Raw genomic sequence first — 272,467 nt, 5'->3', positions numbered from 1 at the left:
TGCAGAACAAAAGCCTGAATTTAAAAAATACTTCTAAGTGCCAGAACCCAGCTGCAGAAAACCAGCAGACGACCGGGAAGGACACCCTGGAATCAGCTATGCCTAAGGTTTGGCTCAGCCCCACTTAAGCTCTAAGGCTGTAACAGAGCTGAAGACCTCATACTTGCAAACATTGCTTTTCCTTTTTATTTCCATGCGCAGTAAGAAACATAAGAATTAGAGTCCATAATAACACCTGTACTTTTCTCTCAAACAGCTAATAAATAAGCCCATGAACAATCTTGCATCTACTGAAAACCCTCCCAGAGCTGCAGAGTGTTTGTGGCTGCCAGAGCAGTGCTGCTGCCTGGGAAAGGGAGCCAGGAGCCCCCAGCTCAGGGCAGGAACAACCTCACCAACCAGGCACACTCCTGCACCAGGGGTAGCAGGGTGGCAATGGAAACGGGTCCTACCGATACATCAGCTCCAAAGTCAACCAAAGAAAGCCAAAAACCAGCTCAAGAACATATCTGGGGAAGACTCACCTCCAAGAGGGAGGAACCCCAGGTTAAATGAAGTGTCTGGTGGGGGTCCCAGGTAAGGCTCATCAGGGTAATTAAAGGTAAATAAGGGTAATAAGAGTAAATAAGGGTAATTAAGGCACTCCCTGGCTTTGACATCCACAGTTTTTGTTACTGGTGATCCATTCAGAATAGCGAAGGTCATTTGAGTATCAGAAGCCAAACTGAGTTTGCAAGGCTTACCGAGAGAAAATATATTTCTTAATTCAAAAACTAATCAAAGTTTGTTCTGAAATAACATTAATTCCTTCATCAAACCTTGGCTGGGCAGGCAGTAAAGCAGCAGGAACAGAATGAACTTACTGCAGACAACGATGACTCCAGGTCTGAGTTCTGAAAGGCAGAAACATCAGTGAGGAATGTATTAACATATGCTTAGGAGAGGTTTCAATAGCACCAATCAAGGCATTACCGCCACTATCGGGACAAATCCAAGTGCATTAAAGCTGTTAGACAGCTCCTGTCTACCAGTCCTGGCAGTGCATTCGATCCGAGGAGCAAGGGACATCTGTGAATCAGAACTGCTTCCAGGTTCCCAGGCACAGGAGCTACCTAGAAGTGCTGAGAGCTGCTTTCTGTTTGTTCAAAGCAAGGGAGGAAAATTTTAAAGAAGGAATAGCAATTTAGGCTTGACTTTATGCTGTGGCCACCTAAATGCCTGCAAATTCACTGCATTTTGAAAGCACAGTGATGGCAGAGGTAGCAGTGCCTAATGGAGGGAGCGTAGGCCTGTGGTTTGGATGACTGATCTCTGTACTCACCGCTGCCAAGTGATTTCCAATGCTTTTTTTCTGTCCTTTTTTTTTTTTTTTTTTAATTCAGCTGTACACTGGGACTGAAGTGCTTTGAGATCTACATATCAGGCACCGAGGAGGAACATCTCCATCATCCAGATCACAGCTGTGCACCTTTCTCCGCTCTCCATCCCTCTGCCAGCCTCGTCTCCCTCTCCAGGCACAGTCTGAGCCCCTTGTGCCTGTGCAGCTTCTCAGCACCACTTCCTCCAAAATCCCTGTGGGAGCCCTGCCCTTTATGTTAGTTATGTCTCTCAACGCTCCTTTTGTGTGCTTTTTACAGGCTCACACCCTGGTAAAAAAGAGGGGTTTCTTTTACCATACCTGTGGTACCAGCTGTGCTCCAGTCCTTTCTTGCAACCTGCCACTACAGAGGGTTTTGAGCTGCGTGCCCTCAGCATCCTCCCTTAGCTTTGGCGTCATCTACCCCACATTTGCCTCTCATAGCAGGGTCCTGCCTAATTTGTGTACCGCAAGGCTCCTTGATTTCTGGCTGGTCCAAAGCTTCCTAAACCAAAAACCTCTGCCCTAAAGTGAGATGAAATGTATTGGCAGCTGGAATTCAGATGGACAGTTAAAGCTGCAATGCCCTCCAGATGCCTGGAGGAAACAGTTTGCTTTGGTTGCTTGTTTCAGGGAAATAAGCAGTCAAACTGGAAAATGTTCGTCTGTAAGTGTTCTTCATCAGTCAGTGTGGACAGAGCGATCCTTGGGAGAAACAGAGGAGTGAGGAAAAGCAAGGAGGAAGACTTCTGCCATGCTGTAAATAAGTTGAGAGTCAACTGAGAACAAATAAACTCAAAGATTTACTACCTCCAGAGTAGCCCGTCTGTGTCTGCACTAGTGGAAGTGGTTAATTGATTGTTTTCCCAGTGGAGCAGGCTCTGACTGATTGAACCATGGAAAGCTCTGATAGATTTTTCCTGCTTTCTCTTTCTCTTCCAGCTAGTCACGTAGCTTATATTTTTGTTGTGAGTCTTAGGTGTCTGGGTCAGCCTGGGAGATTATTTTTCATGTATTGGGGTAGGAGGATATGCTGCCTTGTCCCCCTTGTACTCCTCTACTGTTCTGCATATGCCTGTTTGGAAAAAAACAAAACAAAACAAAACAAAACAAAAAAACTCCCTGCTTTCTTTATAGTGCTCTCTCTGCCCTGTCTTGTTCAAAAGGGTTCCTGTGCTGGGAGCTCACAGTGGGGAGACAAACCCTGCTAGTGAGAACACGTCACGTGCATAAATCTGCTCAGGACAAACAGCCCTAAGAGTAAGGAGGGCTGAGGAACTCCCTGCCTTGTCCTGCCCTTTCCTTTCCCAGGGCAAAGCCATTGCTGGTGCCTGGACAGTGTGTAGTTGGCGGTATGCAAAGGGCTCTGGCTCCCAAAAGCAGATGCAAAATGGATCACCCTGCTCTCCGGGGCTATGACTGCTTCCCCCACCTGATGTGAGCTCCTCCTGGTCTTCCTGAGCAGCCTGGAGGGCAGGAGAGGAGATCGTGGGGAGTATGGGGACACAGAAACGGGGACTAAACCCGGCAGAACGGCCTGGCATTGCCACCTCCTGTCTGGTGGCACTGCATCGACGTGGGATGACGCTGAGAGATACTGACTCACGGCCAATTACACCGAGTACCACAGTTAGGCTGGATTTGGTTATTGTGCGTTTGTGTAACAATTCTCATTTTAACTTATCTGTTATTCTTCATTATTTGTGCTGAGAGGATATTGAAGACTGATGCCCCGAAGAGCCAGGCACAGTATAAATACACGGTGAAAGACTTTTTCTTCCCCAGGTGCTCGCTGTCTACATAGTCTAGACAAAAACCAGAAGGCAGTATATTTTTTCTTATACGGTGCAGGGTATAAAGCATGAGAGTTTTACTTGGTTTGCCCAAGACCACAAGGAAAAGCTCTGCTGGAGCAGGGAATTGAATGCAGATTTCCTGCTTTGATCTCAAGCCTACCTTCATCTTTCCACTAATACAAACATTCTGATTTTCTGGCCTCAGCAAAATTACACTGTCCATGGGAAATTCTGCACATTGCCCAAGCAGCCAGACAGGCTTTTACAGCATCCTTTGCTGGCTGGGATCCAGGTGAGCCGAGAGTGCTCTGGTTTTGTGATAGCCCATCGACATCCCTGCCTTGCTGTGGCACAGCAAACGCTGCCGCCAGGAGCTAGCCAGCACAGCACGCTGTATGCATGGACCAGTTCACATTGCACTGCCCTTCTTTAAACCCCCAGCCCCACCTAGAAGCAGATTTGTTTACAGTCTTGCTGTTCTTCCACCCTTCTCTCCTAATATCCTGTCTTAGTCATCTCTCTCTCTTTAGCTATCAAAACCAAGCCCACAAAGGTGCTAAACCAGTGGTGAGACAGAGCTGGAAGGGTGAGTAATGCGACGCTGAGCCATCAGCCTTAGGTCCCACGTTCCCTCTCCTTGCTATCCCTGCCTCTTCTCACATTTGTCTAGCCAGCCTTCTCCCAGGGGTTAGGAAAACTCGAGGCTTCACACTGGATTCTGCACTGTTATTACTGTTGGCATCTGCTAAATCCAGACATCTTCAGGCCGTCCGGTGGCTTCCACCCCTTTGGAGCTGGAGTGTGTGAATGGGTTGGCTACTGCCGTGGGACATGATTGAGCTGACCATCTTCTGCTTCGCCGTGCCTTCCCAAATGTTATTTGCTGGGTTTGTTTGGTTGTTGTTTTGTCTGCCTGTTTGCTTTATTTTACTTTGTTTTGTTTTGTTCAGGCAGCAAGGATGGAGAACGATGTTAAATCAGGCTGTTTCTTTTCTGAACAGCTCACTGTGGGCCCAGACTGACGAAGTGCATGTAGTCCTCATTTGCAGACACGTGCTGTCTGTTGCGACACTCAGCAACAAGCAAAAGGAAAGAAGAAATATCTAGGTGGAGAAAATACTGCTAGGAGCAGGTACTTGCGTATCCACTGCCCAGATTTATCATCAGCACAAGGGGCTGTGCTATTCCCCAGCTCTCCAGGCTCAGAAATGCTAGGCACAGTGAGGAGAAGCTTGGAAGAGCTGGGAAAAAGAGAATAGGAGATCAAAAGCAAGAAGACCAAAAATGCTGAGCTGCAAGAGGCACAAAGGGAGAAGGAAAAGACTGGAGAGTTTAACTAGTCAAAAGAAGTTGTGCAGCCATGGCAAAGTTCAAGACAGATAGAAAGTAATGGATTTGCAGCACATCCTATGGCCAGGAGCAAACCTGGGACACTAAGTAGGAGCTGACATACTTGAACAGCCCATCTAGCTCCTTTCAAAAGCTTCATAAGAGGAAAACCAGCCTGGAAAACAGATCAACAATTGTTAAGTGTATTAAGGTAGCAGGTTGACTGGCCACAAATAAGAGAGCTGTGGCTCATGCAGATGTCTGTCTGTCCTCCATCTGTGTCAAAACAAAGAGGCTGCTTCTGAAAATCTGAACCACGGTGTCTGTGCTGTACAAAGCATCCTGCGGAGCAGACATTTTGTGGAAAATATCGTGAGAGTTTGGGAGAGGGGGGTTAGCAGATTGTGGCTGAATGAAAGCAAGGAATTGTGCAGACAAACTGCTTCCTTCCCTCCCCTCATTCATACCCGCTCGTGGCTTTGGCATTGTCACAAGCGGAGGCGATGCTGGGAATGACAGGTGGAATTTAGTGCATTTGAATTTTAATCAGCAATTATTGTAAAACACAATAATGCTTCAACTGGTGGGTAATTTAGCTCCAATTCCAAAAATATAGACTCATCCACTCTGGCTGTAAATTTCCAACCTCTTTCCTCCAAGCAAACTAGCATATAGAAATGTATGAGTGATAACCAAGCAAAGTAATGATGGCTGGAGAATTAAGATGGCTCAGAGCTATGAAGACAAATTACATAGCAATAGTATGGCACCCATCCCAAGTCATGCTTAGAAAGATTCAGGCTTTACTTCTCTCACCGGCTTTAAAAGGAGTGCGGTTGCCCCCCATTCCCCTGTGCACACACGTAGGCATATGTTTGTGTGTGTGAAAGGCAAATACATGTTTAAATCCAGTTGAAACATCAAAATTCAGTGCCAAGACTGCGAAGCTCTTCTACGTGTGCAACTAGCAATTTCCTGCCTGCAGGTCTGAAGGAAAACAGGAAGCTTCTCAGCTTTCCAGTATTAGCTTCTAAGTCTGAAAGTGTGAACCTGAGATTTCTGGTTAGGATGAGCCGGCCCCAGGCACTGGGGTTTGGTAGCCCTCAGCACAGGACTCCTCCAGCCATCGCAGTGGGGCCAGCCCATGCCTTGGGCACCCTGAGGCACTGGGCCAGCTTGATGTGGCTTGGCTAGCAGCAGCCCCCTGGCCAGGAGCCCAACAAACCCAGGTGATGAGGCCACAGGAGCTCTGTGCAGCAGCAAATTGAGGGCTTCTCCATGCTCCCTGGGGGCTAGCTGGGAGCTGATTTGCTTGGGCAGCTCTGCGGCATAAACACCCTCTTAAAGTAGGTACCTGTAAGGAGCTCAGCGGATGGTAATTTAATTCAGATTTAATGTTATGAGCTGGGTCCTTCGGTTGCTGGAACAAATAACCACGTGGACGAAGTGCTGCTCGCTGCAACACGCCTCACCTCGGCATTTCTGCTCCCTCCGCGGGGGCCGCACGTTGGGCATCGTGGGCATGGCTGAAGTCGTTGGCTGTGGGACTGCCACGCACCCGTTCCCAGCCTGGTTTGGGTAATACAGCTTTTAAATGAGACTGCTGAGTCTGTAATAAGAAGAGGACAGAAATAATCCCGTGTGTGACTTCCCACAGATGGGCTTTAGTACTTGTAAAAGTTGTAGCAAATGGATTTGCTCCGGGCTTTGGATAGACGGCGACAGATTTATAGAACGAGAGGTGATGCAACATAGCAGCTACTGCAAAGCTGCATTTGGAAGGCGCAGTCGCTGCAAACACTTGAGGACAGCTCACTCCAAATGTCACCATCTTGCTCCGGCACCTGTGCTGGGGCTGGACTCGGCGAGCAGCCAGGGAGGGCTCGGTGTCCTGCAGCGTGCGGCAGCTGGGCGACACCCTGGAAGCCGAGGAGGAAAGGCAAAAACGCTTTTCCTTCACCTCAAAAGCCAGCAACAGTTTGGCAAAACGGGGTTGCATTTTCATGGCTCGCTGCCTTAAAGGCTGCTTTTGCCCTTTTTCTTCTTTTGCTTTGCCTTTTCCCCTCCTCCTCCCTTCAGGCTGTGATAACTGCTCCAAAATGATGAAAAGGACTCGCTTGTCTGTAGGTACCGACAGGGCTAAATTTGTTACACATTATGCACATTTTTCACGACGCAGCATTTTTTGCTGAAGTTGATAGGAACGGTGTTACATAAGAAACCCTTAGCAGACTGTTTATAGCAGACTACACAAGACAAATAACTCGAAGCTGTGACTCAAACTATGTAACTACAACCCGAAGGTCAGCCTAACCAACTGATAGCACAAGTTTTATCGTAATGCCCTAAAACATTGCATCACCTTGAAAGTAAGCAGAGAGCTCAATAATGTGCTGGAGCCTTCACCGGCAAGCTCACATTTAGCTTCACAACTCTTTCCTCTTCTGACATAACCTGTCCTAAAACCAAAAATAATGTGCTGTACCTTTCAAAGTGCCTCGTCTCTATGTGCCATCAGCAGACTGCTTTTCCGAGTGCTCCAACTCCTTTCTTAGGTCTCCAACTATAGGGAACTACAGGAGGGGATTTGAGGGACTGGGCAGAGCATGTCTTCCAAAAGTTTAAATTTAAAGGAGCATAATCTAAAGCACACTGCAAGCATATCTTGGGAATTTATTTTTATGTTGATTGCTTTAGTGGTTTCAGAGCTATTGTATTTCTTATCATCTGTCTGTGAAGATACATTGGTTCCTGGTAGTGCCAGTAAAACCACAGATAATGTTTTCATGTTTTTACTGAGCTTATATTTTGCACGAAGTACTTGAATATATCACTCCACTTCCTATCTCGCCGATCTCATTTTTATTCCCCTCTTCACATTTAATTTCAATGTTGTTTTTTTTTACGTTTGCACGCTCATCAAATCATTCACCTTTGTCAATCTTCTTGAGTGCAGCGCTGCCAACGTTACTAATGCAATTCCTGCTGGGTTTCACACTTCTTGCTAGGCAGAAATCTTCAAGTTCATCCAAATTGCTTCCAGTCTTCAAAATATTAGCCCCACTCCTTCAAATACTCAGTGAAAGTACCATGAAAACAGTTTACCAGATTTTTTAATTTTGCTGCCAAAAGGACTCCCTCACTCCCAAGCTCAATTATTAAGGAGTTGATCGTTATTGTCTCAAAACCTGTCTCAACTGTTGTTTTTTTTCACCCTGTTGTCACAGGCCAGGACGGCAGCATGTTCAATTTCCTTGTCTCTGGTGGAAAACATCTTCAGTTTGCTTTTGACAAAATGGAGTTGCAGCAGGGATTCAGAATTGCTGAAAAACTGTTTTAATAAAATAGCACACTTGTCATATGAGAGAAAATATGGTTCTAATGTGTCTTCGAGGTCGATAAATCTGCTGCTGGCTGGCTGTGGAGATAACTACCTTGTCTTACAAGGCCCGGGAATTGCTTGCAGTTTATTTCAATAGCATTGTGGAGGATGGAGAAATATGGAAAGAAGGTAACATCACTGATTGTGTATCTGCACATAAGGGAGCAGCTCGTCTTTGGATCCGCGGGGAACTGGATGGACCATAAACACCCATTAGGGACATTCAGATTTAGGTTTTTCTTCAGTGTTACAAACGCCTCACTTGTTTCTTTCCCTCCTGCCTATCTAAAATGCACTTCAAAGGAGGCAGTAGTTTTGTTTGTCCAGCAGTGTCTGCCCAAGCCCTGCTCTGCACTGGTAACGAGCTCCTCAGCCTTTGATCCAGCTCCGTGGGAGCTCCAGTGGCTCAAGCCCACTGCCATTTCTCCCAGACAAAGCACCTGATTAAACTTGTGTGTGCCGTAAGCATAAATGTCAGCTCCCATGGTGATTGGAGCAGTTGCTTATTTTTGCTTTTCGAGGCTAAACACATTTGGTGCTGGAGCCCTGGACACTCTGGAGGAGGTGCTGCCCCACGCGCCCCTCTCTCAGACCCTGCAGGCACCTGCCCAGCTTGATCGTGCTGCTGCTGCCAGCACACATCCAGCAGTGAAGTGCTGACACTCCAAGAGATGAGATGTTCGGGTAACCGGAGGCCAGGTTTAAGCACTGATTCCCTAAAGCTCTCCTGTTGCAGCAGGACCTGCACACCCTGCATGCACAGGGAGCCAAAGGGATGCTCGGAGCAGCACTGCCAATCACAGCACAATCTGGAAACTGGACCCATCTCCAAAAGACTTTGATTCCTTAATTTGCTTTCTGCTTGATTTAGCTATTTTCTGAAACAATTTCAGCAGTGAAAAGCCTTTTCAGAATAGAACAGGAAGGTTTTCTTTCTCCTGAAAACACTGAAACAAGATGTTTCAATGCTGCCAGACCTTTTTGTTTGGTTGGTTCCTTTCAAAACAAAATTCCAGAGAAATGCAGTCAGTTTTGTGAAAGTGCTTTGATTAGGATGGCTCTGTGTGTTCTGGCTTAAATATTTTTTCTGCCTATCTCTAATTCTCAGTTCAGGAAAAGTGCGGGGAAGGCAGAGCAGATGTCACCCAGTGTGTTGGAGGACCGGAGATCTGGCACCCACCTAGCAAACAGCCTTCAGAAGGGTGGGAACACGGAGTGGGCGCATCGGCGGCTCAGGGAAGGACACGGTAATGAAGATGAAGAGCCATGGATGAGTCCTGCCAAGCTCTGGTACCATACTAGCCTCTGTTTCTGCCTCTCCCAGTGACCTCAGGCAGATGTCCGTGGCCCAGTGATGCACCCATAAGAGAGGGAACAACAGAGTGCCCCCTCCGATCGCATCTGCTCAGACTTTGGGCTTTGTCAGGCCATGGCAGCCTTATGCATTGTTATTTTGGACAGCATTTTGGCCAACGCAGCCCTCTTCCAGGCTGTGGGCTCTCTGCTGTGTGCAAAGCGAGGACAGTAACTGGACCTGTGTGTCTGTGCTAAGGCTGGTGGCAGCAGGAGAATTTCAATGCAGCTTCCAGCATCCTGCAGACACAGAAAGAAATCCAGGCTTTGCAAAGTCAAATAGAAGCAGTTTCATCCTCCTGGGAGCTGCAAAATAGGTTAGGATGCCAAAAATAACCTGCTACTAGTTATAGATGCTCCAGCTCCTTTACCGAGACACGAAAACTTCAGCAGGCTTTGCTACAAGACACTTGTTCCTTCTCCAGTGTCACCGTGACCTTCTGCAGTTTCCCCACCCCAGCTCTACCCGAATTACAGACAAACCCATCCTGGCATTCACTGCTTTATTCTGCCTCCTGTGCCATGCTGCAAAGCTTTCTCAGGGAGCCTCTCCCCGTTCTGCAAATGGCTGGGTTTCTTCGGCTGCCTGCCCATGCCTGCTCTCCCCCCCGAACGAGCAGAAGCGTTCGTCCAAGCAGTGAGTTGTGAGCAAACCGGGTGAGTGGATCCCCCCGCTCCCCCCCCAGCAAACTCATCTGCATGGAAACCTTGTTCTGTGCTCGCTCTGTCAGGAAATGGAGATGGATGCAGGCTTCCAGATTTCAGAAACGCCTCGGTGAAGGAGGAGCTTCCCACGAGGGTCTCTGTTCCTATCGATTTATACAGGCACTTGCAGCCCCAGCTGGCCTGGGGTGTTTAAGGTTTCACAGCGCACCCCCAGAGCAGCAAACCAAGCCCAGTTTGGGCTTGGCACCCCAAAGAGAGTCATGGCCCGGGGATTTTTCTGAGGGAGATCATCAAAACCACAAATAAAGCTGATAAATTCCTAGTCTAGAGACCATTCTGCCGGAGAAAGGCAAAATAGAGGGGCAATTTGAGTGGCCTCACCCTGCGGGTCATCCAAGTGCCCCCGTGTTCTGCTGCTTTGGGTGCTAGGGTGAAGCTGGGGCCACCCACGGGTGCCACTTCCAAGCCCAGCACCTCTTGCCCTGTGCCCAGCCCTGGCAGCAGCAGCCTCTTGGGCTGAAGGTGTGATTCCCAAGCCCTGACACGTGTCCCTCTGTCCCTGTCCCTGTCCCTGTCCCTGTCCCTGTCCCTGCGCAGGAGCCCCTGCCCTGTGATCCAGGGCTGGGAATAACGCCCCTGTCCTGCGCTGCTGGGCTGGGCTGGGAGGGGAGGCAGCAAAGAGGGTCACTGGAACAAAGGGAGATAAACAAAGGATAATCTGTCAGGCAACAATTCATCATTTAAAGCCAAAGCAAAGAAACAATTTCCCAGCGAGCCCAGCACTGAGCAGATGGGCTGAACCACTCCGTCAGCAAGCAGGTGTCCCGGGGCTCAGAAAACCCATCCATGCGTGGCCGCGGGGCGATTATCCTGCATGGCTCAGGTATTTCCAAGCGTGGACAGCCAAATCCCTCGCTGCCGCCGCCGCTGTTATTGATTTATTTATTTCATGTAACATTTGCAGACAGGACCAGCGACATCTCGGGAGGATGCCTGCAGTGGTACAGCCGCTGCCTGAGGAACAGATGCTTTCCTGGCAAATCATTTCCATTTGGGAGGCCTCACGTCAGAAGAGCAAACCTGGGTCATTCACGAGTTGTCTGAATGGGGAAGAAGCTAGAAAAGGGACTAGAGGGAGGTCGGGGCTGCGGGAGAAGGAGCTGGCCCCGGGCAGACGGCTCTGTGCAGGGATGTCAGAGGTGCAGCAGCTGCACGGCCCTACGGATCCAGCACGAAGGCATCTTCCCCTCCTCCACAGAGGGGTTTCAGGCAGGTCGGTGCCGGAGGGCAGCCTTTGGGGCCCAGAAACCTCGGTGAGGAGGAGAGCTCTGCCGTCACCCCAGCCCTCGCTCTGCTGTCAAAGACCTCCGACAAACCTTGCTGTCAGTCAGCACCTGTCAGCAAACAGGCGCTGACAGCTTGCAAGGCACAGAGTGCTCCTCGCCCAGCGTGCTCCTCTTCGTTCCCTTTTTAAGCACGCAGATTGAAATTTTAAATTGCTGCTCCACTAATGGCCTCTGGAGCGACCGAACCGCCCCGTGGCCTCCGACAGGCAGCAGGGAGGGCAGGGGCACAGCGCAGGCGGTGCAGCCACCGATGCCGGCTGTGAGCGGGGCTGGAGCCCTCTCCTTCTCCATGCTGAGCCGTGCTGGATCCCAGGACGTGTAATATTTGCTTGAACATGTCAGCAAATCCCCCCTGCGCTACAGGAGGTCACCTTCCCTAATCTTCGATGTCCAGTTGCATAACTGAGATAGTGAACAAATCGCTTAAATTTAATCTTTCTTCCTTTCCATCTCAAGCATGGAGAATCAATTCCTGGGCAAGCACAGCTTCAGCACGGGGCTGGGCACACATGCTGGTCACATCAACCTCCAGAGAGCCCCCAAAACCACCAAGAGAAATGAACAACAAGGGTTTTACTGCCCAGTGCTGCACCTCACCCTGTCCAACAGCCCTCTAAGCCAGGGCTTTCAATGTCTTCAGCAGAGGCCTGCCCCACAGCTTCCTGGAGCTCTGGCATCTTTCTTCAGATCAAGTAGGACAAATAACAACATCTCATCGGGGTAATTCAGCAGCCAAACACGCCAGCCGCCTCTTGTCCGAGGATGGAGTCAGCTCCTTTCTCCCTGCCACAGCTTCTCCCTGTCCCTGCAGGCCCCTTGCCTGCTGCTTAAAAACATAGCTTGTAAGGTCTGCAGAGTGCCTAGACTGCCTCAAAAAGCAGAAATGCCCCGGAAATGTTGGGTCTTGCCTCTGCCGGCCGAGGGGAGGCTCCATCAGGAGCCTGCTCCTCGTGTGGGCAGGGTGAAGAGCTGAGCTCAGCCAGAGCAAGGTCTGAGTGCAAGTGGCAGGAAAATTGCTCCATGACCTCCAAATCAGCAGTGCCCGGAGGCAAGAAGAGCAGGAGGGAAGGACAATGGCAGCTGGGTGGGCAGGAGCACATCCTGCTCCCCGCAGGGCTGTGGGGAGGCACCAACCCTCTGCCCCTGGAGGCAGCCGGGGGGCAGGGGCTGCTCCCACCCCTGGAGCATCTTCTGCAGATGAATTAAAAGCGTTAGCCTCAAATCTCCTAATTTACCCTGACTTTTTCTCTTTAAGAGTATTGATGGTGGGAGCCATCTGGACTGGAGCATTTATTAGCTTAGAATAATTCAACCGCTTTGCTAATCCCATCCCGAGCCTGCAGCCCCCCGGGGCCAGCTGGGGCTCTGCAGCAGCCCGGCTCTGCTCCCTGCACGAGGCGTGGCACAAACCTCGCATGGAGCTGTGATGTGTTTGTGAAGCCCTGCACCTTTACACACCCATACGCACACATGACGGATTAGGACCACGTTCAGATCTCTTTGGCATCCCCATCTCTCTTAGTAGGAAGCCGGAGGGTGCCAAATCCCATGGGAACCCCACTGGCAAGAGAGGATTGTGGTGGGTCACAAAGAAAGGGACACAAACCGCCCTGTGCCCTAGCAGGGGCAGAGCTTGGCAGCCCCCGATGGCCCGGCCACCCCACTTCAGGAGCCCTTCAGCCCCCCAGGAGCTGAGCAAGCAGGGCTGCCCTTCAGCTCCCGTGGCAAAGCCAAGACCGAGCCCTCATTACCTTCACTGATTAAATTGCCCTCTGTCGAGGGAAACCAACTTGCCAGCAAATTTCCTTCTGCTCAGCGAGCAGCACGGCATGCTCCACAGCCTGGTGCCTGCAGGGACAGCTGGGACAGGGCCCCCAGCCCCGGGGGGCCGCACGCTTTGCCCTGCTGCCCTGGCCCTGCTCCCAGTGCCCCGCACAGGCACGGCGAGCGCCTCGCCCCCTCCTCTCCTCCGCCAGAGAAAGAGCAGGGACCACGTGAGTGAGATCATCTGCTCCGAAATTACTCACGCCGAATTAATCACCCAGCACCGCAGCGGGAGCAAGCTGGGGTCGCTGGGGGCTGAGCAGGGAGGGGAGCCTGGCCACCAGGGAGGGCAGGGCAGGGGCTTGCTGATCCCCCTCTGCTGCGGAGCTGGTGCTCAGGGCATCTTTTCCATCCTGGGAGGGTTCGGGGAGGCGGCTCGATGCTGCGTCCCTGCAGCGTTGGTGCTGCAGTTTGGGGAAGCAGCGTGGCACCGAGCTGCTGTGCTCGGGGAGAAGCCCTGTCCAGGCTGCTCAGCCAGCTCTCCGCACAGCTGCGATTAAGTTACGGCTCATAGAGGAGCGCGGATGCCAGAAAACATCAAATTGCTTCCCCCTGTCACCATAAATTAAAGCCCTCATCCTGCTTTCTCCAGCAAGAAGCCAGCCCTGGTCTCACTGCTCTGCTGCTGGCTGTGTCTCCATGCCAGCGGGTCCTGGCGAGGCAGAAGGGCACTGTATGTGCTGGGCTGTGGGCACATCCTGCTGCACCTGGGGCACAGAGCGGGGTGGGGTGGCACCAGAGCTGCAGCTGAATGTGGGGAGAGGGGCCCCGGGGTGGCCTCCCGACCTGGAGCCTTGGGGTGCTGGAGGCAGCTGCCAACAGCGAGCGGCAGGTGAGTGAGGGAGTTCTGAAAAAGGGGTAGCTGCTGGCTAGGGCTGACCTCCCGCTATGCTTCCTCAACACATTTTCGGGGGCTTTGTGCTAGGTGCAGATCCGCGTGGTCCCAGGATGTACAGGGCTGGCTGGGCACAAGCCCACGTTAGGCACTCAGCATCACTCGAGCTTTTTGGAGCCGCATTGGGTGCCAGGATGAGCGGCTCCCACTTGGCACCTTCCCTCCTGCTGTAGGGCCGGGAGCCAACCCGGCTGCTCCCGGACACGCTCTGCTGGCCTGACAGAAACAGCCCTCAGCCCGGCTCGGTCTGCGGTGGCAGGTGACAGCCACGAGTGACAAGGGGGCAGCCGCACAGCACGATGTTACCCCACGCTGCTGCAAAGCCATCAACCACATCCCACTGCTGCTGCAGCCGTCCGGGCCCAGGCAGAACAGGAGGGGATGGGGTTGGGTCCCTTGGGGTCCACCAGAGCAGGGAGTTTGGGCCCCGGAGTGAACACGGCTGTGGTGGGGCAGTGCTGAGGTCAGCTCCAAACAGAGCTGCTGGGATGCTCGGCCCCGTGCAGCCCAGTGGGAGTGCATGCAGAAAGGGGGGTTCCCAATGAGGGGTGTAGGTACCTGCTCGGGGCTCCCTTTGGCTTCTGGGAATACCGGGGGAGTCAGATATTTGTCTCTCCTTTTGAAGCTTTTTGGAAAATTGCGTGCCTTAATGAAACATTTGTATGTGAGCTTTAAGTAGTCGGCGGCTCAGAGAGGATCCAAATCCATTTTTTTGTTCATGTTTTGCCTGTTCCAGAGAAGCTGCAACATTTTTCTGGATTTATGCCCATCGTAAAACCAAGATCCTGTCCCAAAACAGCCATAATAAGGTATGGCTGAAAATATAGAGACTTAATAAAAACTTATGCAGTAATTTGGCTCTTAATCCCAAACGCAATCTCTCCCCTCAAATAATTGCAGTCCCCGCGAGATTAAATTCTCTCTCCATATTGTTTGTAAGTCGGATACCTTCCATCAAGCTCAGAAGGGTTTTATCTTCTTAAGGCATGGCTCTGTAATTGCACATCTGATTCAGCCTGTGCTGCAAGGAGCTCCCAAGGAAGCTTTGCAAAGATTCCTCCATGTCTGAGGATGTTGCATGATGCTGGGGTGTGGTTTGAGCACCGCGCGGTGCTCGCAGTGCATGAGGCCGATGGTGTCTAAAGGCAGGAGGAGGCTGCGCTCCTGTTCTCATTTTACCACTTAGCAGTAGGTCCCAGAAAAAAAAACAGGACATCTGCAGACTGTTCCCTAAATGCCTGCTTCAGAAAAGAAGGGGGATCTGCTCCTCAGGCCTAAAAGCTTAGGATAAAGCAAAAGCAGCCGTCCTCCCCTCTGCCCCCTGTGCCCCAGGGCTTCACTTTCTTCCAGTAATTAGCAAAATCCCAATTCACGATGGAGAGCTGAATGAGAGCTGGTGCAGTGCCAGGGGACGTGCAGCAATCCCCTGCTCCCTGCATCCCCCCAGGAAGGGACGAGTCCCCTGTCCCTCTCCACCAGCCTGGACCGCAGCCCCTCGGGGCATCGTGTCCCTGCGGACCGGTGCTGTGATGCTCTGTGCCTGCAGGAGATGCCCCATGCAGCCAGCACAGCATGGAAATGGCTGTAGGAGAAGCCCTGCAGAGGAAACTCCGTCCTAATTCCTTGTCTGGAGCAGGAGATTTTGTCAGGGTCAGAAGGAGATGCTCTAACGTGGGCTCTTCTCAAAGCAGCTGCTGGAGAGCAACGGGAACTGAGAAAATAGCACAGAGGAAATGCCCCCGGCTGCACTGCACTTCGCTTGGAGAAGGAGGAGTGGTCACTGCAAAGTAGCAGTGAGGCTGTGTTTGCCCAGCCGAAGCTCTCCAAAATGCCACTGCCCCCTGGCTTGCTGGAGAAATGCCCTGAAAACTGTGCGGCCACAACAGGCAGGCTGTGCCCGCGCCCTGCTCACTCAGCAAAACGTCACAGCCGGGTTATATTTAAGTCCTCGGCTCGAATATCGTTGTCGTAGCCTCCCCTGCAATCTGCCTGGGCAGTGTCATCATTAATAGTGCCCTTGCTCGGGCTACCGGAGGAACATGTGATAGCTCAGCTAGCTATAAATCACGACAGAGTTTCCATCTGGCCCAGCGTCTATTTATACCTCGCCAGCCCCAATTAACTTTCAAAGTCGGGGCTGGTGGTTAAGTAGAAAAATGGTTCTTAGAGAGCGATGGGACGCACGGCGATAGGAGAGGGCCCAGGGGAGGCTCAGGGCTCAGAGCTGAGGTCGGTGCCTGGGTCCCAACACGTCCCCGATGCCAGCAGAGCTCCTGTGTCTCAGCCAGGGCCATCGGCTCCACTGGGACAAGAGGGTTTTCGTCAGGCTCAGGAGCACCGAGCAGAAGCAGCTCCTGGAAAAGCACCTTGGTCTCCTCCAAGAGGAAGGTCCACTGGCCCTGTATGATCAGCAAAGGCAGCCTGGCACATGCCCCAGAAGGGGCACATCCTGGGCACAGGACGGTTCCTCGGGAGGAGCACAGGTCAGGAGGGCTGGCTCAGTGTGACACAGCCCCTCAAGGACTCCAGCACCGCCTCCCTCAGGAAGGAGACTTTTTTTTGGGGTAGAGGGGAAAAGCTCCAGGCAGTGTAACTCACCCTGCATTGCAGGAGTGTCCTGTGAAGCTCACCCAGCCCTCGGGCAGGAAGGAGTCAGTTTTGTCACCGGGCTTGAGCTCACCTCCCAGCCTCTTTACGAGTCCCGGGGCTCTGTGCCTTCTGCTTGGCAGTGCTCACAAACGCAATATGGCACGAGCCTCACCAGCTGAACTTGATCCCAGTTTGCAGAAGGTCAGGCAAGGGGCAATCGTACAGCTGCCAGCTCCTCCTGTCTGGCTTCTGCCACCTGCAGCACGGCCCCAGGGGCGCTGAAATTGCCCCAGCGCTACCAGGCTGCAGCTGACTGCTGTAACACACCAGAGCACACGAGCTGCACCTTAAAGCCTCGCTTTTCTCACTGGGAAGGAGCCCACCAAGTCAGCGTTCAGTAAGAGTCATCCCTTCTTGCAGCCTCTGAATTTGAGCTGGGTGGTAGACCGGTGCCTGGTAGCTTGGGGATGGTGACCAAGGCCTGGCAGAGGCATGCAGCAGCAGCAGCCCCGTCGCAGCCTCTCTCAGCCTTCAGCCTCCCACGCGATGGCAGAATTGTGCTCCGAGAGCGAGACCCGCCTGGGGCTGCTGTTTTCTCCCCCAGGTCCCAAGGGGCTTCCTCATCCCAGTGTCTGCAGACTGTGCTGGCTGCCAGCACTGCTGCGTGGAGATGTTTGACTCCCTGGGGCTGAGCCCAGGGCACGGCCACCTCCACATTTCACATTTCACGTGCCCCTGCGGCAGGGAGGGAGCAAGGTGTGTGTAATTCTGGCCATGCTGCGAATTAAGGACAGGCTGTGTCCTGCAGGTGTTCCCCGGGGGGTATCCGGGCCTGGGAGATGCTCCGGGTGCTGTGCTCACTGCGACGCTGTGCTCAGGACCCTGTGTGGGGGGCTGTGGTCACCAACCCCCCCTCGGAGCTGACTTCCAGCCCTGCTCTGCCAAGCAGCCCCGCAGCGGGGTGGCAGATGGCGTGCGTGTGATGGCGAGGCAGCACCGCGTCACCGGCTCCCCGAGGCTCTGCCAGGCTTCCCGGCAGCAGCAGCCCACTGCTGGGAGCTCAGCCTGCTGGCAGGAGCAGCCCCCTGCCTCTGACGAGCGCTCCTCTGTCGCTGGCACCGAGCGCTGCGCCTTTGCCTCCTTGCTGTGTGGTGGGGACGAGCCACGCAGCCGAACCAGGAGCGCTGCTTGTCCCTGCCCGTCTGGGCCACCTCCATCTGCTGCATCACGCCCAGCTGGCAGCGCCTCTTCTCTGCGCCAAGGAACGTTTTATGCCCGTGGTTCTGGAAGAAAAGCGGCACAAGCGATCTGTAACCGGGGGGCAGATCTGGCCGATGGTGATGGTCATGGCGGCATCGCAGCTTCTGATTTCTCTTGTCATGTAGATACACGTGCAGAGGAGACCACAGAGGCACGGCCGTATGAAAGAGAAGTGGGCATCAATGGACCACGATACGAAGGGTGATGAGAACCGTCCTTTGAAGACCAGGGCCACCCGGCAGCCTGGGCTCTCTGAGCTCAGCTGCTCAAACAGCCCGCTCTGCCCCGTGTCCCGCTGCCATCTGCTCCCACCATCGGGGCCGCTGCAGTGAGAATTTGGCATTGCCAGGCCTTGGGGATGTGGCTGCCAACATGCTGCCCTCTCCTATCGCGGGTACTGCCCATGCCCAGGCCGTGCCACGATCTGCCGCGCTCTCCGTGCCGCGCGAGGTGCCCATCCTGCTGTGCTGGCTTGGCTGCTGCCCTGCCCGCCACGGGGCTCCCCCGGGACCGAGGTGTGACACGGCAGCTCCGTGGGGTCACTGTGCTTTGTTAGTGCTGCCAAAAGTCCTGTCCGGCAGCTCCTGCAGGAAAACTGCAGAAGAGCAGGGCCACAGCACACCCCGCTCCCCTCCCCACTGCTTGTAGATGGTACCAGGGCACCCCGCCGAGCCTGTGCCTGCCCTCCTGGGTGCTGAGGGCTCTGTCACCAGCTGGAAGGTTCCAGCGCTGCCTGGGAAAAAGGCTTTGGTCCTCCACCGGTAGCTCTGGCTGCAGAAATGAGCTCTCAGCGCTCTTTCATCAGACTAAATGAGAGCCACATTTCAGAGCGGGGCCTATTTGCAGCACAGGCTCGGAGCTGTCAGAGATGCCCATGATGGGATTTGATCGAATCCATTTCCCGGGGGGATAGGATATGGTGCCCTGACAGTGGCGTGGATTGGCTCTATTCCTACATAGAGGTCATTGCATTAAGATTTCATGAGAGCCCACACTGTTAAAAATGGTGCTGAGCTCATTTCCCTCACTGGGCAGTGATTTATCTCACGGGCTTCATGAAACGACTAAGCTAAAAATGTCACCCACTGCCACTGGGGTGTGAGGAAGGTGGAAGGGAGGGGAGAAGGATATGATGGATTTTCCTAACAAGGAAAGCATTATGAAACAGCTTCCTCCTGATGTTCTCATTAGCCCTCTCTCATTCATCCTCAGGACCTGCCACGCACAAATGACAGCACCCAGCTTGCACCAGAACCGGAGCAGATGCCCCCATGCAGCCCTTCTGCCTCCAAACCCCATTTTTACCTCACCCTGCTTAGTGCCTGACATATCCCAGAGGAGGGAGGCAAGAGATCAGAGCACTGCAAGAACCCTGTGCTACCACATCCAGCCTTATCTCCTGCAACTCTCCTTATCTTCTGGCAGGAATAGTTGGGAAGAGGCAAGTGGTGGCACGGCAGTGGCTAAGACACAAACCTTCCTCCCTCCTCACCCAGCAGTACAATGTGTGGTTTGAAAAAATAATGTCCCAGATTAATCTGCCTCCCTTTCTGTCTGTGAGGAGGTTGCAGACTCCTCTGCTTCATTCTTTCTTTGAATCTGATCAAGATCTTTTTTTTTTTTTTTTCTGGAGTCCTTACTCCCAGGAACGAATGCCAAAGATTTTGCTTTGTTGCTTAGTTGTGACTGATGGTGAATCATACGAAATTGCTCCCATTCCCTTACTGGGTACGCTGGCTGGTTCCCGGTATGTGTGACTGTGTTACGACTCTGGCAGAGAAGAAATAGCAACCGAATGGCAAGTGAGCCTGGGAGAGCGAGGACAGAGGAGGTGTCACCGGGTAAGTCACAGGACCTCGGCCTTCCAAGCGTGGGCGTTGGGATGTTGGAAGGTGCATGTCTCTAAAACCTTTGGTGGGAAGGACCTGGAAAGCTTGAACCACGTTCTGTTTCTTTCCTGTTCTTAACTTCCTTCCGTGTCACATCCACAAAACCTTCTGAACAACAAGACAGAGCAATTAAATGAAGGCAGAAGCAGCGTGCACAAAGCCGTGGATATATGGCTCCGTTTCTGAGATAGCTTCGTTCCTTGATACACTTAGGTTTGCAAAATGTTTATGAATGTATTTATGGTGGCTTTGTTATCCATTCACATCTCAGACTCACCCAGCTTGAGGAGCCACCCCCTGCTATTTTAGTTTCAGCAATTTCTTTGCCACTGTTGCTTCTTTTTTAAGGGCTTTTTTGCCTTCCAAGGCGGCTGGCATTAACACGGGTAATTAGATAATGTTCTGGCAATGCAAAGGTAAATGCATTAACACTTTCCCATATACTTTCCTGGCCTTTGGCGGATCTGTGAGTATGCAATAAATGAATCAGGTCTGAAATAAAGTTTTGCAGAGACAGGCAGATCTTTAATATGAATAGGGAAGTCTCAGCTGGGATTTTCAAGACAGCCTCAGGATGTTATGGGCCCCATGCCTTATTCCTGCAGGATTCACCTTGGACAAAAGTGTAAACGAGTCAAAACCAAATCAATGTTCCTAATGTCCTTTGCCCAGAGAGGTTGTGCAGTCTCCTTCTCTGGCAATATTCAAAACCCACTTGGATGCCATCCTGCTCAATGTGCTCCAGCTGATCCTGCTTGGCAGGGGGGTTGGACTCCATGATCTTCAGAGGTCCCTTCCAACCCTGCCCATTCTGTGATTCCGTGGTTCTCTGTTCTTCTGAACCTGGAAACTCTCAGACCCGCTGTAACACCCGGCCAGAGATCTGGTGATGGTTGGTGGCTTTCTGGGAATTTAAGCAGAAAATCAGTGATGTCTTCTCTTCAGCTGTCAATGCAACAAAAGAGTGGCTATTCCTTTCCATCCCTAAAGATGCTTTATTAGCTTTTGGAAAGAGTACATCTCAACCAAGGGGAATGCCAGGCTTCCAGGAGAAATCATACAGCTCCGAAAGGGGCAGTCTTTTCGCATTTTATGTTTGTGTTTGCATTGCTCAGAAAAGTAACCTGGGGAATAGCTGAAAGCACAGCCCGCGTCCCAGCCACCTCCACGGAGAAGCCTCTGGGCAGCCTGGTGGGTGTCTCCCACAGCACATCCAGGACCGCAGACACAGACTAACAGCACATTAAACTCCTGGCTGTCTTGTGTTGTCTCTCTCTGCTGGGTTGTAATTTTCTGTCTGTACAAACATGAGAAAGACAGTCAGTTTTCTGTGATTCTTACCTGGGAATGTGTCAGCATGATCCTGCTGAAGAAACTGTTGGAGAATCATCAGCCCTGCTCTCCTCCGGCTCATGATGTGAAGCTTCATTAGAAGATGGGTGTGAAAGATGATTTATTTGGAGAGTTTCTCATGAAGTCAAAGGGCAATTTAAGTTGTTTTTTGAAAAGCACAAGTGAATCTGCAAAAAGCTGTTCTGCACAGAAGACAAACCCCAGGCTACCTCAGTTGTCCCATGGTTCCTCTCACCAAGAGGTTGACATGAAGAAACTTCTGGTCACAGCATCCTTCCATCTGTGCCTGGGATGAAAATAGGGTCTGCGTTTGGAAAACATACCCTGGTTTCCAAATGCTTGTAACTAGATACAACTCAGTGCTAAAGTGAATCTTGGTTTTGGATTCTCTTTCTTGCTTTGCTGGATCTGACTCTTCCAGTTCAGCAGAGAGATCACATTTTGCTTTGTAAATACCCACAGACACGAGCTCAGATTTCCCTGCAAGGCTCTACCTGCTTTGTGAAGGAATAGATCAGTTCTAGGAATGTACTGAATTTGGTTCCTCAAATTTCATGCAGATCAGTGTGATGAAATGTCCTTAGCTTGCCCTTGGGAGTGATGCTACCTTCGTGATAGAACAGTTCTTTAATATGGAAATAGCAGGTGGCAGGAGGAAAAACAGACTTTAATTTTCAAAGAAACCGACGGAACAATTCCAAGAAAAGTGGAGTCGTGGAGCTTGGCTGGAGTAGTTTGCAGTTTTAATCTGCAAAAATATTCTACTTTTGCCATGATGGATGTGAGAGTGGGTGTCACCCCACGCCCTCTGCCTGTATCAGTTTAATCAGCACACCTCATATACAAGAGCTTGCTTCCTGATAGCACTGGAGTATAAACATGAATTGGAAAGAAATCTTGTCTAGGTTGTTGGGGAAAGCTCTGGAAAGCCCATCCCAAAACTTCATTCTGAACTTCTGGGATGGGAAAGCAATTATGAGCACTGAATATACGAAATAATCCTCAGTGCCAGTCTCAGAGAAACCTGCCCTTGCAGCTCTCAGTGTTGTGACTTATTAATCCTTTTATCAGCCTTGTGCCATCCTCAGAGTTATTTCCCAGCTCTGACCACTAGTAGCCATCTCCTTGGAAGCTCCTGTGGATTGTTAAACTGGTAATGGTCTAGTGGTAGGTGTTTATTAAGGAAAAGACACCTTCAACCACAAGCCAGAATAAAGATCAAAAATCCAGTTGGAGACATGCTGCTTCAGAGCTCTCACCATGAGTTCACTGAGAACAATTAAGTTTTTGAGAGTCATTTGCATGGGGAGGTGGAGGAACAGTCACCTCTTCTTCTGCAGTTGATACATCAAACAACAGAACCAAAGATCTTGGGCAGAAATGGGAGGAGGGAGATCACTGTCCTATTTAGAAGGGGATAAAGCTCCACCCTATGCTGTAAATTCTTTTTTGAAAGTCAGGGTTTGCACAGGATGAAAGCTAAACAATCCATGCACTTATTAACATTATAAAGAACCTCTCCAGTGCTCTAGGCAGCTAATGTTATTCTTTAAGCTTCAGGTTTTTAGGCCTCCAGACAGTCCTTACTTAAAAAGAGCACAACAAACATCAAAAGCCCAGGGTGAGCTTTGACGTATGGCCTGAGCCAGACACATGGAGCCACAAGAGCTGCCACCCCGCAGAGACTTGGAGCTGCCACCCTGCAGAAACGTCCAGCTCCACCAAAGGAGCTCCACTGTGCCATGAGCTAGGGGGAGGTTTCTTTGATGTGGGCCATAGGGAGCCCAGGCTTGTACAAGTTGGTCTTATCAGACCCCAAGGGTTGGTCCCATCATGCATTAAAGGTTGGTCTTATCAGACCCCAAACGTTGGTCCCATCAAGCCCCAACAGCTGAACTCATCAGGCCCCAAAAGGACCTCCTCCTGCCTAGGGGAGCTTTCTCCGTGGGGTGAAACACCATCCAAAATCAAGCAGACCTGGCCCTGACCACAACACGGAGCTATGGGCTCTCCTAGCTGCTTTTCTAACAGAACCCAAGCTTCAGAGGCAGCTGGAAGAGGGCTGCTGGTGAGCAGGCCAGAGCCATGGGCAGCCAGGCCTAGGGCCTGATGCTGGCCTGGGACACAGCACATGGGTGGAAACACTGAGAGGAAAAACACGCGAAGTCAAGAACTGGAACAGTATTTTTACTGCCTAAAGATCAGACTTACCTATCAAGTGAACACTTGCCCTTCAGTCTCAAAACATCAAGACATCTGCCTCTTTTTAGGGCTTGTCAGAAACAGCTAAAAAATACGGACCAGGGCTGGGACGTTACTTCTCCAGCCCTCTCCTACCCTGCTTGGAAGCTGGGTGTCCTTGAGCTGGCAGCTTTGAAGACTTTGCTGTTTGTTCCTTGGCTTGGTATTTTTAGCCATTACCTGGCATCAGAAGTGCACAGCAACTCTACAGGTCTCAACAGCTCCAAAATTTACAGCAATATATTCTGTTCCATTTATGTTTGTTTTCTGCACTGCCACTACTCATGAGCAGAACATAAATTACCTGAGTTTGATTCATGACCTAGAGTTCAGAGCACTTCCCCAGAAATAGCATTCTCTGTTTGGGACACTACTGCCAAGATTGCATTCCTGGAGCTGAATTCCTATCCCGTCCAAGACAGTTATTCTACCCATATTTCCCATCATTCTATTTTATACTATTTAGGTCATTTATATTTTCGTGCTCTTACAGTCGCTTGCTATATGTTGCTCTGTCTCTTTGCAGTTATGCTCTTACCTGTGTTCTGTAAAGTCACCTTCAGACCTTCAAACAACTTCAAATTCAAATGGCCATTTTGACCTCAGTCCAAATTGCATTTAATAGAAATCTGTACTAAACCACTTGCATTCCTTGGACAGAAGGAAGAACTGAAAGATGCCCAAAGAAAGTATTATTTAGTCTAGTATTTAACTAGCAGGGACCACGAGAAAAACCTTCTGCTCTTTGCTTTAAATGTCACTATAATTAAAGTTAATGACAATGCTAATATTAATTCTATCCTATGCAAGATGTTTATCCCCGATCCCAGTTTAGGTTCAGTCCATTCAGAAGTACTAGTATCTTCTGCAAATTTAATTCCAACTAATCTAATTCCAGTTTTAACTTTGTCACGGCTGTTCACAATGTCACAAGCAGTTCATGTACAGAGAGAAAACACAAGACAGACGTGAAATGTAGAAATTCTTCCCTTGGGGCTTTTTTCTTTCCTATTGCAGAAGTATCCGTCTGAAAAGACACTGATTGTCATCCCTTTCTGTCTTCAGTGTTGCTTCCTTACTAGGTTCCTTTCTTATCTCCACCATATACAACCCCAAGCATCCCCACAACCAGAGCTGACAAATGATGAAATTCTTAACGTACCACCTGGGCTCCTGCTGGCATCCTTTCACCAGCTTTAATAGGGAAGCCATGGCAGATGCCATAAACCAATATGCTGATACCACTCGGGATTCATCCCTTACCCTTAGTACATGATTTAGTGATCTATGTGATCCAGCTGTGGAACAACTGAAATGTGCAGACTGTAGATAGAGAACACAAAGAGATAGGGAAGATAGAGCAGAAGACAGAGAAAAAGGAGTAACAGAAGAATCAAGAAATAAACTATATTTAATAGATCACAATTATATTTTGAGTATTTTGAGAATTTTTTATTCCGTGACAGACTGCTGGGCAACCACGGATGCCTACACTGCAGGGACGATGATCATGCAGTGCCATCACCTGTTTGCTTCTGGTAGCTACATCAGCTGAGATCTGCTGCTTCCAAAATAAAATGACAGAAAAAATAATTACAAAAACTGAGTAATTTATCAAGATACTATTTCTGAACGAAAGCTCTCGGTCCACAGCACGACCCTGTCCTCTACCACAGTGGCTCCCCGTCGGCTGTCTCTTTTTACTATAGCAGGATCTTGGAGCACATCCACAGGATGAGCTGCCAGGGCCAGGTACAATGGTTGTGTTCCCCTGAGACATGCTTCTTTTGGGGACACATTGAGCTTGTTCATGGACCAAGCATGTCCCTGAGATAATGGCTGTCATTTCACAAAGTTTAGGAGCTCTTCTCCCAGCTCTCCCAGCACCTCCGCAGGTCAGCAAAAGCGCTGGCAGCAGCCCGGGGTGCAAACCAAGGAGATGAGGCCTGTTGAGAAGAGCAGGGGAAAAGAAAGCTTGGTCCTGGGAGGAGAAACAAGGGAAAGATGGTAAGAACTGCTCCAGCTGAATCAGTGCTCGTGGCTGGAGATAAAGCATGGGCGCCGAGTGGTTTTCCTCCTGACTTTCCAAAGTCATTGACCTTTGGACTGAGGCGAAGCAGGAAACTGCACAAGTCCTCCCACTGCCAACAAGTCTGACAGCTTTGACAGGAACGGGATTTTATCTGAGGGAGAACATTGGATGCCAGGATCCTGTAACTGAAAGGATTTTTGCTTTTCAGCCCCGGGAACAAAGCTTTGACCAGCGGCACTGCTACAAATCTGTGGCTCCGGGGGGGGGTCACGTCATTCCGTGTCCCGTGGGGTTACAGCCGTAAAAGTGAGTGATTTTCCTCAGATTCTCCATGGAGACCCAGCCGGGCTTCCCCTCAGGCCCCCCAAAACGCCCCCTCCCCACCGCCCAGCACACGGCACTCATTGCACAGAACCCCCTCATTGCACAACACCCAGCCGGCAGATGAGGCTCTTGTTTATTTTGGGGGGTTTTGGGGGGTTTTGGTTGTGTTGCTGACTGAATCCCCGCAGTTTGACCCGCGGGGAGGCCGCCCCCCGCCCGCCGCCCCCAGCGCCCGCCATTTCCCGCCCCGCTCCCTCCGCGCGGCCGCCCCGCCCCCACCCCCCCCGCGCGCCGCCGCCACCCCGCGGGCACGCGCCCGAGCACGCGCCCCCCCTCTCCCCGCGCGCGGGCGCGCGCCAACAGCCCCTCCCCTCCCCCCACCCCCCCTTGTTGCTATAGCAACCGGGAGCCGGCTGGCGCGCGGCGGCGGCTGCCCAATGGGGAGGCGGCTCCCCCCGCAACTCCCGCCCCCCGGGGCCGGAAGGGGCGTGGCCTCGGGGCCGGAAGCGGGCCCGCAGCGCCGCAGGGTGTGTGTGTCTGTGCGTGCGCTCCCGCCGCTCCGCCCGCCGGGATCCAGGCCGCGGTGCCGCCGCCCCCGCCAGGTGAGGCTCCCCGGGCGCCCCCCGCACTCCCCGCAGCCCCCCTCGGGGCGGGCAGCGCCTCCGCGGCCCCGCGGGAGGCCGGGGCCGGGCGGGGGAGGCCGCCGCAGGCCGCGGCGGGAGGGCCCCGCGGGGTGCGGGGCGGCTCCGGGCCGCTTTTTGTGCTCTGCCGTCGGGCCGTGCCCCGCAGCGCTGTGGGGGGGCGGTGTAACGGTGCGCCCCTGCCGCCCCTGCGCTGCGGGGCCCGGGCGGGGCCGCCGCCTCCTCCTCCCCTGCGGCCGGCACGGCCCGGCCCGGCCCCGCCCGCCTGAGCCGCCCGCGGGGCGAGGCCGGCCGCGCACACCTGTGCGGAGCCTCGGCCCCCGCCCGCCCTGCGCCATCTCCTGCCGGGCGTTGGAGTGCTCGGCTCGGCTCATCTGGCCTGCTGCGGGGAGGGGAGGGAGCCGGCCTCCAGCGAGGAACGATTCCGAGCCCTCCTCCTCCGCCCGACGGCTCCTGCCTTACTGCACCCTGCCCAGGCTCCGCCGCGGGGCCCTTCTCGCGGCTTTCCCCAAATCGGGAGCGACCCGCGCCCGTCAGGCCCCTTCCACCCCCTGGGGCGGTTCTGTTTCTATGGCAGTTTGTGTGAGCTCGCTCACGTAGGAACAGAGGTGATCACAGAATGCTCGCAGGAAACAAAATAATGGCGTTTTCCAATTTTAACTCATCGTGTCCATTTGGGAATAGAGGTGAGTTTAGGGAGGACTGCAAAGGGAAAGAAGGGTACATAAAGCCACTCCCAATGTATAAGAAGGCTGGGCAGTAACCCAGAGCTAACAACCCTAGGCTTTATTTAAGGTATGTGCAATTGTATATTAATTAGGGTGATCACATTTCAATGGCATACAGTCACTCTGTTAATACGTGGGAACAAAAATGTGTCTAATGCAACCAGTATAATTACTATAATTACAGTATAAATTGGTTGCTTAAATTCCTCGTTAACAGTTAAAACAACTTCTATGGTAGTAGAAAAACAAATTGCATGTTGTGCAGTACTGTAAAAAAAAAAAATTAAATTCCTACATAAAAAAGTGAATTTGAGAAACTTTGGCAGGTTTTGTAGCATCAGTGGTTGGAATGCTTGGTTTCGCACATGTGCTACCGCAGCACCTTAGTCAGAAGTTGGCTTTTGTTTTAAAGTAATACGGAAATGTAAACTGATCTAGAAGATAAAAAAGAAGCAATACCTCCTTCATTGGCTCTATCTCTGCAGTCCTTCAGTGTCAGTGTAATACTTTGTTTATCGGATCGGTACCCGTGAAGTGGTAGACTCGGTGCACAGATGGGCCTAGTGCAGTTTTCTCAACCTCATTATGTCAGTACCGCATGTTCTGATCTCTGCTATTTTGATGCTGAGTCTTTTTTTTGTAAGCAGGCCTCTGCCAGTATGCAGCTTTTTGTGCTGTATGCGAATAAACTCGGATGAGGAGGAGTTAAGAAAATAATTATTTGAATAACGAGGTAAAAAGCTAGTACTCTGATCCTCCGGGTACCCCGCTGCATCCCAGCGAGACCAGGCCTTCCAGTAGTGTGTCTCTTCTATGGCCACACGTTCTGCCCCACCCTGCAATATAAATATTCTCAGTTTATTGCTAACAAAAGTGATTTACCTGTGATACGTATGCATTAGTTTGGCATGAATTTTGTGCCCGGAGGAAGATTTTTGGGGGGTAACTCACTATTTCCACCTGGACTGTAGTCAAAAACAATTACGCTGGTTGGAACAAAAAGATGTTACCATGTGAGGATGTTGTACTTTGGAACTGTGTGCCTGTGTCCACCTGCAGCTTTCCTGCGCTAAGTTCCAGTGCAGTGCTTGTCAGCCTGAAGTTCCTCATTTAGAAGGCATTAAGAAGAGCAAGAATACTGCCATAAATTTAATTTGTCTGTACAATATCGGTGTCCCTACGTGCTCTTGTTACCTCTGATGAAAAATCTACAGTTGTCTACAGAGATTGAAAGCCTTGCGTATAATTTTTCCAAAATGGTATTGGTCAGGTTTAGGAAACAACAATTAATGATGGTAGAAGGTAAGCAGAGCAAATGGAGGCATGGCTTTACTGAATGTTAATTTTATCTTAACGTTAATCGTTAAAGACTTGCACTGAAGGCCAGGGCATGTGGTGAGTCAGTAGATGCAGAGGAGGCTGAAGTTATGTGCCACACAAGGTCAGTGAGTGTCAGAACTGGGAAGTCACTTTTTTTTTCCCCCTCACCAAGTTAGCAGTAAGTTTTACCGAACTTTTATGTATGTAAAGGGCTTCAGTGGTCAGATAGAGCAGACGTGTCCATTTTCTGATCAGTGGCTTAACAATACGTGGTTACCTTTGGAGGAGCTGGAGCAGAGAGACAAAGCTGATGAAGTGAGATGCCTGATGCTCAGCTAAAGAAAGGGAGGTTCCTTGCAGTCTGATCAGGAGCCCGTTCCTTTCCTGGAAGGAATGTTTGTTGGGGGTGGTGCCTGCTGGACAGCGAATATCAGCAATGTCATGCAGTTCTGCCAGCGTTGTAGCTCCAGCGTCAGCATGTGTGTACCTGAAGCATGGAGAAGGATCTGCCATTTGTTTCAGAAATACTGTCTCCAAACATTTAGTCTTGGTAATTATCAAACTGTACTTTGAGACACCACTTTCCTCACATGAATACTTATATTGCCCATCCAGAAATCTCTAAGGCACGTTCATGTGTTGTTAGAATTGAACTACATTTTTTTGCACCAAATTTCTACTTCTCATGGAAAAATTTGAATGGATTTACAAAGATGGTGGCTGAGAATTGATTGTGTCACACTTCACCAAACCTGGTTCTATGTCCCTTTTTGGTAGTGAAGCAGCCTGTTAACCTGCATCTCTGCTTGGCTCGTTAGCGACTGATACGTCAAGCTAGTAATTGCACTGCTTTCTCACCAGGATTTTAATGAAGTGGAAGTGTTTGTTTGACAGCTTCTAATGCTTGCTATAAAGAGAAGAACAATACGCAGAAATCAATAACTTAATTAGCATCAGAAGATCAGGTCATGGAGAGCAGCAGACTTCAGGCCACCGTAGGCTTATTAGTATTGTCCTATCAGCTCAATATGTTATATAAGCCAGGCTTTTTTTCACTGTCAGTTTGCATCTGGTTTCTACAGACTTGAAACACGGTTACTTCTCATCTGTTTTGGCTTTGGCCTAAACAGCTCATTGAGCCTGGGAACAATAAAGGCTGTGGAGCAGATGTAGTAACTGCTGGGTAGCAAGATGCAGTCCTCCACCACTCGCAGTCTCCTGAAGAACACTACCTACGTGTTCTGCTCCTCAGCTGGTGCTGAGATGTAGACCTCCAGTTCTGTGCATCCATCCGCTCTTGAGAGCTCTGGGGGCACACAGCCTCTAGGTGCCATTTCCAGGTTGGTCACACCTTCTCTTTTTTGCAGCTTCTTCTGGAATTTGCCAGCCATTCATAAACTAACGTTTGACAGGCTCTGACCTCTGGTGTTTTCTGATTGTATCAGATCTCACCTACACAGCCTTTTATTTTTGGAGGTGGGAAGTAAGCAGTTGTAATCTTTTTGTATCTGTATACATGTGATTATGCACTTGTAATAGGGGTTGGGAGACCTTAGGCTGTACTGGGGAGAGTGTTTGTTTTTTTTTTTATCTCCTATCTAGAGTGTGGGGAACTACAGTGCTCTGAATTTGTGGTTGCTGGTACTGTGGGCTGAGGGCTAGTGGTTGGCATTCCTTGTTGTAAATAGTGTCCAGCCACAGCCTTGTGGAAGGCCACTAAGCTGTGGTTTGATAGATTCTGAAGAGGGCAGCCCTATGAATTTTACGTGTGTTAACACATCTGAGAATCTTCTGCTTAGAGCGGGCAACTTCTGGGACTCCTCTGTGGCTGTGATCTGCACGTCCTCGCTCCTCCATCTCCCCTCTTCCCCCTTGCCAACACGGCATGGCTTCAGTAGTGCTAGAATAGATGGTTCCTGTCGGCCTCCTGTTTGTCACCTTTGTGTGTTCCGCTCCTAGCTGCAGGTAACCTTTGTGAGATGGCTTCTGTTTGTGGCCTTGGACTATTTTTAGCTCTAGGCTTTGCTTGTTTCAGACTGTGGCACACTGCTCCATTGTTAGAGCGTGGCTTTCATCTCCTTTATGGGAGGGACCAGTTATAACTGATAGTTGCTTCTTTGCCTTTTCAAACATCACTCCTTTCCTTGTATCTTTTTTTCCTTCTGGCAAACACTTCCCTCTTTTGGAGCTCAAGCCAGCATAGCTCTGCAAAGCTCTTCTCCAGCCTTCTAACAAGGTAAGCGATGGAGAATAAAATGAAGGTTTTAAGTGTTCCTTTATGCAGTGCTTTGTGAGTGAAATAAAGGTAGGCTTACTGGTGGGTTGCAGACGTTTTGGTGTGGGCGATGTTTTCCTTGTTGTATTTAATTTCTGTCAAATCCATTTTTTGGAATAGTACCTTCTAGTTTCATGGAAAAACTACTAACAAACGGTACAGATATTAAGATAAACAGTGCAAGCCCCTGCATAGTGAATTCTCAATTCGTCAACCAGTGAAGTTCTGAGGAGCTCCATCTTCAGTAATCAGTTTGAGTCACATTTAAGATGTGCATAAATTTATTGTTTGAGAAACAGCATTCTAATGCTTTGTGCTGGTGTTTTGGCTGTACAGCTGATGATGCGTTAAGCTGGTTTTTGGAGCTCTTTTATCCACTAGCTCTTTGTCCTTGCAGTCCTGTCTGGTTTCCTTAACATGTCCTTATACGAACCCATTGACTGCCATGAACTGACTCGCATCCATGGATGCATATGTCAGCGAGCTTGATAAAACAAACTCTACGCCATTTCAAAACTAAACTGTATGCTGTTTGTAAACAGAATTCTGCATGGATAACTTGAGTACGCATTAGAACAGTATTGGCAAAACGCAGATCAAAGACGATACTGACCTTTCCATGGCAAAATGTAAACTGTTGGAGTTTCTTGTCTCTGGGCTTCAACAAACAGGCTGCTTCTACAAAACAATTGCTTTCCCCAAGAGGGAGAGAAGAAGATTGCAGTAGAACTGCTTCTGATAAGCTGTGCAGACAGTGAGGAAATCAGAACTGCTTTGGAAGTGTTTTGTTTAGGTGATCTGTTACTTAAAGTTGGCTCTTGTGGCATGAAAAGCATTCTTCAGGTGTACTGTGTCGGGGGGTAAGTAAATGCCATTACTTCCCATGTTATGGACAATCTAAATTTAATGCTGAGTTTAGGGAGTGGTTGACTAGGTTGGATAGATGCACCAGTTACAAATGTAGTGGGTTTTCTCAATGGTAAATGGCTGCTGTTTCTTTATTTTTTTGTGTACGTATATATGCACCAGTGTACCGTTGTTTCAAATAGAGACATAGTCTCTTGCCTAATTAACAGAAGCTTGTGAAAGCTAAATGTAAACTTACCGTTCTCATTTAGCTTTTCTTGTTCTTTTAGAGTTGTTTTTAGGCTGTTCAGGTCTCAGTCTGAAAGCTTCTGATCTAGACAGTGGGAGTCCTGATTGGACTTCAGGGAGTAAGAGAGGAACGTTATTGCTCAGTACTAACAAGAACGACAGTTCTGGGTCTGTCTGAAAATGCAGATCTGCCTACCTGGATATTGATGAATCTGGGACACCTGGGAGTTTGAGGTATTGAGGTATCCACTTCTTTTTTTTTGATGAAAACAAGGAGACTTCAGTCTTCCCATGAACCCAGGCCTAGGTGATGGCCACTGAACTAACAACATTATATTCCAAGCTGATTAATGTTGGCGTCCTGTAGAAGCAAGCAACACTCAGTCTGCCTCCCAGACGCATTCTTTACCAACTTCATTTTTCATTGCTCCAGTTCCTCAGCAGCATAGTGGCCATGTGATGTGTTTTTCTTGGCTTCCTATGCTAAACTGCGTTATCAGAGACGATAAACAAGTTGTTTCCATACGAGCAATTGGTTTTGCAGTAGTGACTCTCATGTGGGCCACATCCCACTGAGTCTTTGTGAATGTCAGTGTTACTTAAAAGCTCTTGGAAACTGAAGGCTGCAGCCACTCTAGGTGTATAGAATTGTCTATTAAATATACATTGAAGCACGTATAAAAAAATATCTAGCAGGACAGTATAAATATGTCTTCCATGGCTGTCCATAGGTGCAGCTGTACTGGGTGTGGTTCACTTAACCCCACAGAAATAGCTCCTGCAGTGTGCAGACAGCTGCTGATGTGGGGAGGATCTGCCCAGTCATTTAATACTCTTAAGCAGTTGTTGTTGAAGACTAATGCAGGTAAAAAAAAAAAAAAAAAAAAAAAAAAAGCCCTGCTGGTTTCTGCATTAGGACACGAATACGTGAATTGTCTCCCTGGCTGAGCTATGGCCTGTATGGGAATAGGGAGAGATTTACACAGGGAACATATTGCTGTGCTTAAACTAATGGTGACATGCATTTTTCTGCATTATGAAGAATAATGCTTATGAGCCTTCAGGGTTATGATTATGTATAATTTCTAAATTGTGTAAGTTATTGTCAAGAGGTTTTTTTTTTTTTTTTTTTTTTTTTTTACAAAACCTTCATATTTATTCCAGTTGATAAACTGTCCACCTGTTACCACCTGTGAGTTGTGCTTCACCCCTCAACGTTAACTTCCACTGTGTAGACAATCAAATATTTTTCTGGTTTTATTCCCCACTAATTACAGGATAGTCATGGATAAAAGTGAGTTGGTACAGAAAGCCAAACTGGCCGAACAGGCCGAGCGTTACGATGACATGGCTGCTGCTATGAAGGCTGTCACCGAGCAGGGGCATGAACTGTCCAACGAAGAAAGGAATCTACTCTCAGTTGCCTACAAGAATGTGGTCGGTGCCCGTCGCTCGTCCTGGCGTGTGATTTCCAGCATTGAACAGAAAACAGAGAGGAATGAGAAGAAACAGCAGATGGGAAGAGAATATCGTGAGAAAATTGAGGCTGAATTGCAGGATATCTGCAATGATGTTCTGGTAATAATCAAACAGCAAAAATAACAGTAACTAGTACTGCAGCGTTCTTCTGAGAGGCTTAAGGAATCTTACTCAGGTTGTGGATACTGCAGCACTGTAGCAGGGGAATATTTTTGCATATCTCTCCCTTTGAGTTGAGTTCGAAGTCCTAAATTGTCTAGTTTCAGGAATTCATTAGTTTGTTGTTACAAAAGAACGTTTCTGTTAAAAAACAGAAGGATGTAGGCAAGGCAATACTGAAGACCCCTAACTGCTGGCTAGTGATTACCATGAAAACAAATTGAGGCCTGCTGGGGCACTAGCATAAGTCCTGCTAAAAAGCCGACTGTTTCTGTAAATTCTTTTGTCAGTGAATGCTGACATCGTGAAGCTCGTGTACTACCTTTTTGGTGGAAGTATAAGGTCTGTATTTTTCCTCCCAAGTCAGTTTTGCTGTTTTCCCCACTTAGATGAGAGGGATCCTATTTATTGCTGCTCATCTTGCTGAAGATCTGCCTTAGGAACAGTTGCAAAGGCTGAGAGTACTGACAGCATCTCTTCCTGAGGGTACATGTGCTGACCGTGCCACTCTTCAGCTGGAGCTGCAGATAGAATCAGTTTGTTACGAGTAGTCTCACTGCTCTGTATAGAATTCAAGTTCGTGGCAGGAAAAGTGCCTGGATTTGTGCTGATGTTGAGCTGCTGCCCTTTGTTAGCTTCTGTGAATTGTCAACAGCCTCAGTGTAGCAAGTTTGCTGCTTTCCAGGGACTAGGATACAAGTAGTTTTTTTCCTGAGTTTAGGGAACATCAATATAACTAATGCATGAGCATGCATAAGTCATTGTTAATGTTTTAACAGTTCATGTTTACCATTGTAATGAAGGCTGTTTCAGACATTATTTGTATGACTTGGGGAAAAAAAAGTGTTTCCTTTCTCAGGAACTCCTGGATAAATACCTTATTGTCAACGCCACGCAGCCCGAAAGCAAGGTCTTCTATTTGAAAATGAAGGGCGATTACTACAGATACCTCTCAGAGGTGGCGTCTGGGGACAACAAGCAAAGTAAGTGGAGGTGAAACTTCTCATTCTGTTGGGGGCTGGGCAGAATAAAGTATGGAAAATACTTGGGTCCTTTTCTCCTAATGTGAAATATTTCTTTCTTCAATAGTATTCAATAGTATTGAAGATGAGCGCAGTGCAGGTCACTTTTAGAGAAACAGACTTCACTGAAATTAATAGAATTGTTTGACAGATGTTCAAGTCAGATTCTGTTTGCAGTCGCAACATCAGTGGCAGATTTCTAAGCACATTTCACAACGTAAAATCCTTTTTCTGGAGTATGGAGGAAGAAAATGTGTTGTTTCTTGTGGAAAAAGCTTGGTTGCTATCATCTTTTGTTTAAACTATGAATTTAGCTCACAAGTCTTGGTTATTTGCAAGCTTTCTGCATTCAGATATGAGATATTGGGTTACTGAGTACTAAGCCAATTGTTAAAGCAACAGCCTGAATTCTTGGTGAGTGTCTGATCTGGTCAGTAGCTTGCAACCTTAAGCCCCGGAATGATGTCAAACTGTTACCTGTTAGCAAGGGAAGGGACAGTTGTCTTTGTTCTGAAACCTCAAACTGAAACACAGAATTTGCGGCCTACCTGCTAAAATTTCCTTCTCAAGAGTGTTTAAACTGGTAGTTTAGATGCCTCTTTTTCCCCATATGGTGGTGTCTGGATTTTTTAGAATTTAACGTCTGTAGCTCCAACCTTTAGCTGAACAAATATTTCTGCCTTAATAGTTCAGCAAGTGGTAAGCTTTTACCTCTTAATCATTGAAAGAAGCTTTCATGTTTGCAATTCTATGAATATCTAGTGGCATGATGGTCTAGACAAAGAATACAATAGCTTCCCCCATGAAATGTGGTGATGTACTGTGTGTGAATATGATTGCAATTGCTTCTTGCAGCAACAGTGGCAAACTCTCAGCAAGCTTACCAGGAGGCATTTGAAATTAGCAAGAAAGAGATGCAGCCAACGCACCCCATTCGACTTGGTCTGGCTCTCAATTTCTCTGTCTTCTATTATGAGATACTCAATTCTCCTGAAAAAGCCTGTAACCTGGCAAAGACGGTAAGCAGACTCCTCACATCACCAGTTCTTGTGGGAGCTAAGGAGATAATTACATGGTGACAGTAGTTTGCAGATAGTTACGCAGTCTCATATGAAATCCTTTACAAATGCTGTTGTCTTTAAACTATAGTCTTCTTAGTGTATTTTTGGGTAAGTTGATTAAGGCTAAGCTACTCTGGCTCAGTTAAGCAAAGGCAATTTGCGAAGGCAGCTGATCTAGTGAAAGGGGAGACTGAGTACCTCTTCCACTGTCCATGTCATCCTCTTAGAATGCTCTTAGTGAATTTTTTTTTTTTTAATTTGATCACTTTGCAAGTAAGTGTTGTCTTTTTGAGTTATGACTATAGCATAGCTGACTGTGCAACTGTGTGTGCCTCTCTAGAGACCAAATGGAACTTATATGGTGCCAGATAGGGAGAAGGCTAAAACCTGTTTAAAAAAAATAAATAAATAAAAATGTTTTGCTTCGTAAAATACTGCTGCTATTCGTGTTTTTAGTTCATATGCTTACATCTGTTTGAAACCTGAATGAGAGAGGACGCTTACCATGGCTCTGACCTGCATCATGTGCTTTCATGTGTAGCGGATGGGTCGTGTGTAACAGATGCGCAGTGTGGCATTACTAATCTCTGTTAAAATGTACCTGATTCCCTGTGCTCCTTTGAAAAGAAATACAAAACAAAACCCCCATTCTACTCCAAATTCACTCTCAAGTTCAGAAGTCACTCTCAAAACCCCCTTGTTTGCCATTTACACGTATAATGTATATCAATGTAATGGTGGTACCTTTCTCTTTCACTGGCACTTCAAACCACTCAGGCCTTCATCTTTAATGAAGGTATTGCTGTTAAGTGCTCCTCTTAGACCTGACTGTGAGCTGTGTGAATCATTCTTCAGAGTGGCAGTGTGTGTGCGCTTGCCTCTTCAGTACTTGCTATTGGCATGGCAGTAGAGTGGCCTTAATCTGGCCCCTTTTGTGAAGACTTCGGTCATCTAGTGTTCTTGTGCTCACGTTGGTTTACTTTTCTTCCCTTGGTGAAAAAGAAAAATACTGGAAGCTTTTGTCACAAAGCTTCTGTGGCAGATCTACAAGATCTGTGGAAGCAGAAATGTGTTCAGAGTGGAGTAAAAATTTCTTGCGTGTTTCTAGGCATTTGATGAGGCGATAGCAGAGCTGGACACGCTGAATGAAGAGTCTTACAAAGACAGCACTCTCATCATGCAGCTGCTTAGGGACAACCTCACTGTAAGTATTACAGGGCAAACTGCTGTGTTCTGTGCTGGTACTTCTTTAGGCTGCTGGACTCCACTAAGTAGGACTCAGCAGCTGAAGCTTTATGTAGACCTGTGCCATTAAAATTGCCTTTTCTGAAGCATTAACTGCATGTCTTAACTGTGCTGCTTTTTGTAACCAGACCAGTTAGACTTGCTGGTTTAGATCAGAGATCGCTTGTTAACCACTGTAACAAACTCAGCCTTTTTGTAACACAAAGTGCAATATGTCTGTTCTCAACAGATTGCGTTCAGCTTGCAGACCTTTGTTTGCTTTTTCCTTGTAATCCTTTACCCACTTTCTAGTTCATTATTTTTACTGTTAATGTTTCAATTATTGTTATGTTTCAATTCTGTTATTCTTAGCTGAGAAAATTGCGCAGCTACTGCTAATTGCACTGTCTTCCCTTTCCTGACAGTTGTAATTAACCGTGTGCTTTCAGCATAAACATGTTTGTATTTTCTTACAGCTATGGACGTCGGAAAACCAGGGAGATGAAGGGGATGCTGGGGAAGGAGAGAACTAATGGCTGTCACGCTTCACTATATGTTCAATGTCACCCTGTATCCTACACATATATCCCTTTGTGCGACAAGCAAAAAGAATAGTACATCGACTTTCACAACCTCAACGTAGCAAAAACTGTCTGTGGGGTAAAAACGGTTGGTTGGTGTTTTGTGTACTTAAAATGGAGGTCGGTTATTATGATGGCATTCCGAATTTTCCTATTATGAACATTTACAGTTATGATTACCGTGTTTATATTTTTAACTGAACACTGTGATTATGGGTTTTGTGATTGCAATTGACTTTACAAAACTCTTATTGGTAGAAAAGTAGACATCAATTATGTAACAATGGCAAGCATAATCTGGCACCAAAACAGTCGAAGTACAATTCTGTTGTAAAGTTGTACAGAAAGTTATAGAGATTCTATTGTGACACTGGGGCATGGAAGGAAAACAATCCAATGTATGGCATTCCAGTTAGTAACACACTGCTCTGAGTTAGTTTAACAGGCACACTTTGTAGACATTTTTAACCAAGTCTGAGGCACCGCTTTCAGTCAAAAGCTCACTTTGTCAATCCTGTCTTTCTGGGGATTGGGTTTGTTTTGGGGAGGAGGGTAATGGGGGAGTTAGCAGCTTGATTTCCAAACTCTTTACACTGGCAGATAACTGGGATTTGACTTCTAAAAGTGGTTTCATGTCCATACAACATGCATGACTAAGCCCCTTCCCACAGCAATAAAGTACCTAATTATACCTTAGATATTCTTCAGTAGTGAGAATTCTTGGTTCGCTACCATGGACTTGCAATAGGAGAAGATTCAATTTTTTGAATGGCCTTATTAGTTTGGATGATACCATGAAGCGATCTGCCACTTTAGCATTACTTTACTCGTGGGTGAATTGAAAACTCCATGGTATTCCCATTTCGATTTTACCTTGAAAGCCTTTTAAGTAGTCCACCAAGCCATCTTTAAGTTTGCTTTATAGAAATTTTCTCCCATCGGACTCTATTCATCCTCGACCCTTTCACCTGCTTAAACTCCATTAAAACAATTGGGTTCCCACATACACATCATCCTTTCGGTGTGGGTGATGTCAGGATGGTAGGCGAGACCTGAATCTGCTAGAGGACTGGTTTCTGTCTTGGATGTTTGCGAGCTGCCAGTGCTCTTGCGGTCTTCAGCTCATCTGCCGTTTTTTTGGTAATACCAAGATCTGGCTCAAATATTCAGGTTTTCCCACTTACTGTACTGGAATGCAGACCTTACACATTTGCAATGCTTGTAATATTTGAGCTCCCGATGTCCTCACCTAGTTACGTTTCAGACATGTCCCATTAAATAAAACCTAATAAGAGTTGCGTGAATAATGCAGTGGAAAAGATTAGGATTAGTCACCTATCAGTCTCGCGGTATCATCCCCCTGCCTTCACATTCCACTTAGGTATAGGATCCATCTGTTTGTCTGTCCATCCGTCTGCTGGAGAGAGAATTTCATGCACTGATTTTAAAACTCCCCTCTACTAGCTGAACAAATTGTGCAGTTAATACTTGGCGCTTGATAAATGCAGTAGTGAATGTGGAACCGAGCCTGTCTGTATATCTGGTAGCTCTTTTCGCTTTGTTTTTACTGACCAGTATTCTGCCTAAAGTTTGCTTCTGTGACGGTTATATTGCCTAGCACACACGTGGTTGTGAGAATAGTATAGCAAAAAAGAAAAACCTGGTTATTGATGTACTAGATTTGTGTATGTCTTTTAAACAGTTCTAGTTTCACCTTACACAAAATAATCAGGAAAGTGTAAAAGAATTCAAAAGTGAATAATAAAAAAAATTTTATCAGTTGTTTGTCTGTTATCTTTGCCATCCTTGTGGCAAAAACACTTGGGGGTAGTAGAATCACCACTTTGTAGAACCAATAAGGTTGGAAAAGGCCTTCCAGGTCATCTGGTCCAAACCTCCCCAAGCTACCAGTCACCCCCTAAACCATGTCCCTGAGTGCCAGGTCCAACCTTTCCTTGAACACCCCCAGGGGCGGTGATGCCACCATTTCCTTCAATTAAATGCTCAGTCTTAAATTGTGTGAGTTGATTCATGGTTTCCAAATGGTACTAATATGTAATTGCTCGTGCCTTTGCAGAGAGTTTTTCCCCTCACGTTCCCACATTTGTAGTAGAGAACGCTGCTTCTCCTCAGTTTTGTTGAGGTCACATTTGTATTGTCACTGCAGGACTTAAAAGAAATGCATCTATAAATATCTATCTAATTTGCCATGAGTCACTGCATATTGTATGGCTGAGCACACTGTACAGGAGAAGAGTCTGGTACGGCACTTGCTGCTGCAGTTGGCCAATTACGTTTAAAGCTTTTTCCCTTAGGGAAACTTTTAAATGCATACTTCTCAATGCAGGGTTAGCTTTCCAGCTGGGCCTCCAACAATCAGCTGCTTGTGGACCCGGCTGCACTGGTGAATAACCTGCACATGCTCCAGTTAACTCGCTGCTCTCAGCTGGTGCTGTACAAAAGCAGCAGTACTGCGAGTGCACATACCCGCTGGAGCTGTCTTCCTGGAAGCAGTGCTTGAAGGACTGAGGAGCAATAGTTGGGCTAGCTGACACCAGTCATCCTAAGGGTGCTGGGGAGGCTGGGTGGGACCAAGCAAATGTCCTGACAGTTTCAAAAGCCTCTTCAGCTCGAGTGTGGATATGGTACAGCAGCGTGCTCTGGATAATGCTGCTCAGACTTTTGTTTGATCACTGCAATGCATTAGGCCAAAACAAAACGAGCTGCTGATCAAGCACTAATCTGTCTACGGCCTGCTTTTAAATGATTCACCCTCTGTGTGCATCTGTACTTATTACTGCTTTGCCACTTTCTTCAGTGTTTATATTCATATCTGCTCCTACGGAATTGCATAGCGTGCTCTGACTCCCAGCCTGACTCACACCAATGCCACTGTCAGCTCCTAAAAGGAAAAATCCTGGGCCTCGCTAGCTGCTTGAAGAGCACTGGTCTTGTGCTGGTTCTTTCAGATAACATCTACTCTTACTTCTTTAGGGGTAATAATCTCAGGCAGACTGGTCTCCAGTGATGATGAGTTAGAGGGTATTTTTCAAGTAATTATATCTTTTGGGGAAGGTTGGCCCAGCCGCTAGGAGTCTGGGTGTGCTCTGCATGTTTGCACTGATCCAGTTGGTGCCGCTGCCCTCTTGTTCCTGGCACTGCTGGTCTGACCCTGGGTGAGGTGGTTCAGCGTGGGACACCACCAGAAAATATTTTAGTGCAGTTCTGCCCCGACTTGTGCTGCCGCTGCCCCTCGGGCTGGCTGGTGGGAGGTCTGCTGAGCAGTGCCGGGGCGCAGGAATCGCCTTTTGTCCTGAAACCCAGCAGGGCTGCAGCTGGAGGCAGCACGAGGTGGCAGAGGCAGCGTGGCCACGAGGCCCGAGCCTGGCAGAAGCGTGGATGGGATGGGATGGGATGGGATGGGATGGGATGGATGGGATGGGATGGGATGGGATGGATGGGATGGGGTGGGGTGGGATGGGATGGGATGGATGGGATGGGATGGGATGGGGTGGGGTGGGGTGGGGTGGATGGGATGGGATGTTGGGGTGCGTGGGGCAGGCGCTGGGCTCATCGCTTCACCCCTGCCTCCTTCCAGCTCGCGTGGTGACGGCCTTCGCCTCACGAACAGCCCCGGGCCGTGGTGCCTGGGCTTCTCCCCCTCTTCGGCTGCGGGATGAGTTTGGGGCTGCCCCTTCAGGGCCGAACCGAGCCGGGCCGGGCCGGGCGGAGCCGGCGGAGGGCGGGGAAGGCTCCGGGGAGGGCCCCGGCCCCGGCCCGCCCCCGGTGCCGCGGGGGGAAGAGGCGGGGGCCGGCGGCAGCCGCAGCGGGAGCGGCGCTGCCAGCGGAGCTGCCGGAGCTGCTCGGTGTGAGTGAGGGGACGGGGGGGGGACCCGGCCCCATGCGGCCCCGCACGGCCCCTCCGTGCCCGCGGGCATCGGGCATCGCCTCCCCGCGCCTCTCCCCGGCTCCCTTCGCGGCCCCGAGCTCCCCCCCTCAGCCCTGGGCTGCCCCCCGCTGCCTCTCCCCTCAGCGGCCGCGGGGCGTCCCGGTGCTCCCGGGGGGTTTTGGGCTCCGGAGCTGTTTCCTTTCGGACCTTCTGCTCTCTGGGGGGTCCCAGCGCTGGCTGCTGCCTCCTCACAGCTCCGCGCCCCGCCGTGTGCTGCTCCGGGGCTGCTCCCCCCAGGGAAGGGCTGCCCAGCCCCAGCCCCCCGCTGTGTGCCTCAAACCTCTCTCCCTTCGCAGCTGATCTTTGCAGTTGGACGCCATGAACGCCAGCGGCCCCGGCTACCCGTTAGCCTCTCTCTACGTGGGGGACCTGCACCCAGATGTGACCGAAGCCATGCTCTACGAGAAGTTCTCGCCCGCCGGGCCCATCATGTCCATCCGAGTCTGCCGGGACGTGGCCACGCGCCGCTCGCTGGGCTATGCCTACATAAACTTCCAGCAGCCGGCGGACGGTGAGCCCCGCGTAGGGTGGTCCCGAGGGGGGCCTTGCGCCTTTGGGGCGGTGCAGGAGGAGCAGCGGGGCCAGCAGGTGTCTGTGGGATGTGTCAGCTGTTGGGGCTGCTGGTGTCCTGCTGAGGATGGGTGCTGGTTGCTGGTAACCCCGGGCTGTGCTCTCTTCTCCTGGGGCTGGGTGATTCCTCATCTCAGGGACTGGGAGCTGATGCAGCAGCAGGGCTTTGGGTTTGTACAAGGGGAGAAGAAGGGAATTGCAAGAGTCTCTTTGCTCTGAGCTCATGGGGAAGGGCACTGTAACCCCTTCTGCCCTGCTGGCTCGTGCCAAGGAGAAGCAAGGTCCCCTTCTCAATATCCATGCTGTCAGGCAGGGCCTTTTCACCCCGCTGACCACAGCAATACAGCACTGAATGAGAGAGTTACCTGCAAGGAGACTTATTTTGGAGGGAGGCAGCAGCGATGGGGAGGTGTTGGGTTAGTTGCCCTGGAGACCAGAGTCATTACCCAGTAAATGACTTGGGCGTCTGCCAAACTCGAGCTTGCAGCGAGATTAATGCTTTGCTGCCAGGTGCTTCTGGAATGTGCTGAGGCCTCCTGCCTCGTTTGGCTTAACGAGGTGCCCAGCAGTGTCCCCGATTCCTGCGTCTGTCTCTGTCCTGTGCTGTAGGACGGGGAAGGAGGTCCATCTCTGTGATTGTTCTCTCCCTTTGTGCTCACCTCTTTGCCAGCTGAGCGAGCCCTGGACACCATGAACTTTGAGGTGATCAAAGGCCGACCCATCCGAATCATGTGGTCCCAGCGAGACCCCGGGCTCAGGAAATCAGGGGTTGGAAATGTATTTATCAAGAATCTGGATGACTCCATTGATAACAAAGCCCTGTATGACACGTTCTCGGCCTTTGGGAACATCCTGTCCTGCAAGGTATGAGTCTGCAGCTGTGCTGCGAAGGGGGCTTGCTGCAGAGCTTCCCCAGGTTCTTGGTCAGCTGAAACTCACTTCCCTGCTTTTCTTCCTAAATTTGCTTTAAATTCCCACCCTTTGCTTGGATGGAAGCCACAAGGCCCTGTGTTTCCCCTGGGGACAGGACGCCTTTCCTCCCTGCACCCACCCCTCTCTTTTCCTTGTGGTCCCTGACCTGCAACCTGAACACCGTGCTGCTGCTGCGGGAGTGGGGTGTCAGGGAGGGAGGGCAACACCCCTGGGGAATGCGGGCGGGTGAGACTTACTCGTGTGCAAGTAGGGAGCAAACTACCATCTGTGGTTCTTACTTTTTAAAATGTATTTATTTCTCCTTGCCCTGCTGTTGTAGGTGGTCTGTGATGAAAACGGATCCCGTGGTTATGGCTTCGTTCACTTTGAGACTCAGGAGGCAGCAACTCGGGCCATCAAGACCATGAACGGGATGCTGCTCAACGACCGCAAGGTGTAAGTGCAGGAGGAGGGGCGTCCCTAGGCCTGCCGTGGCACTCCTCCCTCAGCTCGATGCGTGCTTGTGAGCAAACACGTGCCCTGCTCAGGCTGCTGCCTCCTGCCCTCGGTGTCTCCTCTCTTCCCTTCCCGGCTGAGCGGCACAGCTCTGCTTTCCGGAGCTCTGAGTCGTTTGTGGTCTGCGCTGATGGAAGCATGATCGTGGTTTTGAGCCCTTCCTGGTGGTGGGGAAGGAGCCTGCCCTAGGGCTGTGTTTTACTGCTGAGGCAGTGTAATGAATGCCCACAAAGCAGGACTGGTCCTCGATCGCTGCTATCAGAGTCGGATAATCTGGGGCAGGAGGAGGTTGAGTTGTTCTCCAGCCCTCTGCTGACATTGCATCACCTCAGATCTTGTGGGCTGCTTCTGTACGTGCCTTTCTTGTGGAGGCAAGCAGCTTCCTGAAGGGCTCAGTGATAACCTCAGAAAGAGCTGAAATGTCGTGGCATCCTCTGGGATTTTTTTGGGGGTGATACCCCTGGCTGTGCCCAGGATGGGGGTGCAGCCTGTATTAGTGCTCACCCTGCTTCAGTGGGGTCTGGAGGTGCTGCTGTGAAACACTTGGTGGTTTACTGGTGACCCAGGTGGTGCCTGAAGCACAAGGGTCTCTCCTGGCCCTTACCAAGACAGATGCCTCTGTTTTCCCTCTGCAGAGGGCATGGGGAATTCATGGGCCTCTCGCAACAGGCCTCTGCTTGCTTCCTGCAGGTTTGTTGGCCACTTCAAATCCCGCAAAGAGCGCGATGCAGAGTTTGGGTCTAGGGCAACGGAGTTCACCAACGTCTACATCAAGAACTTTGGGGATGACATGGATGATGACAGGCTGCGGGAAATATTCTCCAAGTTCGGTGAGTGTGGTTGTTGAAGCCAAATATCCTGATGCCTGGTAAAGTGGAGTTGGGGCAACCCCAAAGAAGGTGGGGAGAATGCTTGGCTGGAATCCAGAGCCCTTCTCGTGGTCTGCTTTGCTTAAACACTGTGCGGCCACAGGACTGCAGTGACTTATGTTGTCAGGATGTCACGTGCACTTTCCTGTAATGACAGAGGATGCTATTAGGTGTTCTCTGTTTTTTGGAGCCACTTCCTTCCAAATAAGTTTTGTGGGTTTTCAGGTTTTGGTTTTTGTTTTTTAAACTGTCCTGAAAACAGCATACTGGTTATAGGAGCCACAAAAATAAGAGATGTTAAGGCTGAATTTAAAGCATGAATGGCTTTCCCAGGTCAGCCTGTTCCTGGAGGATGCCTCTTGCACCAGGGTTTGGTGCTGTGCTGGCTCATGGACTCCAGTGACTGTGCTCAGCTAATCTGAATGCCCTTCGTATGAACCCAATGTGTGCGTTCATATATGAAGGGAGATGAGAACTGGCTGCAGAACCCAAAAAGCCAGTGGCAATGTGAGCAGCATCCTGGTAGGAGAGGTTGTGCTGGCTGCCCTGTGTGGCAGCAGGGATCCCACAGCTCCTCCTGCCACTTGACTGGTGTCACTGTGCTGGTGTCTCCTGGTGGCTTTGCTTGCTCCTGTGCCCTGGGTGGGTGCCCTGTTTCAGCACAGTCTCTCCTTCCCTCTTGCAGGAAAGACTCTGAGCGTCAAGGTCATGATGGACAGCTCTGGCCGCTCGAAGGGCTTTGGGTTTGTGAACTTCGAGAAGCACGAAGAAGCCCAGAAGGCAAGCAACAAATCGCTGGGGCAGTGGGCAGCCTGGTCGGCTGTCCCAGCCGGTCACCTGCTGGGACCTCCCTGTCCTGGGGTGGGAACCTGCTGGCCTGGCTGCCAGCGTGGGTGCCTGGACGGGCAGCACCCGTGAGGGCCAGCCCGTGCTGGGGGCCCTGTGAGGGCAAAGCCCCTGCCCTGTGCTCACCTGGGGAGCTCTCTGCTCACGGTGGGGCTGGGGGCTGCGGTGCTCAGAGCCGTGCTCCCTGCTGGCAGGCCGTGGCCGACATGAACGGGAAGGAGATCAACGGGCGGGTGGTGTACGTGGGCCGGGCACAGAAGCGGCTGGAGCGGCAGAGCGAGCTGAAACGGAAATTTGAGCAGATCAAGCAGGAGCGAGTGAGCAGGTACCAGGTAAGGGGCAGCGGGACGCTGCGTGCTGAGGGACCCACACCGTGGATGTGCCCTTTTGGATGCAAGTACCCATATGGGGCTCCAGTCACCGTTCTTAATGTCCAGGGAAGCAGTATCAGCAAAGAGGAGAGAGCTAAACCCAGGGTAGTGTTGGCAGGTGAACAAACAGGCCTGCTTTTTTCCAGAAATAAAATATTAGTCTGGGAATTAAGAGGTTTCCTGAGCTCTTGGAGCAACTTCATAGCAGTGACCCGAGCCCTGCTTTGCTTGGGGCATCTCCCCTGTGGGCACAGCACACGCACAGCCCTGGCTCCTCTCCAAGTCACTGATCTCACCGGAGTATTTCTGGGTTGTCCCACCTCCTGGCTAAGCCACTGACAAAACGTCAGCTTTAAAAGCTGATGTAAATCTTGGGAGCCCGCTGTACCTTCTGGAGGAGACCAAGCTGCTTTTCTGCCCGTTTGCAGGGGGTCAACCTGTACGTGAAGAACCTGGATGATGGGATAGATGATGAGCGGCTGAGGAAGGAGTTCTCTCCTTACGGCACCATCACCAGTGCGAAGGTGAGGGACCAGGGCTGGGCTGGCTGACACCTTCAGCCCTTGGGAAGGGGTCAGGACAGTTGTCCTGTTGAGTTACAGCTCCCTGCTGATGGCTTGTATCTCAAGCCAAGCGTGAAGGATGTGTCACTTGTGTCCAACACTTACTGATTCAGCAAGTGCTTTGTAGCCTTGCTGAGTTCTCCCAGCCCTGCTAAGTGCAGGATGTGGCCCTTGAAAAGAGGATCCTTCTCGATACCGCACGGTTGCTCACGTGGTTCTGCACTAACGTGACAACGTGCAACCCTCACTTGCCCATGAGCAAGCAGCAGATGCCAAAGCATCTCTGGGTCCTGCAGGGCTTGGCACAGACCCCATGGAAGGTTGCAGGTCTTGGGCTGGCCCAGACTGACCTTGGCGTTTAGCAAACCTTTGGGTTTCACCCCATTGTGTCCTCCCCTCCCCTGGGGTAACCTTCCCTTGTGAGTAGCCCTGGGAGCACCCCGTGCTGACCCGTCCCACCCTGGGTGTGGGTGCTGGGGGGTCCCTGACTTTTGCTGTGCTTTGCGGGTGGCCGTGCCGATGTGTGGACTCAGCTGTGTTGTTCTAATCCACTTTTAGGTGATGACAGAGGGTGGCCACAGCAAAGGGTTTGGCTTTGTATGTTTTTCCTCCCCAGAAGAGGCTACCAAGGCCGTGACTGAAATGAACGGGCGGATCGTCAGCACTAAGCCTCTCTACGTCGCCCTCGCCCAAAGGAAAGAGGAGCGGAAAGCAATCCTCACCAACCAGTACATGCAGCGATTAGCCACCATGAGGGCCCTGCCTGGCCCTCTCCTTGGCTCCTTCCAGCCCCCTCCGGGGTACTTCCTACCCCCCATCCCTCAGGTGAGTCCCTGCTCCCCTCCTGCAGTGGCAGCCTTGCTTGGGGACCCGGATTTGCCATGTGCTGAGGGAGGTGGGTGGGCAGGTCCAGGAGCACGTCTCTGTTTTGTGCAGAGCTGCCTGTGTGCTGGCTGCTGGCAGTGCCCAGCTGCTGAGTCAGCAGCAGGGCTTGTGGAAAGGTTGGCTTGAGGTGCTCCAGCAACGGGCTGGGTATTTGGTGGATCACCAAGGAGAAGTTTGGTGTGAAGGTTCAAGTGTGGAGAAAGAGCCCAGTAATGAAATGAGGGGAGGGAGAAGGGTTAGAGGCATGCAAAAGCCTGTGGGGAGGAGATAAGTGGATGTGCTGGAGGAAATGCAGTTGTCAGGACTGGAAGCAGATCTTCAAGATCTTTAAAAATGCTTTGGCACACCACAGAGCGTGGTTTTGGCTCACCTGTATGTGGTGGCAGCTGAGATGCTGCTCTGGGCTGATCTGATGTGGCTCACCTGGATCACCTTCAATATAATGTGTTCTCCCTCCATAGCCACAAACCAGAGCTACTTTCTACAGCCCCAGCCCAGTTGTCCCCGTCCGCCCTGCCACTCGCTGGAGTGCGCAGCCCTCCCGGCCTCCCCGTGAGTGTGTCTGTCTGTCCCCACGGGTGCTTGGGGCCAGCTGGGCCACCCTGGGAACCGAGGGCTCTCTAAAAACACCACAAAATATAAAATGTGCAGCCACGGGAAGCCAGTGCTTGGGAAAGCAGGCAGTACCTTGGTGCGGGGCTCACTGGTGACAGGCACTGTGGTTCAGGTTGCCCATGGAGGCTTTTCCCAGCCACGGCCCCTTCCCAGCATCTCTTCCAAGTTTATTTCTACCCAGCACCTCGCTAACTGTGCTCCATCTCTCCTGCAGCGTATCCTTCAGCCACCCCCATCCTGAGAGCTGCCGTGCAGCCCCGGCGCCTGCTGTCCAACATCAGCACCATGAGACAGGCGTCCACCCAAGTGCCTCGCGTGTCCACCACGGCCCAGAGAGTGGGTGAGTGCAGGGGGACCTGGCTCAGGCCCCCTGTGCTGGCTGTGCAGGGGTAGCGTGGCTGCTCGTGGGGGAGTTTGGGTGGTGATGGGGCTGGAGCAGTGTCCCCAGTAAATTCTGGGGAACGTTGTGGTCTTTGGGTAAAGGGTCTGTGACACCAGACTGATCATGCTAGGTGCTGCTCCTTGCATACGTTCTTTAAAGATAATGCTACAGCCGTGGCTCAGTGCTCACAGGTTCTCACCTGCTGCTGAGGCTGACTCCAGAAAAACCCGCTCGTGTCAGGGCTGCGTGGAGCTGTGGCCTCACAAGGGGATCTCTAGGGGGATGAGCTGCAGGTGCCTCGGCCAGCTCCTGCCCTCTGCCCAGACCAGTGGGTGGGAGGGCGGCGCCCATCCTGGGGACGCTGCCTTTGTCCTGGGAGCTGTTTGAGCCCGTGGGGGGGTTTAGGTGGATTTGGGTGAGTTTTTAACCCTCTGTTCCCTCCCTCTTGCAGTCAACATAGGGACGCAGACGGTCAGTGCCCGGGTGCCCTCCTCGCCCACCCTGCCGCGGGGCGCCCCGCAGTACAAGTACTCGTCGGCCGTGAGGAACATCCAGCCGCTGGGCAGCGTGCCGCACGGCGCCCCACAGGTAGCACCTGCCTGCGCCCTGGGCGTGCTCCTTGTGGGATCCCCACGGCTTTGGTTGTAGCTGGGGCAATGGGATCCTTTCCTGGGGCTGCAGGTCTGGGTCCTGCAGCAGCGAGGAGGCGATGCCTGGCTCTGGTTTTCCTAAAAGCTGGCGTTGGGGTACAAGTAGGCAGTGCCAGAGCTTGCAGCAGCAGCTCTGAAGGGTGAAAGGCCCCGCTGCACCCAGGGATCAGCATCGTTGCTGCGCGCTGGTGAACTTGTGCGTTGCTTCCAGCCTGATTGCTGCTCTCTGTGTTGCTTTATCCAGGTGGGAGAACCTGCTGTGCATATCCAGGGGCAGGAGCCACTGACTGCATCCATGCTTGCAGCAGCCCCTCCTCAGGAGCAGAAGCAAATGATAGGTGGGTGTCCCTGCTGCTGGAGGAGGTCCCACTGCCTGACCACGGGGCTGCGTGTACAGGCAGGCAGGCTTAAATGCACCAGGGAAAACTTAGCTGCAAGGGGAGTACCCTTATTGGATTGCTCAGTTATGCTGCTTTAAAAAAACAAAAGGAAGGGTGTGGCAGAGCTCCATGGTGCCTGTGCTGCCCAGCTCCTGCAGCCGGTGCCTGCTTCACCTGGCAGCTTCCCTCTACGTGCCCAAACCCTCCCTGCTGAAGGGAGGGTTGGGAGCAGAGTAGTTTGGGTAGGGCAAAGGGGAGCACAGAGCTGGGAGGGCAGGGGGGCTTGCACGGGGTTTAAAATCACTGGAGGTCTTGCGTAGTGCTCACTGGTGTCCTCCCCGGTGCTCGGAGCAGGTGAGCGCCTCTACCCGCTGATCCATGCGATGCACGCCTCGCTGGCTGGCAAGATCACGGGGATGCTGCTGGAGATCGACAACTCGGAGCTGCTGCTCCTCCTCGAGTCCCCCGACTCCCTGCACGCCAAGGTAGGGGCACTCGGTGCCCAAACACATCGTGTCCCAAGGGCAGAGTGTGTGCTGCTGCAAGCACTAAATGAGGGGAGGTGGCTGCAGCCCAGAAGATGGGCCAAGGACTTTTAATATCTGTAGAAAGATAAAGTAGCTGCCTCTATACAGTGACAGACAGAGCCCCAGGCTGATCACATCTGCCTGCCTTCAGCAAGAAGGGCTCAGAGCAGCTCTGGAGGCATGGCCAAGCCCTAGGGGTGGTTTGGAGGTGGATAGGAAGCAAGAAGGGGAGAAGGCAGGGTGAGCATCGCTTCCCAGAATGAAATAGGGAAATGGTATTTACTTTGTTCTGTTTTTAATCCCGGTGAATTTTTTGCTTCTGGTTCCCATTAAAACAGTCACAAGGAATCAACTGCATTGCCTTGTTGCTGCTTGGAGGCAGGATTCACTTTCACTGTTCTGCTGGCACTTTTTTGGAGGAGCCTGGGCTCTGCTGGGCGCTGCTGGGCAGCCTCGCCTACGGGGAAGCTCAAGTTCACTTTGGCCTCCTGTGTCTCCAACAGAAAAGGAGAAATGCCCCAGCCCTTCCTTAGGGAGGAGGCAGCAGTGGTCTGTGGGCTGATCCACGTTCCAGCAGAAGCAGCAGACTTATATTTATTATTATTGGTTTTGTTAATCCCCTCATGCTCTAGAAGTGGGGCTTGTGTGGGGGCTGTACTGAGACCTGGAGCACTGCCGTTCCCGTGCAGTACTCTCCCATGTCAAAGCAACTCCTCTCTTCCCCAACGTGTGCTCTCTGTGCAGATCGAGGAGGCTGTGGCTGTTCTCCAGGCACACCAGGCCACCGAGACGTCGCACAAGGGTGGCGCGGCGGCGTTCCTGCAGTGAGCCCAGGTACGTGCCGGGGTGGCTGCAGGAGCTGGTGTGTGCTTGGGATCTGTGGCTTCTTGTGCAGACCAAGTGGGGCTGTATGTGCTGTAATACTCCACTTTACATCACATGGTTCATCTTCCATTTTCCAGACTTAACTGCACCACAACAACATAGTTCTGTCTGCTCCTTTCCTTGCCCCCTTCCCCTTGTGTTCATGAGGGCAACAGCTGTGCTGCCAGGAAGGAAGAGGGAAGGACCTTGCTTTTCTGCCCTCCCGGGGTGACTGGCACAACCTCTCCTAGGACTTCCTGCTGGTGCTGCAGAACCTTGTCAGCAGATACGCTTTAAAAATGTTGGTGCTACTGCATGGGATAGATCAGGAGAGCCGGGCATGCTGCTGAGTGTGGGACAGACTCATCAGCAAGCAATTCCCCCTTTGAAGATGATAATTTTTTGACTTGTGATCACAAGGAAACGCCAAGTTAATCCAAGTTCAGGGATGACCTGTGAATTCTTGTCTGGATCAAATTGTTCTTCTAGCGGCTGAAAATTGCATATGTGTGTTCTTTGTTTTATGTAACTAGGATTGGGAGTGAGTCCTGAGAAGGTTGCCGTGGCAGAACAACAGCAGCCACCTCACCGTGCTTCTGGAACTATGGCTGTGTAGTGACACTGGTCTGTCTTCAATGCACCCACCCTGTTTTCTTGTGCGTATTGTAAACCTTACTGCTTCCTCCCTGCACCTGTATAAAAATTCCAAAGTTAATTCTCTTCTCTTCTGAAAGTGTCTTGTGAAACGTAGCGTGGAACCCAGCCCGGTTCAGTTGCCCAGGAAATGGCAAGTGCAGATGAGTCATCTTTTTAGTGCATTTACTGGGTTCTGTAGTTTTACTTGTTCCTGTAGCTGACACTAATAAAGAACTGATGCTTCCACCCCCCAAAGCATGGGCTAGTTTCCTTTGCAGAAGGGCAGCAAATGCTGTGTCTGTTTCATGCAGGTGGAGGGACAGACTCAGGCCAAGCTGTTGTAATTAGTGCTTGAAGCTTGTGGTATTGGCAGGGTGGCAGTCCTCAGAGCTGGCTCAGGGACAGCAATTGCTGTGTAGGATTAAACAAACTGCTGCCCAACAGTTCTCCTGATCCTTTCACTCTCAAAGGGTGACCTTAAGCAAATTTCACAGCATCCACTTCAATTCTTATCCTTTCTAGCTAGCCCTTTTGATTTTCTTTTAAAAGGCTTCATCCTCTTGCAGTTTTCCCTTTGTAACAGAGCTTGTGTGCCTGCAGAGTACTGGGACTGAGTACCTGCTGCTGGTCACTGTGCTGCATGGCTCTGGTGCACAAGACTCAGCTTGAGGTACTGTGACCAAAATCTGGAAATCAGAAGTTGCTTCTCCCATGGGTTTTCCTGACCAATTTCAAGGAGTTGCTGATAGGCCTGAAAACACTGATAACTGCACCCTGGCCCAGTGGGATGCTCTGCTCACAGGCATCGAGGCCTGTTAGTACTGTGTTCTGCCCTCTCAGCCTCTCCTGGAGCCTGCTGCAGTTGCTCTAGTCATCCTGGCCTTAATGCTTTGCTCTTCCTATTTAGGAATGGAATTCCATTCCCTGGAGGCTCCTCCGTGCTGTCAATGTATTGACCTTATTTGACTGCTTCTCCTAGTCTATAGGAGCACACCTCCATCCGCACAAGCTACCTGCTTCCTATCCAATGTGTGTGCTGGTGCTGCTCTCCTGGGCTTGCTTCTGTGCTGTATCATACTCTGACTTCAGCTCGTTACTGATTCATCCCTCCTACCTCTTGTTTTCCTTCCAGCATTTCAATAGCACTTACGTCTTTGCTCTTCCATGGTGTATGTTCTGCTCAGCTGGGATTCTTTCCTGGGGCTTTTCTTCATTCCTGCTCTGATCTCCTTAAGTATTTCTTTTTGTTACAGAGGATGCCCTCCAGCCTGAACTGTGTACTACTACTTAAACATCTCACTGATAAGTCTACAAAGGACTAAATCTATTTGATGCACAGGAGGAAAAAAAATGTAAATAGCATATCAGTTATGCATATAAATAACTGGGACGGAATTGTACAAGTGAAATGAATTCTGTTGCTTAATTTTAGTCAGAAATGGTTGTTCAGATGCAACGGATCAGTTGAGATGTGCCTGTGCCACCACTGACAGTGCTGGATGCCTTAGCTCAGGCAGGCAGCTGTAAACCTAGAGGGAATTCAAAGTGGGGGGCGCAGGAAGAGGCAGAATATGGAACAGCCTAAGAAAGAACATGAACAAACAATGTTTTTAAAACCTTTAATTGAAAAGGTAAACTTGCCACTTGGATCCCTGAAACAGGGACAATACTGGAAGGTTTCAGAGAAGCTCTCTGAGCTCCTCAGGGGCGTCTGAGGCTTTAGCAAGCTGTGGCAGGAACAACAATGCACACATGAGTCCAGGTTGGAATAGTTGCTGCCCCTTTTGAAAAGGGCGGATGGAGGAATGCCTCTCTGACAGGCACTCTCCAGCTGCCCATGTGGATAGCAGTACCTTCGGGTGCCTGGGAGCATCGTGTGCAGATAGCAGCACCCTTCCTGGAACAGAAGGGGACACGGGCAAAAGTGCCCCTGGGCTTGAAGCACGGTGTCTTGTTGCTGTGCTTGATCTGTGTCTGTCTGGTGGCATTGCACTTCAGTGGGGAAAGCCTTAGAGATAAGGTGGGAGGGGAAAAAAGCATTCTGTGCTTAGAGAGGGAAGAGATGGTGGGTCCAAGCAGCAGCACTCACTGTAATGAACAGAGCAGGTATCTGCCGGTCCTGATAACAGCACAGCTGTTAAAAGGAGAACTCTTTAGTTCAGAGCAGATAGTTCTTCCTGTGTTCTGAGACTTTCCTCTGCCTATCTGTGCACTGCTGGCCTGTGCTGCCCCACCCCGAAATCCACTGTGCCTAGCTTGCTAATAGCTTGGGGAAATGGTGCTGGCAGGATCAACGAGCTGTGGTGTTCAGAGGAATGGAGCAAACCAAGCAACTCATGCCCCTGGGGGAGGTGGTGTTTCAAACCCTTGTGCGTTCCAGCTGATGGTGTACAGGCTGGGACCTACAAAGAGCTACTTCAAGCTAAGATAAGACTTTGTCTTACTTGAGGGTTAACAGCATAAGTGATGCCTGCCTTCTAAATTCAGGTCAATGGAACACAGCCTGGAGCACAAATGGCTGAGAGAGATAAGGTGGGGGGGGGAAAAAAAGGTACTCAAACCTGGACTTAGAGGCTAGCTTCTGTCTCTATTGTAAGCAGCTGATTCAGTTCAATTGTTCACCATCATGACTCTACTGGTAAAAGCACTACACCTGGTACAAGGGGTAAGACTGAGCAATGGCTGGAGGCTGCTGTCTGGCAGCTGGCTTCCAAAGCAAGGCAGTCAGAGGAATTCAAGCACTGCTCTAACAAGTGAGGGCAGAATGGAGTAAAGCAGTAAGAAAGTGTTCCAGTTTTTCAACACCTTCCATCCCATAAAAAACACACAGCTAGAGTGAAAATAAACAAGGCTTTAATGTGAACAGTTTTAACAGTTCATAGAATAACTCCAACCCTCTTTGTATCTACCATTTTAAGTCAGTGCCATCAATACCGTAAGAAAAAAATTATAAACATGCATTGAAATAGTAAGCCAGGCCTCAGCTCTGATACTACTGCATACCCTAGTCCCTGTAACACCCTGCAGCAACTGCTCCAGAAGGCACAGACAAGCTGAAGTTTAAAACAAACCAAATAAAAACAACAAAAAAGGCTGTAAAATGCCTGAGCACCTGTAATCTCACAGAAGTAGTGCACTGTGTAACAAGGCAGGTTTAACTTAACTGGTGGTTTTCTTATATGTGCAGAACAATTAAAAATAAAAGAAAGCTGCTGCTGTAAACACCTGCCCAGTCACACTAAGTAGCAGAAATTCAGCTGAGGGCCAGCAGGTATCAAGTAGGAGAGGGAACATGCTCAACCCTGTGCAAGTAACCGTGACTTGGGTCTAAGAGGGGTATGCAGTGCTCAGGCAGGAGTCTGTCAGCAACCCTAGTTAAGTAATAGCAGCACAAACGCAGCAAAACTGTCACCTGAATAAGGACTAACAAAAACACCTCAGTTTGTAGCTCTTCAGCAAGAACAGCCACTTCACATGCAGAATCCCTGAGGCCAGTAGTTACAGGCACCTTGACTTCAGCCAGGGAAGCTGACCTATATGCCTCTTACATAGTGGCATTAAATCTTCTAATGATCTTTGAGCCATATAATCAAGTTTGATACAGACTTTGTATCTTGACATTGATTGTGCTGGCACAGAACCTACTACATCTCAGCAGCAGTTGAAGGTAGATTTCAATACCCATCCTGCATTAAGATTGGTCCCTGCAACAACCTCAGAAGGAAAAAAGCTTCATTCTGCAGAAGAAAAAGCTTTCCTTGTTGGTTATCCTAGGCTCTCTTCAGTTCTTGCAGTAATTTCAGTGCAGCTGTGTTCTTTGGTTCAATTTTCAACAAGCTGTTGATGTCAGCAATACTTGATTTGTAATCCTAGAAAAAGAATTTTTAAGTATTAGTGCACTGAAAATACATTTTCAATGCCTAAGGCCCTGTAGCACTTGGTAGCAGAGGCGAAGACAACAGGGCTAAACCTGGGACTCCCTCTGCATAATTAATTGATTGAACACCAGCTTCAATGTAACTGTTGAAAACACGCTTGAACTAGGGCTGAGAAGACAATTTCACTGTGCACGAGTGGGTTCTGAGTGCAACACCAAGGCAGTAAGTCTGCCACTACTGCCTACAGAATCTCCCCTGGATGTGGAATGATAAAACTGCATAGTGTCTAGCTTCTTCCAGCACCTCGAGAAACAAGATCCAGTGCTGAGAAACTCACGAGATCCAAATAGTAAACACTAAGGTAAAGGACAAAAGGACAATCCCCTTCAACTCCACACAGGTCTCCACTATTTGATGGCAGGCGTCATCCAGCACCAACCAAATGCTCTGCAGGGCATTAATAGGTCCCTAATCTTAGCTTACAGCTGGTCAAAAACTCCTGACTTACCTTCAGTTCTTTAAGTGCTTGAGCACGTCTGTAGAATGCCTTGATGTTTTTAGGATCTAATCTCAGAGCTGCTGTGCAGTCCTGTACTGCTTCCTTGTGTTGCTTCAGCGTCAGGTAACAGAGAGCTCTGCAATACAAATAGCTGGTTAGAGAGCTTTGTCTAAAAGCAGTATCTGCTGCTGCAACACGCAGAGATCTTAGTTAACCCCAGCACAGCACAAAGCTGGAGTCCCCAAACAATCTCTGTCCTGACATGTTACTTTTTCAGCTCAACACTTGTTTCAGTTAGAAGGACAAAAAGTAGTTTTTCAGTCTGCAAAAAAAAGGATTTTTACAGCAATAAATAGAGCAGCCTGCACTTCAAGGGTGGAGGTTTGTAGCTGTACCAGTCTAGAACATGCCCTGCTTGTCTTGGAAGTACTCTGAGTAGAGCAGCGTGCGCTTTGTGATTCATGGGGCAGCAGACACTACTCAGAATAACGCAGTCCTGGCAGACAAGCATTAAAGGGAGAACCCCCCTAGCAGTCCCAAGCTGAGTGTCTCCGGGCCTTTTGCAGCATCTGATCAAAGAACATTATACAATCTACTTGGAAGACTGCACTAGGGGGAACGTGTGTGGGTGTTTTGTTGGTGTGTTTTTTATCCAGTTGTCTGGGAGCAAACCTCAGGCAGCTTTGTCAGATGAAGTACCATGGTGGCTTTTAAAAAGGGCCCAAAAGTACTTGGGCAAAGAGCTGAGGAGTACCTGTTGGTGTAAGCTGCACATTCCTGATTGAGCTTTAAACTCTCGGTGTACTTCTCAATTGCCTTTTTATGGTTTCCTTTCTTTACGAGTTCATTTCCTTCTTCCTTCAGAGTTCGAGCTCTCTCTACACCAGCAGCAATCTGGTCTGGAAACGGTGTGAAAGAATACAGAATGCTGTAAAACTGATAAGATCAGAGCAGCCTCTCGGAAAGCAAATAGCTCCTCTATACACAGAGGGGAGGCAGAGCGATCAAAGGATCCAGCATCAACCAAGCAGGCTGTGGCAGAACCAGCGACCAGGCCCAGGTTTCTGCAGATTTCAGGCTGCAGACACACCAAGCAGGGATGGCAGCCGCCTCACTTGCCATCACCCTGCTGAGCTGAAGGGCTGTGCGCGGCCAGGGACGTGCTCTCACCTGGGTGTCCCTGCGACGTGCTCCCAGAGGGTGCGTCTGTGGCGGGGGCTGCTGCAGAAGGAGCGTTCCATCTCTTCTGGGCAGAAATGGGAACTGTGGGAATTGGTGGGAGCTTCTTGCGCCAGTTCACACCATCCTTCTCCTGCAGGGCTTTAGTCATTCTGGAAGAGATGGCCGGCAGTCGCTCTATCTGTTGGCTGGATGGGCCCCTTGCTAGGCAGCAGGGTCACTTTATAACCTGGCTCATACCGAGGACAGCATCTCTCCACTAACCCTGTGACGTGCATCTAGACTAAACTCCTTCTACAGACAGGGCATTAATGAAAGGAACATCTTGGTAGTAGGGCCAAAAATACCATAGGATGAGGGCTGGGGCTTTCAGTGCTCAGCTGGGCAAGTGATGCATGGGTTATTCCTCAGCCTGGTAAGTAATGAAGTGAATCAGAATTTTCTCCAGGAAGAGAAAACGCCTACGACAGCCTGTAACCCCTGTCAGCATAGGGAGGCTTATAGGACAGGATGCTGGAACTTGTAAGATTATTATTCCTTTAAAACAGGGACTAGACTAAGCAGAAAATTCCAGGGAAAACATTCCCAGCCCTCAACAATGTACCGGCAGCTTGGAAAAGGAGCTAAGGGCGTTAGCACACAGGAAGCATGACCGAGCCTGCCCTTTGCACAAAGCGCCGGGGCCTCGCTCGTTCCATTAAAGCGCTCAGGACGCAGCTTGCTCCTGGCATCGCTGCAGACATGGAGCAGGGCTGCCAGCAGCCGCTGACCGAGCCGCTCTGCTCCTGAGCCTTCCCTCTGGGGCGTGTTCGGCATTACCTGTTGACACCATCGTGTGCCGCCTGTATGGAGCAGTCGATCTGCAGCACGGTCTTGTAGTCGACGTAGGCCAGCTGGTAGCTCTCCAGAGCCTCGTAGGCTGCCGCCCGCCTCAGGAGGGGTTTGATGCTGAACGGGACCAGCTTCAGCGCGCTGTGAGGGGCGAGACGGTGCCATAGCCTGTGAAACCCCGGCACAAGTCCCCGGATACCTTCCTACAAGGCATTCAATGGGCCTGGCCTGGGAAATACCGGGCAGCGGGATCAGTCTTCGTGTGCACTTCAAGCGATTCGGTGCCATGGGAAGAGATCCTGCGGCAGCGAGCTTTTTTGGGCTCATTTCCTAAATGAACGGACTGACTGGCGCAAGGCAAAAGAAGGGAATTCCCAAGAAGGCAGCTGTGGGGGCTACCCCTGAAAACTTCACCCCATCGATTAAAGGCGAGCAGTGCTTTTTCTGCCCCGGGGTGGTGCAGAAGCGGTGTAAAGCCACCAACACTGACCAGAGGGGGCTGATTCCAGCGGGCGCTGCTCCGCTGCGGCAGCACCCGGGGAGATCCAGCGCCCCGGGCAAAAACCCCTTGGGGTGAACCCCCCTGAGCGAAGCCCCCCTGGGTGAAACCCTCCTCGGGTGAAGCCCCCCGGGGTGCGGCCCCCCCGGTCCCTCGTGGCTCACCCGCAGCAGTCGGCGACGCAGAGGCGGCAGGCGCCCTCCTTCAGGTGGCAGGCGGCGCGGTTGGCGAGCAGCACGCTCCTCTCCTCGGCGGCGGCCTCCCCTGCGGGGCACAGCGGAGGGGCTCGGGCTCAGGCTCCGTCCCCGCACCCCCCTGGTCCCCTCCCGGTCCCCTCCCGGTCCCCTCCCGGTCCCCTCCCCGCTCGCCCCCGGCCCCGTCCCCTCCTCACCGGCGTCCTCCAGCAGCTCCAGCGCCCGGCCGTAGAGCTGCGCGGCCGGCCCGTACTGCCCGCGGCGGAACTCCTCGTTGCCGGCGCGGCGCAGGGCGCTGGCGCTGCCCCCCGCCGCCATCCCGGGGGCGAGACCGGGGCCGTGCAGCGGGAGCAGGGCTCGGGGAGACGGCGCCGGGGCCGGGCTCAGCCCCGGAGCCTTCCGGCGGCGGAGCGGAAGGGGCGGCGGGGCTGCCATGGAGGCGGGAGGGAGGCGGTGAGGGAGCGGCCGGCCCCGCGGCGCCATGGACGGGGTGCAGCTGCGGAACCCGCGCCGGTAAGGACCGGGGGGGGGACGGGGCTCCGGCGGGAGGCTCCTCGGCCCCGCCGGGCGCGGAGGGACGGGGGCAGCGAGGGGAGCCCCGGGGGAGCCGCGCCTCGGGTGCCCGGCGCTGCCCGGCGGGGTGGGCTCGCTGCCGGGGTCCGGCAGGAGCGGGGCGGGTCGCGGTCAGGGCGGCGATGGGGTTTGGGGTCAGGCGTCAGACCCTTTCCCTTCGCTCCCCTCGGGATGGTTTCGGCCTCGCTTTAACCCCCGCGGTGGGAACCCGGCTCTCGCCTCGCCGCTCTCCGGGCGCCCTGTGCGCGGTGCCCGGGGTGGGCGCTCGCCTCTCGCCCCTTCCCGCAGCCGGTCCCCGCCGCTCCCCGCGGGCAGTTTCCCCGCTGAGCCCTTATCGGGGCCGGGCGGCTGCTGCTGGCGGCATTTCGCCACTTCCTGACCCTGCCCCTGCCTCTGCTTCCTCCCCTCAGCAGCCATTCTCGGGGCTGCGCTCGGAAACGGAGCGAGCGGGGCCCATCGGCAGCTTTTCGCTCTGCTGGTTAAAAACTGGGGGAAAAAAACACGCGTTCAGCGTCAAAAGCCATCCGTGCCTGAAGCAGGGGTCTTTAAGAGCAGCAGTGAGAGCTTTTTTGCAGCCCCGCGTGTTTCATCTTAAGCGCTGTTTGCTGCACCCACAAGGTCCTGGGGGTCAGGGCAGGGCAGGCTCTGGGGGCTTCCCTGGGTGTCTCTGGCAGGAGTCAGTTTTTCTGGTAGTCTGTGCAAAAACCTTGCTCGTGGGCTGCTGGGTGCTGTTTGTTTGACAGTAAAAGAGTGTTTTCAGGACTTTTCGTATATTTGTAGTGTGTATGCATGTTACTTTGATAATCTTCTAGAAATACAAACGTCGTGTTTAGCTGCTTTAGGAAGTTTCTTGGCGAGCAGCTCTCCAGTGTGGTAAAGTGAGCTGGAACAGGCACGGTCGATTTTCTGGTTGCTTTCTGCAGGGAATCTCCCTGGAGGTTGTGCTGGGGTGGGGGCTGGTAGGCGAAGGATCCCAGCACCTTGCACTAAAATCACCTCGATACCTACAAGGTATCTCAGCAGACCCTCAGCAGTGCATTTGAGAGGAACAGACCGAGCAGCATTAAGATCCTCATAGTCAGATAAGTTTCCTTCCCCTCCCCAGTTTTTTTTTTTCCTTTCCCCTAATAGCATTTTCCTACTGGCACAAAGCCAGTATCTGAACTAATGTCCTTAAGAATGGACAAGTCGGATCGGTATTGCCTGCATCCTCCCAACAGATGTATTCCATACATACTATAAGACCGCAAAGAAGACGGTGTTCCCTTTTGCATAGCCTTAGTACTTACCTTCCATGCAAGATTTTGAACGTTAGCAGGTATGTTCAATAGCTACAAGAGACTGCAGTGCCAAGTTGGGATTGACCACCAGCATGTAGATCCTCAGATGCAGTCCACAAAGAGGCACTGTGGATCTGTGTGCCTGAATAACCTCTGGTCTCTGTGACTCCCAGTCCTCTTTTGCTATTAGATAACGATAATATTTGGTCTTCTGATCGCATGACATAAACTTATTTGATAATAAACTTTATGCTAGCCTTCCAGATGCTTAATTGTCATTATTTATTCTTTTGTTTCAGCAGAGCCCCTATTTGCAATAAAATTAAATGTAGTCATTTCTCTATTCTTACGTATACAGGCAGCTGAAGAAGTTAGATGAAGACAGTTTAACCAAACAACCTGAAGAAGTATTTGATGTGTTGGAGAAGCTTGGAGAAGGGTATGTGCTCTATTACAGTGGGCCCGAAGTACATTTCTCAAAGGGCAGATGTGTGTAATGGATTTGGTCTTTGATTTTTCACTTTGTCATGATCCTATTGCTGCAAAAGTATGTGTTAGTGTAACAAGTGCATTTGGTTAGTAACAGAATAAATATTTTGTTTGCCAGGAGTAAGATGTCTTAATTAAACCAAGCAGTAGCTTATGATTCACTAGAAGGCAGTCAAAATGTTGTGGAAAAATGGCAAATTGGAGTGCTTTGTGGGAACTCAGGAGGTCTTGCAGTTCATCCCTGGTACCTCTTGTGGAAGATCTGTGTGGTGGGTAGGAAATTCTGTTTCATTGTGCCAGTTGCTCAGGCAGAGCAGTTTGAGAACACTCAGTAAGTGATGTGTTTGCCACCTTAAGCGGTTCATTTGAAAAACTGAGTAGGAATTTTGCCTGGCTGCTGTAAGCAAAGAAGCTGGAAATAAGACAAATTATATCTGACAAGAGCTAGCAGAGCTCTCTGACCAGAGCTGTTGTTCTTAGTGTTGCTTAGCTGGTATCGTATGCTGGAGAAAGAGATGCTGCTTTGGCTGGATTTGTGTCAAAGGCCCTTCCAAATCTATGGGTACATAACAATGATTGTCTCCTTTCTGACCATCTCAGCACCCTGTTACATGTATAGTGTTCACAAGCTTGAGGACAGACTATTTAAGTTAATGTAAAAATATTTGTTGCAGGAGGTATTACTGTTCTTTCCCCCAAAGTACACACTTGCGAAAAGCGTAACATTTGCATTTTTAAAACAGTCTTTTATTCATTGTTTTCATTGTTTGCTATTGTGTTTCATAGTTCCTATGGCAGCGTGTTCAAAGCTATTCATAAAGAAACGGGTCAAGTTGTTGCAATTAAACAAGTTCCTGTGGAATCTGACCTGCAAGAGATTATAAAGGAAATATCCATAATGCAGCAATGTGACAGGTAAATGTATTCTGTGAAACCTATCATCAGTATGCAAAGAAAAGTATTGCCTGTGATCTGGCATTTAATCACATAAAAGCGATGATGTTGCCTTAAATGTTTTTTAAAAGGCTGGACTTGTACGGTCAAGTTACCTCGTATCAACTGAGTCATGTTAACCCACCATTTGGGTAGTGTTAATTCAAGCAAAGGTAAGACAACGAAAATTAAGCTTGCAGTGCGAGAGCCTTAAGCTAACTAAGTGAAATAACCTTGCGCTTGCTGCCAGCAACGAGCGGGGTGTGTGAGCAGTTACTGCAGCTGTCCCGACGCGCTGTAACTCGTTGAGCAGTGGTAACTTGATTGTGGGTTAGAGCAGCGGTTCCCATGTCCGAGGGGTAATGAGTTACACACAGGTTTTGGTGTGGACATAGAAATGGTTAGGAGAAGAGTTTGGTTTTGCTTTTTTTTTATGTTCTTTTTTTTTTTTTTTTTTTAAGAGGCATGTGGATGAGAGCCACTAATGCATGACTGCTCTTGCATGTGCATCATCTACATTGTCCTTCACAGGGCCACTTTCTGCCCGTGTGGGTTATAGTGCGTTACAAGCTGTCTGCTCACGTTAGCATGCTCAGAATAACTTATGGGCTGATGTTTGACTCTCTGGGTTGTTTCTGCATGTTTCTTGTGGGAAAAGATGTTTTATGAGCTTAGCCAGATAAGACCAGGAGGTGCAGAAGACCCCCTGTCAAAGTGTATCCTAGGCTGGAAGTATAAAATATACAAATTTCTTCTGATACTGCGAGTCTAGCCTTATGAAATGCTATTCTGATAGACTTCAGGCAGAGAAAACCATTTAAAATAACTCATTAGCAACATAAAGCTATGGTCCCAGTCACTCTATTGCATTTCACTCTCACTATCTTTAAACGAAGATGACTGGTGGCTGCTAACGAAATGAAACTTTTAAAGAATTTGTTCTTGAAAAGTCTTACTGTGTAACCTGGAAAGCATTAATAGCTGTCTCCTTAAAAAGAAATTAAATATTAACAGTGTAAGTCCTAAAATGAGATTTTACAGTTATGAACAGCAGAGGGAGCGAATCAAAGGAACATCAGATTTTCTGTGCAAACATTAAGGGGCACTGATTTTTTGATGTTGCTGGTGTTGCATTTCTTCAATAGGAAATATTTGGCAGGGAATAGAGTAAGTGCACTTTTATTCTTTAACTTTCATCCCCCAAAATCAGAAAGGTTCTTTCTGTTAGTTTTTAGCTTTGCATTTCCCAAAGGGCAAATGGTCATTCTAACGAAGTACACTATAGTCAGGTTGTTTGCTTTTTGGGCATTCTGACAAATGACTGTATGAGGGTGTTTAAGTTGTACAGGATTCCTACAATACATCACGTTCCTGAACTAAATTGTAGAGACAAGAAAGTGGATCTGGTAACGGGGGAATATTCCTCTTAAGAAACCCCATAGCTATTTTCTAGCAAACTTTTGACCTTATTTAATGTTTCCATTTGATTGCAAATGCTCTGCAGCAACTTTACTAGGGACTGCTGTGGTCCATTTCTCATTCCCTTGGTGCCCTGCCTTCTTGCCCACCGTGGTACTGACCTTGTATTAATCTGGTTCTGGGAGCTAAACAAGACTGAATGCTAGCCCTTCTTTATTTCTGTAGGACTCATTTTTCAGACATTTTAACTCCCTGAATCGACTTTTTGGCAGGTTGGTTGAGCACCACAGCAGTGAAGAGGCCTGGCAGGACTGCAGTAGCCCTGTGAAAGTTCAGACTGGTTTGGAACGCTTTTGGTCAGGGTTTCAGTGGCACTTTGAATTTTTAAAGCCTGCTTAGGGAGTCAGCAGCGTGTTTTGCTTTTGATTTTTCAGTTGTGCTGGTCAGTATTTGACCCTTTGGTTTCTTCTCCCTTTTTCACATTTCATAGCCCTCATGTGGTGAAGTATTACGGCAGCTACTTTAAGAACACAGACCTGTGGATAGTCATGGAATACTGCGGTGCTGGATCCGTGTCTGATATTATTCGATTACGAAATAAAACCGTACGTACTTTCTCCTTTGAATGTTACAAACAGGAAGGATGGGTGTCTGGCATCTTGAGGAGGCTAAGTAGTGTGTGCACTGCCTTCTGGGCATAACTCTCATGAGGTGTTGTTCAGTGCCTGACATAGCCAGGGGCTGCCACCTGAGATGCAGGCCCTTTGTTCCCCTGAAAATGAGGAAGCTGGTTATATTGATCAAGTTCTGGTTATTTGGATAAAGTAAACCCTTATCGGAGTTTTTGTTAAGATGTTACCTTGGCTTTCCTGAAAACCCAGACTGATTCTGAGTAGCACACTCTACTTTGCCTTACTTATGGCTATCGCAGGGTAAGAATTACAAGTTGTGAGGGGGTTGTGGTAGGTGTGTACATGTATGCTGGTTGTAAACTAACTCAACTACTTAGTGCTGAAGATTGCTAACTGAAAACACATGGACTTTTCCATTAGTCAGTATGGCAACCATTAATGAAGGCAATTAAATGCCAATTAGTAAATCTCTGGGAAATACTGACTGAAACACAATTGTGTTCTATCTCAGCAACTGATAGGCTGATAGTAACTCTTCTTTCCTTTAGCTCACAGAGGAGGAAATTGCCACAATAGTGCAGTCAACACTGAAAGGACTAGAGTACCTGCATTTTATGAGGAAAATACACCGGGACATCAAAGCTGGAAATATATTGCTAAATACAGAGGGACATGCTAAACTTGCAGATTTTGGAGTGGCAGGACAGCTTACAGTAAGTAAAACTAAGATGACTGTGTACACTTTCTCTTTTTAAACTGCATATAAGTATTATGTGCTTGTGGAGACTTTAAGGCGTTCTAAACTGCTTTCTAGAACTTTGCATCAACATAATAGGACGCTAGAACAGAAGCAGATTAGAGCAGAGGTTCCTCTGGAAGCTGCTATACCTAAGTAATGGTTTGTGATAACATTTGCTGTTTGCTTCAGTTCATGTCTAACTTCTGTAAGCATGCTTCAATTTCCCTTTGCAGTCCTCCATATCCCGGTCTTGCTTAATCTAGTAATATATGTGCGTGCAAGTGACAGATAATTAGCATGATAATTCATTAGCGAATGCTTGTGGCTGATACAATTGCCTTTGTCTGGATCTTTATCTTACTCTTCTTCTCAGGATACCATGGCAAAACGGAACACAGTTATAGGAACCCCATTTTGGATGGCTCCAGAAGTGATTCAAGAAATTGGGTATAATTGTGTTGCAGACATCTGGTCTCTGGGAATCACTGCAATAGAAATGGCTGAAGGCAAACCACCGTATGCAGACATTCATCCTATGAGGGTGAGGACCGTGGCCTTTTAATATGTGTTGCTCTGTGGAAATGATTTGCTATTATAGCTGGCTGAATAAAATGTCAACATGCCATCTTGCTTTTAATTTACAGAAAATGATTTATTTTCTGTCAGCTGTTTGTACTGTAGACTAAATGAAAAACAGTTATTTGGGAGGGAGAACCTGCATGGAAAGGAAAATCATGATCCTGTTCTGTCAAAACATAGCTGCATCTTCCTATGTTGGGTGTGAAGAAACAGATTTTCAACTATATATTCTCCAGAGTTATTTTTTTTGCATGCAAGCACAATTTTTTTGAAGACTTAAAAATGGCAGATTGATGCCTCTTGAGGCATATAATGGCTCAGACAGAAGTGTAAGCACCTAGCGAGAAAAGTTTGATTTGTTGCTCCGTGTCCCCTTTGAGCAAATGTATGTATAATATTGGTATAAACTCTGCAGAAGCAGCGAACTCGAAGTGTCAGTCATTCTTTAGCACCTGTGTATATTTGTGTGCATTTATGCTAGGAGGTTTTAAACTTTGGAATATTTGGAATATTCTTCCATTTACAGGCAATTTTCATGATTCCTACCAATCCGCCTCCAACATTCCGGAAACCAGAGATCTGGTCAGACAATTTCACGGACTTTGTGAAGCAGTGTCTTGTCAAGAGCCCCGAGCAGCGTGCCACTGCAACACAGCTTCTGCAGGTCTGTCTGCCTTTCCTTGCAAGAACATAAAGCACTAGAGAGGGCTGCTAGTGTAGGCAGTGCTGTGCCTGTTGAGATGCTGGTCTCATCCTGTGCACTACAGATTTCACTAATAGCTGATTAACTTTACAGCCAACTTCAACTTTTCAGTTCTTCCCCAAGAACTGGTCTGATTTCAGCTTACTGTCTTTCCGGAGTGTTTTTTTTTTTTTTTTTTTTCCTTCAAATTCTCATCAGCGCTGCCAAGCAACTGTATTTTAAAACACTAAAAAGGAGAGGCACAAATGAACATAATTGCTCAGAATGGTACAGGTATGGCATTCTATGAAACTGGCTGTATACAGCTAAGCTGTTAAGGAGTAAGTAGTGTTTGTGGGAGGGGAATGAGCCCAAGATTTCACAGCATTAAGTGCCTTTAGAGTGGGATCTTGTTTGGGTGGAAGGCTCCCTCTTGTGTTACAGGAATATTTGATTTTTTAATTTAATTTTAGTAAGGTATTAAGTTGAATGTTAATTTTGATTGGAAGCGGGCCGTTGTAGCAGTGTTTACTGTTGGTTCAGGTGCAGTGCTTACTAACTTTTAATGCATTTTGTAGCACCCATTTGTTAAAAGTGCCAAAGGAGTGTCAATTCTGCGAGATTTGATCAATGAAGCAATGGATATCAAGCTAAAACGTCAAGAGGCACAACAGCGTGAACTAGATCAAGAAGATGAAGAAAATTCAGTGAGTATTTAGTAGCAACAGTACATGAAGTTCAAACTTTCAGTCCTTGCACAATGCTTAGCTGCTTTTTTTTTTTTTTTTTTTAATTTTGTTCAATTGCCCATGGATTTGACTTAGTTCTTTAGTTTTCTACTTTAAAACTACTTAACCTAATGCTTGAACCCTGCTCAATCTTTGCATTCGTGTGGGACAGTCAGCATGGTCCACCTAATATTTACCTTACTTAATTAGCTCAAAGTGTAGCTGAAGACTTGCAATTGAATGCGATTACGTAGTAGCATATGCAAGGCTTTAATACAGGTTCCTAATTGGATAATGTTCTTTATGAAGTAATGAGAATTTTTCATTGTAGATTGAGGTCTTAGACTGCTCTCCTAGTATAAAATGATACCTGTGATGCACTATGCTCTGAGTACGTTATGTTCTTTTACTGTTGTTGTGCTTTAGAACCCCCCTTATAGAAACTTTCTACTACACAAGAACAACCGACAGAAATACGAGGTGAGGGCATGACAAGTGTTGAGGGAATTGCTGTGACTTTACATCCCGGGTGCTTTGTTTCAATGGTTACAGCATGTGAATATGGAAAGCATGTTGAAAGCTTTTTTCTTTCCTTGTTTTTTTTTTTTTTTTTTTTTGAGGCTCTGCTTGCTTCAATCTGGGTAAATGAAATGGGCAACAGAAGGCATTGTATACCACAGTCCATTTCAGAGGTTGGCCATGAATAGCATGTTGCACAGAAAAACACAGACCTAATACGTTGTTCATCTGGTTTTCCAGTTTAGGACTGCATATTTATTCAGTGTGGAAGTAATTTTATTGGTCACCTTGCCATGATGTTGGCTATAAGAGTGTTGTCCCGACTCTCTCCCCTTCGTTTCTGACTGGTCTGGGGTCTCGTTGCTGAGAGATGGTGTCTCTGTAGTGGAGCTGAGTGGTCTCTGTCGGGGTGTGTGTGTTTTCCTGAAGCTTCTGTATTCTGTGTCTGCTAGCAGGAGAGCGTTCTCAAGTGCTTCCCAAGTGCTATGGAAATTTCTGCTGTTGTTCTGTTAAATGATGTGTAGCAAAGGAATTTAATGCTTCCTCTCACCCACTCATCTCCACATAAAATATACTTTTCCTCCATTAAGATCTTGTGTAGTTTTTTTCCTCTTCTTGCTATTCGTTTTGAGATTGGGAAGTTAATTATATAGGCATGCTCGACAGAGCAAAGAAAAGGCGTACAACACCAGGATGTGGAAGGGTGTGCTTCTTTCTGATAATGACATTGAGATGGAATATTACGGCTTCTGGGGCTAGACCAGTGTATTTCTTCTAACACTAATTAAGACCAGTAAGGCCATGGTCACATATAAATTAAAGAACCATGTACTTTGTACCTACAACAAAATAATAATAATATATTTTTTAAAATATTTAGCTCCAAGGTGAGCCTAGAAAGATTTTATGAGATTTAATAAATAGCCCTGCTATAAACCTAGAAGGTGATTTCTATTGCTGTTGTGGGATACCAGGCGCACATTTCCAGGAAACTAAATAGATTGTAGTAAATCTGACCTCAATCTTCATGAAATTCTAGCCATAATTGATACTGAGGGACATAGCCTAGCGAAACTACTTCCTCTGGCCAATGTAGGTATCTTCCAAGAAGCTGTCCTACCACAATTTATTTCAGAAGTTTGTGTTTTCTTAAAGATTCTGCCTCCTGAGCTTTGACAGCATTAGTTCAAATTTCTGCAATATCAATTATCTGTTAACAAATAGAAGAATAAGAAAGAATTTTTATCTGAAAAAAAAAGACTGGGCTTTGATAATTTATTTAATTTAAAGATTTGCAAATTTGTTTCAGTTTTCTTCAGTGCTTCTGAATGTTATAGGAATAAAACTACCCAAATGTTGAAGACAGAGTTCTGAAGTATAGGGTAGTCACTCTCCATTGGTGAGTCATGTGCAGTACAGACACAGAACTGTTGCAGTCTAATAACTCATAATTTGGTGAACTGTATCACTTGACATGGGGGTTTTAGGTCAACCGATGCAACTGGCAGCATGAATAGAAACGTAAATGACTGAATGAGTATTGTAATTTACTTAGAGACAGGTCAGCAGGTCAGGAATGAGATACCAGTTGTATTGAGACGTTTCTGCTGATTGTTTACGTGCTCTCTTATTTATCTATGTTAATGAACCAAAATGTCACTGGTTTCCATGTATATTTGTCGAAATCTCTGAATTAGTAAGATTTGCCAGTATCTGTGAATACAGCCACTCTTCACAGGACTTGACCATCATCAATAAAAATGTATTTATGACATCTTTGTACAGGAAGAAGATGAAACTGATTCAGGTACTATGGTGAGGGCGAGTGGAGATGAAACCAATACCATAAGAGCTGTCAGCACGCTGGGTGATGGAGCCAATACGATGATAGAACATGATGGCACCTTGGAGTCCCAGCTGGGCACAATGGTCGTAAACACAGACGACGAAGAAGAGGAGGGCACCATGAAAAGTAAGAACACATCTTTAACTTCTACAGAATTACTGGGAAATCAATGCAACACATAAAGGGCTTCACTTATGAAATGACAGATACCTTACACGTTCCAAACACAGCAAGGCATGCAGTGGGAAGAGCCAGCATCTCTAGACTTCGTGCTTTTTTTAGTGTTGCCAAGGACAGGTTCAGTAAGGACAACCAAATAAACTGTGTGGCTCTTCTGAGACACTCAAGTTGAAATCCGTTCCATCCTAAAATAGAAAATCTTACTAAAACTACAAGCCCTATTGTAGAAAGTAATATTTAATGTGATGTGACTTTGATTGCTGATAGTCTGCACAAGACCTAAGAGCATGACTTGGAAAAAGGTTGAAAATCTTTCTTGGATTAATGAGATGATGATAAGAATCTCCTTGGAAAAGCATAACTAGAACAAAAAAAACCCTTGTCTTAATTATGAATTCTCATAGAAGTGTGTTCCTGCAGAATTGGTAATCTCAACAGTATCAGGGCAGAGGTAGTCATAGATGACTGAGCTGGCCAGGACGGATGTTTTTTCAAGGACTGAGGAAAGTGCTGAGTGAGGTCTTGGTAGCAGTAAAATATGATTGCAAATAGGCAAGGCTTGTTCTTTTGGCTCTTGTGCTATTTCCAAAGGCTTCTTTGGCTATCTGATGTTTAAGCTTTAGCTACTGTGGAAGAGGAAAAAATTCTCAGCAAGAGTGTGGGAAAAATCCTTTTATCAGGAAATCTTGTATTGAAACCTTCTTCCATGTGGGGGCCCTCTAGAGCTTGTGGAAGGATCCTGCTTCCCACTAGCAGACAGAAATTTCAGTGGAACCTGTTTAAAGAATTTTGCAAACCTTGGCAAACACCGGTTCAGCCCTGTAGAAATGTCTTAGAAATGGAGGTGTCAGCCCATGTAGCAGCTTGTGGCAACAGAGACCATGGAGTAATGTCATCAGGTTTTGTGGAATATCTCTATCAGAAAGCAGGTAGATACTTAAAATAACTGTATGGGTCACCCGAAGAGAGTGGGGTGTGTTACCAGCCTTCAATCAAATGAAATTGCTGTTTCTTTACACATAGAAACAGTTTGTGCTGTTCCACGTCATGATTCATAACGACAGAGGTATTCTCGTCAGTGGTGCCCCTGTACGGGCTGTCAAAGCTGTGTAAGTGAAGCACCTCTTGGATTTATCTCCCTCTGTTTAATGGGTGTTTGTCTTCTTCCTGTCTTTGTGAGATTGCAGTGCTTGTAGCTCAAAAGCTCTGCTTCTCTCTTCAAACTAGGGTACAGCGTTTTGAGGAGACACCTCTGATAATCTCTTTTACAAGGACATGCTCTCATTTTGAGCAGAATCAGTTACGAAGACATTGCAGTTATGTAGTGTAGCAATGATGACGCTTACGTAGCGTAGCATCTAGCCTCAGGAGGGAGCTCCAGAACAAGCTCTAAGAAATACAGAGCTGTGACTAGAAAGTTGAGTTTTTCTTTTAACCCCCTTAGACTTCAGCCTTCTTTAAAACACTGTAATTCAACAACTCCTGCGTGCCAGTGTTCAAAGCCAGGCATGCAGTGGTGGTGCTTGAGCAGCTCTGCCTTCTGGAGGAGGCTTTTTGGGATCCCAGGAGCAAGTGATGCCCGACACTGGTACCACGTCCCTGGTGAGAGGATCTGCACAGCAGTGTCTAAGGAAACCCAGCTGCGCTCAGATGTGCTTTTATAACTTGTAACTCGATTACAAAAAATCAGGCGTTGATGAAGGTGATTGTACCAAATTAAAATGTAACTTTTTCGTAACACCTTCTCCTTCTTCCGCAGCAGCATAATGCTAAAATTATTGTTTCCACACAGAGAAGTTCTGTGATTGTTTCTTGAACAGTGTCTTTTAGCAGCTTGCAAATGCCCTTCGTGTGAATTGCCTTTAGCTCCATCTGTCAGACATTCCCATGTTCATACTTGCTTAACAAGCAGTTAAATTGATTTAACTGCAAAGCTCATCTGCCTGCTGCAGAGCTCTCTGGAGCAAGTTTTTGTAATCCTCAACATAAAAGTTATGGTGGTGTTTGGAAGCCGCTGAGTTTGAAGAAGCTTCATTGTTTCATATTTTTAAAGAAGTCTGTGTTTCACTTGGCAGCTTGTGTTATGACTCACAGTAAAACCTGTTTTAAGTCAATAAAGAAGTACAGATTTGTCTTGCGTGGTATTAGTAGGAGAACTTAGCTTTCCGAGGTGGCTAGGGCCGTTTAATGGCAAGCTTCTGAGCTGGTGATCTAGCTCTTCCACCTAATTTAAGTAAACAAATAAATCCATGTGTTCAACAGTTTGCTTTCACATTATTTTTGTAACGTAAAAAGTATTTATGAGGCATTGAAATGTGTTGCTTTAGATAGGCTTGTGTTAGAAATCTCAAACAAACAAGTTTTCATAGCCCTGAAAGTGATTCTTGCTTAAATCAGCTCATGACTTTTCAGGCCCAGAGGAAACCCTAGTATTTTACATTGTAGGGGAAAGTTTTGTTAGTTTTGTAGTCAGAGCTGTAATTCTGTTTGCTTAAATTCTTCCATTTGCTTGGCTTTTCTCTGGACACTCAATATAAATATTCAGGCAGCATTAAAAATGTCACTATGACACTGTGCTATGCATTTTGAAAGCACTCCGGTGATTGCATGAAACTGCAGATAGTAAATTGTGCTGTGACACGTTTTACTTGCAGATTGATAGCTAGCAGATCACTTACAGATTGCAGTTCAGCTCTTCCATGAAAACTTTGGAAGTAGCTGAAGGACTGTAGATGAACAAACACTTGTGGTAACAGACATTTCCATTGCGGTCGGGAGCAGGAGTGACTTTTGAGCTGTGAATATGTCTGCAATCATATCTTTTAATTATTCTATGTGAGAATATATAGTGTTTATAGTGCTAGAAAATACTGCTGCATATATATATGTATTTTATTCTTCCTTGCTCTTTCTGCTTTATTTGCTGTAGGTCTTTAGACAGTGGAAACTTGGCCTGAGTTTGTCTTTTCAATTTAAAGAATGGAACATAATTTTATAATAAAGCAGATAAACACATTGCCTTCCTTGGACTGTAATGTGATCAGATCCAAGTGAAATAGGATCTAGTTTGTCTAGTACTTGAATCTGCCCTATTTTCTATGTTAAAGTTTCTCTTCCTTTTCAAAGCCTGAAATAACACTGGAGAATGTAGAACTGTCAGCAGTGATGGGAGCTGGGCTGTCTGTTTTCTGGGTTGAGATGAATGAGGGATTAGGAGAGGGTGGAGGTATTGTGGGTGTGGGGTTTTTATTAATGTGGCACATGTTCTGTCGAGCATCTGGTGCAGAGAGAGACCAGAAGCTCTGGTGGCACTGTCGCCTTGATAATGCAGTGTGCAGGTGAAAATTCTTAATTGACTTTTCTATTTTGAACATTCACAAACTAAGTTCAATTCTTAGAATAAGGTTACAGGTTGTCTCGGTTTTGTTACGCTTTTACCATCTTCACGCTGGTAAGCTTGGTTGTTGGGTCTTTTTTTAAAGATATTTTTCTTTTCAAGAGGAGATTAGATTTCAATGAAGGTCAAATGAGCTGAGATGCAGACTTGGCCATTTCCTATTAGAAGAAGAGATTCAGAGTAAGCTTGTTAGTCCTGGAGTGTTTGTGAGGCACACAGCGGATGATAATTGAACTTAAACCAGAGAAGTGCCACTGACAAGATTCTGGAAACTTTTTTCCCCCCTAGTAATTAAGCTGTAATTCTTCAAATAAAACAGTAACTTGAAATGAACAGGAGAGCGAATATGGATGGCAGAAAGTTTGTGTGATTGCTTTAATATTATAATTGAATAAAATATGGCTGGTATGTAGCTGAGATAGCTATAGGTGGTCTAATGTCAGTGGTTGCCTGAGATTGTGTAGATGTGTGTTACCCAAACTGATAACGCAGGTATTGGAGAGAACAGCTCCATGTTTTATCAAAGGCATCGGATGTGTTTGGCCTCCGTTTTTCCCTGTAGAAATAGCAGCTTCTTACTCCTTAGCATTATTAATGTCCAGTTTTGTATTTAAAATAAATGGGTCCATTTAGGCGTAATTGAACCATAAAACATTCTTTGTGTTATGCATTTAAATAACGCACTGTTTATAGAAACACCTACATTGATTGAATTCTCCTCTGACTGTAAGAAACATTATACTGCCACTCTTCAATTGTGGAGAATATGACTCTCACAGATAAGTCTTCCATCTGTGCTATTCTTTTTTTTTTTTTTTTTTACTTTTATCTTAATAGCAGGCTTGCTGGCAAACTTTACATAAACAGCAGCTACCCTGGTTTGTTCAGGAATATTGAGTTGTGTGGACATAAGGACAGTGTTTTTGATCAATGGGAGGAATTGTATGTACTGTCATTTTTTTTTTTGTGTTGCTTTTTTCCCCTTCACTTGAGTAGTGGTAGACTGCTGGACTTCTGTGTGGTGTCTTAGCATTTAGAACAGTGGTTATGTGCAAACCAAAGGAGCACGAAGGAGAGTTAACTCTGGGATCTAAGCTGGATGCTTGTCCATCTTCAATTGCCGTGAGTATTTGCCAGAGCTCTAAGGTGAAGCTAATGGTCTGTTAATATTTGTATTTTCAGAGATGCTGAAATTGGAGAAAGAGATGTATGTGTTTAACAGCTATTTTTGCTGTTCCTTACAGCTTATTATAAGGCACCCCTGTGTTGTGTTTGCGGGGGGATAGGAAGCAGAGAGGATTTTTTCTTGAGCAAGATGAGAAGTATGACTAACGGAGTGCTGAATAGCATCCAGGAGGCAATATGTTTCAGGAGACTCAGCCAGGAGATTGGGTAGCAGTGTGGCTGTCCCATGTGCATAGATATTTGCACATATGGGCAGACTGTGGCCTACCTGTCTTTTCTGAGAATAAACTCGCTTCCTACTGGATCAAAATAAAGCACAGAGAATCCTGATCCTGAAATAATTCCTGATCAGGAAACAATCCCTCTATAAATTGTTAAATTTCTTAATCACAGAAGTTTAAAACCAAATTCATTTCACCAGCAGTCCTTCGAGCTTCAGGGGAAAAAAATACTCATTGCCATGTTGTTTTCTGTTATCTCTAGACAGGCAAATGAGTTTGCAGGTCATGAATAGAGAGGGTGTTAGCAAACGCTTACTTGGTTATATGCCATTCGGGGAGCCTGAGCTGGTGCCCACGGCATGCAGGACCCGACGAGTGCAGCCCCATCACTGAGGTTGTTTCTCATTCCAGTTCACCAGAACCTGAGCCAGATGATGCAGGATATGAAACGTTCACTTCTTGCTTCATGCACCTTCACATCTCACAGCCCGTGTCACGTAATGTAGTTCGCTGCTGGACTAAATTAGCAGCTCAAGCAAATGAGGTGAAAGACAGGTGTCCTGAAAATCTGTGATGGAGGAAGAAAGCTGCTATAAATTCATAATCTCCTCAGCATTTTTATGGAGAAGAAACATTAGATCTCCAAAATGAGGCAATCTGGTCTTTAATGGCTTTCGTTACTGTGAGGATTTCCTCCCCTTTCAGAACGAGTCCTCAATTACATAGACCACAGCTTCGGATGAGTGCTGGTGCTCTTCCTGCAATGTCTCTGATGCCTTGTGTTCATTAAAAGAGGATCAGTTATGATACCCAGCATTGATTTTGGTGGTCATTTAGGAGCTCCCTCTTAATAGAAGGACCTGTCAGGCATGTTCTGCTTTGATTTAATTTGAGATAGGCTGTAATTAAGGGAAGGCTTGTCCTCATAATCTTCAATATGTATCAAGTGTTATGTGGTCTGCTTTTAATGTGAGGAAATCTCAGCTTCTGTTGCCATGAGTTGAATTCATTAATGATGGAGCACTTTTTGCTCTGGTTGAATAAATTGGCATCTCTCTGCTCTGCTGTATAAAATGACTCAGTCCTGTTCGTACTGTACAAATTATGCTGTCCAGCTGTTAAAGTTCATCTGTGATCTCAGAGAAATAGCCTGAAGCAAATAAAACTACGGTTCCATTTGAAAGTTTAATATTAATGAAGTGTTGCTTGCACATAATAATTGGGCACTGTTTTGTGCATCCTAAAAATGTGAGCAGTGTGAGTCTTAAAGTTACATAATTCAAACTAAAGCAGGCAGAGGGGAACTTAACGAAGATTATGGGGGACTAAGCCTGTTAAATGAATCAGTGGAAGGTCTCTGCTTATTTAAACCACCAAAATGGAGGATGAAAATAGATACAAGAACTATTAAAAAAAAAAAAAAAAAGACAAGGAAGGGTGAGTAAGTAGTGTAGAGACTAACGTTTTGAATGCCTGAGAGCTGAGGCTCTCTTAAGAACAAGTGCATGTACACAAGCTAGCAATAAACTTGAGACCGAAGGTGAGAGGGTTTATGGCTCTAGCGGAACAGCAAGCCTGTCGACAGCAAGGACAAAACAAAACAGTTGCTTTACAATAGCTCTTGATCCCTCAGTGAAAGGACTCTATAATTCTGTATATGACAGCAGAAACTGCTTCTCCCGGGGGACCCTCTCTGGCCTTACGTCTGACAAAGGGCAGCGATGGTTGTGCTTGCTGTACGGTTAACCTGAGTGCTCACCGTGTCTCTGCAGAGCTTGGTTTGGAGCTCCTGCTCATAGGGGTGCATCTTCCTGAGCTTTGTGCAGGGCGTTTGTAATTCTTTCCTAGCACAAGTGAGTTGATTTTAAAAAATGTGATCTTGTTGCTCCTGAAATCCTCTTAAAGTGCAGGTATCTTCCAAAGTTGAGGACAGTTGTCTTCGTAAAGATTGCAGCTTCCTGGAATCTTGAAAAATTTGTATTCTGGTACCAAATGTCTAATTTTTTTTAATAGTATAGGAATTCATCGCTTCATGGTTGTTGATTTAAATTACCTTCTTCATAGATGAAGATGAGTTCTCCTTACCCAACCTGGTACAGCTGCTGGTTCTTAAAATCTACTGCTAGATGCAGCCGTAGTTCGAAACATGTTTGTGGTGTGATCCGACTGCTCCCAGTCACTGGTGTAGCTCCAGTTTTTGTGAGAGAAGAGAGGAAATCTCTCACCGTGGCTTCAAGAATAGGTATTTTAAATAATGCAGTATTAAGTGACTCGAGTAAGGAGCACACACAACGTGCTCCTGAGGTTATGTTTCTTCCTCGTGACAGGCTCTGTGACTCCAGAGCTCACCCTGGCTCGATGACAGCAATCACTTTGAAGAGGAAAAATAACAAAACAAGGATTCTTCTGCTGTCAAGTTGAGTAGAGAAGAATCATCTTAGAAAAGCAGAAATTATAGTTTCATTACTCAGCAAGCTCGTTCAGTTAGGTAGAGAGGCTGTGCAAGTTTCACTTCCCTTTTGAAGGTTTCCTTTGAAGCTCATGAGCTTCTGAAAATTTTGAGTCGTGAGAGCTAATTTGACAAAATCAACCAAATGAGTGCTTTGATTTCTGGGACTAGATGATACCGAATGATTTGGTTTCAGTGACATTCTTTACTGTTGGAAGAGAAAGCTAAGTCTTGTGCTGGTGTGACTGGCTGTGCTGTTTCTTCTTTATCATTCCCCTTTCTCTGCAGCATCGTAGGGAAGTATAAATGCCTTGAAGGCTCTCCACACCTTTGTCCTCTAGTGCTCGGTGTAAGGAGGTCTCTGTGCTGCAGTAAGCCTCTAAGACTGATCTATGCCATTCCCTCGAGCATTCAGGTGACTTTTTTGGGAGGGAGGACATTGGTTGTTACAGTTTTTTCACACTCCTTAAAACTTGTCCTTGCTGTAGCCTGGCAAAGGAGAGGATTGGTTATTTGGAGGCCACTGGCTGTTTGCTGATGCTGCCTTGCTGGCTTCTTGCAGTGCCCTGAGTGATCTTTTGGCTTGTCTGGGCTCTTTGTTGGTTAAGGACTGTCCTGGCGTGTGTGGTGCTTGTGGCTGGACGTGTCTCTGCAGTACTGAAAGGGCAGTTACTGAAATCAGTAGTAAACTGAGCACGGTGCTGCTTTAAAATTAGTGTCACAATACACGGAGATATTTGTGGTTCACCATTTATTTGGGCCCACCAGTTTCATGTCTTTTCTATTTCACCCATGACAATGTTGATGTTTTTCTTAGAGTTTTCTGAACGTGACTTTACACCGGGCATCGCTTGGGAGTTCTCTGCAGAGGGCTTGTCCTTCACTGGAAGGCCGAAGTATGAGTGGCCCTGTGAGCTCCTGCTGCTCTGTGCGGCCAGCCCAGACCTGCAGCTCTGCAGTCAGCTGGACCGGCTCCAGCAGAGCCGTGGCATTCCATTTGTGTAATTAATACAGCTCCTAAAAGATGACTGCACATCCCCGTGGTAGGCCATTAGCAGCTTCAGAGAGCTCTTGTGGCTCAACCCTATAAGCAACTCTTTGGGTTCTCCACGCGTTTGTTTTGGAACCTTTTCTTGTCACTGCAGGGTGACCTTCTAATAAAAGGCTTATCTCTGCCACAGCTGTGATCTCACTTTCTGTCAAATATTTGTATTTTAGTCCAACCCGATAAACCTGGGAACTTAAATGCTTTTTGGCACAGAGCTGCTTAGTGCAGTGTCATCCCAGCAGCACCTGATACTGCAAATAGCACTGATCGATTTTTGTCTTCAGCTGCCTGTTATCAAAATCTTAAAGACATAGTGCTATGATTCTTGTGTTGAATTAATAGCAGATCATCTTCGGAAAGATGACGCTGCTTTAAGTGCCAAGACTGACAAAAAGAAACCCGGTCGTGCTGGGATGATAATTGATTTTGGGTAATGCGTTTCCGTCTCCAGGAGCGGAGCGTTTCTGTCAGTCTCGTTGTATATGCACTCCAGCTGAGATCAGAACAGCAGCTAAAATTTCAGATATTTTGATCTGTATTCTAGATCTTTTCCATTGTGTATTACCTTTCTTCGTTCTTTGTTTGTCAGTAACTTTTTTTTTAATGTAACTTCAGATGTGGGTGTCTATAAACGTGCTAAAATCAGCAGCCAAAATTGAATGTAGATTATAGCATATGCTCGAGAGGCTGGATATGGCTTTTGATAATTTGGTCACGCTGCAATAGGTTGTTCAATAGATGACATTTACAAGTATTGCAGCTGTTGGTAAAATACAAAACGTGGGGAAACGAGTGTGATTAAGTGAGACAATTACTCTCTGGTACAAGCGAACAGTCTTAAAGAAAATGAGTTAGCCACTGTCATCTGTGTGAAGCATTTGCTTTCAGATTCTCCTGTGCAAGCAATTGTTTTCAAAACATACAGTGCAAGCTTAATTTAGGTGGCTTTTTATCTAGGAAGCCAGGATTCAATTTGAGACCTAAGCTAGCTCTCAGCAAGCTGTGTATAGATTAGCCTAGGCAGGTAGGAATTCCTTTATTTTTACAGAATTTGTGAGTGTTAAACATTGCCATGATTGGCCATAACATGAACAACTTATGCCCTGCTTCAAACAGGCTGGACTGCAACAGAATGCAAGTGGTGTATTTACTTCATTCTAAATAAATGTTTTATCACTTAGCTGTAATTGGATTGCTATTGTATTTCAGTAATTATTCCCAACTGCAAATCTGTACTCCCCTTCACAGATATTTCCTGACTGACCTTCATGCAGTCTGTCTGAAGATGTCTTTCTTGAACTAATTCTATATTAGCTCATGTTTTGGTGTTGTTTTTTTTTTATTATTTTATTATTTTATTATTTTATTTTTTATTTTTTTTTTAAGGGAACTACTGCCAGGGCTAGAATGATTTGTCTTTGCTCCTGCTTTTTATGGTGCAAAAGATGAAGCATCTTGGTTTGTGTTTGAACTTTCAGCCGACCCTGGAAAGGCAGTAGGATGCAGTGCTCTTTCAAGATTCATCGTGATGTTTCAGAGTGTGTAGAACCCAGCTTCTGTCGGTATCACAACCCAAATGTCCTGCCAAGAGTTGTCGCACTTTGCAGAAATTTATCCCCTTTAACATGTAGAAAAATAACTTCCTCAGTTATCTAATAGCTGACTGAGGAATTTGTGCACTTGTCTGAGGATCAGACAGACTCTGCCTGTGAAGTTCCACATCACTGGATGGCGATTTTACATTCAAGAATAATATTCTGTGATTAAATCTTAATGGGTTTCCAGAGTAGCTATTTTATTTTTTTTCAAGGGGAAGGCGCTGCTGAGTGTCTTAGAATCCAGGAGTCCTCTTTGTGATTGCCTTCTGTGCACACCCTGGTGGGAAGAGTCTCTGCGTCAGGCAGAGCTACCGAACCACTCGGGACCGCTCTGTTTTCCCTGTGTATGTCCACAGTTCAAAACTTGTGGTTGTCTGCCTGCAGGGCAGATCATATTTATTTCAACTGTATGGCATTCAACAGGGAATTTATTTCACAGCCCAGAGTGAGATGTGCGTTTGGTAATGCGGATGCCACGTTCAGTTAACACTAGTCCTAGGATAATTGCTGGGTGAAAAGTGTTGTGTGGGTGCTGATTCCCAATCCTGCTTTCTGAAAACAGTGGTTTCCACATTGGCCAAATACATGTTTTAAGTATGGTGGATCTACTCCGCTGTCTAGAGAACCATATTTTGTGGGAACAAAAACATTTCACTCGGTATCGTCACAGTGCTCGCTTCGATTACGCTGACAGGTTTTTGCGAGGCATTTTATTACGAAGAGCAGCACAGTGGTATTAACTTATAAGTAGTCTTTAACTGCATTTGCAGCTGTTGTGGTCTTGTGGTGCACCACTGTTAATACATATTTTCTGTGCAAGCCTGCCTTGTCGTTCAGATTGAGACCACGAGATGCTCGCTGCAGCTTGCAGGCTGGTTTTAGGTGAGTGTAGTCTGGGCAGCGTTTGATGCTGTGCCAGCTGAGCTAGTAAAGAAATCCCCCCATGGAAATGCTGAAGGTCCTTCAGGCTCGATTCTCTGTGATCTTAAATGCTGTCTTCTCTTCCCGGATTGGCTTTTATCCTGTCTCTGCCAGGAATCAGCATCATCCCCCCTCACCTTGTGCTGCTTTGTGCCCTGCAGCCGAGGCTGGCGCCTACCGGGCCCACACAGCAGGGAGGTGCCGCCATCTCTGAACATGGGGCCAGGCCTTGCTGCCTTCAGCCGTGGAAGCCCTTTCACTTGTTTTGTGTGGCCTAATGGCACTTAAATGACACAAGCAGGGATTCAGGTGGTGTGAAGGCTGAAGGAGGATGGGAAGAGTTAATGCTGGTATCCATAATCCTGCCAACCGCGTGATGTACCTGCTCACCCCGCAGGATTGTAGAGTTACTGCTCATTGCTCTTAGTGGGCCACCAGTGTTCATCCCTTTGTTGCACTCCTCCTTGTTCTAGAGAATAAATTAGAGTCATGTAAATCTAGTTGTGCTGAAGCTTTGTGGCTGTATCCTCACTTCTGTTGTCCGTGTGAGTGAACTCTGAGAACAGTGCTTGGGAGGCTTATGAGGCCTGCCCCTAAAAATCAAGGTATTTGTATTCAGGGGCTTATTGAGACTCCTTTGTCTCCCTTTCTATCTTTACTCATTGTACCAAGTTTCTTAAACATGGTCTAAAATTGAGTTGTTACTCTATATTTTTAGCTTATTGAAGTAATACAGTAAGACAGTGTGTTCAGAGGAATTAACTTACAAAACGAAAACCAGGACAGTCAACTTGATAGCTTACTGTTTATAAAAAGAAAACAGCTTAGCAAACTAATTAATCCTTTCTGCCCGAGAAGTGTAGACTTTAACTACTCCTACCCAAGACAAATTATGAAATTTGTTTGGCAAACGTGGCCTTTGAAAGCCTGGTTTTTGTACCATTCCATTCATAAATATAAAGATGAGTTTCTGCTTGTAAAATGATCCTGTTTGGTTTTAGAACTTGGCGTATTCTGCGATGCCTGCAGCCCAGCTGGGATGAAAGCTGCAGCTGGGAGCAGTTCACCTGTAGCATGCGGCTCACAAAGCCTGGCTACCTGGTAGTTTGCTGCAAAGGATGGATTGCAGCCTAGTGCCTCCAACACTGCCTTCACTTCTCTGGTGGGCTTTGGGCTTCCCTTCTGGACGGTCAGAAATAGCTTTTGAAAACCTGCTGAAAAATAGTACATTAGCAGTGTTATATGATTTAGTATGTGCTAAAAAGAAGAACTCACTTTTGGGCATGATGTAAGGCAGTATAGCTGAAAGCATATTTTAAAATATAACTGTTTTTTTCTTTTTTCTTTTGTATTTCCAGGGAGGGATGAAACGATACAGCCAGCCAAACCATCATTCCTTGAATATTTTGAGCAGAAAGAGAAGGAGAATCAAATCAATAGCTTTGGGAAGAATGTGTCTGGCCAGACAAAAAATTCATCTGATTGGAAAGTGCCACAGGATGGAGACTACGAATTTGTAAGTCTATACTCTGAAATTCAATCAATGTGACAATCTTTAAGAGTTTCAGTTGGAGCTGCTATACGATTATTTCTTGTTTTGACAGACTAATGGAAACTTGAGGAGATTCTAATTGCTAATGCATTCAGATGGGGCATTTTGAAAAAGTCATTTTCTTCAAGTATTTCTGGGTTATCGTAACCAGACATTGTCTGTATACTGTTCTGGCTTAAAAACAAACAACAACAACAACAAAGTATGAAGACCTTAACGTAGAAGCTTAGTTGCCTTACACATTTAATATTAAAAAAAAAAAAATCCAGATGGCAGTTGAAAAATGCTAATCCTGAACGTGGGGTGCTTGACCAAAAAACCACAACCAAACAGAAAAACAACCCACAGTGTTATGACCTTTGAATTTCCTTGTTTTTCTTGAGCTTCAATGCTAGATTTTGTGTTTCTATTTAAATATCAAGCACGTCTTTATTTTTTCCAGTCTTCATTTTCAATCTTTTCTGAGCACATGAACATTAGATTTTCAGGAATTTCTCAGAAGTCAGAAGAAAGACCATAGCTTTCTGTGTTCCGTTATTTATGGAATGTTCTGATTTAATTTTTTGGAAGAGAGGAGAATTTCTGATTTGAGTTAAAATGCCAGAAGATGCGTGCTTTGCTGAGCGCTGTTCCGTGCACTGCATTTTCCTTCAATGATACTTCAGTGCAAGCACTTCCAGCTTTAAGTGCGTTGTACACCCTCCTGATGTTTGTTCACGTTACCCGTGATTCATGTCACGCTGCACTCAGTCATTGGTGAGATTCACTCCACCTTCACAAAGCCGTGCAGAAGGCGAGATCCCTCTGCTAGTCACGACGCGAGGCAGCAGAGATGCTTTACTTTGAGGCTGTAATAGCAGGAGCTGTTTGTTCTGGCTGTACGGATTGTAAAGACTGTTGTTGTTGCCTATGTTTTGCAGTCTTTGCTGCTGCTTCTATGATTTTGCTGCTTAGACTGAAAAGCATGGCTAGCTGAGGGGACCTGCTGCACTTTTTCTGTAGTCCTTGCCACTACGTTATGCTTAGCCTGAAGGCTCAAACTCACTGCATAAGCATGTTCTGCAAAAATAACCTGTGAGCTGACTGTGTATCACAGGGTCTGGGCCAAGCACACATTTCTAGTTGAGTCAGCTGCCTAGTTTATCTCATTAACCTTACATGCTATAACTTAATTGAATGACAAACAATTATTTTTTGATGTGTGGTATTTCCCAGGAAAGACAGGCAGCTTTGGAGTATCTTAAAAATCTTTTGTGGTCTGCAGAAGATGGCCCAAGGGGAAATTTGCTGTAATTATTCTTCTTTCTAATTTGGTTGCTATTGAGTGTAGCACTTACCCTCGCTTCCAGCGAGAAGGATGCACTCCGCCCAGCACCCAGCGAGCTCTGGGTGCCGACTGCACCCGGGGAGCAGTGCAGAAGGATCCATGCAGGGAAGGATCTGTGCCGTTCCAGTGAGCAGGACCTGCGAGTATTTTTAGAATGTGCAAAGCAACTGTTTGACACGCGTGTGACCTTGCTTACTGATTTCCATTAGTCCTGAAGTATTGCCATGTGCATAGATTACCAGTGCGCTGGAAGCAATAAAAGCAAGACATATAAACGAGCAATAAATCGGGCTTTGGGTCACCTTCGTGTAGTAATTTGTAGACAGCTGTGTGTATTTCTCTATTTCTGCTATGAATATACCGGCCTGTCTTGCATGCAAATTTTTAATAGAGCTGCCTTCTCACCTGGTCACTTCCCTTTTTTGTAGGAGAAGAAAAATGCTTGAAAATAACCCTAATAATACACACGGGTGTTTGTACAGTCCTCATCTGAGGGCTAGTAGCAATAACCTTATGTTGTCTAACCTAGATGAAGACTTAAAACTGGATATTTTTCCTGGTTCAACTAAAAAGAGATCAATTTGATGGCTAGCTATTGGGTAAATGTCTTACTAATTAATCCTTAATAATTGAAATCATCAATGCAATAAGCTTTGTGGAATATGAAAAATACAGGATGTGTTGGACGTATCAAGTACATCTGTCCTAGACTTGTGCAGCTGTAACTTATTTCTGCACTGCCAAAGTAAATAGGTTTGAGCAGGCTTTGTCTATAGAGTTTGCAGGATTCTAAGCAGAGATGAGATCAGTGAGATGCTGGGTGAATACTAGTTCCTCCTGAGCCTTAAGAAGTGATTGAATTATTATTGCTTTGTGCTACTACAGACTAGATAAATATGCCTTGAATTCTGTTCTGTATTCCTCTCCTTCCTATGTGGCTAGCACCTGGAGTCTCCTGTCTTACATAAAAAAAAAAAAAAAAAGCAATATTAAATTACAAAAGATTTTTGTTCTTTTCCCCTGTGGTAAAACCATTTGACCTTTTCTTGACTAAAATTGTTCCTCTGAAGCAGGCAAATAAGAAGCTATTTATATCACAATGGCAATGTCATGTTAGATAAGGCTTGGTTCAAGTCAGCCCCATCCATTGCAAAGCCGAAAACCCAAGGATCCTATTCTAGAAGGTGATGAACTTCATTCCTCCAAATCGTGATGCTCTGGCCGTGCCCTGGCTGTTGGCTGAGATGGCATAAACCCGCTCTGCTTCCAGCCTTGGGCTTCTGAGGCAGAAATCATGACTGGCTGATTAGCCAATGCACGATGTTGTTCAAGTTTATCCCCACTCAGGTTTCAACAAGGATCTCTAAAGATTTTAGCCCTGCTTGACTGCAGAAATGTTTCCAAAAACATTATGATTTATTTAACGTGGAAACAAAATACTAATTATGGGCAAAAATTCTTGCTATAAGGAGGAAAATAATAAACTCCGGTATGAAAATGCTGCAGGGGGAGGCTGTTAATGGGCAGGCTGCATTGTATGTAGAATTCCTAATTGCCATAATCAGATCTCAGAACTTTTGTAGTTGAATTTAATGTTGCCAGCGAACATTAGTCACATACTACTGCACAAACTTAAATTAATAATGCTAGAGCATTTGTTTAGACAATGTCAAACATTTTTTCTCTTTAATCTTTCTGTAGTACTGTACCGTACAGCAGAATTAATCGTGCAGTGTTTCCTCTCTCAGACACTACAAAAGGCTCATTTCGTATTTTTTAAAGCCTGCTCTGAGCTGGCCGATATTCCAGTATTGTTTGTGGCTAAAGTGGGATCACTTTGTTGTTATTATTTTTATTCTGTCCCTGCTTGAAGTCACTCCTGCCAAGTCTGTTGCAGCAGGTATCTGTGGATCATCCAGGCATGAATGTTGTGTATTACATCACTAATTGTTTTACTGAAAGTATATTTCTTCAGGAAATTAGCAGTTTCTGGCCATTCATGGCTTATGATACATGTAACAATACTGCAACCTTTTTGGTTCTACCCCATGAATGTGGTTTCACTGGGGAAAGGAAGTGGCACTCAGTGCCCCCGACAGTCTTGAATTTTGCCATCAGGGCTTTGCTGGGGTTTTTTAATGCCTGTAGTGTTGAACTTGGGCTTTGCTGTAACCGTAGTTCAGTTTTCGCCTTTTCTTTTTTTCACTGAATCTTTGCTAATTAAGTTATCCCATCCTTGTCTGGGGTGTGAAGTCAAATAGGACCAGAACAGGTACTAGAGCAAGAGTACTGCATGACATCAAGTCTTTCTGCCGCCATCACACAAGATGTTGAAGCTGTTTGCTCCAAAGCTTCTTTGGTTCCAGCTTTTGTATATCTGATCGGTGTAGGGCAGCCTGTCAGGAGCTTAATTGGTACAGATGCCTCTGTGCTGTCTGTAGCTGCTGCTGCTACCTGTGCTTCCCTGGAAGAACTCCAGGAGCTGGGCAGAAAGCGCTGCCCTTCACCTGCAGGACCTCAGTGCAGAGCCGCAGCCATCAGCAGTCGTTCTGTGCACCAGCAGGCTTGTCCCACTGCTGCAGCTCTGGGAAGGAAGCTTACATCAAGAAGCAAGGTTTCTGCGTCCCTTTTAAGAAATATCCTGCTTGCTTTGATGAGACCTTGATTTGCTTGCATCTCAGCCTTGTTGATTCAGACGTCCCGCAGTTAGCAGTAGCCAGAAGTTTGAGTTTTTTCCTTCGCTCCTTGGCTCAGTGAAGGTGTGCCTTCACAGGATCTCTCACTGTAGCAGCAAAACTTTTTTTCCTTGCAAAAACGACATGAATGTATATCCTTGGGGGTGTCGAGGTTAGCAGGAGTAGGAGACGTGGCAGATCTCAGCTGTCTGTGGAAGCTGGCTGTCGCTATGACCTGTGTTTGCAGGTTCACCACTTCAGCCTACCACGAGAGAACCTGTGGTTCAGGTCCTGTGTTTCCATGCTGTGAGTGCTGTTTTTTGTACTAGCTCGTCTTCAGGTCCCTTCCAGAAGCATTTTGCTGTGGGTATCTAGAGACCTGCCCTGGGCAGCGTTCCTCTTTCTGACACGGAGTCCTGCCGGGGGCTGCGGCGAGCAGGAAGGTAAGCGGGGCAGTGCTACAACGGAGCGAGCAACAGGAATGCATTTCACACTGCAGCTTGTAATTTGCTCAGAGGCTAACCTACAGCCTGGCAAACTGTCAAAGGAAAATGTCAAGGAATTTTTTTTTTTTTTTTTTTTAAGTTTAATAAAGTACGTTTTCTAGAAGTATGTTCACATCTCAGAGTTTTTGAATTATCTGCACTGCAGGAATTGGTATCGCATCTACATCCTTCTCTAAGTAGCTTTGAAGTCTTCAGATTTAGAAGTCATTATGTCCATTTATATTTACCCAACAGGAAACTAATTATTTTGTGCCTGTCTTTAATCTGGTTCTAGCCAGAGCTTTTAACAGTAACTGCTTGTACCTTTTTTTTATAACATACAATGAAAACAAGCCTTCCTCTTAGCTGAATAAAGGTATAATTCTTTTTGCTGAAGTAGTAAAGAAAACTATAATTTTCTATTTACTGAGTGAAAGGTTTCATTGTTCTGCTGTCATCTGGGATATAGTGTTTTTTATTAACATCCTCATTTCTGTGCATTTTGTTAGTAGCTTGGAACATTGCATTGGAAAGAAAGATTAAAAAGCAAAATACAAAACCACCAAACATTTCTGATATCTTTACCAGAAGAAGACAAAAGCATGTTAGTTTCAGTGTCTCCACCTTGCTCAGTTGGACCGATGGCTGTTGGTTGTGATGAAATCAAAATGTGAATCCTCAAGTCCTGTGAGGAGCGGCTGAAGGAGCTGGGGGTGTTTGGTCTGGAGAAGAAGAGGCTCAGAGGAGACCTCATTGCTCTCTGCAGCTACCTGAAAAGGTGTGGGGAGCTGGGAGTTGGCCTCTTCTCATAGGTAACTAGTGATAGGACCAGAGGGAATGGCCTCAAGTTGTGCCAGGGGAGGTTCAGGCTGGAAATGAGGAGACATTTCTGCTCAGCAAGAGCAGTCAGGCACTGGGACGGGTTGCCCAGGGAGGTGGTGGAGTCACCGTCCCTGGGGGTGTTCAAGGGAAGGCTGGACGTGGTGCTGGGGGACATGGCTTAGTGGGTGATGGTGGTGGTAGGGGGATGGTTGGGCCAGATGATCCCGGAGGGCTTTTCCAACCCTAATGGTCCTATGATTCTCTGATTCTCCTTGCAGTTTATGCGAATCAGTTAAGGCTGAGACAGCAAGAGCAGGGGATTCTTACTGACAAGTTTACAGAAAGTCTCGTTATTTCAAAGCACGCTAAATCCCATCAGGATCGTGCTGTGTTTTTGAGTCTGGTGGTAGATACCAACCTGCCAATGCCTGCAGATCAGACCCTACATCAGCAGTCAGGCACGGCTGCTAACCACGGCGCATCGCTGCAGGCTGGTGTCTGAGCCAGGGGGGAGCAGCCACCGACAGGGACCGGAGCTCTGTGCTCTGCTCAGCCCTGGTGCCACTCCGCAAGCGCTTCAGCTGGTAGCTCCCAGTCCGTATGGCTCTGTGCAGCGCCCTGCTGCTTCCCCTGCGCGGCTGTGGCGTGACCACAGGTTGACAGGGACCTGTCGGTGCCGTGCCTTCCCTCTCCCAGCTGAGGACCGCGGTGACGAGCGGCCGTGTGCTGGAGCCATCCGTTCCTTTCAGTGGAAGTGATTTATAGGGAGGAACTGTTAGAGGGCAGGTGATTTATTGCTTATCAATAGCAGTAAACACCTTCTGCTTTACAATGACCCGAGTCTCTAGTTTATTGTATTCTGTCTGTGGAGGTGTCATCTGTCTTGTGAACAGCTTGCTGTCCACCAGTACCTGGAACATTCAGTGTCTTTGGTTTCTCTGAGCATTCGTTTGGAGAGCATTTATTAGCAATCTAATATCGATGCTGTATAGCTTTACTGCCTTTTGTCTGTCCTTCGTCGATCGATTAAAAACTTGGGAGAATGTTCTATATGGTTGTAGGCTTTGAAAACGCCGGCAGAGTAAATAATTGGCTCTTGCTTTGTTGGAACTGGTCTTTGGGTCTCTTTGAGCAATAGGTAAAAGGCGTGCAGAGGATGTGTGGGTACGGCAGGTGCTAGAAGGAAAGTACTTGCATTTTATGGGTAAGCTGCTGTTGTGTAACCCTTTATGGTTTATCTTTTTATAATTCCTGCTTCTAATGTGGTCCTCTAAGCTTTATCTCCTTTTTACTTATCTCTGTCCTTTCAGTAGCTTGGTAAAGGTGTCTCTGCACAAATCTTTAGGTTCCTCTTTTCCCTCATCCAAATTACTCAAGTGAATAATCCAAGCTGGTTACTAAGGCTCTAGAAAGTCTCTCTACTTAGGAGAAAAAATATTTTAGAATATGCACATTTGAAAAATGTTTTTTTTATATATACATAATATTCTTTTTCAAGATTTGACCAAACACTTCCAGTGAATCCTCAGGGCATTTCTGTTCAAAAGTTTTTTCCCTTCATCTACTATGATCTCCTCTTTTTCCCAGTGGTGGCTGGAATAAAAATTACTTCTCAGGCACTGATTTATTCACATAGTTTTACTCTGATCATAAAGTGAACTTATTTGCTAGAGTATTCATCAATTTTAGAGATAAAGACGGATCTGGGATGACTGATAGATATTCCTGTCTATGTTCTCCACAACTTTGGCAGATTTCTAGCTAGGAAACAAGCAAACTTAAGGTGTTTGTGCTGTGCTGAGTTTAAAATAAGCTTGCTTTCACTGGGAGAGCATTAAGACCATGTATTTTTTTTTTTTTTTATTGAGACGACTAGACTTGAATTAAAAAAATATATGTATATTTTTTTTCTGACAACAGAAGGCAATCTGGAATAAGCAATTACTAACTTCCAAAACTGAAATCATACCCCAATCACATCTCCTACTAATTGAGTAAGATCTTGAAGTAAAGTGTGTTACCTAGACGTAATCTCTACTGTGAAGTATGATTTATACAAAGAGACAGCTTTTTATATGTTTTATTCAACAGTTTTAAATGTCACCTGCCTTGATTTATAACATTGATGTCCCTTAAATGGATTTCCTTTTTTCCTTTCAGCCATCTGCCAAGAATTTTTAAAGCTCTGGTAATTGTTTGTGCTTCTTTCAAGTGTTACCTTTTCAGCATATTCAGTATGCTCTTCCCAGCGAATACTTTTAACTAGTGACATCTTTATTACGGGCGGATGGTTTATTTTGTTACTGGGTAATCAAACATACAGTCGTTTTGAAAAGAAGCCCTGGAACAGCTTGGTTATCTTCTCCTTTATTGTTTGTTAAGTGGTCTTGAATTGAACATTTGCATGAGGGAGGCACTCTCCAATCGCACTGCAAACCTCATCAAATTCGTGACTGCTTCAAACCACTGGTGTGATTTACAGCACGCTCCTTGGGTGCAGGTCGTACTCACCTCCATAAATCCCTTTGAGACAAAACCAGCGGCAACAGCAAAAAATCAGAAGATACATCTGGGTTTAGGATTCATTGGCAGTGTTTGAAAAAGGTAGCTCACTGGCTTGAATCTTGTATCTGAAGAGGTACAAGAAGAGAATAGCTTTCTTCCTTCCATTTTGTAACAGGGTCATTGTTCACCACCTGCTTTCACTTTGCTGCGTGCTGACATTGATTGCAAAGCACTTACTGCTACAACTTGCTGTCGAAATTTCATTTTTGCTGGTTTTTTTTTTTGGTATATAGCAGGCTTTCTGTGACATAAAGCTTTCAAATGGAGCTTGCGGTGAGTGGGAAGCAAACTGAGTTGCTGTCGTTTGTGTTGAATTGTTTAGGTTGCAGCCCTTAATGGAGACAGAGTTAATGTCACCTGAAATCAACTTCATATGAAGCATTCAGACTTGTAAATAAGCCATCCTGGACTTTTTTTTCCTAATGTAGTGTTTAATCAGCTGAGACTTTGACTGAAAGTTTTGTGGACGAACTGAGTACCTAACTGTGTTTCACCAGGCTCTTTGATCACTGGATTTGTTTCACGGCCGCTGTGAAAGGTCAGGTTGCAATGTGCGTCCCTGCTCTGGGAGGAAGGGAGGAGGAATTAATAATTGAAGGTGTGACGTTGGAAGCCTCTCGGAGCATGCTGAATTCTTCGGAAAACCTGTTCGAGCCTTGTTATGCCCCCAGATCTGTCTCGGAGGCTGGGTGTGTTGTTGGCACAGCGTCTCCCTTACAGAAAGAACATTGCTGCTCTGATGAGATCTATTTGAAATGCTTCTAAAATCTTCTTGCAACTCATCTGTCAGCAAGAATGTTTGTAAAGGGTAATGCAGCTTAAAAAGACAAGTTTGCCCTGGTTTCTCTCATCTCTAGCAAAAAGGGCTCCTGTTGGGGACTCCATGCATTGGGAGCCTGGAGATGCTTGGGATTGTCTCTTGGGCATCTGAGTCTCAGGGCCAGAAGGGAAGAGTCTTGGGATGAAGTCTCCATCTAGCCTCCACAAGTACTTTGTAGCCAGGGCCTCATCCAGACAGGTGCCTGAAATTATGTTCTGTGGAGGAGCGATGCCAGCTCTGACGTCTGGGGCTGGTACATTTGCCTTTGTGCACCTTTTTGCTTGTATCACTCTAAAACCTGCAGAAAAGTCTGCGTGCTGCAAATTTCCAGTGGTGGTCGGGTTCCTGGTGTCTCCTTTCCACCTTCTTAGCCCCTAGCAGGGGACTGCAAGGGGATTTCCATCACGTTTGAGCCATCCCTCAAGCAAAAAGTAATGGAGTTTGCAGTTAGCCATGGCTGCCTACAGCAGCCAGCATGTACCAGGAGATTTGGCTTAGCTCATATACTCAGTGACAAGATGACTTCAAAATCCAAGCTTTGCCCTTCAAGGAAGGGGAAGAAAGAGTAGCTTAGCACAGAGTCTGAAAAGAATATAACTGGGAGAAAAAAAAAAAAGAGCTTAGTTCCTTCTTGTTTTGCACCTTGCCATTACGCAGGATCATTATAAATAGATGCCCAAGTAATAGCGAGCACTTGGGAAAACCTTGCACGGCAAAGCACGCAGGTTCATGTGCCATGGATTTTATGGAGGTGGTTCATTCACATGGGGACTGCTCTAAAACGATATTTGTCCCTGAGATATCAAACATATGCCTCTGGTTTTAAAGCTGACAGCCTCTCCCATGGTCATGCAGCTATTCATTTTCAAAACGCCCTTGAAATCTCTGTAGTTCAGTCGTTCTGCACAAAGCATTTAATTCTCTTGCCGTCTTCCTTGCATTCAAATTGCCAGATATTGTTTCCTCTCCAGTAGCGAAGGAGAGGCAGAGCGCTGGCAGCCTGGTGTTTTGTGATGTGCTTGCTTTTGGGTACACGAGGTCAGGCAGCAGTGTGGTCTCGCTGGAAACAAACCTTGTTCAGCAACTCTCCTGGAGCAGGGAATAAATTAGGGGACTAAGACTCAAATTAAAAACATTTGTTGAATAAAGGTTAATATTTACCATGGATGATTTAGTCTTAAATCTCTGAAGATGAATCCGCCTGTCTTAAGCCTTTATTGTGCCTATCAGACTTCGGCATGTCTTCAGATAAGTTAATGACTCTGATGTAGTGTCTTAATACACTTTTTTTTCTCTTTTTTTCTTTTTACTAAGCCCATTCCAATCTTTGTGGAAAAGTGGAGATTCTCAAGTTGGGGATACGTAGAAGTATTTCACCTGTTGTCTCACCTTTTTTCCCCAGTAACCTTTTCTCAGCGGTTCTGAATTTCTTTCCAATGTCTTTGTCCTCCAGTAGCCAAATTCTCGCTCTACGTTCTCAATGAAGATTGCATTCACCCTCTGATCTAGCGTTAATCCTAATGGGTTGCCACTTCAGGTCCAGGCATGTCTCCTGGTAATAGTATGCTCTGGGAACTGAGCAGTACGGCTTGAAGGAATCCCTCTTACTTGAGGTGTTCTTACTGCTGCTTCTTCAGGTGTTCTACTTCACTTGGGATAAGTGATCCTGAAGAAATAAATTAATTGTTAATGCATGAGTGAGCGGAGCCCATAGGGGGAAGGCAGAGCGAAGGGAAGGGTATGTGTGAGCAAGAAAGAAATTCTATCACAGACCTGCCTACCCTTCCACCAGAACTTTGTTCTTTGTTTCTGGAAATCTTGATTTGTTTTAAAGGAATCAGCACTTTCTGACAGATTGCTTTTCTTAAAACGGGAGGAAAAAAAAAGGCAACTTGGCCAGCTGTGTACTTTACAGTTGATTTGTACTGCTAGCAGGATCTTCAAAGCCTAGTGAAATGATTTATTTTAGCATGTCCAGAGGTATTTCGGTACTCTTACTTAAGAAAATTAAAGCATGACCACTTAGAGAAGAAGAAGGGGAAAAAAAAAAAAAAAAGCTTAAAAAAAAAATAAAAATCCCTGCTGTGCTTTTCTTTAATCCAATCTCTGGCAAGCAAGCGTCTTTTATAAGCAAGTGATGCTCCTTTTTTGCCTTTTTTTTTTTTTTTTTTTTTCCCTTGTCCAGACAGGCTGACCTTTTAGCTTGATTTCTAATTCAGTTACTGGGAAGAAAAAAACAGTGAGATAACTTGTCTTGGTGGTCATGGGATTAGTCAACCACTTTGTAAGTCCCTAAAGGTTCTGAAGGTTTGGACCTTGTGAAGTTTAGTGCTGCAGAACAACACCGACACAATTTGTCATTCCCCTTGTTTAGATTGTGTCTGCAGTACGTGGGATGTTTGTGGAAGCGAATAGTGAATAAAGCTATTCATACTTAGAATTCATACTAAAGTTTAAAAAAAAAAAAAAAAAAAAAAAACAGGAAATTTAATCTTGAAACTCAGAAGATTAAAATGCATTGCTCTTAAAAAAAAAAAAAAAAAAAAAGCAGAACACCAACCTTTTTATGATTAGTCACATTAATGAGTAAAGCTTTGGATATATATTTTTTTTCCTTAATATAATTTTTGTACATTACTGAGGGTAATAACGCTATGCAGGAGCTATATGGTTGTACTGGCAGTAACCCAAACTTTTTTGAGCCTTTTAGGGATTACAGAAAGGAAAGACAAAGTGCAGCTCCTGGCTCAGGGCAGTGCAGGGATGCCAGCGGCGTGGGGTGCAGCGTTCCCATAGAGGGACCAACTGCTCTACGTCCTCGCTGCGTGCGTACGTCTCAGCAGCCCGAGCAGCAAGGGAGATCTGTGTGTCCTCTACGCTCCTCTGAAAACTGGTTTCTGCTCTGGGAATTTTCTGACACCTTGCCAACAGCAGAGTTCTCCCCAGCTCCTCAGGCTTCAAGGAAATGGGAGTAGGGGAGACAGTAAAGAAGAGGTGCCTCTAAGCTGGTGAAGGAGCAGCTGTGTGTCTGGAGCGTGTCCGTTTGTCTCTTCAGTAGCAGTGACAGGAATTAGCTACTGCAAACAAGCTCGAGGAAGGTCCATGCTGAGCCAGCAGTGTCAAACCTTGGTGCTGAAGGCAGCTTTTGCCTTGGCAGCTGATGATGAACGAGAGCTCCCCGGCGAAGTGACCCCAATGGCACCAGCAGGAGCGCCTTGCATGGTCGGGGTGTTCAAGGAAAGGTTGGATGTGGTGCCTGGGGACATGGTTCAGTGGGCGACGTTGGTGGTAGGGGGATGGTTGGACCAGATGAGCTTGGAGGGCTTTTCCAACTTTAATGAGTCTGTGATTCTGGGACAGCTTCCAGACGGCCCGTCAGGATGTGGTCCTCTGGCTACAGGAGCTCAGGTGGCACGGTGCTGAGCTGCAGAGACAGGTCTTGCAGGAGTCCCTCCTGCAGAGGCAGGAGCTTCCAGTTCAGAAACTTGACAGTGCTGGTGGCCAGGAGCACGGCAGGAAGGACAGTGGCACACCTGGCCTTCCAGAAACCCAGTAGTAGTGCAGATGTGCTGGGATTGTGCACCTTTATTTTAATTGGATTAGTGAAGCTGCATATAAAGCAACTAGGATCCTTACTGGCATTGTACCAGTAGGATGTTTCACTTCTAGCAGCCATAAATGTCTGCGTTTGCAAAAGCTTTAGCTCTTTTAAAACACCTTTTTCCAGTTCAGCTAGGGATTGACTCCTGTGTTAGTGTCTGTCTTCCCTCCACAAGAAGTCATACTGTGATTTTACTTTTTCAGCTGTTGTAGCTGGTTGACATGCACTGACTTAAGTTGACTGGGCCTTTAAAGCATGTGCCGATCTGCTTGGAAGTTGAGGGTTGTTTTCCTTGTGTTGTCCAGGTATGGTGGCCTGAAACAACTGTCTCCAGATGTGCACTGGTTGCAGCCCACCACGGTCCCTTTCTTTTGGAGATCCTAGCCGCAGTGCTGGTTTGACTTGTGCTGGATGCTTGCAGCCCATGATGTGTTTTGCTAGTGCATTGCCTAAATAATTAAGATGCATTAAAAGCAGAAGCTTGTGCTGCTGAGACTTATTTTTCAAGTCCTTTGAAAGATTAATATCTGTATTTTTAATCTTGCATGAAATCCCGCAGTGACTGCATTTCATCCGTTGCTTTCATAACAGTGTGAAACTTCACTGACATTCTCATGCTAAAAGGGGTTGAAATCAAGATAATTAATGTTTGTCTTGGTACTGGGGGTTATTCTGATTTACCATAGCCTCTGTGCAGTGCGGCTTCTTGGCAGATTTGTGAAATTGTAGGGACCTGACAATCACGATGAAAAGTGGGCGGGGAGTGCCTGCAGGTTCTGAGATTCTTGTGTCCCTTGCACTGGATACGGTGTTACAGTGAATAAATAGTTAATGCCCACTCATACATTACATGAGGCCTCCTTATGCTAGAAACATAAATGAGAACAAGGCACTTAATTTTTAGATCAGTGATTGAAAGTATGCCAAATGGTATCGAGCCAGCATTTCAGGAAAAATGCGAAGAAAAAATGGCATGCTATTCCAGCACCAATTTGTATCACCACTTTCAAGACCTAAACTCTGGAGCACTGCTTAGCATGAGAAATCACCCTCTTCATTTAATTTTGGCCAGAGAAATTGAATGCTTCTTTTGCTGGTTTGGAAAAAAAAAAAAAAAGTGCATAGTGCTATTCAGTAATCTGTTTCCTCAGGGTATGTATGGTATGAGCATTTAATTGATACCACGTTTAAACAGTCTTTCAAGTTACAGAAGGCTAATTCCAGAATAATCTAAGTTCTTACACTTGTCAGAGCTCACATTCAGGAATTTTTGAGGCCTGACACCACTCCCTAGCTCATGGGCTTCTCTGGCACTCGTGCACTCTCACATTCTGCAAACTGAATTGCGCTCCGAGGTGGTTGCTACAAATAGTCACAGCAAGAAGCACCCAGTGTCTGTGGCCCAAAAATAAAACTCTGGTTGAGGAGGTGATAGAAGAGTTCAGAAGTTGAGGTGGATATGCATCAAAATGATTCACAGGATCCTGAAAATGAAATGCAAGCGTTGCCCTGTGTTTTATCGGAAGGGGAGCATCTTGCTAGCATTGCTGACAGCTCTCTGGGATTCAAGGTCAAGCAAAGCAAGAGTTTAATGAGTGTCTTCCATGAAGAGCCTCCCTTCCCAAGGGACATCTGGCCACTTACTACGCTATTTGTAGGAATGTGCTTGTCTCTAGTATGTAGCCACTCCTGGTGGTGTGTGATCAGTAACCTCACGTGAGGGACTCACATCCTTCCAGACACCTGTAGTCCCAGGCGGTTGGTTGGTTTTGTTTGTTCTCCCCAAACAGCCTGATACTGAAGGTCCGAAACTTGGTACGGAGTGTAAGTAACATACACGGAGGGTTGTCTCAGTGAGTGGATTTGCACGGCCATCCGCAGCACAGCAGGCTCGCTCTGCATCACGAGAGGCGGCGTGGGAGCGAGCCTGGCTGAGTGCCGCAGGCACCCGTGTGGAGCTGTGGTTTCAAGGACTTGAGCAAGGTTTCAAGGCCTGGTGTAACTCTAGGTTACGATTCGGAGCAATACGCTGGGTATTTCCCTTCCAGGTGAGCTCAGAAGTGTGTTCTGGCTCTTGTCCCCCATACAGTCACGTTGTGCGTCTCCTGTTCCCTTGATGGTGTGATGCTGGCAGGGTGACCGCTGTTCTTGTTTGAATCTAGTCTAATTTTTGAGTGCCCAGCTCATGATTACTCAAAGTCTTGACTTCCTTGTTCCTCTGAAGATCAAAGTGCGACTGGTAAGTAACTACTGTGGCACCCAAGAGCTGCCAAATAATCTTGAGGTGCTCTGTGGCCTCACCAGATGAGCTCATTCCATGTGTGCATGTACATACACCGCTTCTCTAAAACCTGCTCTAACAGTCTGTTTAAAAGTTTGTATTCTGAGGCCTGTTATTACAGCAGTAATGGTTTTCATTATCTCCAGCAGCAAATTCCTTTTTGGCATTTAATGCTTAGCATAGCTTGGATAACTTGGTTTCAGTGAAAACCCTTCTCAAGCCACGTTTAAATTTTGCTTGTCTAATTATGTGTAGGCAAATGAGTCGTGCTCCCTACTAATGTGATTTGAGATGTTTTGAGTTTCCCTGGGGTCTTTGATCTCTGGGTGTACAGTCAAGAATTGTTGAATTGCAGTGTAAAACCAGGCAAAAAGGGAAAATATAACAACAAAAGCTGTGCTAAATAGACAATTTGTTGGTTTTGGTTTTGTGTGTTGGGTTTTTTCAGTTCCCATCTAGCTCGTATCTTTTCCACTAAGAATTTATTTCCCTGTGTAGTGTGGGAAGCTGCAGTTTTATTATTTCTGTATTTTAGTCTTCAAACTCCCACTGCCCCTTATGAAGTGATAATTGCTAAAGACAGTTTTTCTAAGGGCTATTTAAAACTTTGAAGTTTGACATCGAGTTCTGTTGAGCAGTGGATGCCACCTGGAATATTTGGGTTAAAAGGCAGACTGCTAGCTGCACCTGGGTGCTCCCCATTTAAACAAGCAAACAAACAAACAGGAAACCAGGCTCTTGGTGTTAAAGGTGGGAGGATATTCAGAAAGAACACCATGTGAATGTGTTGCAAACATGTTTTTAACTTGCAGAAATTATAGCGGAGGGGTATGGCTGGAGGGTTAAGGAAAGAGGGAACTTCCTGATTTCATACGGAGGATTTCCTGTAGTAATAAGGGGTGGAAGTATCTTCGTTCTGCAAAACTGTTGAAATATTTTCACTGTGAGGAAAGTAAGCCCATCTCACCCATGTCATGTACATTCCCATTTCGTTCCAGAAGACAGCATCCGTCTGCAGATTTGAAAGATGACAATAAAAGAGCTGCATCCCCTCCCTGGTGATGGATGGGTTCACGTCTGGCACAAGCTTCAGGAATTTTAAGAGAGCCTTTGAAAACAAAGCCCCGATAGTGTGCAGTGTGGCAAAGGAAAGGCTTGGTGTTAAATGTAGGGATCAGACTCAGTGTCTGAAGATGTTTTTAACGTGCCCTGCCACAGTCTTTGTCATTCCAGGGACCCCAGTGGGGCAGGCACTGTCAGCTTGTGCTCAGCCAAAATGCTTTGTTGGGGGAGAAACGTGTGAAAGTTGCTGGGAAACAGCTCCGTGCTGTCTGATGCTTGGAATTCACGCAGCAACAGGGTTTTCTTGGCAGTGTTTTGTGGAAGAGGAGCACTAGGAATGATAGCTGAAGTGGGACCATTGTATTTATGGCACTAGTTTGGGCTGGTCCCAGTCAGTGGTGGCCTTGTGCTGCTGCTGGACTGTATGAATATGCCAGGTCCCAAACTGGCCAAGCTGCAGAGCCTGCTGTAGGAAAGTCAGGCACAGATGCCCAGCAGCATAAGGCCTGTGGATACAGAGAGAACCCTGACAAATTGTCGGCTTCCCATCCAAACAATTTGCACTGTTTGGGTTTTTAGGGTTGGTTTTCTTGGGGTTTGGGAAGAGGCTGAGCTGATTCTCCTGGCTCTGTGTTTGGCAGCAGATCTTGCGTGAGATACAAACCTAGCACAGTCTGCTTAAAAATACTGGGGTAGGTTTTTAGGTGGTCTCTTGCTCAGGACAGAAGTGCCCAGGTATGTTTCTGATCACGGTGGCCTTGAGCATTGAACCTGTGGCTCTGGCTAACACCTCTGCAGGCAGCCCTTGTTTATTCCCTTTTTGCTTAGGTTCATTTACATTCAGTACAATATCAGGTTGCGTTGACGCTTTACCTGACAACAACAAATGCAAGTGGCTTTTTTTTTTTTTTTTTTTTTTTTTTTTTACGATTTTAAAAGTGCTGATTCAAAAGGATGGGAACTCAGAGAAGCAGTTTGCTGAGGTGAGCATCATACAGTGGAGTAGTTATCAGCAAGTCTGCCTGAGATGCTTGCAGAGGGATGTCATGGATAGCCAAGGAATCTTTTACTTGCAGGAAGAAATAGTGTATCAGCTGATCCGTTCTGGGTTTGTCCATCGTTATAGCATATGTGTGGAAAGGCTGCAGGTTATGTTCTTCTAAAGGGTGTGATCATATATGTCCTCCTGAATTACATACCTGAAATTATCAATATGGTAAAACAAGGTCTTGCTCTCAGAGGTGTCTGCAGCAGTGCACAGCCACGGCTGGGAGGCTGCCAGGGAAGTGCCTGCACCTCTGTTCAGCTTGTCTTCAACTGGGCGTTATCACAGAGCTACGGTCTTTCTTAAAACCCTGAGTAAAAGGAAAACTGTTAATCAAATTGTTAAAATTAACCTTGTTTGAATCCTTCCGCTGTTCTCCCTCTCCCTCTTGCTGGATATGTTCCACCAACCTTGCACCGAGTATTTTATATCAGTCTTTACATTTGAAATGCAATTCCTTCCTTTAAAAGGTTGTCATAGCTGTTTGATTACCGTGGATGAAAATAGATAGCTTTTACAAAGACACTTAGACTTCTTGCAAGAGAAGAATTGCTGAGAAGTGAGGCAGGGAATGGGACTGAGCCCTGTGGCTAAAACCAGCTCTAATTACAGCTGTTCAGCACTGAGACTCTACCCTGAAACCGTCTGTCATGAGATGCTCTGTCCTTGTCCTTCTTTTCTTATTTTGCTTCTGGCATTTCTCTAAGAGAGTAATGTCACTGTCCCAGGAGCCTAACGCTGCAGAGCCAGATATGCTAGAGTTTAAAAACTTCATTCCTAGGAGAAAGTCTGCCTGTGGTGTTGACTTACGATGAATTGCCACACAGCAAAGTGAAGCGGAGGTCGCGGTGTTTTGAGCAGCTCTGTTACTTCTTCTAAAGACTCACGTGTGAGTGAGAAGACGAGGTGAGCAACAGCACAGCCCGTGCCCCGGGGCTCGTGTTGCTGCGGGCAGGGAGCACAGTGGGAGCAGAGGACCAGACTTCCTGCTCCCCTCTCTGCAGCTGCGTGGGCACTGGTTCTTGTTCATGAGTAATCGGGCTCGCATCAGTTTTGTCAACTCATTTGTGGTGAACAGTCACGTTCTGGGCCTTTTACTGGTGTTGCCCTCTGGCTTCTCTGCCTCGGTGAGGAATAGCATAGCAGTCACAGCCACGCTGACGTTATTCCAGGTGAAAACTCTGCAGTGAGTTCATCTACGTCAACACGCAGCGTTACACATAGGACGTGTTTCTGTGCTTTAGATTCCTGCAGTGCATTGGCTTTCCCCAATTCCAACATCTCCGGGTTTAACCCACAATCAGTCCCTCTGAGCAGCTCCTTTGCTCTGCATCAGGCGTCTGCGCAGGTAACCCACTTCCAGACTTGTTATTAATACAGCTCTGTAGGCTTTTGCCCACTCCAGGCTTAGCTGTACTCAAGCATCTTCTGTACTTTTAGCCATCTGTCCTGACAAACACAGGAACTGTCAAAACCATTGCATCCATTGGCAGCAGTTGTTTACAGATAGCAGAAAGTCTTTGTGTGTCGGTGTCCACATAGTGTGTCTCAGGATGCTCTATCATGTTTAAGCACACCTGTAGGGCAGGTTTTTCTTCTTACTGCTCCTCAGTGGAAGATTGCAGCCCCAAGATGATTTCTGACCTCTGATGGTCGGCTTAAGCCAAGAGCGAGGTGCTTCAGATCGATTCCCAAAGTCTCCTTTGGTATTCCAGCAGTGGTTGTTCTGTGCGAGCTGACAGCCATCTCAGGTTTTGATCCAATATAGGCATTTAATATATGTGCTCAATACTTTAATTCAAACCTTCATCTTTTTTTCTTTTTTTTTTTTTTTTTTTTTTTTTTAACATTTTTATTTGACTTCAATTCCCTGGATGCCGAGGAAGAGAAATGCCAAATGTTCCACAGTAAATCAGGGTGAAAAGGCAACTGGTGCCATGCATCAGCTTAAGCTGCTGCCTGGTGAAGTTGTGTTTCCGTGTATGAATAACGCGTGCGGTCGTGGAGGCTGTGCCTTTCCAATGAAGGGTTTGCTGACTGGAAAGGCAGAACGACCGCACAGCACTGCTAGGAAGGGGTTGTTTCTCTTGGGCCTAGATTATTAGAGTGGGTTGTGATCTTATGGCTGCGTTTTATAGGTATGCTAAAGAATTTCAGACCTTATGAGAAATCAATGAACAGACGGCTCTGTGGTTTCGGGGCTGATCTCTCTTGCACCTCAGGAAGAAAGGTAAGGGTTTGTGCAGTTTGAAAGATCAAACTGTACAACTGCCCTTAAACAGGCAGTAATTTGATTGTTGCCATATAACAGGCAGCAGGTGTTTGACTGTGGTTTGGTTCAGAAGTGGCTTGAAAAATAACTGCAATAGCTGACTGATCAACAGCTAACCCAAGACAGCAGTGTCAGTTGTGTCACTTGCATTTAATTGAAGTAAAGATAAATCACTCATTTATGACATTTACTGAAGGTTTAAAAATTGTCACTTTTTTTTTCACCAAAAAAATATTTTGCCTGTTCTTAGTTTCCACAGCAGGTGGGCCCTGAGAGCAGGTGGTACAAGACGTGGCTGTTCTGCTGCAGTGGCTGTCACACAGCATCTCCTGAACATTTCTGGAAGTCTCTTGGTCTTGGAGGGGAGAAGGACTTGGCTGAAACACTCTGAGCATCCGTACTTTTTAGCGTTATCCTAAAATCTTCTCTGTTCCACAGGTTGCAATATTATGTAAAGGGCATAGCTATGGACAATTCAGACTGTCCTGAACCAAATTTGGCATTTTTAATCACAAAATAAAACTTTCAAGTGCCAGTTCTCAGTGGATTGGCACTCGCAACAGAAACAATTAAACAAAGGGCCCCAGGTAGTAAATCGAGTAAGGGAAGTTTGTCCAGACTAGCCTGACATCTTCATGTGGACAGCGAAATACAAATTGTGCTTGCATCTTATATTGGTTTGAGGCTGACCCAAGGTGACCTGCCATGTGCGTTCTGGGATTTCTGACTTAGCAGAGGAGTCTGAATTCCTCACCATGATTGATGTTCAGCCTGATTGTACATAAATGTTGTGTGTTTTTTTTTTAAATGCATTTTTTGTCAATGATTTTTTCCTTTTCCTTTCTGCCTCATTTTTTTCACTTAGCAGAAGGAAGTTTGGTTGCAAGAAAAGGGGAGGGAGAGAGAATTTTGCTTCTGCTCCATTTCAGTTTTGTGTCTGCTCTAAGCCTGCAACGTGAAGTGTTAGAAAAACAAACCAACTCAACGGGGGAAACATTGCACTGGTTGTTTTATACACTCATGCTCCCGCTAAGCAGAATCCATAATGTATCTGTCAAATGAGCAGAAGCAGCCCAGTATCCTCAAGTTTATGACGGTCCCGTTGAGGGAGGAGCCCAGCAGGAGCAGAGCTGACCCACCCTTCCCTGCTGGAAGCTGCGCTGTGACCATCAGCTTCCCCGACTCTTAAAACCCTTTAGGTGTGTGAATGGTTTCTGTACTGACACTGATGTCTGCTCTCCTTTCCTCTCCCCACTAGCTGAAGACATGGAGTGTGGATGAACTTCAGAGGAGGCTCTCAGCGCTGGACCCCATGATGGAGCAGGAGATTGAGGAGATCCGCCAGAAGTACCAGTCAAAGCGGCAGCCGATCCTCGATGCCATCGAAGCCAAGAAGCGGCGGCAGCAGAACTTTTGAGCCACCGGTAGAAAATTCTTCCACCCTCAAACAATCAGCTCCTTGCTTTCATGACTACTGAACAGATTGATTTCTACTGAAATATGCTAGCACAATAGCAGGCAATACTTCTGCTCATTTATTTTTCCATAGCACCTTTGTGAACTCAGGAATGCCATTACGTGGAAGATCCTGATGGTATGTTTTAGTGTTAGACATGTATTTAAAACATTATCCCAAGGAGTTCTGTTACTGCTTTTAGGTGGCCTGTTTTTAAATCAGAGGAGCAGGTAGAAATAGACTAACGAAAGTTGGCTTACTCTCTTTTCAACTGAACTTTCAGTAGTCTGTTTTCTTTGTTTTAAGTTAATGCGAATTGTGGTATTTAATGGCTGCAATTTCTGTGTGTTTTGTTGTTTGTTTTTCTTTGTGAATGCACAGACTCGATTTCGAGCTGTTAAGTGTATCGTTCTGCTGTTAAGGTACTGATACGTTTTAGGTCACTGAACAGAACAAACTGTTCCAGCCTTTGAAACAACCTTAAATCTCAGTTTTTAAAAAGCCTGTAATAAGCCCCATGCCTTACACTTTGTGCTTTAAGCAAGTGGGATTCCTTCAAGACCTTGGTTTTGTCCTTTTGCTTATGTTCTTTAGGAATTAATCTTAGTAGATAAAGCATGTTGTGCCTCCATCAGAAATTATATTCTGTAATGTAAAATCCACGTTGACTTAAAACCAAAAGCCAATCAGTGATCTGACCTAAAACAAAGCAGATTCCACTTCATCCATCTCTTTGGAAATGTCCTTCAGGGCAACCCTGCTAACAGGGGAGTGCTGGGGAAAGGAGCCAGTATTTGAATGGGTGGAAGTTGTGTGAACCTCTCCCAAATTAGGTACTTCTGCTGTGTCTGAGAGGACTGAGGAGTCTCCGCAGTTGGTGAAATATTTTGTAAGCTTTGTCATTTCAAATTTACATCTTCAGGTGCTGGAATAAAAACTTAATTTCCCAATCCTTCACATTTCTGCCAGGCTTAGCACATGAGAAAAAATGAAAACTAACATTTGTTGATGCACAGAGATGTGCATTATGGGGTGGAGTGGAGGCAGGGCTGATCCAGAGGAGAAGACAATGAACAATATCCTGCTGGAAGAGGTTCAGTCTCTTCCCGTTCCTCCGGATGCTCCTCGTGTTCTTCCTCTTTAAATTACCCTGCCATTTCTGCTTGCCATGGCTCAGTGACAACACCCAGCATGTACAATCGCTGTGAGAATGGTGCAATTATCTCTCGCTGGTGGAGAGGAGGGTAAAACAGAGCAACACTGAAGTGAGCCTGGCTGCAGGGCAGGCCGATGACGCCTCTGCCCGCTGGGCTGTAACAGCAGTTACCTAGTTTTAGATGTCTGGCGTGTGATGAAATACTTGGTCAGAGCAATTTATTTTTATTGTGCTCTGATGGAGAGAAGAGTTTCCATGCCATTCTTCTGCAATAGGCCTTAGTAGGCCACCCAGATAATCAAACGAAATAGCAGTGTCCCCTGAATGCAGTGCTGCTGGAGAGAACTGCTCACTTCATGCCTCGAGAGGCTCTTTTTCCCTGCTCGGAGCAGACTTTTGCCTCCTGTTACCAGGTATACTCCATTGCTGTGAAAGGAACCAAGCCATTTGTACCCCCTCTGCAGATCTGGTCGCATCGGTTTGTCCCAGCTCGATAGGCAGTGCTAACACAGCTGCTGAGATCAGCGGCCCAGCTGGCCCTAAGGCAAAAAGGTGGCAGTAAAAGCTGTATGTCCTGGAATAATCAGCTACTTGGTAGCCTCAAGTGTCAGGAAAGTTTAGAAAAGCCTTGCTTCCGCAGCCCAAGCCCAGTAATTAAAACCTTTGTTGTGAATGGATTAAAATGCCTTAGCAGTGAGAGTCTGGACTCTGCTGAAGTCTGGCGAAGTGCTGCATGAGCACCAGGGCTCGCGCAGTGCGTGTCCAGGAACTGCAATAAGCTTTGCCCTGAGTATTTTTATGAGCAATATTTATGAGAGCCCTTTGCATCAAAGAAACTCCTGTGGTTTAGGAGGGAGAGCTCTGTTGAAGTACTGCATCTTGAATTAGTCACTTCGATGGATCCATCCCCCCAGGCTCGCCCAGGCTGGCTGTATGCTGGGCTGCAGCTCTCCCAGCACCAAGGAGAGACTGGAGGCAGCTGGCAGGAGGCTGGGCAGATCCTGCAGGGCCCGCTGAAGCTCAGCTTTAGCTCACGCCTGGTTTGTACCTCTGGTGTGATAGATGTTGGGATGTAGGACATGGTAAACTCTGCACTGCATGCGTGTAATGTGGATCGAGCAGATTCTGCTGGGAGTAGTTTTACCTCTGCACTGTGTAGGTAACTTTCTAGTGGCTGGAGGGCATTAGAAAATCCAAGTTTTTAGGTGAAGCACCCTAGTGTGGTGCGTGTTTTTGGAATATGCAACCTGTGTCTGCTGTAACTGAATGTAAGCACTGTTGAAATGCTCTGCTTTGCTGATGTGATTGTCTTACAATACAGCAAATGAACCAAAAGAAGTAAAACTGGTCCAATGGCTTAGCTGTCTTTGAACCTTTCTTAAATGCTTGCAGTAGCTGAGACTTGATGTTTCTTGCACATGGAGCTGTGATGCAGAGGAATTATTTTCTCCTTCACTGATTTGCAGTCTGTTAGAGAAAGCAATTCCCTGTTTGGGCCCTTGGTAGAGTGTCTGGGAGCAGAGTGCTGCTCACTTCTCAGAGTCCCCCAGACCAAGGCTCGTGCCCTAAGGGAAAGCTGTTCCAACAAGGGTGTTAAGCAAAACGCTTCCTTAATTGCGAAGCTGCATTCACTGCTCCTTGGGTCCATCTGCATTGCTGAAAGTGTTCTGGACAAACTGTTATCTTTGCCTCTGAAACCCAGAGATGCCAATGATGTCAGTCATGCGAGACATAATAATGTGAAGTTTGTAGCTTTAACTTTTTTTTTTTTTTTTTTGTAACAAAGAAATTAGCAACACTGGCATAAAGTGCTGACTTGAAATGCTCTTTTGTAAGATCTGGCTGTTTGTATATAATAGCGTTGGCCGTTACTTTGTATATGTATGGAATAGTAACTTTTATTGTGTTCTCCGAGTTTGATACAGGATGTTTTTGTTGGATCTTTCTCAAATCTTGCCTTATTTGTTCAAAGGGGCAAATAAACTGTCCTTACTGAAAGCATCAGTGTCGTGAGTAATATTTATGCGTTAAAACATCTGGCATATCAGGACAAGCTTTGACATGAGGTGCCTCAAGCCGAGCATGCAAGCATTAATAAACACGAGCAGTAAACATGTCAAATGCATTTTTGAACAGGCAGTTCTTTAGCCATAAAGCATTGCTAACACTACCCCTCCAGGAGAGCTGGGGGGGTTATTTGCTTTGATTCAGGGGCAGGCCCACGTGCAGCTGGCTTGGCGGCAGCTCGGGACGATGCAGGTGGATGCTCAGGCCACTTCCCCGTGAGGATGCACATCGGAGGTGCAGGAGGGAGCTCTGGCAGGGGGGTCAGCAAGCTTTGCTGCAGTGCTCGCCATCCCTGCTTTGTGCTGCAGCACCTTCCTGAGCCTGCAGTCAGCTCTGGGGCTAGGTAGGTACCCGTTCCTTCTTCCTACACAACAGGTGAGGCTCGAGTCACTCTCCTAATTCTGGCTGACTTGCTGCACTTTCAGCTTTCTGGCTCGGAGAAGGAGGCAGTTGACAGTGAGTGGGTGCTGCCTTCCCATGGTGAACTGTTGGCTTTTACGTGGTTTCCCTGAGCAGTTACTAAATCTGTTCTGAAGGGATGACTAACTGAACCAGAGACAGAATTCATTCAGGAGTCAGCCTTGGTTAGCAATCCCGGAAGAAACAAAATAGATGTGAGCTTTTAAATGTTAGGAAGGAGTGTGGAATCCAAAGGGAGGGAGGCTGCAGGCATTTCTAGTGGCTGGGGAAGCCTGCAGCACTTGCACGTTTTCAGCAACATTACCAGGAAACTGCAGAGCACCTGCATGAAGGGAAAATGGTGCTCCCAGCGCAGCAGCAGCGCCGCAGCCATACCGCAGGAGTTCTCACATGCACTCATTTCATGCTAGGAGCGGTGCACGTGCTGCAGAAATACCAACTGCATGGAGCTAACAAAGACAACAGCTGACAAGTAGCCCTGAGCTGGGGCTGTTGAGCCAAGATTTTCCCTGCTATGGGGGGGAAAAAAAAATAAATCAACCTGCCAAGAAGCCATAGCCCCAGATTTTCTCCTCCTCCCATGGTTGTCAGTACTAAGGTGCAGGTGGCATTGTCTTTAACGCCCAGCTGCTGCTTCCTACACCCTCATTTTGTCCCATTTCCTTCCGTCCATGGGCCAGAAGAGCTGAACAGGCAATCAGATAAATGCTCTTGGTGTTGGCTGACAGCCCTGACTTGAGAGTTGACAGTTTTTCATTGCATTAATCACTCCGGCAAAATTTAAGAGTCAAAGCAGGAAACACCCATCAGCTATTTCCAGGCTGAAAGTGACTTAATTGCCCTTTAATTTAAGAGTCCAGGAAGGCAGCCAACTTGTTTAAAAACTTTAGAACTATCCAATGCCATCCATTAAGCACAGCCTGCTCTGCTCCCCTCCAGGCTGTCGCAGCTAAGATCAATACAGCGGAGGGAGCCCGGTGCCCCTGCGTCACTGCAGGACGTCCCTGCTGCAGACCTTCCTCCGTGTCACAGCGGGTGCTAAGCTGCACACCCTCCTCTCCTCACCCCGAGAGGCTCACAGGGTCTGGGCCATCACCCACTGACCGTGGTGAGGATGATCCTGAAGGCACGGGCCACTTTTTCCCCTCTGCTGTTCCCTGGGTCTGGCTGTGGATGCATCCTGGGCTCTGCTGCATCCCTCGCTGGTGTTGGGCTCCCCTGCATGCCTGACCCCTGTTTTTCAAGGGCAGCAGATGGCATTTCCTGAAATGGTGTGACCTGCCCAGGTGCAGTTGGTTAGCTTAATTCCACTGCTTTGAGACTATTCGCTTAGCTCAAATGGTTAGAAGGAAAGCTCTGATTTAAGTACAACCAAGTTAATTGCTGTTGTTCAGGTAAGGGCTGAAGCCATGGGTATATGCAGACCCAGGGGCTTTCCTAATACCTGGAGAAAGTGTTTTGCCACAATTAAAATTAAAAAAAAAAAAAAAAAAGGATTAAGGCACAATTGGTCGTTATTGGTCACCACTCCCAGTGCAGCAAAAGGAGGAATTACAAGCAGCACCGATGTGATCGGCACTTCTTCAAGCAGTCTGCTCTGATTTTGGACTCCCTGCACTCACCCCCCTGGGATCAGGGCTGCAGAGCCAGGTGGGACAGGTCCCAGGAGCGCTGCCAGCGAGGAGTTTCTGCTTCCTATGGATCACCTCCTTCCAAACCTCCTGGATTTCCCACAACCAGCCGGGTGCACAGAGCACCCTCAGGGTGTCTGAATGCTGGTGAAGGAAGAAAAGCTTTTAAAAGTACTGAAGTTTACTTTGTCTCTAGGAGTTGTCCAATTCTCAGCTGTGTGAAATAGCTGAGTAAGGTCACTCCTTCATTGCTGGTCCCTGGAGGTAAAATACTCTCTCCTTCATCCATCATTTTTGGAGTGTGGAGAGCCGCTTTTGCAGACATAACCTGATAAAGTGCTTAATTGATTTACCCGCTGTACCAAAGGAGAACAGTCACTCAGGAAACTGATTAGTGATTAGCCGGAGAGCACCAATTTCCTACCGGCCTTGGGAACAGTAAGACAGACCCGTCCTGGCAGCCCACCCTGCGTGGCAGTGCCTCGATAGCGCGCACGCTGGCGCTGGGCACCTTCCTGTGCCGCCTGCTCCCAGCGCTGCAGAGCTCCGGCACCGCCAGCTCTATCTGCAGAGCAGTGGGAGGACTTTCCCGGTTGCTCATCGCCATACAAATCTGAACGTTTTCGCAGCAAGCAGGAGGCTAAAAAAAGAAAAGTCCTTTGTGGTTTTCCCCCAGGCAGCCCCTCGGGGCAGCCGTTGAATGCAGCAGCTGTGGAGGGTCCCTGGGGAGGCACGGCTGGCTTCTAACCGCCAGGTTAGGGAAGCGTTTGCCTTGGAAAGATTTGTAGAATGGGGATTTTTTTATTATTATTCCAAATGAAAAAACTCTCAAAGGAATAAAGATTAAACTCTGGGTTTAATCCTCCCCTCCCACCTTGCTGCGGGGTGCAGGTGCCGTGCTGGGAGCAGCACTGAGACGATCCCTCCCTCGTTCCGGAGGCCACGAGTGGCACCAGCAGCCACCTCAGCCTCCTATGCTGCCTCCAGGGAAGACGATGAAGAGGGACTTCATGCTGCCAACCCCTCCCTGGTGGCACAACAGACCCTGACGGGCCTCTTGGAACTGAATCTTCCTTTAAAATCTGCCCTTCATACCTCCAGACCAAAACACAGCCCCTGAGGGGCTAAAGTTAGTTTCCTAAAACCCAAGTGTTTTATAGGGGAAATGATGGCCAGAGGCTGCTCCCCAGCTCCCAGCGCTGCCAGGTTTGCTCTCGTGCCCCGTGGCACTGCTGATCCCGTGCATCCCATCTCTGCACGTTCCTGCTTCCCAGATTTAGTGGGTCTGTAATGGATAGGATGAAGGAGCTGTGGATGGGGCAAGCTGTTTGCTTGGGCAATCATCATTTTGAACGTTAATTGCCATCCCTTCTTTCTGCCAGCCACCCTGCACCCCCCCTGCCTGCCACCCATCCGTGCTGCTCCTCCGGGAGCCCCGCAGCCCAAAATTGCTCACCCCAGCCCCTGGGATGCTGCTTCGGCAGCCGTGGTGGGAGATGGCAGAGGGGCACCACAGCCTGCTGCAGGAATCGCTCTGCAAGTGGCCTGGCAGCTCCTGGGGGCTGATCCCACCTTCCTTCTGCCCCTGCCCCAAGCCCATGGATGAATGGGGCACGAAACAGAGCCAGCCTCCGGGGTGGGTCACTCAGGTCTTTAATAAAATATACCGTATGCATCCCATGCATAGATAGAAAATTAATTTACATGCTCTTTTAATTATTTGCATAATGCTTCTTAGTTAATACAGGTAATTTAGTCTTCACATTTTATTTTTTTTGTACATTTTGCTACTGGGGTATTCATGGAGAGAAGGGGGAACTCCTTCCTTTGTTCAAGTAACGGTGCAGCGGGAGCTGGTCCAGGGCGGGCGGTGAGCGCGGGGCCGACCACGGCACGGCCGTACTGGAAGACTCGATGGCGCCGGGAGCGTGGGCACCTCCATGCCCTGCTGCTCCCCGGGGATCCCCTGGTCCCACCTGAGCTCATGGCGGCTGGACCCGCACGGTTTTGTCTTTTATCCCCGTGGACAGCAGGTGGCTGTGGCAGAGCTGTCACCAACCGTGGTAGTCCCCACGCGGTGCCCTGTGTGCCAGCCAGGACGGCCGGTGGCAAGCACCAGGATCCAGGTGGCTGTGGCCGTCCTGTAGCCATCGGAGTAGTTTGGGGCTTGCTGGGCACACTCCTGTGTGCACGAAAATCCTGCATGATTTCCAAACAGAGAATCGGGGGGGGGGGGGTCAAGGAAAAGCTCCATAGAGAATTAGTGCTGTGCCGGGAACAACCCCAAACATGTGCAGCTGAATCAGGGTCTGCATGGGACAGGGGTGTCCTCCCTGCCCAGCTGAGAGGGGCTCGGGCAAGGAGGTGACAAGGAGCAGCACGAGGTCCCCTCTGTCCTGCCGGGGCTGCCTCCTCTGCAAAGGGGAGCCCTGGGGGGCTCAGCTCCCTGCGGGGATGGAGGCGATGCCCCCCGGCTCCTGGCACTGCTGCTGCCCCTGCCTGGCCCCAGGGCAGGGGGACGAGGCGGCAGGGTGAGGCTGGGGAGCAGGGCAGGTGTCAAATCCCTCATGCTTTGTTCATCACCCCAGCGTGGCAGCTCCTCCAGCACTGGAAACCAGGAGCACGCGGCAGTGGCCAAGGCAGCTTCTTGGTGCCCAGGAGCATCCCTCGTGTCCGCTCCCCGGCAGCCCTTTGCAGGCACTCTGCCTCCTCTCTGCTGCATGGGCTGGGTGCCAGCAGCAGCAGCAGCTCTGGAACGAACGCCATGCCCTAAATGACACACAACTTTAGGATGGAGGAGCACCACCCTTCATGCACCCAGAGCAGCGCCTGTTCGGGGTCACCCACTTTTCTTTTCTCCCCTCTCCCTTCCTGTCCCCTGGCTGGGGTACATCCAGCTGAGACGCACCCAAACATCCCCAGCTGCTGCCTCCCACTGCCCTGGGGCTGGCAGCAGCCGGCGGGCACCATCCCCAGCCCCTCCTGTCCCCTGTGTGGGGCTGGGAGATGGGGAAGCCCGGCCCCTCCACCACGTCCCGGGGGGCTCAGGGGGCGGGCAGGATGCCGGGGGTCAGACCGCGGCGGTCGGGGCTGCCTCTGCCCAGGGAGGTTTCGCTCAGCGCCTCCGAGTCCCGGTCGTGGCTGGAGCAGCTCTCCGTGTCCTCGGGGTCTTTCTTCTCGCTGTTCCTCACGGCAGCCTCCAGCGCCTTCTGCTTGCGGTAGAAGTGGGAGAACTTGTTGAAGATGATGGTGATGGGCAGTGCCACCACCAGGATGCCCCCCAGGATGCAGCCCGAGGCGGCCAGCTTGCCCGCCACCGTGACGGGCACCACGTCGCCGTAGCCCACCGTGGTCATGCTGACCGTGCCCCACCACCAGCACGCCGGGATGGTGTCGAAGCCGACGTCCTCCTCCTTCTCCGCGGTGTAGGCCACGCCGGAGAAGACGGAGACCCCCACGGCCAGGTAGAGCAGCAGGATGCCCACCTCCCGGTAGCTGTGCTGGAAGGCAAAGTGGGGTGACGATGAGCGAGGACCATCGTGGTCAGGGCGCTGGGGCACCACAGCACAAACACGGCCCCCATGCAGCCCCCTGCACACCTCCACGGGCATCTCGCGGGCATCACGGCACAGTGGCAGCACTTGGGAGTTAAACACAGTGTGGGGAACACGGGGAGGGGAGTGGGAGCAGCCCCGGGTGGGCTCAGGGTCAGGGTGCATGGGTGAGCCGTGTCTGGGGACAGCAGGGTGGCTGGGAAGCCAGCCCCTGGCACCCCCATGGGGACAGGGCAGCCAGGAGGGGAGCCCAGCCCTGTGCTTCCCACCGAGGGTTCCTGCTGCAGCCGCTGTGCCCCGGCTCCAGCCTGATCTGGGCTAGCAGCATCCAGACACATTTTCCTTTTATCTTGGCAGGTCCCCAGGAAGCACCGGACCGGCAGGCTCTGAGCAAGGTGATTTGTATTTTCCTGATGCTGGCGGTGTGCGAGCACAAGGAGGACAGGTGCCTCTGCTGCAGCCTCGGCTCTGCCTCCAGCTCCTGTCCCAGCCCCGGCTGGCCCCACCGCCTGCCCCTCTGGCACTCCTCACCATCTGCGGAGCTCAGCAGGCTTTTGCTCATATTCTGCCCAATTCTGTCCCCTGAAGCCTCACCGCTGGGGACATTCCAACCCTGGGGTTCTCAGTGACTTTAACACATGTCCAACCCTGCTACAGGACACCAGAGATGCTACAGGAACACACAGCTGTTGTGCTGGGGGAGTTGTTTTATAGAAACTGCTCTTTTGGAGATAATTCCATCTCCCTTTTGCTGCTGCTCCATGGGAGGCTCAAAGCAAGACCAACTGTTCTGCCTCAGCCCGGTGTGAAGCGATGCAGCCCCGCTCATCAGATCAGCTTGGGATCCATCCAGCACCAGCCCAGGCTGGCCCCAGCACCCATCCCCATGGGCACTGCGCCCCTGGCTCACTGGGGACACCCAAACTGCCAGGTTGGGGACAGGGGGTGGTGGCAGTGGGACAGACGGACGGACAGCAGGGGTGTGCAACGGGTTAAGAGCAAACAGCAGCTCACAGGGCTGAGCCCATGCTGCAGTTCTGTCCCTGTCTGGTCACCACAAGCAAATTTCTTGGATGTTTTTGCCGACTGATCGGCCAACTCACTCCTCTCATCTTTTGGGGAAAGGAAATCAGAGCTCTGATTATATTATTTTTTCAGTCTCCCAACAGCCAAAGAATGCTTTACTGGAGACCACATAATGACTAAACGAAACATTTGAGCAAAGCAAACAGCAGAAGACATGGGAAAAGAGCTTCTGTGGTCAAGGCAAGGCATAAAGGAGGTGGATTCATGGCAGGGAGCACGAAGACTGCTTGTACTGCTGGCAGAAGCTGCTCAGCTAATGCCAGTAACACCAAGGGAAATAACACCCTCCTCCTCCGCCGTCACCTGTGGCTGCAAATGCCCCAGAGAAACTCCAAGAGCTCCTGGGGAAGGACAAAGAGCCCCGAGCCTCACAGATGGATCAGCTGGCCACGAGAGGCTTATTTCTGTATGGAGTTTATCTGCTGCTGGGGGGCGGCCAGCACCGAGCCCCCAGCTGGGAAGCGCACCCGCTGTCACAGATGTTGGTGCAGGGCAGGAGGAGCAGGGATGTGTGGGAAGGCTGCCACCAAAATAAATGCCCCCTGGATCATCTGCAGAGTGCTGAATTTATGCTGCACAAAGGGCAGAAATCCCTCTGCTAACACCCCTGTGGCAGGGCAGCAACTACTCGCCGTGCCAGAGCCATCGCCCCGCTTCCCGGCCGTCAGCAGGCTTTGCTCCTCCGCTGCTGCTGCTTTGTGCTCTTGCAGGAGGAAATAAATTATGATGAACACGGTGTTGTAATTTATGTGGCTGGTAAATCACAGCACCAGGCAGCTGCGGCAGCCTTGTGTCGCTCACCCCCTGCTGCTGGCGCTGCCCAAGGATGTGCCCCGAGCCCGGCAGAGCCCGGCAGAGCCCGGCAGCCCCTGCCCTGACGCAGCCCCTGCCCCGTGGAGCACAGGAAAGGATCGGGGAGCCCTTCCCACCTGGAAGGTTTGATTTAAATTCTGTGAGCTGCTTTAGGTGTGCATGCCGCTTGCTCATTGCTCTTCCAAGGTGGGTTTTCAGGAACGAGGGTGCTGTGGGTAGGGCTGCAGGTGCCTTTGTTTCAAACAATGCTCCCTGGACCCCATCCTCTTCCCCAGCCATGCTCAAGAGTTGATTTTCTTTCTACCCAGCCCTATGGAGCGGGGCCAGCCCTGGCCGCCAAGCCCTGCTGACACCAGGACATCCCGTGCCAGCACCACGGGGTCCCCAGCCTGAGAACTAGTGTGGTGTTTTGGAAGTGGTGCCAGAGGCAGCCCCAGGAGGAGTGAAGGTGTCTGTTCTAGTGGTGTCCTCCCCGTGCACAGCTCGAGCATCTGCTGCCACACTTGGTGGGCCTGGCGACTGGCCTTGGGGTTTCTCTTGAGTTGGTCACCAAGAAGCAGAGAAAATCAAAGGCTGGGCTAGCTGGACCCTGCAGCACCTGGATTTTGAGGTGAGGGGATGGCTTCACCCTCCCCAACACACTGGCTCAGCCACACATCACCCTCGGCATGAGGCGGCTGGAGGGACTGTGGGGACAGCAGAGACTGATGGGGGGCAGCTGAGCCGCAGCGATGGAAGTCAGGGACATGGGACCAGGCTGGTGAGGGTCTCATGACAGCTTCATGCCTCAAAACCTGTCACAGCTGCTCTCACCAGGCCCTCCCAGGTGCTGGGAGGGTGCTCTGGTGAGCATTGGGGCACGATGTGAAGCCTGGGGACCTTTCCTCAAATGTGTGTGGGTGCCACCTCCCAGTGTGCCAGGGGCCTGGGGCACTCTCAGCACCCCTTCATCCAGCTTGTCCTCCTGAGGGCCTGGTCCTGAGGCCAGCTTCCCCCAGCCCTGCATGCTCTGCGGTGCCACAGGACGGCTCCTGGTGGTCCCAGACCCCGTGGCTAACCCAGTGAGGTGTCCTGGTGGGATGTCACCACCCCTGCATGGCTCATTCTGCTCCGACACTGGGTATGGTGCTGGCCCACCATGGTGGGGCTGAACCCATGGAGGCACCAAGTTTCCAAGTGTCAGGGTCAATTCCTGTTTGCTCTGGGTGTGTGCACAAGGGGTACTTGTGCAGCACCCTCACACTGCTTTGGCACACCCCACAGCCCAACCCACTGCCCCAAACAAGCTCTCACACACCACCCAGAGCTGGAAAACCACTGGGAATGGGCACCTCTGCATCTCCCGGCCATCCCAGAGCTGGTAATAAGGGTAGGTATGGAGATAGGGAGCCCATTTACCTTCAAGGTGGCCCCCAGCGACCTCAGCCCCGTGGAGTGCCGAGCCAGCTTCAGCACCCGGAATATCCTCATGAGCCGAAAGACCTGCACCACCTTGCCCAGGTTGCCCAGCTCCGAGTCGCTGCCCATGGTCAGGTCCACCAAGAGGGTGAAGTAGAAGGGCAGCACCGAGACGATGTCGATCAGGTTCAGGGGGTGCTTGAAGAACTTCTTGGGGTTGGGGGAGAGCAGGAGGCGGGAGGACACCTCAAAGGTGAACCAGGAGATGCAGAAATACTCCAGTTTGTGCAGAACGGCTTCGTCGAGCACGTTGCCAGCCTCGTCTGCCTCCTGGTACTCGGGCATGCTGTGGATGCACATGGTGGCGATGGAGACCAGCACCACGCTGATGGACACGAAGCTGAAGAGCTTGCTGGGGATGGAGTAGCCGGGGTTCTCCATGGTGAGCCAGAGGCGCTTGCGCGCATTGCCGCAGCGCAGCGTGCTGTAGCGCAGCAGCTCGTGGTTGATGTCAGAGATCTCATCTGGGGACGTGTCCACGCTGCTCACCTCGCTCTCCTCATCCCAGTTGTGGTGCCGGCCCTCCAGCTTGCGCTCGTGGTAGCGGTAGCTGCAGCAGGAGTCCAGGAAGAACTCGTTAATGCCCCAGTACTCGATCTCCTGGCAGAAGGAGAAGACGCAGAGCTCCTCCATGACGTGCAGCTTCCCCGTCTGGTAGAAGTGCAGCACGTAGAGGAAGAAGCCGGGGTTTCGGTCGAAGTAGAACTCCCTGGCGCTCACGTCGTAGTCATCGCAGAGCTGCAGGATGGACTCCTCCGAGTCACAGGACAGCAGGCGCCCCAGGCGGGTGTCGGGGAACTTGGAGAGGGCGCTGGAGCTGAGCCGCCGCCTCAGCCCCCCCACGTTGATGTTGATAACGTCCTCCTCGAAGCCGGGACCCCAGTAGGTTAAGGTCTTGTTGACCATGATCAGCAGAGCGGGGGCTGGTCCACCTGCGGGCGAGACACAGCTCGAGGGTGCTCGGGGGGGACAAGAGGTCCCTGGGGGGCGAGGGGGTGCTCACGTGTGGGACAGAGAGGGACAGTGGATGGAGGGGAAGGAGCAGCTTTGGGCATTTGTTCTTTGCTGGGGAAGAAGGAAAACAAAACAAAACAAAACAAACACAACCAAACCTAATTTCCAGATGAGGCTTTCCTTCCTTATTTACCTCTCGAAATCTCTCCCTTTGCAGCTCGCCGGTGGCCTAACGAAGGCAATTTGCTGCATCTCCAGCACCTCGCCTGTGGGGCTTTCCTCCTTCAAACAGGTAATTAGTCACTGGAGAGAGGATTTATCCCCCAGTGAAAAAATAGATCTTGTGCTGCCCTGCGCTCATCAGATTGTGCCAGAGATTTGCAGCCCGACCACCTACATCGCTAATAGGACCTGGCCAAAAAGTCCTTGGATGGCACGATTTGCCCAGGAGCCGTGGTAGTTTTGCCAAAATCAAAGCGTTTTCACAGGTGTTAGGGAAAATTTCAGAGGAAGAAGTGTCAAAACAATTCGTCTGCCTGCTTTGTCTCCTCTTGTGTGTTCTGTCACATAAAATATTAGGATTTATTTTTATAGTGTTGAAACATAACAAAAACATGATTCAGAATCATTGATGACTGAATGAAAGACCTGTGTATTAGTAGGGAAATAAAAAGGGAAGTTTTGCTTTCTGCCACATTTCTGGGTTTTACGGGTTTCAGGGCACTGGGCTTTGCCACGCAGCAGCAGCTCCATTCGCTAACGAGCAAGAGTTACAACATCTAACAACGAGCAGCATTCGCACACCCTAAAATGCATTTACCCACCTTGACCAGAGGTTTGAACTAAGCAGGCGAGCACTCGGTTTGTGCTCTAAGTCACCTTGGAACCTCTCCACCTACCTCCTGGCCCGTCGCCCTTTCCGGAGGGGCGTGGTGGAGCTCGCAGGGAGCGGTGCCGGGGCTTTGGTGTCCTCAGGAGGGCACCGGGTCTGCTCACTGAGACCCCAAAATTGCATTTCTCCCACAAATCATCTGCTTTTGGGAAAATCCCTTTGTTGGCTGTGCCTTGCTCCTGAGCTCTGCTGATCTGTCATTGCTGATGTGATTTGTGCAATGCTGGAGCTTTCTTTTAGTGGTTGCAGAGGAATTTGTGACCCCCCTGACCGGCCTGTCTCTGTTCTCAAAGCTTTCCCTCCACGGCTTTCATCAGCCCATTCTTATTAGAAAAGTCCCTCACCCTCTCTGCCTGGTGTCACCCACGGCAGTTTTCAAACTTTTGGGTGACACAAGGACAGAGGCTGGGGACAGACAGCAGGAGCCGGGGGAAAAGGCACTGCGGGGGTGCTGGGGAGCCCCCAGCCCGGTGGGGCAGCACCTGAGGGCCAAGACATTGAGGTGGGTTCCCCCACCCCACACTGCTCACCAGACACCTCGAGGGGTTTATGGGGCAAGCACCGAAGCAGGGAAAGGGGGCTATGCACTTTCTGGTGCCTGTGCAGTGACATATAAAAGGTTGGAGGGACCTGGGGGGGTTTTGTATCTGAGCCTGGAGATCAGAGCTGGAGAGGGAGAGGTGATGGAGCCAGGGCTGGAAATAGCCCCCAGAGGTGGGTTTTTAGGCTGAGTGGGGCTGGGTGCAGCAAATGCCAGCTGGGTGTGAAATAGCCCAGCAGAGGCATCTGCTACCTTGGTTGCATCTCGGTGCCGGGGCTGATAAAGACACAGGCTGCACACCACAAGGCAAGCGCTTCCCCGTGTCTGGAGGAGGCAACTCTTTTGTGCAAAGCCTCCGAGCTAAATGGACTCATCGGCTTTCCTATCTAAGGGGGGGCGAAAAAAAATAAAAGGATCAATTTTTTTTTAAATGCTTCAGACATGGAAGGGAGAAGAAGGGGCTCAGGCGCTCCTCCTGTTCAGGGACAAACTGGGATTTCTGTGACAGATCGGCTTTTCCAGGGAAGACATCACACAGCCCATCTGTGGGGTGGGGATGACTAATCCAGGTTCCTTCCAGAAGGATGCTCATGCAGTCAGGCTGCGCGCACACGCAGGGGCCGTGGGGGTGGGCCCGTGGGCTGCAGCCCGTCCTGCGCCCCCCGAGCGTCTCCGTGCCCTGTTCTGCAGCCAGGGGGCAAGGCCAGGCCAAACACCACCCCAGGCAGCGGGGACGTGGTTTTGGGGCCAGGATGGGGCAAGCCTGGGGGTTGTGGATGGGGCTGGCAGCATGGGGTGAGCCCAAAGCGATGCTTGGGCTCAGCAGGAGCAACTCACACCTTGTGGCTGCGGGTGATGCCTTGCCCCCATGGCAGGAGGAAAATTCAGGGATGGGAGAGCTTTGGGCTCTGATGGCAAGAGAAAAATGGGTGTCAGGGATGGGCGAGCTTTGGATCCTGGGGAAATTCCTCCCTGCTGCACAGGGAGCAGGGCGAGGGGGGTCGCGGACAGAGATTCTCCCTCCTTTTGCCTGTTTCTGACCGAAGTGAATTATTTCTGCCCACACACGGCTTTCATCTGGGAATCCAGCGCAGCAATTAATAGTTCTGTAACTCTTTTGCCTGCTCGCTTCATGGCGAGCTCAGCTCAGCCTTGGAGCACCGCCGAGGCTTGGGCCAGGACCTGTCCACCTGGATCACCAGGGCAGGATCTGTCCCATCGGCGGGGCTAGCGGCTGGGGGACAGGAGCTGGCTTTGGGGAGGTTGGGTGTGTTGGGTTTTTTCTTTATTTTTTAAATCACAATGGGCAGAGAATACAAATGTGCCTGTCTGCAGTAACGTGAATTTGCAAAATTGTCTTTTAGTCGCACCGAAATCTCCATAAATGATTGGGAAAACAGAGCAGATCGAGCCAGGCCCTTTGTGATCGATTTTGAAATGTTCTGTGAGCTGTTCGAGGGAAACTGCCACACACCCAGTAGGAACCATGCACTGGGCATTCAAATGAATATGTATCTCATGAAGGAAAAAAATCTCTGATATATGCATTTATGACAGTAAAGAAATATTAAAACAGATCAAGCATATCTGTACGAAATGCTGGAAGAGTTTCCCTTGACAACGCATTTTTTTCTGACAGCCTTTCACAGGGAAGTTCTGTGTATTTATTCCAACTGGCGGAGGGGACCCAGGGGAGTGGGCAGGGAGATGCTAATAGATATTCGAGTGAGGATGCGGTGAGAGCAGGGAGTGTTGCACTCAGGGGTTTTCCAAGCAGGTACGATGGGTTTAGATGAACAGCCCAGATAAAAAGCCCCGTACTTACAGCTCGGCGAGGCTTCCCGGCGGGGAGTCGTGGGGCTGGTCTCAGAGGAGCCATTAGAAACATGCAGAGGAGGAAAGCCTTTGTCCCTTGCCTGCAGCCCAGCCCGAAGCACCCTGTCACCATGGGCTCGTGGCCCTGCACCTCCCAGGCGTGCCGGGGTGCTGGCTGCAGGCTGCTGGGGCAAGCCCCAGCTGGGATGCCCGTGGGATCGGGGCAGGGCTGGGGGGATCCAGGGGGGCAGCTGACATCCCGGGGGGTGTCCCCATCCATCGGCTGCGTGCTGGGGGCGGCTGGGGCAGGACTGGGGAGGTGACACTCTCCCTGGGATGCCCGTGTGCCCTGTCCCTGCCGCTGAGCATCCCTGTGCCCGTCGAGCTGAAGATGGTCAGCGGGGTGCGGGGAGCACGGAGGGGTTTTCCCACTGCTGGCAGCTCTCTGCAGCCGGAGCCTGAGCTGCTGCCGTGTGCTCGGAGGCCACCGAAGTGCCCGGGGCTGGGGGCAGGCAGCCGGGGGACTCCCGGCTCTTTTTTGGGGTGCAGGAGGGGGGCGGTTACCCAAAGCTCCGGGGTCGGCTGTGAGCAGGAGCCCAGCGCCTGCTGCGGATGCTGCCGTGCGCGGTGCCTCTGCTGCCAGGTACCGGGCGCACAGCTTCTGGGGGGAAAGGGAGGACCCCGCACCCTGCCCTGAGGTTCCTGGGGGGGGTGGAGAAGACCCGGGGGCAGAGGGGCTCCCCTACACCCACCTCCGGAGTGCGCGGCAGGGGTACCCCGTGCGCCAAGCTCCCCGCAGCATCCCGGGCTGGAGGCTGCTCTCCTCCCCGCTGCTCCCCGGTCCCTGCTCAGCCCGGTGTGCCGATGTCCCTGCCCCCCCCCCGCAGCATGCAGCCCCCCGAATTGCCCAGCTCCGGCTCCCCTCCGCTCACCTGCAGCCGCGCCGCCCCCGCCGCAGCGTGCGCGGAGCCGCGGAGCCCTGCGGGGCCGGCGGCAGCTCCGCGGGGCCGGGCGGGGAGGGGAAGGGGCTGGGAAGGAAGGGGAAGGGTTGGGGGGGGGGGTCCCCGCCCCGTCACCCCCCCTCCATCCTCCCCTGGGTGCCGCCCTCCGGCTCCGCCCGGCGGCTTTGTGCTGGGGGAGGTGGATGGAGGGGGGGGGGGGGCTGGGGAATCCCCCCCGCAGCTCCCCTGGGAGAGCTGGAGATGGGTGCGAGGGGTTGCTGCCAGCCGGAGGGGGGGGGGGGGACGGGACACCCCCCCAATTTTTGGCAAAACCATCTCATGGTTGCCTTTGCGGTTTCCCCCGTGAAGGCTAAAGGCAGCTCTGCGGTGGCTGCACGGGGCTGGGAGTGGGGTGGGCAGGGGAACCGGTGTCCCCCCACCCCAAATTGCCTTACCTGCTCCAAGCGCCCCAAAGCAGGAGGGCGGGGGGCGAGCGGTGGGGCCCCGAGCTCAGTGTGCCGCCCCACGGCGTGCCGGCGATGCGCCTCGGCCCTCGCAGGTGCCCGTCACAGCATCCTGCTCCTTGAACCTCCTGGGGCTGGGCGTGCTGAGGGGTCCTGGGCAGCCCTGCCCGGCTCGCCGGGCTCCCCGCTGTCCCCGTGCAGGAGGTGGGCGAAGGCAGCAGGTCAGGCGCATGGCCGGGGTCAGCTCAGCGGGACGCTGCCACCCGCAGCCATCCCCGTATGGCCTGGCGAGAGCTCCAACTGCCCCCAAAGCCGGCTGCCAGAGCAGAGGGGCTGCAAAGGGAGGCTCTGAGACCTTCCCCGGGTGACGGCCGCATGCCCATGTGGCGATGGCTCATTGCTCCAGCACCAAGCAGCTCAGTCAGACCGGCAGTTCACACCCTTCAAGGCTCCGTGCCACCCTCCAGGGCAAATCCATCTGCTTTAGGGTTCGGGCACGGAGCCTGCAGGCCCTCACCCTTCTCCAGGCACGCAGGCAGCCGGCTGGGAGCTCGTGTCGGCGGGGAGCATCCTTCCCCCCGCTGCGTGCCCGCCTCTCGTGGCTGCGTGCCCTGCCAGCCCCGGCCCTGCGCCAGGCAGCGCTGCCGCCGCCGTGTCCCCATGTCAGCCTGTGCCCCGCGCCTGCTTACATGGCAAGGAGGGAGGGGGGGGGGGAAGGCTCGGAGGGAGGCCTTGGGGAAAAAAAATCAAAAAAAAAAAAAAAGGGAAAACCAACGGAGGGAAATTCCTCTGTTCTGTGATACGAGGCAAAAGCGTTTATTTTTATGGCGATTAGGGGTGGCTGCGCAGCTCTGGAGGCTGTGAGATAAGCACAGCCAGCTTTGGCTGCTGGCAGCGAGGAGGGTGTGCTGCCCCCCGGGGTTTGCTCTGCCTGTCACTGATGTGCTGCCACGGGGAGAATTTCCTTTTCCCTTCTGAAATCAATTCTCAGCTGTTTTTCTGGGAGGGAGCCTTGCCCTGGGGGAACCCCTGGGCTCTCCGAGGGCATCCGCTGCAACTCACACCCGGTCTCTGCACAGGTCAGCTCTTTGTAAATCTCCCCCCAGCCCCATTTATGTGCTGATGCTGGGTGGACCTGAAACTGTGCCCTCCAGTCCAGCCCTGCTGGCTCCAGTGGTGCGAGGCAGAGAGCTGCCAGGGCTCCCTGGGTGTAGGATTGCACCCTGCGCCCCTGCCCATCAGCCCAGCAGGCTGCAGGAGATCACCCCGGATCGTGGCAGGGTGTCCCTGCGTGTCCCCACACCCCTGTGCTTCCAGCAGCAGCCCCGAAGCCCTGGGGGTGGCTGCAGAGCCCAGGTCACCTTCTGGCCTCGCCCAGGCTCATGCTGGTGTCCTTGCGTCCTTCCAGGGGTGGCTTTGCTGCAGCATAAATGGTACCTGGGTGAATTCTCCCCTTGCTGCACAAAGGACTGCGAAAGGGCTGGTTCTCTCCTTAGCCAGCTTTGGCACTTGAAAGGCAGGGCAGGAAAAGAGGGTCCAGCCCCGAGGCTCTCCCCCAGCTCAGGGGATGCGCTTGGGGCACCCAGCAGCACGCCTGCAACCCCAGGCAAGCTGCCACCACTCCTGAGCTCCCTCGCAGAGATGTGGCGAGGGAAGCAGGCAGAAAAATCAGGTCAGCTGGAAACGCCTCGCCATCTCCTCCTCCCAACGTCTTCCCCCTGCTGCCCCTCTGGGAGGAAGCCCCCCTCCCACCAGGGCCCGCGGGGATGTCGCCGATACCCGCGTGGCGAAGCCTCCATCCACGCGGCCACGAGGGACGAAGCCTCTCAGCCTCTCGCCTCGCTGCCTCCCGCCGGCTGGAGGCAGAGGCAGGGTGAATCCGAAGCCAGCAGCCATCTCGGTGCTGCAGTGAGTCATCCCGAAAGGCGCCCGGCTTGTGTCAGCTCTGCGCCTTTCTGCTTTCTGCTTCCTTTTTTTTTTTTTTTTTTTTTTTGGGGGGGGGTGTGTGTGTTAATAGCTGATGTAGCAATAAATTAAAATATAAAGGGAAATATAAATGAGTGGAGCTTGCCTGCAGAGCTCCTTTAATTAAAAGGGAAATTTTCAAGCCCTCATAAGGCCCGTGGACGTGTGCTGAGAGGGACAGAGCCGCTGGTACCTGCCTTGTGGGAGGGCTGGAAGGGTGGCTGAGAGCATAGGGACATCACTGCAAGTGGCACCTGATGGATGCTGGGGACACCAGCACAGAGGGAATTTAAAAAATCTTCATTTCCAGAGCTAAATTCCAGAGCTAAATTAGGGCAGAAGAAAAAAGCCTTCTCTCTGGTGGTAAAGGCGTTTGGGTTTCTCTTCATGCTTTTGGTTCCTGGAGCTTTCTGCACTGCTGCTGCCTTTGTCTCCCCAAGACAAGAGAGGCTGAGCCTGTGGGGTTTGGATTTGGGTTTGCCCTTGCCCTTGCCCTTGCCCTTGCTCTTGCCCTTGCCCTGCCATCTCCTGTCTCCCAGCAGCTTTGCCTCTCCCCAGAGCACCTCCAAGCACCGCACGGGGAGCCCCGAGCGCACCTTTGTTCCAGAGTCCCACTCCACATCCCTCTTTCCTCCCCCCCAAAAAAGCCACAGGATGCCTGTGGCAGGGGCATTTCAGCCTGCTCAGTGCAGGGAAATTCAGCCAGCCCCTCCGGACCCAAGCCTGCCCCAGAGCCCGCGGATGTGCCACCAGCATCCGCCCGTCCTCCCGCAGCGTGGGCACCATGGCAGGCTCCAACAGCCTAAAATGCTTTGGGCTTGGAGTTTCACAAAGCCCACTGGGTTCCTAAGCCAGGCAAAATTAATGAAAACTCACTGAACTCACCGGAGACCTTGGCTTGTGGATCAACTTAAAAGCTATAATCAGAAGCATGAGAAAATTTGGAGAGCCCTAACGCAGCGGTGGCTATTTTTTACATAGACAGGGAACCTCTGGAGGGGGAGCGGGGAGGTGCCGCAGTGCTGAGGGATGAAAGCAGCAATGATTTACTGTCTGGAGATCTTCCACATGCCCAGAGGATATACATCACCTCCAGCCACATCTTACAGCACATCTCCAATGTGCTGAATCCCTCCTGCCGCACTGTCTCTGCCCCCAGTTGCTCTGGCCAGGACACATCCCCAAAAACACAGCGCAGAAGGAGGTGAACAGCGAGTGCTGATCCTGCTGTGGTGTTGGTGCCAGAGTCAAGCAAGGCACAGTAAATTCAGGAGTACAGCCACAGGCACAATAAATTCATGAGTACAGCCACAGCCACCTTACGGGGATCACACGCAGCGGCCCCAAGTTCCACCTGTACAGAAAATCCTGGCAACCCAGCGACCTCCAGAAATAGCACTGCCTTACACATCAGTGTTTAGCCCTGATATAAGGAGACAAGCTGCAAAACAACTTCTCCATGCAAAAAAAAAAAAAAAAAAGGGGGGGTTAGCATAAAGGGAGATGCCATTTCCCTGAGCCAGTCTGTCCTGCTCAGCCAGCACACCGGCCCTGGGGACAGCGAGCTGCCCCCAGCTTTGGAACCAGTCAGCCACGGCCAGGCTGGGATGGCACGACAGAAAATTTCAGCCAAACCTATATATTTTTGATAACTGGCCTCTGATGTTGGTATTTCAGAGGTGGAAGTGCCCTGGTGGTGGGATGAGCACCCTCTGCCAATGGCGAGGCTGGTGTCCTGTGTGGGGGCTGCCTTGGGGTGCCCCTGGGGAGGTTCCCATGGGATGGGCTTGGTGACGGGGGCTCCCATGGCACAGGGGCTTCTACCAGCCCAGAGCGGTGGCTCCTGGGGCCTTGCCCATGGGGGTCCCACTCTCCCAAGCTGTCCCAGCCCAGCAGAGCTGCGGGGCTCGGTGGTGCTGCCTGCTTCCTCCACGACACAGGGGTCACCGCTGCTTTCATCTCAGAGCCCAGGTTTTACAATGCCAGCTATGGATTTCACCCTTCTGTACGGCTGGCCTGGCTGCTAGTCACTGCATTTTTGTGCGTTCCTTTATTTATTTATTTATTTTTAACCAGGAGTGGTTGTACCAGTGGCAAAGGAACAGCCCAGGATGTGGGGACGGAGCTCAGGGGCTGAGCCTGGCGTGGACACTTGCTCCTGCAAAATGCACACCGCGTCCTGCTGCAGCACGCCATCGGCACTGGCACACCGAGGGCAACCCTCACTGGCTGTTTGACCTTCGGGGCCCAGGGCTTGTGTTTGGGGCAGATCCAGGTACAGAGATGACACATCTCCCTGGTTTCCCAAGCCCTGGAGCAATGGAAGGAGCATTTGTGTCCCAAGAAGGTCCTGATTGCTGGGGCGCAGCATGGCACTGGTGCAGAAACCCAGCTTGCCCAGGAACCTCCCAGTGACATTTCAGAAAAAAAAAAATAAAAACCACACACATTTTTCTATTTTTAGTGGTCAAACTGTGCAGAGCATCACAGTATGCTCTGCACATCATAATATCACATCATTGTGTGAGTCCCACTGCTGGCCCAGCGCATTGCCCGGACCAGGGCTAATGTGGAAAGCAGCCGAGCATCTCCGAGGCTGCTCAGAGCCATGGTGCCGGCTGCCCTGCGCTCATTAATGTGATCGAGTCGCAGCAGCTCCTCAAGCAGAAAGGTACTTGGGCATCAGCCCATTGCCTGCATTTGGTCTCTACTCACATGGGCTCTGATTGTTTTGGGACCGTGGCTGTTTCTCTGATTTGCACCATCCCTCTGATTTTAGCCCCAGAGGTCCAAATCTCATCTTCCCGTTCGCCTGCCTGTGCACAGCGGTCTGCGACGCTGCTCCGCTTTCGCCCATCTCTCCCTGATTAATGTGAAGCCCAGCTTCATGAATCATGCATGGAGCTGTATTTAGGATAATGATTTCTGACATCCAGCTCCTGGGCACAGCATTTCGGGACGGACTGTTTGTGGCCAGAGAACTCCAGAAATAATGAGCCGACGTTTCCTCCATCCGAACCAGGGGAGGGGGAGGGAGATGGGCGATGCAGCCCTGCCTCCTTCGGAGGCAATCACAGGTTGCTCCCTAATTAGCCAAATGTGTAAACGCTAAATATTGACATAGCTTTGCGGTTGCCTGTGCCTTGCAATCGCATTGCATGCTATTAACCTACATAACCATCAGGGAAGGAGCATCTGCGTGCGCCTTGGCACAGGCAGGGCTGCAGAGGCAGGAATTCCCCTGTGCTGGTGCTGCTGCCGGTGCCCTGCTCCACAGGATGCTACCGAAGGAGCTTGGAAACTGCTTCCCCTCTGCAGCTGGAGCCCGTCCGTGCTGCCCGACTACGTGAACAGCCCCCTGCCCGCCGGGGGTGGCTTTTGGGGCTGGCTGGGGGGGGTCCTGGTGAGCTGTGCACTCGGGAGGGGATGCGGGGCCCCTGGTGCTCAGTGGGCTGCAGGGGATGCTTTCCTGGCTGTGCACTGTTCTGTAGAGGAGCATCCAGGGGCTCCAAAGCTGTTAGCTGCAGAATGGTGGGGGTGCCTCTCCGAGGGGCTGCGGGTCTGGCTCGGGAGCTGCAGGAGGCTGGGGACACGATGGGGCTGCAGGAGGCTGGGGGAGCTCCTGATCTCACCACTGCCCAGCCTCCACGTGCTGAGCTCTCTACAGCCTCCATGCAGTGTGGCTGGCTGCAGGAGAAAGAGGTTTCTGTCCCCTATGCATGGGGACAAGGAGCTGCTGGCTAGGGGTCTCTCCTAGCTACAGGGGGCTGCCACCGCTTTATTCCTTTGCTTCTTAATTAATATATTCATTTTCTAAGGGTGGGTTTGTAGCCTGAAACAATGGCTTTGTGTGTGAGACTCCATGTACTCCCCAAAATACTCTGAACCCCCTGGCTGAGCAGCTCTGGCCATGTGCAGCAGGCCAAGCTGGCAGGTCCCCATGTCCCTGGCATTAGGGCCAAAGAGAGTTGCTTCCTGCACTCCTGCTTCTGCACCAAGCTCATCCCTTACCAGCCTCAGGGGGTCTGTGCCAAGGCTCAGACCAATGGCAGAGGCTCAGGGAACCAAGTGCCTCTGGTTCATCTGGCGGCTTCCTGGGCGTGCAGCCCCAGCAGGCTGGTGAGGATTTCCAGGGGGATTCGGTGGGGACACGGAGCCAAGCGACTCAGCTGGGCAAGGCACAGCCCTGCTGCCCCTCGGCACGTGTGTGGCCACCCCAGAGCTGGTTCAGGGTGAAGCAGCACTTAAGGGAAGAGAGGATGAGGGACGGTCCCAAAGGCTTCCCACTTTGCACCACCAGTGCCACAGAAGGTGGTTGTGGCTAGGGGAGCACACTGGATCAGGACAAAGGCAGACCTGTGCCATCAGACAGTCCATGCTGGAGGGTCCCAACTGCAAGAGAGCTCTGGTCTGGCCATGAGCACCTCGACTGCAGCCTGCAGGGACTGGCCATGGGGGAGCTGAGCTCAAAGAAACAAAGAAAACACCCCACGTGTTGAGGCACGGGGTGAATTCATAACTACGCTGACCTTCAGCGGGGAGGACGGGCTGCGATTCTGCAGAGGTGTATTTATTCCTCGTGTGCAGGGACCAGGAGGTTGACTCATTTTCCCTCCCGAAACGCCGCTGCCTGTGCGCAGAGCAGGCGGGGGCTGCGCTCAGTGCCCGGCTGGGGGCAGAGCGTGGATCTGCTCAGCCCAGGGGCTCTCCTCTGACGGCTCTGATGCAATTGCTGCATCCTACTGGGACTACAGCATCCCACTCCTGGCCCGGGCTAGTTAAATAAGCCTCTCTTTGCAAAGGTTTTCAAAGCTGTAGTAATTCTGATTAGGCCAGTCTGAATCATCCCTGAAAAGGTCTCGCGTCACTCCGGAGCGCTAAACTGCTCTGTATTCACCCTGATCACCCACACTGCTGAGCCAGAGCATGAAATACGCAGGGAGAAGGCTCCAAGAAAATATTAAAAAGATGTTCAAGTGTGCAAGGGGCATACTGGGGGTGAGACTTTCCCTCTCCATCCGCTGCATCAGGCCCAGGCAGAGGACCAAGGGCTCTGTCCCCACGCTGCTCCAGCCTCAGGAGAGCAGATGATGGGGGCAGAGCCAGCAGGGAAGCGTCTCCTGGCTGGCACAGGGCGCACTGCTCCCCTGCTGTCTCCTGGCACGAATACCTTCGATACATGGTGGAATTCCCTCCTTTCCCCAAGACCCAGATCCAAAGGATTTCCAGGCAAAACCCGCTGCCAGCAGCTTCCCACAGTCAGGGTCATGCCTTCCTCGTCTGCGTTTGGGTGCGCTGTCCTGCTCCTGCCACGCGGTGTTGGCTGTCCCGGGGTGCAGGCAAACCTCAGCCCCAGTGGAGGGGCTTCTAGGGAGGGAGAGAAGAGCTCATGCTGCAGCTCCAGGTGGGTGTTCGGGGCTGCTGCATTATCTGATTCCTAACCTGCAGCACCCCAGAGCAGAAAGAACCCAGACTGAGGGACCCTCAGGCATCCTCCCCTGGCTGACTTCTCCATCTCCTCCTGCCCAGCTGGGTGGCAGCAGTGACGAGGGAAGGGCAGACCTCTGCAGCCTTCACGTGGAAGTCTGCAGGTCCCTTTCAGCAGCTCCCAGGATAACAACCCCCCCCCCCCCCCCCCCCCCCGAGCTGTCTCCTGTACCTGCCCCCACAAAGGAGCTGCTGCCCTGGGCACAGGGGGCTGGGCTGGCCGGGGCTACCAGCGCTGCTGGAGGCACCCGGTGCCTGGAGCTTGGTGCTTAATCAAACCAATTAGCAATTTAATCTTGTTAACAAACCGGGATAATTGCAGCGTTATCAAATTAGCCAGCTGCGTGGAAATGCCTGCTTAATAGCTGATAATGGCTGGTGCTGCCGGAGGAGGGGTGCTGCGGTCTGTGACTGATGGGACGTGCCACCACGCGTGCCATCGCAGCCATGGGGACAGCCTGGGGACAGCACCGGGGCTCTGCCCCCCCTCTTTGGCGTGAGGGTGGCAAGGGACATCCCCACGGGCAGGTGCTGTGCTGGTCCTAAATGCTGTCCAATTTCCCACCTGGGTTTGGCTGCTCCCAGCCCCTGGCCCTCCTTCTGCCTGCCCCTGCTGGCTCACCCGGTGTTTTTATCCCCCACGGGCACCGTGCAAGCTGTTGGCACGTCCCTGTCATTTGTGGGGTGCCACTCTGTCCCTGCAGCAGACACCAGCAGGCTGCACACTGCCAACTTGTCTCAGCACCCCATGAAAGCCTGGCCCCGAATGTGGGCTGTGTTTCTGTGCCCTGCCTGGAGGCTCTCCCAGGCACTCCTCTTCAGCTGAGTTTCCCCTACCAGCTCGGGTCTCAGCACCCTGGGTTATGGGGCTGTGTAACCCCTCCCCAGCTGCTGGGGACCACAGGGGGTCCCGTTCCCTGTCCCACCGCCCTGCCCGGCTCGGGTGCACCCGGGGACATGCTGCCCACCCGGTTCCCTTCAGCCTGCTGGGAGGTCCCTGAAGTGTCCCGTTGGGTCTCACTGCGGCCCCTCCAACCCTCCTCTCAGGGTCTGGGTGTCTCGGGAGGGGTTTGCTGCCCCCAGGCAGCCCCTAACCACATGCTGGGTCTGTAGAGGGGTGGGCTTCCTCCTCTTCCCCCGGCACAAATCCTGGGGAGGGAGCAGCAGTGGGAGTGTGCGCCAGGGTGGGCCTGAAGAGGGGCAGGAAGGGGAGACACACACCATGAGCTCTCCTGGAATGAGTTCCTTTATTTGTAACAGCAGCAGGGAAGGGAAAAGAGAGAGTGAGCAGACAGCAGGCAGCATCCTGGGGCAGCTGGTTCTGCAGCCAGGGAGGTTTCAGAGCATGGGCAAGGAGCTGTCCCCGTCCCTGTCCCCAGCAGGACAGTCCTCCCCGGGCTGCGAGCAGCGGGCTGGTACCAGAGGTGGCACGGGGATGCGGAGAAGCCCCTTGGTCTGTGCTGGGCCCTCACACTGGGGAAAGGGAAAGAGAGAGGGAGAGGGGCTGAGAGAGAGCACCTGGGCCACCCCCAGCCCTGAAAACCATGGCCACCTCCCTGCCCAGGGCCACGGCCACCGCAGGTGGCTCGGAGAGGACGGTACCGTGGGACGTGGGGATGCCAGGCGGGCGCGAGAAGCATCTCCTACCGCAGGCACCCTGGCAGCACTTCTGGTGGCGGGGGCACTGCCAGCTGCTGTCGCATTTGTTCGGCGGGTTGGGAATGGCGCAGGTGACGCGGATGCGCGGGCAGGACCAGGCGGTGCCTGCAAGGTGAGGGGGCTGCAGCCCAGGAGGGTCCCCAGAGGGCTTTGTCCCCTCCTGATGCACAGGCCGGGTGCCACCCTGTCCCCTTGGACACCTCTCCTCCCTCCTAAAGCGTTTATATTACCTGCTGGCAGCTCCATCCAGGCAATGAGCATCCCCACGAGGAGGAGGGCAGCCACGGACCTCATGCTGCCGCGGCCCCTGGGAGATGTGTGCAGTCGCTGGGGGATGCTGGCACTTAAATTCCTGGGAGAGGATGGGGGTGGGAAGCAGGCTGGGGGATGCCGACGTTTGTGCCTTTTCCCCCTGTGTTTTCCGGAAGCCTTTTGCACAAGATACGGATGGGACGGCTCCGTTGCTCAAAAAGCTGGTGCTGCCTTGCACAACCGCCCCGTGTGGTTGCACCTGGGATGTGGGGGGCAAAATGAAGGCAGCTGGTCCCGGGGGGTCTGCCCGCTCCTGCGCAGGCACAGTCCTGCAGGAGAAGCCTTCACGGGGACCCTGCAATGATGGGGGTTTGCTGTGGATAGGCAAAGATCCCCCTGCACAAGGAGTGTGCACCCCTGCCCCAGGCACAGCTGTTTTCGGCGGGTGCTCTTGGGCAATGGGCAGTTGCTCCACTCCCCACCAGCAGGCCAACGTCCCCTCACCTTGTGCAATGCTTCCCGAAGGGATCCTTGCTGCAGGCAGAGCCCAGAGCTGTGCTGGAAGCAGGCGCAGGGGATGTCCTGGGGGAAAGGCACCCCCCAGCCATGCACACAGCCCCCGGTCACCCCGTGATCCTGCAAACACAGCCTGGGGCAGCCCCTGGTTTTGCAACAGGGCAGGGCAAGGACCAGGAAGAGCAGGAGCATCACCCCTCTGTGCCCCATGAGGTCCCTGCCATTGCCCTGTCCCCTCAGGGCTCTGCAGGCATCTTGCCATGAGCTTCCCCTATCGCATCTCCACATGCCCTGGTAACTGGCCTTTAACTCACGGGTATCTGTTAATTGTTGCCCAGCTGCCCTAATGATCCTCTGGCTACATTTCGCTCTTTGTAAAGTCATTTGTTAAACAACTGTGGAAGGATTCAGCCAACCCAAACAGTCTTTCTGGGCTGTGCACCAATACCTGAACACTATCGATGGGAAATAGAAGAACTGGAGCAATTTTGGAGCAATCTTTAGCAGTTCAGCTGCTGCTGTGGTTGGGGACGGGGAGAGGGCAGTGTGGTGCTCCCGGCTGCTGCCAGGGCCCGGCCAAGGCAGTGCGTGGAGCTGCACCTGTGGGAGGAAAAAACACCAAGGAGCAGAGGGGATCCAGCAGCTGAAATCCTGGGGGGGAAAATATCCTTCTGGGGAGATGAAAGCACTTGATCCATGGGGGAAATGTCTAAACCCTGCCTCTATTGCAACCCCCTTGGAAGGACCCAGACCATGGCAGCCTGAACACGAGCTGGATGCAGTGCAGCACCCTTTGTCCCCCCACCCTGCGTTGCAGGGACAGGTCCCACGGAGCCCTCCCCAGCACCCCCCTGACTGCCCCACGTGGAAAGGGCCTGTGCTGAGCAGTGCTCAGCATGCTGCAGGCTTGGGGTTTGAGCGGGGCCAGGCTCCCTCTTTATCAGGGTGCACAAAGCACGCCAGGGACAGCCTGTGCCCTGTAGACCAGCCCTTGTCCCTGTTACGCAGCAGCTCGGGGCAATGCAGTGCTTTTTCCCTGGCCCTCCATCCACCCTTCTCCAGCTCCCCGCAGAGGACACCCCGCTCGCCTTGGGGTCCCCAGGGGCAGGGTGCCCTAACCCAGCGCACCCTCCTTAGCGCTGGTGTCTGGTGCCACCTAGTGAGAAGCCACCAGGGGTGCTCTGCAGGAGAGGGCCCTAATGGGGCTTTGCTCTGCCCTGGGATGCTCCCCCAAAAAATCCCAGCTGGATGAGAGCCAGCTGGTGCCTCACTCCTGCTGCTCTCCCCATACGCTTCCCTCATCCCACTGTACCCCTCGTTCCCCCCACAGCGTCCTCCTGCTGGACCCTTCCCATCCCTTGGCCCCAGGGCAGGACCCCCAGTGCTTGCAGAGCCCCAAGGTCTCACCGTGAGCCCTTCTGCAGCCTGCCTTACACGCTGCCAACGTGTCACCAGTCCAACCGAGGCTTAATACAAACTCCCAGTGTGCGCCATTATCTGCTTTAATCAAGCCTGTTATTAAATCCTAGACTAAGTGGTTTTTTGTTGTTGCTGTTGTTGTTTTTTCCCTTTTAATTTTTCACTGTTTGCTTTTCAGGGAGCTGCATGCCGAGCAGGGAGGTCCCATCACCAGCGGCAGGGCTGCAGCCTGCCCAGGTGGGGTTAGGTTCACACCTCTGCCTCGATTTGTGAGCCCCGTCCTTGTCCCCATTGGGGACCCACTTGGGGTGCTCAAGAAGCAAGGATTTTCCCAAAGGATTTTCAGAGCCTGAGGGCACGGGGCTTTGGCAAAAGCCACAGGGCCCCTGCTCAGACACAGACACTTCCATGGACACAGGCCCAACAAAAAGGAGAGAGCCACGTCCTACAAATCTCCAGGGTGTTTATTGTCAAGATAGAAATTTCCATATATAAAATAAGTGTTTAAAAATAGCACTACCCTGCTCTTGACATGAAATATATATGTACACACACGTAGATATTTATAGAAAGAATTATTACCATTTTGCTATGTGATTAAAAAAACAAAAACAAAAACAAAATCACACGATAATGACCAATTCCCAAACAACCCTGCCAAAACAGGGACGAGGGGATCCTGATGCCCTCTCTCCCATGGGCGCACGCTGGGGCTGTGTCCCCACAGCCAAGGGGCTTACACCCCTTACACCCCGTCCAGCCCCACGCTGCTGGCAGCTTGGGCTCACCCTGCCCGCAGCAGCTCTCTGGGTGCCCTCACCGCCGGGTTTTTCTCTCACAAAGCACCTTGGTGAGCACTGGGGCTGGAGCCAGGTGTTGTAGGAGCTGCACCACATCTCCTCTTCCAGTGCCCAGCTCATCTCAGGCTGGGGGAACGAGGCAACTGCAAGGGCTGAACCCATTTGCTTTGTGGCAAGGCTTCTGCTCAAGTTCTTTTTTTTTTTTCTTTTTTTTTTTTTTTTTTTAAATACACTCCACATCCCCTTGGGATTTTGTGATACAAGAACAAACAACGATGCTTTACACATAATCTAGCAATAACAGCTCCATGTAGCTACCGGAGGTCCCCGTGCCCTCCCCGAGCACCGCGGCTCTCTGCGAGGATCACTTCTTGAGGGCAATCTGCTTCTCCAAGGCTTCCAGTCTGGCCGTCATCTGAGCAAGTGAGTGTGCTAAGGAAACTGTGAGCCAGGCAAAGAGAGAGAAACATGCCCCAGAGGAGCATGGACTGAGCCTTACCTGTGCCTGCTGGCACCCAGGGACCCTCCCTTTGGAGACCATGGTTGGGACTGAGCTTCCATGCCGTGAGATGTCACAGTGCTGCCTTTTATCTCTTGAAAGATCTGACAGTGTTCACTGGCCAGCACAGGCTGCACCAGCCATCCCCACCTCCCATCCCTGCTGCCAGCCCCTGTGCCTCCCCCGGCAGGAGTTTGGATGCAGCCCCCCAGAGCTGCGGGCTGCTCTGCGCCCCGGTGCGCCCACGCAGCACCCAAAGGATATTCCTCTCGGTCAGGCTCTGCAGGATGGCCACGGTGTTTGTCTGGAACTGCACCAGCGCCTCGCACTCACATGGGCTCCGGATCTCCGTCTCCCCTCTGCCCTCCTCTGTGTCGGTGGGATTTGGGAGTGCTCAGGGCACAGTGCCACAGCTGGCCCCGCTCACGTCCCCCCCCGATGCAGCACCAGCCCCTTGTCTTTCCAGCCCTTCTGCATTAAAGCCCTCACGCCCAGCTTCTCCTCTTCTAAATAATCCCTCCCTGAGACTTAACCCCCTATGAACAGTAAGAGGAGATCAGGAGAGGGGCACCTTGGGGTTTCAGCAGCCCTGAGGCTCAGTTTAGGGGCTCTACCTGCCCCTGCCAGGCTGCCACAAGCCTTATAGGTGTTCGCAATGATGGGTGAGCTGCAGGGTGGCAGGGGCTCAAGTCACCCTGCAGGCTCATCAGGGCGATGAGGGCTCGTGGCTGGGCACCCACCTGGGCAGATGTTCAGCTTGAAGTTCTCCACCAGGTGGGTCATGGTGGTGAAGTCTGCCGAGTAGGAGAAGTGCTGCTCCACCGGCTCGGAGGCGATGGCCCGCAGCTCCTCTTCCACTGCCTTGCCAACACCCACGGCAAACATGACAATGCCTGCAGGGCGAGGACGGACCCTGAGCACCCCACAGCAGGTGATTCCCAAACACAGAGTGAGTAAGGCTGAGTGCTTCCCCACCCTGGGGCTTCCCCCACTCGTGGCATGGATTTGGGAAAGGCAGGCAGGGGCACAACAGCACCAGCACAGTGCATGCTGCAGCACGAATGGTGCTGTTCAGAGGATCCTGACACCATGGTGCAGGCAATGCAACACCACAAGCCTGGGTGTGGTGGGCAGGCTAAACCCAAGTCCCAAGAGCCAACCATCCCAAGGATTCATCCCGGGATGGTTCCCAGCCCCCTGCCCCTCACCTGACTCTTTTGCTCTCCTGGCCCACTCAGAGATGTCGTCCTGGGAGCGCCCATCCGTGAAGACGAGCCCGATTCTGGGTACGTTGTGGGAGAGGGGCCTGGCCCCTTCCAGCTCAGAGAAGCTGTGCTCTACCATGTGCTTGAGGGCAAGGCCGGTCATGGTGCCTTTCTCCATGTACTCCACCTTCATCACAGCCTCCTTGATCTCGTCTGCGCTGTGGTACTTGTTGAGGGGGAACTCGGTGCGGACACGGCTGGAATACTGCACCAGCCCCACCCGCGTGCCCTGCGGGGACACCTCCAGCAGGTCCACGATGCGGTTCACAAACTGCTTCACCAGCTCGAAGTTCTGGGGCCGGACGCTCTTGGAGCCGTCGATCACCATCACCAGGTCAACGTGCCCAGCCCCACACCCTGCGGGCACACGGCGGGGTGAGAAGGGACCAGCGGGACACTGCTTGGGCCCCTGGGATGGGGTGAGGCTGGGAAGTGGGGCAAGAATGCCTGGGGACCTCCATCCAAACTGCTCCACTGCCACCCCAGGGTCCCCTGGACATCCCTTCTAGGTCTCCCTTTTCCTGAACCTTTCCCAAAATCTCCTGTTGTATCCTCTGGGCTCTGTCTCTGTGGACGCAATCCCACATCCACCCACACAGAGCCCCTCGCAGCTGCCCATGTGGGTGAAGCCCTCGCTGGGAGCTGGGTGCCCAGCAGCCCCACACTGCAGCCCGGAGGGTGAGCTGCACCCCAGTACTCAGTGCTGCACCCCAAAACTCAGTGCTGCATCCCAGTACTCACGGCTGCACCCCTTCCCGTCAGCCTGGAGCTGCTGCCCCTCAGGGCACACGCAGTGGTACGAGCCCTCGCTGGTCACGCACTTGAACTCGCAGCCGTGATCCACTCCGTTGCAGAGGTCGGTGGCTGGGGGACAAGGCAAGGGCACGGGGTTATCCCTGTGTGAGCAGGGGACCCCAGCACCCTTGTGCATCCCGCGGGACTCACCCCTGCAGGACCTGCCATCGGGCTGCAGCGTGAAGCCGCGGTGGCAGCGGCAGCGGTGCCCGCTGGGGATGCTCACACACTCGTGCTGGCAGCTGTGGTTCCCAAAGCTGCAATAATCAATCACTGGGGAGAGAAGGAGGCAGGGGGAGGCTGGCAGGGGGGCTCTGCGGGTCCCACTGCGGCATGGGGCAGGACCAGGACCCTGCTTGTGGCAACAGAGTAAAGCTGGGGAGACACCAAGCCCTTTTTTCCAGCATGAGCAAGGGCAGGGGATGTTAGCAAGGGAAGGGGCAACATACTGAGGGACAAGGGGAGGATGAGCAAGAAGCAAATGAAGAAGGAAAGGAAGAAGCAGCAGGGAGGGAGAAGGACACGTACTGGTGCAGGTTCTCTTGTCCTGGTTGAGGTAGTAACCTGCGCGGCAGCGGCACGAGTAAGACCCACGAGCGCTGACGCACTGGTGCTCACAGCCATGCCTCCCATCGGCACACGCATCGATGGCTGCAGGGGAAGCAGACACCCATCACATTCATGCCTCGGTGTCCCTGGGGCAGTTCCCCAGGCACAGAACCACGAGGCAAGAAGGAAAGGTGCTGGGGTGATGGCCAGAAGTAGCCAATACTGCTCTGCCCTCTGGGAGGGCAAATACTGGGAGTACCCCACTGCTGCTGGCCTCGCTGGGCCCTCAGCTGCATTTCAGCTCCCCTCCAAAAGACCCGCACCTGCCAGTCCTTTGTGAGAGTTAGAATAAAGAAAGGTTTTTACGGGAGCAGGTCTTTCCGTCTGCGTTGAGCCGGTAGCCAGGGTTGCATTCGCAGTAGAAGGAGCCGGGGGTGCTCACGCAGCTGTGCTGGCAGCCGTGGTCGCGCTCCACACACATGTCCACCCCTGCAAGACAGAGAGGGGTCAGAGCGGCCCACGGGCTCCTGTACAGCTCTCCTGCATGCTCCCTGTCCCTGTGGGGTGTCCCATAGGGCTGATTTCCAGTGCACGGGCATAGGAACCCCTTGTGCTGTGCAGGTTTCTGAATGGCCTTGGTGTTCAGGTCTACCCAAGCACTAAATGCTCACTATTAATTGCTACTGTTGACAGCCTGAGCTCAGCTGTTCTTCATGAAGGAGCCCAGGCAGCTATGTCTGCGCATCCATGTGAACAGACCCGGCTGGGAAATGGGCACTGGGGCAGGGAGGCAGCAGGCAAAGGCATTGCCAGAAGGGCAGTGTGCCCCTGGGCACATCTCAGCCTCTGCATGAGGCAGAGCTCCTGCTGGCTGAGGCTGCGCGCTGTCACCCCAAACACCCCCTGAGGACCATCTTCTCTCCTGCTCTTGGTGCAGGGTGAGGAGCAGGCACTGGGACCCTCGTCACCACCCCGCCGCCGCGGCTCTCACCCACCGCACAGCTTGTCCTGGAACTGCTTCCCGAACTGCTGGATAAGCTCGAAGGACTCCACGAGGAAGACGTGCTCCTCCAGCGGCAGCGAGGCCATGGCCCGCAGCGAGGTCATGTCTGCCCGCTGGATGCCCACTGCGTATATCTCGATGCCAGCATCCCGGGCCTGTGTGGCCACCTCGGTGACCCGGTCCTGAGGCCGCCCGTCGGTCACCACGATGGCGATGCGGGGGATCTTCTTGTGCGGCGGGCGCGCGCCCTCCTGCACCGTGAAGGCCACATTCATGGTGTACTGGATGGCCAGCCCCGTCATGGTGCCCTGGGCCAGCGGCACGATGCCGTTGATGGCCTTCTCCATGTCCTCCCGCGTGAAGAAGGTCTTGAGGGAGAAGATGTTCTGCACCTGGCTGGAGTACTGGATCACCCCCACGCGCGTGGCGTTGGGGCCCACGTCCAGGTTGCCGATGATGTCGATCATGAAGCGCCTCATGGTCTCGAACTCGAAGGGGCGCACGCTGCGGGAGCTGTCGATCACGAAGACGATGTCCATGGGGCCTGTCCTGCACTTCAGGGCTGCAAGAGGGCAAGGAGGTGGTTTAGCCTGCGAGGAGCAGAGGTGTCCCCTTTGGGTGGCTGTAGGGGTGCTCGTGGGGGAAGGAGAGGGCAGGTCAGGGCTCACCGGCACCTTCCCACTGCCAAATGAACCTATGGAGGGTGCCTGCTTGGGATTGTGAACAGGAGGCAGGGGACACACGCCCTGGCCATGGGGCTATAGGGAATGGCAGTGTCCCCTCGTCCCCAAATCCTGCTGCTGCCCTGCTCCTGCACAAACACTTCTGTCTGTCCAGATCTGCCCTGGCAAGGCTCAGGCAGTTTTAGGCAGTGGCGTGTTCATCTCTGCAGCAGTTCCTCTGTCCCTCCTGCAGCTCCAACCTCCTGTTTTTTACTGCATTTTTCCAGTTCCTGTCTAAAACCAGAGCTCTCTATTCTATTCTTTTTTTTTTTTTTTTTTTTTAAAAAAAAAAAAGGAAAAAAAATAGACAATGAAAAGCCTTGCTACAGACATGCACATTAAGAGGGTCGAGCCAAACAGCCTCTCTTGGATACATGGGTGCAACTTCCAGTGCAAACTGGGCGGGTGTTTAGCAAGTGAAAAGCCAATGAACATATTTTGCTTGGCTTGTGTGCACCGGAGCCTGGGAGAATTTGGCCATAATGGTAAGCAAACACTCCGAGCCCCCTTGGGACGATGCCCAGACTGGGGCTGTCATCCCAGCTGCTCCCAAGTGCCCAGAGGTTTCTGAGACACATTCGGCTCCTTTCTCCATATGGTGCTTTCATGGGTTTTGAAACTGGAACCAATTTGGCCACCTCTGCCCGGGGAGCACAGAGGCTGGTGCCCCTGAATTTGCTTCGTCCTCCCCACCAGGAGACCCACGTGCATGGAGGGGTGCAGGTGGGGACCCTGCATCCTCCTGGGGATGCCCCAAAGCATCAGGTCCCCGCCAAGCCTTCCTCCAAGAGCTTTGCTACCCTCACACACTCACTTCTCTCCCCTCTAAGCAATTTGCAGCAGCCGGTGCTCACCTGCAGGTTTTGGCCTGGCTTCCAGCGTCGTTAGGACAAGCAGGAGGAGAGGGGCGACCGGCAGGAGCTTCATCCTTGCTGCGTGCACTGCAGAGAGGAGATGTGCTGTCAGTGCTGACCCCCACGGCTTGCAGCTCCTGCTGGCAAACCCCACAAGCAGGGGGTGCCCCTGGCACTGCCAAATCCCCCAGACAGCAGCAGCAGTTGTGCCAGATCCACCCCCAAACCTCCCCGAAACCCAGGTGGGGACTGTTCCAAGCAGGGACGGGCAGCCTCAGCGCCGCTACGTTTCATTACAATAGCAACGATTTGCCAAGTGAAAAACCCGGCCTGATTTTCTGCTCTGGGTGGAGCTGGCCACCAGACAAGCCTTATTTTCACTTGCAAACCATGCGGCTGGGATGTTCAGCCAAGCGCTCCCTGCCTGGCGCTCGCCGCAGCCAGAGGACGAGCGGAGCTCCGCTCCCGGGGACGCGCGACCACGGCCCCACTGCTCCCAGCATCGCAGGGCCACCAGCTCCGTGCTGGGAAAAGACACCCCAAAAATTAAACGCCAGGCCAGCAAAACCTGCTCAGAAGACTCTCAGAGTCACTGGCAAAGACTGCTTTTCCAAGAATTTATTCTCTGACTTTTTTCAAGGAGAGCAGAAAACAAAAACCTCCACATGCACGGGAGCTGATGGTGCCTATGCAGATGGGTTTGTGGGACCTGGGTGAAGGATTTGGGCATTTGAGGTGGGATAGCCGAGGAAACAAGATATTTAGACTGGTTATCCAAAACCTCAGCTTGTTGCTTATCTCCCTCCCTGCCCATTTCTGTGTTTTCTTGTTTTGGCTGCCCTCATCTGGCTCCTGTATTTCCGTGGATTTATTTGGGGGGGCTATAAGGCAAGGACTGAGCAGGTGCCAGCCCTCCTGCCATGCCTAAGTCTAGTGAAAGAAATGGCAAACCTGGGGCTGCAACAGCACAACCTTGGTGCAACAAAAGCAAAGTCAGGAGGTGCTCGGGCACCCTTGGATAAGGGGGATCACTGGGAGGGAGCCCAAAGCCCCAGCATCCAGAGCAGCCCCGGTGCAGGTTGGAAACCCAAGGGGCAGCAGGGAAATACTGCAGGCAGTGTAGCTTCCCCAGGGAGATGGGGAGCAGGAGCTGGAACAGTATTTGTTGAAAAAGCACACTGGAAATTAATTTTATCGGTGGTTATCAGCTGATATTTGCTTAGCCCCATGAGGTCTTGGTTGTAATTCATCACCACGGTTTCCACTTAATTGCTGAGAGATTGTGTGCAGCCCTGAACCCAATGTATTTGATGCTGATAACAGGTTGCACAGCTGCGTCTTAAAATCGCCTCCAGTGTTCACACCTGAAAAACCACACTGAAGAACTCAGAAGGACAGAAAAAGGCTGCAAGAGGAAAGTGGTGTCCCGAATACCAGCCTCACAGCAAGAGACTTGCTGTTCACCTCTAACTTAGCCAAACTTATGTAGCCAGCTTCACGAGGAAGGTTTCTGGGAGCAGAAATTCAGCAGAAGAGCCCTGGCAGCACCCAGGGGCTGGGAGCTGAAGGTAGACAGGGGCAGAGGTCAGACGAGATGCAGCCCCTCACCGGGGAGCACCACCAGCCCCAGCTGCTGCCCTGGGGCTGGCAGGGGGCTGCAGCCTCACTGAGCCCCTCCTGCAATACTTTTTATATTTTATTATTGTTTATTTTTATAGGAGAAAGCGCTCACTAACCACTAAATATTCTAGGGACAGTTGTGCCACCTATTTCACGTCTGCAGGTCTCTGCTCTCCAAGCCTCCCTGCAGCGGCAGGCTGGCACAGAGCCTGCGTCTTGCAGCATCCAGAGAGCTTCAGAGCCAGCCCAGAGGGAGGAATGAAGTCGCGGGCCAGGAACCAAGGAGGAGAAAACCAGTTCACGACTGATCTATTTTTAACAGCATCTGAGTGCTGGATGAAGCCTTCACACTCCCTGTGGCTGGAGGGGCTGGACCGGGCACAGTGGCTCAGCCACACATCCAGCTCCAAGAGGGTTGTTTTGGCTGTCCCCAATTTAATCAAACACCTAGCAGGAAGGCTGATGGGGATTGGGAAGCTGATAAAAACCTCTGAGTATCCCTCCCACCACCCCATACTGGACGATTTCCACAGCTACCTGCTTTTCTTGCTCCCCATGGGGGGGTTCACCCCACGCTGAGGGGTGCAGCACGCCAGAGCCCCCTGTCACCAGGAGCAGGAGGGAGATGGGTGGGAAGCAGGCGGCTGGCAGGCAGGTGCTGTGAGGCAAGGCAAACAGCAGCAGGGACCTTGAGATAACACTGAGCTATAAAGGAGAAAAGGGCTGGGGGGGGGGGGGGTGAGCATTGCGCAGGGCTGCCTCTGCTGTGCGGGACACCTCGCACCAGTTCCCCACCATTTCAAGGGGAAAAGTCAAGGGGGGAAGCCAGCCCATGCTGAAGGAGATGGTCAACACGTGGGGCAGCAAAACGACAAGCCACACATAGGGGCAAAAGGGCTGGCAATGAGCCCAGGCTCCTCTCAGCTCCCCTCGTGCCTTGGGACAAGGAGGACACCAGGATGAACCTCCAGAGGCAGCCAGGTAAGGCAGCCCCCCGGGGCACTCGCCTCCCTCCCATCCTGCTCCCCGCCAAGTGCTGAGCCTCAGGGGAAAAAAACCAGCCGCTTCAGGTTTCAGCCTGGCCTCCTTGGCAGCGCTCTGCTGGCTGCAGGTTGACAGAAATGCTCTGAATATTCCCCTTCTGATTCAGCTGCAGGTTGGACCTGGGTGCCTCCTCCCCTGGGCAAGCTGAAACGGCAGGGCTGGGGTGATGCAGCCAGCACGTCTCCTGGTGTAAAAACAGGGACTGGGCTTTGCTTGCTGGTGTGTAGGAAGAATGGAGAATATGGAGAAATAGGGGGGTGAGAGGCTCAGGAGAGGGCTATGCATTCACAGACAGGACAAGTGGTGGCCGTGGTGTCACAGACCCCTGTGTTTACGTGGTCAGAGCCAGGTCTTAGGCACAACCACATTTAAAATGGGTGATGTGGAAGGGGTGCATGGCCCTGATGCCATGGGTGCTGTCAGCTAATAGCACCTATTTCTGTGCTGGAGATCTTGGACAATGATAGAGCGGCTCCAAACATGGTGTCCCCATGACCCCCTGCCTCCCTGCATGACCAGCTTTGTTCTGCACCCAACCGCAGGGCTTTTCTTTGCAGAGACCCCACCAGGCAGCGTTGCAGGCCATAATTCACCTCCTGCCTGAGTATTATTCAATAAAGTGCCAAAGAAGACCCAAAATACACTCAGGAGCCTGGACACAGAGTCCTTGTGCTCAGGACAGCACCACAGAGCTAGCCTCAGGCTGGAAGACGGGGACACCAACGTGTGCCTGCGCTTGGCAGGACAGTGAGACATCCTTTGGGCCTGTGCCCACAATAAATTCTTACCAAAGAGTGCAGGTGGGGACAGGGGAGGAAGACAGCAAGGCATGAGTGACAAGGAAGCAATGACTGCTGCCTGGAAAGATGCAGGCAATCTGCATCAAGCGGGAGACCCCTCCCGATGTGGGGTTTTGCTGTGCAGACCCCATGCACGTTGTTTCGATAGTTGCAAGACTCCAGCAATATGAAAGGCCGAGGCTCCTGGAGCTGGAGCCACACTCCCCTGGAGGGCTGCCCAAAGGTTGGTTTCTCTCTGTCGCTGGACTAAAGCCCAGTTTCAAAGTGGAACTTGGCTTCTCAGCTCCCCTTTTCGTGACACCTGTGTTTCTCTAGAGCTTGTAACCTGCACGGCAGCAGGCACTTCAGAGCAGCAGAGCAGGGCCCAGCCCATTTCAATGGATGGATGGGGCTGATGTGAGAGAGGTGAAGCCCAGCTCTGCCAGCACTTTGCAAAGGGGTGCCCAGAAACACCTAATCTCGGAGCCCACCGCCTGTGCGGAAGGCTTACACATTCCTTTCCAGCAGCAGGTCTCCTTCAGGTGGCAAAGAAACATTGCCTGCACCCCAGCAAGGCTAAAACTCCCTGAGCTGAAATGGAGGAGGGAAAAAAAATCAAACTGAACACACAGCCAGAGCCTGCACTCATTAGCAGCACAGCAGAGAGGTGCTGGCACATCCCCTGGCACAGCAGCTCCTTTCCCAGGTTTCTGCACCCCAAACATGAAGCTCCAGACTCCTCGGGCACCCTGGGTGCCTGGCTGTCCCCAGCAGTGTGCCCTTGGGAAGGTCGGGGCTCAGTCCCTAACACAGAGCTCTCCCTGAGCAGCATGAGAGGCTGCAACCCAAACTAACTGTCCTGGGGTGCCCCTGCTGCTCTGAGCCCCAAATCCACCCTGGGGACTATTTTGCAGAACAAGGAAGCATCAGCAAGCACCATCACATCAGGACCAGAGAAACAGAACGGATTCCCAGTCCAAAAGCGACAGAGAGTAAAGATGTTCCCCCCTTTATAAGGACTGGCACACCCTCGGTCCCTCCCCGACGCACACGTGGGATAACGAGAGCAGCCTCTTCCCAGGACATCGCAGCGCTCTCCGGTTACAGCACTCAGCAGCTCGTCTGGGCCAAGTGCCACCTGGAAGGACACAGTGTTTAAGAGGCAAGGCTGTGCTTCTCCAACAGCACATCATGCCTTCGGACCCAGCGGGAGGGCTGTAACAGGAAAGCCCTGCTGGACGCTGAGGGGGCTTCTCTGAAATAGCCAATTCCCCATTTTTGGGGCCCATTCCCGTGCTTGGGTTTGCATCTTCCCCAAAACACAGAGCAGAGAGGTGTTTCTTGCCTGTGTCTGTTTGCAGGGTGAGTGGCAGATATCTGTCTCACAGCTTATCCTCATGGATTTAACATCCCAAATGTCCCAACAGGCTTGTGCTATGAGGTGGCATTTCCCACAGCCAGCATCTTCCTTCTGAGGGGAATCCAATGGGCAGAGCATCCCCTTTTAGATGTCCTCTATGGCAGCAGGTGGGGTCTGTCTCTGATCTAATCCTAAAATACCTGCTGTGCTTAGAGGAATTTCCTCCAGTCCAGCCGGCTCTGCTCTGAAACACGCAGTACCTGGGCTCTGCAGCAGCTGACAAGAAAATAAAATGCCATGTTCACTTGCACATTAAACATGGCCTTTGAAAGCATGTGTTGAAGATGTAGCCAAGAGGAAAACATCAGCTGGTCAGACAGTTCCGACTGTTCAATCAATCACATCAAGAGATGGCTCCTGTTGCAGGTTCTCTGTTCTTTGTTATCCTTACCCTGCACGTGTCCCCTGAGCTGCACGCAGCCCTGCTCCCACTGGGCATTTTCAGCAAAACTGGATGGGTCTTGGAATAATTCTAGATTTTGATGAAGAATAATCACCAGGGGAAGTGCTCACCTTCCAGACTCTTTCAAAAGAGAATGCTCATCTGCAAACGAGCCCCTGGAGGACAGCTGACCTGAGCCAGGAGACTTTAGTCCTTGGAGGAAGAGAGGCATGGGCCATCCAGAAGCTGAGGCAGCAATCCATGGCCCAAGTCCTTGTTCTGGGAGGAAGGTGTTAGAGTGCATTTTTTCCCCAGAAGTATGCATGTTCAACCACAAAGGGAAAGAAATGGCCCAGAGCAGTTCCTGGGCTGGTGCAGAGTTCATCAGCTGAGCTTCTGATGCAGCAGAGCCGGTGTCTCTAAACGCTGAGGCTGACAGCTCCTAGCAGGACCTCTGCCTCCCGGATCTGCTGGGACCTGTATCCCCAGCTGACCTCCAGCAAGCTCACAGGGCACAGGCAATCGCAGCGAGCGCCTGCCATTTCAGCCCCACAATTACAGATCTGCTGCCTGACCTCCTTCTCTAAATCTTTATATCATATTTCTCGCCCTGGAGACGTGACTCAATGTGTTGGCACACGGAAAGACGCCAGGAGAATATTCTCGTGCCTCTCCCCTTTATTCTGCCCGTCCTGCCGCGTGTTTAATTGAAATAGCAGAAGGCGAGGAGCCTTTGGCTGCCACAGGAAAGCATGTGGAGACTTCTCAGCCCTCCTCACGACAGAAAAGGTTGAAATATTTGTCTAGATACTTTTCATGTTGAGAATCCCAAAGGCAGTACGGGAAACCTCAGAGCAGCATCGGACGCTCCAGCTGATTTCAGCCTTACCACAGCGTGAGGTTTGCCTTTTTTGGTCCATCCATGAGCAAGTAGCTGAAGTTATCTAAATCTGTTATTCTGAAGTTATCTGAATCTGCTTCTTGAGTCCTTGCTGACAACACCTACAGGCTTGTTGCTCCCTGGAGACACTAGGGAACAGCCCAAAGTCACTTTGCTGAGGTCTGGAGGCCTCAAGAGGCTCTCCAAGGCAAGTCCTACAGTGCAGCATGAGCAAGCAGAGGCCAGGAGACTCCAGGCCACTTGCTCAAGACCAGAGCAGGTCTGTGGCAGCACTGGGACCTGGGCTGGCTCTCCTACTGGGACAGTGACACAGGGACACCTCAGAGAGCAAGGGGAACACACAGCCACATGCTGGGGCTGCAGCCGCTCCCAGCCCACCATCAGCCTCACCAGCTTGACATGAGGCTCAGCAGACGACAGGGAGAGTGGTTGTGAGGTTGTCAGGTTCTGCCTGGCATTTGAGTGCAGATGGCAGTGTTTTGTGTCACTCTGCTCCTGGCTGGTGCTGTTAAAACCAAAGCAAGATGCTGTGAGAAGAGAAGAGCAAGGGGGTGTTTAATGTGACACTTGGAGGAAGCCATCCAAGTCCAGCTGCAAGCGTGGGAGCTGTGAGTTTCCAAAGGCAGGGTTTTCCTGTCTTTTCCAGCTCATGGACCCCAGTAATTTTCCAGCCACAACAGACTCTTGCACAGTGGGCTAACTGAGCTGACAACAGATCTGCTCCTACTGATTCCTGCTGCGGACAACCTGCAGACTGCAGATCAGGATCCTGCCCTTTGGCACCGGCAGTCAACCAGCAGAGCAGCACGACACAGCCCAGGGACGGGAAGGCTCAGCCTTTGGAGAGGAACCGAGTCACCATCACCTCTCTGCAAGGGACCCCAGCTGACCTCTATGGGATGCCCTGATGTCCCTGATGTGCACCAGGGTAGGGATGGGTTCACCTGTGCACTTAAGGGCTTGCAAAGTGAGAAATCGGAAGTTTAGGGAAAAAAAAAAAAGACAAGCAAAGGCAGAAATGTGCTGGAGAAGAAGGATCCCATGTCCAATGGGAAATGCTAGGATGGAGAAGCAGCCTGAGAGCCAAAAAAGCTTCAGATGCAGCATCAGGTCAGGGGCACCCTGCAGGGAAGCACTGCCACAGCTGGACACTGACACCTCCTCTCCTGAGCACATGCACTCAGCAGGGCTGGCCTTAAACCCTTCACATTTATCGCAGGTGGGAGAGCAAACAGAACCCTCTTAACCACCAAATACCCATCGAAGGGCGATTCCGCCAGCCTGCAGCAGGTAATAGAGCACCAAGGCCAGGTCCCTGCTCCTGGCTGCTCAACAAAGCCCTTTTGCCAGTTGGACCCAGGGCTGTGTGAGCTCCCCTGCAGCCAGCAGAGCCCCACTCAATTTGCTACTGTTTGTCCCCAAAGTGAAGAAAACAATTCCACGAGGTAATGATGCAGGAGCTGCTCAGCCTCGTGGCACAGCTGGAAGAAACATGCAGGACATCTGGCACAAAAGGGACACTTTCTGGGGGAGCAGCTGATTTTTATAAGCCTCTTTATGAACACCACTCAATCTCTGTTGTTGTGTTTTTCCTGGGTCCCTTCTGTTCAGTTAGGGAGGGTTTGTCTGTAATTCACATGTGCACATAGGTACAAATGCTGCTTATCTCTGCCTCTCTCTATGTTCCAGCCCTATTCATCCAGCATTTGGAAGTGGCATTTTATGAGTTTTTTTTTTACTGAGTTTTTAACAAGGCAGGCACACGGCTCAGAAAGTGAACAAAGGGGCCCCTATTGGAAACTTTAAAAATGTTTAAACAAAGGCTTCTCTTGAAAACCTTTAACCCCTAGTGCCAACCTCGAGGGAAATGCTACGTTATGAGCAAGCAGAGCACAAACATCTTCTGTGACCACCGACTGCCTACAACAGGCTGCCTTGTTGGCCACATCTTTTCTGTTCACTACCGTCACCAACAGGAGTAACTCCCAAGCCCATCTTGTACTAATCCCATCAAATTCATTTAATTCTTCAAGGGAAAAAAAAAACAAACACAGAACCTCCACAAAAATGAACAGCAGCTTTTTCCAGTTGGATGCAGCAGTCCCCTGCCTGCTTTGATGGAAAGTGCCATTTTACTGCAAACACGAAGATCTCTTGCACGCCCTCCAGATGGGAACTTGGATTTCAGACGAGGCCAGATTTAGCCCAGAAGTTAACTCTGCTCTTTGTATTGCCAAGTCCTGGTGGCAAATAGCAGGGCTGAGATCGAGAGCAGATTACACACACGCACACACAATTTTTGCCTGTACCAGATGCCAATCTAATGATATTCCCCAAAGAGATTGCAAGAACCTGCTTGTGAAATACATTTTCTACTTGCTGCTGAGAGCCTACAGGCTGACTGCCTGTGACTGATGGCTCCTGTTCTCAGAAAAAAAAAAGATAAGGAGAAGCTTTGTTATTGCCACCAAGAGATGCGACAGAGTCCCATGGAGAGGACTTTGCAGTAACTGCATGCAGTCTGGTCTCAGTGGAGGCAGAAATCCCGTGGACTTAAGTAGAAGAGGTAAAACCGTGTGAACAGGGTCCTCTTGTAGAGCCCTCTCCCCCTGCCCCAGTCCCGCGAGCAGCAGAGCCCCATTTCCTTGCTCCCCACTGACACCAGGTGGGTGCTCTCAGGACTGGGACAGACTGGGCAGCTCCCTGCTCTGCAGCAACAGCCGTCCTCACACCTTCTGGCCAAAAAGGGGGGAAAAAATCCCCAAGAACCGTGTTACCTGCACAGCCCCACTCAGCTGCATGTTGGCACAGATCTGATGAGCGCAGAGCAGTCTGATTTCCCAGACAAGTTTTCCCACGTAATTGCTTGCAGCAAATATGCCCAAAGCTATTTTTTTCCTGTGTGCAATGCTCGGAGTGATAAGCCAAAGGTGGGTGATTGCTTATACAAACATGTTTATGGGTATGCACAAACAGAGCTATGAGTATTCACAGCCCCAATTTTCCAGTCATGCAGAAGCAGTGCAGAACAAACTTAGGGCACACTTCTCAGCGTATCTTTTGGCAAGATCTAGCTCTCCTATTGCTCGGTGCGCTTTGCCCAGGTGTACAAGACCTTATTATTCTCTGCTAAAAGAGATCCTCATTTGTATAAGCAAGAACTAGCCTGAGAGCTAGGCAAAAGGTGAGCAGAACACGCAGACTTCAAACTGCGCCATCCCTGTGGCAAGGAAGAGCCTGATCCTCCCCCCAGGTACCGAGAGCAGAGCAGGGGCTGCTTTACACAGCAGGGTGCTGTGACCCCAGTACCCACACCCTGCACCCCAAAAATCCAGCTGGGACAGCAAGTGTTGACACCACAGAAAGGGAAAAGCATACAGGTGGGGGAACCCAGCAAATGCACTTTTTGGGAGAAACCCCAAAGATCAGTGATAATCAAGGGATCAGTGACACTCCCCCAAGGGGGCACATCACTCCCTAACCCCTCAACCCAGGAGGTAGCCCCCCAACCTCCACCCCCCGCGGGGTCGGGGCTCCCCCTCACCCCATCCCCATCCCTTTTTCCCCTCCCCGCAGGTGCCGTGGAGCCCCTCACTCACCCGTACCGGCCTCAGAGCCGCTCCCCGCCGCGGTACTGGCTCAGGTACGGCGGGGGCTGCGCGGGGGCTGCGCGGGGGCTGCGCGGGGGCTGCGCGGGGGCTGCGCGGGGGCTGCGCGGGGGCTGCGCGGGGGCTGCGCGGGGGCTGCGCGGGGGCTGCGCGGGGCCGCAGTGCTGAGCGGCGGTGCCGGGAGCGGCATTTAACGGGGCGGGGGGAGGCGGGGCAGGCCCGGCCCGGCCCGGGATAGCGCGGGAGGGGCCCCAGCCCCCAGCCACCTCCCCCCCCCAAAAAACAAAAATCCCGGGGCTGGCGGCCGGGGGCGAGCGGGAGCCGCGCAGGTGGGAGCGGCGGCGCCGGGGGCAGTGCGGGGGGCAAAACGGCGGGGTCAGGGCACAGCCCCTGCCTGCACGGCACCGCAACGGCCAGCGAGAGGCTTCCTCCGCTTGGGTTTTGGGGGTTTTGTTTGCTTATTTATTTATTTATTTATTTATTTATTTATTTATTTATTTATTGTATTTTGTGTTGGGTTATTATTATCTTTTTGCTCCTCTGCTGGCAGAGTGCGTGAACCATAAAATGCAAAGGTACCAGAAAACAGCCCCCAAACTCCTTGTGTCCTTCCTTACAAACCCCCAGAGACCTGGGAGCTTGGGGAGCTGAGCTGAAACCAGGGAGCTGAACCTCGTCCAGCTGCCGGCGAGGACAAGTGATGTGCGGGGCTGTAGCTGGAACAGAGCCTGGAACAGAGCTTCCCTTCCCAGCTGTTCCAGGGAACCCTGGAACAGAGCTTCCCAGCCCTCCACCTCCTTGCAGCACTCACATCAGCTCCTTGGTGGCAGGAGCCACCTTTAGTGCTTCATAGCACCAAGCTTTAGTGCTTTAGCAGCACTTTCCTTGCTCTAACACAAACAGCAGGATGATCAGAGAAAGGAGACCCCAGCAAACCACCCACATTATCTGAGCTTTCTCTCAGTCGAGGCGATGCTGCGGCACCAAACGTGGGCGTTTGGGTGCTGCCAGGGTGCTGGCGGGGCAGGAGCACACCATGGGTGACCACCCTGCCTGGCCCCCCACCCCCTGCAGCCGTCCTGCCCCGGTGTTTGCCGTTGGTGTGGTCAAGAAATCCCCCAAGCCCAGAAAAGGCTGAATTTCGCTTGTGTGTGCAGCGACGAAAATATAGGATTTATAAATACCCGTGCATATACAAGGGCTTGTGGGTTGGGTTGGTCTGGATTAAAGGAGGTATTGAAAAATGAGGGAAGCCAGAAACTGCAGGCTTCTCATTTCTGTGATTTCTAATGGCTTTTCCTTTTGCATAAACATCACGCTGACTCCATACCCAGGAGCTCTGCAGGCTTTTTCTCCCCTGCTCTCTACGAAATATAACCCAGACCTCTAAAATGGATATTCTTTATTAGGACATTTGGTTTTCCCCAGCCACAGGAAAGAACAATTGCACTCTGTGGCAACAAGTCACCAGCAAGCTGCAGGGCAGCTGGGCTCTGAGCAAGGCAAACGGCAGCTCCTTTTGGGGGTGAAAGGCAGAAAATTAAACTGTGCACCTGGATCAGCGTGCACTCCAGGATAGCATTAATGTGAGTTAAGGTTCTTGTCTACATAGTGGCTTGAAGACCCCAACTAAGAGCTGATGGGTGGTGGTATTTTGGTCTCCCAAGTCAGGCACAGCAGTTCCAAGCAGTTCCAAGTCAGTTCCCAGCAGGACCTCCAAAACTGGCACCCATCCTCTGCAGGCTGAGCCGGTGAATGTTGGGGAAGAGCACGCACCGCACCGTAGCCAGGGCTGGGGAGCAGTGGCATGGGGGGGATCTGGTTCTCCCAGTGCCCTCACGTGGGTGTTCTGCTCTTGGGGTCACCCAAGGGTGCAAACACGGGGCGCTGCTGGGCTTCCCTGCCCTACTTGCCCTCACAGAGCAGAGGGCAATGGGGAGACCAGGGGGTGTCCACACCAGAGCTGGTCCAGTCTTGTGTCTTCCACGGATAGCATGCGGGGTTCTGCTTCTCCTTTCCTGCTTCCTGGCCCATGCACAGCAATGTGGCCAAGGACTGTAAGCATGCATGGAGTCTGGGTGCTGTCACATCCCCCATTTTGGGCAGAGACACCCCGGAGACACCCCAGCAACATCCCCATATGGAAGGGACCTGCAGGGATCATCACATCAAAGCACACCTCAAAGCACACCCGCTCCTGCAGCACATCCAAACCCACCAGGCTTAAAGCAAGAGAAGAGCCCCAGCACAGCATAGCGCCAGGCTGAGCACAGAGAGGAAAAGGCTTGCAAAAAATCAGCCAAGGAAAGGGGTCGTGGCCCGCAGAGCCGAGGAGGCAGGGCCTCGCTCTGCCTCTGCATAATGCCCAACTTTGTGCGAGAGCGTTTGATTCCCAGCTGGGAATTGTGGCTCTGAAAAGGAGGCTGTTAGTGTGAGCTGTGAGAGCCCGGCCCGCGCGGTGCCGCTAACATGACACTGAACTAACACTGCACTACAATCAAAGCATTTTAATAATTTAATATAATAAATGTCAGAGGGAGTGAATAATTCCCTGTAACCCTGCAGAGGCTGGAGGTGCCAGAAGGAGCCAAGTGGGTACCGAGCAGCATACCGAGCCGCTTTAGCAATAGCCCTTTGACTTTCTGAAGGCAAATCTAAACCAGATGATGGACGCTGGGTGGTCGGCTCCTGGTCAGAATGGTGAGCACTGTTCAGAGGGGCGTCACTCAAACAATTTAACCCCCAAATTTGGACAGCAATGGCTGCAGAGAAAGGAGAAACTAAACTCTCCAGGTTTCTGGGTAGCCCTTCCCCAGCTAGACATCAAATTTGAAGAACCACAGTCTGCTTACCTGCCGTTGGTGTGCACGTTCCCTCTCTAAGCAGCAAGTAGCACATGGATAATTATTCCAGAAGTCTCCAATAAGACCTGTGCATCAGTCCCCGTGCCTCTGGCGTTACGCAGGGATGTGATGGTACGGAGCAATGATACCTGCACAAGCCCGGCCCTGCCCCAAGCTGTTGGTGCAGGAAGCTCTGCAAAGCAGGCGTTGCTGCTGGCCACGCTGTCAGCACACGTCTTAATCCACATTTTTTGGCAATTTGCTGCCAAACACTCCCTGTTGATGGGTGAAGCTGAGGTGCTGCCTCCAGCACCAGCCCAACCGCTCCCAGGCAGCCCCAGGCTCTGCGGTGGGCACCCAGTGGGGTGGGGGGCACCCAGCAGGGGACACGGAGCTGACACCCAGCTGGGCCCAAAGCCATGCTCCTCATTTGGCACTGAACACTGAGCAATGCAGGAAAAAAAAAATAGAAAAAATTAATCAGGCACGGAGCCTGGTTTGTTCTTATATTTGCCTGAGCAAGGATACAAACAACTCAGTGGAAGGAAGGGCTGGAGAGAAGGTTTCAGCAAGATGAAAACCTACCCTGGAGAGGTTTCTGGTGGCAAACCAGGGGGTAAAGCTTGACTTGGGGCATTGGGGCACAGGGCAGCAAATTCAGCCTGGACAGCTGAATTCAGCAAATCCAGAGTGGCAGCTGATGCTGTGGGTGGCACCGGTACCTGCCATAAATCTGCTTTTGGCAGAGCTCCGTTGGTTTATGCTTGCTGGTGACGTATTACTGCATGGAGAATCGAGGTTATATTGCCCATCTCATAACCAAACAGGGCAGTGACGGGGAACTGCGGACAGCAAAGTGCTGGATCCCTGTGGGACTATCTGCCAACAGAGGAGGCACTGGGGAAATACCTGTTTGTATGGGAGGTGTGCTCATCTTCACATACAGACAGTACAGACAGGAAAGCATCGGCTTCATTCACAGCATGGGAAAGCTGGAAGTGAAGGGTTGGAGGTGTCAGGTTAATTGTAACGTGGTCCCTCGGGTCCCACAGCAGAGCAGGGCACCTCAGGCTCAGACTCAGCCAGCCTGTCCCTGCCTGACCGCCTGAGCCAGCAGAGTTAAAGGGCAGGTGCACGGGAACTGCTCCCAGTTACCAGAGCAGAAAGCCTTGATGTGGCCCTAAAAGCTCTCCCATGCCTCTCGGTGCCCAGCTGCATGGTGCGGGGAGCTGAGGGCTGGGTTTGGGGCTGGTACCATTTGCTAGTGAGGCGAGGAGCCCCGTTTGGGGGTTGCGATGCTGTGGGACCTCTGTCTCGCAGATCCAACCCCTACCAAGCCAACCTGCTCCGAGATGGTGTGCGGAGGTACCTGCAGCTGCCAGCAGACCAGACAGTACTCATACTGCACGCAAAGGTCGCCCAGAAGTCATACGGCAATGAAAAAAGGTAAGAGTCTTCATGGGCTGAGCAGCACGAGAGGGCACCTTCGCCCCAACCCGCACCAGTGGGCACTCCTCTTCCCAGGTTCCTCCCAGGGAGGTCAGAGGGTTGGGGAAAAAAAGAAAGAAACTATTCAGGTCTCACCCTCTCAGCATGAAATTGCAAAGAATAAGAAGAGAGGTCAGTGTTTTAAGTGCTCTGGAAATCGTCTTAACATCTGAACGGCCACACTGGGACATTTCCATCAATGCCCACCGTCTCCCCAAAGCTGCTATTTTGGACAATCCTCCCCACATCGCAAGAACACCTTGAGGTTCTGGCTCGAATCCCCAAAATTGCTACTCCCAGGCAGCGACGTCAGCATGTGGCACCAGAGTATAATTAATCCTCCATTAACCCTTGTGATATAAATAATCCTCCCTTATTACTGAGCGCAGAGCAGCTTTGAGGTGACAAGCTCTGCCTCGGGGGCTGAGCTGCCCCCAGATGAGCGGGGCTGGGATTCAGGGTTGGGATTCAGGGTCCAGAGCCCAAGGGATTTGTATAAATAAATCCATAGCCCAGCACTTTAGGGCCCCAAAATATCACCCCCTCCTGCACTGCTCCCGTTTTACCCAGTATGAATAGAGGATGAATTTGTGCCATTCACCCAAGTGCAAAGACAGTGGAAACCCAAATAAAACACAGGAAAATAGGTTTCCAAAACCCCGCGCATAGATTTATTTGCGTTGGGCTCCGATTCTGGCTGTGAATGCAAACTCTGTTCCTGAGCTGCCGAAACTCTGCATTCCAGGCGGGCAGAGAGCGGGGGCCTGACCCCAGGGGCTCAGCTGGGGGGGCTGCAGCACCCTGCACCCTGTGCCCTCCAGCAGCACCCAGAGGTGTGTCAGCGGCACCGTGCTGGCTCCATAGGGCTGCTGGCAGCCACACCTTGAGCCAAGCACCATCTGTGGGTGTTTGAGTGCTGTCAGGAGGGGTCCTCTTGTCTCCACAGGTTTTTCTGCCCCCCGCCTTGCGTTTACCTCAGTGGGCCGGGCTGGAAGCTAAAGCAGGAGCAGCTAACAGGTACGTGTGGGGTGGCAGCCCCAGACCTCTCCTAGTGAGCCATCCTCTGCCTCTGCAAAGGGAAATGCATCCTGATGGTTATTTCTGTGCCCCCCAAGCTCCTCTTTCCCTGGGACTGGCCCCTCTGCAGTCCAGACCTGAGCAGGAAGCAGCCTGGACCACCCCAGGAGGAGCTCCAGGGGGTATCAGAGTGGGGCTAGAGGGTTTTTGTCCCCGTCTCTTCTAGCCAGGGACCTGGGAGAGGCAGGTTTCCGTGTGTGGGGGTACATGGGGCTGGACAGCATGGGCAGCAGCCTGATGGAGACACAGAAGCTGAGCTTTGAGGAGCAGCCGGACTCGAAGGTAAATTGAGGGCTTGCAGCCTGCTCCTCTGGGGATGCTCTGTGCGGGGTTAGCCCTGCAGTGCCTGCTCCCCCGTGGGCAGGATCCGTCCTTCTTACCACCTTTCCAGGTCTGTGAAGCCCTGGGGCAGGCGGGTTGCCAAAAATCTCATGGCTTCCCCGGCCTGTTTTGTGCTCCTGCTGCGCAGCAGTGCTGCTTATCATGAACTGAAAGCCTGCCCTTTCATTTGTGAGTAAACAGCAAAGGAAAACACTGCTCGATCCCAAGGTTCGAGAGCTTCAGAGGAGAGCCGGCATCTTTTGATAGGGGAAAAGAGCGGGAAAAGAGCGTTATCTGGGGTCCCTGAAGAGTGCAGGGTCTGCGTTGGGCCAAAAACATGACAAAAAGGGCTTTGTTTGCAACGCTCGAGGTGCTGCTAGAGCACGGCGTATCAGCCCTGCCAGAGCCAGCATGGCGGGGAAACCGAAAACCCAGGGCGATCCCTCATGTTACGCGGGATAAATCACACGTGAACATTAATTTCCATGAGGAATTCTCTGCCCCCTGTGTAAATAAAGCCTCTGCCGATCCCTGGCTCTTCACCGCACCTGTAATAACATCTCCGGCCCTTTCCCCCTGTAAATGAACCCGGGGCTCTTTGAAAGGGCGCTATTGTCCTGGGGGGACGCCGTGCCTGGGCTGGTGGTGAGGAAGGTGAGGAGGGTGAGGAAGGATGGAGAGGTTGGGGCCATGCCCACTGCCCCCAGCCCATGCTCGGCCGCCCCTCGTGCCCTCTGCAGGGCTTCGGCTGCGCCAAGGCGCTGTACATCTCGGACGCGGACAAGCGCAAACATTTCCGCCTGGTCCTGAAGCTCTTCTTCAGCAATGGGCAGGAGATCGGCACCTTCCACAGCAAGCTGATCAAAGTCATCTCCAAGCCCTCACAGAAGAAGCAGTCACTGAAGAATACGGACTGTGCGTACGGGGATGGGTCTGCTGGGGGGCGGGAAGGGGTGGGATGGGATGGGATGGGATGGGATGGGATGGGATGGGATGGGATGGGATGGGATGGGATGGGATGGGATGGGATGGGATGCGTGCTCACATCTTGCCTTCAGAGTGGTCAGGGCTGATCCAAAGCTCATGGGCACCCTCAAAAAAGAATGCATGTGGGCATATTGATGTCCATTTTCCAAAGGATTGACCCACTGCAACTTGTAGCACCTTGATGCCAATGTGCTCCCCACTCTGTGGGCTTCACCTGCACCTCTGGAAGGTGCAGCTTGGCTGTTGCTTGCACATAGAGAATGGCAGATGGAAGTGCTGCCTGCTGCAGTGCTGTTCACCCCAGTAACCAGGACTCATCCTCCCCGGGTCTACCAGAAGCAGCAGGGCTGTAGCTCAAACCCCGAGCAAGCTGGCAGGCACTAACCCAGCCACCTCCCCCCGCAGTGTGCATCTCCTCGGGCTCCAAGGTGTCCCTCTTCAACCGCCTGCGCTCCCAGACCGTCAGCACCCGCTACCTCTCCGTGGAGGGGGGAGCCTTCATTGCCAGCGCCAGGCAGTGGGCAGCCTTCACCCTCCACCTGGGTAAGGAGCCTCATGGGGCTGCCTCTGGCCATGTCCCTGCGCGGTACCACATCCCAGCCCTGCTGGGTGCCGGCCTCCCAGCCAGGTCTCTCCAAGCACTGAGCACTTGCAGGGCAGATAAAGCCATAAAAAAGCACCATGAGTACAGCCAGACCTGCTCCCTGCTGCCCGAGGCACTGACTCTGCCTCTCTCCTTCCCCCGAAGCCGATGAGCGCTACACCCGGAGTGAGTTCCCCCTGCGGGAAGGGTACATCCGCTACGGCTCCGTGGTGCAGCTCATCTGCACAGCCACCGGCATCACCCTGCCTCCCCTGGTAAGCCTCCATCCCCACAGGGCTTGGGCGGTACGGCTCTGAGCAATGGGTACAATCTGTGGGCCAACGCCGCTCTCCTGCTCCCTCAAGCCCAGGGGCTCACACAGGGCAATGTATGCTTTATCCCTCTGCTTCCTCCTCACGGGGGCACAGCCTCCTTTGGGGCAGGGGACTCGCCAGCCCCATGCTGAACAGGTGCCCCCACCCCGCAGATCATCCGGAAGGTGAGCAAGCAGTACGCCATGCTGGACGTGGACGAGCCCATCTCCCAGCTCCACAAGTGTGCCTTCCAGTTCCAGGGCAGCGACCGCATGTACCTGTGTCTGTCCACGGAGAAAGTCATCCAGTTCCAGGTACGAGGGGCTGAGGACCCCCGGGTGCTCCACATCCAAACTGCTCCGCTTGGCTGCTCGCTGGGAGCGGGTCATGGGGAGGGGGAGGTGTGCTACCAACAGGGGCTGCCTCTAAATTGAGCTAAGAATCACTGCAGAGCCACCAGCCTCCAGCCTTGGTGGGGACCTTGACCTCATCACCAAGGTGTTTGCAAAGCGTATCAGTCCCCGTTTCACAGCAGAGGCACTGGGTCACTTGCCGGGACCAGGCAGAATCCAGGCGTCCTTGGCCCTGGTCCCCTGCTGTCCCCACCGTGACACGTTCAGAGCTGTGACCCTCTCCGCAGGCATCTCCATGCCCGAAGGAAGCCAACCGGGAGCTACTGAACGACGGCTCCTGCTGGACCATCATCGGCACCGAAATGGTGGAGTACACCTTCAGTGAGAGCCTGGCCTGCGCCCGCGAGCCTGTCAGCCCCGTGCCGCTCATCGCTGCCCTGCAGGTAGGCAGGGCTCTGGCTGCGGGGCGCCTTTTGGGGCATCTCCATCCCCAAAGGGCTCCTCTGCTCAGTTTCTCTTGGCGTGGGGGTGCGGCGAGGCTGCTGCCCCGTTCCTTGGGGCTCGGTGTGGGGTGGGGGCACGGGGCAGAGCAGCCGGTGCCGTAACGCGCTGCCGCCGCAGCTCACCGGTGGCGGGGACGTGGCCATGCTGGAGGTGCAGGGCGAGCATTTCCACGCACACCTCAAGGTCTGGTTTGGAGACGTGGAGGCGGAGACAATGTACAGGTAAGGGTGGAAAAATGGTGGGGGGGGAGCCTCTGGGTTGGGCACAGTGGTGCCATGGGCTTTACTGGGGATGCTGTGAGGCTCGTGGCTGCCAGCCTGGGTGAAGGGGGCACTTGTGCCACCCGTGTTGTGGGACCAAGCTGGAGCATTGTACTGAATGGTGGGGAAGGCTGGGGGGGAGGGAGGGGGGCTTGGGGTCGCTGCCCACCTCGCTGCTGCTCGTTTGGGTGCATGCGTGCTGCTCCTGGTGCGGGAGGGCTCTGCTGTAGGGGTGGCTGGAGGCCACAGGGACCCCAGGGGCTGAAGACAAGCAAGGAGCTTTGGCAGAGGAACAAAACAGCCAGGAGGAGAGGGGAGAGTGGTGAGAGGCTTCCCACTGAGCTCCAGCTTGGAGGTGATGTGCCTTCCAGGTCATTAAAGCACATTTTCCTCATGCACTGCTCCCAGGAGCCCCAAATCCCTGGTGTGCGTTGTCCCCGACGTCTCCGCCTTCGGCAGTGACTGGAGGTGGCTGCGATACCCCATCACTGTCCCGCTCCTGCTGATCAGGGATGACGGCCTCATCTACTCCAGCTCGTTCACCTTCACCTACACCCCGGAGCAGAGCCTCCTGCCGGGACAGCCGGTCCCCTCGGACGTCCCGCAGGACTCAGACAAGCTGCTCGACAGCATCCACCAGGAGTTCACCAGGACCAACTTCCACCTCTTCATGCAGAGCTAGTGAGCGGGGCCAGCAGTGCTCTGCCTGCCCCAGCCCTGGGGACAGGAGCGTCCCTGAGCCACGTCCGCAGGCTGGGGTGGTCCTGCCCAAGGGTCGTCCCCATACATCCACTGCCCATCTGTTATCTGACCCGCTGCCTTCTCTCTTTTCATGGCAGCATCTCGCCCTGGTGAGATCTCACCTGAGAGCACCAATAAATCGTGCTTTGAGGACTCTTTACTGATTCGATTGCTTCTTTGCTGGCCTCCAGGATTTACCTCCCGTGCTGGCACAGAACATCACGGCTCCCTTGATTCCTCGGTCCGTATATTCAAAGGCCAGGAGGGACACGGATGATGAATGCAAGTGACCTTAAATGTCACTTCTGTGACATAAATGACCGCTTCTGTGCTTTTCAGTAACGAGGAGCTGATTTCCAGCAGCTGAATACCCAGCACCAGATTTTTTATTTTTATTTTTTTCCATTAGAGGCCCAAATGGGGTAATTTCAAAAGGAAAAGGGAAAAAAAAAAAAAAAAGAGAGAGAAACAGTTCAGTGTGAAAGCCAGCCTTTTCCTAGCTGTCATGGCTCTCTGAGCTCCGTTGTTTCACGCGCGCACGCGGTGCGAGGCTGGAGCCAGCGGGAAGCTGCCGATCTGAAGAGGCCATAAAAAGGAACCGGGTTTCTTGGAGCTGGACCCGAGCGCTATGCGGAGCGGAGCTTACGGCTTTATTTAGCCTTCAGATCTCCGTGGCATCAAAGGAGCTACGGTGTACCTAGAAATCGTGCTGCCCTGGCAGTTCTGAGCTGGGGTTAGAAACAAGCCAGGTGCCAAAACCGCGGAGGTTTTGAACCTGTGCTGAACTCAGCAGCACTGAGGGGAGCAGGGGCAGCCCCAAAGCAGTGTGGGGCACCCGGTGCCTCTGGCTCAGTGCCCGGGCACCCCCTGCATTTTTTGGGTAGCAGCACCTCCCTAAGGCCCCCCAGCAGTCTGGAGATGGGGCTGCTTCTCTCTGCAAACCCATGTAGGTTTAGAAGCTGATGCAGACACCCCTGTGTCTGTGCGAGTGCATCACCGGGGCTGCTGCTGGTGGAGGAAAGGGGCAGGAGGATGTTACAGCCAGCCACATATTGCTACAACCACCCCACCAGCCCCTGCTCCCCTGCAAATCTCCCTTGGCTAATGGAACTGAGGATGCACCCCAAGAAAAACCCTTTAATCAACCCCATCCAAGACAAAATGCCTGAGCTGAGGATTCCTCCCAGCTCCCCAAAAGCATTTTGTCCCCCATCTCTGTGGGAGCTCGGGGGAAGGATGGGACCAAGTGTTTCAGCCCATGCCTGCATCCCGCCCGCCAGCTCCCAGTCCCCCCTCCCTGTGCATAATTCCTGTTTTATGAATGGAAAGCGCCCTCCTCTATATTTAGCAGCAGCCCAGCCCTGGAGGCAGGAGGACTTGTTGACTTCAAGGGCTCTGAACAAGCCTGCGTTGTGTTTACGGCACGAGGCTTCGCTGGAGAGGCCAAGGAAGCACCAAGTGGCTCATTCCTGAAGCCTGCTGGGTTCAACAAACATCTGCAGTAACTCAAGGCACATGGGGAAAGGGAAGACAGGACGGCTGGGGGGGCTCGGGGCACCGTGGCGGTTCTCACCTCTGTCCCCAAAAGCCAGCCACGGACTGCATCTATCTGGGGCTCTGCATTGCCCAGCAGGTCCCACAGGTGGAAAGGAGAGCTTTGCAGCTCCCGGACAAATCACTTCCTGGAGCATATGCTCCACATCTGGGTGGAGGAGCTGGTAGCATCGTCAGGGCTGTTTATTTGCATAATCCCCAATTAACACAAACTGCCTCGGACAGGCGCCAGCCACGCGGTTGTGGAGTCTCGCTCATGAGCAAGTCAGCAGCGCCCGCCTCTGCTGGATGGCTCAGGGACCCCGCACGCATGGGGACACACACAGATCGTCCCCACGGTCCCTAGTGGAGCTGCTCCAGCATTTCCCTTGCTCCTGAGCCACATTATGGATTATCTGAGTTATGTGTACAGGCTTTTCCCCATCCCCAATGCAGCCAGAAATGTGGCTTTAAAAGGAAGAATTAAAAACTTTCATATCACCCCAGGAGCTGGGAAATTACCAAAAGCATCACATGTTTTTAGGACACACGGAATAACTACACCATGGGTGGCCGTGGCGTTGTGTGAGTGCCCTTGGGTGGCGGCAAAGGTCTGAAGGCAATGGGAAATTGCCGCAGCAGTGCCCTGCTCCTGCTTCAGTATGGTGATAAGCACTTTATATATATGTACATTTAAATATATGTATATATATATATAAACAGGTCCTGGAGGTGACAGCACCTTCAAAAACATCAAGAAGAAAACAAAATCTTGGCTCTCTCCCCCTGAAACAACTTTCTAAAGAACACCAAGAGTGGCTGCTGCCACCTAGCGAGCCAGCACTCGGCTGCAGCCCGGCTCCGAGGGATTTTTAAAAAAAGAAAAAAAAACATGGACCCATTGCTTTTTGCCGTAAAACACGCAGCAGGTTCGGGGAGTGGTTTTTATTTATTTATTTATTTTCCCCAATAATGCCCTGAGCAAGCAGGAAGGGAGCACAGCACAGAGCCCGGCTAATGGCAAGCCAGGGCTGGCTGCGGCACTGAGCTCCCCACGCTCTGCGGCCCCGTATTGCTGCAGGATCCGGCCCCGTACCCCACAAGGACAGCCCTGCCCTGCCCCACATCGCACCCAGTGCTCGGGGAGTGAGGGGTGGCCGTGGTTCCCCGGGAGCATTCATCTCCTGCTCACCCAGCTCGCACCCAGCCCACCGGCACTGCTCCCTCCGCCAAGGTGGCCGGAGGGCTGCCTTGCTCAGAGGGCAGTCAGTGATTTTGCAGCCTGTAGGAAGGCTGGAAAAAATGGGTTTAAAGAGGATTTTGCATCTCTCTGAGCTCAAGGGGTGGGCAGAGAGGGAGGCTGGCCAGGGGAGGCTGTAGGAGGGTGGCTGGCCAGTGCCAGCAGGGCTCGGTGCAGGCAGGCTCACTGCCAGCCCTGTTTGTGACCCAGCGAGGTGTTTGTGTTGGCAAGGGCAGCCCAGGGCAGGTCCCAGTGCTGTCACAGCTCTGTCACCTCCCGCCTTGAGGTCCCAGGGGGTGGCAGCGCTGCCAGCTCCCCCCCAGAGGACAGCAGGACCACGGCGAGTGTCCCCTGGGATCCCACATCAGGAAGCGCTGGAGACACGGGGAATGCGGGGCCACCAGCACCAGAGCAGTTGCCCTCTCATCCCCAGCCACACTGTTTGGTGTAAATCTCACCCCAGGAGGGCAAGGATGTGGGGATGCAGCTCTGCCCATCAGCTGGGGGGAAGGTGCAGAGAAAATCACCTTTCTTGGAAATTTTGTGCTCCTGATGCCCAGGGCTGGTGTGGCGTGTGAGCAGACCTCAGCCAAAGCTGAACCAAGGGGCTGGTCCCTGCATCTCAAGCCAAAAATCTGCCTCCCTGCCAAGCCCCCACGCTGGTCCCAGCCCTACCCTGCAGACCCCAGCAAGGTCCCCTCACCCCAGCAGCCCCCCAGGGCACCCCCAGCCCCAGGCAGGGGAGCTGCGTGTATGGGGCCGTAAGTTTGTGCAGTCCCAGCAAACCTGTGCTGACTTTATCCTTTTTCTGGCAGAACTATAAATAACCCAGCTGGGCAGCAGGATGCAGAAGGATGCCAGGGCCAAAATAAGCTAAGCTGGGCTGCCGAGGAATTGCTATTACCTACTTGAGAGACTCTGAGCACAACGGGAATGGCCTGGGTGTGTGGCACCACTGGCCAGGCTCAAAAAACCCTAAAGCTGTATTAAGGACAGGGTGGGCTGGAGACATCCATGGGTGCCTGTGTCCCCCTCAGTGCCAGGTGGGGGTGTTGTTAACCACACCCCTAAATGAGCTGTTTGGAGACCACCACGCCTCTGTGCCCACGCTCCAGGCACTCAGCCTTGTCCATGCAGCCAAATGTGGAAAATCAGGGTTTGGGTTGTTTCTTTTTCCCTAAAATGAGAAAAAATAGGTTTCAAACAAGCTCCCTCCTGGCAAGCTCCATACTTTCTGCAGTGTGGGGAAGGACTGAGCTCGGGAGCTGACAGCATCCCGATGGGACACGGGACAGGACAAGGGCCACCACGTCCACAGCTGGGGCCTGGTGGCCATATGGGGGTCTTGAGGCAAGCAGAGCTGCACTGTGGGGCTGGACATGGCTCCCAAAATCGGCCCCACATTGCAGTATGGCCGGGGAAGCCAGGCTGGTGGGGCAGGACAGAGGGAGCTGGCAATCTGCTTCAATCCCCGTCTCGTAAGAAACACCCTGGTGGTTTTCTCAGGGTTCACTGGGAAGGGAAAGTGGAGTTTATATAAACAACTGGGCTTGAAAAAAGCAGACCTAATTTCCATGCACTGGTGCTGTAATTATGCATGCAAGCCAGCAGACAATAACAGATTGGGTAGGATCAACGCTGAGAAAGAAATCATGGGGTGCAGCTCCTGCCCCAGAAGCCCTCGAGGACTCGGGGAGGGAGCTGCAGGGTGCCTGGCTGGGACCCCACCAGGCTGCAGGCATGTGCCCAAACACAGACCTGCAGCAGCAAGCACAAGGCGTGGGACTGGGGACCGAAATCTGAAATTGGACTTGTCTCTGGCTCTGCTTTGTGCTGGGGAGCTGCAGGGAGCACAGCCCCAGGCAGACATCGGTGCCCCTCACCTCTGCATCAGAGCTGGCCTCCAGAGCCCACCCCAGCTGGTTCCTGCAAAAGGTCTGGGGGTCTGGATGGGTGCTGGGCTCAGCAGGATGGTGCTGGAGGAGAAGCAGCAGCAGCAACCGGAGGGCATCGACCCACAGGGATGTATCCTTGCTCCCTGCAACAAGGACAGGTGCTGGCATGGCAAGGATGGCTGGGCAGTGCTGGGATTTTGGGGTGTGCACTGAGTGGGAGACATGGACCAAAATAAAAAGACAGAGAATTAATGAGGATTAAACAGAATTAAAGACCGGGCCATCCACCCGGTCACCATCCCCTCGCACCCCACTGAGAGCTGGCACACGTGCGTGCGTGCATGCACGCAGCCCCCCAGGGCTGTGCTGGAGGGAGCAGGCAGGGCTGAAGGGCTCTTTGTTCCCCGGTGTAATTATACCTGAGTGGGGAAGCGAAATGTGCTGAAAACCCCTCGCCGGGCGTTTCTGCAGGGAGCTGCAGCGCTCAGCCCAACACTGGCCCCATTGTTCCCTCCGTGTGCTCCGGGCCCACCTCCACTCCCCACTTCCCTGCCTTTCCTCGAAATAATCGGTCTGTGATTAAAAACCAGGTCTTTTCCCTCAGCAATGTCAACATCATGTGAAACGCCCTGAAACTCCCTGCTGCTGCTGCTCCCTGCGCTGTGAGGGTGCCAATGTAGGGACAAGGGCACAGTCGGGTGAGATTTTTGGCAATGGGAGCACCCCGGCTCCTGCTGAGGGCTCAAAGGCTTCATCTAGGGTCGAGATTCTTGCAAAGCACTGAAGAAAAAGAAGAAATAAAATACCAATAGCAGTCATAATCATAATAACAAAAGTAAAAAACCTCTCACCAGCTGCCTGGATTGCAGAACAGCATCTGCAAAACCACAGTTAGCAGCCTTGTGCTGGGCACTGCTGCTTGCCGAGGAATTCCCCAGGCACCAGGGGTGCAATGAGCACAGACACCCCGAAAGTGTTGGTGTCCGGCTTTGGGGTGCCGGGCTCCGGCCGTGCCAGGAGGTGGCAGCAGGCACACGGCGAGCGGCGGGGAGAAGGGTCCGGGGCTGCGGGATATGGGTACCACCGGCAGATTGCTGATACGAGCAGGGGAAATGCTGGGGGCTGGTGTCGGGAGAGCAACTGGGACAGCTGGGCAGCAGTGAGACACAGCTCGGGCTTTGTGTTCTCACGTGTCCGCTGCAGATATTAAAGATACTGTTTTTACTTTGTACAGGGTGGGTTTGTCGTGTGTTTGTTTGTCTAAAGGGACTTTGTCATAATCAGAATGCACTTCCGAATACACAGAAATTACAGAACACTTCCTCCTTTAACAGTGGGGTATAACGGGTCAGTTTCCATGCTCTGAAATCAGAGAAAACACTCAAATTTTAAAGAGTAGGAGAAGAACCTCACCGATGTTTTAGCAAAATTACTTACTTTACAAGTGTAAAGTTTGGAGGTTTCTTATAATTGCTAGGGCTCTGAAAATCTTCCCTAGGTTACACACATACCCCAGTAAGAAAGATCCCATGGCTAGAATTAAGCTAGCGTTCCTGTATATGAGGCCTGGGCTAGAAAACATCCCAGTTTTCCCCCAGCTGAATTATACCCATGTTTAAATGGCCACCTGCGGTTGCGTTTGATGAGGGAATATACACACACAACCTCAAGCACAGGCTTGAAGTTCAGTTCCAGCACAGAGCAATATGTGCTGCCCAGTCAGGGCCTGTGAGTACCAAAAAGTCAGAAGAGCATGTGGCTTTGTCAAAAAAGTGCATGTCTGAAGCCAAGATTACAGCCCAATAGAAGAAGCATCCAACTGAAGAGCTGAAGTTAATTTCAGAGTTCATTTTTTTTTTTTTTTAGAGTTTTTCCATAAACCTTTAACATTTTACATTCCTTTATAGATACTTGACCTAGATACTTGACTGTAGATACACATTTTACAGTTTAATATTTACAATGTTCCATTCAAGTTAATAAAAAATGAATTTTGCATAAATCTCTCTCTCATGCATCCTCTAAGCAGCGATCTCTCATCCATTGCCATGGTACAGAATCCTGTCCTGGCAGGACAGTAAAGCTCAGGTTGACTTCAGCTGGAGTTCCATATCTGCATGGCTGGGCTTCCTTTCTGGTGCATTCTTCTATCTCGTGGCTTGTTTATAACATTGGGCTTGTTTTTGCACAGTGCTTGTGGCATGATTCCCTAGATGTACTAGGACTTTTTACCCAGCCATCTGAATTGATTTTGACTTTAGTGTAAGATTAGTGTTTGCAGGAAGGAGCTGAATGCTACCCCAAGTACAATTATATGCTCGACATACATGTATCTGTATCTATCCCTTGGGCACTGTGGCCATTTGCAGTCTCTGTTTTTGTCTTACCTTTACTAAGGTAAAGGTTGCTAAAGCCAGTGTTGATTAATAACATTCAGTATCACATGTCAAGCTCACCATATAAGTTGTCCTCTGTGTTATCATTTTGTTTCCCTCCTTTTGTAGCTGACATTTGGGAAAAATGTTATTGTTCAACCTCAGCAACCCCAATCTTTTTATTTTTTCTGCTTCAGATATCTTAATGCAAGATCCACTAGTGGCAGGTGCTCTGTAAAATTCACGAGAAGAATGCATTCCAGGTGCCCAGACTACTGATTAGTTTATGCTTGCCAGTTCAAGATGAATGTAGTGCAATTTTCACATTCAAACTCTGAAAGAGAATATTTTCCCTGTTAAAAATCATGGTCTATCAGTGAACGGGAACACCAAAACATAAATTAACATCAAACCAACATGGCACAGATAATGTAATTGAGTGGCAGAAGTGGTTTGTATCCAAAACTTCACCTTTCTTTTGGTCCTTGTGGTTTCTGCTGCTTTGTTTACTTATTTGGGAAAAAAAGGAGACTACTGATTAGCTCACTTTTTCCTACACTTCCTATAAGATACTCGGGCAGGATGGAATTTTCTTGCAATTCTTTTGTCATAACTTCCTCTTGACTGGTAAAAACTGCAACAGATGACAAAAGTTTTCTGTGCAGAAAGATCTTGTGCAAAGGGTTTTAGGAAAACTGTGTTTACAGTATAGCTTTTCAGATTTCCTGTGTTTGATATGGTCAAGCAGTGCTTCTGGGAGTTAACTTCTGAGAGGTAATATTTGATAATATCAGTAATACTTTTCACATTGTTTCTCAGTCTGAGCCAGATTTCAAAGTCACCGAGGCAGAGATTTTTTCTTGTGACAAAATATGCATAGTATTTATTTACAGTCAGGCTTCTATATTTTAAGTAATATTATTCAAATCACTAACAGAATCTGAGTTCTAACTGAGTTCTTTCAGTCAGAACTAGCACATTGAGTTAGTGCCATTGATGCTTGGTGTTGACTGGGAAGCCACTGAAGTTAAGGGTTTGTGTGGCAGAGTTGTATAAATCACTTCCATGTTTGAATCTTTCCTGTTGTGTTACTAAAAAAGAAATATCATAGGATCATAGAATTGTTTTTGTTGGAAGGGACCTTAAAGATCAATTAATTCCAAAACTCCCTGCCAAAATCCTACAATATCATTAAAATATTGCAATTCCACTAGGTTTTTGAACAGGAGCCTATAAATGGATATTGCTCTCTGAAACCTCAAAGCCCTGGGCTCCCTCAGCTTGGGGGCTGGGACTGGCCCACATAAAAAAAGCACTGGATACCCAAGTTGTTTTGTTATCTGAGAGTATGAGAGCCCCTTTCCCGAAACAGACCCTGCATTCATTCATTCCCATGTTCCATTCTTAACCAGCAGGTCCCTGTTGGACTTACAGATGACAAACTTACTTTCTTCAAGATTATCTAACTTACTGAAGGTGGCACAGCAAATCACTGTCAGAGGCAGAAACTGAACTGGGTTTCTCAGTTCCCTGACAAGTGTTTAATGATTTAGGATTTGTGATTTTCTGGATTTTTGTACGAAAATGCTAGCCAAGCACACAAAAATCCAGACAATGACATAAATATAAAGGATTTAGGTAGGCCTCTAGGTCTATCTCCTGCCCAAACCAGGACTAACTAAGGTTGCACAGAGGACGTTGTCTAGTTGAGTTAAAATTGTTTTCAAGGTTGGAGATCCCACAGCCTCTTCATAACCCTGGTTGAACATTTGACACCCTGCATAGTGATTTATTTATTTATTTTTTCTTATATGTAACCAGAATTCCACTTACTGGAACTCTTGCCTCTTGCCCTTCATACTGTCCCTGTGTACCTCTGCAAAAGAGTATGGCTCCATCTAGTTCACTTCTTCTCTTCTAGCTCTTTGCTTCAGTTCATGCCTGCACTGGCTGTACAGGCAGGATGTTCTAAAGTAATTGATTTCTATCACTCTGGCAACAAAAACATAGCTTTCTTTTAACTCTTGGACCACCAATACTCCTCCCAAATGGAACGAACTTGGTCATACAAATCTCTCATTTAAGTGTTGGTAGGGCTTATCCGCAGGGAAGTCAAAATGAAGGCTCTTTCTGCCCTCTGTTGGGCAGTTAATGATGGAAATTGGTAGCATAAACACTGTCAAAACCTGGTAAAGTGCAGCAAGTCTTTACTAAAGAGAGAGGAAGAGAAAGTTAACTGTGGTGAATGTGGAATGTGTTGAATTTAACATCACTGGGACAAACGTTATTGTTGTTAGAATGCTAATGCTAGTTATAGTAATATAAATGTAGCTGTGGATTGAGATAGTACAACTCAAAGACGGACCGGATCCCCAGCGCTGTTATTCTGTACTGTTGCACAAGGTGGTAGTGTGAAACCTCATGGTAAAGGGCTTTGTGCAAACACACGAGGCAATACATGAGTTTATGCTTGAGGCAGGTAGGCAGAGTTCACTTGCAGCATGAGCTGTAGCACACTTGTGAGTACTATAAATGAATATCTATGATACCTGTAACATCATATTAAAAGCCAACTTTAGGCATGAACAAGGGCTCTAGACCACATGTGCCCCCCACGAAGGTGAATTACCAGTGTGAGTCACAGCATGCATAGAAAAGAGCTGCTGCAACCTTCAGCTGCTGGCTGGGGCCTTCACAGCCCCCATGTGTGCTCTGGCTGAGAACATTAAGTCTACAGAGCAAAGTGTTTTATTTAGAAGATGGCAGTGATAGCAGCACTGCTGTAACCTTCTTTAGGCACCTTGTGATATTTACCACGATACAACCTAAATGGATAATCAAATGGTCTCCCTGCCTCACTGAACAGAATGCCTTGTGCTAGCTGAAATAGCAGTTATCCAACATCTCCTTCATCTGCAGCGTTATGGGTAGGGATTCTTCTTCTGTCCTTCTTACCTCCATGCAGGGTAAAACATTAGTCTCCTAACTCAAGGAGCTCCTGAATGCTGCCACCACAATATTGTTGCACTTCACAGACAGAAACTATTTTATTTTTACAATGTTTGTGTGAGTTGGTGGGAAAGTAAAATCATTGTCTGCAGTTTGTGGGTAATGGTGAACTGCCTGCCTGTGGGTACCACTTTCAGACATGCAGTATTTGATTTGTCAGAGTATTTGGCATTGTGACGCATTTTCTAAGGTCCATGAGGTACTCTGGACTTCAGTCCACATTGCCTGGCAGCACATTGATCAGGGAGCACGAAAGAGCATAGCCTGTTGTCATGGGCTCCAGGACAGCTGCGGCTTGGGTGCAGTGCACCCCCAAGCCTGAAGGACAGCCTGACACTCAGCATCCCACATATCCCCTCTGCTTTTGTGGCATGCAGCAGTGAGGGGCTGTGTGACTTGTTAGCAGACACCAACATCCTGCAGAGGAGTGATGGGCTACCTGGCTGCTGCTCTGGGTTAGATGGTATGAGCTGACCTGTAGGTACCACAAAGTGTGAGCCAAGCTTTCTCCCCTTGCTGTCCTCCCAAGCCTACATAAAGCCTGTGAAGGCTGGAATCAGTAACAGCTTAGGCCTGTATGCAAAATAAAATGTGTCAGATATTTTGTTTGTTTGTTTATTTTGATGCTGCTGCCTAGAAAATGAGGACTATGCAATTAACGATCACTCATGCAAAGCCTGTCCTAAGGGACGGAGGCAGCACAAGGCTGTGCTTGTGGTAGGGTAGAACCCAGATCCCCATGCTCCCACTGCTCTAGATTAATTGTCAAACCATTCATGCTGCTCATACCCATCTTCTACCTTCTGTGACAAGGGAGGTAAGGCCCCACGGGTAACAGCCTCATTTTCTGTACACTTCTAATTCACACTCAGTACAGATCCTCTCAGTGCGCTGTTAAGAGAGAATCCTGTTGAACAAATTATGGGCATTCTTTTTATGAAAGAGCCCATCAGATTACACAAAATATTTCTTATAATGTATGTAATACATACATCACGCTAGTCAAGCAACTAACTGGCTTAGTATAGAGTATCTGTGTGAAGAATCTCCTGTGTTATACAGAAGTTTAGACTGATGCTCTCTCCTAGTCTTGAACTCTACAATATTTTATAATCAAGCCAGTAAGCCTTTTTGATTTTTATTTTTGAAATTGATCTTCAAAATTTCATACTCTAGTTAAAAAAAAAAAAAGTTTTTATGTTTTCCTTTTTTTTTTTTTTTTTCTTTTTTTTTCCCCACTGAGTTTCACACCTGTTCAGTGACTTGGAGACCCAGAACTTCACTATGGTAAATGATACAGTAGCAGGATGTATAACACAAATAACTTTCTATTACTGTTATTGTACTCTACTACTGGAGTGTTTTTTGAACTCTTCTGTTCTTTTCCCCATTCTCTGCTTTGTTCCACCCTATTCCCTATGATTTAACACCTATCCTGTGCCATCTGGCATCCCAAACCCACCACTGACAGCAACACTGAAAGGACCAGAGTGTACACGAGTAGTCAAGGCACTGACTACTAAATTGATATAGTATAATATGGGGTCTCAATCTCCTAAATCAGAGGCTTGGGGCAGACTAGGCCATTTGTTTGACTTGTATTTAAGTTCTCTTTATGCAGTTATAAACAGCTGAGACTATTTTCCCAGGCACTGGGGCACCTTCACACTAGGTGGAGCTGACCACTAGCTCCCACCATCCACTGTAGGCTTAGGTGTAATCAGGTGCTGGGCCCAGCATTCACAGGGAGGTATGTTTTGAACTGAAATTAGTGGTAGTTATATGAAATGATGTCTATGTTTTGGCCTTGCTAATTAATTTTGGAAGGACATTTTGTGCATAGGGGTTGCTGTGTGTTCATGCAGGTTACAGCATTCATTATAACTTACAGTCAGGTTTGCTGAGGGGCTGGCACTCAACACAAGGCTTACATGAGGTGTTTTTTTGCCCTTAGGCCACATTGTATAAGGTAGGGCTGTTGGCAAGACCCTCATGTGTATGTCAGCAGAAACAGGCATGCAGGAACACACAGAAACTGTGGTCAGCCAGCAATGCAATGCTTGGATGCAGTGTCAGGGGAGCAGATGGAAACTGCTGGAGTATGAATTGCTGTCCTGATGATGTGAGCTGGTGTGTTTGAGCTGTGATGAAAAGGTTGTAGTGATGTAAACCCACAACAGCATGACCAAGTTAGATGAATCTGTTCTAGAGCTATGGATACGTTAGTCTTTTGGGCACCTTTTGACTTACAAAACTGCTTGGAGTGCTGTCAGATGTGCTGGTGCAACCTGCAGCACTCCAAATATCAAACACAGATATTACCACTTATATGTGTAGTGGCTGTGGGACTACAGGTTTTCTTCTAGGACTACTCTATTTCTATTTGGACTTTTCACTGCAGGACTGAAGATCAACTGCTGCTCAGATAACAAATACTGAACCTTATTTACAGGGAGTACTCTGAGTGGAGTGGAGGTGAACTCTGCACTGATCTACTTGGACAGTACTTCCACACTTTGCAAGATAATTCAACAAGAATATGTAGGTGTGAGGAAATCCTCACTTTTAAATATTTCATAAATAGATGTAAATCTAGAAGAGATGTATAACAAACTGGTTGCATAGTTTGCCCCAGTTCATGACTGAGGCTTATGAAAAACCTTTCAGGTTACAACAGGAGTAAGAACAAAGTGTACGCTTGACCTGCAGGCAAGGCTGAGGCAGGGCTCTGCCTCCTGCCCGTGCAGCAGGCATTGGCTGTGGCCAGGGGCAGGAGCTGGCAGGCCCACCTGCGCTGAGCCCCCCCGGCACTTGGCAAACAGTTTGAAGGCTGGAAAAAGGATCAGGCCACAGCCAAGTCCAAGGGTCAGGCAGATAGCGCGGCTCACGGGCTATGCTGCGCGCCATTTGACCAGCACAGCGCCCTGCAGGATAACAAAAAATGTTTTTATGGATATATTAATGGCAAGAGGAGGGCCAAAGAGAATCTCTGTCCTTTACTGGATGCAGTGGGGAACATGAGCACTGAGGATAAGGAAAAGGCTGAGGTTCTTCACACCTTCTTTGCATCTGTCTTTACCAGCCAGACCGCTTATCCTTGGGGTACTCAGCCTCCCGACCTGGAAGTCTGGGACGGGGGCAGAAGAACCCCCCCACAGGTCAGGTGGAAACAGTTGAGACCTGCTGCTCCACCTGGACTGTCACAAGTCCATGGGGCCAGATGGGATCCACCTGAGGGTGCTGAGGGAGTTGGCAAATGTGATTGCTGGGCCACTCTCCACCGTCTATCAGCAGTTATGGTGGAGGCTTGCTAACGTGATGCCCATCTATAAGAAGGGTCATACGGAGGATCCAAGGAACTACAAGCCTGTCAGCCTGACTTCGGTGCCAGGAAGGGTGATGGAACAGATCATCTTAAATGCAATCACATAATGTATGCGGGACCACCGGGGAATCAGGCCCAGTCAGCATGGGTTCATGAGAGGCAAGTCCTGCCTGACCAAACTCATCTCTTTCTATGACTGGGTGACCCGCCTGGTGGATGAGGGAAAGCCTGTTGACGTATCTGCCTAGATTTCAGCAAGGTCTTTGACACGGTCTCCCACAGCATTCTCCTGGAGAAGCTGGCAGCCCATGGCTTGGACAGGTACACTCTGTGCTGGGTATAACTGGCTGGGAAGCTGGGCCCAGAGAGTGGTGGTGAACGGAGTGACACCCAGCTGGTCACCAGTGGTGTTCCCCAGGAGCTGGTGTTGGGGCCCATCCTCTTTAATATCTTTATTGATGACTTGCATGAAGGAACTGAGTGCAGCCTCAGTAAGTTTGCAGATGACACCAAGCTGGGGGGAAGTTTTGATGCGTCAGAGGGTAGGAAGGCCCTGCAGAGGGATCTGGACAGGACGGGCAGAGGCCAGCGGGATGAGGTTCAACAAGGCTCAGTGCTGTGCCCTGCACTTGGAGCACAACAACCCCATGCAGCACTACAGGCTTGGGGCAGCGTGGCTGGAAGGTTGTGCAGAGGAAAAGGATCTGGGGGTGCTGACTGCTGCTCGCCTCAGCAGAGCCAGGTGGCCAGGAGGGACAGGGCATCCTGGCTTGTGTCAGGAATAGTGCAGCCAGCAGGGCCAGCGAGGTGACCGTGTGGTGATTTCAGGGGGACAGCCTGCCGGGGAGCACAGCCCGCGCTGCGCCCACAGCGGCTCCGCGGCCAGCTCTGCTTTGGGGCCTGCTCTGGGCCCGGGGCGCTCCAAGGCCGCTCCTGGCGCTGCCCGGTGGCCGGGCCGGGCCGCCACAGCCATCACCGGGCACCGGGCCCGGGGCTCAGGCAGAGCCCTCCGGGGCCGCTTCCCCGGCGCACAGGAGCCGGAGCGGCTCCGCCCCGCGCACCCACACGGCGGCGCCGCCTCTGCTTAAAGCGGGCGGGCGGCCGCTGCTGCCTCCTCTTCCGGCGGCCGCGGTGCCCGGCAGCATGTCGGACAAGCTGCCCTACAAAGTGGGTGAGTGGCCGGGGGGCGGCGGGGGGCTCCGCCGGCCCGGGGCTGCGGCTGGATGCGGCTGCCGAGGGAAGATGGAGAGGGCCGGGGCGGGGAGAGCTCGGCGGTAATCGGAGCCTGGGAAGGGGCTGCGCGGCCGAACGGCAGCGGGGAGGAGCGGGGGAGCCCTCAGGGGGCGCCCCGAGCCGCCGCGGCGTGGTGCGGGGCAGCTCGAGGCGGTGTCCGTGTGCCTGTGCTCCGGGGCCCCCCCTCCCAGCCCTGCGGCGGCTTCACCTCCCCTCCGGGAGCCCTTCACCGAGCACCCCGGGCGGGGAAGTGCCTCTAAATCTGGGGCCTGTCTTCCTGCCCCCCAGCGATTTTAGGGGGGTGGGTTTGAGATCTTGGACCTTCACGTAAATGGCACCAACGGTAACCAATGCAAACAAACAAACAAACAAAAAAAACACACGCTTTTCTATAGAGTTTTGAGGTCTTTGAAGATTAAATTAAAACCAGAACCATTAGTCCATAAGGTTCTGGTTCATAAAAGCAACTTGCCTTGGAGGAAAGAATGCAAGAGCTACAAGCCTAAAATACTCCAGGAGGTTCCTTATGCACCCCCTTGTAAGACAGCTGAGCTTTTAAGATGGGTGAGATTAAAGAAAGCCCCTGCCCACCCCTGTCATCATCATTTTAACTCCTATCCGTTTGCTAGTTTTTTTCAGACCTGGTTGCTGTAATGTCCAGGCCCTAGAGCTTTGATGGCCCCTGGGCTTCATTCTGGAATAAAACGCAACCAGCTCATCAGTATGAACCTGGGCGCTCTGGCTTGGTGTTCCTGAATGCTCTCCAGGGCTGGTGTTCACTAGGTAGTTGAATGAAATATAGCTGACCATGTTTGTAATGAAACGTTAAGCTCCCGAAATCTCTGGAAGAGATTAAATAATAATAATAAAAAAAAGTCAGGGCCTTTTAGCATTGGATGATGCTGCAGGGTAGAGCACCTAGGTGTTAGCAGTTTGGCCCTTGCTCTTGTAGGTGAGGCTGGAGTCACACTTGTACTGCAGGTGCAGTATTTTCAACACCAAGCTAGACTGCTGGAAACCTTTCTTTGCAGAGCTGTGATGAATGATGCTTCAGTAATTATCTCTGTAGAGTCAAGGTGGGAGCCCTGCAGCTCCCTCCTTAATGGGGGGAGCTGGGTGGGGCTCAGCCCCTGGAACCCTTGGCAGGGAGCACAGTACTCTGTGTCCGTTCTTACGTGCAGAAGCTGTTACTGTACAGGCAGTCCCTGCATGTGTGCAAGTCTGTGAAAGTAAATCTCTGGGAAGTGACAGTCCCTCGGACAGTATCTGCAGGAATGGGTGCTTAAAGATGGAGTGTAATGAATGAATGGGCCCCAGGATTCCTGAGCAATAGGTCGCAGTTGGTTAATGTGCCTGTACAGGAGCACTGCTATTTTAGGACTGTTTGATCTAAACTTGTTTGAAAGCCTGCATACCATAGTGCAACAGCAGGGAATAACTGGGATAGGGCCTGTTTTTCCCTCAGCTCTGTGTCCAAGCTGCTGCTTGGTGTTCAGTTCAGCTGTTGCAGCTGTTTCCTATCCACAAGTGTGTGAAGGGATACCAAGGCCTCAGCTATTTCAGCTCTGACACCTGTCCTTCTCTTGCAGCTGACATCAGCCTTGCAGACTGGGGTCGCAAGGCCATTGAGATTGCCGAAAATGAGATGCCAGGGCTGATGAAGATGCGGGAGATGTATGCTGCATCAAAGCCGCTGAAAGGTGCACGTATCGCCGGTTGCCTTCATATGACTGTGCAGACAGCAGTTCTCATAGAGACCCTTATAAAGCTGGGAGCTGAGGTAAAGTGTCTGAGATTCTCTGTCAGTATGCTCTTAGGTAACACTCTGCCTGGGGCACTGCTTTGATTTATGTACTTACTGTAGGGGATCCTTGCAAATTTCTGTCCTTTTTGGGAAGAGACTGTGCTGCAGTCTAAGGAAGGGTGGATATCTCTTCTTTCCTTAAGCAAAAACCTGTAATGTGCACACCCCTGGGATGTGATGTGTATCTTCCCTCTTAACAGGCAGCATCTTCACAAGTGTCTGTTTTGGGCTGGGTCAGTGGCTTCAGCAGCTCCCTCAGCAGTGTACACAGCACTGTGAGGAGTGGTGCCAAAAGCTGCTCCCATGTGGTCATGTTTTGTTCAGGCATGCAGTGCTGTTGCTGGTATGCTGCTAATGCTGAATCTCTAGTGACTGCCTCCAGTGCAGATTAGCCTGCATTATGAACTACCCTGTGCCGTCAAAGTCAGCAAAAACTAATGAAGCGGTCTGAGAGCTCCTGATAGCCCTTGAGCTGTGCAGAAAACACCAGAGGGGCAGCATGGTTCAGTGATGGAGGATGGAGACCCTACTGACTTCAAATTCACTGGGTGACTGTGAACCAGTTACCCTGGTCTGTGTTAAAGACTCAGATACCTATAAGCTCTTTGCTGCATCGTGCCCTGTGCCTGTCTTGCAGAATGGAGTCCAAGATTGGCACAATCCAGGTAGCTTGTGAGCTGATCAAGGAACTGGTTGGAGCTTGATGATGAATTATGTAAAGCACGGGATGTGATCTGAAATTCCTTTTTCCTGAATCGTAGCTGCCTGCAACCTGGCTGCCCAGAGATGCCCTGTATGGGATCCCCTTCCTGGGAGTACGCCTCTGGAAATGGTTAGAGGAAATGAGTGTTGTCACGCTGACCAAAAAGCACTGGTAGAAGTTCTCTATAATAGCTAAAGCATTTCCTCAAAAAGTCAGGGGGATAGATCTAGATAGAGTGCCAGGACTGAATGTGTGTTAGGGTTGTCTTCTGCCAGGTCAGAGTTGTTGCAAATAGCACAGCCCTGAAGTAGAGCTTTGAAGAGTTCCAGTCCTGGCTTTATTTCAACTCCTATGAACTGAAACTTTTGTCCCTTTTCAGGATTTAAAAGCAAGTGGTAGCAGCTGAACTTTATGAAGCTCCTTGCTGCTCGTGTTTGTTGCTGTTTCCCAGTATGGCTGGCCTAGGCAGCAGCTGTGTGCTTGCTTAAATATTGCTAAACTGCTTTAGTCTGAGTGCAGCTCAAAATCAGTGTCATATGGCATTCATCCAAGTCATTCAGAGAGGAACCTACAAAGATTTGATTCCTCTAAGTGTAAATTAGGGTTGTGCCTCTAAGATAAGTGCTGTTACATCAGCTTGATGCTTGATTGTGTTGATTGTGAGCTCCTTTCTTGTCCTGATGCCTGCATGTGAGTTTAGACTTTGCCTTGAGTTTGTTTTCAGCCCTGGTTTATCTGTTCTACTGGAGTTTCAGTGCTTGGGAGGGAAGAGAGAAACTACAATGAAACTATACCCTACACAGTGAGGATGTAGCTGTAGTGATCTTGGTATCCCTTTTTGTGGTTAAGCTTACAAAGAGTAAATACTTTGTGCCCTCAGTGTACATAAGTTCTAATGTTATGTAATTGCAATACGTGCTCTTCATAACCAGTGCAATGTAAGTATTAGGCTCTGAGCCCATCAAGTACAGCAGTAATTCTTGGGTCTATGCCATTACCACAAGCTGGCATTACAGATCTGAGGATGCAGAGTTGAAAAGTGGCTTGTATCAAGTGCTTCCAGTGTAGACGGTATGTAGGTATTCAGTATGCTTTGAACTTCATGACACCTTCTAATGTCATCTATGCTGATACGGAGGGAGATCAGAAAAACACAGGTGAGGAGGTGTAGTGCTTAACTCTGAATTCAGCTTTTCTGTGCTCTTCCTGGATCAATTTTTTTTCCCTAGATTGATAGTGTTGTTACCAATGCTTAAGTGTTGGTTTTAAAGGCTCAGATGGAAGAAAACAGAGTATGCTACTGCAACCCTTAGTTTGAAGTGTTGATTCTTGATGCAATGGGATGAATATCTGAAATCAGGTTGAAGGGTTGTACCTGATTTTCCTCTCTCCTTAAAGTCTGCTGTAAATAAGCATGCAGATACCTACCTGCTGGTCAGCCCAGTAGGGAACAGAGCAAGAGCTCCAACATGTCTCTCAGGTCACACTGGGGACCTGGGAGCCACCACTGGGGAGCTGCAGTAGGTGTGCAAGTTCTTTTCAATGCAACTCAGCGACGTGCTGTTGCTCTTCTAGGTGCCTGAGCCTAGTTAAGAAATCTGTGGAAAATGCTTAGCTCACTGGGAAAACTTCCATGACTGCGGCACAGAGTGGGAGTTGGGTGAGCATAACCTCAGAGAATGCCTGCTGATGGACTGTAGTGTTTCAGCTGCGTTTCTGACTTTCTTGAGTGCCAGCAGGTGTGCTGCTGCGTGGCTATCCCTTGCTGGACACTTGCTATAAGGCTGTTCTGAAAATTTGAACTTATAGACCCAGACTTTCTAAACCTACCATACTGTTGCACTTCCTGAAGATCTGTAGCTGAATGCGTGCTTTGGCTGTCTGGCACAAGTGCTCATAAGTAGATGTCTGAATATGCAGCACAGCTAAAGCTCCATTATGTTATCCCCCCAAATGTCATTATTCTCCCTGTCCTAGCCAAATACTTAGTTCTCATCTTAACTTTTGCAGAGCTACTTAGGCAGGGATTTGTACTAATATGCTTTTCTGCTTTTGTTCTCTTTTGTGTCTGGATATAGAGTTCCTGATATCTCAGAACTTTGTTCAGCAAATAAAACTTGAGTTGTTTTCCAGGTACAATGGTCAAGCTGCAACATTTTCTCTACTCAGGACCATGCTGCAGCTGCTATTGCAAAAGCTGGTATCCCTGGTAAGTTTTCTATGTCCTAATTTGGCTCTGATGAACTGGGATATAGTATACAGTCTGTTCTAGCTAAATCGAACTGTGTACAAATCAAGCTCTTCTGAATAAGCTTTGGGATAGAAACAGCTTATCAAAGCCAGTAATTGTTACAAAGCGGGACGTTTGATTCTAGCTGAATTGCATCAGACAGTCTAGCACTCCTGACAACGGCTGATCTGGTGGCAGACTGCAGAAGAGCTGGGCTGTATGTTAACCAGCTTTAAGCTTGGTCAGTAAGATGATTAAATGGGATGGACAATTAGACACTGGTGTGTAGTTGTGATACGGGTGTTTGGTGGTTTCCAGCAAGCTTGGTTCTAACAGGGGTTGGGGAAGGAATATTTACTGCCATGTGCCCTATTACGGTAGCAGGGTCAATATTCAAGACATTTTAAGGCTAAACCCAGGCCAGTTGTACTGCAGACCAATATCCCTGCAGTGTTCTATCAAAATGCTGTTTTATTACTGTCATCTTCCAGTAGTTAGCAATTCCTTGCAGATCAGTATAAATACATTAAGCTGTTTGCCATGTTACTCAGCTTAAGGACATACAATCCTCATGGCTCTGTCTGCTGGGAGTACATGGTCTGAGCCTGGGTGTTGGCAGAAGCTAAATCTGTTTTCTGGCAGCCTGGTTCTCTGCCTTGGGAGGTGTCCTTCATTACTGTTATAATTAGCTGTTGTCACAAGTCTTTCCTCAGCTGTGGTGCATTTTAAGGCAACAGAAGAAAGCTTTTATCGGCTTCTGTGACATTACTAGCTGCAGGCATCAGCTCCTGCCTGTTGCTGGTGTGTGATGTCGAAGGATGAATGAAGACTTTCCAGATATGATATTAAAGATATTGCCTCCCTCACTGCTTTCAACACTCAAAGCTTCAGCTGAAGAGCAGTTTATAGATGGAGTGTTTGTTTAAGCTTTTGACCTGTGCCCTTGGTATTCTTGCTTGGTGGAACTTGCTCTTTGTTAATATTACACTTCACATACTGAATTTATGAGGCCTTGGAGGAATGCCGAACCTTTGTATAAAATAAGAGATACTAATGCACATTTCTGCAGAAGGGTCAGTTGTAGGATTGGCTCCTTGTGGCTCAGAGCTGAAGTTTTCAGTATAAACAGTGGAAAACATGGCAATTTAGCAGGTGTTCAATGTTGGGGTATATAAATCATGCCTAATACATTTGAGTAGCTCGTTATCACTGGGGCTTGAGTATAACATGAAACAGGTACAAATGCCTGGAAAGGCAAAGGTACTGCTAGATATAACATGTTAATTGTTGAAACATAGTGGTAGATGTACTGGTCTAGAAATGCACCTTTATAAGAATAAGGGAATCATGGCAGCTTGAATTTTAGCACTGTGCTAAAGACAAGAATTTAAACTCAAATTTGCTGGAGAGTTTGTGGTCTTTGTTCTGGTGCTTTGCTCATGCTAAAGTCTGGAGCCTCTTTTCTGCTGTGCTATAGAATGCTGTAGCTGTGTTTTTTATTTCTATCATAGAATCGTTAAGGCTGGAAAAGACCTTCAGGGTCATCTGGTCCAACCATTGCCTTGCTACCAATGGCACCCACTAAGCCATGTCCCCAAGCACCATGTCCAACCTCTCCTTGAACACCCCCAGGGATGGTGACTCCACCACCTCCCTGGGCAGTCCCAGTGCCCGACTGGTCTTTCTGAGAAGAAATGTCTCCGCTTCTAACCTGAGCCTCCCCTGGCACAGCTTGAGGCCATTCCCTCTGGTCCTATCACTGGTTACCTGTGAGAAGAGGCTGACCCCCAGCTCCCCACAGCTTTCTTTCAGGCGGTTGCAGAGAGCAATGAGGTCTCCCTGAGCCTCCTCTTCTCCAGACCACACAATCCCAGTTCCCTCAGCCGCTCCTCACAGGACTTGTGCTCCAGGCCCTTCACCAGCTTTGTAGCCCTGCTCTGGGCATGCTCCAGGGCCTTGGTGTCTTTGTAGTGAGTGGCCCAAAACTGAACACAGCACTTGAGGTGCAGCCTCACCAGAAGAGAATACAGGGGGACGATCACCTCCCAGCTCTTGCTGGCTGCACTATTCCTGACACAAGCCAGGATACTGTTGGCCTTCTTGGCCACCTGGGCACACTGACAGCTCATGTTCAGGTGAGCATCAGTCAGCACCCCCAAATCCTTTTCCTCTGTATGGCTTTTGAGTCACTCTGCCCCAAGCCTGTAGCACTACATGGGGTTGTTGTGGCTAAAGTGCAGGACCTGGTATCAATATATCCACTGGATATTTTGAATTCCTGGTAACAGTGAATTAAGGGAGGAAGTGGGGGGCATTGTGGGTATGAGTCTGCTTTAGTTTGCTTTGTTTTTTCCCTCTTAATGCAGAAGAATGAGGGGAACAGTGCAGCCTCAGTTTTGATGAAATTTGTGGCCTGGAACAGAAGGCAAATCAATTTTACTTCTCCATTCTGATTTTTTTTTTCCAATGCAAATGTCTCTTCTGGCCTGCAGGCACAGATAATTTCTCTGTTGGCTCTGCTACTGAATGCTGCTGATGAAATCTTTATTTACATGCCTTATTACACAGCGAATAAGAAACTGTCTAATTGTGTGTTTGTTCCTTTGTAGTTTTTGCTTGGAAAGGGGAGACCGACGAGGAGTATTTGTGGTGCATTGAACAGACTCTTTACTTCAAGGATGGGCAGCCCCTCAACATGATTTTGGATGATGGTGGAGATCTTACCAACCTCGTTCATACTAAATACCCACAGCTCTTGAAAGGTAATTTGGAGTTTTTGTCAGGCATTGTTCTATCTGGGAAGCCATTTAGGCGTTTTTTCTCTGGGAATTACCTGCCTGTGTAAAAGGGGTGGAGGGATGATGCCAGCAGGCTATGGATGTGTCCACGAAAGTTGTGTACAGTCAAAAAAACCAGAATCTCTTACCTGCAGGAACTGTTGTTTCCATCTCTGCTTTGTAGTATTTATACTACATTAACCTATTCTTCTGGCTATTGTTTGCTGTATCCATTACCTGAGTGACAACTGGTGCTGCTGCCTGGCCAAAAGCTTCCTGGAAATGGGCTGTGTTTTAGAGTTGGTTAATGTCAACTAGAAATTAATACATGTTTTTTGTCATTAATGTTCTTTTGTTCCCTATCCTCTTAGCGCATCTCTAGATGAACTCGTGACAACCTGTAGCTTTTATTGGAAAGGGAGCAGTTTTCTATAGTGTATAAAGTACAAGTCATTAACTCAAACAATTTATGTCAGCAAAGATGCTGACATAGTCAGGTTTGGTACTCTTTTGTTGATTTTACTACCTCTGGTATAAGATAGTAAAACTGAAAACATCAGTGTAGTGTGGCTAGCATGTGTTACTGTAAAATGACTTATCTGAAGGGAATTTGACATGACTTGCAGTAGCAGGCTCATCTGTGCTAGACAAGTATGACAGCTTCTTTGCTCTGCCAGTGTCTATCATGTGCTGCTGCAAAGCACAGAGGCCCATCTGCGGTCCAAAGGATGTGTTTGACCTAGGATGTGTGGAGATAATTGGATGAGAATATGGAGCAGAAACTAAACTGATACCTTTGGGTATGCTGCTGTTCATTCTTGGTCCTTGGAGGTGGGGTTGCTGTAAAGTTTGCTGGATCAACATTATTGAGCCTTGTGCTGCCTGAACAGGGAAAAATCAGAAGTCAGGACACAGGGCTGTGGGAAGGAAGGAGGCTGGGTATACTTGCCATCTGTGCGCTTGTGTTAGGAAAGGGTACAAGGAAGAGAAGAGAGGAAGTTGCATCTGTGAGACAAGCCCTGCTTTCTCCTTGACCCTGAACCTCACATTAGTAATTCTTCAGCAGTGAACATCTTGGTGTTTTTTGAATTAATGCAGGACTTTCACTGGTGTTTGCTCAGCTGTCCTGGGATCCCCTCTCTTCCATCAAAGGTCTCTTTGGCTTTCTAGGTTGCCTCTGCCTGAAATTCATGACAGTTTGCTTTTCTGCTGTTTAATGCTGAAGGATACCACAACTAGTCACACCTCTGGCATTGTGATAAGCCCAAAATGTGTTTTCTGATTCTGTTTAGCGGGGTTGTTCCCCTGCCACATACCTGTAACAAACACCTCAATTTGTGTCTCTCTTCCTAAGGGTGTTTGCACCGAGCTCCTTTCACACCACCAACCTTCTGTTATCTGCCCCTTTGTGCCATCACTTGTCTTGTGTTCCTGTTGTGCAAGGGACCAGTATGATATGTTGCAGCAGGGCAGTGGCTGTCTCCCTGCTTGGCAACCATCTATGGTCTGCCATTGATAAAACATCCCTACTGCCTGGGGTTGCTTCCCAATTTGAGTGGCTCTTCAGCTGGGTTTTTAAAGGGTCTAGACAGAATATCATACCTATCAGTGTTTCCCTCACTAAAACACATATACTATCTGCACTGCTTGTAGCTGAGAAGCCTCCTCGCGGTAGTTCAGTAAGTTAAGACTCATTTCTATAGAAGGCAACAGAACATGGTGTGTTTTACCACCCAGTCCAATGCTCCTCAGAAGCAGCAAAACTTTGAGAATGGGACCCACTGAGTAGAGAGCCTTGGTTGCATTAAAGATTTGTGCTTAGCCCTTTGTTGCAAGCATTGCTTAAAAAAACACTGTGCAGCATCTATTTTTCTCATGCCTTGAGGATAAGAGGCTAATAAATGCTAAAGGCTTGTGGTGATTTTCAAAGGTCATTGAAAATGAATTGTCATATTTTAATGGCCTCATTGGGAATGGAGGTAGAATGACAGTTGCATTAGAGCATGCACAGTAGTTGGCAGGGCTGGATTGTGAGCGCTGATGATGTTGCAGCATGCTGTTCTCCCCTGGAAACATAAGGAAAGCTGAGAATTGAGCAGAACTGCTTGTGGAGCTGAGCTGAGTGCATCATTTGCTATTTGAAGGCTGGACAAGCTTCCTGACCTAATTTTAGAGGGAACTGTCTGTCTTCCATGCTTCAGCTATGTCTAATAAATACAGAAATTAGCTTAGTCCTGGTGTGCTGTGAGCAGTTGAAAATAGGGCTCTGTGATTCATTCAAGTCTACTTCAGCTAGCAGCTGTGTTGAACAGCTGTGTGGTAAAGCTTGTGGAGCATTTCCTTGCCCCTGTTCACAGCTGCCATTAGAGGGCAGAATGGCCTTTGTACTATATTCTTGTTCCACTAAGCTAAATGCTCTTAAAACCAAGATAGGTAAAGGTAAGAGGGGGTAAAAATTCAGAACCAAAGAAGGTCGTCATTTGAACTTGTGCAGAGGTCATCTGTGGCATCTCTGCAAAAGGCTCAGAAAAGACTGAGAAGATGGGATGACTTGTGATCTGTTAGAGCTCAATGATCTGGTAGGAAATACAGGAGAGCAGAGCAGGCCTGAATGTTCAGCGAGGCTTCTTTATTTTACTTCAACTTTTTCTTTGCTGTAGGCACTTCTCTGTTCTGAAGGCACTCAGGCATTAAAACTAAGTGTTTCATTTGGCGGAATTTGAGGGTGGCTTAGATCAGCTCTGTGTGCCACCTGGGGACAGCAGGCAGGTGGCCTTCAGGGAAGGGAAGCTGCTGAGATGGTTAACAAGGGGTTCACTTAGCACAGTTTTAAAGACAGTCTGCTAAGCTTGTCTTTAGCAGATGGGACAGAAGAAAGAGCAGGTTTGAATTCGAGGTTTCTGCCATCAAATCCCAAAGATTTCCTTCAGAAGGGAGAGATTATCCTTGATCTAGTCAGTTGCACTGGGAAATTGTTCCTTTGGGGAAAATGCTGCTTTAGAAAGACTTGCTATAGATGCTGTATTTTGTTGTGCACCAGACAACATTCTTCAGACTGTCCTGTCCCCTCCCTGCCCTCAATGTGCTGAAACCTGAATTTACTCTCTCTGCAGGTAATGAAGTGAAGTGTGGTACTTGATGGCTGTCTGAGGTGTGTGATGGTAGAGCAGTGGGGACCACTGACCTAACAGAGCTATAGTTCCTTCTAGAGGTGCTGGTCTCCCATTTCTCTTTGTGACAGCACCGCTGCTAATAACTGGTGGCTGGGAAGTGACAGGGAGGCCTGGAGGCTGTCTGTTAGACTCTATCAAGACATCTGTTGCTCTGTAAAAATCCCAGTTTGAAAACAGCTTTGAATCATACCTGGTGTATACACAACCAAAGTTGCTGGGGTTCTTGGTTTGCATGGCTCATCTGGGCTTAGGTCGTGTTGCAGCAGGTTTTGAGGAGGATTTTCAACAGAAATCAGCATCTGTGTGCCCTGTATAAGGGAGCAAAGATGTTGGAAGATCAATCAATGAACGTTTTCCACTAACGGTTTGCCACAGCAGTGACACTGGGGGGCAGCATCCCCAGGGCCTGGCTCGGTGGGGGGGGCGCTAGGGGGCGGCGTTGGTCTGTGGAGGGTGGGCAGGGCCCGGCTGCCAGGGGTGCTGTGTGAGGTGGCAGTGGCCTGGGCTGGGGCACACAGCGAGCCTCCCTTCCTGAGGGGGAGGCTGGGAGACTTTGGAGATGACTTCAAGGGATTTAGTGTTTCTCACTTAACTCAGCTCTGAGTTTGGGGTTCTCCCTTCTTCCCTTGCAGCCCTATTGGCACAGGTGGCCTTGGGCTAATGGCCAGAGGAGAGACCAGCCTCCCCAGGGGCTCTCATTTCACCTAGGCAGGTGAAACCAGAGGGTTGTTGCTGAGCACCTACATCCTGTGCCACAGGAGCCCGTTCACAGAGCCTGTGGGGACCTGTGCCTTGGGCATGCAGGGCCCTGAAACATGTGCTCAAGCTGGAGCCAAAGGCAGCGGCTCCTGCCCTCAGCACAGCGTGGGTGCCCTTGCAGAGCACATAAGACCATGGTCATTCTTGCGGCCATGAGAAACCTCCCTGGAGCCTGCAGACCCCTTGGGTGTGCTGCTGTGCTTGGCCAGGTCTGGATGCTTTGATTCCCAAAATTAATAGACTGCATAAACACTTCTGGATTTTGCTTGGGATTGTTGGTGGTTCGCACTCACCCTTTCAAGTGTGAACCTGGATCTCTTTCAAGGGATATTGCTCATGTTGGTGGTTTCAGCCTGATTTAATAGTTCCTCTACTTTCTCCTAATACCTAATTTTCCCCTAATTTCATACAGTTACAGAATAATTGACTTATGTATCTTTCCAGACCTTAAAGAACATAGCTATCGTATTCTCTACTACTGATATTCTGCTAGGCTGCATAGGTTTGTTTCAGATTTATTCTGATTGTCACAAAATGAGTAGCTTTTTGTGTGGATAGGCTTTGTCAGTAATTGGGGTCTTGCCCAATGTAGCATACAGAGAATTTACAGAATCACAGAATTTCTAGGTTGGAAGAGACCTCAAGATCATCGAGTCCAACCTCTGACCTAACGCTAACAGTCCCCACTAAACCATATCCCTAAGCTCTACATCCAAACGTCTTTTGAAGACTTCCAGGGATGGTGACTCCACCACTTCCCTGGGCAGCCTGTTCCAATGCCTCACAACCCTTTCAGTGAAGAAGTTCTTCCTAACATCCAACCTAAAACTCCCCTGGCTCAACTTAAGCCCATTCCCCCTCGTCCTGTCACCAGGCACGTGGGAGAACAGGCCAACCCCCACCTCACTACAGCCTCCTTTAAGGTACCTGTAGAGAGCAATAAGGTCGCCCCTGAGCCTCCTTTTCTCCAGGCTGAACAAGCCCAGCTCCCTCAGCCGCTCCTCGTAGGACTTGTTCTCCAGGCCCCTCACCAGCTTCGTCACCCTTCTCTGGACTTGCTCGAGCACCTCGATGTCCTTCTTGAAGCGAGGGGCCCAAAACTGAACACAGTACTCGAGGTGCGGCCTCACCAGAGCTGAGTCCAGGGGGACGATCACCTCCCTAGCCCTGCTGGTCACACTGTTTCTGATACAAGCCAGGATGCCGTTGGCCTTCTTGGCCACCTGAGCACACTGCTGGCTCATATTCAGCCGACTGTCCACCATCACTCCCAGGTCCTTCTCTGCCTGGCAGCTCTCCAACCATTCCTCTCCCAGCCTGTAGCTCTGCTTGGGGTTATTGCGCCCCAGGTGGAGGACCCGGCACTTGGCCTTGTTGAACTTCATGCAGTTGACCTCAGCCCATTGGTGCAGCCTATCCAGATCCTCCTGCAGAGCTTTCCTACCCTCAAGCAGATCGACACACACACCAAACTTGGTGTCATCTGCAAACTTACTGAGGGTGCACTCGATGCCCTCGTCCAGATCATCGATGAAGATATTAAAGAGGACCGGCCCCAGCACCGAGCCCTGGGGGACGCCACTAGTGACTGGCCTCCAACTGGACTTGACTCCATTCACCACGACTCTTTGGGCCCAGTTATCCAGCCAGTTTCTAACCCAACGAAGCGTGTGCCAGTCCAAGCCAAGAGCAGCCAGTTTCTTGAGGAGAATGCTGTGGGAAATTGTGTCAAAAGCCTTGCTGAAGTCAAGGTAGACCACATCCACAGCCTTTCCCTCATCCACCCAGCGCGTCACTTTGTCATAGAAGGAGATCAGGTTCGTCAAGCAGGACCTGCCTTTCATAAACCCATGCTGACTGGGCCTGATCGCCTGCTTGCCCTGCAAGTGCCGCGTGATGACTCTCAAGAGGATCTGCTCCATGAGCTTCCCTGGCACTGAGGTCAAACTGACAGGCCTGTAGTTTCCCGGGTCAGTCCTCTGGCCCTTCTTGTAGATGGGCATCACGTTTGCTAGCTGCCAGTCAACTAATTGCATTTATTTGCCAGTCAACTAATTGCATTTACATGCAATGAGATATTACTGATACAGTAGGGAGGAGAAATAGCTAGAATTAGTACCATATGTGGTTATGCCAGTTCAGGACAAAACTCAAGGCTGACAAAAGGTCTGAAGAGTCAGGGCACTTAAAGCAGGGAGCACACTTACTGCTTTGGCTTTTGTATTTATTTTGGAGCAAACTGACTGAATGACAGCTCATGTCATATCAAGATCTTGTTCTGTTGTATTGTGTTGTATGTGTTTCTAGACAGCCCTTTGTCTCTGGCCTCCACATCCTGGGCTGTTTTCAAACAAGGAAGGATATGTTTGAAACAGTGTTTTTTTGACTGTTGTAGTAGTAGTACCTATGAAACTGATTTTTCATGTAGCTAGCATCTGGATCTGGGGGGTTTAATCGGAGCTGATTACCGACAGGAGGACTGGGAATGGTGAACTGAGAAATTGAATTTTTCTTGTTCCAAATGCTTTAAATTTAAATGCAGTTATCTCTGTATCACCTCCTTTCAAGCCATCTTGCAAGACCGGGCTAGGCTTTAGAAACATCACTGAAGTGAACATCTTGCTCTTTGCAGAAGAGTTCTTTGCTCAGATGGTGAGAAAATAGAACTGTCTCTTTCCTGACTCTGATCTAGAATCGATCCCTTCTATTTAAAAAATAAATTAAAAAAAAAAATTGTCTTGCTGTTTTAACTGTCCTGTTAGAAACTTGTTTGAAGCTTCATGCTGCTATTGGAGGGTCCAAATGAGGGTTCTGATCTCTTCCCTGCTTCCTGCAAAGGGTTTTATAACCTAGGCCTGTGGAAATTGCTTCTGTCAATTGAATTTGTTGGTTTGCAGGGGCATTAACTCCAACTAAGATGAATCATTTTACTCTCCCCATAGGAATTAGAGGTATTTCGGAAGAGACAACCACTGGAGTTCACAACTTGTACAAGATGAAGGCCAGTGGGACCCTGAAGGTTCCAGCTATCAATGTTAATGACTCTGTCACCAAGGTAATGCAGTTAGAACACTTCTACTGTGTTGTGATGGCTGGTTTGGTGCTGGGATGTAATTCCCCTACAAGTGTTCTTTCTCTTGCTTTCTTCTTGATGTGGTACTGAGCAGATTTTCAGCATATATCCTTTTCTAGCATATGGAGCCTGTGTTGCCTCTAATCACAGAATGATTTTGATTGGAAGGAACCTTAAAGACAATCTAATTCAGTTAACACAGCTGCTCTGGGCAACCTGTACCAGTGCCTAACCACCTTCAAATGTGACATTCTACTGTAAATATCCCATTTTTAGAACATCCAGGGCTTTTTTTTTTTTTGCAAGGGCGTGCTTTTTTTTTTTTTTTTTTTTTTGCATTTCAATAATATGAAAACAACCCTGGAAATTATGGCTCTGGGCTACAGTTAGATTCTATGTCAAGGAACTTGTCAACATCTGCTTGAAGTCCACATGTGGGTGGCAGGTAACAGCTGGAAAAGAAAGTGAATGACTTAGATGAGCTTGTGACTGGTAAAGGTTGGTTTGTCTGACGTATTTCTGCAAGCAAAAGTTCCTAAGGATGGAGCAGGAGGTATTTATCCCTTGCTTAGCTGTATTTCTGCTTTCCAAGATAAATGCTGGTGCATTGAGGGTTATGCAGGAATGATATTTAAAGGGTGCTGATGCTTTTGGATGCACGTGAATTATAGTGGGATTTTCAGGTGTGCGTGAGGCATATGCATCCAGATGTTTTTAAATCTAGTCAATAAATCTCTTCTGAGTTAGCATGCTCTATTCAGTTCCAGACAGTTCTTTTCTGAAACTACTCCAATTTCTTCCTCAGAGCAAGTTTGATAACCTTTATGGTTGCCGAGAGTCCCTCATTGATGGTATCAAACGTGCTACAGATGTTATGATTGCTGGAAAAGTAGCAGTGGTGGCAGGTTATGGTGATGTGGGCAAAGGCTGCGCTCAGGCCTTGCGGAGCTTTGGAGCAAGAGTCATCATCACTGAGATTGATCCCATCAACGCGCTGCAGGCAGCCATGGAAGGTGAGAACTGAAGGTGTACAAACTTCTACTGGTGTAGAAATTACTACTGGTTCTGTCTATGTTATTGTAGAGCACTAAATGATACCTGGTCAAGGAAGTTTCAGTAGATTTCAGCCCTGTCTATATTGTAGAGGTAGATGTGACTCACTCCTTAATTTAAGGACATGAGGATCTTTTCCTTTGTAACTTGCAAAGGAGCTCATTAGTATAGGCCTTGAAGATGTATTTATAGTGAATAATAAGACCGTTGTGGGGTAAGTCCTCAATTTCATAATGCTCTATCTGGTTTTGAATAACTTGATTTTCTGCAACTTGGGCAACTACCTCCAGTGTGGGTTAAGACTTTGCTAGAATATTACCACAGTAAAACACAAGATCTTACCTTCATTAGATGTTTCTTTAGACTAGTGCCATGTTCTCTCTACTTTTCCAACATGAAGCTGTACTCTGGCTCTTCTGTGGGTGCTTAATGTAGCTGTTCTTAGTACCAGTTTATCCCGTTTCCATTCATAACGGATTAGAACCAGCAGGTATGTGGGTGCATTTCCTTGGCCAACATAAGCCCCTGAATCCAGTCTGATAGCTGTGGCAGACACTACACCAATGGACACAGGATGCTGAATGCGTAGATCTACACAGAAATACTGAGAGAGAGATTTTTGTGCTACCTTGGTATTTAGTAAGATAAGTACAGTCACTGTCATGCACCCTGTGTAGGCCAGGCACAGACTTCTTTTATTCATAGTTCATTATACTATACTTTTCTACTCATAATATTGTAGCCCATTTTTGAAAAACATCTGGTGGTTGGGCAGGGGGGATAATCTTTCTTCTTTTTTCAGGTTATGAAGTTACTACTATGGAGGAGGCCTGCAAAGAAGGAAATATCTTTGTTACCACCACTGGATGCACTGACATTGTTCAGGGCAGGTATGATCTAGACACTTGCTGTAGCGAAAACATCCTGGTGCAGTTAGACTTTTACGCAGTCATAACTTGCCAGCAATACGGTGTTAGCATTAATTTAATGAGAAGCTGGGACTTCAGTCTTTCAGTTCTGTTGGATGTTGACAAGTTGCACTTGTCTTACAGCACCTAATGCTGGAGAAACAAAAGGCGTAGATGGAAAGAGACTTTTGGAAAAGGAAAGGGCAGGTCTGAGTTTTCTGTTAGATAAATGTGAACAAAAGGGGAGGTAGGTAAAGATCGAAAGTGATTCCATCTGTGAGAGTGCACGACAGACTTGAAACTAATCTGTTCTCAATAAAATACCCTGCTGGTTTTTATCACTTCTCAGATCTCAATTTACAGTCCCTCCAGTCTTCACAAACTCATTCCTGTCTTTGCCATAAGGTTTCAATGTGTTGTAGTGCAAGGTCAGATTAAATGGGAGGAGATAAAGCCATTAGTCTCCAGAGATGTGAAATTGCAGGTAACTTTAAAGTTATTGAGAAAGATTTATTCTGTGTAGAAAAGAACAGAATAACTGCATGTATTTTAGTATTGACCAATTAAAAAAAGTTTTACTTTCTATATTGGGACAATACTTTCTTTCCAATAACCTCATATCCTAGGGAAGGGTCCTTTCTTAGGGGCTTGAAGTTTTTTTTTCTAGTAGATTTCACGTCTAAAAGATTACCAGACCCATGTATCTCATGTTTGTGAGAATCAACTGCAGTGATCCAGGGACTCTTCACTTCCTGAGTAAAGCTATGGACCAGAGCATCTTCTGATTTTGGAGAAAGATTTTTTTTTTATTAACTTTTAATGGAACACTTTTTTTTTTTTGCAGGCACTTCGAGCAGATGAAGGATGATGCCATAGTGTGTAATATCGGTCATTTTGATGTGGAAGTTGATGCAAAGTGGCTGAATGAAAATGCAGTAGAGGTGGTGAATGTTAAACCTCAGGTGAGACAGACCTTGCAGAAGATAGCCCATTGCAAGTCAGAGTCTGCTTCCAGAATGGGGGACACTTCTTCCAGTTGCTTCTCTTTGCATTTCTAGCTTTTATTTTTGGAAGCAGTGTTGTTCTGGGCTAATATGAATGCAAATTCTAATCTGCTCTTGCCTGTATAACTTGGGACAAGTTGTGCATAATATTTTTGCGTTGGTATTAAAGCAACTGGTTCCAGCCAGTGCCTTGGAGCACAGCATGGTCTCTGGCAAGAGGCACCTGGTATGGATGCTTCTTTATTCACATGTTCCTACTACCTAGACAAGTAGGAGCCTATGCCTTAATGTTGGTCATGTAGGCAATTGCATCAAGTTTGTTCCTTACTGGAGGTCAGTATTGATGTGTGGGGTATTAAGCGAGCTATAGAAATGGGTTTTCTTGATAGCCACCAGATGAAAACAAAGTCATAACTCAGTTTTAAAAAAACAAGCTAGGTGATGAATACAGAACAGAAACAAGCTAGATGATGAATACAGAAGATTATTAAGAGACTATAGAGTTTATTAGGAACAGAGCTTAAGAATTGCCTAGTGGCTGATCTGAATTTCCTCAAAGGAAGCTGTTCACTGATGTAGCTGCCCTGCACCAGAACACTCTAAGCCTTGACACAGGGTGCTGATACTAGAATGAATCTCAAGGGAATGTCTTTTAGGGATTCTGTCAAGGTTTGAAAAAAATCACACCTCTTGCTTTTCAAAGCACTTCTTGTTTGGAAATTGATGCCTCAGGAAAGCCTATGTGGAGCTCTGCCAAATTCAGACTTCTCTTCCAGACTCAGTGGCTTTGTTTTAGAAACCTGTGGAGACCAGAAGTCTGAGCGTGGGTGGAAAAGGCAGGATATTTTATCCTCCCTCAGCTTTCATTCTCAGTATGTATTTACTTCAAATCATGGCAGTAGACGCACAGGGAAATAGGCATCTAAAAAAAAATTTCATCTTTTCAGTTGTCGTGGAATAGAGAAACAAAACTAAATTATATCAAAATTACTTTGTAACAACAATGTTGAGGGAGAACATAAGGCAAACCAGGTTCTGTCCAACTTGGTGTACCTTTTGAAGAGGAAATTGTTGCTGATAGCAGCATTCTGGGACAGGTTTTTAACTTTTTTAACCACATCTAAGTGTGTGTTTTAGATCTCAATCTGCTCTTCCAATTTTTGTAACTTCCCTGTGGCTTATTGGCCACCCACATCAAACTCTTAATAAGCAGCTACAAGTCATATTATTTCATATACTATTATGTTTGCTGTTGCGATACTAAACATAGGCTGAACTAGGTATGAAGTTATACTCTCAAGTTATCACTATATTCAGGTCTGTTCTTGCCCAGGGCCTTAGTGTAGAGCTGACTTCACTCTAGGTTTTGTCCTAAAGGAGCTTGTAGCATGCTGTTTGCTTTCAGGTAGCTCAGGTTTTAAAAGGTTTTAAAACTGGAGCTGTTTGTAAGCATTATGAAAGGCAGAAATGGATGTTAATGTGATAATGTACAAACTGCCTGCACAAGCCCATTCAGTGTGGCTCTTCGAATCCATGTGAAAATCTGAGTGTCAGTGTTGGAGGAAGCAGTAATCTATAGGAGTTGGTCCTATCACAAATGTATTGAGTGCACACAAGATGCAGTGTAGTTCAAGGAATGAAAAACATTAAAAGCGTCTGGTTAAAAACAAATGTTTTATTTTCAAAAGGCTGGAGTTATGGTCAAGGTAGTCCATATGGTTTAATGCTGAAGATTTACCTCCTACCCTGAGTCTCTCTTTCTGTAAACCACTGCTGTTGCAAGCAGGAGTTTTAGAATGACCCAAAGGAGGCACCTGCTCACACAGAAGCCACTGCCTGGGTTGCCGTAGGCACATGAACATGTACATTTAAAAGTAGCTAAAGTAATTAGCTGAAGTTAATTGTATTCTTCCTTACCCATCTACTGCTTACTGCTGGAGACAGGTTGTACTTTTGGGTTTAGAAATGAACTCTCAGGAAGGTGGCAACTTAATTCCCTCACCAGCTGCGTGGGAATTCATCGGCATGCATTGGGAGCTTTTTCAGAGCAACAGTGCCAAGTCACTGTAAGAAATGGATGGAATTGTTCCTATGCTGGAGACTGGGAAGGAAATCACTGGTCTGCCAGTTAGGCCATTGCTGGCTTCTCAGTTTTGCTCAAATTTGTTAAAGGAGCACTTTGGTCCTCTTGTCTACTTCAGGACTTCAAGCAGAGGTCAGTCCTGTGTTAAAGGTGTGATATCTTGTGCTTACCTTAGAATCACATTTTCTCCGCATCAGGTGAGGGGACCCATATGTTTTTATAATACCAAGTACCAACTCTCTGTATACATGAATTTTTACTAAGACGTAGCAACTTTTTTCTGTATCCTGTAGCAAGGAGGGGAATATAGGACAAGACCAAAAATCTCTATCCATGATCAAAACCCTCCTATGAAGACATCTGTCTCTTGGTCTTGAGAATTAATATCAGAGCTGAATACATAGTTGCTAGACATCAGCTCGAGGTAAAGGGTGATTATGGAAGCATCCAACCTTGTAGTTTTCAGTAACGTGTGGTCCCCATTTACAAGTTGTGAGCAGGTGTAAGAAACCTTTCTGGGATAGGAAGATGTCTTAATGTGCCATTCTAAGACTCATCTGTTGCCTTCAAAATACAACTAAGGAGGAAATAGACTTATTCCTAAAAAGCTGGCAGGCTGTTCTGAATGTGCTTGCACTGGGTACAGTATCCCTCACCTGCATTGTGGTATTACACTGAGATGTAGCACAAACTTTGCTCTTGAGGGGAAGGAAAGCTCAAGGAATGATGAGCTTTTGCTTTGAAAATAAGTCATTTATGTGTATGTTATTGTCTGGAGGGAAGTGCAAAGCAGCTGGAAAGTCCAGAGTAAGCTAAATGCAGACAGAGGAAAGGAGGATGCATTTAACCATGGAGGTGAACTTAGCACTTGGATAACTTGAGTTGTACTTCTCTAGCAGTGTCTTGACCTTACAAGTGGGCTGGTGTGTCTGCCCATGGGTGAGACTTGTTTTCACAGTACTGACTTAGACCTCTGGTACAACCACTATTCTGCGTTTCTTTCTATACAAAAACTAATTTGCATTTTTCTACATTACCCTGTGGATTGAATCAGTCACGTCAGCAGATTGCCAAAGGTGTATGATACCACACGCAAGCCAGCAGCTGTATGGGCGTATGCTGGGTCAATATCTGGATGCAACATCTTGACATGCAAACCACCAGATTCAAACCTCAATTTAATCTGTAAATCCTAGCCATTTAATCTGTAAACAGCATGTACTGTCAGCAATGCCGTAATGCTGTAGTTCTCATGTGTTTTTTGTTGGTTTTTTTTTTTTTTTTTTAGCATGCTGCTTTCTTTGTTTTATTATTCCATCCCACAGTCTTCTGATTGTACATGTTGAATTTTTGGGGGTGGACTGGGTGCTGCCTCTTGTGGTCCATTTGGAGAATCAACATCCATAAAAAAATAAAACTGCTCAGTCAAAAAAAAATAAAATAAAATCTACCTTGCTGTATTGGTCTTGAGCAGGAGAAATTAAGAATTTTACTTAGGGCTTCTGTTTGCTATAGTTACTGTCTATGTACATGCTAAAACCAGCAATCTGGTTTTAGATTGTCCCCAGCACAGCCTGTCCTGTTGTCCCTAGCACAGCCTGGAAATCAGCCTGAACAAAGGGCTGTGCTTTTCTCTGAGAGAAAAGTGGGTAGGTTGTACTAGAAATCTAGGGTAGTCATTTATTATACCAGCTCTTCACAGCTACAGGTTCAATGTGACTTGCTCTCTTGATAAGTGGGGAGATATTCTTGCATCATGTCTTTGGACCTGTTTTGCTCTCAGATGGGCCTGGCCTCATCACAGGAGATGAGCTGTAAAACCACAAGGGACTTCAAGGAGCAGTCTCTCCTAGAATCTGGTGCCAAAGAGTTTGTAGGTAACTACAGCATCCTGTACCTAGGAGACAAACTGTGCATGTCTCGATTGTCAATCAGTTGCCTTACTGAAGTGGGAAGATTTACTGGGGAGTAATTTCAGCAGGTTGAGCAAACTGGCTCTTACCCCACCAGTGTTAGATGCAAATCTTCTGGACTGTTGGACGCAGAGGTTTACCCTCTCTGGGCTCTCCATGCTGTTACGTAATTCATGTACACAATTATATGTTACTGCTGGCAGCGTGTTCCCTACCACAGATACCTGAGATGATATGCTTGTGAAAGAATCAGGAAAAAATTGGGATAACTGGTTAGGCATGAAACAGATGCCAAGATTCATGTTGTGTGAAGTCCAGGGTAGTTACAGGCTTTGAATGCTGGCTGGGAATTGAGGGGTGTCTCAATTTTAATAGAAGTCCACATTCCAAGCCCATTGCTAAATTGTTGATGCGGGAAGGTAGCCCACCAAGTTTTTGTGCGAGTTAAAATGCTGTCTGTGCCTTTGCCTCTAACAACTGCTTTTGCTTTTTCCCACCCAGGTGGATCGCTACACATTGAGGAATGGCCGTCACATTATACTGCTAGCAGAAGGCAGACTGGTCAACTTGGGCTGTGCCATGGGTCACCCTAGCTTTGTTATGAGCAACTCCTTCACCAACCAAGTGCTGGCACAGATTGAGCTGTGGACGAATAGTGACAAGTACTCTGTTGGAGTCCATTTCCTGCCAAAGAAGGTGAGGTAGAATAGCAGAAAGATGGAAGCTCATAAGGAAGCCAACTTCAGATGTGATAATAGAGATTTTCGTTTGTGTTTGAGTTCATTTTCCTACTGAATGTTGTTACAAAGACCTTCTGTCTATTAGTAAGTGCTTAACTTTGGTCACACTAAGCCTGTTAGTCTGAAGTGGGCTGCTTTTTGTGGCTAGGAGGTTGTGAAGAACTGAGATGAAGCATTATGCTGCCTCAGGATACTCTGGAAGCTCTTCCCAGCTAACATGTTCCTTCTGCTGAGTGTCAGCATTCACAGCAAGCTGTCACATGCCTATCCAACAGCAAAGTCTAGTGAGGCAGGGTTGAAGCTAGAGCAAAACTAGAAGTCTCTTTTACTGTGGTTGAGAGCAAGCCTGGGTCCCATTTGCACCTGAGCAGAGCTTATCACAATCTGATCCTAATAGTTTCACAAAACATTCATGACACAAATTCCCTTGTGTTTCCCTTTAAACTTATCTGTGGGTTCTTTGTTCTTGGAGAAATCTGGGTCGTGTCATAACTTGCAAATTCCTTTGTAAGACTAATCTGGTTTTAATTTTCCAAAACAAGCCTGAGAATTTGAGATGGTCATTGAAAAAGATACTAGAGTTAAATCCCACTGCCTTTGAAATGCAGCCGGGTGTGAGACTTAATGTGAAAACACTTCTCATCTGGGAAGTATAAAGTGTGTGTTTGGGCTTATATATGAAGTATTTGCTGAGGGTCTTAAGCTTCCAAAACTGTCTGTTAATGATCAAACGAAGTGTACCAGAAATACGATGTATGAGTTGGTCAGTAAGCTCTCACACACATAATTATCTTCAGAGGAAAAGTTTTATTGACAATTCCCTCAAAAAGAGATAGTCCAATGTTGCTAATAAAATGTGCCTTCATATTCTTCCTGAATAACAGTTTTTAGTAATCATACATGTACTTGAACTGAAAAGGAGAAGTAACACCCAGATCAGTTGCTTACAAATAGTTGCATGTTTGTGAAGCATATGGCAATGATGTGTTCAGGTTCATGTACTATGACAAAATGATCATCTTTGCCAACTGTGCTCCATGAATAATTTAAATGAGTAAAGCTATCTTGTCAGAACCAACTAAAGATGGGTAGAACTTTCTTTGATAATTTTTTGGCTAGTATTTTTCCTTGTTCTGTGTAGTAACTTTGAGATCCAAATGTAAATCTAAGAACTGCCAAATGTTGCATTTTCTTGGACTGCAAACTATTGCTTTGATGATTAGCTAGGAACATGCATGTACTTCTGCAATGTATTTTCCTGGAAATCTAGGCAAGCTGTTGCATCTATATTCTTGGTGCCAAGCCTGCCCTTTTTTATGCTCAGCTTCCTGATTTTAAGCGTGCAGTAGGTAAGAATATCAGTCTATCTTTCTCTAAATCTTGAAGTCCACAAGCTGAAGCAGCTGTGAAACAGCTTCTCTCTGCTGCAGTCTGAGAACCTGATATGGGAAATGTCAACAACTCAGCAGCAGCTCCTTTTTCAAGTAGGTGTAATCTGTTGTAACAGTGCTGGCAGTGCGCCTATCAGATCTTGTTATGGCACTCCACTTCAGCCAGATATGTATTTGATTTTTAACCCTCCTGTTGTTTTTTTTTGTTGTTTTTTTTTTTACTGGCAGGGTCTACAAACTTTAAATACTTGTTTCCCATTTTAAGTACAGTCCTTCCAGTTAGGAATATCAAGAAAGAAAGAAAACCTGTCTCTTATGTAGCATTCTGTAACTTCCATGGTTTACTTCCATGTTCTTTAAATATTTCACTTATTGTCTTTATTTGTTTGTACATCTTCAGCTACACTGGTTCTCAGTAGGTTTTAACAGCTCCATGTTACTATGAACAAGTTGAGCTGCACTGAATTACTCTGTTCAAATGTAGCTTTTTGACATCTTACCTGATTATTGCAGTGGGATTACTTTACAGTGGTGGTTTGTTAGCACACCCTTGTTCAGGATGTGCTTGTTCACACAAGCTAAAGATCTGTCTCTTGATTGCTGATTTTCTTGACAAAATGTATTGTGACCTTTCATATCCATTTGATTAGCATGGAGGTAATACCATACCAGTCTTCTCTCTGCTGCTGGAATTTAGATTTACCTTGTTTGTGTTTCTTTAGCAATGAGTACTTGTACATTGCAGGAGTTACAAATGATGTTAAAACTTTTCCTTCTATCTTATGAACTCAGCAGCACTGATCCCTTCTTAATGCTGTTCTGTCTCTGAATATCTTTTACTGATCTGCCTTCCTGTTTAACATAGTAGCAAGCTTTCTGTGTTACTGCTTGTATTCTGACTCTTCTGCTCTTCCTTTGTAGTACTTAACTATCTTCCAATTTCTGCTCGTGTTTTTCAAATGCATGTCTGTCTGGCACCTCTGGCATAAAGAAAAGCTCAAAGTTGGGTATAAAATATGATATACTCGCCCACTTTGGCTTTATTGTTCATGAAGACCATGACAATATATAATAGTATTATTGCTAAATGAACGATTTCTTGAATGAATATTCTTAACACACATACCCCAAAGGTGGTGTATCTAGAAAGGAAATGCATTTTGTCAGTATTAGAATGGTTCTAAAATATTAAGTCTAGAATGTACAGATGTCTTTATGGTCAAAACATGACTGGGGCTTTTCCATTCTACCAAACTGGACATTCTTATCTTCGAATAGTTTTATCTCAGTTCTTTACATGTTGGTGGATATGAATGTGTAAGTGGGGTTGAAATGGGCTTTAATATGTAGTTGTCTGTCTCACTTAGGCTTTTGAGGGAGTCAAATTAAGCTTGGAGCTTCTACATCTGAAAATGGTTCTGTGCTCAAGATTAGATGCCTCTGCACTCAAGCAGTTGAATGTTGGCAGGAAAAGAGCTCAACAGACTGACACACATGAACAGTCATTAAATCTTCCTTGGGGCTGCTATTGGCTTCAGGCATTCATTTCTCATTGTTGGTCATGACTTCCTGAACTGAAGCTACTAATGTTCTTTTCTCGATGCTTTGTTTTCCAGCTGGATGAAGCTGTGGCTGCTGCTCATCTGGATAAACTGTGCGTGAAGCTGACGAAGCTGAGTGAGAAGCAGGCCAAATATCTAGGCTTGTCAAAGGATGGGCCATTCAAGCCAGACCACTACAGATACTGAGCAGGTGGCAGTACCCAAAGACCAAAGTGCAGGGATACAACCTTCCAAAGCTCTAGTGTGTGCTGGGATTCTAAGAACAAGCCCCTCTCCATCCTCCTCTCAGTGCTGCAGAACTCATCGCCCTACCAAGGGAGCTTCAGGGCTTGTTTTCTTAGTGAAAGAGGATCACTGACTCCTGGAATTAGAATTGGTTACTTCACTAATGTCACAGTGAAAAGGATCCTATGCTCCTTTTTATTGGCTTCTAGTGTCCCAATAAGAGGAGCAGGGCAAAAAGAATGCTAGATGAAAATGCCTACTCTTTTCAAACATGTGGCTAGCTGCCTGATTGAGTAGACTAATCAATAAGATGGGGAACAGTTTCTACAGAGATGTGTTCTGCCATGCCCTGTTCAAACTAAATAAGTCCTGTTTTGAGGCTAGTTGTATCAGGCTTCTCTCCACAAATGTGCCATAGCCGAAATGTGCATTTGTGAAACTGGGGGAGGTAGGGAGGAGTATTTTTGTAGGTTGCTTGGTCTCCCTCCTATAGTATCAACATAATCATCTACTCAAGTTAGAACAGGAGTTGTTTTCTGGCTTAATCTATTCCACTGATTTTGGTCAGATTACCTTCTATCCTGCTTCCATAGCAACTCTGGGAGGGGTGAAGCAAGGGTGACTTTAGCAGCCTTCTAGTGTGTCATGAATGGCTGAGAAACCACTGAGGGGACGGTTAGGTTTAGGGATCTTGTTTGATCCTATGAAAACACCAGCAGCACACTTCTACCCCAAACTTGATTTTCTGATTTATGTCTGCTGTATCTTTTGTCACTGACTCAAAGTGCTTTTATTAAAAATGTGACTGTGGCCTGACTTGTTTTGTCAAGATGCTTTGGGTTTTGCCATGGATCTATTTAGTTCTGTGTGTTTGTTAAGCCGATGAAACCATTTTACGTATCCGTTTGTGGTTTTGCAGGGCAATAGCCATTGTTGTGGCTAACCTGCATCATATACTTGAGATAAGAGACATTCCTGAATTTATTTAAATGTATTTGAAGAGTTGAATGGGGGGGAGGTAAAGAATGGGTTGGAATGAGGGGGCATGAAATCACACAACACCTCTACTCACAGATTCTTCTCCATATGTCATGGAAGTTCTCTCCTGCCACTGCCTGATTCAATCAATGCTATATAGCAGACCACTTGTTTCTGGGTATAGAACAATGAAAGATTTGGTAGGGTATTTCATTGTTTTATATCTAGAAGCAGGTTTAAAGATTTAAAAATATTTTTTTAAAGATTTGGTAGGATATTTAAAAACAACCCAAAAAAAACAGCTGAAGTGCTCTGGGATTCATGCTCAAGTAACAGGTATGATGTCAGTGATTAAAACAAATGGTAAGTATGAACTGTTGCACGATGTAAACAAAGGGGATGAATAACCAAGGTGTTGCTTGCTATGCATCTGTTTTACTGCTTTCCATTCTGCAAAGAATCTGTCAACCTCTAAAGAGCACCATTTTTAACTGAGTGTGGATCTCACAAAGACATGATAAATGAAACCATAATCAGAAACTATAATCGATATCAGTAATCCTTTAAATCCACATATATAGAGTTCCACGCGCATAGCTGCAGGACACATCCAAGTGTAGATGACAGGAGATGGTCACCTTATGTCATACTTACCTGTATGTTATGGAATAAAGATTATATATAAATTTATAGACGAAATAAGGAAACAAGGACTGGGTATTGTCTTTTCTGGTTCCCTTCAAATTACTCTTCCCTAGCTGGGCTTTGTCTTCTTGCAAGCTGTCTCAGCTGAAAATCTGCTCTCCTGAGGTTCAAGGTTGTACGTTCAGGATTGTAATTCTGCTGTTGGACTTGATCGCTTCTCTCTGGATTATGAATTGGTTGAATAATTTAAGTAGGAAGGGCCATGTGGTGGTCCATCCTTCTCAAATGAGGACTGCTGATAACAAGTTGTGGATCAGCTTGTGCAGGTGAGTTTGTCTCTAGGCGTAGAGATCACACAACCACCTTAAGCTTGTCAACCAATATTTGACTATCTTCTAGATGAACATTTTTTTTCTGTACATCTAACTAGAATTTCCTGTGTTGCAGCTTATATTCATGGCTACTGGTTTTGTCCCTATGCACCTCTGAGAATGGTCTATCTCAGTCTTCACTACATGTTCCCATTAGGCAGCCATAGCAATAAATTACCCTTCATCTTTTCCAGGTTGAACAAACTCAGGTCTTTGTTTCCTCACACATCCTATTCTTCAGCTTCCTGATCATCTCAATTGCTCTCAGGTATGACAATGTTGTGTTCACAACAGGGAGCAAGGCTGGGTGCAGATGCCTTTAAAGTGTCAAAAGAGAAGAGAAAATTCTGTTGTCTTGACCTGCTGGCCCTACTTCTGATAAAGCTTAGGATAAAGGTTTCCATGGTCTCTACAGTCAAGGCTACTTTCACATATGTAATGAGTTATTTTCTTTGAGTAACGCATCCAGCAGAACACTTCATCTAGATGGCTTGCTGACTGCCCGTGTTCATAATTGTCCTTGCTGCTCTAAGCTTCCTGGATTGCTTGTGCCCAACCCTACTGCCTTTCCAGCCGATACAGGGGTGGCTGAAACAAAGTCTCTGTGGGGTAATGGAGTTTGCTATCGAGAGGCTTCTTCCAACTATCTAAAGAAGCTTTCAGCTGCTTCCTATTCTTATTGGGTGGTCTTTATCAAATACACACCACTGTGTAACCTGTGTTGGTCTGTCCTCTTACACTTGGTCCATAAACTTCTGACTCAATTCTCAGAGAATTCAAGCCTCACGGAAGTTGAAGATAACAGGGCGAGCTGATACCCTAAGTTTGAAGTATATACTACACTAGGTGATCAATGCGCAGCACTCATTGATAGTGTGTTCTTTTTTTCTTTTGTTGGAAATATTCTTTCAGGAAGATTTGTCAGATGGTTGAGTGGGCACTAGCAACCAGTTCTGTGCTAATGATGCTTTGCTGTCATTTAAGGACAGGTAGGAGGTCAGGACTTACTTCACATTGCTGTTAGTGATGGATTGTCTGCAGAAATTGTGTTTGTTGAGGAATTTGTGTGCGCATATACATGTGTGTTTGGTTTTCCACAGAAAGACCTTGAGGTCTTGTGTTTCCTGGTTGTTGGAGCTCTAGGGAAGCCTAGTAAACATTATTAGGGGCTGCAGCTCCTGAGTTTCAGAAAACATCCCTAGGAAGAGTTTCTGTGTGCAGAACCATTTCTGGAGAGCCTAATGCAAGCTCCGTTTAGCTCTGTTCAGCTTCCATTTAGACTCCAGAAGCTTTTTCAGCATGTGAAATGGTGATTTCTCTAAGTGAGTCAGGGAGGTGTCTAGGCACCAGCAGCTTGACCAGCTCTGAAAAACCTTGTCAGCTTTGCAGAGCCAGGTACCAGTGTGCTGAAGGGGAAGAAAAACAGGCTGGTGTCTTCCTAGTGCAGCATTTTCATTGATAGATCCCAACCATTTTTTCATCACTGCTGAAAATACAACAATTTGAGCAAGTTAACAATGCGTGAATTTGACTTGAAACATGTTTTGAGTTGATAAAATATAAAAACTATATTTGGAATATGTTCTGTTAGATCTTCTGTTTTATTGATCCAAGAAGACTAGATCAAACACATCTAATAAAACCACTGGTGGAATTTCTCTACTTCCCTCCCATTCCCTGCGGTGCAATTGTGTTTTAGTGCTGCTTGTAGAAGAAAAGCTATGCCTAGTACCTGTCAACAGTATGCGTGAATCAGCAGCATTAATGCAGGGTGTTATTTCATATTCTTGTTCAGCTGTCACTGTGCACAGTAAAGCTCTTTGTCAGGTACAGTTTAGCAGCTTCTATTCCTAAAGGCTGGTACAAGTATGATTCGTACTTTGGCCAAATTTAGGTGTTGCTCCGGTTTGAACTCTTCCTCAGGAACAGTTTTGAATAACCTTTGCAGTAAGATTTCAATTCTGCTTCAGAAGCTTTCCAGAATGGATTGAAGACTTTGAAACCTGATCTTCAGTGTAGTAGCTGATTTTTCTTTTTTATAAAGAAAAGCATATTGTTAGCTTGTCTTGATTCCGTACTACTTTCTCAATTGATGTTTGATCCATAGTGAAAGAAAGCATGCAACTTTATTGCTTGCTTGCTTTATGTTGGCACATCTGCTGTAACTAAATCTTTTATCAGCTCTTTTTCCAGTTTCCTCATTTTTGCCTAAATACAGATCTTCAATTCTACTGCAGTTCCCTTACAGAGGTTTTAGCTGGATGTAATGAATGATGAACAATAGTACTGAAGAGAGCACAGCATCTGTAGGTACTGTGGTTTGCAAGTCCCCTCCCTCCCTGGTGCTGAACCCCCATGCATCGGTTTGCATGGCATCCCACATCTGGCCTGCTGTGTCATTTGACAGTAACACAACTACAACTTTTCCCATGTTGGTAGCTCTGTGCAGCAGATGTTACACAAGCAGGGTGAAATGTGAGCCACAGGCTTTCTGGGTTTGACGCACAGCATCCCAAAAGAAGCAGGAACAGATCACTGCACTACTGCACTGTTGCAATTAGAGAGACCTTCACTTGTGCAGTGGTGGAAGTACAAAGTGAGGAACAAAGGCAAGTTTCCTACTCAGCGGATGAAACTCAACAAGATTTGGTGGATGGGTCAGCAGGGTGATGCATTTAACTGCATGTCTGCACGTGTTCTTCCTGAAAGGTGCACTGATGAAGCTGTTAGGGAGCAGCAAGGAGCTCAGCTGCAGTCTTCTTTGGGCTTGTGTCCTCAACCAGGCTGGTCAGGCATAGGAAGTCTTGGGGCAGCCCCGCCTTCCAGTGCATCAGCTGCTTCCCTCAGTCTTGTTTGCAGGCTCATTTTGAAAGGCAAAAATAAAAGGAGACATGAGATATCAAACAGTGCATAAAGGAAGTCTGGTTTGGAAAAGTGGGGAAGTGTGTGTGATAGTCAGAGGAATGTGGCACCAGGAATAGATGTCTGAAGAAGAGAAGCCTCCGGGGTGACCTTATTGCAGCTTTTCAATACTTAAAAGGGGTTTATTTAAAAAAAAAAAAAAAAAGTGAGAGAGGGACTAACTTCGTGCTCAGTCAGGTAATGACAGAAGAAGATAACGATCAAAACCAAAACATACAACAACAGCAAAAAAAGCAATAAAGTAGTGTTAAAATAAACCCAGTTACTACACTTGGAAAACTTCAGTTTGCTTTTTAGTGCCTTAAGTAGTTTCTACTGGCAGTGCCTTTTGTGTGGTTGGGCTGTCCTGGGACAGCAAGGAGCTGCATGGGCAGCCTGCCCCTGCCGAATGACTGAACCTGGTGGTAAAATGAAATGAAACGGTGGTAAAATGAAATGATGATGGATTGTACTCCTAGCTTATAGACAGGTCTGTGGCTTGGCCAGGAAGAACAAGAACGTGCTTCCTTAAACGCCTGTCAGATTCATTTTCTGTGAATACTTTTCCTATTGCTACCAGTGAAAATACTATTCTCTTTTAAATATTACAATGCTTGCCTCTAATTCTCCCTTCAATATTGAGTCAGAAGCAATGTGAAAGAACAGGCTGAATGTTTTTCTCTGCTTGTCTCAACCTGATAAATTAGTTTCTATGATTAGGAAAAATAAAAAAGGCAGCTGACTTTCAGTACAGTCTAGCAAGGTCCTGCTCTTTTTTTTGTGCAGTTTAGATCTTTGATATTCTGTGAAATGGAGATTGATGGAGCTATATAGAGATAGCAGTTATCCGTATTTCCTAAGGCAAATGCTAAGGATCACTGAGAACAAAGAATGGGCAAATGGAAGTTACACTGACTGCATGATTTATGTCTGAGCCTGTTTTCATAACAGTGGTTCTTCTTGAAGATGATCTTAAGTTTCTCAGAGGCCAAATGTGTTTTTTAACCTTTAGGCATTTTTTGTTAGGATAAATCAGATGTAGTAAGTGTACATTGTAAAGCCCCAGTAGTTCTTTCAGTAGCACTGTTTGCCACGGAACAACTTTGCACAACTGTAGGAAGTATCAATTACAGTTAAGTATTTTTTCCTTCCTTTAAGTCACTAACCATTTGTGACTGCTTGTGGTTTGCAGGCCAAGGAAAAAAAAGTCCTGCCCACCTGTTTAAAAAAATATTAATAAAAGGAAAAATACTTCCAGAAGGAAGAATACTTCCAAGGTAAAGCCATAAAGCACTTACAATTCTGCACCATCCTTCTGAACTGAATGGGGGCCTGACATCCCTTCTGCTTGTCTGATTCCCTGAAACTCTGTAGAAAGTCAATGCAACTCTTACGGATGTTTAGGAAGTCTGTAGCAAAGTTTCCAAAACTTTGTCACATTCTGCAGAGTCTAGAGACACTTCTCAGCAAACTGTTAATTTTCTGCAGCGCTCTGGTTTTGGTTTCATCAATTGGGAAATCTTCGTAACAGAATACTAAATGGGCCTTATGTTCAAAGCCATGTGGTCTCTTTCCCTGATAGAAAAACAGTATTTTTGAAGTAAATGAAACAGCATTTTAGTTGTGCTATTTACGTGTGCATGTTGGAAGCACCTTGAAATCCTTAGTAATGAGTCTGATACACAGAATTTTGTTTTGAGTGTGTGCTTATTGTAGGTATCTGCTTTGCATTGTTAATGCAATTTTTACTCAGAACAGACAGGTGCTGGTCCTGGTTTTCTTCCCCTCCAAAATTGCTTCCTATATGTGTTTGTTTTTTAACAGAGAAATTCAAACTTTTTCATCCTTTTTGGAAATTAAATCCTTTGCCTGGGATGCTGTCTAATCTGCTATTGTGGTGTCATTTTGTAGATGAAGTGACATCTGGCCAAATGCTTGCACTGGGGAAAAAAGCAGCAATAATGGAGGGACACTGAACAAGTTGAAAAAGAATAAAGGGAAGTAAACATCTGATATGCTCATTTAGTGCTGCAAATATTTACTTCTTAAATGGAGAAGTTACTATGAAATATCCGTGTGTGAATGATCTACTAAAGTCTTTTCATGAATTTAACTTTTTTAATGTCACACTTGTTATGGAACATAAGGAAGAGAGATTCTGTATTTTCATGGTTGATTTCTGACCATTACTGTTTTAATTTGTATAATGCTGTTTTTTTACCTGTCTGAGGCAGCTGCACAGAGTGAAGATCTCCACTGATGCAAAGGGGCCCGAACTGGACCACTGGGGTGGATATGTAGCCGGGGGCGGTATCCCTGCCTATGGTGTGGGGATTGATTGGAACTAGATGGTCTTTAAGGTCCCTTCCAACCCAAACCATTCTATGATATTTTTGTCTTTTCCTGCCTTTATCTGTATTAAATGAATGCCATGTGTGAAGTGTTACGACACTATTACAGACACTTTATTTCAGCTCCTGTATTTCAGGCCAGGATTTCATCATCTCAAAGGATTTCCTGGATAGAAATACATGTGTGTATGTCATGCAGCAATTGTATATACTTTTTTCATTTTATTGAGAAATCTTGCAGAAATGTTGAAAACCTACCTTTTCGTCTGGGAGATGTGAGAGAGGGACTTGTTCAGATGGCCAGCACATGGCTGTCATCTGAGAAGGCTGCCAATAAAATCTCTATTACCTCAGAAAGCGATGTGCAGGCACAACAAATTTAAGAAGGGTGCTTTGAGAGTGATTCATTGCTCTTTGGGGTAGCTTAGTGTTTCTCTATGGCCTTGTGCTGCTGTTCCAGTTGGGGACAGTCTCCTATGGGTCCCATATCACATCTGCCAGCCTTAAGTGGCTGCCTCTGGTACCCTCATATGTCTAAGATGGCACTGGGCACTTACACTGCTGAAGAGCTCCTTTTGGGGGAAATCTGTTACTGACATGTGGGAGAAGGTAGAGGGGACAAATGTTCACATCACTCCCCTTAGTCCCTTCAAAGTGCAAGGACCTGTAATGGTGGCATCAGTTGCTGCAGGTGGGAAGCTGGTGAGGGGGGTTGGTGGTCCCTGGCACTCTGGGCAGGGCCATTGGCATGAGAAGGGCTGGCATGCCATCACTGTCAGCAGGGGCTGCATCCCCCACGGCCTTCCCAATCCATCTCAGCTCAAACACAGGTAGCATCCTCCAGGTAACTGCAAGTGAGGAAAGAAAGAGGCAAGCCCAGGTCATCAATGGTTGTCTCCAAGATTGGTGCCTCCATGGAACTTTTATAATCATGGAAGAATCTTCAAGATAAGGTCTTCTGAGGCCCAGTGGGATTCACCCCAGAGTGCTGAAGGAATCAGTGGACATCATAGCTGGACCCTTCTAAAACCTTTACTAAGCCAACACTTTACTAAAGATTGTGGGAGTCTGGAGAGGCCCCTTCTCACTGGAAGCTGGCCAATGTTATACCTATAGATAGGGGTATGAGAGAAGACCTGAGAAACTACAGACCTGCTAGTCTAACCTCAGTCCTTGGAAAAGTAATGGAGAAGGTTGGTTGTCCTGGGGGATATTGAAAGGCAGTTAAAGAACAAAGCTATTATAAAGGCATAGTCAATGGATTCTTTCAAGGAAAGCCCTTCCTTAGTGATTTGACATCCTTCTATAATAAGGTCACAGAATGGCTGAGGTGGGAAGGGACCCCTGAAGATCACCCAGTCCATCCCCCTGCCAAGCAGAATCCCCCTGAGCATCCTGCACAGGAAGGCATTCAGGTGAGGGTTGAATATTTCCAGTGAAGGAGACCCCATAACCTCTCTGGGCAGCCTGTCCCAGTGCTCCGTCACCCTCCCAGTACAGAAGTGCCCCCTCATATTGAGCCCTAGCCTCCTGTGCTTCAGTTTGTGCCTATTGCCTCTTGTCCTGCTGCTGGGCACAACTAAAAAGAGACTGGCTCCGTCCTCTTGACACCCTCCCCTCAGATATTGATACACACTGATGAGCTCTCCCCTCAGTCTTCTCTTTTCCAGGCTAAACAGGCCTAGTTCTCTTTCAGCCTGTCCTCATATGACAGGTGCTCCAGTCCTCTGATCATCTTCATAGCCCTCCTCTGAACTAGTTCCAGGAGCTCCATGTCCCTCCTGTGCTGGGGAGCCCAGAACTGGACACAGTGCTCCAGGTGTGGCCTCCCCTGGGCTGAGCAGAGGGGCAGGATCACCTCCCTTGACCTGCTGGCAGCACTGTTCAGAATGCACCCCAGGAAACACTGGCCTTTTTGGCCACAAGGGCACGTTGCTAGCTCATGGTCAGCCTGCTGTCCACCAGGACTCCCCGGTCCCTTTCTGCAGAGCTGCTCTCTGTCAGGTTGGTCCCCAGCCTGTACTGGTGCTTGGGGTTATTCCTTCCTAGGCCGGAGAGCAGCTCAGTAGACGGGGTGTGCTGGGGACAGCAGCTCAGCACGAGCCAGCAATGAGCCCTGACAGCCAACAGGGAAAAAATGTGTTTTGGGGTGCATTAAACACAGCATAGCCAAAGCATAAGTCAAATGAGGTGATTGTTACACTGTGTTTGGTGTTGGTGGGGCCTCACCTCGCAGTTTCTCTCTTTGTGAGAAGATCCTAAAGACTGACATGGGGAGTTGTTTGTTTTTCTCCTGTGGTCACCCACACGATTTCATAGTTTCCCAAGTGAGTTCCTGAGGAGTTTGGAGCTGATGTAGTCATTAAGATGTTAATTCTACCTTTTTTTTTTTTTTTTTTTTTTTTTTTTGTCTACCAGGGTAAAGTTGGATTTTCTCATCTTTGAGTGTGACTATAAGCAATCAGGTTGGGATTTTGGATGTGGAAAATAAAGTATTTGCTTTAAATTTCCACAAGACAGGCAATATTTGGAAAAGTCAGTAATGATTTATTTGTCCTTAACACTACTAAGCCGTAATCAAGGAAAATTTTCTGTTAGTCTTTAGGAGAGAGATGTCTCTGTCTTGCAGCATTACTGGGTATGTCTCTAACCTTGAATTCCGGTAAGTTTTCAGACTTATTTTGGCATGTGACAACTAAAAATTAAACACTTCATCTTTGTCATGCATACGTTTTATCGTATGTGTGCTGATGACATTTCCCTTAGGGCACTCTTGTACTTACAAACTCATAAGTATAAATATCTGTTCAAAGTAAATACAGGAAGCATATAGCAGTTGTACACATTTTACTGATTTCTGTAACCTAGCAATACCTCATGCAATGTGATCTTTAGCTAGATAAGTAAAGCCACTAAGACTAACAACAGTTTTAGAATGCTTGCTTATATATATTATTTGGTGTTATAGATGAATGGCAGAGAAAGCACAATCTCTAATCAATTATGGTTAAAAAAAATTAAAATAAAATAAAGGCTTATTACTAAATGGAATTGGTCAAAATGCACTATGTATAAATGCTAGATTAAAAGTATGTGCCTATGTGTCTAAAAACAAATGACCTTATTCTCATATGAAAAAATAATTTCTTTCATTGCAGATACACACAGCCTTGGACTTCGCTTGTTCAGCTTCAATGTCTCTAGCTCCTCGCTGTGGGTCTCAGCACTTTCTGTTTCTTTAGCTGACAGCCAAGCATGGAAGCTGCTGTCGAGATGACAGCACAAGCTGTTTGATTTCTGGCTCTCCCTCCTTCCATTTTTCTCCGCTGCTCCTCTCCTTCCTGCTAAAGTACGATATTTATGACCAGCTGGATTTTCTGATAAGACAAGGATATTTTTCCCATGGTCGAAGTTGTGCGATTACTGATATCATTTTAGTATCAACTTAAGATGCTTTCTTATGAAAGTTTTGAAACAACTTGTCAGGATTTACAGCTTCCCTAGTAAAAGAAGGTGCCAGATTCTGTTTCTTAAGCCCATCATAATGTATTCCTTCTTATCCTCTTAACCACAGCTTGTGGATTCCTGAGCCAAGATATCTGATTAAAAGAAATAGTTATGTACATTTAAAAGAATTCAAGCTTGTGCCATATATGACAGCTGATATATTTTATAAAAGATGAGGAACACAATGGCATCCTGTTATCATTTAGGCTCTTAGATTAATCTCTCTGTCTACTGTATCTCTCCCTAAGAAGGTGAATAGACATTTCTGTGAACACCTGGCCTATATTTAAAGCTCTGGGATTTGGACTGATTTTAGAAGGAAGAAGTATGTATGGCTTGAGCCACTTTAGAGAGTATTTGTCATCTGTATTTTCTTTTCCTTCCTGAAAGATTTTGTACCCCTAGCTATACTTAGAAATAAATCAGTAGAGAATTTTCATCCAAATAAGACCTGCACAGAGCATTAGAAAATTCAGGTTTGGGGTTAGGAATTAATCATTAAGAAATATCTTCCTGGGAAAGCAAAAGTGTGTTGGCAGGAACCTTGCTGCAGTCCTCTTGCAGGCAAGCAGTGAACACAAAAGATTTGAGTTTAGCCCTGGGGGTGACTGGCTATTATGTGGGAGGAAGGGAAAAAACTAAAATCAAGTAAGGCTCACAGGATGAAAAAGGAGTGTATAGGAGTGGGGGAGGAAGAACAACAGAGAATTTTAAAGCAAGAGAACTGGAGTCTGGCAGATGTGAGAAACAGCAGGATCTCAGATATACCTTCAGGAGATGGGGCATGCTGACACCAGTTGGGACACAACTGACCAAGTGGGGCAGCAAGCTGGCTGGCCTTGAAGGGGATGCACTTCTGAGTGACAGAGCAGAACCAGAGAACACTGTCATTTTAGGAAGCAGCAGGGAAATACCTGTGAATTGTCCCAAAGGAATTAGGGAGGGCTCCTCTAAAAAGGTCATGTGGCTGATAGCCCACCTGAAGTGCCTTTACACCGATGCAGGCAGCACAGGAAATGAGGAGGAAGAGTTGGAAACCACAGTAAAATTAGAAAGCTGTGACCTAATTGCTATCATGGAAATGGGACAAATCATGCAACTGGACATGCTACAGTAGACGGCTACAAGCTTTTCAGAAGAGAGGCAGGGAAGGAGGGGTAGGGGTGTTGCCCTCCGTGTTAAGAAATGGATAGGTTGCTGTAGCGGTTTAACCCAGCCGGCAGCTAAACACCACAGAGCTGTTCGCTCACCCTCCCACCTCTTTCTCTGGGATGGGGGAGAGAAATGGAAAGTGAAGCCTGTGAGTTGAGATAAAGACAGTTTATTAAGACGGGAAAATAATAATAATAATAACAATAATGATGATAATAGTACTACTACTACTAATGTGTACAAACAAGTGATGCACAATGCAATTGCTCACCACCCGCTGACCGATGCCCAGCCTAACCCCGAGCAGTCCAGCCCCCCTCCCCTGGCTAGCCATGCCTATATATTGTTTAGCATGACCCCAGATGGTATGGAATACCCCTGTGGCCAGTTTGGGTCAGCTGTCCTGGGTCTGTCCCCTCCCAGCTCTTGCTGCACCCCCAGCCTGCCCGTTGGCAGGACAGAGCAAGAAGCTGAGAAGCAAGAAGCTTGGTGTAAGCACTGCTCTGCAACAATTAAAACCATCAGGGTGTTATCAGCACTCTTCACATCCTAAGCCAAAACACAGCATTCTACCAGCTACTAGGAAGAAAATTAACTCTGTCCTAACTGAAACCAGAACAGTTGCAAAGGGTTGCCTCTGAGAAACTGGTTGAGAGCATGTAGGTGAAAATTAAGGAGTGGATCAATAAAGGACACCTCGTGGCTGGGGTCTGCTCCAGGCCACCTGATCAAGAGGAAGCTGTTGATGAGGCCTTGCTTCAACTACATGAAGCATCGTGCTTGCACACTCATCCTGATGGGGGATTTCAACCATCTGGATGTCTGCTGGAGAAGGTATGCAGCAGGCTGTACGCAATCCAGGAGATTCCTGGAGTGCATCAAGGATAACTTCCTGGTCCAGGTGTCAGATAAACCAAGCAGAGGAGAAGTGTTACTGGTCCTGGTGCTCACCAGTGCAGATGAACTCATTAAAGATGTTAAGATCAGAGGCAGCCTGGGCTGCAGCAACTGCACCCTGGTTGAGTTCATGATCTCGAGGAATGTGGGCATGGCAAAGAGCAGTCAGGACCCTGAACCTCCGAAGAGTAAACTTCCAGATTTTTAAAGAACTAGTAGATGAAATCTTCTGGGACACTGGGACAGAGTAACTGATCAGTGCTGGCAACTCTTTAAGGAGTGTTCTTGGAGTGTAAGAGCTCTCTGTATCCCCATGTGTAAGAAATCAAGCAGGGAAGGCAGGAAACTGACGTGGCTGAGCAAAGACTTGCTGGTCAAACAGGTGTATAAGGAAATTAACAGGCAGTGGAATTGGAGAGATGCGGATTTGGGTGGACCATCCAGTGGATAAAGAATTGACTGTCAGGGACTGTAGAGATAGGACAAGGGGTAATTGCTTTAAACTAAAAGAAGGTATGTTTAGAATAGATGTGAGGAAGAAATTCTTTACTCTGAGAGTGGTGGAATACTGAAACAGGTTACCCAGAGAAGCTGTGGATGCCCCATGCTTGGAAGTGTTTGAGGCCAGGCTGGATGGGGTTTTGGGCAGCCTGGGCTGGTGGAAGGTGTCCCTGTCCATGGGGGTGGGGGATGGAATTAGATGATCCTTGATGATACTTTCCAACCCAAACAATTCTATGATCCAAACAATTCTATGATTCTGTGAAGAGTCTTCAGTGTTAGACACTGGTCTGCTTCCTCCTTGCTCTCCAAGACCTACACCTCTCTCCTAGTTTAACCAAGAAGGGTTCTCCTATTATGCCATCTTGGATAAATCAAGATTAAGCAAAGAGCTTCAAGATCAAGAGGAAGATATCTTGTTTCTAGCCACCTGTTTGCTACTGCTGCCGCCTTGAGCTTCATCCATACCTTCAAAGCCGTTTCTGAACCCTCAAAGGTTGACATAACATTAGGTAATTTTTCTCCTATGGTTGCTGGTTGCATGCAGCATGTGGAGATTACCACCTAAATTCATGCCTGGGGTAGCTGCTGGGAGCTGAACATAAAGGGAATGAATGTGTGGACTCAAAAGAGAAATTGATTGCTTTTAAATGGTTTTCAAGATACACACGTGGGCAACACATTTTTTGTTTATCTTTCCTTTCTTCCTCAAAGTCCTGGTTATTTGTCCCTGCTTTTGTATTCTAAGTGAAGTGATATGAACTTTGTCTCTGGAAGCAGGAGACTGGTCTAAGGACTTTTTTCCTTTAGCTGCAAGTGGGGAAAAATTCTGATTTTTAACTCATGAGTCATGGGTACGTTAAGGGTTTGAATATGTGTAGGTTATACACCTTGGACATACTGGTTACTGGTAGAATGACTAAAAGCTCTGGAGGTGGATGTAGTGATACTGATGCTCAGCTGGGGATGATTAAAAATGTCTTATTATTTTTTGTACATCTTTTTATGTAGAGTAACCTATATAGATTTGAGTCCTGATTTTTGCTGAATGTGTGAGGAAGGAGTTGACCCTGAAACCTGCATTTTCAGCATTATGTTTTGGCTCTGTTGGAAGCTGGTGTTCTGCTGTCATTGTGGGCAAACCTCTGGTCCCTCACTGGATTAACCAGTCCTATTTCAGTGTGACTGTGTGCTGTTGGTGCAGGTTTTGCAGTGCTGGTTAGACCGTACTGAATTCTTTGGTTAACAGAACCCTTAAAAAACAAACAAAAAATCCCACTAATCAATCAAATAACCCTAAAACAAAACAAAACCAAGAACCCAGAATTCTTCTTAAATGCAGGTTAGTTTTGCTAAAAATGCTTGTTTAAGGCCTATCTATCTCCCTGTTTATCTGCTCACTAAAAAGCCATCTTGTTTATGACAGAATTCTCCACATGAAGAAAACTACCATTGTCCATTGAAGAGGAACAAATCCAACCTACCAGCTTCAAAGCTTTCTAGTTAAATTGCTATGCACATTAGACAGTTTGACATACACACTTGAGAAGCTAATGAAAGACAGAAGCCGTAATGTGTTCCTGATTTGGTTTAGCACTTTGGGTTTAACGTTAGACATTGGCAGATGGTCTGAAATATTCGGCATTTGCACAAGGCACAGTAGTTACAACATGAATTCAAGTGTGGTTTGCAGGTTTTGAAATTTGGCACGCAGTCAGCTGCAGGTGTGGGCCTTGGTTTTGGAGGTTTCTTCAGTTCAGCTTTTTTCTACAACAACAACAACAAAAAAATTCATACAAAGGTAAAACAAGTATGGGTCAGAATAAAGGGCAGATGCAAATAAAATGAGTTATGGGAACTTGTGGCTTGAGGTTAGTAGGTGGTTGCTAGCAGTGGGACCTATGTTAGGTAGCAATATAGGATTGATGTGGTGGGACTGGATCACAGGAAATACTCTCTTGCTGCAACCTATCAAGCAACAACTGCGTGGGTCTGGCTGGGATGGAGTTAACTTTCCCTGCAGCAGCCCATACAGTGCTGTGCTCTGCACTTGTAGCCGGTATCACACCAGTGTTGTATCTGCTGCTGAGCAGTGCTGGCACATCAGGACTCTCTCTAACACCCCGAGAGCCAGTAGGTTGGGGGTGGGCAAAAAATGGGAAAGGAACATCACCAGGGCAGCTGACCTAAACCAACCAAAGGGATATTCCATACCATATGGGGTCACACTCAGCAATAAAAGGTAGGGAAGGGGGAGGGGAAGGGGGGAGCCTCTCATTGGTAAAATGACTGTCCTCCCAAACAACTTCTACATGTAATAAGGCCTTGCTTCCCGGGATGTGGCCAAACATTACTCCTTGGTGGGAAGTAGAGAATTTTTTTTTACTTTCTGTGTGCTTCCATACAGTTTTTTTTTTTTTATTATTTTTTATTTATTTTTTTTCCTTTTCTCTTTAATTAAGTTATCTCAAACTGTAAGCCTTTTTTCTTTCCAGCGTAATTTCTTCTTCCTCTCTTCTGATAACAGGGAGTGAGAGAGCAGGATGTGGTGGAGTTTGGCAGCCCAGCTGGGTAAAACCACAAGAGTTCCATATTATAAGTAATTATAAATGTGACTAGATAAAGCTTTGGATTATACTCTGAAGGGAAGAATATGGCATCACCAAAGAAAGGGACACACAAATTTTCAAAGATGATGACATTATTATAGGTAACAAGTTACTCTTGGATCTCCAAAATTTTAAAATGGAAGAATGAAACCTCCCTGTCATCTGTGGGGATGGGATCCACTTTGTTTTATGAACTGTGTGGCTGAGAGAGAGGGGAGGTTATTTGGCAATACTCTACCTCACAAGGTTAGTTTGGCAGTCTGCTTTTGGAGCTTGGTAATCAATTGTGCATTAGATTTGTGCATGGGAATCCTTAACTGCAGACACAGCTGAGTGAGCTGAAAAAGATCTAGCCTGCCTGAAGAGTGTTGGTACAACATGATTTGGAGAGGGAAAAAACTTTGGCTTGGTCAGCATGTGCCTGGGACCTGGGCAGGATCTCTGGAACCTTCTAGCTACAGCTGCTCTAGGCAATTTTTTAACTTGGTAAGTTTGCCAGAAGTTCCAGTTGTGAGGTAAAACATTATGCGGTCTATAAATGCTTGAGGCACTTTTAATACCAAGTACTTGAACAAAGTTTGATTGCCAGAATGTCCTGCTCTGAGAAGGAGGAAAAATGTGACCTCCTGAGGCTTCTTTCAATCTGAGCCATCCTTCGGATTTAGGAAGTGTTCCAGGAAAAGCTGACCACACAAGACACCAATTAGAAAGGAAAAGGAGCTCTAAATGTTTCCGGTTGCAGCTATTACTGGTTTGGCTGTAAATGGCTATTGTGACTGTAAATGGCTGTCGTGACAAACTAAAAATAAAGTAAGAATGCTATTTTCTGCTCTACTAGAGAGTCTTTAAAAATGTAGGAGTTCAGTCCAGGTAATATTTCATATTTAATACCTAATGGCTACAGGTTAAAAAATCTATCAATCTGTATCTACAGATTTGATAAAATTACTTGGTAATATTTTTCAAGCAAATAGCAAATTCTTTGGATGCCTCTACTTCTATTTTTTAGCACCCATAGTTAAAAATGAGCAGATAGTGGATTTATGCCCCTGGGCTTCAGAGCCTGGACAGTTAACCTACATGGCAAGACTGGGAATGGTATCTTTTTTGGGAGATATCTAAACAGTGTTTTAAATATGTAAAGCGACTCAAGGCTAAGTTACCGTTTCTATAAGAGGACCATAAAATAAAACAAACCAAAACCAATTGAAAAACAACAACAAAACCCAATAACCTGTAACAAATCTACGATCATACTTTTCCTTCCATCATTCATGTTCTTCATCTGTTTCTACTGTATTAAGCTTCAAACTGTATACAAATTATTTAAATCAGGGAATGACTGTAAAAGCTTTTCAAATGAATGCACTGAGGAAAATGATAGAAGTAGCAAACCATTCCAATTTGTTGATATTTTCTGAACAGCCACTTACCTTGGAAGATTTCTTGTTCTCTGCCTCTTTCCTGCTGACTCTCTGGGATCTTTTAGTTAAATCTTCAAAGAAAATATCAAAATGCGTTATTAAATCAGCCTTACAGCAAATATAATTTAATAGAGATGCTTGATACTATTTTTGTGCAACAGAAGGCAGATAACCTGCATTGCTACCACACCACTGCAGTCTTCCACAGCTGAATGTTTTGCAGTAATGAAGTTCTAGGAACTGTCCTCACTTAAAAGTAGCACCTGAACTTGTGCTGTCACTGTTGCTCATGTAAAACAAAAGAGCACTACATTTGTATTTTAGGAGTTGGGTTTTTTTTTTGTTGTTTGTTTGTTTGTTTGTTTTTCCCCACAGTTGCCCAATGTGTTTTTTAGATATTTGGACCAATGTGAACAATAGTTTCAGATAAATAAAATTCAAGGGTCCTTGGTAAAAAATTAGGGTGTTAATGCACATCAGTCATGTGAACAAAAATGGGAAAAACCTTCAGAATGCCAAAATTTGTTCTGTAAGAGGTGGTGTTACCTACATAAATTTGTCAGGAATTAAAAAATATGCTCTGGGTTCTCAACTCTGGTAGCTGATCTTTCGATTTGGTACTTTTTTTTCTTTTCTTTTCTTTTCTTTTTTTTTTTTTTTTTTGGAGGGGGGAAGAAAATTTCAGACTGCCTGATGTAAAATTTTTGGTTTTATTTTTAGATGAAAACACCAGTATTATGAAATTTCCTATACTATCATTTGAGGAATATTAGCATTATTACTATATCAGCTCTAAAATTATTTATTAGTGTATATTAACTTAATGACTAAGACTTATCCTGGGATCTAACACAGAAGGACTTTTCTGCTAAAGTGTGAGGCACTTCCTGTCTCACTAATCTATCATGATATTTTCAAAATCTTGGTTATCTGTGTGTGAGGTTTGTAATAAGCACAAGCTCCATGTAATGAATGACTGACATAAAAAGATTTACATATGCCCACTGATGAATAGCAGCTTCTTGTCTATTCCAGAACTTGCTATAGAGATTTATACGAACACTTAATAATTGCCAGAATTTGCAGAATTACACAATTAAGAATGCACTGCTTGGCAGTTTCATTTACTATCCTTGCATTATAATAGAGTTACACATCTGTCTCTAAGAGACAATGGGAGGAACAACTGTATTTCAGGCATAAAGAATTTCAGGCCACTCAGTAAGAGCATGGCTTAAGCACGCATCATACCAAGTGGTATTAGGGGTTTAGATCAGTTCCAGCTGGCACATTACGTTGGTTTTGTTATACTGCCCTTTGAAACTGGGTTACCCTTTGGTAACTGAGTTGCTTCTAAGTCATTTAATTCTACATTCATTTAATTTTCTACATTACAACTGCAATTGCATTGTAATGTTTTACTTACAGAATTGTTTTCATTTTGTTCATTTATATGTTGTATGACGTCATTAAACTGAGATTTATACATTGCTGTGACAAAAATGTGTGTTAATTGTTCCAGGCAATTTGGCAAAGAAAATGATACCCAGTTGGCAGCTGATAGGGAAACAAGGAAATGCTTTTTTTGAAGTATTTGTACTGTAGTCATCTCTTCCTTAGTTCCTCTGCATTAGGTAAAACACCTGCCAGTAATTTCATATTGCTCATATTCTATTTACCATGTTTTCAACTACTGCCTAATTAACCAGCTCATTACAAATCTCATCTATGAAAATACAGAGAAATGTAATACAGGCTTGTGCAAATATTAATAATACACACCTCTAACTTCTGTTGATACAACTGCAATTTGAAGTGTTATAAAAACCCTGCATTAATTAGATGATTGCATCATGTTCTAGTTGATGCTAGGAATTCCTCTGCTTATGTTTTAAAACATGATTCAATTCCAATCTCAGGTTTTATTGAATTAGAGCCACTCATAACATCATTTGATACCATGACCACTGTAATTTACTGGCAGGTGTGTGATTGCAAGTGAGGTTTATTACTTGAGTATTGCTATAATTACTATTTGAAAAATAAGCTGTAAATATGAGTGCCTCATCCCTGTTCTATGTGGCCAATCAGAAGGGACAGGACTTGTAAGAAAATGTGATTTGGATAGGAAGCGATAAAATTTGTAAATATGTAAACAAAGATGATGAGAAATGTCTCTGTTTGCATGTAGTAGATTATGTGGATCACCACGTTAAATTCTAACTGATAAATTGTAAAGAAATCAACTCCTTAGATGTATTAGGAGTGGAGAGTTGGCTTTGGTTATTTGAACACTTACTATCAATTCTGAATTAATTGTTTCTGTGGTGGTGATGGGAAAGACCATACCATCTGCCTTTTACCATGGCACTGTAGTTATAATAATACCACCACATGCGGCATCATCCTCACCCCTGAGCAGTGGAAGCAGCAACAGCTTGCTGTAGGACTGCGCTGCTGGTTGTAGCCATCTCTGTGCCCACTTCCTATATCTGGCTGCTTTTCCCAAATGCTTTCACCATTTGCATTTGTTTCTCCCATTGTTCTGGGCAGGACTGGCTCCAAATCATTGCTCTATCCCTCTAGCAATGCTTTCCTCTCAAGCTCTGTGTACGCTCGTTTAAGAACAGCTCCGTTTCTTCATCTAGCTGCTGTGTAATGCACAGAGCCTAGCAAAAATAAGGGGAAAAGGATAGCTTCTAGTTACACCTCACAGTGCACTAGGGTGAGGCAAGTGATGCTATTCCCAGCTCACTTCAGTGAGAATGATGAGACTTGCTGGCATCCTCCTGCTCACGGTGGAGGTATCTGCAGGGCTGGAAGATCACCTTGGTCCAGTAACCCAAGTGTGCTGCTTCAGCTGCTAGAGCAAAACGATGTCAGATCTGAAAGATCATGGCTAGAGACTGTCTTCCTAGGTCATCCATTAATGCACAATTTGGACTGTTATATTTAGCTTTGCAAGTTATTATTTATTTATTTATTTATTTTTAGCTAGTAAATGATAAAAGTATTGTGGCTTCCAATTGTCTAAAATAAAACCCGGAAAGGTTTTGAGCATGTGCCATTTCAGCTCCAAAGTAAACTGTTTTAAAAGGTATGTCAATTCTACTGAGTGAGAAAAATTGTAGTGATTTCTCTCAGCTTTCTTACTCACTTTGTATTGCTCCAAGTGTAGATAATGAGGCAGCGGAGGATCAGGCTGGCCTCTCACTTTTGAACAACTGGGCTGTAGAAAGGCCTTGAGATACCTCTGGAGATGCCTCTTGCCACAGGAAAGTGAGCACAGACATGGTCAAGAGTTTTGTACAGAGAGTAAAAGAGTTTCAGTACAGGGAGTTTTGCATCTGTATTTTCCTTTTGGGAATAAAGATACCAAGAACCAAAAAAGCAGTCTACAGAAAAGGAGAGCATTATGCCAAGGTATGTTCAGTTTTAGCTGAGCATATTGTATTATTTTGCATATTATAACTGTTTGGAATTATTCTTGCATTTTGGATGTCAAATGTTCATTCTGTTTATATGCATATAGGAGAAGGACGAATGCAAAGGGCAGATATTTTTATTCTTCTTACATTTTTTCTTACACTTAATTGTGGTTTGCCACATTGCCATTCTTGGGTACTGCGCCTGCACTGCTACTGCACTTCTGTATAGTACTAAGGCATTGTATGAAATTGCAATGCTGTAGTAAGCTATCAAAATAATACATATTAATCAACAGCTGTACTTTCTGGAAGTGCTGTTCATTTGGCATCGAATGGCAGATTTTACTAACCTACTATGGAGATGGGTGGGAGATCTGACAGGTGCATTTTGTTGTTCCTTGACAGGTTGCGTTCTGTCTTCTCCTCGATTACCATGTGAGAATTGGTAGCTCTGAGCAAATTGTAGCAGAGCAATAGGCTTAGGAAGAGGTTCTTTTTTTCCATCCTGGGGAGAAAAAATCCCATTGTCAAAAAAACAAGATCAATCAAAACCTGCATGTAGAAGAAAAGCAAGGAAATGAGTCTCAGCAATAGTTTGCTATCCTGTTGATCAATTGTATTAACATTCCTTTGACAAGTTTTGAAGACCCTCCCTCTGTTGCCACAACCTTTTAAAGATGACAGCGAACAGAGGCAGAGGCTTTGACTCGTACCTTCAGTGCCCTAGGATGCACCCTGCCTGGTCTCATGGACTTTTCTACGTCCTCTTAATTTAAGTGCCCTCTGACTGCATCTTTGCTTGCAGTACGTAGTGCTGTGTTCCTGCAGGCTCTGCCTCTCGACTCAGGCACCTGGGAGGCCAAAAGCAGACCTGACCTTTGAAAGCTGAGGAAGACATTGAGTACCTCAGATTTTTATATATCCCTGCTCCACTGAGAACCTGAGTTGCTCTCAATGGGCCCAAGGCCTCCCTTGGCTGTGTCATTGCTGGCTGTGTGGATGGGCACCATCACTATCAATAATCATCTGTGGATACATGCAGATTGTGTGGATAGTGAGTCCATAAAAGTACTTTTGCTAATGATGATTATTGATTATATATCCTTGTGCACAAGTCCATCCTCTCCCTCTGGCCATAAGTGCAAGGTTGGTGTGAAAAACTTTTTTTTCTGTGGAAAACATCCTGTTTATCGCCTATCTGCTACTGACCATAATCAGAAATCCCTTTTTTACTTTTATTTTATTTTATTTTATTTTATTTTATTTTATTTTATTTTATTTTATTTTATTTTATTTTATTTTATTTTATTTTATTTTATTTTATTTTTTTATTTTATTTTATTTTTTTTCTGTTTAGGGTATTTTCAAGACATACCCTGAGACTATTTTTATAATTCTCCTCTAATACCTCTAATTACTGGTATAGGCTCTGTTTCTTCTCCAGCCTACTTATTTTCCCTTTGGCTTTCCAGAAGTTACTCTGGAGGCAGAACTGCAGGTGAAGCTCAGTGGTTACATGTCTGCAGCTTGGGAATTTCATTCATCTGCCCAAGCTGCTGCCAGATGAGTGTGTCTCCCTGATGCCCCTGAGATGCAGGACACCAATCCACTCCCTGCTGTGGCCAGCTGGCAGCAAGAACCCAGTTTTCCCCTTTCATAAAATAGGTTTAAGTAAATCCTTGTTCATCTGCAGCAAACAGTGTAATTCTTAAATTGTTTTTAACCAGAAAAAATATGTGAATTTCTAGGATTAAAATTTTCCTAGGTTGCCAATGTGATACATCCAAATTTCTGCTTCTTCTTTAAATTGAAGAAAGTCTATGAAATACTATTGAGTCAAGTCAGACTGGCAAAGAGCATTGGAGGGCTTCTTTCAGTTCATTCTCTTACTTTTGTTCTTCCTTCCAGACTCTTTTCCCTAAGTTTTTTGTTTGTTTGTTTTCATTCCCAGGTACAGAGGCCCAGCACCAGGCACTGTCTGTTCTCTAGTTTTTCTGTACCATAATCACAATGAGTTTACTAAAACAAATTCTGCATGTTGTGCAGAGACAAGTGTACAGAGACAAGCATTTGAAGCTGTTTGTTAAATTTCAGGGTGACTTTAACTTAAGCATCTTCCCGAAGTTATTGAACTCATTCTATCTTTCTTGCTCCCCTACTCCTTTTATTTCTACTTTCTGTTTTCTGGTTCTACCTGTTGTTTCTTCTCATTTTCAGCTATGCCCTATGTCCTGTTGTTTTTGACATGGACAAACCTTAGACAAATGACTTTCATGCATTTTTTTTTCCTTTTTGTACTCTTTTATTGTTTCCCTACCCTGTTCTCATCATCCCCAGCTCGATATTCCTGAGGAATGGAGTAGAAATTGAATATATCTCCATGCACAGGCCAAGTTTGAGTGCAAAAAAAATAAATTCCAAACTTAACAATTTTGGATTTCAAATAATAGAAGGGAAAGAACTGGATATATTGATCACATCATGACAACGACAGTGTGATGCAGCGTGAGGAAAACATGAGAGAAGCAGCCCTGCAGCTCCCAAGGTCAGAGCAGCAGGAGGGCAGGAGGTGCTCTGGGCACGTGGCAGCAGTTCCCCTGAAGCCTGTGGAGAGGCCCCTGGTGGAGCAGGTGGATGTGGGGGGAACTGCCACCTGTGGGTGACCCATGGTGGAGCAGTTGCTCGTTCAGGACCCTTCCAACCCCAACCAGTCTGTGATTCTATGAACTGGGAGTGAAGCTACGCCTGGGAAGAAGGGGGTAGGGGGAAATTGTTGGTTGTTTTTGTTGTTGTTGTTTGTTTGTTTCTCACTATAGCATTCTATTTTTAATTGACAATAAATTAAATCTTCCCCAAGACAAGTCTGCTTTTTTTTTGTGATTGTAATTGGTGAGTGGCCTCCCTGTCCTTATCAACCCATGAGATTTTTCGCTGTACTTTCTCCTGCTGTGCTGCTGAGGAGAGGAAGTGAAAGAGCAGCTTGCTGGGCACTTATCAGCCAGCCAGGGTTACCCACAGCACTAATACACTATTATTACATTCTCTAACTTCATGGTTTTGAAAGCATATTACTAAAATATACCTTTCCATCATCTCCTTGATTGTATCAAATGATTTTCTTATATTTTCAACAAAAGTAAAATGTGCTACAATGAAAATTGTTTCAGAGTTCCCTCTTTGGAAAAGGAAAGCAGTTTGTTGGGTAGCTGAGATATGTTCTATATCTGCAGCAAATTGGCTGTACTAACTTTGAGCAATACTCTTCTTGTGTCTATATTACCTGTTCCTTGATTAAATAAAGAATCATAGAATCACAGCATATCCTGAGTTGGAAGGGACCCACAAAGATCATCGAGTCCAACTGCCGTCTCCACACAGGCCTACCCAAAAATCAGACTTCAGACCATATGATTAAGTGCACTGTCCAAACGCTTCTTAAACTCCAACAGGCTTGGTGCCGTGACTACATCCCTGGGGAGCCTGTTCCAGTGTGCGACAACCCTCTTGGCGAAGAACCTCTTCCTGACATCCAGCCTGAACCTCCCTGCTTATGGGAGATTCAGCCCTGCATCAACCCTGCCTGAGGCTTCCTGAGCACAGTTCAAAGTGACAAGTGAGGCACACAGTTAATCTACACAGATTTTTCATGCAGGAATACACAGTGTCTACCATGACTTGGTTTAAATATATTTAAAATCCCTGATTCACAGATCCTGTATTTATTACTGTTATATATAAATCAAATCATTTTGAACTCTCTATGTGTTTATATAAGTGGCGGATAACTCAGCACACAGAGACTCTCTCAAACTACACTGAGTTTATTTTATATTCTGCAGCTCCACTGGTCTGTCAAAACCCTTGTAATTATATAACCTGTATGCCACACAGTTTAGAACAAAATCACTTGAGCTCAGATGGGCTGAAAAGGAAGAAAATAAATTTCCATTTTGAGGATTTTCAGCTGAGCCCCTGTGCCATAAGTTCATCATAGCTCAAATCTTAGCATGGTAATAAAGTGTGAGAATCAGTCTTTACAGTAGCTAGAATCTATGACTCAGTTGGTTTCAGAGATCAATTGTGTTGGGATTGGAGTCCTATTAGGAGAGAAACTTGTCCATTACACTTGCTATAACTCACTAAAAATTTCACTGCTTGCTCTCCTCCCTGCTATTCCTCATTCAGAGCCTACTATAGCCATCTTTGTCCGCTGCCTTCATTGTTCAGGATGGAAAGGGCAACAAACAAAGGTTTAAATTATGGGAGAAAAGATTTCAATGACGTATAAGGAAAACCTTTCCAATGTTTGTGATAGGGAAATATTGGAATAGCTTGCCTGGAGGTAATTATGCATTCTCCAGAGTCAGAGATACTGACGAATGAATTAGACACATCTGTCAGTCTGTTCTGCTGTATCATTTCTATTTAAAACCAATACAGATACAATTAATGAAGCAGGCAAAATTACACTCTCTTCAAAACTAGCCAGTGTGATGGTGTGTGTAAAGCAAAGAGATGGATCCTCATTTCACATTTCATACAGATGCTAGATACTCTAAGTGAGGGTGGAGTGAATTTTAAAACAGAATAGTCTGTTAATAATGGAAACACTTAGATACAACTAATATTGAAGGAAACAACTCTGAATGCTGTTGTTACAGTAAAGTGGAGAAGGCACAAGCAATCAATAATTTTAAATTTGTAGTGATCAGCATGAACTATGGGGTTCTTGTAAACTGTTTTATGGATACTATCTGTAATGTGGCTGTTAGGCTTGTCACTGTATGTTTATATTAGATTTAGAAGTGACTATTGAACTGACGATTTAGAAGAGCTTTTGAGAAAAAAGTCAGAAGCTGCTACAATAAGACTGGGTAAACAATATGCTGTTAAATATTTAGGGGAGAGCAGAGTTGTAGTGAAGCTACAGGCTTACAAAACCAAACAGGACCACTAAGATCATGTGGTCTGATTTATTCTGCAGCAGGCCATAGACCCTGCCTGGATTACACTGCTTAATTCTTAATTAAACTGAGTGATAAAGATTCTGGTATCTTGTTTATCTGATTGGTTCAATTTCATTTTCCAGGACCTGAGTCCTTCTGAACATTTCTCTTCACTGTATAAATTTGATTGTTTGTTTGTTTGTTTGTTTGCCCTCCTAAGAGATGGCTAGCTGAGCAAGTAACTTTCTAATATTCTTCTGGCTCAGCTGAACAGGTTGAGCCCAAAGAATTATAAAATTATAAAAGAAGTATAAATTACTTTTCTCTCAGTACTTCAGTTATCCACGTGGATATATCCACTATTCAGTTATCTATTTTTTCATTAGAAGCAGAGGTAGTGTTCCTTTAGTGCTTTGCTGATGACAAGGGATCTCCTTACTCTTCTCTTGGTTGTTTTTTTTTTTTGTTTGTTTGTTTTTTGGTTGTTTTTGTTTGTTTGTTTGTTTGTTTTTGTAAATCAAGTTCTCTAAGTCCTTTTCCATTTTTTCTAAGATCTGTGTCAAACCAATATGATGGCCTTATTATCCATGTAATTGTTTAACTATAAGAAATTATTTAGCTGTTCCTTGACTTACTGAAAATGTTTCCCACCCAGCTTCCCCAGTTAACAGATAGCACTTGCTTTAAATTGGTTACCCAGTCTCCCTTCAAAGAGGAAAGGATTCTGCCAGTATAGGGGGAAACTGTGGAGGTGTGGGGAGATGGGTGAATGGGTGAGCAGATTGATCAATTGACAATCAAAGCACTGACTACAGAAAGGACTCGATTCTTGCCCTAAGGATTTCAGGGGGAAGGAGCGCTCCTCTTTGATGCTGAATTCTCCTCTCAGTTATGAGATACTCCCTGCTTGTAAGCTGACCTGTTAAATGCTTTGTGGTAAGTTATTTAGACTTGTTGATTTAAAACACTTTCGGTACCTGTCTTCTGAATAACTGTTGGAAAGTAAAGTGTGTTTTAATGTTTTTTCTTTTACCCCAGTAGTAAATTTTTTTTTTTAATTTTGCTTGTTTTGTTTTGTTTGTTTGTTTTTTCTTTCTTTTTTTTTTTTTCTTTCTTTTCTTTTTAGCTGAAGTTATTCTCTCATGTAATAGATACAGATCAGTGGGGCTCTTCTCCCTTGTTATCTATGAGCCCCATTTAGAATCTAATCTGCCCACACAGATTATCATTTTTCTTCCTGTTTGTAAGCAACTTTAATCTTCTACTTTATTATTACTAATAACAAGTTATTATAAAATCTTCTTTTAATTATTTTTATTTTTTTAGAAAAACAACATTCTGATTCTCAAGTTATTTTGAAGTCCAGGGGCAGGACTCTTTGTTTGAAAGCATGCTCCTGCCTCAGTAGATTCTAGTCATTGTATAAAATGTTCCTTAAAGTGTTCTGAGCTCAATTTCTGTTTTGCCTAGCTTATTTGGGAGAAATATATTTTTTTTCAGCTCTATGTAATTGTATGTCTTCAGAAGGTGGAAAATGGGGAAAGTACATGTCTTTGAAGAACGTAGGAAGGCAGAAGCTGTAAAACTGTTTGCTCTACTTTCACTTTCTAGAGAGACTACTACATGAAATTCTCATTCACTTATTAGTTTCTAAAAGTTCACATACTGCTTTGATTAACAGACATGATCTTTTTGACAAGTCCCTCTATTCCTTCCTTATGTGTGGCTATGTCAGAGTCTCTACAAGTCTGAGTATGGGACTTTTCCTATTTCTATTCCATAGAGAACCTGTATTGTCTTAGATTTGTGTGCTGGTTTTACTCTCTTTGTATATTCTGGAACAGATTAACTTTTATGTTACAACTAAGACATCTAAGTGGTGATTTATTTTATTTTTAAGGATCTGAGTTATGAGATACTTAACTTGTGACTGGTAGAAGCTGACATTGGATACTTTTCAGAAATCATTTGGGCAATTATAATCTTCCTGGTGATGATGGTAAAGTGGTAAATCAGAGCAATGATCAAATTATATCTAATAGAAAAAATGAAATAAAATAGCTCTCTGGCTTTTCGTGTGGATTAATTTTGAGATTTACTTGAAAATCAGAGGACAGAGAGCTGCTATTGGGAAGGTAATGGAAGACGTGTTCAGAGTGTAACATGATATCTATTTGCAGTGGATGGAAAGCAAAATGAGTAATAACAGATCTACTGCTAGTAGTAGCTTCTATTGTGTGGTACATGCATAGAAGATTGAGGTTTCTAGACATTCCTCCAACATCTAAGCAAGGTTACATTATCACAGCTATACTCTGGACAAATAATGGCAGTTGGAACCATTGGAGTTTGCTGCTACTTAAGGTAAATCATTTGTTACAGTTATGTACCCTTTTAGAAGTGAGAAAATAACATTATGACTAACTTTGCCTGTGTGTGGAGAAACCTAGCATCAGTGAGTCAGACAGTATACCATATGGAAGAAAGACGTTCTAACAATCTCTGGTATCTACACAAGATCAACAAGGGATCTGAACTGTCTCTACAAAGTGCTTCAAGGCACAGCTTTTTTTTTTTTTGTAGAAGAAGGGAAATCCATGTGTGCCCCATAAGCGGTAAATGGGGATGAGGACAAATGGCTGAAATATGTATTAATTGATAAACTACCCACAGAAAAACAATGTTTTTGAAATGGGGAAAAAAAAATATAGTCATGAATCTAAGGGAAAAATAAGCATTATGTTTCAAGGATGGGGAGATTCTCTTCTGGAAAGCAGTGAATCAAAAGGTTTTGGGAGTTGTGGTGGAAAACAGCTCCCGGTGTAACACAAAAAGCATGAATGTAGCACTTGAATAAGAAGAGAGGGCTGACTTCAATAGGAGAGAATATTTATTTGACATTGGTATGGCTATTATTGGAAGACACTCCAAGAAGAACACTCATTGAGTGGAAAGAGTTTGGATAAAACAAAAATGATCAAAGGAGTGGAAAAGTATGTCTGAAAAGAGCTCTTGAAGCTCAAGCTGTTTAATATCAAAGAGAAACTGTAGAGTGTCTCAATCACTGAACATGCTTGGTATGGACAGGGGGGAGGGAGTGACAGAAGACTTTTCGAGTAAAATGGCAAAGATATAATGAGACGAAGTCAGGTCTAAAGTATTTCCAAGCTCTTGACTATTCTGGTTCATTAATAATTATGTTTTAGAACAACTGCTCAAAGGTTGAAATGAGTTTTCTACTACAAAGACTTAAAACAATACATATATACTTTTTCTTTGAACTAGGAAATGAAAATTCCAAGCAAAGCTGCTGGTATTTGCATCATTGTCTGTTATGCAGTAACTACTAGTGAGACCTTCACTTTTATTTGTCATTTTACAAGTGTCTGAGTCTGTGCCAGGATTAGGAATATTCACTTCAGCTCGGGCATGCAAGGGGTACACTTCTCGCTGGTAATCTTGGAGACAAAAGTGCTGTGTTTGCTGTTATTGCACTGCCATGCTTGGTTTTCCTACTGGTTTGGTTTTCCTACTGGCTCAACATATATCCCCTATTATTTATTTCAAAGTGTGTTTTACTTTTTTTTTTTTTTTTTTTTTTTTTTTTTTCCAAACCCTGTGATCTCTGAAACCCCTCTAACTCCAGGAAAATAGATTGTTTTTGTCTTGAGCATCAGGCTTTGAGTCAGGCATGCTGAAGGAGCATGCCTCTGAATCCTAGAGGACATACATTGAGAAAACAAGGTAAACAAGCTTTGAAATTTAACATTCAAAAGATTAAAAAGTTTAGGGCAAATCCCTAAATAATACACGTGTGTGTATACATTAATTTTTTACTTTGTTTGTATACTCTATTCCCTCAAATGCAAACTGTATTGTTTGCAGATGATCTGCCTGGAGCTGCTTCTCTGCCACAAAAAGAAGATAGAAAATAAGTCTCTTCTGATCCAGCATAGTTTGGGATCTGAAAGGTGTCTGTATGGATTCTTTCTAACTTTATAAAACTGATCACAGGCATGAGCTGGATCTGGTCAGCGCAGAGCTTTATTTGATTTTTATCAAATGTCACAACTGATGATTCAGTGTGGGTTCTTGTGTGTGCTTCCTCTCAGTAGGATTTGTCACCTTTAAAACATTTGTTTTTAAGCAAGTATATTACTGCTACCTATAAATGTGTCTCATTGGCAGTAGCAGCCTTCGTAAGGGCTCTGTGCTGAAAGAACGTACCCACTGCCATCGGCTGCTGGCTTCTTCAGCCTGCTCTGAGCTCAGCTCCGTGTGGCAGGGTTGCTTTACACTGGTGCAGGAAATACATCAGTGGTGGACACGTGGCAAAATCCACTAAAAAGTGTGCTTTACAGGCAAAAAAAAAAAAAGCTATATGTTTCTATGAGTACTTTCACACATCTTAAACTGAATACTTCTATTGATGGGATGAAACCTTGCTTAATATTTTGCTAAATGGTGAAAATGATCATGTTAAATAGTTATGAATTGCTTAATTAAATGCTGTTATTAATACAATGGTTTCCTTAGTATTTGTAGATGAGTGACTTTTTTGTTTTTCTGAGATGTTTTTTTTTGTCATGATTTGTTAAAAATGCAGATAAGTGAGTGAAAAGGTGTAGTTAGCCCTGTTGGAGCAGGGCACCGCTCCATCCTGCCTTCTGCTTCCTTAGGTCTCTTTTATTTAATATGAATTAAGTATATTTAAAATTTTAACCCACAGTCAAAAAATATCGAAAAGAAAGTGTGATTTGAAAAATAATTTGCGACAGCTATTCAATAAGTCAGTGGCTTTTTCCATTAACATTTCTTAAAAACAGCAAATTAAAAACTTCTAAAAAAACAAAAAACCACAATGAAACAAATTTCCTATGCAGTATATATATAACACAAGCACATATATACGCTTAATTAACATGCTGTTAATTATCTCAACAAAACTTTTAGTAGATTTTTACCGTGAAAAGTACAGAGAACTAATTATGCATGTATGTCTGCATGAGTTTGAGTATCTAGATTTTTGTCATGCATAATGGATCAAAGGCAATACTAACAAGAAAAACCTATACTGAAGTTGGCATTTTTTTCCATTTTTCAAAGTGAATATTTTTTTCTTGTGAAAAATGAGAACTGTATCTTTTTTTTTTTTTTTTTCTTTCTTCTGGTTATCTTCCCTAGCCATGATTGCTTTTCTGTTTTCATGTTTGAGCTGGAATACTCACTAAAGCTTTCTGAGCCTGTTTCAATATAGAAGAACAATTCCCATAGAGTGGGAGATGCATAGGGAAGTGCAGCCTTAATATGTGGAAACCCAACAAAAATGCATGTTATTTGTAAAAAAAAAAACAAAACAAACAAACAAAAAAAAAAAAAAAACAAAAAAAAAAAAACAGAACAACCAAAAAAAAAACATGTAGCCTCCAAAGAGCTTTTGAGACAAACAGTGAAAACAACTTCCCAAGATGTTATGAGGAGACTTCAAGCTATCCAAATAAAATGCATACAACTAAACTATTAAAAAAAAAAAAAAGTCAGATTCTACAGTCAAATACTGTCTTTAAAGAACTCCTCCTGTCTCAGTCAGAAGTCTTTCTGATATTAAGATGGTCCAGAAACTATGAAAATATCAGAGAAGCAACAAATTCACTTTTGAAGCTGTGATAAGCTATTACTTTCATCATATGGCTAAAAATCAAGAGAAAAAATAGCTGTTTAATATACGAGGAGAAAGGAAGGGGAGAGGAGGAAGCAAAACAAACAAAAATATCAGGACAGCAGTAATGAATGCATCCCGTCAGGGAAATATCTGTACATTTCATTATATTTCTTAAACCGAAGTCACTAAAAATCAACAGAATCAAATTGAGAAGAAAAATGTCAGTATTGCAAATGGCAATCATAAATAGTGTCTTCATGCAAGCAACAACTACTTTAACTCACATAAATTATATCATAATATTATGAACGAAATATATTTCCTATATAAAAGATATTAAAATATATGAATACTATTAATACTAATGGTGGAACACTAATTATGAATATTACATGCTATAGAGAGAATTTACAGAGCAAATTAGAAAAAGAATTACAGTCCAAAGTTTGAAGAAAAAAGCATTACTGCCCCCAAAATAAAATCTAAAGCCTTAAAATCATTCAGAAATTATAAAAGCTTCAGGAAAATAAAGATTTTAGTGTTATACAGTAAGTTTATTTGTTTCACTTGAAGGACAAAAATTAAAACCCTAGCCAACTTCTTCAAGCAGTGGAGAAATACAGCCTCTGAAATGTACTTAACATTAAAATCATAATACAGTAGTGCATAGAGATAATATAACATTTAAAATAAAGAGTTTCAGAAAAAACTTAGCTATATGTCGACTAAACTAAAGCACAATTTGCAACAAAACTCAAAATACAGATAGATCAAACAGAATCAAGGCACTCTAAACCGCCGACGATGCTGAAAAGGAAGAGTTTGAAGCCAAACACAGAATGGGAGAAAATAACTGCAAAAGAGCAAAAAAGTAAAATATCAAAGACAGTTTAAGAACTTTGCTGCTTCCCACACCATGAAGATAAATTTGCACAACTGGTAAGAATGCAAAGGAAGACAATTATCTCTGGTGCAATGTAGCAGTAAAACGCAACCTTTTACATCCAAGCAATACAGTGGAAGTCAAATGCCCTGCAGAAGAGGTTAAATATTTTGGTCCTACCAAATTAGCAAGCTGTTATTCTATTTATCAGGCTCAAATGAAACTTAAAGCAGCTGTTCTCCCTTGTTCTGCTGATCTGCAGAGAATATAGGCAAAGCTTTTGGAGTTGCTTTTAGTCCCCCCTTTCACTGCTGAGCAGCCTGCTTTTAAATATCACCTCCTCCCAAAGCAGTGAAAAAGTGTTTTCCATGTATTAGCTGACAAAATTTTAACCACAATGGACAGGCTATTCTTTTCTGCTTCTTCTCAGTGCCTTTTTCTTTTTTTTTCTTTTTTTTTTTTGTTGCTCTGAAAAAAATCTGTTGGAAAGTTGACCCTCAGCTCCTCCTTTTTCTTCCCATTTGAAAACCAGGGGGACAGTCCTGTTGCAGTACTCTTCAGGCTGAGGCATTTTCAGCTGATGGCAGCAGAGAAAAGGCAGCTAGGGGTTATTTTCTGTCACTCAGGTAGAAACAGTTATGTAATGGGAACAACTGAAAAGACCTGCCGGTAGAAATCATGCTCATCAGACCTTATTCAGGGCCCGTTCCTGCAAGGGTCGGTCTCGGGCAGCCGCATTCCCTGGAGGGATCATTGCAGATGCTGGGTATGTGTGTGAGCAGATCTGCAGCAGTTGCCTGAATGTGATAATAGCGATGTTTTAAACTCTGCTGCAATGAGATAATTATAGCTCGAGCAACAAAAAGGAGCAACATATTGGAGGAAAGGTGGTTTTTGTTGTCTGTGTGTACATGTGTGTTTTAAAGTTTAATAACTGCATGTGCAAAAAACAGATGAGTTTACCAGAAGTGGGACACAATTATTTGAAATGTATCAGATGTCCCTCTTTAATTTCAAAACTATAATTTTGCTTTCCATACACCACAATTGTACATTGTAATGGTATATTAATACTTTATGCTGGCTATTTTACAGCCATGTGTGCTTCACGTGTGCCACAAGGTGTTTTTGTTTTTTATACCTACTTGGTTGAGTTCTGTGCAATGGGATAGATGGAAATAATTAATCATGAAGATGTTTAGCCTCTGACAAAGCTGCAGCCTAGGGCACCGAGTCTTGGTTTAGAATAAGTGACAAAGTGTCAATAGATTTTTGTATGTCGAATGGGGTGGTGGTGGTGGTGGGGCTGATATATGAAATAAAGTTGTGTCTCCTTTTGTCTCCGTGTGATTAACAAGCCGTTTGTGAAGGCAGTTGTTCACTGTTCCCTCTGGATCTCATAACACAGCAAGGATTATTCCTGAATAGGAAAAATACCTCCTTTGGTTGTTCTTTTATTTTCTTTTTCTTTTTTTCTCGGTATGTCTCCTGGAACATGGTAGTTTAGGTGAGAAAGAACGCACTGAGATAACATGAGCTGAGGATGCAGGTTTATAAGCATTTGTAAAAAGCATGGGGAGATGGGAATTGCTGGAACAACTCTGCACACCCCATGTGCTGGAAAAATTTGCAAAAATCATGAGTTTAAAAGAACACTTTGACTGCAGCCATGTATTTGCTTGGTTTAAAATACTGCACTTGTATTATTCTCTTAGATATGTCATGGCTGATTTTCTAAGAAACTACTGTTACTAGCAGTATTGGATGCCTGTTCCATTATAGGCTAGTTTATTTAAAAAAAAAAAAAAATCGTTGGTTTCTGGAGATTTCACATTTCCCCAGTGTTACAGTTAGTTTTCCTGCCCCAGAGTGAACCATAACAACAAATAGGTCAGGGTTGTGCCATTTAAAAAATAAAATAAAAATAAATATATGACACAGATATGGAAGGTAAAATGCTGAGGGTACAAAAAGCCCATAAACATGTGCTTTAACAGATTGCCAACACAATTTAAAATAAAGTGAGTTAGAATATTTACACACTTAAAAGTGATTATAGATTAGTATACTTTCCTGATTCAAGGTCACGTTATTTTGAAAATAAAGACATCAACAGCAGTTGTAAAGTCACAATGCAAAAATTCCAGGTTTACATGAGGGTAATTAGAACCGGAGAATAAAATTTGACCAAAACTCAGCTTTTCACAGAAGACTTGCATAAACATACAATATCACCAAGAATAGATACGGGGTGTCATTAATTGAAGCAAACTTACGGCGCTGATGTAGACTTCCAGCATTTAGATTAAACCCCACAGGGGTGGGGCAAGGGGGGGGTTCACTTTTTCTTTTTTTTTTTTTTTTTTCAAATGGAAAGACTTTAAGTCAATGAAAACCTTCTGTATCCAAGATGTCTCTTTTGGAAGAGCAGTTGATGAAACATGTTTTCCTATGTTTTGCTCTGATATTGTCAAACTAAAATCTCTAAGTGCAATCAGAGTAATAACTAAGAATTTAGTACTTACATCATAAAGGAATAAGAGGCAGCTATGCCTCACGTTTATAACATGACTTTAATTTAAAGCTAATTAATAGCTTTTTACTAAGATGTGTTGCTTTAGTATGGCAGTAATAGCTCATCATCGTATTTTTTTCCCCCTAAGTTTTTTTTTTTTTTTTTTTTTTTATGGGAAACCAGCTAATTCTGGCCAAGCCACAGTGCTTTGGAAGCCAGTAGAACCTTTTAAGAAGCTGGCCAGCTGGCAGCTAACTAGTTATTTGTTCAAGCTTGCGTATGATGCCATTATTTGTACCATGGAAATTGGACATGTGGGGCAGTCTCACATGTGTAGGCTGTTTTGCTTACAATCCTTTCATTATCTAATTCAAAGTTAGTTTCTCCATTTTGGGTTTGAAATGTGTGTAGATAACTCTACACAGATTTTGTGACATCGGTTTAGGCAACTTAGTCCAGTTTGGATGTTGCTTATCTGTTTTTACAGACAAAACGTAGCAAAAGGTCTTCAGAAGCCATCACGTTTGTTACTCTGTCAGTAAAATGATATCACAGAACATTTGGGGATTGCTTTGTTCCTACTGAAGGAAACAGTGCACAACCTTCCCTTTTCCAAAAAGCATCCAGAATGTTAGCTTGTCCTGGAGCACTTAGGCACTACCCTCCAACAGTATCTGCACAAAGGAAAAAACGTGTCCAGCGACCAGAAACATGGGTGAAAGATGTCTTCTGTGTTACTGAACATGTTTGAGATGCTCGAGGAGCAATGCTTGAGGCAAAGAGAATGATCAAATGTGCAGTGTGGTGAAGGTGAGAAGTAACCTAGGACAGTGGGAGGAATATAGGCTGACATTAACACAGTGTATTGATGTTTTCATTCATCCTTCTCTACTTATCTTCAGTTTTGTTGGGTGATGAGTATAAAATGACATAGCAGTAGAACCAATGAGTTGAAACATTCCCAGTTTTTAAAATTGACAATTATCAATTATTACATGAAAAATTTTAAAAGCAACCAAACATTTCAAAATGAAAGAATTCCAATTAAAACTTTGTGCTGATATCTGCAGGGGAAATCTATGGTATCAACTGTTTCCTTTCTTTTGAAAACATTGTTCTTATTTTTCCACTTTAAAACTTCAAAACATTTTTTTTCAACTTGAATTGAAAAATAGCATAGTCAAAATTTCCCTTAAAGGAAAACCTATTTTTCAGACAGTGCTTTTACCTGAATTAAGGCATGATTCTTCTCTTAGCTTCTATTCCAGCACCAAGTCACAAAATTTGTATCTCTTTTGTAAACATTTATGGGATTTAATTTCAAGATAATTACAAACTTTCTCCTTTAAAAAGAAAAAAAAAAAATCAAAAAAAGAAATTGCAGGAATTTGTTTTATGCTTCTTTGAATTAAAGGTCAGCTGTCACTCTGGAGAGAGTCTTCGATCATCAGGAGCGTTGGTTTGCATTCACAGTACCAGCCATTGCAACCTTGTGAAAAACCTTTGTGTGCATTTGCATTTGTGTGCATTCTCCTCCTTTCTGTTTGATGTCAGTCAGTTTTTTATTCTCTCCCTGTCTTGCTTATGTTTTCTATTGTTTTCTTTTTTTTTTTTAAAGAAAAAAAAAACAACTTTTTCCTTACTTCTTCCTTCTTTCCATATTGTTTTTTCTTCCCCTCCTGTACTATCAAATGAACATACTTCCCTATGACACTTATTTTTTTCTCACTTTTTCTACCCAACTGTTTCCAATTTTCCTTGACTCTCCAGAGTCCTTTCTCCATGACTTTCTCCAGACTCTTCTTTCCCTTTTGTTCACTTTTATTTTTTTCATTAGGTTTCATTATTTTTATTATTTTTATTTTATTACCCATACTGTTTGCTCTCATCTGTTCCCCCCGTTTTACCATCCTCTCAATATTCTCAGAATTTCTCCTGGCTCCCTCACCATACCCTTCATCACGTCCCTAATGCAACACTGCACAGCGTGTTCATTCTTTCCTGACTGCCTCAAACCTGCACCCGGTACCCCTCCTCACATGCATATCTTTATGCAGATGTTTTTGGTTGCATTAGGATGGGGTTGAGACAAGGAGTTTCCCCCCGTTCCCATGAGGATCTGGAAACACATGTGGTCTGTAGGCCATTCAAATGTGGATCTCTGCAAGGTCCACTGAGCAGTTTGTGGATAGTTATAGATCATATTTTAACTGACCCATACTACCCTATAATAAGGACTTGATGTCTTTCATGAATGTATGAGACCAGACTTCTCTAAGCAACATCTCTTTGATTTTGAGATTGTGCTTATGTAAGAGAAAACAGCCTGGTCTGCCCTTGTCTATTCACATTTATACAATACAAGAATGAAACTTTTTCCCTCAGTTGCAAATGCTTTTATCGAGGAACTATTGCTATTCTGGAAAACTTTGAATGAGAAAGAAGCCTGGCATAAAGCCAAGTTGCTGTCATTTGCAAGACTCTTGCTGATTTTAGTAGAAAGAAGGGTGTCCACTTCTGTGATGGTAACATTGGCAGGTGATCTAAGCACGTTTGCTAGAAGGACAATCTGGAGGGAGAATTGCTGCTCTTCTCCAAGAGAAGTAACACTTGTCTTTGGACAAGCTCTTTTTCTGATCTAATTCTTACTTTGTTGTTGTTGTGAGTAGATGCAACAAAAATATGAGAAGCAAGAAAATGCACACCTAGCTTTGCAAAAAATCAGTGGGAGGCAGTTTTACTACTACTTCTATGGAGTTGCACGGCTAGAAAATTACTTTCTCCTGTAATAAACTAGGAAGAAGACAGGTCTATTTGGAGAATAATCAGAGAAGCCTTAGCATTTGGAGAAGTGTTATGTGATATGGTGCTTACAAGTGAAGTAGATCTGACTTCTGCTTTTGAGTAAAATATTATGAATAGTTGCAGAACACTTTGGTATAATAATACAACTTTAAAATAATGCCTTATCTTTAGGCTTGAGAGGATTGGTATTTCATAGTTTATCCTTATAGCTGAAAAATCAAAGTATACTATTTCAGGGGAAGCAGTCAAAACTAGTAACATCAACACACAGCTACAGGTTAGGACTAGATTTACAGGTTAGGCTTATGCAGTAACAAGAAACACCAGAAGTTTGCAATGTTGTCTAACATGGTCATTCCCTCATTCTTTTTCATTTCTATGAAATTCATAATGTAGGTTGTCTTTCACTCCCTTGATCTCAAGTATTCCAGACAGATTTAACCGTATGTCTTTATTTGTTGCCCTAACTTTCAGAATTTCCTCCCTAATGATGTACCTAATTTGGGATATGATTTTTACTTTGCAATTTAAATGTTTTATTCCTCAAAGGAAAGAAATATATAGAGTATGATGATCACAGAAATGTTGAAAATATCAAAACATTGTGATTGGAAGAATATTAGGCAAAGTGTTGATTAAAGAGCTTAAAAATAAATCCATGCCATCTCATATTATGCTCATTTAATAAAGGTATCTACCCATCAAGAGTTAATCCCAACCCTTTTTTTTTGTTTCATATTTAATCAGAAAGGGGTTTAATTGAAGGCTAAATGATTCAAATTTGCCTTATAAACTTATTTGTCTTGCTCCTGCTTACACTGAAATCGGCAGTAAAACATTAGAGCATGTGTCCTTAAAATTTATTTCACTTGCCCGATGAATAGAAAGTATGTACAGTATTCATAACAGAACAGGTAGAGTGGGGCATTTGGGATAATGCAGGGAAGAAGGAGGCAATAGCAAAATAATCTTAAATCTGGGAGGTATACATTAATTACTGACAGTAATATTTTGTGGATATGTAATTTCTTGCATCTGTTTCAACTCTGATCTTCCAATCAGGTTTTCCAATCAGGTTTTTAGGATTGAATCCTTGAATTGTAAGGATTTTGGGGAAAAATATTTTAATTACTTATTGAAGTACCTGCTATATTTCTGGTCACCGCATAACTGATTTGTGGTGCATCATTATGCCTCAAATTGTCAAATATATTGGACGTATACTGTGAATATATAAAGTGAGGTTTAGGAAGTGCTTCAATTCTTACATTCATTACATTAATTTTTTGAATTTTAAATTGCAAATTCTAGTGATAGTCATGACTGTGAAAGGAAAAATAACATTTTAATGACATAGCTGATTTATATCTTGCGTTCATAGCTTTATTTATTTGGATTACAGTCATAACACTTGTCGCATCTTAGAGATGTCATGCACTTTGATAGGTGCATTAAAGCATTAAAACAGGCTGCAATGTTAGTGTTTTGGAACCTTCAAAACAGATTCAAATTGTTCTACGACATCTAATTTTTAAATAAACAAATAAAAGGATTTTAAGTAACACATAGAATTAAACTAATACTTCCTCATTTCTCTGTTGCAATGTTTCGTATCAAAATGTTCTCAGTAGTTCTTTTCACAATAAATCCAGTACATTTTTGTTGCAAAGGAATTAGAAGGGAAGGGGGGAAAAATAATAACCCCAAACCAACTTTACAACAAACTTTGTGTTGTTTCCTCCCGCTCATCCCCCCACTGTTTACAGCTACTTGAAGTGAATTGTTGATTTAATTGTAACATAAAAAAATACCTGAACTTGCCATCCTCCCTCAACAAATGGACTTAATGTTATTGGAACCTTGGTAGGATTAATGTTAAGTCATATAAGTCTGAGCTGCTGTCTGAGATTTGCAAAACCATGCATATATGAAACTGAGCATCACATTTAAGCACCTATTCACTAAATTCTTTGAGTAGTCAAAACTCCTACCTTTTGATTTTTCTATATGAGAAAGGCAACTGACATATGGTCCTTGTTAATGCCATCAATGTGTTTACAGGGTTCAGAATTCCATGTATACCATGAAAAGACCAAAACATCTTGCATAAATCTGAACATATACACTATGTAACATTTACAAAAAAGAGTTTCTGTTTCTGAAAGAGGGCAACTAAAAAAAAAAGGGGGGGGGGGGGAAGGAAAAAAAACAGCAAAACCAAACAAACCCACCACCACCAATCTAACATTCAATTAGATCAGTACTGAAACAGACAACAAAAGTTTAACTCTTCACTATGAAGAAACTTTCTTTTTGTCCAATAATATAGAGTTCGAGGCCAGTACAAGACAAAATTCTGAACACATTAAAAATACATTTCCAAATATCTTTTGATATACAGTCCAAAGTGTCCAACTTCTGAAGGCAAAATGGTAATATGAAAACAAACAAACAAACAAACAAAAAACAACACTATCTTGCCCATAAAAGACAGTTGCAGAAGTTAATGTTTTAATTTAACTAAAACTTATTTTCTTCATTTCAATATAATCAGTTTTTATTTCATGTAACTGGTGAATAATTATTACCCTTCATGTTTCAACTGACCAGTGTTATTCCTCTCAGAGTAGATGATATACATACATGTGTATATATATGCAGATTGTTTAAGCCATAGATTTCTCTGGTCCCTGCATTTTCATTTTGTCTTGCTAAACAACTCCACATTGCACGTAAAATTCTTGCTGGAACTATATATCATAAAATATTTCATTGTAATTTAGAAAAAGAATATGAAAGTACAAATTTATGAAAAAATTATGAATAAAAGTATAACATCCATTTAAATAACAAAACATTTACTCACCTCAGGCATGTAGCTGAGGAGAATGCACTTCCAGCCAGATTTGAAAGTCATAGCAGAAGTGCTGTACATTGACCGGCAGTTCTGTCTTTTCTCATTGCAGGAGACTTCACTACAAGTCAGGTGAAACTAATCCTGCTAAATCCTTTGATTTATCTAAGTATTTACGGGTAGCTAAGGTTTTAAGGCATCTTCTTCTCTTAAAAAATAAGTGACTGACGAAAAGGAGGTAACTGTAAAAGAACTGCAGTAGCACTGAGGCATCCTGGCATTGTAGTAGCCGCCTAAGGGCAGAAAGGACAGCAGGATGTGCTCAATAGATTTTGTTTAGCTGTATTAGAAATGAACTTCCAAAAGTGTTTACTACATACCTTTCTTACTGGTCTTCAGCTGTCTGTATTGTTAATATTCTGGTTCTGCTTCTTTTTCATATAAATCAGAACTTTCAATCAATGAATTGAAGATGTGAGAGGACTTGCTTATATTGAATATTGAAGTCATGTTGGCAGGGGTGGTACTTTTAAAGGGTTATAATTTTTTTTCCCTCCCTCTCCAACGCAAATGTCAAGTAGGACTAATGCTGTCAATTCATGTGGTCCTTTGTATGTACACAATAAAAGTTTGTACATCAGGTATGCAAGATGTAAAAGACCCGGTATACAGTTCTAGAGGAGCAAGCAGCCAATACTGTCAAACTGTAATGTGGTTTTTGCTCTGACCTGTTGGTTACTTGTCTTGTGTCTTTGGTATTGGCACCTATTTAAAGTTGAAAGCAAAGACCTGAAGGCTTTATTTGGTGTCCTTTTCATAGCAGGTTCTAATCACAGAAGGAGGTCTGTGGGTTTAGTACCTTTCTTTTTGAAGAGGCAGGACATTTGAGTATCCTGACACTAAAATCAAGCCACTGAACACTTGGTTTCTGTCCTGTGTGTGGTGGAGGAGAAAGGCTGATGAGCTCTTGGGGAGTGCAGAGAAGGCAAACACCTCTTGCTGGTTCCTTTGAGTTCCCTTGCTGGGACGTCCTGGTTTAGCTCCAGGGCTCTTCTGCCGAGGATGTTGGTGGCTTATAGACCTATGTGCAGCTGTGGGCCTGGGGCTGCTTTTCTTCTGCCCCCTTCAGCAGTTTGGAAACCTATTCCTTCCCCAACAGAAGAGCATTTTTCCTCCCCCCTGCCTCCACTCTGCCCAGCCCAGGACCCTCACTGATCCCAGAAGTGCTGCAGCTCTGCTCCAGCAGTTTGCTCAGGAATCACAGGACTGCCAACAGCTAGCAGCAGAGGAGGGGGAGTGCAGCCTGGCTCTAGCGCCTCTTCTTTCCCCACTCCTATCACACTGGTAGCACTGCCACAGCCTGGAGACAGAGAAGAGATGGGACAGGGATGCTGCAGGGTTAAGCATTTAAAAAAAAAAAAAAAAAAAAGAGGGTCTGAGTGGGCTGTGTAGGGTGGCAGAGTGAAGCAGAAAGCTGCCATCATGGGTAATGTGACTATATGGGTAGCTGGTATGTGCTTGTAATGTGCCATCTGCATTGCTACTGCTGTGGTGTCAGTACCTCATCCTTCCCCACGCTGACAGCGCTGTGTGCTGTGCAGGGCCTGTCCTGAGCCATGGCCCTGTCTGGCACCTGCTGGCCGTGGGTGAGCCCAGAGCATTTTGTACAGTCTGATTCATGAGGTGTTCACCTTGTCCAAGCCACGCTCATAGAAAATGTAGGTATGGATAATGCTATAAGAATCATACCTCTTTCTCCCTCCTCCTTCTCACCCTATGTCGCGTGAGGGCTGGGAGGGAAGGCTGTTCTTTACAGCTACCAAATGGATGTGGTATTGATGAGAAACAAGGGGGTGATACCAGGACAAGGTATGGATGAGGTTTGGAGCTGTAGCATCCAAACCAATTCCCTCTTCCCTACTGGCTAGGGATATGATATTTTGGTGAGGTGAGTCCTGTTCTGCAAGACCTGCTTGGTTGTTATTCCTTCTGCCTCTGCTAATGGGGCCTGGTGTAGGTTGCCTTCTGATTCCCTTTCTGCAGCTCTGCCTCTCTAATGTGTGGGGTATTTATTTGAGTGGAAATTTTTATTAAGCAATTACTAAACATGAATAAACGTTGTGCAGGCTTAAAAAAAAATCCTCTTTGGTTGCTTTTTATTTTTGCTAGAGGCATGGCAGTGGTGCTGGGCATTGCACATGGGAAGTTGTGCTTTTTCACAGTTCGGAATGTACCACACACAGGCTGTGAAAGCATGTCACTCATTGCTCCATACAGCGAATGAGCTATATAAGCAATCTCTTTCCTCAAGTTTTCACAAAGGGGAAATTAAAAAGTAGAACAACTTCTTGAAGCAGATAAATGCTTGAAGATTGGAACCTTAAAAACTGTTGGTGAAGAGTGGTTGAAAAGAGCGATATAAACCAAAACATGCATTCCTGGATGTTCTTTCAGTGAGAAGAACTTTCTAGGATGCTTTAGTTGAGTTTTGGAGCTGTACAGACTCTTCCACATGTAATCCTCAATAGCTGAAAGTGAGGCTTTCCATAGACACTAATATTCTCTAGTTCTGTGAATATTTTGGGACAACTTTGGTTGTAAGCAGTTGAGATAGAGAACTAAGAACAGTTAATACTGGATTTACACTTTTATTATTATTATTTTTTATTTTTTTTTAAGGGAAAACAGGAAATTTGCCTTTTTATTATTTTTATTTTATTTCATTTTTTTTTTTTGTATTTTCCTGACGTTTTTGCCCTTGTTTTGGTTTATCTGGTTTGCATCAGGCTGAACCTGGCCTAACATATGCCTTGCATATAACTCTGCCAGAACCAGCTGGAGGCTGCTCACAGTTGCCTGCAACCTCTGATTATTTCAGCTGCCTCTGACAGTGATTACACAGGGAATATTCCCTAGGGAATTTGGTTGTATATTCACCCAACATGCCTCTTTGGTTGTATAATAAAGAAAATTAAACTGAAAAAGGCACAGACATGTTTTTGTAACTGAAGCTTTTCAAGTAAAACCTCAATTTTACTTTTTCATTCTTAATGTGCAAAATACAATCTCTCTTCTCTCCACAGGCTATATAGTTTCCTACTGCTCCTTTCTATAAAGCATAAAGATACTGTTTTCTTTTTCTAAAATAATAATAATAATAATTTATATTTAGGTCCAGATTTTTAGGTGATTGAAGTTCATAGGTCAAAATGGAGTTGTGCCATTTTGAACTAGCTGTAACTTTAGACCTGAAAGTACTTTCTAGCCCCTTCAAAATCTGGCTAGTGCATTTGTTCTTACTTAAGCTAAAAGGCAAAGTCTTTATGTATTAAATACCCTCTATTCAAATGTGCCTTCTGATAGTATTTTCCATCTTTGCAGCATATTCTTTGAATTTGAATATGTTTAATTAAATAAAAAGCACATCCTAATAAAACATGTATCAAAAATCTTTCTAAGAATTACGCATTCTGTGAAAGCAAGATATTGCAAAGGAAATATCAGTATTATTAAACACACAACAATCCATTTCAGGACCCAGCATAGCTCCTGTTGGGGATTGTGTTTATATGTTTCTTCTCAAAGCTGTAGAAGAAAACTTTTTTTTCTTCCCTCTCCCCTGAATATCTTCTGCTTTCACAGACCTGTAAAAACAAGGTGTTCATATTGGCTCAGTTGCCTGTTTCTGGAACTGGATACTAGACATTCAAAGTGTGTTCTGCAAGGTGGAAGAACACTATCTGGTGAAGATACAAATGCACTACTTAAAACCAGGATGTTTGATGGGTATTTGAGTGTTTGCCAAATACATATATATGCTCTAGAATTCTTACTCAGCATGTAATGCAGTGTGTTATCATGGTATTGTACATGAATTCAGACTGGAACTCTGTCCAGAGGGCCAGGTATCTTTTCATGTTCTCCCTGCAGCTGCAGTGCCCCAGCACTGGATGGGGTTTCTTGCAGGTGTTTCCAAATGATTATTTGTCCAGATGAAACACTTCCCAGAAGTATACCTGTCCTTGGTGGAGTCTACGCTAAGAGGTCTTTGGGAGCCTTTCAGTTTCTCTTATGAAGTCCTGGCACTCCACCATCAGGAGAGTTGGCAAAGGTGTATTAAGCACAGACGTGGTTTGGAGACATATGGCTGTTCAAGTCATTGTATATTTGAAAAAAACACCTGCAGTACCATAAGAACTTGAGAGTAAATTGAAAACTTTAAAAATAAAATCTGAGTTAAACACATGAATTCTCCTTGCCCTCAACAGCTTAAAGATGATGTAGTTAGAAGAGCAGATGGGCACAGAATTAAGTGACTTACAGATTTGAGTTTTTTCTGTAGGTAGATGACATCAAGAACTTGGCAGACACTGTTGATGTTCACTCAGTCAGGCAATTCAGACTGCCAGGAGAACAAAATGATGGCATCCTGGAAAGGAGCAATGCATGGAACAGTGTAAAATGGTTGTGTAATTGTGTAAGTACTATGGGCAGAATGGGCTACACAGCCCAGGGACCTCTCCTACATCTTGTAGCATGCAATGCTTCAAGTGTGGCAAATAAGGTTCAGTGCCTACAGCTCCTCCTCTGTCTTGATTTACCATATTCCTTTTTATTTTATTTTTTCCAGATGGTTAAGAGTTATTTTAACTTCTCAATCATGTAGTAATTCATATTACATCAATTTTTTTATGAACAGAGTAGGAATTCCTCTAGCCTCTGAGCTTTCCCTCCCAGCTAAAAGATAACTGGATGCATTACTGTAAGAGCTCTTTGAATGGGATGTGCTTCTCTGCTCTCCAGGCTGATTCTTAAGGTTGTAAGTCTTAGTTATAACTAGTGCCAGCTGTAAAATCAAATTTCATTTAATGAAAATACATATGAGAAATGTATGCTTGGTTTCTTTTGTGTGTATGGAAAAAATGTTAGCCACTGCCAAGCAATTAGGATGCTTGTGTGGCTGCTAACTGATCCTCCCTTGGTGCTTTGTTGGAAAAGGGGAAAAACAAAAGTCTCACTCAAGCTTTGTGCTGGCAGTTTGAATGCTCAAGCCATTGAGCTGTGAAATGCATTGTTTTCTTTTATGTAAATGAATAGAAACCATAAAATTTATATGATAGATTTCATTGAATGGAGCTTTCTCAGTTTTGCTGAATAGATAAAGATAATATTCTTTTCTTTCTGTTTAGGACAGGATGCCTGCATTCCAGTCCAGAAAGTCCTAGACAGAAATCTGGGAGTAATACACAAGGACTCATGAACTTCAAATGAGAAGAGATGGGTTTTCATGGGCACAGCTGTCTCCCTGGTGTGGGGCAGTTCTGAGCAGTAAACAACATCTTGATTTCACTGTCCATGAATGTTACATGCATAGCCATAGGACTGCAGGCAGGGCAATTAGAAACACTCCTACTGTGCTGAGTGGATTGCTACGTCTAAGAAGTCTGTGGCAATGACCTAATTTCTCCAATATCTCTTTCCTTCTTTCCACCCAAACTCAAATTGCAGCGTAAAAACAGGGCATGCAGCACCACATATCTGAAGAAAAAAAAAAAACTTTTAATGGAAATGTTACTGGAAGTAGTATTTTCACAAAGAAGCTCTAATTTTATCTAGGTGGAGTTTAACAGTCAAAAATTTAGTCAAGTGTTCTCAGCTGAATCTCTTTGTAAATGTGATGCCTATTACATGCCTATAAAACTGCACACAGCATTTTGTACTACACCATGACTTATCCATGTAGGGTTTGATAGACTGAAGTAATTTTGATCATCTCTTCCCTCTCAAAGAATAGACATTTTCTGTGCTCTTTTAATTAGGGCAATTATTTTTTGTTTAGCATCACACTATATTCAAACCGTTTACTTTCATTTTTAAATTAATATGAAATCCTTGATGGTAGTTTTATGCTAGAATGATTCTTATACTAGTTTCTGTCAAGGAAGAGATGAGTCTCAAGAACCATGTTTCTTTAATGTCTATCAGTTTGCATTGCTGGGAATTCTATTTCTTAAAATACCTATATTTATTGTATTATAAAGTGACTAGGCTTGCTAGACTGATTAATACCACCAGGGAAAGAGATGAAAGGATTCAAATCTCAGTTTCTGCAGGAGTTATTAAATCAGCATAATACTGATACTTTTGATATTCAATAATTTCTGCATCTGTTTATTAGTCAAAAAATATATAACTGCTTAAGAATATAATTTATGACAGAGTTATTGTTCTTCCTTTTTAAGCTTCTGACAAATTTCCCATTTCTAGTGAAAGTTAGCAGTAATTGCAAAGGTACCTGATTAAAATGCTAAAAGATTATTTATTTATTTATTTATTTATTTTATTATTTTTTGGCCAAAGCATGTTTCATCTTAGGGGTGCCAGTGTTTCTATGGGAGAATGAGGAAGTACAAAAAAAATCTTGAAGATACTTATTTCACTGATTAAGCAGTTATATACAATTTTATACAACCAAAACGTACTAAAAAGAATTTTCTTAAAATGGGAGAATGTGTTGATAATTTCAGTCTATCTTCTCTCAGATTTTTCTTTTAGTTCACAAGTATGGGCTCTCATGGGACTTAATGCAGCTTTATTAATGTTTGGTTAAATAAGGAATCCATAAACATGGAAGACTGTGTCTAGGCCAGGTAATATTCCCCACAAATAAGAGACTTGTTGAATAGTTGAGTTCTTGTTCTCCTTTATTTACACATTCCACTTGGAGCTGATTCTTGAGTGTCTCTCAGAAGCCTGGTGAGAATAAAATGTGTTATTTTCTGCCTTAATAGCATGTCTTGATGCTCTGTGTTGTGCTTACCCTTGCTGAAGTTACCCTTTAAAATAATCAGTAAGAAGCTTATTGTTCTGGAGATGAGAAGTCAACTTCTGAATTTGAGTGAAGTTTCTTTGCTTTGAATATAGTGTCTACAAAGAGTTGCTGACTGTATGCTTTTTATTGGGGAGCTTTTAAGAGAGTCGGTAAAAATACTTGCTGTTTAGAAGCTTCTGTTCTTATGGATCAGAAGATGTCAACATCTGAGCTGATCATACCACAATTCTATAACAGCCAAAAGATGGAAAATTGTGCCTTTAGAGCATCTCTTGCTAAAAGGAACATCTGACTTAGGTTGGGTGATTCTCACCCTGGAAATATCTGCTTTTCTCCAATGGATAAAAAGATTATGTTTGCAGATGTCTAGATTGATCTGCAAATAAAAATAATATTGCAGAGTTCATTTGCTGCAATGAACATTTCAAGCACTTCAAATAATGCAAAAAGCTTTGGGTCAGTAGAAAAAAAATAAATCTGAAAACCAAAGTAATTGTATGTTGATTAAAGGAGCAGCAAAGGGAACTTTGGGAAATGTTGAGTGGCAAGTACTAAAACATCTAGTTATTTAAGGTGAGATCTGGCACATGATTCTTGGTGTATGTGGGTATTGATACTTATCATCTTTCAATGAAAATTGAGAATGATATAGACTGCAGAATTCAGCTGTCTGGTAATGTAGGTACTGGGTGAAGTGTGGAAAAATTTAGAAGATTGAGTCTTCAGATGTGGAAACAGGTTTGTTGGAGCACAGATAGTAAACACCCAGAAAGAGAAAATACCATGTTAACTTATTGATTTTTGTCATGGTCCTTAGCTATCTCTGTGTTCCTAAGATCCAGAACTGTGTTTGCCCCATTTTTTAATTTATTCTTAAAATGAAACAATATTCATGTCTTTGGACTGAATTTTATAGGGCTTAATTTATCAAGGTTTATTAGAGACCAGAAATGATTGAGGAGTGCTATGGAAGTAAAACTTTATTACCATTTTTGGTTAACTACCTATAACAGCATCTGGCCTTGATATCCTCTTGGATATAGGAAGAATAAATTCTGGTGTTTGAAGCCCTGCTGTGGGAAGGTCACACTCCCCTCCAGATGTTGCTTAAAGTTCCTCTTTCAGTTGACTTATAGAAGGGAAGTGGCATCTCCTTGTAACTCCTCAGTTTGAAATGGTACTCTTTGAGTCTGAGGGGAGGGTTTCATGGTAAAACTCTGGTGAATCTCTGAGAAATAATTCTTAGACTAAGAATGCTCTTTGTTTCCCTATTTTGGTTCTTTGCAAAATAGTCAATGCTTTATTGTTGCTCTCTTAATAAGGGACACATTTTTTATTTTTTTTATTTTTTCTCATTTCTCCTTCCTTAAGGAGTTGATTTTGTTAAATGCTGCAGTGCTTTGTCTGAGTTGCCTCTCTATCTCCATAAGGGTGTAGGTTTCCATAAGAATGGGCAAATATTTGCTTACCATGAAAGGTCTGTAAAGCCCAGCACCATTTCCATGTTTTGAACAAAGGTTATTTAATTATTTATTAGGAGAAGGAGATAAGGGAAAACAAAAACAAACAATCAAACAAACAAGAAAAAAAACCCAAATGAATAAAACAAAAACAAAACTAACTTGAAGTGCACGGGGGGTTGCTTTCCTTGTTAGAACAATTCTCTTGGTTGCGCTGCAACTGTGAACTGCACATGGTTTGGCTAGGAATTATTTCTTGGTGTTTAAGGAATCCTTGGCTTTTGTGTAGGTGAATTCTTGCTTACTGAAAACTAAGGATAATCAGAAATGCAGTCTGAACAAGTAAACTATCATATTCCTCATCTGATGGATAGACATCTACGACCAGATTGTGTAACACTGGGTACAGAAGGCAAATCAGTCAGATTGGGTTCAGTAGATGTGGAGCAGAGAGAGAACCAAGATATCCAAAGAAACTTGTATATCCTAGAAAATTGAGATATGCAAAAAATACACTAATAAATATTAGCAGGGCAAAGAAGGTGATCTTTTCCTTCTACTCAGCACTGGAGAGGCAACAACTGGCTCATGGTGTCCAGTGCCAGGCTTACCAGTACAAGAGAAACATGGACATACTGGATAGAGCCAAGTGAAGGACCACAAAGATGACAAAGGGACTGGAGCACATCTGCTATGAGAAGAGGCTGAGAGAGCTGGGACTGTTTGGCCAAGAGAAGAGGAGGCTCGGGAGGGATCTCATGATTGTCTATAAATACTTGCAGAGAGGATGGAGCCAGTCTATTTTCAGTGGTGCCCTGTGCCAAGACAAGAGGCACAAAATGAGAGGTTCCCTCTGAACATCAGGAACTACTTTTTCACTGCAAGGGTAAATATTCCTGAAGATATTCAGAAGCAGTCTGGATGTGGTCCTGGGCAACTGTCTCTGGGTGGCCGTGATTGAGCAGAGGGGTTGGACCAGACAACCTCCAGAGATCCCTTCCAACCTCAACCATCCTGAGATTTTGTTGAAGTAGGAGGTAGTGTGCAAAATCTGAACAGCAGCTGGCCGACAGAAGCAACCACACTTGCTTGCAGCTGGGCAAGAAAAAAGAGGTGAGTCCAGAATAAGAGTAGTTTTAAATGTTTGAAAGTATTATCCGTAACTGATCTGGTCCTAAACCTATGAGAAAAGGGAGAAAAAACAGGGATTGAACTCTTCTTCTGCAGTCAAGAAAGCCTTGTCTACTTAAAAGTTGGATGACCTGATATTTCTGAATAGAGTCCCAATAAAATAAACCTCAATTTGATTCATGGTTGTAAAGCAATTACAGTTGATTGTTAGTAGACCAATGGCATTTCTAGCTCATTGTTCTCTTTTCTAATTACAAAGATAATGCCTTTTGTTCAAGTCAGCCAGGAAAATTAACAAATCAGTCTTCTACTGACAGACATCGCTAAAGACAGAGTTTGTTTTCACCAGGAGTGAAATTATGGAGTTTGCTGGGGTTGTTTTGAAAAATATTTTGCTGGCAAGAAATGCTGTGATTTTCTCCAAGTGAAATATTTTGTAGAACCACAGAAATTATGACAAAACATTGTTCTGAACAACAAAAGAGTGTAATAATGTACCCACTGAAGTGGGTACTTAACTTCTGTAGAATGTAATGCTTTGCTTTCACATTTCAAGACAGCATTTCATTTCAAATTGTACATTTCAATTTGTCTGACCAAAGGATTTTTGCAAACCAACACTATTTCTATGAAATGGAAAACTTTGTTCCTCCCTAGCTACAAAGCTTTTTGTTGGAAAGTCTGTTTTTTGATATGATGATGAATAAAACTTTGCCCATAATTCTTTAAAGTGAATTGGGTTGTAATGGTTAGATCTAAGGCTCAGCTGAGCTGGGATCAGTTGTTAGGCTGGGCTTGTTTCAGTGTGTAAAATTTGTTTAGTGCTTTAAATTATATAATCCACCAAAACAAACATGTTAACCTTGCTCAGAGTAATATTTGACTCCTTTTTATAAGGTTCCAATTACTTCAGAAACCTGCAAACTGCAGCTTGGAAGATAGAAATGTAGAATATCCTGAGTTGGAAGGGATCACTTGCTTTTGTCAGTGTGTTCAGGATACACACAATTATTCTGCAGTCCCCTTGTATGGCACTAGCCTTATGAGCTAAGTAATAAATAAACTTTCTTCAGATTTCCCTGAGAGCACACTGATATGTGCAGTGTTTTATTCTGCTCGTTTTGGTCTGTAGTGTCCAAAATCTTCACTCTTCTGCCTTCACCACCCGCCACCCTCTGCTCCACACCTGTTGATGACATGACATCTCTCCTTTATAGTCTCACTGGGTACAACATCAAAAATGAAGCTGAAGTGCTAGTTACTGATGTATTTCTTTTACTGGTATATGCTGGGCTACAATGTGACCTATGATACGCTATTTCTGTAAAGGCACTGGAAGTCCAAAGGTTTCAATGCACATGCAATCTTCAGAACACTAGCTCCTGTTATCAAGCAGACCCCACAGACTTGTACTGCTATGCAAATATCTAGACAGGGATCACGTATTCTGACCTCAAGCTCATTGTACAATGCCTTCAGCTGTTCAACAGAATAAACTACTGCAGATGACTGCTACTAATGTTCTAAGTGTTGTACGTGCTGTACAGGATTGGAGCAAGTATTTCACAGTGTCTCATCTTCAAGGTCTATGAGTAGTACTGGTCTTGAAGGTCTTAGTTCTACCTGTGTTGTTTTTTTTTTTTTTTTTTTTTTTTCTTTAGGTCATACCCAAACTTGCCTAGCACATTTAATCAGGGAGGTGGGGAGGCTGTAAGCCCTCTGTCAGCCCTGCCCGATGAGGAATGCATACCCTTTTTTGAGTGGGAGACAGGTAGTTGTATGGATGTGGATCACATAAGGGCTGTGGCTATATGTTGATTCTGCCATTGACATAAGACTGATACCAAGCCATGTGGTTTGCAGACTATGTCAGATCTGTGCATCTTTTTTGGATTCTAAAAGGACTGCTGTGATAGCAAGAGCCTTATTGTGATTGATGAGGGAGAGAAAAAACACTGAGTGTCAGTTGTGCTGCCTGCACTGTCCCAGTGTTGTATTTAGTCCTTACAAATGTCTCATATTGAATCTTTAGAGCTAAGAGGAATGCATTGGGTGCATGCCACAGCAGACTTGCAATCTCAGTATCTTGGGAGAGCAAGGGCTCTATTTACCCTATACTGAGTGGCACAGTGACTCAGACAAAATACAGAAATAGGAGAGAGTTGGAGGAGAGTGCTCTTACTGAAGGATGGGATTAAAGCGAGAAACTCAAAAGGGTCTCTGTAATGTGCTAGCCCTGCTGACAGTGGGGATTATTCCCTTGAAAAGGCAATGCTCTGGAAGTGAGCTGCAGTTGCATGTGTGTGAAAGAGGTGGGTGTGTATTTTAAATTTGTGTTTTATTTTTAATCTTTCTCTCTGAAATTTCTTTCTGGTTAATTTTTGTTTGATAGAATCTGGTTTTCTTTAAGTTTTCTTGTTGGTAAATTCAGTTTTTCCTGACAAATCTAGAGTTCCTCAGGTTTCATGAAAATAAATAATCTAAAGAAAGACAGACTTGAAACCAGAGGAAGGTACTTAAATCTCTGGATATACAACTTGATTCCCAGCTTGGGGTCTGGTATTGTTGTTTGTCAAGAGAGCCCTTTCTGTAAATGTTACATGACATCCCTTTGAAGAGGAATTCCAAAGTTCTTGATTGTTCTGCAAAGGTTCAGTCATGCTTTACTGCTTCTTCTCAACTATTCCAAGATAGCAGATTTTCAAATATTTATTTTTAATGTAAGAAATATTCTGCAGGACCTTTTTGTTTGGACGTGGCCCCAGATTTAGAGGATTCATGGGACACTCCCAGCTGGTTTACAGATACTTGTTTTCTTTTCTCAAAAGTCACTTGGCCAATTGTCAAGCAGATAGAAAACACTGTTATTTTGAGAATGCCTAAATGAATGTGCATGAAATTGTGGGCTTGAACCTATTTAGTATATTTCAGATGTAGATAGGAACTGGACTTCTTCAGCTGTGCAAAAAAAAATTGGTCGAGTTTCTTGCATTTCCACTGGTTATGTTTAGCTGACTGAGGGGCGAGTTGATCATTCTGTTGAGCTTGCACTGCTGAAAGTTAGGGGAAAAAAAAAAAAAAAAAAAAAAAACAACCACATCTTTAAATAATTAAGCTGTGTACATTTGATAGGGGATAGCTGGTTAAAACATGGAACACTGCTGTAACATATTGACAGAAAATACACATTTTTGCTCCAAGTTCTGTATTAAACTACTTTGTTTATTCATTAGTGAACGAGATCAGACTCTTATATACATGATTTTCTTGTATTTTTTTTTGTATTGTTTTGTGTTGCTTAGAATAAAAATCTGTAGCATCAAGGGATGGCAAATGTGTATTCAGCTTATTAGTAGATGCTTTCTGAAAATTGAGTGGAGGTACAGGTTTCATGCTGAGCAAAGAGGAGTTAATTCCATTGCTGAGGTCAGTTCTTTCTCTCTGGATTGGCTATTGCCAAATCACAGTTTTGGTTGGTCAGACTCTTGCTACAACATTGCATATCAACCTTACTCTCCACAAATAAGTGCTTTTTTGACAAAAGAACACTTTAGTATGTCTTTTTGAAACCATTCAGAAGTCTTGAGTGAAAATATATTTAGTCCTGCCATAATTTTCATATGAAATAATGCTGGAAATATTAGTAGTGAGTGCAGTGTACAAAGAAATAGGGTATTGAGATAATTCCAGGAAGGTAGAATGAAATTTGGAATGGGTTAGTGACTTGTAATTTTGGGAATGGGAGTTGCATAATTAAGCTATAAAGGTTGTGCATTTGGGGAAAAAGATAACAGTTCTCTATTACTGCTGTTATTTCTATGGGAAGTGCTGAAATAAAGTTATGTGATACATGGGGATTAGTGTTTATGTTGCTTTCCTTGCTCACTTTTTTTTTTTTTTTTTTTTTTTTTTTTTTTTTTTTTTTTAGCATAACGTCTCATTGTTTTTCTTCATCTTCTTCCTTTTAGTTTTTCTTCTTAGGCTAGACTTCAAGGAACACTAAGCAAACATAACCTGTTATTGCTACTGCAAGAGGCAATTTCATCTTTCTTCTATTCCCCAGTGCCTTTTTTGCCTTGCTTGTGCCAGCCTTACCTGGCAGCACAGGGGCTTGTGCCAGAGCAAGGGAGGGAGAGCAGAGCAGAGACAATGAGGAGCTTGGGTGGGAAAACCTTTTCCCTGTGGAAGTGTTGATGCCCATGACTTCACATGGTAGTGGACTTAAAATCTCATGGTTTCACCTCTTACTGCTAATTTTCTCTCTTTTTTATGTATCTGAGAAGGAATGATAGAAAGAGAAAATGGGGTAAAGGAGAGAGGAGTAGAAAAGGAACAATAGAAGGGGATTCTCTTGTAGGGAAGGCCATTAGGACTTGCCTGGGTATGGGATAGTTCAGGAGAAACCCTCAGATGAGTATTAATAACAGTGGGGACTAAAGATGATACACAGTACACCTAAGAGCTTTGCTGGCTTGAGGAGAATGGAGTCATCTACATGAGGAGGTGCTTTCAGAGTAGAAAACTAATTTGAGGCCCTTGCAAAAGAAGCAGAAAACAGAGTGCCCTGGAGGCAATAACAGGATGAAGAGCAAAAGTCCCTGTTCCTGGTCCAGCTCTGAAGAGAGTGAATGAGAATATAGTAATGATGCCTCAGGGAAGTCTACTGGGCACTTTTTGACAAAATATGAGTCCTTTCAATGAATTTGACTATTCAGCTGAAAACTTTTGTAGAGCTAGATCACCTCTTTTCACCAGAGTACAATTCTGATAGCAAAACAAAAGATGCTCGTGTTTCCTACAGGGCAGCTGCACATCATGAAAGATTTCAGATTAGGCCCTATAATTCCAGTGTTCCACATTTCACGAACAAACCTGTTTTACTGATTTACTGAAACACTTAGTTTTGACTTAACTGATTCTTAACCATATAAACACAGAGAGGCAAGGCAGTGTACCTTAGTGCTCATGACTTTTGGCTGGGGATGTGGGATGCCATCATTCAAATTCTAGCTCAAAAAGTGTGTGCTTGTAGGATGAACAGCTTGAATTTGTTTTTGTACTGCAGTAGAGTGAACAGCACTTCCTCCTGCTGCATGGTTCTGGGAGCCTCCCCATTGTGTAAAATCTCTGGTTTGAATCAGGTAAAACAAAGGTTGTTGTGGCTGTCTCCTGCCTCCCAGATGAGGGTCCTCCTAAGATCACAAAAGCTTTAGTGGCATGAGATTTGCAGTTTTCTCCAACTCTCTGGTGTCAAAGCACTGACAACTTCTGTTACTTTTACTGAATAGCAGAAACTTTCCATTTGGCAGACCTTTAATCTTTTGTGTGAAGTCTGTCTCTTCTGGGGTCAAAGTAAAATGCTGTTCAGCACATTTACCTGCTTTTTCAGTTCCTAAAAACAATAGGGTAAATTCTTATTTGACTGTTTATTTTCTTTCAAGATGCACAAATATTCTGTGTATGTTCTATGATGTATCTTCTCCAATGAAACTTTTCTGATGCTTTTGAAAAAGATCAGGGAAGAATGCTCTTAATGTATTTAAGTGACATATTAGAGTCTGCATTTACTTAAGTACGAGTTTTTATGAAATTAATCTATATCAGAAATACTCTTTGATATAATTACTAAACAAGTTACCACAGAAATTGTAGCCTCTGAAAAATCAGGAAGCATTTTAGCCTTGAGGGTTATTTGAGGGTTACTTTTTTTTTTTTTTTTTTTTTTTTTTTCTTTTTTTCCCTTAATAGTACTTTGCACTAAAATTATCATCTGCTTTTGATTTTTTTTTGTGGAAGTTTTTCAATTTAATAGACTCCAGAAGTTCAGAGATTAAACTTTGCTCTTTCTCTAACTGTAAAGAAACATGTTTTTTTATTTTTGTTTTTTAGCACTTTGAAAATCAGCATTAATTGATACATCATTGTTGGCAGTTTCATAAAATCACAGATTGCTCAAAGCCCCAGCCAATCTGGAATTGAACACTTCCAGGGATGGGACATTCACAACTTCTCTGGGCAACCTGTTCCAGTGCCTCACCACCCTCAGAGTAAAGAATCTCTTCCTTACATCTAATCTGGCTTAAAACCAAAATGATTTGGTTTTAAGTCTATTTTTTCAGGATCATTATTTGCAAAAATGACAGTTTGACAGGTTGCAATATTCTTCAGAATATCCAATGATCATCTGAATATTAGTAAACATAACTAAAAATTTAAAAAAGGGAATGAAAATGTTTTGTGCCATGAAGATCTTTGGTTAAAACAAAAACACATGTTTTTCATAGAAAGTTCGTACTGAATTCAGGGTGTATGATTATTATCGATTTAAGTATTCTTCATTTTGAGCAGCTTGTCTGTCTCTTCTTCAGCAGAAAGAATAGTAATAAGGGGAAAGAATAAAAAAGCTCTGAAGGAAAGCAAGGCTTGTTTTTTAATCAATTTTTGGGAAAAAATCATGATCGTATGATCTGCCTTATAAAGTAGTTTGTGGATTCAAAATAATATACAAGAATAAAATCTGACTCCTGTCCAAGACAGCTGAGCTTGGATTTACATAACAATCCCCTACTGCTTTATTTATTCTCAGAAAGAGAAGTTTAAGGTGTTTTAAACATGCATTGTTCAACGTGATTATTGATTGCAATTTTGTGGAGTGAAAATTTAACTTCTCTGACAGTTTTGCTGTAAAATTGCATACTGAGCTGGGAGATAAATAGAGGCTTGTCTGTGAAGCGTGAATTGAAGGAGAAAGAAATTATGGTTCTCTGCTTCTCCTCAAAGACAAAAATGTACAAAACTGAAAAAGAAATAAAGCATTTCTTTGAACCTCAAAACTGCTTGAAAAGACTTTTGCTTAAGGCAAAATGTGTACAGACTATAGAATGAAGAGAAACATCTGCTTGTGGATGTCAGCTGGGAACTGAATCTGTGCCGCAGTGGGACAACATATGGAAGTGACACAGTGCAGGCTTTCCTTGTGGGGAAAAAAATATGATCGCCTTGTGGGCGATCAGGCCCAGTCAGCATGGGTTTATGAAAGGCAGATCCTGCTTGACGAACATGATCTCCTTCTATGACAAAGTGATGTAATGGGTGGACGAGGGAAAGGCTGTGGATGTGGTCTATCTTGACTTCAGCAAGGCATTTGACACAGTCTCCCACAGCATTCTCCTCAAGAAACTGGCTGCTCTTGGCTTGGACTGGTGCACGCTTCATTGGGTTAGAAACTGGCTGGATAGCCAGGCCCAAAGAGTCATGGTAAATGGAGTCAAGTCCAGTTGGAGGCCAGTCACTAGTGGCGTCCCCCAGGGCTCAGTGCTGGGGCCGGTCCTCTTTAATATCTTCATCGATGATTTGGACGAGGGCATTGAGTGCACCCTCAGTAAGTTTGCAGATGACACCAAGCTAGGTGCGTGTGTCGATCTGCTTGAGGGCAGGAAAGCTCTGCAGGAGGATCTGGATAGGCTGGACCGATGGGCTGAGGTCAACTGCATGAAGTTCAACAAGGCCAAGTGCCGGGTCCTGCACCTGGGGCGCAATAACCCCAAGCAGAGCTACAGGCTGGGAGATGAGTGGTTGGAGAGCTGCCAGGCAGAGAAGGACCTGGGAGTGATGGTTGACAGTCGGCTGAATATGAGCCAGCAGTGTGCTCAGGTGGCCAAGAAGGCCAACGGCATCCTGGCTTGTATCAGGAACAGTGTGACCAGCAGGGCTAGGGAGGTGATTGTCCCCCTGTACTCAGCTCTGGTGAGGCCGCACCTCAAGTACTGTGTTCAGTTTTGGGCCCCTCACTACAAGAAGGACATCGAGGTGCTTGAGCGGGTCCAGAGAAGGGCGACGAAGCTGGTGAGGGGCCTGGAGAACAAGTCCTACGAGGAGCGGCTGAGGGAGCTGGGCTTGTTCAGCCTGGAGAAAAGGAGGCTCAGGGGTGACCTTATTGCTCTCTACAGATACCTTAAAGGAGGCTGTAGTGAGGTGGGGGTTGGCCTGTTCTCCCACGTGCCTGGTGACAGGACGAGGGGGAATGGGCTTAAGTTGAGCCAGGGGAGTTTTAGGTTAGATGCTAGGAAGAACTTCTTTACCGAAAGGGTTGTTAGACACTGGAACAGGCTGCTCAGGGAAGTGGTGGAGTCACCATCCCTGGAAGTCTTTAAAAGACGTTTAGATGTAGAGCTTAGGGATATGGTTTAGTGGGGACTGTTAGCGTTAGGTCAGAGGTTGGACTCGATGATCTTGAGGTCTCTTCCAACCTAGAAATTCTGTGATATGATTTTATGGTATCTGTGCAAGAAATGTACATTTTGCTTTATAAAACGGCATTTGGTAGCGTGATTGCAGAGAAGCCAGCACTGAATTTTTTGTTCCTTCTTCACTGGCACATGTACTTGTAAACAAGAAACACTGAAATCTTTTGACATTTTTCTAATAGCTTCTCCACTGCAGATCCTCAGTTGAGGGGGGTGAGTGAAGTTCATGGAATTTATGAAGCCTCCTGTTTTAAAAAGAAAAAAAATGAAAAGACTTTCTGATTTGTTTTTTTTTTTTTTTTTCATTAGAAAGCTGTCTTTTCTGGCTTTTCAGAAGTATGCTTAGATGAAGCTCATCAAAGAGGTTGAAATGAAATACTGGCAGCTGAAATGTGTGGGACTCGCCACAGCAATTCCAGTGGCCATGGCTCTTTGAGTCATGCTGCAGCAAAATGAGAGCTCTCTGCTCAAGTTTAACAAATTTATTGATCTTCTGCTGAAAATACTGTTCCCCCTTTCAAAGCCATGTTCCACAGGTACTAAGCTTTGGTTCAGGCTTGTGTCCCTTTGAAACTTTAAGGTCTCTTGTCATCGCCCATGGGACAACTTAGTCTGAATAGTCACTTCCCTTTGACTCCAGCAGTGCACAAGATGTGACTACGTACAAAATATCTTTTTGGTCATATGCAGCAGGAGGTACAAATGAACAGGGAGTATCAAGAACCGGTACTTGTACATTAACAAAAATGTCTCAGATGTAAATTCCCATGGGGGAATGGGAGCAGAAATCTGCACTGTCTGGCCTTCTGGCCCTGGCCTCTGTTCATTACCCTCTCAAGTAATTCAAGATTTAATCTCATAATCTCAAAACCAGGATTATAGTTATTAGCATTTACTAATCCCACCTTCACAGCCACTTGGAAGCAAATAGGTCAAATATCAAGACGAAATGGTTTAAACCATTTTTAAAATGTTTAAATTTTTTTTTTTGTGTGTGTGTGTTTTTTTTTCTTCCCCTCAAGTTGAAATATGAAATAAATTTTACTGAGGCAGGAATAGATATTTACATAAATATGCTTCTCAGAAGGAAAATTGCTCTCGGTTCCAGGTGCATATCTCTCTGGTGATGACTAGCATGTGCTGAAACACTGTAATTAAGAGAACTGGAAATTAAGTCAAAAACAAACTTAAAATTGATGGCATAAGAGGTATGTCAGAAGGGAGCCCTCCATTATATCCTATTTTAGACTCCTAAGAGTTGTTTTCCACAGTAGCAAGGGTCACTGCTCTCAAAACACCTTGTTTAGCAATCATTTGTGGTCACATTAGATTTACTTGTTCAGGAGTCCTTACTTGGTGGTCACAGGATGTACTCTAGCTATCTTGAAAGTCCAAGGCAACCTGATGCGTGATACAGTGGAGCAGTTGTTGGTCTCCCTCATCTAGTCAGAATGGGAGTGGTTTTAGAGCTTTCAGAAATAGACAGAAAAGAGGGACTGAAGGAACAGCTGTTGTTTTAAATTTTATTTATTTATTTATTTATTAAATAAGGAAGAGAGATCACTTTCATGTCCCTTTTACCAACATGTCAGATTTTTAAGTAATATATGCTAGCATATTTAGTGTTCTCTGACTGATACAGCAAATTCAGTTATCTTTCCTTTTTGTATACCCAAGAGTTATCCTTCTTGTGCATCTAATTCAGGATGTTTGTACTCCAACTACCTGCACTGAACTGTATCTGGTGTTCTGGAGAAGGGCTGTCATGGCCCTGGCTTGATCTAGTCCAGGATTGCTCTTGCATGACCTGAAAGTTTTTGTAGTAGATAAGTTTTTCACATTCCTCAGGTCTGTTGGTGTTACATGACTGCTCTTTAATTTATAGGTCTGTGAACCGGATAAAAGAAATTCAGACCTGTTTTTCTGACACGTTGGTGGCTAGGAACATGGCCACAGATGAGGAACACTAGGAAAGACTGTGAGTTGTTTTTCTGACATTATAATTAAGATAAAAAATACCACTACTGGCTCCTTATTGCATTATAATATTACCCTGAAGACTTTGATTCCAAGTAGCTGAACCAATGATACCTCCTTCAGCACCTTTAGAACAAGAGAAGAAATGTACACTTCTTCCTTCAGAATAGCTGTAGCAGCTGGTTTGCTGGGACTCTTCCAATGTGCTTTGACTGGTATTTCTGGCAACCAGCAATTGCCTGATGACAAGATAGAAAAATGGATCTTTTTTTACATCTAGAAAAAACACTCAGCACTATGTGAAAGTAAGATGGTTTGAAGCAAGAGATAAGTTCTTTGTCACTAAGTACTAATTAATTATTGTTTAGAGAAGTTACTGGGCATGGCAGTGAAGAAAGTTGGATAGTGCTAGTTTTGAGACATAGCTATACACAAAGAAAGACTATTTGCAATTGCTGTGTCTCTTGTGCCTTCTGTTGAAAGCACAACTTTTGTCTCAGTGTGAGAGTATGGAAAGCTTGGCATATAGTACTGGACAGAAAGGGAAAGCCTGCCAGGAGTACAATGGTGGAATATGTCATCAATCATTTCACTAAATCTGTACATTTGTAAATTTTACATCGCAATTTCTTGGTTGTAGTACACAGTACACAGGTGAGAAAAATAATGCATTTTTCTATCTTATTCTAATTCTACCCTTAATAACATCTATTAATTTTTATTTAAAATTACTGGGGACAAGAGAAAGCAAGGCATGCCATTGCACGACTTTCTAAACATCCCTTCAGAGGCTGGATGTTTCTCTCAGATGAACAACATATTACCTCTTACTACAAATGTTGTGCCATGATATATTTGATTTTTATGTATTTCTAGAAACAATTACAGCAGCTTAATGCCTTGACCTTATCTCTTACTGTAAGTCACAGTGATTCAGAGTTTGATTAAATCTTTATCAAAAATTCCCCTTATCTCCCAAGAAGGAAGTAAAGAACTCATTCAACACTTTGTAGTAAAATCCAATTAAATGAGTAACCTGCATTCAAAAGCATCTGAAGTTTATAAAATGAAGAACTCTTTCCTAAGGGAATATTTTACAAGAAACACGGAGGAATCAACTCTTTGACTCTGTGTGAATAAGAAGGATGCCTGAGTCCTACAGTGTCACTTCAGGTAGATTCAGAACAATACCTCCAAAGGACAAAGTGAACATAGGCCCACGCTGCTGCCCAGTTGCAGATCCCAAGTTCCAGAGGAGGTGCTATGAAATATTGCTATGAAAGTAACAACAGTTCAGGTTAACATGAAAATACTATTGCTTTCACAGAAGTTGTTTGAATCAATGCAGAATGTACAATGTAGACAGAATGTAAATTTGAAATGTGTTAAGTACCATGAACAACTTATTTAAAATATTTCCAAATAACCATTGGAGTCATTACTGTGACATTAATGAGCTCAACATTTATAGTTTGAGGAAAATTCCCGAAAGCCAGAAATTTAAATCTTTGTGAGTACTGTGTATTTCTAGCAGTTATTTTTCATGTCCAAAATAACACTTTTTTTTAGTAGTACAGTGGAGTAACTGTATATATATATATATATATATCATTTTTTTTCTCCAGCTCTTTAATCATTAAACACCAAAAATCTAACAGCAGTATAAGAGACTGTCTTTAAAGTGGTACTTTCACTGTTTTAATTATCAGAGGTTTTTTTTTGTTTTTCTTTTTTTGTTTGTTTTTTTTTTTTTTTTTTTGGGGGTGATTACAAATATTTTACCCTTTGTACAGTCATATAAAGATTGGGTATATTTACAAAATATGCAATTAGAAGCCTGGTCTGGATATTATTGGCTTCTTATTAAGCATTTTTTTTTTTTTAATACAGTTATGCTAATAACTCATTTTTATTTTTATTTTTTAAGCCTGCTGGCATGTTCATTCATGATCATTAACTGCATAAACAGTAAAAAGTTGTTTGGGATGAGTTAATAGATTTTAGATGCTGTTGAGCACCTCCAAATTGAAGGGCAGAAGACAGAATTTCTGATAATCGTTGCCTCTTAAACTCAAGTCTTTAAGGTAGTGTAGATTGAGATGCAGACAAAGATACTTAACTTTCTCTACATAAACTATGCAGAGAAAGAGATGTGACCTTTGTAGCCACTGGATGCGGTACTTTTACGAAGTTGGGGTATTATTTAGTGCCTTTTCTCTCTTCAAGTTATCTTTTTCTCTGTAGCTTTGTAAATGTAGATGATGGCATCTTCTCCAAAAGCAGTAGCATATACTTCTGTTGTTAATATGTTGCTGTTAGCACTCTATTTCTGAAAAATTTCATGGTCTCTTCCAAGACCCACCTCCGTGCGAAAAGTTTCATTCTTTAATGTGTCTGAACTCAGTTTTATAGAAATACTACATACCTAAAAGCAACATCCACAATCTCATATATTGAAGTACTATTAGTCATCACAGAGAGCAAGCTTTTACCAGTGTCACAGGACTTGAAAGATACTGTATTATTTTATTCCAGATTAGGAACCTTTAGTTTATATTGATGTCTTGTTTTCAGGCTTTTCTGTCCAGCTACTGGCTAGGCCATATTATGTGAAATAAGTACTGTATATATAGAGTAAATATGCATGTACACTGTATATGTTATAAAGAGAAAGAAAATAGAAGTTCTGAATTCCACTTCTTGTAAATCAAACATGTAACCTAAAGAAGATACCATACTTTTGAAGATCTGCAAACAAAGCCAGCTGTTCATTTCAGCCTACAACGCATTCTGTTGGTTGGCAGATCAGAACTTTGCATCTGTGGCTACATCCATGTCTAACTACACTCATCCATGAGTATTTTGCTCATTGCCCACTTTGCTGCCTAAATCTGTTAAAAGCTTCAAGTGACAAAGAATCAATTATATGTCCAAGGAAGTGGTTCCTCTCCAAAAATATGGTGTTTTCCTTTTTATCTTTGTAGACTAGCTTCAACATGTAGTCAAGTACCATCCTACTTCTTCAAAACTTCAAAGAAACAAAACCAACCCACCTTATTACTATAAAGATGTGTTTCCTAAGTTGGTCTCATTTATAATAGTGAAATTAGGTCTTATTTTGAAGCCCAATTTACTACTGAAGGGATCTTTTGAGCATTGGCATATAAATATGGAGGCAGATACTTCTCTTTGCTTTTGCGTTGTTAGGCTTACTCAGCTGTAATGGAGAATGCAGTTAAGAGCTTTGGGTTCATTGCATCTGCCACTTGTTAGCATCATAAGTAGTTTCAGAGAAACCGCTTTTACGTTGTTTGAACGTACATGTGATGAAAATTCAATCATCTAACTAAGAAATTAAAAGAAAACTTTTGATCTGAAAGCAGGAGTTATAGAATTATTTTGTGTGCTTTTAACTGAAAGCACTTGTGTGATGTGCAGTTTGGATGAGATTTGGCTCTAAATGACCGCTTCTTGAAATATATTGCTGTTCATGGACGTAGGGAGGAGGAAGCTGGATATTAGCTTCATTGTTCAGGAGTTCTCTCTGCTGGAGCAGAGATTGCATCCAGCTGCATGGAAGTCAGTCCCTGACTCATGTTCTGGCTGTATCTGACTGCTAACTTATTTTCTGTTTCCTTTCTGTGCTAACTGAGCAAACATAAAGAAACAAGAAAATCTTCCTAGATAACCTGACTTATGGCATTGAAGTTCCATAGTTTCAAGATGAAAACCAGACAACCGGTGGTGAAAGAGATTGAAATTCTGTGATTACTGCCATGGAGAATAAGAGTTATGGAAATAAGAACATAGGTCTGTAGTGATGATTCAAATACAATAATCCGTATGCAAGGACTGATACTCTAAGGAGAAAAAAAAAAAAAAAAGGCTAAAAAATCACAACAAAACCATAGGTGTGGGTTTTTTTTTTTGACATTGTTTCAGCAGAAAGTAGATGGTTTTGAAATTAGTCTTAGTCCTGAAAGCTCAACAAATGATCATCTTAACGGCAGTCTTACTTTCAAAAAATAAAAATAAATTTTAAAAAAGAATACTATCCAGATCAGGCACTAATTTACTAATTATTTGTTTGACAAATTTAAAGACAATTAAGTCTTTTTTTCTCTTTAATGTACATATTGCACAAACATACGAAGTGTTTCCTGAAAAGAAAGTCTGCAGGAAAGACAGTATTGAGGATGGTACCTGGGCATGAAAGTGTCTGAAAGAGCATTGAGAGAACTTGAAACAAACACACCCCATACCTTGCCAAAAAATCATTTGGCTTACTTCCTGTAGACACTTGAATAGTTCTTCAGTTATTGTCTTACCAGTATGATAATACAACTTGAGGACCATTATTTTAAAGTATCCCAGATTAAAATGTATTTTGCTTACAATAAATCTGTAACTGCTACTTCCTGTCAGCTGCCATGGTGTTTATGACTCCCTGGGTTCACAGAAGAAGCCTGTAAATGTTATGATTTTTCACCCTTAGTCTTATGATGCTTTTCTTTTGTGTGTTTACAGGCACATCATTTTGTCTGGTGATATAATTTTATATTCTGTTGTTGTTTTCTAATGCTGTTTTAAAAATAGCAAAGATGGAAACAGATTTATTTATTTATTCAATTTGTAATTAAGAATTTTGAAGTACAGATTTTCCAAGAACTTGGACATTTAGATCCACTGAAAATGAAGTAAAGAAGACGGTTGTCAGTTATATATAGTCTGGAAAATGCCACCTTAAAAAAATCAAACTGTTTTGCAGAAATGTATTAATTTCAATGAACTCTCTCCAAAACATTTAGGTTTTGACAACTTGCCTGTTTTCTGTCTGTGCACACTGGTGTAGTGAAAGCCATTTCCTTCATTTTGTGGTCTCTGTTTGGAATGATGACCCTTTAAATTTTTATTTATTTATTTACTGATATCTGTAAGCTAACAAAAGCTGGTAGGGGAGAAAATTTTGAACTTTAGATGCATGTACAACAAATCTTTCTTGTGATAAGATTTGTCAGGTCTCAAGTGTCTGAATGTGCTTTTTTTTTTTTCCATGGTTTCCCTTTAATCCTCAGGGCAGAAGCATTTAAGTTCAGAGCTCATCCATACATCATCTCAAAGCATTATCCACAAAAAGATGCTTTAAAGCATGTACTCAATAAAAACGTGAACAAGAACTTGAAAGTTACCTTGTTTAAAGAGGAAAAAAAAAAAAAAAAAAAAAAAAAAAAACCACTGCTACAAAAAAAAAAAAAAAAAAGCCACCAAAAAACCCCCACAGAATTAACTTAAGACTTTGCTTCTAGAACAACTGAGTCCCAGAAAGCCAGCCTTTCCCATTGAGCCCTACCCTTCGTGTCATCCAAGATGTTTAGTTTTACGATGAACATATAAGAAAACAAGCAATTCTTACCAGGGCAGACCAGCTGTCTGCCTAATGCTGTACTTTTGCCTACAGCAGTAGCAGGAGGAGATGCTATTCAAGGAAAGTATATGTGCTGGAACAGAAATGTGTTTTGCTGCCCTGGTACTCTCTCTCCCTTTGCTCAGGGTGTTGTATCTAATCTACCTGCATCATGGTCCCGTGTTCATTTTGGTGGCTGGATGATGCAAATACCAGTGTGGCCTCAACTGTTACAGCATAACAGGATGGTCATAAGCCTATGCTCTCACATGGACGTGAAGTCTGCCTGGAGTTTGCACATGGAAACCATTTAAAAGGAGTAGTGAGGGCAGGATAACTTTCTCCTGGAAACAATTAGGTAGTTAGGTACGTAAGTGCTACCAAATGGACATGCAATTATTTGGAAACTATGTAAAGCTTTTTCTGATTACAGAACCACAAATGTCATCTTAGGATCATGCTCTTATTACTGGGATCCAATTGTTTTATTTTCCACTGATGATAGTGGGTGAGGAAGTAATGAATCAGTTAACTGAAGTGCTCAATGTAGTGTATTTTTTTTTTTTGACCAAAAGGTATCGATTTTCTTTTGGGGGACTTTTGGAAGCTGAATGTGAAACAGTGCTAGCTGGCATGCAGCCTGAAAATTCTCTCCTTGTGGTTACTGATGAGCAATCCAGATAGACTATAGCTAACCAAAGTTGCAAATAACTAATAGTGACCAGCAAGTAATTATATTTAAATGAAACAAGCATTAAGAAACATAATACCTATTACAACTCTGTATAAGAGTCTGGATCTAATGAAGACTATACAGTTACTTTAGAAAGTGCTTCTATATGCCTAGTGCATACGCAAAGTAGAGAGATCTCTACATTAGTGCCTTTGTTCAGACTAGGAGTGCATTTCTGAAGGAAATCACAAAACAGCTGAGGTTGGAAATGGCCTCTGAAGATCACCTAGTCCAACCACCATGCCAGGCAGGGTCACCTAGAACACCTTGTGCAGGAAGGCATCCAGGTGGAGGTTGAATATCTCCAGGGAAGGAGACTGCACAACCTCTCTGGGCAGCCTGTCCCAGTGCTCTGTGACCCTCCCAGTACAGAAGTGTCCCCTCATATTGAGCTGGAACCTCCTGTGTTGTGTCTGTTGCCTCTCATCCTGTCGCTGGGCACAACTAAAAAGAGACTGGCTCCATCCTCTTGACACCCTCCCCTCAGATATTGATACACACTGATGAGCTCTCCCCTCAGTCTTCTCTTTTCCAGGCTAAACAGGCCCGCTTCTCTCAGCCTGTCCTCATATGACAGGTGCTCCAGTCCTCTGATCATCTTCATAGCCCTCCTCTGAACTAGTTCCAGGAGCTCCATGTCCCTCCTGTGCTGGGGAGCCCAGAACTGGACACAGTGCTCCAGGTGTGGCCTCACCTGGGCTGAGCAGAGGGGCAGGATCACCTCCCTTAACCTGCTGACAGCACTGTTCGGAATGCACCCCAGGAAACACTGGCCTTTTTGGCCACAAGGGCACGTTGCTAGCTCATGGTCAGCCTGCTGTCCACCAGGACTCCCTGGTCTCGCTCTTGCAGAGCTGCAGACTCCATTTCTCACCCTTGGGTTTGTGTTGTGGCTGAATGCACTTGCACTTCAGCCTCTAACTGGCGGTCAGGCAATGGTACCAGGTTAGATTTGGGTGAAAATAAAAACCTCTGAAATGGGCATGTTGTGGATGCTGCCTTCACAAATGTTGACTGTGTTGACCCCTGTGGGTCATCTGCTGTTACTGACCTGTAATTCCACTACAAACTTCCTGTTGTGCTATATCGTGCAGTCTCACCAAATTTGAGTTCGTCTTAAAGCAACACCACAAGGGGATACAGTACCATCACTATTTGGAGCTGAATAGGCTATTCATAGAAGTGCATATGTGATTATTCATGTGAATGACTGGCTTTTTTTTTTTCTTTCCAAAGCTGAGTGGGTTTTGCTGTTGCTCATTCCCTGAAAACAATTGTAATTACACAAAATGGTCTCTTATATAAATTTTCCTCATTTCTGTCAACACTTTTTAAAAAGCTCTATTACAATCTGTTCCCTAAGCTCTTGGAAAAACCATATGTATTCTTCCATTATTGTTTTGCTTTATTTATGCAGTATTTCCAAATTGTTTTCATTTGTTTCATTTCTCCTTAACAATTAAAGTTGCCAAAGACACACTGTGTGGGAGAGGAACTCATTGGAACATTTGAATTTCGTGTGGATTAACTGCTGGTGTAAAGTGGATAAAATACATAGAGAGAAGAGTGTTTCGAAGCACAAATGATATCATTATTAGCACTTCCTTCCAAGATATTTTAGTTGAATAAGCACAGCACTACAAGGGGAAAAAAAAAATTGCAGAGTCATTGCCAGTTTCATCTACCTTCAGTCAGTGCCTATGTCAGATTCTCATACATTTGCTTTTCTTTAAGAAGCTAAAAGATAACTTCTGCTGTTGTTGACTCAAAGCTGCAGAGGTTGCAGTGCTGTGCAAAGAAATGCATACTCCCAACAGTCATTTCTTAGCAATCCGAACTCTAGTCTGTGATATGCTGGCTGCAAGAACAGTTTCTTTTCCCCTTTCTTCCTCTTCCTACCTCTTCCCCAAAAGAAGATCAAATGGTTTGAATTAGACGGTAAGGCATTATGTTTTTCTCTGTCATTCCACAGATCAGAATATTCTAGTCTTGAAGAAACTAATCAACATCTGCTTGAATCTCTGATCTGCATTAAATCCCATTATTGCATCTCTAGAACTGGAGATGGACTAAAGTAGAACTAAAACCGCTAGATGCTGTTTTTTTCTTTTCTTTTTTTTTTTTTTTTTTAATAGATTTAACAGTCGTATATTTTATAATCCATCATATTCTTCATGCCTTCTTGTTTTAATTGTTTGGGTACAACCCCAGCTGCTCCGATGCCATAGTGGTGCTGAACTGGACAGCTGCTGCTGGCACACCCTGCCCGGCTCAGGATGGCAGCATGGAGACAGTTCCAAATCCTCCTCCAGTGTTTCAGGTGGATGCTCTCTGCAGATGGTGGCGGCATTCTTTTACAGGTGGTGGTCATATCAGCTGCCTACCTGTGGGCTGGCATACCGTGTGTTGTGTGCAGTAGTGATGTGGGATGCAATGGATGCTCTTGTGCAGGAAGCCTGAGAACTTCTTTCTGCTGATATTGTGTAGCTGCTCTCTTGGTTCAGATAACGCCAGTCTTGGTACTAATGTGTATAGTAAACATTAGGACCTAAATACAGAAAGTGTGCCAATTCAGACATGGTAAAGAAATGGCAAGGAAAAGCAAAAGATGTGAAGGCTGCCAGTTCCTCAAGGAAAGACAGAGGTACAAACTGCAGATACCCAGGGGTAAAGAAGAATTGGAAGTATACTCAGAAACGAACCAGAAAGTTGGTTATTCAGCTACTTAAACAGCAAGGCATTTATTCCTTCCTCTATTCAAATGAAGAAATAAATGAAGGAAAAATTGTATAAAAGGAAAATGAAGTCATATGACCCAGAGTGAGCAGAAAAAGAAGTGCCAGCCCTTTATATCCCATTTAACTAGATTGAAATCAATGTCCTTATGCATTATAACATTAAAGAGTACTGCTAACTTTAAATATGTGAACCTGCAACACTGAAATTCAGATTTTGATTAGTGTGTTTATCCAAGGTATCTTTTCATGGGACCAGTGGTTCAAACCTGCAACTAAATGGAAAGTAGTAGGGAATCAGTAGAAGGGTATTTTTTCTTTTTTTTTTTTTTTTCATCACTGAATTTCCACCTGGCCTAATGGCTGCAGATGGGTCCCACCTGTCTCAAAGGGGAAAACAGATCCCAGCCCAGGTGCTGGCAAGACCCACTGAGAGGGCTTTAAACCAAGTAGGTAGGGGGACAGGGATGAAATGAGGCTCAAGAGAGGTGAGACTGGGGGAGCATTCACAGGGTTTGGGGGTGAGGGCAATGGTGCAACTGAAGTGCATCTACACCAATGCACACCATATGGGCAACAAACAGGAGAAGCTGGAAGCTGTTGTGTGGTAGTTAAACTATGACCTAGTCACCATCACTGAAATGTGGTGGGACTGCTCCCACAACTGGTGTGCTGCGATGGATGGCTACAAGCTCCTCAGAAGGGACAGGCAACTTAGGATGGGAGGTGACGTGGTTCTATATTAGAGAGTGTTTTGATGTTGTTGAGCTCAGGGTTGGGAATGGTAAGGTAGAGTCCCTGTGGTTAAGGATCAGAGGGTTGGCCAACAAGGCAGACATCCTGGTGGGGGTCTGTAATAGACCACCAAACTACAATGGAGAGGCGTTCTGTAAGCACCTGGCAGAGGTTGCTCAATCACCAGTGCTTGTTCTCATGGGGGACTTCAACTTCCCAGACATGTGCTGGAAATGAAACACAGCCCTGAGGAAGCAGCCTAGGAGGTTCATGCAGAGTGTGGAAGACAGCTTCCTGACTCGTTTAAGACTTCTGATATGCCTACAAAGGGTGAGTTGCTCAGTGGGATGGGGCAGAAGAAGGGATGGTTCCTCCTCACAGAAAAGTCCTCGCAGCACCTCTCCTTGGGCTCATACCAGTTAAAGCTAGACGCAGTTTTGTACTGTGCTGATTGCAGCACTATTATTAAAGTCATCGAGGGCTATATTTTTTTGGTTGTATTTTTAGATTTCCCTCTTTTTAATATAGACATTGATTTAGACTTTCTAAGGAAACATCAAAACACAAACTGCAGTTGCCCTAGTGCAGCAAGACCTCTGATTTGGATGTCAGAAGGGGTGGCCAGGCAAAGTTATTGCCCCAGATCTACCCCTGCTAGTGAGAAATTCTTTTATAGTTGTGGTTTAACCTGGCAGGCAGCTCAGTACCACACAGCCTTTCACTCACCCTCCCCACCCCTCAAGTGGGATGGGGGTGAGAATCATGAAAAAAAGAAGTAAAAGCTTATGGGTTGAGATAGAGACAATTTAATAGGACAGAGAAGGAATAGAAATAATAATAATAGTAATAAGAATAATGTATACAGAACAAGTGATGCACAATGCAGTTGCTTGCCACCTACCTGTCTGGTTGGGCCCATCCCATCCCCAAGCAGTGGTGCCCTCCCCCCAGGTCAGCCCCCCCGTATTAATTGTTCAGCAGGATACCATATGGCATGAAATACCCCTTTGACCAGTTGGGGTCAGCTGTCCGGGGTCTGTCCCCTCCTATCTCCTTGTGCACCCCAGCCTCCTCACTGGCAGGACAATGTGAGAAGCTGAAAAGTCCTTGGCTTAGTGTAAGCACTGCTGTGCGACAATTAAAACATCAGTGTGTTATCAACATTATTCTCATCCTAAGTCCCAAATACAGCACTATACCAGCTACTACAAGGAAAATTAACTCTATCCTAGCCAAAACAAGGACAATAATTTAGCACATGATATTTTAAAACTAACACAGATGTTTCATATGTTGCTGCCCAGGATGTTCCCAAGCTGGAAGGTGTATAGAACATCCACAAGCTGAGAGCAGTGCAGGAGGCAGGTGAGCCTGGGGAAAATTCTGTGCTAGCCAGGAGAGAGCTGGGCTCCCCCAAAAGAATTGGGGTGACTCCTTCACCCAAAAAGAGCGATGTTTTGAAAGTGCCTACATATAAATGAAAGAAGAAAAAAAGAGAAAGGAAAAAAAAGAGGACAAAAAGTAAAGGGGAAAAAAAAGAAAGAGGGCAGAAGGGCTTTATTCAACACTAAGAACTCCCGCATTCACTCCTCAGCACACAAACCTCCTCTTTTAGGAAAAAAAGAAAACAAAAATAAACAATCCTTCCCCCCACCATTTGCATACATTTCTTCACATCATCTCCGTGTATGAGCAGGACGCAGAAGAGCATCTCAAAAACACAGTCCTGTGAGATCTTTGGCGGGTGGGAAGGACAGGGAGATTCAGGAAAAACCTTTGCGTACAACATCCACTTTTTCTGCAGTGTTGTACAATAGTCCTTCAACATTGAAATACCAATGTGTAGAACAGAACTGCTTGGTGAGTACAGCCTATCCACATGTTTCAAATTTCCATCCAGTGCATACAAAGCCATAAATGACAAGTTTTTGTTTGGAAGCAAAAACAAGTGTTATTTTGTGGCCAAAGACCATTGCTTATTTGCATAGATTTGAGTGTCAGTGTTTCCCCAAACAAGGGAAGACTACACCTCCCACTGAACCACAGAAATATTTACTAGCTTTCTAGAGTGTCTAATTTACATATCAAAGGGCATTTTTGCATGCCATTTACCTAACTGCTGTAACTGGACTTGTAGAGAAATGAGCAGCACATGCTTTTTATTCTTTAACTACATTGCATCTTCAGAATGAACAAAATGTTTTCTTCATCAAGAAAGCAGAGAAACTCAACAATTTTGTTATCCAAAACAGTATGAGATGGAAATTACTTAAATTTAACTGGAAAAATTATGAGTAATGTCCTGACTGCAGACTGATATCAGTACTTAGAGACACTCCTATATGGCAGGATTGAATGAAGAAGCCACCTGGTAACTGGCCTGTGAAGGCTTGAAGATCTATAAAAGAAATAATAATAAGAAAAACAAAGAAAGAAACAAAAGCTCTGTTGGGAATAACACTGAATCTTGAAACAAACTAATGTTACTGATAGCACTTCAATTACTGAAGTGTAGATCCTAGTGACTAAGTGTCTTTGCTTCACCGGGTAAAGCAAATGGCTCAACAGATCCATCCACCGCTTCACTCTAACACATCTAGGTGTCTTTAAGTACCTGAATTAATGCTATGCAGTGGTATTTTGGAGTGTCTGTGCATCTCTGGAGTTTTTCTGTTGGCACTGGACTGGTGAGGGTACCCAAATGATCTTAAAAAGAGGGAAGGATCCATTGTATGAGCTGATGCAATCCTTTGTCTGTATCATTGCTTGCTGCACTTCAGTGAATGGCATGAATGGCATTCCTGCCTATCTGCAGCATAAACTGAAAATGAAGATCATCTTCCAACCTGCAGCCTCTGTTGTTGTCCCTGCCAGTACTCTGTGAGCCCATGTTTGGTTTTGATTGTTGGTTTAGTGTGATTTGAAAACTATGTATGAGTAGTCAGTACTGAAAACCTTGTGTAGGATGAAAACTTGGCCTGCATGAGCTCTGAGGGAGTGTAACGTAAGTGAAGGCTAAAGTGAGGTCTATAGACTACTAGCATGCTTAGAGCAGAGAATGCAAGCTTGATGAATCCAAAAAAACAACCCTAATGCTAGAAGATACCTCTGGCATCACTAGTAATGCTAGTCAAATGACACTCAATGGAGACCTTGTAGGACAACTGAACACTGTACTAAGACATGTCAGTGCTCTACTCAAGAAATAAGTACGTGACATTACAGGTGTTACCATTCAGAGTACCTATATCCTTACAATCAGACAAACAGGAGGTTCAGTCCTACAGTGTTGGCATTTATACAGCATTAGAAAGATATTAGCTCAACAATTTCTATATGGCACAGGACTATAAAATTGTATTGCTTCAAATACTTACTAACCTCTGAATTCAGATTAAAGCTGTATTTGGTGATATACAGTAAAGGGTTGTGCCTGCATGGTTGTACAAACGTGACCTCTGTTATGTGCCAAGGATCTGCAGAGTTCTGTTCTGTTCTGCTCCTGTTGGTAGTAATGAGCTAGCAGAAAGCTGTTTACTGCCAAAACATTTAAATATTGGATAGATTGTTTCGTACCAAACACTATAGCAACATAGACTCTAGCATAGCTATTTACAAGCAGCATTAAGAAAATAGCTGGCTATAAAAAAAAAAAAAAACACACACACACACACAAAAAAAAAACCCACACACAAACTTTTGTTCTCAGAATTAAAATGTGGTGCAGACAGAACAGAAACAACCACTTCGGGTAAGACATTCCAGTCATTACAATTTAAATCAGCTGCTAAAGACACACAAGAGAGTGAGCATCTCTACTGGTGCCAAGACCAGTGCAGAAAATGTTGTTCTCAGTCATTTTTGTTGACAGGTGCACTTTTTGCTGGGATAAAAACTGGCTGGATGGCTGGGCCCAGAGTGGTGGTGAATGGAGTGAAAACCAGCTGGCAACTGGTCGTGAGCGGTGTTCCCTAGGGGTTGGTGTTGGGGCCCATCCTCTTTAATATCTTTATTGATGATTTGGAAGAGGGAATTGAGTGCACCCTCAGTAAGTTTACACCAAGTTAGAAGGAAGTGTTGATCTGCTGGAGTGTGGGAAGGCCCTGCAGAAGGACCTGGACAGGTTAGATCAATGGGATGAGTTTCAGACCCAGGCCATGTTTCAACTGCAAATGGCCCAGCTGAAAGATTAGCATGAATTGCTTTCCTTTGGGGAGTCAGAGTCATTACTTTAGAGAACTTTAGCTTGCCACAGGAAAAGTGCTATACATCCAGGCCTCTAAATAAAAGAATATCAGTTAAAAATATCCCATCTTTTGCACTATTCTATCTTACATTGCCTACAGCAATATATGCCAATGGGTACAAGATATTAGTACGCTTACCCAAAAGACAACACTGAGAAGAATACAGCATTGCATCAAAAGCCCTTATTGAGGAGGGAATAAAGTGCTGAGATAAATTGTGTTGGGTCTACAGAAAAGTGAGGAAGTGACGCCTGAAACCTCAGAGTTAGCAGGGTACCGCTGGAATCAAAGCGGCTCTGACTGCCAAGGATGTCATCTGCCCAGTAATGAATGGGAACGGTCAGTTTGAAATGGCATGAAGCACAGACTAAGAGCTGAAATGTCACAACTGACAACTGCTCCTGCTTGGTGCTTTTTCCACTGGGCACGCCAGAAGGTGAGAGCACAATTGCTTGTGAATTTCGCTAACTGCAGCTAATGGGAATGATTTTCAGAAGTTCTACTTTTGTGTAGTGATTCAGATTTTAATGTTCATTTGTTCTACATACCTAATATTTCTTTTCAAAAAATGTAAGAATTCAATGCCCCATCAGCATGGCACAGCTTGGGCTGTCTGGATAAAACAAGCACTTGTATGGCGAAGTGTACTAATGTTTTTATCACAAATGTTCTGCTGCCAGAGTAGAAGGAAACTCTTTCTTTAAACACTGTTCTGGATCTGAGAAAATTAAATGATACCCCTTTCTGAAGAACCACCATAATAGGTCAAAAGTACATTAAGTACATTATTTTTTTACTTCTTCAACAGTGTCCTGTGTCAAGGAGATTGACAACTTGCTTACTTATTTTATGTATCTTTTACTAAAGCAGCTGTCTGATTATGTAGTTGAATTCCTGAATTCAATAAATATTGTTGAATGTGTTTTAGGCCTTTCACTTACATGTTCCTCCATCATCTCTTCTGAGAACCTGTGTTACAGTTTTATTTGGATAGGAAGTGGTTCCCCAGCTCTAGTAATGTTTTTTGCCTCTTTGTGGACTTTTTTGATGTTTATAACTGCATGTAGAGTTCCAAACATGGGTACTTCATTGGTTTATGCAGCCAGATCTTCTTTTCCTGTTTAATTTTCCTTTCTAATGTGCTAACTTTATTATTTCAGTTCTAAGAATTGATTTAGAAAGTCACTCTGATGACTCCATAAACTCTTTCCAGACTCAGACTTCACTTTCCATATCTGTTTCTTCTCACTGATGATTTTTTTTTTTGACCTTTGTTGCAAAACCTCTGCTCTGTGCATGGTTATTCTGAATAACGCTACTTAAAAACACACTTTGTATTAAGTAACCTGGAAAAGGGAATGATATCATGTGGCAGCTATGAGCATCCCATAAATCCCTTTGGACTTCTTTCTGAAAAGTAACCATTCTTTCCTGCCTTTTAAACTGGTGATACAAAGCTAGCATAAAGTCTTGCAGTTAATTCTTTTTCCATGACAGCATGGTTTCTTTAAACATCTTCATAAAGGCACTGTTGAAAGTCACATTAAAAAAAAAATATATAAATGTGGTATATCAGCAGCTGATATTTATCTCTGCCTCTTAACGTCTTAACATTTTTGTATTTCTGGGAAAGATTTTGCTCTGCAAAAACTATGTTGGCTCTTATCTAAATTCTTGGGTCTATCTTAACTCCATAGTCTATTAGCTCACTGTTTGTTTTTATTAGTGTATTCTCTTCTGCTCCATAATCACACCAGCCTCCCCTTTATTTTGCTCTGCAGGAGTCCTCACTCCTGCATACAGCTTGTAGCAATACACTGGCTCTTCAGAACTGATGGTTTGAGCTGCTGCTACACACAGCTCAGGGCAAAATCCAGAGCAGCATCTTTGCTAGCCTGCTGCTGCCTGTTTGAGCTGACAAGGAGCTGTTTATGAGTGGTGCGTCTGCATCAGGTACTTGCCTGACTTCCACCGCACATGAGAGATAAATGACATTTGTTCTTATGATAAGTGGCAAGACAGAAATCCAGGCTCCCATCCTTCAGGTATCAATCACTATGTTTGTTTGTTTCTTTCTTTGTTTGTTTTAATTGAAAGCTTTATTTAAAAAAAAAAAAAAAAAAAAAAAAAAAAAAAGCTCAGAAATTGTTTATTCAGCTGTGAAAGTTTGTCAACCTACAATGACTGTTTTTTTTTTCTTTTTCTTTTTTTCCTATCAATAACAAAAAGAAAAAAAAAAAAAAAAAAAGCAAGAGGTGATTCTGTTGTGTTGCCTAAGGATGAGTCTCATTGTATAATATAGATAGATAGACTGAATGTTAAGAATGTATCTATACCTGGTATGGACAGTCTTTTTCACTGCTAGAAGTGTTGCTGCCATTGTATCCAAAGACAAACTTCTTAGTAGTTCACAACCTGTTGAGAGTAATTTATTCTTTGCATTGACTGGCCTGCTATATACTAGAGGCAGCATGCATCTCCTCCAGTAAGAAAAATCAAGGTCAAAAGCAT

General features: G+C 46.7%; 10 protein-coding genes and 1 long non-coding RNA gene across 15 annotated transcripts; 6 read left to right on the top strand and 5 right to left on the bottom strand.

The window, feature by feature from the left end:
- The first annotated feature begins 26,121 nt into the window (after positions 1 to 26,121).
- YWHAB (tyrosine 3-monooxygenase/tryptophan 5-monooxygenase activation protein beta) lies at positions 26,122 to 39,003 on the top strand. 2 transcript variants are annotated; one of them, XM_084537723.1, is made up of 6 exons: positions 26,122 to 26,238; positions 32,973 to 33,273; positions 34,193 to 34,316; positions 35,211 to 35,374; positions 36,525 to 36,620; positions 37,117 to 39,003. In XM_084537723.1, exons 2-6 carry the CDS (start codon positions 32,980 to 32,982, stop codon positions 37,171 to 37,173), a joined length of 735 nt encoding a protein of 244 aa, XP_084393849.1. In that variant the 5' UTR covers positions 26,122 to 26,238; positions 32,973 to 32,979; the 3' UTR covers positions 37,174 to 39,003. The 2 variants fall into 2 exon arrangements, with proteins under 2 accessions (XP_084393849.1, XP_084393850.1); XM_084537724.1 differs by lacking the exon at positions 26,122 to 26,238 and adding an exon at positions 30,498 to 30,561.
- A 1,992-nt stretch (positions 39,004 to 40,995) lies between these two features.
- PABPC1L (poly(A) binding protein cytoplasmic 1 like) lies at positions 40,996 to 51,011 on the top strand. 2 transcript variants are annotated; one of them, XM_084537790.1, is made up of 16 exons: positions 40,996 to 41,089; positions 41,467 to 41,681; positions 42,411 to 42,604; positions 42,993 to 43,108; positions 43,859 to 43,998; positions 44,723 to 44,817; positions 45,078 to 45,215; positions 45,683 to 45,778; positions 46,376 to 46,642; positions 47,164 to 47,254; positions 47,532 to 47,657; positions 48,151 to 48,287; positions 48,594 to 48,687; positions 49,084 to 49,214; positions 50,001 to 50,090; positions 50,654 to 51,011. In XM_084537790.1, exons 2-15 carry the CDS (start codon positions 41,489 to 41,491, stop codon positions 50,082 to 50,084), a joined length of 1,902 nt encoding a protein of 633 aa, XP_084393916.1. In that variant the 5' UTR covers positions 40,996 to 41,089; positions 41,467 to 41,488; the 3' UTR covers positions 50,085 to 50,090; positions 50,654 to 51,011. The 2 variants fall into 2 exon arrangements, 1 of the variants encoding a protein (XP_084393916.1); XR_014698503.1 differs by lacking the exon at positions 47,164 to 47,254.
- A 2,576-nt stretch (positions 51,012 to 53,587) lies between these two features.
- TOMM34 (translocase of outer mitochondrial membrane 34) lies at positions 53,588 to 58,319 on the bottom strand (the record flags this gene model as incomplete). The annotated part of the gene is made up of 7 exons (XM_084537722.1): positions 53,588 to 54,625; positions 55,143 to 55,269; positions 55,888 to 56,032; positions 56,304 to 56,464; positions 57,132 to 57,284; positions 57,807 to 57,906; positions 58,034 to 58,319. The coding sequence occupies 7 exons, from the start codon at positions 58,317 to 58,319 to the stop codon at positions 54,527 to 54,529; spliced, it is 1,071 nt and encodes a 356-aa protein (XP_084393848.1). The 3' UTR covers positions 53,588 to 54,526.
- STK4 (serine/threonine kinase 4) lies at positions 58,227 to 101,623 on the top strand. The gene is made up of 11 exons (XM_084537721.1): positions 58,227 to 58,349; positions 60,048 to 60,128; positions 60,965 to 61,093; positions 63,021 to 63,135; positions 63,711 to 63,875; positions 64,275 to 64,442; positions 65,007 to 65,144; positions 65,741 to 65,869; positions 68,195 to 68,381; positions 80,613 to 80,770; positions 101,020 to 101,623. The coding sequence occupies exons 1-11, from the start codon at positions 58,318 to 58,320 to the stop codon at positions 101,176 to 101,178; spliced, it is 1,461 nt and encodes a 486-aa protein (XP_084393847.1). The 5' UTR covers positions 58,227 to 58,317; the 3' UTR covers positions 101,179 to 101,623.
- Positions 101,624 to 108,127: 6,504 nt separating this feature from the next.
- KCNS1 (potassium voltage-gated channel modifier subfamily S member 1) lies at positions 108,128 to 119,578 on the bottom strand. 3 transcript variants are annotated; one of them, XM_084537719.1, is made up of 3 exons: positions 119,001 to 119,578; positions 113,343 to 114,334; positions 108,128 to 109,991 (listed from the first exon to the last, which is right to left on the bottom strand). In XM_084537719.1, the coding sequence occupies exons 2-3, from the start codon at positions 114,306 to 114,308 to the stop codon at positions 109,536 to 109,538; spliced, it is 1,422 nt and encodes a 473-aa protein (XP_084393845.1). In that variant the 5' UTR covers positions 114,309 to 114,334; positions 119,001 to 119,578; the 3' UTR covers positions 108,128 to 109,535. The 3 variants fall into 3 exon arrangements, with proteins under 3 accessions (XP_084393845.1, XP_084393844.1, XP_084393846.1); XM_084537718.1 differs by lacking the exon at positions 119,001 to 119,578 and adding an exon at positions 118,537 to 118,595; XM_084537720.1 differs by lacking the exon at positions 119,001 to 119,578 and adding an exon at positions 117,615 to 117,742.
- An 8,111-nt stretch (positions 119,579 to 127,689) lies between these two features.
- LOC311445556 (caltrin-like protein 2) lies at positions 127,690 to 128,549 on the bottom strand. Its single transcript, XM_084537795.1, has 3 exons — positions 128,351 to 128,549; positions 128,064 to 128,225; positions 127,690 to 127,934 (listed from the first exon to the last, which is right to left on the bottom strand). Exons 1-3 carry the CDS (start codon positions 128,412 to 128,414, stop codon positions 127,930 to 127,932), a joined length of 231 nt encoding a protein of 76 aa, XP_084393921.1. The 5' UTR covers positions 128,415 to 128,549; the 3' UTR covers positions 127,690 to 127,929.
- Positions 128,550 to 130,753: 2,204 nt separating this feature from the next.
- Positions 130,754 to 146,654, bottom strand: MATN4 (matrilin 4). Its single transcript, XM_084538038.1, has 11 exons — positions 146,540 to 146,654; positions 136,795 to 136,881; positions 135,211 to 135,780; positions 134,582 to 134,704; positions 134,195 to 134,317; positions 133,817 to 133,939; positions 133,613 to 133,735; positions 132,815 to 133,228; positions 132,347 to 132,499; positions 131,871 to 131,975; positions 130,754 to 131,530 (listed from the first exon to the last, which is right to left on the bottom strand). The coding sequence occupies exons 2-11, from the start codon at positions 136,865 to 136,867 to the stop codon at positions 131,472 to 131,474; spliced, it is 1,866 nt and encodes a 621-aa protein (XP_084394164.1). The 5' UTR covers positions 136,868 to 136,881; positions 146,540 to 146,654; the 3' UTR covers positions 130,754 to 131,471.
- Positions 139,162 to 156,172, top strand: RBPJL (recombination signal binding protein for immunoglobulin kappa J region like). The gene is made up of 12 exons (XM_084538039.1): positions 139,162 to 139,395; positions 146,517 to 146,583; positions 150,712 to 150,837; positions 151,826 to 151,896; positions 152,123 to 152,238; positions 153,018 to 153,192; positions 153,670 to 153,807; positions 154,013 to 154,122; positions 154,335 to 154,475; positions 154,802 to 154,957; positions 155,136 to 155,239; positions 155,687 to 156,172. The coding sequence occupies exons 1-12, from the start codon at positions 139,374 to 139,376 to the stop codon at positions 155,958 to 155,960; spliced, it is 1,500 nt and encodes a 499-aa protein (XP_084394165.1). The 5' UTR covers positions 139,162 to 139,373; the 3' UTR covers positions 155,961 to 156,172.
- Positions 156,173 to 170,410: 14,238 nt separating this feature from the next.
- Positions 170,411 to 196,843, top strand: AHCY (adenosylhomocysteinase). The gene is made up of 10 exons (XM_084538037.1): positions 170,411 to 170,567; positions 172,219 to 172,409; positions 175,270 to 175,345; positions 177,976 to 178,128; positions 185,018 to 185,130; positions 185,954 to 186,161; positions 187,004 to 187,091; positions 187,954 to 188,071; positions 192,611 to 192,805; positions 195,857 to 196,843. The coding sequence occupies exons 1-10, from the start codon at positions 170,540 to 170,542 to the stop codon at positions 195,986 to 195,988; spliced, it is 1,302 nt and encodes a 433-aa protein (XP_084394163.1). The 5' UTR covers positions 170,411 to 170,539; the 3' UTR covers positions 195,989 to 196,843.
- Positions 196,844 to 210,706: 13,863 nt separating this feature from the next.
- ASIP (agouti signaling protein) lies at positions 210,707 to 217,313 on the bottom strand. Its single transcript, XM_084538408.1, has 3 exons — positions 217,142 to 217,313; positions 213,373 to 213,434; positions 210,707 to 211,097 (listed from the first exon to the last, which is right to left on the bottom strand). The coding sequence occupies exons 1-3, from the start codon at positions 217,293 to 217,295 to the stop codon at positions 210,921 to 210,923; spliced, it is 393 nt and encodes a 130-aa protein (XP_084394534.1). The 5' UTR covers positions 217,296 to 217,313; the 3' UTR covers positions 210,707 to 210,920.
- A 5,175-nt stretch (positions 217,314 to 222,488) lies between these two features.
- Positions 222,489 to 242,067, top strand: LOC311445502. The gene is made up of 3 exons (XR_014698451.1): positions 222,489 to 222,673; positions 240,799 to 240,933; positions 241,646 to 242,067. It is a non-coding gene; the product is annotated as an uncharacterized lncRNA (long non-coding RNA).
- The last annotated feature ends 30,400 nt before the right edge of the window (positions 242,068 to 272,467 follow it).

Source organism: Aythya ferina (assembly GCF_964211825.1).
Source record: "Aythya ferina genome assembly, chromosome: 16".
Taxonomy (NCBI): domain Eukaryota; kingdom Metazoa; phylum Chordata; class Aves; order Anseriformes; family Anatidae; genus Aythya; species Aythya ferina.
This window is presented reverse-complemented; position numbering and strand designations above follow the sequence as displayed.

Excerpts from the sequence above, each read along its gene's own strand:
- STK4 (XM_084537721.1), top strand. The coding sequence starts at position 58,318 with ATGGACGGGGTGCAGCTGCGGAACCCGCGCCG. Across the intron at positions 65,145-65,740 it reads CTGCAACACAGCTTCTGCAG|CACCCATTTGTTAAAAGTGC; the intron begins GTCTGTCTGCCT and ends TGCATTTTGTAG. Across the intron at positions 80,771-101,019 it reads AGGATGGAGACTACGAATTT|CTGAAGACATGGAGTGTGGA; the intron begins GTAAGTCTATAC and ends TCTCCCCACTAG.
- RBPJL (XM_084538039.1), top strand. The coding sequence starts at position 139,374 with ATGAACCTCCAGAGGCAGCCAG. Across the intron at positions 146,584-150,711 it reads CCGCCGCGGTACTGGCTCAG|ATCCAACCCCTACCAAGCCA; the intron begins GTACGGCGGGGG and ends TCTGTCTCGCAG. Across the intron at positions 151,897-152,122 it reads AAAGCAGGAGCAGCTAACAG|CCAGGGACCTGGGAGAGGCA; the intron begins GTACGTGTGGGG and ends CGTCTCTTCTAG.
- MATN4 (XM_084538038.1), bottom strand. The coding sequence starts at position 136,867 with ATGAAGCTCCTGCCGGTCGCCCCTCTCCTCCTGCTTGTCCTAACGACG. Across the intron at positions 134,705-135,210 it reads GTTCCAGGACAAGCTGTGCG|GGGTGGACATGTGTGTGGAG; the intron begins GTGGGTGAGAGC and ends TCTGTCTTGCAG. Across the intron at positions 133,940-134,194 it reads GGACAAGAGAACCTGCACCA|TGATTGATTATTGCAGCTTT; the intron begins GTACGTGTCCTT and ends TTCTCTCCCCAG.
- PABPC1L (XM_084537790.1), top strand. The coding sequence starts at position 41,489 with ATGAACGCCAGCGGCCCCGGCTACCCGTTAGCCTCTCTCTACGTGGGG. Across the intron at positions 43,109-43,858 it reads CTGCTCAACGACCGCAAGGT|GTTTGTTGGCCACTTCAAAT; the intron begins GTAAGTGCAGGA and ends TGCTTCCTGCAG. Across the intron at positions 43,999-44,722 it reads GGAAATATTCTCCAAGTTCG|GAAAGACTCTGAGCGTCAAG; the intron begins GTGAGTGTGGTT and ends TCCCTCTTGCAG.
- AHCY (XM_084538037.1), top strand. The coding sequence starts at position 170,540 with ATGTCGGACAAGCTGCCCTACAAAGTGG. Across the intron at positions 187,092-187,953 it reads ACTGACATTGTTCAGGGCAG|GCACTTCGAGCAGATGAAGG; the intron begins GTATGATCTAGA and ends TTTTTTTTGCAG. Across the intron at positions 188,072-192,610 it reads TGGTGAATGTTAAACCTCAG|GTGGATCGCTACACATTGAG; the intron begins GTGAGACAGACC and ends TTTCCCACCCAG.
- KCNS1 (XM_084537719.1), bottom strand. The coding sequence starts at position 114,308 with ATGGTCAACAAGACCTTAACCTACTGGGGTCCCGGCTTCGAGGAGGAC. Across the intron at positions 109,992-113,342 it reads CGCTGGGGGCCACCTTGAAG|CACAGCTACCGGGAGGTGGG; the intron begins GTAAATGGGCTC and ends TTTGCCTTCCAG.
- YWHAB (XM_084537723.1), top strand. The coding sequence starts at position 32,980 with ATGGATAAAAGTGAGTTGGTACAGAAAGCCAAACTGGCCGAACAGGCC. Across the intron at positions 35,375-36,524 it reads CCTGTAACCTGGCAAAGACG|GCATTTGATGAGGCGATAGC; the intron begins GTAAGCAGACTC and ends GCGTGTTTCTAG. Across the intron at positions 36,621-37,116 it reads TGCTTAGGGACAACCTCACT|CTATGGACGTCGGAAAACCA; the intron begins GTAAGTATTACA and ends ATTTTCTTACAG.
- ASIP (XM_084538408.1), bottom strand. The coding sequence starts at position 217,295 with ATGGAAAAAAAGAACCTCTTCCTAAGCCTATTGCTCTGCTACAATTTG. Across the intron at positions 213,435-217,141 it reads CCCACCCATCTCCATAGTAG|ATTTAACTAAAAGATCCCAG; the intron begins GTTAGTAAAATC and ends TTTTCTTTGAAG. Across the intron at positions 211,098-213,372 it reads AGAACAAGAAATCTTCCAAG|AAAAAAGCTGAACTGAAGAA; the intron begins GTAAGTGGCTGT and ends TTGTTGTTGTAG.
- LOC311445556 (XM_084537795.1), bottom strand. The coding sequence starts at position 128,414 with ATGAGGTCCGTGGCTGCCCTCCTCCTCGTGGGGATGCTCATTGCCTGG. Across the intron at positions 128,226-128,350 it reads CTGGATGGAGCTGCCAGCAG|GCACCGCCTGGTCCTGCCCG; the intron begins GTAATATAAACG and ends CTCACCTTGCAG.